This window comes from Ranitomeya variabilis, chromosome 4 (assembly GCF_051348905.1).
Source record: "Ranitomeya variabilis isolate aRanVar5 chromosome 4, aRanVar5.hap1, whole genome shotgun sequence".
Lineage (NCBI taxonomy): Eukaryota > Metazoa > Chordata > Amphibia > Anura > Dendrobatidae > Ranitomeya > Ranitomeya variabilis.
The window spans coordinates 618,991,791-619,263,568 of record NC_135235.1 but is presented as its reverse complement, the minus strand read 5'-3'; the positions used below and the strand labels follow the sequence as shown (position 1 = coordinate 619,263,568).

General features: G+C 44.2%; 1 protein-coding gene and 1 long non-coding RNA gene across 4 annotated transcripts; one reads left to right on the top strand and one right to left on the bottom strand.

The window, feature by feature from the left end:
- Positions 1 to 28,323: 28,323 nt before the first annotated feature.
- MAP2K6 (mitogen-activated protein kinase kinase 6) lies at positions 28,324 to 134,473 on the top strand. 3 transcript variants are annotated; one of them, XM_077253448.1, is made up of 13 exons: positions 28,347 to 28,675; positions 53,047 to 53,088; positions 73,002 to 73,068; positions 74,528 to 74,576; positions 77,522 to 77,635; positions 82,526 to 82,645; positions 88,208 to 88,324; positions 90,935 to 90,986; positions 103,651 to 103,778; positions 106,359 to 106,436; positions 108,380 to 108,519; positions 130,385 to 130,430; positions 132,515 to 134,473. In XM_077253448.1, the coding sequence occupies exons 1-13, from the start codon at positions 28,654 to 28,656 to the stop codon at positions 132,590 to 132,592; spliced, it is 1,053 nt and encodes a 350-aa protein (XP_077109563.1). In that variant the 5' UTR covers positions 28,347 to 28,653; the 3' UTR covers positions 132,593 to 134,473. The 3 variants fall into 3 exon arrangements, with proteins under 3 accessions (XP_077109564.1, XP_077109563.1, XP_077109565.1); XM_077253449.1 differs by lacking the exon at positions 53,047 to 53,088 and having other exon boundaries at positions 28,324 to 28,675; XM_077253450.1 differs by lacking the exons at positions 28,347 to 28,675; positions 53,047 to 53,088 and adding an exon at positions 72,747 to 72,852.
- Positions 88,338 to 122,607, bottom strand: LOC143766071 (uncharacterized). Its single transcript, XR_013213517.1, has 3 exons — positions 122,191 to 122,607; positions 122,029 to 122,126; positions 88,338 to 89,692 (listed from the first exon to the last, which is right to left on the bottom strand). It is a non-coding gene; the product is annotated as an uncharacterized LOC143766071 (long non-coding RNA).
- Positions 134,474 to 271,778: the final 137,305 nt, after the last annotated feature.

The following is a 271,778-nucleotide window of genomic DNA, read 5'->3' as shown; positions in this document are numbered from 1 at the left end:
CACTGTTGATCTCAAAAGCTGCACTCACTATTCTGCGGAGCAGTCACATAGTACATACATTACTGATCCTGAGTTACATTCTGTATAAGGGTATGTTTCCATGGTCAGTATTTGCTGCGGATTGGATGCTGCGTACAGCCGCAGGGGACAGATGTTACAGCACAGTGGAGGGGATTTTATGAAATCCCATCTCCACTATGTGTACAGGGACGCCTCCGGCATCCCTGCGTAAACAGGCATGTGGCGTGTCTTTCTAGACCACAACATGTTTATTTATGTTGCGGAGACGCTCAGTCTCCGCAGGATAAATATCTCCATCCAATGTATAGGATATGGCGATTCCGCATGGTTCAATGAACACATGCGGAATCACCACGCGTACAAAAGCCGGCAGGACTCTGGACGGAGCTGCATCCAAAGCGCTACCAATACTGACTGTGGAAACATACCCTTATACTCGAGAGCTGCACTCTATTCTGCTGGTGCAGTCACTGTGTACATATATTACTTATCCTATACTGATCCTGAGTTACATCCTGTATTATACTGCAGAGCTGCACTCACTATTCTGCTGGTGCAAACACTGTGTAGATACATTATATTACTTATCCTGTACTGATACTGGGTTACATCCTGTATTATACGCCAGAGCTGCACTCACTATTCTGCTGGTGCAGTCACTGTGTACATACATTACATATCCTGTACTGATCCTGAGTTACATCCTGTATTATACCCCAGAGCTGCACTCACTATTCTGCTGGTGCAGTCACTGTGTACATACATTACTTATCCTGTACTGATCCTGAGTTACATTCTGTATTATACCCCAGAGCTGCACTCACTATTCTGCTGGTGGAGTTACTGTGTACATTACATAACTTATCCTGTGCTGATCCTGAGTTACATCCTGTATCTCTTTTTTATTATAAAAGTACAAAACAAAACTTACAGGCAAAGCTTACAGACAAACTCAATAACAAAACAAATTATTCACAGTCCCCAAAAGTCCAATGTCCAGCATATTTATACAAACAAAATGTTCCTCCATTTCATTAATGCCCCCCAGCAAGGGAAGAGACCTCAACCTATATCCTTTTTCCTCTCCCCTTGTACCTTTTTCCCTCATACACACATACCCATGCATTCATCCCTAGAAAAATAAACAAAAGTCGGCCAACTGCCATAAAGAAAGCAAATAGGCCACCTGGCCAAAACTTAATCATATATTTTTTATATTTATTTTTTATATTTTTTTTTTTACCTCCTAAACTAAACCACCACCATTCCCCCAAAGGTCCCACGAAAGTTTGTGGCCTATCACACCAGGTCCCACGAGAGTTTGTGGCCTATCACACAAGGTCCCACGAAAGTTTGTGGCCTTCACTATACAACAAGGTCCACAGAAGTTTATGGCCCTTTTTTCCTCTTCTTGGCATCCCGCCGGACATCCATTCTCCAAAACCCATCCCCCCACCCCCCAAGAAACCCCCCACCCCACCTAAACTAAATCCCCCCTACACGCATCATAGTACACATGTAACATATATACAACCTTATAATAACATATAAACAATAATAACATAATAATAACCAGTACACACCATAATCATGACCAAAGAATAGGCCCAAGTTCAATGCTTGCAAGCCCTATACCCGGGTTACCAATTACAAAACAAAAATCTATAAGTGAGGGTTACAGCCCACCACCAGGAACTGGAGACCATAGAGGCTCTCACCCTAATCTACCGCACATCACCCTGACCCTCCCTAACAACACAAAAGAGAAAATCCTGTCCCTATAGCCCTACCAATCTCTCCCTACCTGCCCCTACCTGTCCCTCACTGACCCTCACTACCAACCTAATACTAACTACCTGTCCCTAAAGACTGTCCCTATCTGTCCCTCCCTGTCCCTACACATCTATCTGACCCTACAAAATAAAGATAAAAAGATAAAAAAGACTAACTCAACCCTATCACAGGCACACAGAACCTAACTCTCCCTAGGGCACATTAAAGGAGAAACCCCTCCAAAGAAGAGAGGCCCTCCCTGCACCCAGCCTCTCAAACTCCAGCAAGCGCACTTTTGCCAGGTCACCCAGGATGTTCCTAATCACCTCTTCCCTGGGGAGGACTTTCCGCTGAGTAGACACTAGACACCGTGCATTCCACGTGTGGAACCTAGTTACTAAACTAACTAAGAAAACAGTGCCCCGATCTCGGCCACCAAGGGACCTGAATGCCCCATAGGCCCACTCCGCATAGGAAAGGCCTGCCAGCCTAGGCCAGCCAATGGAAGCACCCACCCTGCTATAGACCTCTGTATTAAAGGGACACCGAAGCAGGAAATGCTCCATGCTTTCAAGCATACCGCCACACTCTTCGCGGGGACAATCCCGGTCATCAGAGCATCTGCACTTCAGGTTGTCCCTCACATACAGCTTCCCATGGAAGCAGCGCCAAGCCAAGTCCCAAAACTTCAAGGGGATCCGCTTAGAGTTCAATAACCCGAGCCCCACCTCCAGATCCCAGCTTGGGCAATCCCTGAGCGCCAGGGGCTTCTGAAAGTGGGTCAACAGGACCCTATTGTCAAGTAACCTTCTCGACATGGTCCTGATCTCCCACACTCCCAGACCCCACCGACGGATCACCTTCAGAACCGGGGTAGCATAAGCCGGAAGATGCCCATGAGGTGTTCGAAGGTCCTTTACCTGCCCTCCTGTCTCCCATTCCTGGAAGAAAGGCCGAAACCACCCCCTACAGGAGAATACCCACAGAGGAGCCCTCTCTGACCAGAGGTTGGCGATGTTTGCCTTAAGAAAGGTGTTTACTAGAAACACCACTGGGTTGACCATACCCAACCCTCCTAGTCTCCTCGTGCAGTACGTGACCTCCCTCTTGATTAGGTTCAGCCTATTTCCCCATAACAATTGGAAAAACAGGCTGTAGACCCGTGTCCAAAGAGGCTCTGGCAAGATGCAGACGCTGCCCAAATATATTAGCAAAGGAAGCAAATAGCCCTTGGCAAGACTAACCCTTTCCCTTAGGGTCAAAGACCAACCCTTCCACTGATCCACCTTCTGGGCGGCAATCTTAAGTCTGCCCTCCCAGTTTTGCTGGGGATAGTCCCCCGGGCCGAAACTGATGCCTAATATTTTTGCTGTGGCCTGAGGCCCTGGAAGGGTGTCCGGGAGATCAAAACTTGGATCTCCCCTTCCCAGCCAGAGACTCTCACACTTGTCTCGGTTGATCATGGAACCGGATGCCACCGAGTAGCATTCAACCTCAGACATCACCCAATCTGCATCCTCTCTCGAGGATGCAAAAAGGGAAACATCATCAGCGTACGCCACTACCCTCAAGGCGGCCTCTGGCTCCGCCTGGTCCATCCTGACTCCCACCAACGGTCCACGCTCCACCCTCCTTAAAAGGGGGTCGATCGCAAACACGTATAACAGCGGGCTCAGTGGACAGCCCTGGCGGACACCAGACCTCACCTCAAAAGGGTGTCCGACCCAACCGTTCACGAGCGGAAAAGTCTCTGCCCCATTGTATAAAACTCTCAACCAATCAACAAACCTCCCAGGCAGACCATACCTCAGAAGGACGGACCAGAGGTACTCATGGTTAACCCGGTCAAAGGCCTTCGCCTGGTCTAAGGACAGCAAGTACCCCTTCCAGTGACCTGCCCTGCCCTGCTCCACTGCCTCCCGGACACCGAGCACAGCACTAAATGTACTGCGGCCTGGAACAGAGCAGTGCTGGGCCCCCGAAAGGAGCCGGGGCGCAAACTGCACCAACCGATTAAAAAGCACCTTTGCCAAAACCTTTCGGTCCGTATTGAGAAGCGCTATGGGACGCCAATTCTCAATACGGGACGAGTCTTTACCCTTTGACAGGATAATCAGGGCTGACTTCCTCATTGAACTGGGTAGAATGTCCGAGGAGAGGCACTCATTAAAAACCTCAGTCAAGAGGGGGACCAAAGAGTCCCTAAAAGTCTTGTAGAACTCGGATGTTAAGCCATCCGGACCGGGCGACTTTTTGGGCCGGAGCCCATCAATCGCCCGTCTCACTTCCTCTTCCCTGATTGCTTCTGCCAAAACATGAAGAGAGGGGTCATCCCCTGGCTCAGGGATGGTTTCAGTCAGGAAAGCCGACATCTCATCCCGATCAGGATCCCTCCTCCCCAAGAGGTGCAAGTAGAAGGATCTGACCACCTCCAGGATCCCTGATTTGGATCTGTTCAGGGACCCCGTACTGTCAATCAGTCCTCTCACCATCTTACAATTCACTGACAACCTGCAGTTTCTGTAAGGGTCGGGCGAGCGGTACCTCCCGAAATCCCTCTCAAAAACCAAGGATGTGTGCCTATCATACTGGCACCCCTTGAGCAAGGTCTTCACCCTGGAGATTTCCTCTCGGTCCCCTCCAGTCGAGACGAGCTGCTCGAGTTTCCTCCCCAGCTCCCGATACAGGCGGTACCTGTTCAGGCCTCTGAGGCTCGAGAGCTGACGGAAGAACCCTGCGACCCTTCTTTTGAAGATCTCCCACCACTCAGACTTACTGCTACAAAGACCCAAGAGAGGTACCTGGCTCTGAAGAAATTCCTCAAAGGACTGTCTTACTTCCGCCTCTTCCAGAAGGGACGAATTCAGCTTCCATAGGCCTCTCCCCATGCGGGGGGTCTCTGTAACATTCAAAGTAAAGAAAATGAAACAGTGATCGGAGAACTCCACCTCAACAGCGGACACTGCAGAAGAGACGGCTTCCTCCTTTAAAAAAAACCTATCTATCCTAGACCTACTGCTTCCCCTAAAAAAGGTGAAACCCCCGTGACCTGGGGTGTGCCGGATGTGGACATCCACCAGGCGAGCTTCGCTTACTATGCTATTCAAGGCTACGCTATCATAAGCCAGCCGGTCTCCGGGGCCTCCCCTATCACGGAGTCTGGTTACAGTATTAAAATCCCCACCGAAGACCACCTGCCGGCTCGTAAAAAGATAGGGCTTGATCCTCAGGAAGAGACATTTACGGTCCCACTTGGATTGTGGGCCATAGATATTGATGAGCCGAAGCTCCTGTCCCCTCATGAAGACGTCAAGGACCAAACATCTCCCCATTTCTACCTCGATCACCCGTCTGCATTCCACCTCCACGGTCTTAAAAAGGACCGCTACCCCGCTATACGGCTCGGCCGCAAGAGACCAGTATGAGGGCCCACTCCTCCATTCCCTCTTTGCTTTGTAGATGGACCCCAGGTCCATTAGTCTGGTCTCCTGCAAAAATAAAATATCAGCCTCAACCCGGGTGAAAAAATCAAAGGCCGTAAATCTAGCCGTATCTGACTTTATGCTGGCGACATTAATCGACGCCAGAGTCAACGGGGTAGGTTCCGCCATCATGGGTGATTGAGTTAGATGGCCTGTTTTTTAACCGTACCCCCTGATTTCCTCTCCCCTTCTGAGGAGGAGCCCGACTCACCCCTCCTCTTTAAAGATACCGAGGTGTCCATATCCTCCTTTATAGCACTGGATTTCCCAGAAATAGATTCCTTGCCCCTGGACCCCGAGGTGGTCCCCCCTCCAGAGGAGTGTGAATCCCCCGGAGGACAGACCTCACCACTCCCCGAAGGCACCCCAGATGTTGCGACCGGCCCCTCACCCCCGACCTCCGACACAGCAGAGTCATCGAGGGCTTGGAACCGATTGGAGAGGGGGATCAGAGGGGAGTCAGCGAGCCCTTCCGTAGGCACCCCAGTGGCCAGGGGGGGGGGGCTTAGATTTTTTAGCCTTGTTCTTCCTCTTCTTCCGACTCTTACCGGTACGATTGTCACCCGTTTTTTTAGGCTGCTCCACCACCTCTTCATCCAGACTTTCATACTGGGAAGAGTTATCAGAAGCAGCCAACTCCTCCCTCTCCATCCTCCGGATCTCCTCGCTCACCGCCTTCTCCCCCAGGGCCTCAGAGGCTTCGGCTGCCGTCTCCAGGGTGGGGGCAGTCATCACCCCAGTTGCCTGAGGCTTATCCTGCCCCCTGCCCTTACGGCTCCTCACCTGTTGCCACTGGTGGGCAGATGTACCAGCCTCGCCTTTCCTCACCGACCCCTCAGCTCCCCTCATGCCTCCACCCTCAGCCACAGCAGAAGTTGCACCACCGGGGACCCCCCCTTGGCTCCCCCCTGCCGGGCCAGAGATGGTGCAGGAAAAGGAACGGGGGCAGCGGCTATACGGGTGACCTAGGTCACCACACAGGTGACACCTAATGTCACCACAGGCCGCGGCAAGATGGCCTACCCCGCCACACAAGGCACATTTCTGTACCTTGCAGCCTGCGCTGAAGTGGCGGGGATCACCGCACCTGTGGCAGACCTTCGGTTGCCCCTGGTAGAAGATCTGGATTCTGTCCCTCCCCAGAAATGCTGAGGAAGGGATGTGGGTGACCGTACCTCCTGAAACCTTCAACTTTACCATGAAGGTCCAGCCCCCTGACCAAATGCCAAACTCGTCCCTATTTTTTTTAGGGACCTCGGTGACTTCCCCATAACGGGAAAGCCACGTCATTATGTCGACCCCAGAGAGTGACTCGTTACTTGTCAGAACGGTCACCCTCTTTACACTATTTTGGCGAGACACCGCCTGCACGGCAAAGTCTCGCCAGCCGGGCTCCCCCTTTGCCAGTTCGAAATTCGACCAGAAAAGCTCCAAGCCCTCTGGCCGAACAAAACTGACATCGAAGAAGAAGGTGCCAAACGGATGAATCAGGGCAAAGATGTCCGTCGCCCTGAAGTCCATCTTCAGAAGGAGCTCCACAACCCTCGCCCTTGGCGGGCACGCTTCACTGCCCCTCCACCGAAGACGGACCACATTCCGCCTGGCCACCCCCTGCCCGGCTGTCGGGAGGGACCAAACCGTTTCCCCTTCCCTTTTATCTTGGAAGGCAGCCTGGCCGTGTCTATCCAGCCAAAAGGCCAAGTCCACCACTCTTCCCTCTACTTCGATCGTCCGTTCTCCCTTTTTGAGGGCCTCCAGGAAGCGGCGCCGCAAAACGCTATCCCTGAGGTCCAGAGGCGAGGAAACCCCCTGACTAGACCCCGGGGCTCCAGCCACCACCCCCGAATAACTCCGAGAACCTGTGGCTGGGGGGGCAGATGGACCGGCCCCCTCCCCCCTTCTCCCACTACCATCAGACACCGTACTCACACTTGCCACCTTAGACGCACTGCCACTCGCATCCTCAACCATAGACACTTCCATACCCGCACCCTCCTCATCCACTCCATCAGTCACCCCACTCTCACTCACATGCACACTGAGGTCAGTTTTATTTTGCCTCACCTTTTGGGTATTTCCAGGTTCACTGCTACCGCCACCTACTGGTGGCATCCTCCCTGCTGGGGGGTTTGGCACACACAGCGCTGCTGTCCCTTTAAGAGTCCTGCTGCCATGGGACTTAAGCAGCACAGCCTGACTTTCCACCACAGCAGGCACAGAGTCTCCTCCCTCACTGGCAGGTAGGAAGCCAGGTGCAGACTCACCTCCAGCTCCATCCTGCCTTGTCACCGGAGCCCCCACCGCAGGTAAGCCCCCAGACTCAGGGGACCCCGCCAGGCAGACGCCCTTGCTGCTATCTGCTGCAGTCCCTGCTCCATTGCTGGCTAAGTCCATTTTTTTTTCCTTTCTTTGGGAAGCCACGCCCCCAGCCTTCAGCCGCACAGCAGAGCTATCCAAAGCTGCACCTGCATGGGCAGCGGGTGCCGAGGAGGCCACGCCCCCTGAGACTGGCCGCAGCGGGACCCCCAGAGCCGACCCAGAGCTGGATCCACCCCCCGGAATCCCCCCAGCGGTACCAGTCCCCTGAGGCACAGCACCCCCCACCACCACACCCTGGGCCACAAACAGCCTGGCCACAGCAACTCCAGCGGCTGGCCCCAGGCTAGGCCACTCTCCCTCAGCATCCACCAGCGGCGGTGCCCCCAATGCAGGAGGCACCGACTTCACCGCAGACCCCGCCAGGGGAGGCCCCACCATTTTCTTTTTATGAGCCTGTAATGCCGAAGCCGCAGGCCCCTCCCCCTTTACTTTACTAGGTGCCTGGGTCCCCAGAAGCGATCCAGATTTAGCGGATCCGTAAGTGGGGGACCCGGACACCCCAGCGCTCACCGCCGGAGATGCGGTCCCGGCTGCCACTCTCTTGCCCACCGCTGGGCCACCTTCCACATCATGCTCCATATCAGACACATCACTACCCCCTCCGTTACCAGAAACAGAGGCAGCGCCCTGCGTGTCATGGCCTGTAATCTCCCCGCTCCCCCGCTGCGGGCCCACAACAGAGTCCGAGCCGGGGTGGGTAGCGGGTGCCGCACAGCGGGATCGGGGGGCCCCAGAGAGGGGGACATACACATATTTCTCCACAGTAGATGTTTTCTTGTTATTCCTTTTCTTAACCTTCCTCTTCATCCCCCTCCTGGTTGCCTCGTCCTCACAGATCTCATCCCCGAACCTCAGCTGGTTAAAACGGACCGGGGACTCGATCTGCCGGATCTGCTGCATGACGAGGCAGCCCCCCTCGCTGCTACTACCACCATCCTCATCCTCCCCCTCGCTCCCGCTGTCCCCTGAAGGGCCAGAATCTGACGGGAGAGCCACCTGCTCGGGGGCTATCCCGCTATGCGATGCCTGGAGATCTCTTACCAGGCCACCAGGCGGTGGGTAGGGCGCGACCTCCTCCTCGCATTCCTCATCATCCTCCTCCACCACCTGGCCGGAGCTCCGTGACCCCTCCGGAGCCCCACCGGTCATGGCTCTGAACCGGTCGTCGTTCTCCAGCTTTTCACGGAAGGGCCCGCTGCCATCCAGGATCTCACACCTCCGGCTTTCCAGGTCTTGTATGGATTGTTTTATCTTCTTGGCTGCGGCGGATAGCTCGGCCTTCTTATTGCCGGAGGCCCTGTCAGACCTGTCCTTAGCTACCCTCAACTCCCCCCAGAGGGATTTTAGCTTCCTTGAGGCGTCCTCATACTCGCAGAGGTGCGCATGGATGCGTGAACCATAGCCCACGGCGGATTCTCTAGCCGCCTTAGTACCCCAACCAAGGGGCACCGCTGCAGCACCCCTGCTTGTACTCGGCCTACCTCCGGGGGAAGGAGCCGCCGCGGCCTCAGGGGTCCTACGGGTCTTCATACTGGATCCCTTGCCTGATCCTTGGCCAGATCTTGTGGCCCTAGCCGGAGTTGGAGTCCTCCCACCCCCCGCCGGCTTGGACCGGGAGGCGGGAGCCGGGGGCCCAGCCCCGGAGGCCAGTCCCAAAATGAGCCTTCTTTCCTGGGAAGGGGGCAGACAAAAAGTCCTGGATGAAAAACTTTACCTCCCTTCCCAGGAGCTCTCCCTAGGCAGCACACAGAGCACACGGCAAGCAGGCTCCACCTCTTCCTGCTGTGCAGTCACTGTGTACATACATTACATTACTGATCCTGAGTTACATCCTGTATTACACTCCAGAGCTGCACTCACTATTCTGCTGGTGCAGTCACTGTGTACATACATTACTTATCCTGTACTGATCCTGAGTTACATCTTGCATTATACTCCACAGCTGCACTCACTATTCTGCTGGTGCAGTCACTGTGTACATTCATTACATTATTTGTCCTGTACTGATCCTGAGTTACATCCTGTATTATACTCCAGAGCTGCACTCACTATTCTGCTGGTGCAGTCACTGTGTACATACATTATATTATTTGTCCTGTACTGATCCTGAGTTACATCCTGTATTATACTCCACAGTTTCATTTACAATGCTACTGACTTCAGAGATAAAAAAAAATTTCAGCATGTAACAATAGTGATATTTTCTGACAATGAGCTTATTCTAGCGAGTTGCTTTCTTTTATGTGTCCTCGGGTATTTTTGCAATAATATTCCATTGCAAAAAAAACTGTCCAGTAAACTATATAAATTGAGCTAAGCTGTCAGGGAAGACTTGTTTGCCAACTGTTTCAATTACGATAACAGAAATAAATCAGCATAGATAATGCATTGTATGTACAGAGCCAATAAACTTTTAATGTAACGTTTTTGGTACGGTTTTTTTCTGCATCAAAACCTTATCATCTTGGCAGGATAGAAGCTGCGCCAAAAATGCAGGTTTAGGTGCGTTTTTTGCCGTGGTTTTGGTGCACTTTTTCATGCATTTTTTTTCTCTTTGTGCATGCCAATAATGCTGAATGCACAAAGAGAAAAAAAACAACTTCCTGTAGATAGATAGAATGAACAGATACCGTATATACTCGAGTATAGGCCGAGAATTTCAGCCCATTTTTTTTAGGCTGAAATTGCCCCTCTCGGCTTATACTCGAGTCATACCCAGGAGTCGGCAGGGGAGGGGGAGCAGCAGCTGTGTAATAATACTCACCTGCTCCTGGCGCAGTCCCTGCACATGCCTGGTTCTCCGGGCGCTGACAGCTTCTTCCTGTAGTGAGCGATCACATGGTACCGCTCATTACAGTAATGAATATGGACCCGGCTCCACTCCCATAGGGGTGGAGCCGCATATTCATTACTGTAATGAGCGGTACCATGTGATCGCTCAATACATGAAGAAGCTGCCGGCGCCCGGAGAACCAGGGATGTGCAGGGACCGCGCCAGGAGCAGGTGAGTATAACGCAGTGCACGATATTCACCTCTTCCCCGTTCCACCGCCGCCGGCCGCCGATGCGTCTTCCATGTCTTCTGCAGTGACGCTCAGGTCAGAGGGCACGGTGACGCGATTAGTGTGCGTGCCGCCCTCTGCCTGAACATCGGTGCAGAGGACGAGGAAGACACAGCGGCGCTCATCGGTGGAACGCGGAGCAGGTGAATATAGCAAGTGCCAGGGGCCTGAGAGGTGAGTATGTCATTTTTTGTTTTTTAATCGCAGCAACAGCATATGGGGCTACGGGTCTGTATGGAGCATCTTATGGGGCCATGTGCAGCATTATATGGGGCAAATATCTGTATGGAGCATCTTATGGGGCCATAATCAACATTTGTGCAGCATTATATGGGGCATATTTTAATATGGAGCATCTTATTATGATGGGGCCCATCATAAACTGTATGGAGCATTACATAAGGCTCCTGATTCAATATGGATATTCAAAAACACTTAACGTACTGCTGTCTCAATTAATTTTACTGGTATCTATTTTTATTTTTGAAATTTACCAGTAGCTGTTGCATTTTCCACCCTAGGCTTATACTCGAGTCATTAAGTTTTCCCATTTTTTTGTGGCAAAATTAAGGGTCTCGGCTTATACTCGGGTTGGCTTATACTCGAGTATATACGGTAGATTGATAGAATAGATAGATTGTTAGAATAGATAGATTGATAGAATAGAATAGATACATTACCTGCGGTATCCTCTTACCCAGCATTTTCCCACGGTGCAGAGGTTACCTCAGGGCAGGCTGTGAGCGGGCGCAGGCTCAGTGACGTCACTGCTAGTTACTGAGCCTGCGCCCGCTCCGTCTCCTTCATTCCCCAGTACTTACAGCCGGAAGCGGTCGCATTAGCAGCATTCCCGGTTGTAAGCTTTATCTCCCCAGATACTGCTTGGGACACTCGTTATATTGGACTGCGACGGATCAGGGAGTATACTTTTGCTTTTGTATTTTATTTTTATTTCAGAAGATCGATGGCTTCGCTTGGAAAGGCAGAATAATAAAATGGTAAAACTGTGTGGTGTTTTATTTAATTAAAATACTTTTTTCTGCATGTGTGTTTATTTAACCCTTTAATTACTATAGGATTAGTAATGGATAGGTGTCATATTGACGCCCCTCCATTACTAAGTCGGCTTAATGTCACCTTACAATAGCAAGGTGATATTAACCCCTCATTACCCCGATTGCCACTGCTATTTCTAAGGGACATGAGACTTGGTGGATTAGGTGTAAAGGTGAGTATTATGGTTGTTTATTATTTTCAGTTTTTTTTACAGGTGACATGGGCTTTAATGGATTAGGCATAAAGATGAGTATGCATGTGCATTTATTTCAAATGAAGGAGTCTGTGTCATTATTTCAAATAAAGGATTTTATTCTGGCTGTCTTTTATTAAAATCTTACGATGGGGTTAGTAATGGGGTTGTTGCCTCTCCTTTCCTAGCCTGTGGGCATGATGTCAGCAGCCATAAAACAGCTGACATGAACCTCACAAATATTACCCCACTTGCCACCGCACCATGGCAGGTGGGAAGAGCCGGGCAAAGCGCCAGAATTGGCGCATCTAATAGTGGGCTGCTATTTTTAGGCTGGGGGGCCTATATCAATGGCCCCTTACCAGCCTGAGAATACCAGCCCCCAGCTGTGAGCTTTGTCTGGCTGGTTATCAAAATTAGGGGGGAACAGATGCCATTTAACCCCTTCGCGACATGCGCCGTACTAGTACTGCGCTGCCGGCACTGCATTAGTGCCAGCCACAGTACTAGTATGGCGCCCCGATCACCGCGGTCTCACGCTGAGCGCCGCGGTGATCGGGTGCGGGTGTCAGCTGTATATGACAGTTGACACCCCGCAGCAATGCCCACGATCGGCGCTATCGCCGATCGCGGGCATTTAACCCCTCTAATGCCGCTGTCAATAGTGACAGCGGCATAGAGGGGGATCGCGCAGGGACGGGGGCTCCCTGCGCTCTCGCACCGGAGCAACGCGATAAGATCGCACTGCTCCGGTGACCTGGAAGGAGTCCCCGGATCCAAGATGGCCGCGGGACTCCTTCTGGGTCATGAGATGACCCTGCTTGCCGGCGTCTGCTGAGAATTCCTCATAGCAGGCGCCGGCAAACCTCTGCAATGTGCCTGTCACATCGGTGATCTGACAGAGTGCTGTGCACACTGTCAGATCACTGATCAGTGATGTCCCCCCCTGGGACAAAGTAAAAAAGTAAAAAAAAAATTTTTCCACATGTGTAAAAAAAAATAAATAAAAAAAAAATTCCTAAATAAAGAGAAAAAAAAAAATATTCCCATAAATACATTTCTTTATCTAAATAAAAAAAAAATCACACAATAAAAGTACACATATTTAGTATCGCCGCGTCCATAACGACCCCACCTATAAAACTATATCACCAGTTAACCCCTTCAGTGAACACCGTAAAAAAAAAAAAAAAAACGAGGCAAAAAACAACGCTTTATTCTCATACCGATCAAAAAGACGGATATAAATAACCATGGTACCGCTGAAAACGTCATCTTGTCCCGCAAAAAAAAAGCCGCCATACAGCATCATCAGCAGAAAAATAAAAAAGTTATAGTCCTCAGAATAAAGCGATGCAAAAACAATTATTTTTTTATATAAAATAGTTTTTATTGTGTAAAAGCGCCAAAACATAAAAAAATTACATAAATGAGGCATTGCTGTAATCGTACTGACCCGAAGAATAAAACTGCTTTATCCTTTTTACCAAACGCGGAACGGTATAAACGCCCCCCACAAAAGAATTTCAGGAATTGCTGGTTTTCACTGTTTAGGCACATCAGGGGCTCTCCAAACGCAACATGGCGTCCGATCTCAACGCGTTTGTTTGCGTTAAAAACGCATGCGTTTTTATAGAAAAAAAACAGAACACACACTGAAGTCACCCACCACCATCAAGGTGATAAAGGGATCCAAACTCTAACCCTAACCCTACCCCTAAACTCACCCCTAACCGTTTAATGAACATTTTCTGACAGTCATAGTGCCACGTATTTCAGTGCCACGTATTTCAGTGCCACGATATTTCAGTGCCACGATATTTCAGTGCCACGTATTTCAGTGCCACGATATTTCAGTGCCACGTATTTCAGTGCCACGTCTTTCAGTGCCACGTATTTAAGTGCCACGATATTTCAGTGAAATACGTGGCACTGAAATATCGTGGCATTTACGTGAAATACGTGGCACTTAAATACGTGGCACTTATATACGTGGCACTTATATACGTGGCACTTAAATACGTGGCCACTGAAATATCGTGGCATTTACGTGAAATATGTGGCACTTATATACGTGGCACTTATATACGTGGCACTTATATACGTGGCACTTAAATACGTGGCCACTGAAATATCGTGGCACTTATATACGTATATAAACGTATTTCAGTGCCACGTATTTCAGTGCCACGTATTTCAGGTTAGGGTTTTTTCTTGTTTTCCTGTGTTTTTCTATAAAAACGCATGCGTCTAAAAAACGCATGCGTTTTACCGCGTTTACATGCGTTTTTTCACACATGCGTTTTCTTTAAAAATGCATGCAGATAAAAACGCAAGTGTGAAACCAGCCTTACCTTTGGGAAAATAAAAACGTGGGGGCTAAAATATAATTTTCGTGGAAAAAAATATATTTTTTATTTTCGGGGCTCTGCGTTATAAACTGTAGTGAAACACTTGGGGGTTCAAAGTTCTCACAACACATCTAGATAAGTTCCGTGGGGGGTCTAGTTTCCAATATGGGGTCACTTGTGGGGGGTTTCTACTGTTTAGGTACATCAGGGGCTCTGCAAATGCAACATGACACCTGCAGACCAATCCATTACTAAGCCGGCTTAATGTCACCTTACAATAGCAAGGTGATATTAACCCCTCATTACCCCGATTGCCACTGCTATTTCTAAGGGACATGAGACTTGGTGGATTAGGTGTAAAGGTGAGTATTATGGTTGTTTATTATTTTCTGTTTTTTTTACAGGTGACATGGGCTTTAATGGATTAGGCATAAAGATGAGTATGCATGTGCATTTATTTCAAATGAAGGAGTCTGTGTCATTATTTCAAATAAAGGATTTTATTCTGGCTGTCTTTTATTAAAATCTTACGATGGGGTTAGTAATGGGGTCGTTGCCTCTCCTTTCCTAACCTGTGGGCATGATGTCAGCAGCCATAAAACAGCTGACATGAACCTCACAAATATTACCCCACTTGCCACCGCACCATGGCAGGTGGGAAGAGCCGGGCAAAGCGCCAGAATTGGCGCATCTAATAGTGGGCTGCTATTTTTAGGCTGGGGGGCCTATATCAATGGCCCCTTACCAGCCTGAGAATACCAGCCCCCAGCTGTGAGCTTTGTCTGGCTGGTTATCAAAATTAGGGGGGAACAGACGCCATTTAACCCCTTCGCGACATGCGCCGTACTAGTACTGCGCTGCCGCCACTGCATTAGTGCCAGCCGCAGTACTAGTATGGCGCCCCGATCACCGCGGTCTCACGCTGAGCGCCGCGGTGATCGGGTGCGGGTGTCAGCTGTATATGACAGCTGACACCCCGCAGCAATGCCCACGATCGGCGCTATCGCCGATCGCGGGCATTTAACCCCTCTAATGCCGCTGTCAATAGTGACAGCGGCATAGAGGGGGATCGCGCAGGGACGGGGGCTCCCTGCGCTCTCGCACCGGAGCAACGCGATAAGATCGCACTGCTCCGGTGACCTGGAAGGAGTCCCCGGATCCAAGATGGCCGCGGGACTCCTTCTGGGTCATGAGATGACCCTGCTTGCCGGCGTCTGCTGAGAATTCCTCATAGCAGGCGCCGGCAAACCTCTGCAATGTGCCTGTCACATCGGTGATCTGACAGAGTGCTGTGCACACTGTCAGATCACCGATCTGTGATGTCCCCCCCTGGGACAAAGTAAAAAAGTAAAAAAAAAAATTTTCCACATGTGTAAAAAAAAAAAAAAAATTCCTAAATAAAGAGAAAAAAAAAAAATATTCCCATAAATACATTTCTTTATCTAAATAAAAAAAAAATCACACAATAAAAGTACACATATTTAGTATCGCCGCGTCCATAACGACCCCACCTATAAAACTATATCACCAGTTAACCCCTTCAGTGAACACCGTAAAAAAAAAAAAAAAAAAAACGAGGCAAAAAAACAACGCTTTATTCTCATACCGATCAAAAAGACGGATATAAATAACCATGGTACCGCTGAAAACGTCATCTTGTCCCGCAAAAAAAAAGCCGCCATACAGCATCATCAGCAGAAAAATAAAAAAGTTATAGTCCTCAGAATAAAGCGATGCAAAAACAATTATTTTTTTATATAAAATAGTTTTTATTGTGTAAAAGCGCCAAAACATAAAAAAATTACATAAATGAGGCATTGCTGTAATCGTACTGACCCGAAGAATAAAACTGCTTTATCCTTTTTACCAAACGCGGAACGGTATAAACGCCCCCCACAAAAGAATTTCAGGAATTGCTGGTTTTCACTGTTTAGGCACATCAGGGGCTCTCCAAACGCAACATGGCGTCCGATCTCAACGCGTTTGTTTGCGTTAAAAACGCATGCGTTTTTATAGAAAAAAAACAGAACACACACTGAAGTCACCCACCACCATCAAGGTGATAAAGGGATCCAAACTCTAACCCTAACCCTACCCCTAAACTCACCCCTAACCGTTTAATGAACATTTTCTGACAGTCATAGTGCCACGTATTTCAGTGCCACGTATTTCAGTGCCACGATATTTCAGTGCCACGATATTTCAGTGCCACGTATTTCAGTGCCACGATATTTCAGTGCCACGTATTTCAGTGCCACGTCTTTCAGTGCCACGTATTTAAGTGCCACGATATTTCAGTGAAATACGTGGCCACTGAAATATCGTGGCATTTACGTGAAATATGTGGCACCTATATACGTGGCACTTATATACGTGGCACTTAAATACGTGGCCACTGAAATATCGTGGCACTTATATACGTATATACGTATATAAACGTATTTCAGTGCCACGTATTTCAGTGCCACGTATTTCAGGTTAGGGTTAGGGGTAGGGTTAGGGTTTTTTGGTTTTTTCTTGTTTTCCTGTGTTTTTCTATAAAAACGCATGCGTCTAAAAAACGCATGCATTTTACCGCGTTTACATGCGTTTTTTCACACATGCGTTTTTTTTTAAAAATGCATGCAGATAAAAACGCAAGTGTGAAACCAGCCTTACCTTTGGGAAAATAAAAACGTGGGGGCTAAAATATAATTTTCGTGGAAAAAAATATATTTTTTATTTTCGGGGCTCTGCGTTATAAACTGTAGTGAAACACTTGGGGGTTCAAAGTTCTCACAACACATCTAGATAAGTTCCGTGGGGGGTCTAGTTTCCAATATCACTACCAATCCATCTAAGTCTGCATTTCAAACGGCGCTCCTTCCCTTCCGAGCTCTGCCGTGCGCACAAACAGTTGTTCCCCCCCCCCCCCCCCCATATATGGGGTATCAGCGTACTCAGGACAAATTGGACAATAACGTTTGTGGTCCAATTTCTCCTGTTACCCTTGGGGAAAAAAAATTGCGGTCTAAGGCCGGTTTCACACGTCAGTGATTCCGGTACGTGAGGTGACAGTTTCCTCACGTACCGGAGACACTGACACACGTAGACCCATAAAAATCAATGCATCTGTGCAGATGTCATTGATTTTTTGCAGACCGTGTCTCCGTGTGCCAAACACGGAGACATGTCAGTGTTCGTGGGGGTCTGGGGTCCGTGTGCGTGCAGGAGACAGCGCTACAGTAAGCGCTGTCCCCCCCACATGGTGCTGAAGCCGGTATTCATATCTTCCCTGTAGCAGCGTTTGCTATAGAGAAAATATGAAGAATAGTGTTAAAAATAAAGATCCATATGTCCGCCGCCCGCCCACCCCCTGTGCGCCCCCCCGCTGGTCAGAAAATACTTACCCGCTCCCTCGCTCCTTCCTGGTCTGGCCGCGCCTCCTACTGTATGCGGTCACGTGGGGCCGATCATTTACAATCATGAATAGTCGGCTCCGCCCCTATGGGAGGTGGAGCCACATATTCATGACTGTAAATGATCGGCCCCACGTGACCGCATGCAGGAGAAGCCGCGGCCAGACCAGGAAGCAGCGAGGGAGCGGGTAAGTATTTTCTGACCAGCGGGGGGGCGCACAGGGGGTGGGAGGGCGGCGGACACATGGATCTTTATTTTTAACACTATTCTTCATATTTTCTCTACAGCAAACGTTGCTGCAGGGAAGATATGAATCGCAGCTTCAGCACCATGCAGAGTGGGTACCACACGCTCCGTGTGGTACCCACTCGCCATACGGGCGGCACACGTGTGCCGCACGTATGGCCTCCGTGAGTTCCCAGGCACACGGACACAGATAACTCCGGTACCGATTTATTCCGGTACCGGAATTATCTGGACGTGTGGGACAGCCCTTAAACATCATTTTGTGGAAAGAAAAAATGATTTTTTTTAATTTTCACAGCGCTACATTCTAAACTTTAGTGAAACAATTGGGGGTTAAAAGTGCTCACCACACATCTAGATAAGTTCCTTAGGGGGTCTTCTTTCCAAAATGGTGTCACTTGTGGGGGTTTCCACTGTTTAGGCACGTCAGGGGCTCTCCAAAGACGACATGGGTTCCGATCTCAATTCCAGCCAATTTTGCATTGAAAAGTCAAATGGCGCTCCTTCCCTTCCGAGCTCTGCCATGCGCCCAAACAGTGGTTTATCCCCATATATGAAGTATCAGCGTACTCAGGACAAATTGCACAACAACTTTTGGGGTCCAATTTATCCTTCTACCCTTGGGAAAATAAAATATTTTGGGCAAAAAGATTATTTTTTGTGAAAATTAATTTTTTTTTACGGCTCTACATTATAAACTTCTGTGAAGCACTTGGAGGTTCAAAGTGCTCACCACACATCTAGATTAGTTCCTTAGAGGGTCTACTTTCCAAAATGGTGTCACTTGTGGGGGTTTCCACTGTTTAGGCACGTCAGGGGCTCTCCAAACACGACATGGGTTCCGATCTCAATTCCAGCCAATTTTGCATTGAAAAGTCAAATGGCGCTCCTTCCCTTCCGAGCTCTGCCATGTGCCCAAACAATGGTTTACCCGAACATGTGGGGTATCGGCGTACTCAGGACAAATTGTACAACGACTTTTTTGGTCCAATTTCTCCTGTTACCCTTGGTAAAATAAAACAAATTGGATCTGAAGAAAAAATTTTGTGAAAAAAAAGTTAAATGTTCAATTTTTTTTAAACATTCCAAAAATTCCTGTGAAGCACCTGAAGGGTTAATAAACTTTTTGAATGTGGTTTTGAGTACCTTGAGGGGTGCAGTTTTTAGAATGGTGTCACTTTTGGGCATTTTCTGTCATATAGACCCCTCAAAGTCACTTCAAGTGTGAGGTGGTCCGTAAAAAAAATGGTTTTGCAAATTTTGTTGCAAAAATGAGAAATCGCTGGTCAACTTTTAACCCTTATAACTCCCTAACAAAAAAAAATTATGTTTCCAAAATTGTGCTGATGTAAAGCAGACATGTGGGAAATGTTGTTTATTAAGTATATTATGTGATATAACTCTCTAATTTAAGGGCATATAAACGAAAAATTCGAAAATTGCTAAATTTTCATAATTTTCGACAAATTTCTGTTTTTTTCACAAATAAATGCAAGTCATATCGAAGAAGTTTTACCACTATCATAAAGTACAATATGTCACGAGAAAACAATCTCAGAATCACCAGGATCCGTTGAAGCGTTTCAGAGTTATGACCTCATAAAGTGACAGTGGTCAGAATTGTAAAAATTGGCCGTGTCACTTAGGTGAAAACAGGCTTTGGGGTGAAGGGGTTAAAAAAAAAAAAATTATTCATAGCACCGCTCCTGCTGTCACTGTAATTAGCGGCTGTAGGTGTCAGATGATGTGAGCAGTAGTCCCATCAGCTGACACCAGTGATCGGAGGTGAAGTTTATACCCCCGATCACAGTTGAGCGGGGAACCGCGGCTCTCTGACTGGTGGGGAGGATTTCCCCGCCGATCAGAAGCGGTGTTTGCCGCACTGTCATGCAGTGTGTCAAACACTGTAATGTCGGACCCCCCATTCAAGTGAATGGGGTTCGGGTCCACTCTGCTGGATGACAGGCTGTATGGACGCATCATGCAGCCTGCCATCTAGATGTAGCAGAGCCAAGTGTGACGTCACATTCGGCTGTCCTTGCCTTTTCTTCAGCAAATACGCTGCAAGAAAAGTCAATCTGTGTATTTGCAGCATTTTTTCACCATCCACTCAATTCAATGGGTGGAAAACGCTGGAAAAACGCTGAAAGAAGTGACATGCTCCATGTCCCAAAAAATACAGCAAAGCACAAAATACTGATCACACAAAAAACCAAAGTGTGTGCATGAAATTTCTGAAATCTTAGGCTATGTGCACACGTATAATGGTCCACTGCAGATTTTTCCCCAGCGGATTTGATAAATCTGCAGGGCAAAAACGTTTTTTTTTGCTGCAGATTAATTGCGGATTTACCGCGGTTTTTCTGCGGATTTCACTGCTGTTTTACAACTGCGGTTTTCTATAGGAGCAGCTATAAAACCGCTGCGGAATCCGCAGAAAGAAGTGACATGCTGCGGAATGTAAACCGCTGCGTTTCCGCACGTTTTTTTTCCGCAGCATGTGCACAGCGGTTTTTGTTTCCCAAAGGTTTACATTGTAATGTTAACTCATGGGAAACTGCTGCGGACCCGCAGCTGCAGAAACGCTGCGGATCCGCAGCAAAATCCGTAGCGTGTGAACATAGCCTAATATGCTTTGCTGGTACTGTAAAAAGCAGCTGAAAATTAGCATAAAAAGTAGCAAAAAAACGCAGCAAAAACACCGTGTGAACTTACCCTATTAGTGAAATATTATCAACCACGTATATTAAAAAATACAATACTCCAGTAGGTAATAGTTATCAATCATAGCAAAAATACAAGTACAGGAACTCACAAGGAAAGTGGTGTCAAAATGACCAGATCACAATAGATCCCAATGGGCAGCAACACGTGTTGGGCAGAGCGGCTCTGGTCAATCTCCACTAGGTAACTATGATCATTTGTATTGGCTATTTATCTTAGGGACCTCATGAGGTACATACAGTATGTCTTAAAGAAGTATAATATAGTGAGACTACCATTGATATTCAGATGGCGACTTCCTATATAAATATTTACATACATGTTAATAATTAATATATATGGGATCTATTGTGATCTGGCAATTTTGGCACCACTTTCCTTGTGAGTTCCTTCACTTGTATTTTGCTATGATTGATAATTATTACCTACTGGAGTGTTGTATTTTTTAATATATGTGGTTGATAATATTTCACTATTAAGGAGATTTCTCAAGATTTTCACCAGTCTGCTCACCATTGTTGTGCATGCCCCTCTACACATGGTTTTAATTGTCATTTTCTGTCTGGCATTTTTGTATCAATAAAGCCTTTTTTCATGTATGGTATATGCTGTGGGTGCACTATTTTTGCACTCTATCTTCTTGGCTTTACACCTATCATTATCATTTATAACAAGGTGCATTGTTCTCCTTTATTTTGTACCCTTTTTATTTTTCCAGATTTGATAAAAAACTATACACAGGATATTTGCATATGTGAACCCCTAGGTGTGTCTGATACATTGGAATGGCAATGAAGCTGCATCTACATGGCAGCCATTCATGTCTGGTGTGATTTGTCACTTCCGTCATTCATTTGCTTCTGTTTGTCGGTATGACAATTAATAACGCGCTTTCCTGTCTGAGAATAAGTGGCTCTCGGGTTTTGGCACCAGTTTGTACTCACATGAAATATTTAGTCTGATTGTAGATATGCTGCTGAACGCTGCCAAAGAAACTTACTGTCAGTTCAAAATTCACATGAAAAAGGAAATAAAATATTGCAGTCTCCCTCCACCGGGGGTGTTTGTTTTTTTTCTTTTCCTTTTCAATTATGTGAAATCTGAAATATTCAAGTGTATGTAAGTTTACTAATGGTAAAATTAGTTATTATGGAGCTGCAGACAAAGAGATGATCTAAAATAATTGAGGAGTGCTAGAAATTCTAAAGGAAGGATATAATGAGATATAATCAGAACATATATACTGTATTTGTACCGTATTTTTTGGATTATAAGATGCATTTTTTGTCCTCCAAATTTTGGGGGAAAATGAGGGTGCGTTTAATAATGCGGATATACTGTACCTTACCGGCTGCAGGCTGGGATGAGGGGGTGTTCGGATGTGCGGTGCGGCACGCCGCTGCGGGTGTCCGGTGCTGCGGGGGCTCTGCCGACATCTTGTGAAAGCCCAGAACCCCCGCAGTTACTTGGTTTTCCTATGCGGTGGACTTAGGGAAAATGGCTGCCGGTCGGGGGCGGTGCATGCGCAGATTGAGATCTCGTCTTATAATCCAGTGCATCTTATAAAGCGAAAAATACAGTAATTCATGGGGACCCAGTAGTTGTTTTTTTACAATCCTTTATGACATCAACTTAAACTCTTTTGCACACTGAACTATGAACCTTACCTTATGATCTTTATTTGTCTCACTGATGGTTTAGACGCTTGTAGTTTATAAGCTTTCCTCCAGTAACAGTGATCTTTTCAGATGCCAATCTCCTGGTGAGCATCTGAGCTTATGTTCAAAAACAGCAGACAATCTGAAGAAACAGATCTGCAATCCAAAATATTGTGTGTGGAGAGGGCAGAAGCCTGAACATACACCGAGATGGGATGGATTTCAGACTTCCCATTGGCAGTCTACGTAGTTTCTGGTGAAAAGCGATATATTTGCAGTACCAATGAGTGTTGCCACGTATTTCATGGTCAAATAGTTATTATATCTAAGTATCTCAATACCAAAAAGACTACCATGGAGGATACGTAGCTGCAGATATGTTTGGTTGTGGTTTCTTGCCACTGTAAACATAGGCAAAATACCCATTAGAATCAATAGGCTGTCCATGTAACGTGAAAGTGCAGAGTCCTCCTGAGAAGAAGGAACATGATCTTTGTAGCTGTTTTCCTCTTCAAGGGTCTTGACCGTGGGATCCTCCATACTAAGTCAATATTCCCCAACACGGTATATGTGATAGCTTTTTTTTTTTTAAACGCCGATGACCCCTTTATATTGATTGCATCCTCCATAAATAATTTAGTATAGTGAGGGATCTCCAGAAATCCTTAGTAAATAATTAAATCTATAATACAATGACTGCACATATATTTTTATTTGGGGGGCTTGCAAAAATGGTGCCAAACTAGTGTATTAACCCAATATAATAATTCATGTTGATCACGTAAATATCTGGAGGGGGTCTCTAATAAATCAGACTATGGAGTAAAGCCTGGTGAATAATGAGTGGTGCTCCACACGGGACATCAGATCTGTTTTTTGGAGCCTTCACTATTGGCTTCAAGCAGTATCAGGGTATGTGTCCACGTTCAGGATTGCATCAGGATTTGGTCAGGATTTTCCATCAGTATTTGTAAGCCAAAACCAGGAGTGGAACAATTAGAGGAAAAGTATAACAGAAACATATGCACCACTTCTGTATTTATCACCCACTTCTGGTTTTGGCTTACAAATACTGATGGAAAATCCTGACCAAATCCTGATGCAATCCTGAACGTGGACACATACCCTCACTGTTCTGGTGGATATTACTTCCCTGCCTCTACATTATTTCTACATTGCTGTACCGGCTCCATGCACATGACTTTGCCATGTGCATAAATCCTAAGCCCTGCAAAAAAACAAGCACTCGTATGGCTGTGTCACCTGCAAGACAAAAAAAGTTATGGCTCTAGGAGGGAAAAACAAACAAAAATGGCTACTGAGACAAAGTGTTAAAATGAAAAAAGAAAAAAGGAAGAAAATAAAATGGGGTTTGCTCTGGGGTCTCAATACTGGGGGGGTCTGATGTGTATTCTTAGGCTTCTTTCACATTTCCGTCGGGGCTCTCCCGTCCTGCTGCGTCGCCGAGACGTAGCGACGGACATTAACAAAATAGTGTCAAAACGTATGTGACGGTGCACTGGGCCCTTCTTTCTGACGGACCCGTCGAGGCTATGTGCACCTGTTGTGTATGCATCTTTCGCTGCGAAAATGCATACACCACACAAACCAGGTTAAAAATAATTTTAAAAAAAATCGCAATATTCTTACCTACCGGCGTCCCGCACAGCGTTACTGATACTCCCGGCAGCTAGCGTTCCTAGTAATACATTGCGAAATCTCGGGAGAAGTCGCAATGTATTACCAGGAACGCTAGCTGCCGGGAGCATCGGTAACGCTGCGCGGGACGCCGGTAGGTAAGAATATTGCGATTTTTTGTTTGTTTTTATTATTATTTTTAACATTATATCTTGTTACTATTGATGCTGCATAGGCAGCATCAATAGTAAAAAGAGAAAGAGAGCGAGCGAGAGAGAATTTCCCTGACGGGAAATTCTTCCGCGCATGCTCAGTTTGAAAAGACAGAACCCGTAGCTGGATTCCTGCTTTTCACAGGCAGCAACGCATCCTGCGCCCATAGGCTTCCATTGTAGCCAGTGACGGGCAGCGCAGGATGCGTCGCTTACCGATTTTCCGACGTGCAGATAAAAAGGTTCCTCTGAACGTTTTCTCTGCCTGACGAACCGTTTTTTTATGCAGGATCCAGTGCACGACGGATGAAACGGATGGCCATCCGTCGCTAATACAAGTCTATGAGAAAATGCAGGATCCTGCATTCTCAAAAATCGACGTATCGCGACGGGAGCTGAAAGACGGAAGTGTGAAAGAGGCCTTTAGGGTACCGTCACACAATGCCATTTTGATCGCTACGACGGCACGATCCGTGACGTCGCAGCGATCGTATGATTATCGCTCCAGCGTCGTAGACTGCGGTCACACGTGTTGCAATCACGGCGCTGGAGCGATGCCGAAGTCCCCGGGTAACCAGGGTAAACATCGGGTTACTAAGCGCAGGGCCGCGCTTAGTAACCCGATGTTTACCCTGGTTACCAGCGTAAACGTAAAAAAAACAAACAGTACATACTCACATTCCGGTGTCTGTCCTCCAGCGTCTCAGCTTCTCTGCACTGTGTAAGCACAGCAGCCGGAAAGCACAGCGGTGACGTCAGACGTCACCGCTGTGCTCACTTTCTGGCTGGCTGAGACGCCGGAGGACAGACACCGGAATGTAAGTATGTACTGTTTGTTTTTTTTACTTTTACGCTGGTAACCACGGTAAACATCGGGTTACTAAGCGCGGCCCTGCGCTTAGTTACCCGATGTTTACCCTGGTTACAAGCGAACACATCGCTGGATTGCTGTCACACACAACGATCCAGCGATGTCAGCGAGAGATCCAGCGACGAAAGAAAGTTCCATACGATCTGCTAAGACGTACGATTCTCAGCAGGGTCCCTGATCGCTGCTGCGTGTCAGACACAGCGATATCGTATGGATATCGCTGGAACGTCACGGATCGTACGGTCGTAGCGATCAAAGTGTGACTGTGTGACGGTACCCTTAGGGTTTGGCCTGTTATAAAGTGTGGGTCTTTATTTATTTATGGGTCAGTATTTCACTAGGGGGCTTAGACTGTATTTAGGGTGTCTGTTGGGGGTCTTTATTTATACATGGTGTCTGTTGTGCTGTTTTATTTTCAGAGGTCTGTTAGAAAAGGGTCCAAACTAAGCTTTGTATTTCATTGGGAGCGTCTGGATAGAGGACTGTATTTAGGGGTCTTTAGTTATATAGAGCGTCCGGTGTTTTACTTTCAAGGTCTGTATTTATTTTGGGGGTCTGTATTTGCTAGATGCATGAGGGTTTGGTCCGTTTTAATGTGGGGGGGCTGCCTTTATTTATGGGTCCGTACTAGGGTCTGTACTTCATTGCGATGGTCTGGACTGTATTTAGGGGCTCTAGTTGGGGGTCTTTATATAGTGTCTGGTCTACTGTTTTACTTTTATGGGGTCTATATTTCAAAGAGGCATGGGGCTGGGGGTAAAGTATGGTCTGATACAAAGTGGGGGTCTGCATTTGTTTATGGGTCATGACGATGGTCTGTATTTTATTAGGGGTCTGGACTGTACTTAGGAGTTCTGCTTTTGGGGTCTTCATTTATATAAGGTGTCTGGTCTGTTTTAATTTCGGCGGTCTGTATTTGTTAGAGCATGAGAATCTGTATAAATTGGTGGTCTGCCTTTATTTTGGGGTGTGAACTAGAGTCTGTATTTCATTACAGGGTTCTGGACTGTATTAATGGGGTCTGCTTGGTGTTCTCTATATTAGGTGTCTGGTGTGCCGTTTACTTTCAGTGGTCTGTATTTGTTAGAGGAATGAGGGTCTGGGTCTGTTATAAAGTAGGTATCCATCTTTATTTAGGCTTCCGGACTAGGGTCAGTATTTCATTATGGGGGCAGAACTGTATTTGGAAGCTCTGTTTTTGTTTTTCTTTTATTTATACAGGGTGTCTGGTGTGCTGTTTTACTTTCAGAGGTCTGTAATAGTTAGAGGCTCGAGGGTCTGTTATAAAGTTGGGGTTTGTCTTTATTTAGGGGGTCTGTATTTAATTATGGGGTTCTGAACTGTTTAGAACCTTTGGTAGTCTTTACATAAGGTGTCTGGTGTGCTGTTTACTTTTGCGTGGCTCTATTTGTTAGAGGCATTGGGCGTCCGGTCTGTTATAACGTGGGGGTCTATATTTATTTAGGGGGTGCAGACTAAACTTTGTATTTCATTAGGGGGTGTGGACTGTATGAGTGGGGTCTGCATGTAAGGCGTCTGGTGTGCTGCTTTACTTTTGGAGGTCTGTATTTGTTAAAGGCATGAGGGTTTAGTCTGTTATAAAGTGGGGGTTCGCCTTTATTTAGGGGTCTGGGCTAGGGTTAGTAGTTCATTACGGGGGTCTGAACTATGTTTATAAGCTGTTTGGGGGTCTTTTATTTATATAAGGAATCTGGTGATAAACTTAATGATAAACTTACTTGGAGCAGCCAGTGCCAGGCAGCAGCTGCCAAGGCAAACAGGATCATGGGGTGCATTAAAAGAGGTCTGGATACACATGATGAGAGCATTATACTGCCTCTGTACAAATCCCTAGTTAGACCGCACATGGAGTACTGTGTCCAGTTTTGGGCACCGGTGCTCAGGAAGGATATAATGGAACTAGAGAGAGTACAAAGGAGGGCAACAAAATTAATAAAGGGGATGGGAGAACTACAATACCCAGATAGATTAGCGAAATTAGGATTATTTAGTCTAGAAAAAAGACGACTGAGGGGCGATCTAATAACCATGTATAAGTATATAAGGGGACACTACAAATATCTCGCTGAGGATCTGTTTATACCAAGGAAGGTGACGGGCACCAGGGGACATTCTTTGCATCTGGAGAGAAGGTTTTTCCACCAACATAGAAGAGGATTCTTTACTGTTAGTCTACGTTCACATTTGCGGTCTGCGCCGCAGCGTCGGGCGCCGCAGCGTCGCCGCATGCGTCCCTATATTTAACATGGGGGCGCATGGACATGCGTCGCACTTGCGTTTTGCGCCGCATGCGTCACTGCGGCGCACGCGTCCGGGCGCAGAGGACGCAGCAAGTTGCCTTTTTGCTGCGTCCAAAATCAATCAAAAAAAGGACGCATGCGGCGCAAAACGCAGCGTTGTGCATGCGTTTTTGTTTGCGTTGTGCGTTGCGGCGCCGACGCTGCGGCGCACAACGCAAATGTGAACGTAGCCTTAGGGCAGTGAGAATCTGGAATTGCTTGCCTGAGGAGGTGGTGATGGCGAACTCAGTCGAGGGGTTCAAGAGAGGCCTGGATGTCTTCCTGGAGCAGAACAATATTGTATCATACAATTATTAGGTTCTGTAGGACGTAGATCTGGGGATTTATTATGATGGAATATAGACTGAACTGAATGGACAAATGTCTTTTTTCGGCCTTACTATGTTACTATGGTGTGCTGTTTATAGGGCGCCTGGTTTACCTTTTATTTTTTAGGTCAATATTAATTTTGTGGTGTGATAAATGGGGTCCATGCACACTATTGTGACCCTGAGAACAGTTTGAAGACGTGTCCTGCATAAATAATTGGCCCATTACCCCACACACTCAGCTAGACCTTTTCTTAGAGGAATTCTTTATATCCTCCATTTCAGTACACAGACATGAAGTATAACCGAGGATCACTGTACTCTAAACCCAAGCTTTCCTGTAGTTGTTATCTGACTGACCAGACAGCCCTGACTATTTCCAGTCAGAGACTTTTCACTCACGAAAAAACTTTATTACTCAGCGCTGCCGCTGACAAAGTCTAATCCTGGCGTTTATCTGAGGTGAAAAATTCCGTAAATTCGTGCAGAGACCCACGTCCACTGAATAAAACAACCCCCCTCAGCGTGAGGACAGCGGGGTCAGTCTATTCAATAGGGGGTAGTAAAAAAAAGGGCGGCCTCCCGCGCCTCACCCTGGACTACAAGTCCCGTCATGCCCTGCTTCCCCCAGACACCGCGCATGCGCAGTACCTTCCTTATTCCAAGTTTGGAGCTTTTCAGCTGGCAGCCCTTGGCCCATCACGTAGGTGCAGAGCCCGGGATTCTCGGCTGCAACTGCAAGTGCTGCAAATCTATTTTACGGAGCGGAGGAGGAGGGAGGACGACGAGCACCGTGCACTGCAAGTGCAATCCAGGAACAGCCTCCTGCAACCCCCGGCAGCTCTGCAGGAAGATCTGGAGCTGCACACTTTGCATCTTTGTTGTAAAACTAGAGAGCAAGAGAAGAGAGGAGAGGCAAAGTCTTTTGTGCACCCCTCCCCCCCCAAGCAAAGGGGAGAATGTCTCAGCCTGGTAAAGGAGGTAAGAGGAGCCCGAATTGTGGAGTGTGCACGGTGCCAATGCAAAATCCCCCCCGTGCATATGAGAGTGCAGGGGTGCAGGCAGCTGGGGGCCAGTGCATTAGGAAGTTTGAGCCTTCCCTGCTGCAGCTGCATTTCCTGTTTGCTGGCTGCCCTTCTGCAGAGTTCCTGCAAGGCTGGGCTTCCATGCAACACGTCTGGAGAGCACCACTCCTCGCTGACAGGGCTGCACTGGCATGCACTCTGCACAAGCTGCAGGCAGCCGGCACGCAGCCGGTTAAACATTGCATGCACACTTTTAATGGGGAAGATTTCTCTGCCTTTTTTTCATGGCTGCAGCTTTAGGCATTTTTCTTATTTTGTTTGCATGCTCATTTGTGATTTTGTTTTGCACAGTTGCAAATTATTTCTTATGCACTTTTATATTTGCAGGCATTTACTATCTTAATTTTTTTTTTTTTCAAAATTTTGCACTTTTTTTTTCTTGCAAGTTATTCTGTTTGCATTTTTTTTTCCTGGGTGCACTTTATTTTTTGCAGGAATACACTATTCCTTTTTTTTTTGCAGTATTTTGCATCTTTGCATTATTATTACTTATTTTTGGTTCATTTATTTTGAAAAGATCGAAGATTATTTTCCTGCGTGCAAGAAATTGAAGGATCTAGTTTCATGTTGTGCAGTATTGCAACATTAAATGCTAAAACTTTGCAAAATATGACATTTTATCGCATGCAGTAAACTTTTAAGTTTCTCTTAAATTGTCGTAATTTTAATTTGTTGCATTTAGTAAACTTTTTTTTTTTTTTTTCTTCTTCTTCATTGTTTTGCATTGCACCCTTTGCCTGCCCCTCCTATACCTTCTTCAGTCTGGAATGACTGACTGGCCTCCTTTCTTGTGCCTTTTGCACAGTCAGACTCGGTATTGATTGGCACGGCGCTGATCCTATACGCTGAGCTATTTAAAACGGGCCTTTAAGAGAGACTGTTTTAGCAGTCCGGCCTTTAAGGCCTGGTGAGTTGCTGTGGAGGCCAATGAGATTGCAGACACACACACACAAAAGTAAAAATGGAGGGGTTCTTACTAGAGGGGTGGGGGGATAAAATGTGAAATCTGTTTGTAGAGTATTTAGATGTCTGGGCTTCCTGCTCTTTTTCTGGATTTATTTCTAGATTCAGTGGGGGGGGGGATGCTTTAATCTAAAGTCAGGGTTAATGTGCAAAAAGTTAGTCCTAGGTAGATCTATCATATCTGCTGCCAAATTCTGTCAAGTGTAGTGTGCAGGTATATGGAGCCCCCATAAACTTTTACAGGAGTACTACAATTGCTTCCTCCAAAAAATGAGCCACTTAATAACATGACCGGAGATTTCTACCCCCTCCCACTCCTCCCCATATACATGCATGTGTGGCTCATCTCAGACTTTAACAGTGTCGAGGATTGTGCATGTTGAAATCCAACATGCCCCACCGTTCTTTCCTTTTGCACGACTTTTGCCACCAGGATGAGTCAGAAAACCGCCGTACTCCTAGTATTGCTGAAGGTGTTTACCACTTTAATGGGAGCCGGTTGGCAAAACTCCCGAAAAAAACAGATTATGGTACTTACCCGCAGTATAGCGGATAGCTGCAAGTTAATGCAGTTTTTTTAGATGGACAGCAATCTAATGGGAAGAGGTGTTGTAGGGGGGAAATTAACTTGGGTTCCCTCTGCGGCCACTTGGCTTCAGTCTTCTGGGTGGCGCTGAGGCAGTGGACGCTCTGTAATCACTCCCTTCCGCATTGAGTAGCAAGTGGCGCCAATGACTGCCAGGATGCATGTTACTAGGACAGGTGAACACACCATTGGTGCAACCTGGGCGGCCGCACAAGGGTCCAAGAAGTTAGGCAGCTCATTTTCACCTCCAAACGTGTGGAACTGTGAATTCTGAAGAGCTGTTGACTAGGGGCCCATTTCTGTCTGTGTCCTCCAGTGAGGTGCACGACACCTGCTGAGATGTAGACAAGTCAACGTTGGTCCAGCTCACCATTAGGACACGATACCTTTTCCATTGTCCTCACGTCCCAGGTAGGAAGATATGGATGTGACATTATGGATGCACAGGTAAGTTGGCGCCAAACAACCTGTTATAAGGCGTAAAAGGTTTCCTGACTCTTTCAGTGTCAGCGCTGTGGAACGGAAAGGTTGGGCATGTTGGATTTCAGCATGCCCAATTCTTTTGTCTTCAGGAAAGAGAAAGCGCCAACGGTGGCTTATTCCCTTGAAAACTCGTGCATGCTCACAGGAGATGGAGCAGTAGAAATCTAAAAGATATATTGTCATCGTGAATGACGTCAGGCAACTCGCTATCCAAGATCAGACAAAATGGAGGAAAATTTAAGTAAATGCTGTAATATATCAAAATATGTAATTGCTTTGCTGTGGAATCTCTTGCTGCGCCAGTGACGCCTCTCTGGTCTATTTCCTTTTTTTTTTTTTTTTTTTTTTTCGCAGGCTACGTTCACATTTGCGGTCAGCGCCGCAGCGGCGCCGCATGCGCCCCTATATTTAACATGGGGGCGCATGGACATGCGTTGTGCTGCGTTTTGCGCCGCATGGCCGCAAGCGTTGGACGCAAGAAACGCATCAAGTTGCATTTTTTTTGCGTCCAACTTTCGGCCAAAAACGACGCATGCGGCGCAAAACGCAGCGTTTTAGCGTGCGTTTTGCCGCGTTTTTGTTTGCGTTGTGCGCTGCGGCGCCGACGCTGCGGCGCACAACGCAAATGTGAACGTAGCCTTACTGGGATGAATGCCAAAAATGTCAGGGACTGTCTGATTTTAGATATGCTGATGTAGAGTGATAAGGGGGTCTTAAGGCCCCGTCTCACATAGCGATTTACCAACGATCACGACCAGCGATACGACCTGGCCGTGATCGTTGGTAAGTCGTTGTGTGGTCGCTGGGGAGTTGTCACACAGACGGCTCTCTCCAGCGACCAACGATCAGGGGAACCTCTTCGGCATCGTTGAAACTGTCTTCAACGATCCCGAAGTATCCCTGCAGCACCCGGGTAACCAGGGTAAACATCGGGTTACTAAGCGCAGGGCCGCGCTTAGTAACCCGATGTTTACCCTGGTTACCAAAAAAAATAAACAGTACATACTCTCCTTTCGGTGTCCGTCAGGTCCCTTGCCGTCTGCTTCCCGCTCTGAGTGCCGCCGTACAGTGAGAGCAGAGCGCAGCGGTGACGTCACTGCTGTGCTGCGCTCTCACTGTACGGCGGCACTCAGAGCAGGAAGCAGACGGCAAGGGACCTGACGGACACTGAAAGGCGAGTATGTACTGTTTGTTTTTTTTGGTAACCAGGGTAAACATCGGGTTACTAAGCGCGGCCCTGCGCTTAGTAACCCGATGTTTACCCTGGTTACCAGTGAAGACATCGCTGGATCGGTGTCACACACACCGATTCAGCGATGTCAGCGGGACCTCAACGACCAAAAAAAGGTCCAGGCCATTCCGACACGACCAGCGATCTCGCAGCAGGGGCCTGATCGCTGGTACGTGTCACACATAGCGAGATTGCTACTGAGGTCGCTGTTGCGTCACAAAACTAGTGACTCGGCAGCGATCTCGCTAGCGATCTCGCTATGTGAGATGGGGCCTTTAATCCCTTTGTTTGCAGTGGGGATTGAGCAATATGTCTTAAGGTACCTTCACACTGAGCAACTTTCCAACGAGAACGACTGCGATCCGTGACGTTGCAGTGTCCTGGATAGCGATCTCATTGTGTTTGACACGCAGCAGCGATCAGGATCCCGCTGTGATATCGCTGGTCGGAGCTAGAAGTCCAGAACTTTATTTAGTCGCTGATCACCCGCTGTCATCGCTGGATCGGCGTGTGTAGCCGATCCAGCGATGTGTTCACTTGTAACCAGGGTAAACATCTGCGCAGGGCCGCGCTTAGTAACCCGATATTTACCCTGGTTACCATTGTAAAAGTAAAAAAAAAAAAAAACCACTACATACTCACATTCTGATGTCTGTCACGTCCCCCGGCGTCCACAGGGTTAAAACTGCTTTCGGCAGGAGCGCTTGCTAATGCTGCGCTGCTGCCAAGAGCTTGCTGCACTGACTGTGTCAGCGCCGGCAGTAAAGCAGAGCACAGCGGTGACGTCACCGCTGTGCTCTGCCGACGCTGACACATTCAGTGCAGGGAAGCTCTGGGCAGCAGCGCAGCATTAGCAAGCGCTCCTGCCGAAAGCAGTTTTAACCCTGTGCACGCCGGCAGGGGACGTGACAGACATCAGAATGTGAGTATGTAGTGTGTTTTTTTTTTTTTTTTTTTTTTTTTTTAAATTTTACTTTTACAATGGTAACCAGGGTAAATATCGGGTTACTAAGGCTACGTTCACATTTGCGGTCCTCGCCGCAGCGTCGGGCGCCGCAGCGGCGCCGCATGCGTCATGCGCCCCTATATTTAACATGGGGGCGCATGGACATGCGGCGCACTTGCGTTTTGCGCCGCATGCGTCGCTGCGGCGCCCGCGTCGGTGCGCAGAGGACGCAGCAAGTTGCATTTTTGCTGCGTCCAAATTCAATGAAAAAAACGACGCATGCGGCGCAAAACGCAGCGTTGTGCATGCGTTTTGCTGCGTTTTTATTTGCGTTGTGCGTTGCGGCGCCGACGCTGCGGCGCACAACGCAAATGTGAACGTAGCCTAAGCGCGGCCCTGCACTTAGTAACCCGATGTTTACCCTGGTTACCCGGGTGCTGCAGGGGGACTTCGGCATAGTTGAAGACAGTTTCAACGATGCCGAAGTCGTTCCCCTGATCGTTGGTCGCTGGAGAGAGCTGTCTGTGTGACAGCTCCCCAGCGACCACACAACGACTTACCAACGATCACGGCCAGGTCGTAGCGCTGGTCGTGATCGTTGGTAAGTCGTTTAGTGTAACGGTACCTTTACTTTTAGGTTTTTCCTATGTTGATGTTCAAAGATCCTTTTTACCAGCCTCTAAATCAGAATCCTGAAGGCGGTATGGCTGAGATTTTCCTAGGGTACGCCGATCACAAAAAAGTTGGCGGTCTAAGGGTATGTGCATACGTTGCGGATTTTGCTGCAGATCCGCAGCGTTTCTGCAGCTGCAGGTCCGCATCAGTTTCCCATATGCAGCATCAATAGTAAAACAAGTGCAGGAGTAAACCCGCAGCGGAAACCGCAAAACAAACCGCGATAAATCTGCAGGGATAACCGCAGCGGTTTTGCCCTGCAGATTTATCAAATCCGCTGAGGGAGAACCCGCAGAGGACCCTTCCTACGTGTGCACATAGCCTTATATTCCTGAAACTGCTTAGGCTACTATCACACTTCCGTCTTTTTATATCCGTCACAATGCGTCGTTTTGGGAAAAAAAACGCATCCTGCAAATGTGCCCTCAGGATGCGTTTTTTTCCCATAGACTTGTGTTGCCGACGGATCGCGACGTATGGACTCACGTCAGGTCCGTCGTGCACTGGATCCGTCGGTATTTGGCAGACCGTCCTAGTGAAAAAACGTTCAAGGGAACGTTTTTTCGTACGTTGTGTCCTGCTTTTTAAACTGCGCATGCCCTGCCGTAACTCTTCCCCCCCTCCTCCCTGGGAGTTTATTATGGGCAGCGGACGCGTTGAAACACTGCGTCCGCTGCCCACGTTGTGCAGAAAATCACCACTGTCCGTCGGTACGTTGCTCCGACGCTTTGTGACGGCCCTGTACCGACGGAAGTGTGAAAGAAGCCTTAGTTGTTGGTTTTGCTATATTTTATTTTATTTTTTTTCCTATATGTACCATAATTAGCAGAAGCCTCCCAGACTGGACATTCTACTTCTTTTAACCACCTTATGGTTTCCGAACCATGAAATGCGTAAAGGGGTTGTCTGTTGTGAATTCTGCTCTTGGGCACCCTCCGGTGGTTGTGGGTGGTGGCGCTGCTGTCTCTGAATCGCAGCATTTATCAGGTGTGTTCACTTTTTGCAGTTCTGACTGGGCTATTTGGTCTTGCTTGACCCTTTAGTCAGTGCCAGTTGCCCATTGTTCCTGGAGGATTCACATCCCTGCCTGGTCTCTCCTGCTTTGCTGTTCATTTCAACAAAGATAAGTTCTGGCCTTGATTTTTGCTGTCCACATGCTGTGGCCTTATTGTTCAGTTCTTTTCCATGTTTTTGTCTTGTCCAGCTTGGTCTGTATAAGGATTTGTTAGCCAAGCTGGTATCTCTGGAGATGCAGATATACCCTCCATATCTTTAGTTAGCTGTGGAGATTTTGTATTTTCTGCGGTGGATATTTTCTAGTGTTTTAATACTGACCGCATAGTACTCTGTCCTATCCTTTCTATTTAGCTAGAAGTGGCCTCCTTTGCTAAATTCTGATTTCAGTCTGTGTATGTTTGTTTTTTTTCCCTCTCCTCTCACAGTCAATATTTGTGGGGGGCTGTCTATCCTTTGGGGATTTTCTCTGAGGCAAGAGTTTTCCCTTTTCTATCTCTAGGGGTAATTAGTCCTCCGGCTGTGTCGAGATGTCTAGAGAGTGATGGGTACATTCCACGGCTACTTCTAGTTGCGGTGTTAAGTTCAGAGTCTGCGGTCAGTACAGGTACCACCTTCTCCAGAGTACGTCTCATGCTGCTCTTAGGCCACCAGATCATAACAGTTGTCCATTACTGTGCAAGCCTTTTCAATCACGTTTCTCCCAAGCTAAATAACACCTTCGGCGCTGTTCCATCGGTGTTGGCACTGACTCTCAAGGTGCTCACATGACAATCAGCTGTTAATTCTTTGTCCTCTCCTTTGGCCAAATCAGACATCCAGAAGATGTCAAAGCTGCGGCTGCTCTCTTGCTTCCTCCCAATGTATGACTTGTCCAAAACAGGGGAGATTGAAATGGCCGCCAGCTGTCACCTGAGTCTCTTGAGAGTCAGTGCTGACACAGCTGGATCAGCGCGTAGTACAGTACAGGGGTTATTTAGCTTGGGGTAACATCGTGGTTGAGAAGGAGTTGTCTGAGTAGTGGACATCCCCCATTAGAAGAAGTAACAAAAGACTGGACTTGTGCACAGCATCGAACAGATATGTTGCCATTCCGACAGCTGCGGCCTACGAGTACTTACCGTGGTCCATGATCAGAAACTAATCACAGGCTGCAGTGGTCCTTCTAGTAGTGAAACGGTGTTGTCGCCCTTCTTTTGAAGATTGACAGCAGCGTTCGCTCCAGTCAATGACAGTAGCCTTTAACCCAGGGGTGAGGAATCTATTATTTTTTTTTTTTTTTTCTGCCAAGTGCTATTTGGATATTTATACCATCCTTCTAGGGCCGTACAAACTCCGCCCACAAAGTACATCCTGAATCTGGCAGTGGTTTCAGGACGTGTTCTTCCATTGCATGCCCTTCAGTGTTCAGTAGTGAAGAAGAAATTAATGAGCTGGTTGTAATCAAAATACTCCTCTCTGCACAGGAATGTGGTCCCTGAGAATCTGCCCAGGGGCCTGATAAAAGGTCATCGAGGGGCCGTAAATGGCCCTAGAGCCTGAGGTTCCCCACCCCTGCTTTAACCACTACTATCCTGCCAGGCCGTTCACTCGCGTGCTTATCAATCTGGCCCCACCATGATCGCTGGTTATTGACGGGTTGCCATAACAGTTGAGGGGGGCTGGTGAAGGAGTCTTAGGACAAAATTTTTGCTATGTACAGCAGTATTACGGTACTGTAATATATAGTACTAGCAATCAAAGGTAATAAAATATATACCGTATTTAATATTATGAACTGTTTTTTATATCAAACAATCTTTACATTTAAACCACCCTCCATTCCCCCAATTTAAAAATAAATGTAAAGAATAAAAAAAAAAACATGGTTCCTCTTAGATAAAGGTTCTGCCTATCAAAATCTAAAATTAACTCCAATTGGTAACCTCAATGTAAAAAACAAAACAAAAAAAGTCATAATTGCACTATGGAACACCATCTCGCTGCACAAAAAAACAGGTCCTTGCACAGCTTCATTGACGGAAAATCTGAAAGTTATGGGTCTTAAGGAAAATGGTCATACATTTTCCCCCACTTGTTGCATTGAATGACAGCATTCATATCATATAGAGTAAGGGAAAATGTAAAAAAAATTCTGACTTGCCCCACAAAAAACCCTCATGTCTGGAAATAAAATGCATCGCTATTTGAAAAAGGGGATAGAAAAAATTGCAAAGCAGAAACAAAACTTGTTTGTCTTTAAAGGGGATAATATTCCAAGCAGCCAGTAATTTTTGTCTGGACAACGCCTTTTAAGTTGAGGTTGTATCATTTTAGATCAACACAATTAGAAAGTTGTTTTTTAGTGCTGGAATTTTGGGGAGTATTAGCACAAGGTCCCCAGGCCTCGGGTAGTATAGTCTAACACAGGGGGTGCACAACTTTTTTTTTTTTTTTCATTTTTGGCCAAGGGCCACATTGCCGTACTGAACCAGTCCCAAGGCTGCAATTTTTTTTAAAAGGGGTACTTACATGAACACATAACCAGAACCATCATCAGTACATTAATATAGACATCACCAGTAGATATGAGTGAATTTGGTCAGGTCAAGGTTTATTTGGCAAGCTATAGCGCTTACCGAAAAAGCTGCAGAGGGAACCCGGCTTCCTGGATCGATCCGGCTGATCTGCTCCGCAGCTGCATGTGTCGTGGCTGTATGCCAGTCACGACACATGCATGGAGAGCCTGTTGCACTATTTCCCATGCTGTGCCGCTGAATAAATAATTGCCCCTCACCGTGCTTCCTGCACAAAATATCTGGCCCCATTCTGCTACTCTCAAAAATATCCCCACTGCTCCATGCTATACTATGCCCCCTTTCACAATCCTACAGTTGCTCCATAAATTGTGTCCTCGCTGTAACCACAACCCTTACCTTCCTTCCCCTGACACCTTGTCTAAAATGAAAGCACATTTCATCATCTCTTCAGCCCTCCACGGGGTACTTATCAGTGCCTAATCTGTCCTCACCAGTTCTGCCATCCTGGCAGCAGTGTGCTGAGGTCCGTAGCATGTGGATGTCATCACTCCGCTGCATGTCGGGGCTCACAGGCACTCAGTCCCAGTCCAACACACGTATTTGCGTCACTGTTGATGAATTTGAAGGAAAAAAAAAAAAAGTTGCCAAATTTTTATGCATCTCCTTGTTGTGCACAATTTTGCAACTTTTTATGTTATGTGCTTGTGGTCACTATTGACAGCAGAATAATCTCCTGAAAATACTGGTGTTGGCAGGAAAAGCAGTGCATAAGAAAAACATTTTTTTTCATGTTTAAGGTGTTTTTTTTTTTTTTGCCATTCATTTGAATATGTGAAAAACGCTGAAACATTTGACATACTGTAGATGTGAAACTGCTTCAAATTTGCCAGGAAAAAATAAGCAACATGTTCATGAGATTCCGAAATCTTTCTCCTTGCTGGTACAATAAAACATTGCATTTTTTTTTTTTTTTTTACTTTTAACAAATGTAGAAAAACACAATGTACTAATATATCCCTTCGAGTTTTTTTTACACCAGTTTTGGGTAGCATACACTGATAAATCAGGTCCTTGGTGTTTTATAGTTGAAGATAATTTTCAGGGTGCACTGCGGAGACTGAAAACCTCAGTCTGAACACTCCTATAAAAACTATCTTTTCTTAATTTTTTTTTTTTTTTTTTATTTCTCCTGGGGAAATGTAAGGGTATGTTCACACTGGGTGTTTTTGCTTTTCAACAGCTTTTTTACAGTACCAGCAAAGCCTATGAGATTTCAGAAATGTCATACACAAAATATTTCTTCTTTTTTTTTTTTTTTATAACATCGAAAAAAACCAGTGAAATTCTCCTGGTGAACTCGCCTCTGCACCATGCGAGTTTCTCACGGTGCTAGCGGGGATCTCGTCAAGGTAACCGTAGTACAGCCTGGCTGGGAACGCAGCCTCAGTGATGTCACCGCTAGTCACTGATGCTGCGCTCGCAGCAGCTCATTCCCCAGTGGTTCCCAGCCTGGACGGTTGCATCTTGGCACCATCCAGGTTGAAAACTAAACCCCCAGACATGGATTAAGGCGTGGGACAGACTGACAGAGAGGTGAGGGATATTGTTTTATTATTTTTGGTTTATTACAGGAGATCGAGGACTTCGGTGAAATTAGGAGAGGTCATAAGTATGGTTTAATTGAGATTATTAATGGAGTCTGTCTTTTTTTTTTTTTTTTTTTTTTTTCAATTATAGGACTTTATTCTGGGTGTCTTGTGTTTTCTTACTCACTCCGTTATCGCTGCTATTAACCCTGTCGCATACTCACCTGCTCCTGGCGCTCCTAACGCTGTCCCAGCCTGTCCCATGGTCTCCCGCGCTGCAGCTCTTCCTCTATTCAGCGGTCACGTGGTACCGCTCATTAAAGTAATGAATATGGACTCCACTCCCATAGAGGTGGAGCCGCATATACATTACTGTAACGAGCAGTACCAGTGACCGCTCATTACAGGAAGAAGCTGCGGTACCATGGGACAGGCAGGGACAGCGTCAGGAGCACCAGGAGCTGGTGAGTATTTCATATTCACCTGTCCGCGTTCCATCCGCCGGGCGCCGCTCTGTCTTCCCATCCTCTTGCAGTGACTGTGCAGGTCAGAGGGCGCGATGACGTATGAGTGTGCGCCGCCCTCTGCCTGAACAGTTAGTGTGGAGAGACGGGACGCTGAGGAGCAACGACGAGAGGTCAGTATGTGATACTTTTTTTTTTTTTTTTTTTTTTTTTATTGCAGCAGCATTACATGTGGCACAATGCGGTATGGAGCGTCTATGGGGCCATAAAGAACTGCATGGAGCATTATATGGGGCATCTATGGGGCCATAACTGCATGGAGCATTATATGGGGCATCTATGGGGCCATAACTGCATGGAGCATTATACTACGTGACTGGGCAGTATACTATGTGACTGGGCAGTATACTACGTGGACATGCATATTCTAGAATACCCGATGCGTTAGAATCGGGCCAGCATCTAGTATATATATATTTTTTTTTGGGGGGGGTTCCCCCATTTTAATAGCCAGTAAAAGCTAGTTACCGTATATACTCGAGTATAAGCCGACCCGAGTATAAGCCGACCCCCCTAATTTTGCCACAAAAAACTGGGAAAACTTATTGACTCGAGTATAAGCCTAGGGTGGAAAATGCAGCAGGTACCGGTGAATTTCAAAAATAAAAATAGATGCTCCATACCGTTCATTATTGCCCTAAAGGAGGTTCCATATAAAGCTGTGCCATATATAATGCTCCATACCGTTGATTATTGCCCCATAGATGCTCCATATATAGCTGTGCCATATAGAATGCTCTGCACCGTTCATTATGGCCCCATAGATGCTCCTTATAAAGCTGTGCCATTGCTCTGCACCATTCATTATGGCCCCATAGATGCCCCATATACAATGCTCTGCACCGTTCATTATGGCCCCATAGATGCTCCATATAAAGCAGTGCCATATATGCTCTGCACTGTTCATTATGGCCCCATAGATGCTCCTTATTAAGCTGTGCCTTATATGCTCTGCACTGTTCATTATGGCCCCATAGATGCTCCTTATAAAGCAGTGCCATATATGCTCTGCACTGTTCATTATTGCCCCATAGATGCTCCTTATAAAGCAGTGCCATATATGCTCTGCACTGTTCATTGTTGCCCCATAGATGTGCCATATAAATCTGTGCCATATATAATGCTCTGCACCGTTGCCCCATAGATATGCCATATAAATCTGTGCCATATATAATGCTCTGCACCGTTGCCCCATAGATGTGCCATATAAATCTGTGCCATATATAATGCTCTGCACCGTTGCCCCATAGATGTGCCATATAAATCTGTGCCATATATAATGCTCTGCACCGTTGCCCCATAGATGTGCCATATAAATCTGTGCCATATATAGTGCTCTGCACCGTTGCCCCATAGATGTGCCATATAAATCTGTGCCATATATAGTGCTCTGCACTGTTGCCCCATAGATACTCCACATAAATCTGTGCCATATATAACGCTGCTGCTGCAATAAAAAAAAACAACACATACCTCTCTTGCTTGCAGCTCCTCAGCGTCCCGTCCCGTCCCGGCGTCTCTCTGCACTGTCTGATAAGGCAGAGGGCGGCGCGCGCACTATATGCGTCATCGCGCCCTCTGACCTGCACAGTCAGAGCAAGAGGACTGGAAGACAGAGCAGCGCCCGGCGTGTGGAACGTGGACAGGTGAATATAAAATACTCACCTAGTCCTGGCGCTCCCCCTGCCTGTCACACTGTCTTCGGGTGCCGCAGCTCTTCCTCTGTCAGCGGTCACTGGCACCGCTGATTAGAGAAATGAATTTGCGGCTCCACCCCTATGGGAGTGGAGTCCATATTCATTTCTCTAATGAGCGGTCCCACGTGACCGCTGAACAGGGGAAGAGCTGCGGCACCCGAAGACAGTGTGACAGGCAGGGGGAGCGCCAGGAGCGCCGGGACTAGGTGAGTATGCCTCAGCGCCCTCTCCCCCTCACCCGCCGACCCCACCGCCGACCGTGACTCGAGTATAAGCCGAGAGGGGCACTTTCAGCTCAAAAATTTGGGCTGAAAATCTCGGCTTATACTCGAGTATATACGGTATATAGCTGTGAGCTGATATTAATAGCATGGGAAGCTCCATGGGTATTACCCCCTTCCCAGGCGATAAATATCAGCCCCCACCTGTCGGCTAGTTGCGAAAATTACGCGGGAGCCCACGCTATTTTTTTTTTTTTTCCCGAAAAATAATCTTTTATTAACCCAAGGGTGGTTTCCATGTTAATGACCGGGCCAATTTTTAGGCTATGTGAACATGTTGCGGATTAGGCTTAGGAATTTTGGGTGCGGATTCTGCATCTCTTGGCAGAGAACACAGGTGCGGATTTTTTGCTGATTTACTGCGTTTTTTACCCCTGCGGATTTCTATACTGGAATGGGTACAAAAACGTTGCAGATCCGCAAAAAAGTGGCATGCTACTTCTTTTAATCCGCAGCGTTTCCGCACGGAATTTTCCGCACCATTAGCACAGCATTTTTTACCATTGATTTACATTGTACTGTAAATCACTTGCGGATCTGTAGCGTTTCTGCACCGCAAAAAACGCTGCGGATCCGCAGGAAATCCGCACCATGTGCACATACCCTTACAATTCTGACCACTGTCCTTTTATGAGGTTATAACTCTGGAACGCTTCAACGAATTCGGGTAATTCTGACGTTGTTTTTTTAGGGACATATTGTACTTCATGGTAGTGGTAAAATTTCTTTGATATTTCTTGCATTTATTTGTGAAAAAAAAAAGAAATTTGGCAAAATGTTTTGAAAATTTAGCAATTTTCCAACTTTGAATTTTCATGCCCTTAAATAAGAGTTACGGTACATTATACAAAATGCTTAATAAGTAACATTTCCCACATGTCTACTTTACATCAGCACAATTTTGGAACCAATTTTTTTTGTTAGGGAGTCATAAGGGTTAAAAGTTGACCAGCATTTTTCATTTTTACAACACCATTTTTTTTAATTTTTTTAATTTTTTTAGGGACCATCACATTTGAAGTCACTTTGAGGGGTCTATATGATAGAAAATAGTAAAAAGTGACACCATTCTAAAAACTGCACCCCTCAAGGTGCTCAAAACCACATTTAAGGCCGGGGTCACACTATCAGTATTTGGTCAGTATTTTTACATCAGTATTTGTAGCCAAAACCATGAGTGGGTGAAACATTCAGAAGTGGTGACGTGTTTCTATTATACTTTTCCTCTGATTGTTCCACTCCTGGTTTTGGTTACAAATACTGATGTAAAATACTGACCAAATACTGATAGTGTGACCCCGGCCTAAGAAGTTTATTAACCCTTCAGTTGCTTCACAGGAATTTTTGGAATGTTTTAAAAAAAAAAAATAAATAAATAAAAATTGACATTTACCTTTTTTTCACAAAAAAATTACTTCAGATACAATTTGTTTTATTTTACCAAGGGTAATAGGAGAAATTGGACCCCAAAAGTTGTTGTGCAACTTGTCCTGAGTACGCCGATACCCTATATGTGGGGGGTAAACTACTGTTTGGGCGCACGGCAGAGCTCGGAAGGGAAGGATCGCCATTTGACTTTTCAATGCAGAATTGGTTGGAATTGAGATCGGATGCCATGTCGTGTTTGGAGAGCCCCTGATGTGCCTAAACAGTGGAAACTCCCCACAAGTGACACCATTTTGGAAAGTAGACCCCCTAAGAAACTTATCTAGATGTGTGGTGAGCACTTTGAACCCCCAAGTGCTTCACCGAAGTTTATAATGTAGAGACGTAAAAATAAAAAAATCATATTTTTTTTCACAAAAATGATCTTTTCGCCCCCAATTTTTTATTTTTTCATGGATAACAGGAGAAAGTGAACCCCAAGTGTTGTTGTGCAATTTATCCTGAGTACGCTGATACCCCATATGTGGGGGTAAACCACTTTTTGGGCGCACTTCAGGGCTCGGAAGGGAAGAAGTGGCATTTTGGAATGCAGACTTTGATGGAATGGTCTGCGGGTGTCACGTAGTGTTTGCAGAGCCCCTGATGTGCCTAAACAGTGGAACCCCTCCTCTTTCAATTCTAACTCCATCCCAACCCTAACCCCAACACACCCCAATCCCAACCATAACCCTAACCCCAACACACCCCTAACCACTGGCGGACACAGACAGAAAAGGACCCCTGTGCAAGAACAATATACGGGCCCTTTCCAGACCAAAAGCTCCTAAAAATGCAAAATTACAATTGCTTTGGAGGTAGAAATGGGGCCCCCTTACCTCTTTGGCCCCTATGCAGTTGCACCGATGATATGTCCGCCCCTGCCACTAACCCTAATCACAACCCTAATCCAACCGTAAACGTGATCCAAACCCTAACCCCAACTTTAGCCCCAACCCTAACCCTAATGGGAAAATGGAAATAAATACTTTTTTAAATTTTTTTATTATTTTTCCCTAAGTAAGGCGGTGATGAAGGGGGGTTTGATTTGCTATTTATAGTGGGTTTTTATAGCGGGTTTTTGTTTGGCAGCTGTCACACGCTAAGACGCTTTTTATTGCAAAAAAATAGTTTTTGCGTCACCGCATTTTGAGAGCTATGATTTTTCCATATTTTGGTCCACAGAGTCATGTGAGGTCTTGTTTTTTGCGGGACGAGTTGACGTTTTTATTTGTACCATTTTTGGGCACATTACTTTTTTGATCGCTTTTTATTCTGATTTTTGTTAGGCAGAATGAACAAAAACCAGCAATTCATGGATTTCTTTTGGGTGGGGCAATTATACCGTTGCACGTTTGGTAAAATTGATAAAGCGGTTTTATTTTTTGGGTTAGTACGAGTAATAGTAATCTTTATTTTTACATAGCGCTAACATATTCCGCAGCGCTTTACAGGTTGCACATATTATCGCTGTCCCTGTTGGGGCTCACAATCTAAATTCCCTATCAGTATGTCTTTGGAGTGTGGGAGGAAACCGGAGTACCCGGAGGAAACCCACGCAAACACGGGGAGAACATGTAAACTCTTTGCAGATAGTTTCCTTGGTGGGATTTGAACCCAGGACCCCAGCGCTGCAAGGCTGCAGTGCTTACCACTGCGCCACCGTGCTGCCCGGTACAGCGATACCTCATTTATACCTTTTTTTTTTTTTTTTTATGTTTTGGTGCTTTTATACAATAAAAACTATTTTATATAAAAAATAATAATTTTTGCATCGCCTTACTTTGAGATCTATAACCTTTTTTTTTTCGCTGATGACGCTGTATGGCGGCTCGTTTTTTGCGTGACAAGATAACGTTTTCAGTGGTACCATGTTTATTTATATCCGTCTTTTTGATCGCGTGTTATTCCACTTTTTGTTCGGCGGTATGATAAAAAGCATCGTTTTTTGCCTCTTTTTGTGTTTTTTTTACGGTGTTCACTGAAGGGGTTAACTAATGGGACAGTGTTACAGGTCTGGTCGTTACGGACGCGGCAATACTAAATGTGTACATTTATTGTTTTGTTTTTTTTGTTTTTTTTAAATTACCAAAAATAAATGTCTTTATTGGAACAATATTTAATTTTCTTTATTTAGGAATATGTGACATACTATCCCATCCATGGGAATTAAGTCCCAGGTCACATACGGGATAGTACGTCCAATGGCAGAAAGGGGTTAAATACATGTACAGAAAGCTGCACACACTGTACTATTTATATTTGTACTGACATCTATATATCTATTCTACCTGTATTTACTGTGTGTAATCCATCTCTTCTATCCTGTTGGCTCCTGCTGTGATTTTACAGTACACGGACAGATAAATTGCCTGCTTTTTTCTCAATCTCCGTAAAAAAATAAAATAAAATTGTGTATGTGTCTTTTCTAGCTATTCTAACCTGTCAGTGTGATGATTTTTTTTTTTTTTTTTTTTTATTTTTTTTTACTGTAGCGGCTCATGAATTGCTGGCTTTTCAAAGGATCTAGACTTACGGTTCTACAGGAAGTTTTTTGTTTTTTTTTTCCTCTGGGGGCACTCAATTTTATTAGCATGCACAAAAAGACACGTTAGCCCCAAAAACGAATGGAAAAAAGCGCACCAAAACCGCAAACAAAAACGCACCAAATCAGGTTTTGCTGCAGAAAAAACGCAGCAAAAACGTCCGGTGTGAACTTGCCCTAAAAGAACCCTCTGCCAGAGGTTGCTCCTACTTTCAAGTATTGGTCCAGGAACTCATCACACCTACCCCCCCCCCCCAAAAAAAAAATAAAAAATAAAATAAAAATAAGGGCAACCATTATCGTTCAAAGTGGCTGTTCCATAAACGTCATATCACTAGTGATGAGGGAGCATCCTCGGATAAGGTGTTATCCTGGCACACTCATGCCTTAGAGTTTTTTCGGCATGCTCAAAAACTACTATGTGCGAGTACCCACGGCTGCATGTCTGTTCGACAGCTGCAACAAATGGAGGGATATCCTGTTTGTTAGACAATTCCTGCTTGTGTTGACACTGAACAGCCGTGAGACATGCAGCCGCGGGTACTTGAGCATAGTTTTCGAGCACACCGAAGATACTCTATTAACGCATGAGCATTCGGGATAACACCTTATCCGAGCACGCTCCCTCATCACTTTATCACGCATCCACAGGAAAGATAAGTTTGTGATTGATGATGGTGCGATTGCGAAGTCTTTCACCAATCTCGAGCACGTGTACTGGCCATAGGTCCCATATGTGAATGGAGCAGTAGTCAACTTATGCAATCCGCTAAAGACAGTGAAATGAATGGTGTTTTGACAAGCTCACTACTACTTCATTTGTTCAAATGAATTTGGGGACACCATTTCTAGAATTGCTAAAGTTTCTAGTAGCACCCTCATCTAAAACGCACTTTGCATCTTGGTGCTAGGACCCTTATCTATCTTAAGGACAGGGCCTTGTGGTGCCCTAGGGAGGTGGCGCAGTCTCTCATTTTTGTTTGAAAGTTTTGAAAAAATTGGGGGGTCCTGTGGGACATCCTTTGCCACAAATTTCCCGGATTGGAGTAACCCTTCAGTTTTAGGGATTGTGCACACGTTGCGGATTTCCTGCGGATCCGCAGCGTTTTTTGCGGTGCAGAAACACAGATCCCCAAGTGATTTACAGTACAATGTAAATTAATGGTAAAAAAAAAAAAAAAAAAAATGCTGTGCTAATGGTGCGGAAAATTTCGTGCGGAAACGCTACGGATTAAAAGAAGTAGCATGTCACTTCTTTTTTTGCGGATCTGCAGCGTTTTTTGTACCCATTCCATTATAGAAATCCGCAGGGGTAAAAAACGCAAAAACACACAAAAGAGCGACAAATCCGCACTTGCGTTTTCTACCAAGTGATGCAGAATCCCCACCAGAAATTCCAAAGCCTAAGGCTACTTTCACACTAGTCTGTCGGTACGGGCCATCTCAAACCGTTGGCCCGACGGACAGTGTGTTTAAAGTAGCACAACGTGGGCAGCGGATGCAGTTTTACAACGCATCCGCTGCCCATTGTGAGTTCCGCATGCGCGGTCGAAAATGGCGGACTCAACGCACAAAAAAACGTTACATGGAACGTTTTTTTGTGCTGACAGTCCGCCAAAACATGACGCATCCGTCGCATGACTGATGCGACGTGTGGCCATATGTCGCAATGCATCGCTAATGTAAGTCTATGGGGAAAAACGCATCCTGTAGACAACTTTGCAGGATGCGTTTTTTCCTCCTAAATGACGCATTGCGACGTAGGCAAAACGACGCTAGTGTGAAAGTAGCCTAATCCTCAACGTGTGCACATAGCCTTACTTAGAGCTTCACTAGAGAAACCTGCATTAAACTCAATGTATCCCTCATCTTTGCAACCCCTCCCTATGTCTTATTATGTGCCGCAAGGAACCCTGACAGATTGGCTTTAAAAACCTACTTCAAGGTAATACCAGTACCTGTTTTTTGTTTTTTTTTAAAGAAAACAAACTAAAAAAACAAAACTAGGATTTCCCTATGTGGCAAGTATCATTATGACAGAGCAGGAGCAAAAGATTTGAGATACTTGATATAGGAGCCGTCCAGGAAATGAAAACCACAGAAAACCTCTTTTATTTTCTTAAATTGGTTTCCTTTCATGATCTAAGGTTTTATTCCTTCGGCAGTGAGTGCGTTAACAGATGCATTGCGGCATATAGATTTACAGCAAAGTACTTTTAATACTTGTGACATCTATTAGGCTACGTTCACATTTGCGTTGTGCGCCGCAGCGTCGGTGCCACAACGCAAACAAAAACGCAGCAAAACGCATGCACAACGCTGCGTTTTGCGCCGCATGCGTCCTTTTTTTCATTGATTTTGGACGCAGCAAAAGTGCAACTTGGTGCGTCCTCTGCGCCCGGACGCGGGCGCTGCAGGGACGCATGCGGCGCAAAAGGCAAGTGCGACGCATGTCCATGCGCCCCCATGTTAAATATAGGGGCGCATGACGCATGCGGCGACGCTGCGGCGCAGACCGCAAGTGTGAACGTAGCCTTAGAAAGTTGTTGTCTGGGTTCTCCTAGTAGATAGATATATATATACATACCCCTTTCACACATCAGTTTTTTTGCCGGCAGTCACAATCTGTTGGCTCAACTGATCCATTGCAGATTGTGAAAAACTGATGTGACGGATCCGGTTTTTTTTCAACGGATCCGACTAGCGGATCTGGCTACTTGGATAATAAAAAAATTGGAGCATGCTCAGTTAAAAAAAAAAAACAACAAAAAACGGAATCCGTCTCTGGATTCCATCATTTGTCGGAACCGGCGCCCATAAAACGTTACTTTGTGTGTCTCCGGCAGCCGCACAAACAATTTTTGACAGATCCGTCGAACGACGGATGAAACGTGAGGCAATCCGCGGCTAATACAAGTCTGAGAAAAAAACGGATCCGACAGCATCAGTCGCCGGATCCATTTTTTTCAAAATTCGACGGATTGTGACTGATAGCAAAAAACTGATGTGTGAATGGGGCCTTAGAACGAAGGCTTATGTACATACTAGATGAAAGTCCGCTAAATTCTCCCCCACCTTGAGCGTGACCTGCTGACCATCTGATTTGTATGATAACCTCTCAGCAGTTGATGTTGGGGGCTGAAAAGGGTTGAGCATGTTGGAAATTCAATGCCCTATCCATTTTTTTTTTTTTTTTTCTGATAAGATGCGTCGACAAAGTTGCAAAAGCCATATGAGAAAGCTATCGCCATGTTGGAAACTCGTGAATGTTTGGCCAAGCTGAGCACTCTAGTATGGGGGAAACCAGAGAGATGGAGGTCTGCTAATTTAATTGTTGGCCGACGAGGATCTCGTGTGTAAAACCAACTGTAGGTTTGTGGTTGAACACTTGTTGATAGAATTATCGTCTGGTGAATAATCATTTTGATGAGGTAGTCATACACACTGTCCGGTAATGGTGGCAGCCATACTTGTTCAATTACACTAGGTGAGTAAAGGCTATGGCAGCTTAATGTCGCCACCGCAAATTGATTTGAAGAAGCAGATGTTTGACAGAGGGAATTCTTGTCTGTCTAACCCCTTAGATTCTGTTGCTGCTATTGACTCTGGCATCTAGGGGGTGTGATGGGGTCAACTGGCACGATATGTGAGGGGGGATTTGTCATGGAGATTGCTTTTCTTCGAGATCTAGAAACCAATAAGTTTCTTTTCAGCATGATAAAGTTTCAGCTGAAGGAGTTAAGCGGCCATGTTATGTTTTTAGGTAAGTGGGTAAGAGATGGGTGGGATGCCTGCTCACCATATCTCCACCTCAAGGATGTGGCTGGGGAAATAAATGTCCAGCCAGTGTTTTGTGTCTTTTGTTTTTTCTGTGGTGTGTAGAGGCAAGCAAGCCCTAGGCTGATGCTCCTGTGGGAGCTGCCATGTGTTGGCCCAGAAGTGCTGGGCAGAACTGCTTATGAACTCTTATTTCCTTTTGAGCCAGAGAGGCTGTTTTTCTGTTATAATTTTGGGGTTCATGATAATGTAAACCACCCAGAGACTTTAACCCACGTGTGCCTGTGTCTACCTCGAGGAGCAGCTAAGTGAGGCGACCTGCCACAGGGAGTAGTAGTAGCAGTACGGCAAGCACTGCCTTGTGAGTGCTAGTGTATACATACAATATATAAGCGGGTTATTCTAGGGGCATCGGGTGGTGCTGCATACCCCCGTGTCCCACACTGTTAGGCCATGTGCACACGTTCAGGATTGTTAGCGTTTTTTTCGCGTTTTTTCGCTATAAAAACGTGATAAAAACGCGAAAAAAAACGCTTACATATGCCTCCTATTATTTACAGGGTATTCCGCATTTTTGGTGCAAATGTTGCGATTTTTTCCGCGAAAAAATCGCATAGCGGAAAAAAAAGCAACATGTTCATTAAAAATGCGGAATTGCAGGGATTCCGCACACCTAGGGGTCCATTGATCTGCTTACTTCCCGCACGGGGCTGTGCACACCATGCGGGAAGTAAGCAGATTATATGCGGTTGGTACCCAGGGTGGAGGAGAGGAGACTCTCCTCCACGCACTGGGCACCATATAAGTGGTCAAAAAATAAGAAATAAAATAATAAACAGTCCTATACTCACCCTCGATGTCTTGCCGCCTCCTCGCACGCTGCCGTTCAGTTTCTGTACCTGGTGTGCGCTGAAGGACCTCGCCGAATGACGTCACTGTCCTGTGATTGGTCGTGAGCGGTCATGTGACCGCTCACGTGACCGTGACGTCACGGGAGGTCCTGTGCGCACAGACCAGCTATACGGAACGGACGCCGGTGAGATGTCTGGGTGAGTATAAGCATTTTTTTATTTTTTTTATTATTTTTAAACATTCTATCTTTTACTATAGATGCTGCATAGGCAGCATCTATAGTAAAAAGTTGGTCACACTTGTCAAACGCTATGTTTGACAAGTGTGACCAACCTGTCAAGCGATGCTACAGATCGCAGGGAAAACTTTAGCATTCTGCAAGCTAATTACGCTTGCAGAATGCGAAAAAAACGCGAAAAAAACGGAAAAAAAACGCAAAAAAAAAAATGCGGATTTCTTGCAGAAAATTTCCGGTTTTCTTCAGGAATTTTCTGCAAGAAATCCGCAACGTGTGCACATACCCTTGGGTTGTATTTACATGCGCCGCGTTCAGGCTGTTAAGCGAGTGTAATCAACAATATTAAAGTAGTTTGGTGCTTGTTTACCGGCCTCTTTACACTGGCTGAGGAACAATGATGGGCTCAGAGCGATCACTAGTAGATCAATCTGCCCCCATACAGTATTATGTGTCCAGCAGCATATCTGCAGTTTACAGTCGGTGAAGTGCTGCTGAGAACAATGATTTTGTTCCGGCATCAACAATCCAATTGCCCAATAAATGAGCCACATTTTGCTTGTATGTTGGGTGATTACCTACATGTTTACGCCTACATCTGCTCTGCAGGGTTTTATAAATGTGAATGCTACACACGCTGTATGTTGTGCACACACTGCATGCTGCACGCATATGTATACACAGAAGACATAAACACATATGTATACACAGAGCACATACTGTACATACAGACATGAATACACAGCTCGCTCATGCGTACAGAGACATGAATACACAGAGCTTGTGCATGCATACAGAGACATGAAGAATACACAGCACGGGCATGCGTGCAGAGACATGAATACACAGCTCGCGCATTCATGCAGAGACATGAATATACAAAGAATGCGTGCAGAGACCTGAGGACGCGCAAGAGGTGAGTGAATAAATTGGACTGTAATTGAATTCAATTAGAATTTTACAAAAATCTGCATTAACTAAAATGCAGTTTTTTTTTTTTTTTCTAATTTGCGTTCATGTGGATTTGGCAAAAGCCATAAATTGAACTATATAAGGCCATAGACATTTTAAGCAAACCAAAAAATCCACTAACCTCACCAGCCACTCCAATCCTTATGTCACCTGTCTGGTCCTCGGCTGCATCTTCCAGTTGTCTTCGCTCGTGCTGAAATCCTCAGGCCTCTCATGCTGGACCTAGACTTCCAGGGTTTCTGCACATGTTCTTGCTAAGGTCACGATGCCGTGACACGAAAGGTCATGACATCATTGTGTGCGCAGTGACCTTTGGGGGTGCATGGGCGCAACCTCTCATGGCCTGGTCAAAAACATATGTCTGGCCTAACATAAGCGGCAGTGATCTGCAAATGCAACCGGGACGGGTTACTGAGAGGTGAGCAGCGAGTATAATATTTTATTTTTGTAATTTCTGCACTCTGGAGTAAGGGAGATTGAATTTGTGGAGAATAACTTCCTTGAATTATCTGCACAAACGTGTGAATTTGAATTTTGCTAGATCCACTCCTCTCAAATATACATGTGCATATACATAGCAAATACACACGCACACGCGCACACGTACACGCACACACGTATGTATACATACACACATGTATGCACAGCTCACGTGTACCTTCGCATGTATACTTACACGTGTATGTACATATACACGCTGGTATATACACGCTGGTATGCGCACGCACACACAGTGAGGGCCCCTAAGGAAGTGTGAGACCTGGGCAATTGCCACATTTTTGTTTTTCGTTAAACCCACGAAACTTAACTTACTGGGATTTTATGTAATATACCCACACAAAGTATCAAGTATTTGACATTTAAAGGAAATGAAACATGGTTTTCTATTGTTTTTTTTTAAATATATCATTATACTCCAGAGCTGCACACACTATTCTGCTGGTGCAGTCACTGTGTACATACATTGCATTACTTATCCTGTACTGATCCTGAGTTACATCCTGTATTATACCCCAGAGCAGCACTCGCTATTCTGCTGGTGCAGTCACTGTGTACATACATTACACTACTTATCCTGTACTGATCCTGAGTTACATCCTGTATTATACCCCAGAGCTGCACTCACTATTCTGCTGGTGGAGTCATTGTGTACATACATTACATTACTTATCCTGTACTGATCCTGAGTTACATCCTGTATTATACTCCAGAGCTGCACTCACTATTCTGCTGGTGGAGTCATTGTGTACATACATTACATTACTTATCCTGTACTGATCCTGTGTCACATCCTGTATTATACTCCAGAGCTGAACTCACTATTATGCAGAGCTGAAATCTCCCAGCATTTCCTGCTTGTTCAGTTGGTCAGTGTTTTGCAAACTGGGATATATCACTGTAGACCCTGTACAGTAACAATATAGAACACAGTAACAATATAGAACAAAGTAACTGTCATTGCATTATAGTGTATGTGGTGAGAAGTCTTCGCTTTCATAAAACAACTAGCCGAAAGGTGAATTCCGCTCTGTAGGAGTGTGAGATGGGTTATACAATGTATTTATAGTGACCAAACCCTTCATATATAATACCGCATTCATCATTGCAGCAGTATAGAGTCCATTACATCCCCCATGTCTCTAGTGCTGCCTGCAATCTACTTTTCAGGTTTAGAACATAAAGACATTTGCATGGGAGAATAAACTAGATTACAGATGGGGCGCTGTTACATTGCTGCTTCTGCATTTTAGGTTGTGGCAGTGGTGAAACTGATTTGAAGACAGTGGTATTGCGGATACTTTTGTAGAGTTTACAACAACTTGTATAGGTTTGTGTGTGCAGTATAACATAGATAATCGTGCCCCAAGATTGTCACTAATACTGGTTTGGTGTGCAGCTTGTTTTTGAAATGGAGATGAACACTTTTCATTTTAGGTGTTCCTTTAATTTGTCACACAGCTCCTGGGAACGTGAAGAAGGCCCCCACAAGCAAAGGAGTTGGTGAGTGTGTTGGGTGGATTGCCTGTGCAGTATGCATGAGCCCCTTTGTCATATGGCTCAGAAAAACGTATTTTCTCATTCATTTATTATCATCAAAGTGTATCTCCACATTATCCTCATCAATTCATAATCTACATATAGCATTCATCCTGTAGACTGTGAGCCCTCGCTGGCAGAGTCCTCTCTCCTCCTGTACTTGTGTGTGCCTTGTTTTACTCATGTTTATTGTACTTGTCTATATTTGCCCTGTTCACGTGTAAAGCGCCATGGAATAAATGGTGCTATAAAAATGTATAATAATAATACATCTACATAGAAACCTTTATATATACATCCTGTATTATATTCCAGAACTGCTCTTACTGATCTGCTGGTGCAGTCACTGTGTACATACATTACATTACATTACATTACTGATCCTGTACTAATCCTGAGTTACGTCCTGTATTATACTCCAGAACTGCACTCACTATTCTGCTGGTGCAGTCACTGTGTACATACATTACATTACTTATCCTGTACTGATCACTATCAATGACACTATAACAAATACTATAGATAACACTTATAAAACTTAACATTTAATTAATTTATAATAAAACACCATACACGACCTAAAAATATGATCTGCTAATAAAGGTACAAGGTGCATACGTTCCCTATAGAGCCAACTATCTGTCTCCTACCTGACAGCGGAGGTTGGCACCCTATACCACCTGCGCAATGGCGCCCCCGCTCAACGTTGACTAACCCCAACTAGCCCTATAGGGCCCTATCGTGAGGAAAAAGAGATACACTCAGCAGACCATACAAACAGACAAGACATAGAAAAGAAAGTCACTAAGGAATATATTGCACTTAATGAAGAGATGTTTTTGCACTATTAATTAAATGTGATAACTGTGCAACGGGTACTGACCCGTATTAAATATTGCACATATTGAGCCTGAACTGAACCTAAACAGTACACCCTACCTGTCTGCGGGGGTTGGCACCCTATAGTCCTACGCAAATGGCGCCCCCGCTCTAGTCGTCTGTCCCTAACTTTCCCTTAGTTAGATGTTCCTGCTCAGATAGGGACAGTCAGGATAAAATGAAATGTACAATGCAGGCAAGATAAAGTGAGCTATTCAGTGCAGGCCAGATAAAGTGCAAAGCCAGTGCATATATAGTGCAAAAATTGTCATAAACCCCGTGACTTCAAATATGACCAAGTATGTATTAGCATTAAATTATGCTTGGCTTCTAGCCCTGAGTATGCTTATGCTCGACGCGTTTCCCCTATGTAGGTTCATCAGGAGACATACCCATATCATAACAGAACAAAATAGTGACTTATCTGACTATGTTCTCGAGGAGCGATAAAGCCTCTAAACGCAGTGGGGAGCAATATCCATCCTGCACCTGCCGGTCTCTGTCAGCCTGACAGAGACCGGCAGGTGCAGGATGGATATTGCTCCCCACTGCGTTTAGAGGCTTTATCGCTCCTCGAGAACATAGTCAGATAAGTCACTATTTTGTTCTGTTATGATATGGGTATGTCTCCTGATGAACCTACATAGGGGAAACGCGTCGAGCATAAGCATACTCAGGGCTAGAAGCCAAGCATAATTTAATGCTAATACATACTTGGTCATATTTGAAGTCACGGGGTTTATGACAATTTTTGCACTATATATGCACTGGCTTTGCACTTTATCTGGCCTGCACTGAATAGCTCACTTTATCTTGCCTGCATTGTACATTTCATTTTATCCTGACTGTCCCTATCTGAGCAGGAACATCTAACTAAGGGAAAGTTAGGGACAGACGACTAGAGCGGGGGCGCCATTTGCGTAGGACTATAGGGTGCCAACCCCCGCAGACAGGTAGGGTGTACTGTTTAGGTTCAGTTCAGGCTCAATATGTGCAATATTTAATACGGGTCAGTACCCGTTGCACAGTTATCACATTTAATTAATAGTGCAAAAACATCTCTTCATTAAGTGCAATATATTCCTTAGTGACTTTCTTTTCTATGTCTTGTCTGTTTGTATGGTCTGCTGAGTGTATCTCTCTTTTTCCTCACGATAGGGCCCTATAGGGCTAGTTGGGGTTAGTCAACGTTGAGCGGGGGCGCCATTGCGCAGGTGGTATAGGGTGCCAACCTCCGCTGTCAGGTAGGAGACAGATAGTTGGCTCTATAGGGAACGTATGCACCTTGTACCTTTATTAGCAGATCATATTTTTAGGTCGTGTATGGTGTTTTATTATAAATTAATCAAATGTTAAGTTTTATAAGTGTTATCTATAGTATTTGTTATAGTGTCATTGATAGTGAGCAGATTTGATGAGGACACATTTATCTACATTCTGTGATATATTATCCTGTACTGATCCTGAGTTACATCCTGTATTATACTCCAGAGCTGCACTCACTATTCTGCTGGAGCAGTCACTGTGTACATACATTACATTACTTATCCTGTACTGATCCTGAGTTACATCCTGTATTATACCCCAGAGCTGCTCTCTCTATTCTGCTGGTGCAGGCACTGTGTACAGACATTACATTACTCATCCTGTAATAATCCTGAGTTACATCCTGTATTATACTCCAGAGCTGCACTCACTATTCTGCTGGTGCAGTCACGGTGTACATACATTACATTACATTACTTATCCTGTACTAATCCTGAGTTACATCCTGTATTATACTCCAGAGCTGCACTCACTATTCTGCTGGTGCAGTCATTGTGTACATACATTACTTATCCTGTACTGATCCTGAGTTACATCCTGTATTATACCCCAGAGCTGCACTCACTATTCTGCAAGCTTTATATCTTCACAAAGGGAATCAGTCAGGAAGATCTACCTTCCTAAGTCGTCTATATGGGCATGCAGTTCATAGAGAGTTCAATGACACAATACATTGATGTCTGTGATCTGCTGTCTTATTCCAGAGAAATCCTGTGTTCTCAACATGTAAATGAGCTATTAAGATCTATGGGCTGGACATAGATCTCCCTGATAATCTACCTCCATGGGTTATTTTAAATTAAAGGGTCTTTACCAGTGTGAGACATGTAGATCAGGAGAGCAGACTAGCGGTCATTACATGTCTCACACTGGTATCACCTCCTCTCATGTAAAATAAGAGCTGCAGGCAGATTCTCGGGGAAGTCTATGTCCCGCCCATAGATCATAACTGCTAATTTACATATTAAGAAAAACATGGATTTCTCTGGAATAAGATCTAGAATTATAGAATGTCAGAGTTGGAAGAGACCTCAAAGGTCATCATGTCCAACCCCCTTCTCAATGCAGCATTCCCTAAACCATCTCTGACAGATGTCTGTCCAGCCTCTGTTTGAAGACTTCCTTTGAAGGAGAACTCGCCACCTCTCGTGGCAGCCTGTTCCACTCATTGATCACCCTCATCTGATCACAGATATCAAGGTATCATTTTATTCAGCTGCTTAACCCCTTCATGACCCAGCCTATTTTGACCTTAATGACCTGGCCATTTTTTGCAATTCTGACCACTATCCATTTATGAGGTAAGAACTCAGGAACGCTTCAACGGATCCTAGCGGTTCTGAGATTGTTTTTTTTGTGGCATATTGGGCTTCATGTTAGTGGTAAATTTAGGTCGATAATATTTGCGTTTATTTGTGAAAAAAATTGAAATTTGTCTAAAATTTGGAACATTTCGCAATTTTCAAATTTTGAATTTTTATTCTGTTAAGCGAGAGTTGTGACACAAAATAGTTAATATAACATTTCCCACATGTCTACTTTACATCAGCACAATTTTGCAACCAAATTTTTTTTTGCTAGGAAGCTATAAGGGTTAAAATTTGACCAGTGATTTCTCATTTTTACAACGAAATTTACAAAACCATTTTTTTTTTAGGGACCACCTTACATTTGAAGTCAGTTTGAGGGGTCTATATGGCTGAAAATACCCAAAAGTGACACCATTCTAAAAATTGCACCCCTCAAGGTGCTCAAAACCACATTCAAGAAGTTTATTAACCCTTCAGGTGCTTCACAGCAGCAGAAGAAACATGGAAGGAAAAAATAAACATTTAACTTTTTAGTCATAAAAATGATCTTTAAGCAACAATTTTTTTATTTTCTCTAGGGTAAAAGGAGAAACTGGACCCCGAAAGTTGTTGTCCAATTTGTCCTGAGTACGCTGATACCCCATATGTAGGGGGGGAACCACTGTTTGGGCGCACGGCAGGGCTCGGAAGGGAAGGAGCGCCATTTGACTTTTTCAATGAAAAATTGGCTCCAATCTTTAGCGGATACCATGTCGTGTTTGGAGAGCCGCTGTGTACATAAAGATTGGAGTTCCCCCACAAGTGACCCCATTTTGGAAACTAGACCCCCCGAGGAACTTATCTAGAAGCATAGTGAGCACTTTAAACCCTCAGGTGCTTCACAAATTGATCCATAAAATTTTTTTTAGCCTCAATTTGTTCATTTCCACATGGGTAACAGGATAAAATGGATCCTAAAATTTATTGAGCAATTTCTCCTGAGTACACAGATACCTCATATGTGGGGGTAAACCATTGTTTGGGTGCTCGGAAGGGAAGGAGCGCCATTTGACTTTTTGAATGAAAAATTAGCTCCAATCGTTAGCGGACAGGGCGTTTGCAGAGGCCCTGATGTGCATAACCAGTAGAAACCCCCCACAAGTGACCCCATTTTGGAAACTAGACTCACCAAGGAACTTATCTAGGTGTGTGGTGAGAACTTTGAACCCCCAAGTGCTTCACAGAAGTTTATAACGCAGAGCCGTGAAAATAAAAAATCATTTTTCTTTCCTCAAAAATTATTTTTTTGCAAGCCATTTTTTTATTTTCACAAGGGTAACAGGAGAAATTGGACCCCAAAAGTTGTTGTCCAGTTTGTCCTGAGTACGCTGATACCCCATATGTGGGGGTAAACCACTGTTTGTGCACACGTAGTGACGTTTTGAAATGCAGACTTTGATAGAATTGTCTGCGGGTGTCATGTTACGTTTGCAGAGCCCCTGATTGTGCCTAAACAGTAGAAACCCCCCACAAGTGACCCCATTTTGGAAAATGGACCCCCCAAGGAACTTGTCTAGATTGTGGCGAGCACTTTGAACTCCCAAGTGCTTCACAGAATTTTATAACGTAGAGCTGTGAAAATAAAAAAATCACTTTCCCCCCCCCCCCCCACAAATATAAATTTTTAGCCCCCAATTTTTTATTTTCCCAAGGGTAACAGGAGAAATTAGACCCCCAAAGTGGTTGTGCAATTTTTCCTGAGTACGCTTATGCCCCATATATTTGGGTAAACCACTGTTTGGGCACACGTCGGGGCTCGGAAGGGATGGAGCACCATTTGACTTTTTGAACACAAGATTGGCTGGAATCAATGGTGGCGCCATGTCGTGTTTGGAACCCCCTGATGTGCCTAAATAGTGGAAACCCCTCAATGCTAACTCCAACACTAACCCCAACACACTCCTAGCCCTAATCCCAACCCTAACCCTAACCCCAACACACCCCTAACCCTAATCTTAACCCTAATTCCAACCCCAACTCTAATTCCAACCCTAACCCAAAGGCTGTGTGCCCACGTTGCGGATTTGTGTGTGGATTTTTCCGCACCATTTTTTAAAAATCTGCAGGTAAAACACACTGTATTTTACCTGCGGATTTCCTGCAGTTTTACATCTGCGGATTCCTATTGAGGAGCAGGTGTAAAACGCTGCGGAATCCGCAAAATAATTTACATGCTGCGGAAAATACAACTCAGCGTTTCTGCGCGGTATTTTCTGCACCATGGGCACAGCAGATTTGGTTTTCCATAGGTTTCCATGGTACTGTACAATGCATGGAAAACTGCTGCAAATCCGCAGCGGCCAATCCGCAGCCAAATCCGCACCGTGTGCACATAGCCTAATTCCAACCCTAACCCTAATTCTAACCCTAATTGCAACCCTAACCCTAGTTCTAACCCTAACCCTAGTGGAAAAATAAAAATATATCTAATTTTCTTTATTTTATTATTTTCCCTACCTGTGGGGGTGATGGGGGGGGGGGGGGTATTTACAATTTCTTTTACTTTGATCACTGTGATAGGTTGTATCACAGTGATCAAAATGTACCGGCATTGAATGAATGAATCTGCCTGCTGGCAGATTCGGCCCCCGCCATTTTGGAAGATGGCGTCACCCATCGCTGAAGACCGTCGCCAGCGGGAGGGATGCCAGGACTCGGGATGCACAGAAGGTGGGGGGGCGGAGGACAGGCGGGGGGACGGTGGACAGGACGGAGGGGAGAGGAGGGCTAACGGCAGCGGCAGATAGCCGCTGTCAGTCGGTGGCGGGGGTAGATCGGGGTCTCCAGCCATGGCCGATGATATTGCAGCATCGGTCATGGCTGGTTTGTAATATTTCAGCAGTTTGACTGGTGAAATATTACAAATTGCTCTGATTGGCAGTTTCACTTTCAACAGCCAATCAGAGCGATCGTAGCCACGTGGGGGCAAAGCCACCCCTCCCTGGGCTGAAGTACCACTCCCCCTGTTTCTGTAGGTCGGGTTTCACCCAATCTGCAGCAACGCGATTATTCTGTGACACAGCATATGCGTCACAGGTCGGATTGGCACCGACTTTCATGACGCATACGCTGTCACAGGTCACAGGTCGGGAAGGGGTTAAGTGTGGCTTGCATGCCCATATAGACTTCTTAGCAGGGTTGATCCTTTTGACAGTTTCCCTTTAAGTCCACGTTCAGTATTTGATCAGTATTTCACATCAGTATTTATAAGCCGAAACCAGGAGTGGAACAATCGGAGGAAAGGTATAATAGAAACACGTCACCACTTCTGAATGTTTCACCCACTCCTGGTTTTGGCGTATAAATACTGATATAAAATACTGACCAAATGCTGAACATGTGAACGCGGTCTAACAGTGATTTATTCCTACTGCATCTTAACATTTTACACGCTCTCATTGCTTTATACAGTTGTGGCCAAAAGTATTGACACCCCTGCAATTCTGTCAGATAATACTCAGTTTCTTCCTGAAAATGATTGCAAACTCAAATTCTTTGGTTTTATTATCTTCATTTAATTTGTCTTAAATGAAAAAACACAAAAGAGAATGAAGCAAAAAGCAAAACATTGGCCAATTTTTGGAGTTGTGTGTGAAATGATCAGACAAAACAATTGGCACCCTCAGCCTAATACTTGGTTGCTCAACCTTTAGCCAAAATAACTGCGACCAACCGCTTCCGGTAACCATCAATGAGTTTCTTACAATGCTCTGCTGGAATTTTAGACAATTCTTCTTTGGCAAACTGCTCCAGGTCCCTGATATTTGAAGGGTGCCTTCCCCAAACTGCCATTTTTGGATCTCTCCACAGGTGTTCTATGGGATTCATGTCTGGACTCATTGCTGGCCACCTTAGAAGTCTCCAGTGCTTTCTCTCAAACCATTTTCTAGTGCTTTTTGAAGTGTGTTTTGGGTCATTGTCCTGCTGGAAGACCCATTACCTCTGAAGGAGACGCAGCTTTCTCACACTGGGCCCTACATTATGCTGCAAAATTTGTTGGTAGTCTTCAGACTTCATAATGCCATGTACACGGTCAAGCAGTCCAGTGCCAGAGGCAGCAAAGCAACCCCAAAACATCAGGGAACCTCCGCCATGTTTGACTGTAGGGACCGTGTTCTTTTCTTTGAATGCCTCTTTTTTTTTTCTCCTGTAAACTCTATGTTGATGCCTTTGCCCAAAAAGCTCTACTTTTGTCTCATCTGACCAGAGAACATTCTTCCAAAACATTTTAGTCTTTTTCAGGTAAGTTTTGGCAAACTCCAGCCTGGCTTTTTTATGTCTCGGGGTAAGAAGTGGGGTCTTCCTGGGTCTCCTACCATACAGTCCCTTTTCATTCAGATGCCGACGGATAGTACGGGTTGACACTGTTGTACCCTCGGACTGCAGGGCATCTTGAACTTGTTTGGATGTTAGTCGAGGTTCTTTATCCAACATCTGTACAATCTTGCGTTGAAATCTCTTGTCAATTTTTCTTTTCCGTCCACATCTAGGGAGGTTAGCCACAGTGCCATGGGCCTTTAAACTTCTCGAGGACACTGCGCACGGTAGACACAGGAACATTCAGGTCTTTGGAGATGGACTTGTAGCCTTGAGATTGCTCATGCTTCCTCACAATTTGGCTTCTTAAGTCCTCAGACAGTTCTTTGGTCTTCTTTCTTTTCTCCATGCTCAATGTGGTACACACAAGGACACAGGACAGAGATTGAATCACCTTAAATCCATGTCAACTGGCTGCAAGTGTGATTTTATTGCCAACACCTGTTAGGTGCCACAGGTAAGTTACAGGTGCTGTTAATTACACAAATTAGAGAAGCATCACATGATTTTTCGAACAGTGCCAATACTTTTGCCCACCCCCTTTTTTATGTTTGGTGTGGAATTCTATCCAATTTGGCTTTAGGACAATTCTTTTTGTGTTTTTTCATTTAAGACAAATTAAATGAAGATAATAATACCAAAGAATTTGTGTTTACAATCATTTTCAGGAAGAAACTGAGTATTATCTGACAGAATTGCAGGGATGTCAATACTTTTGGCCACAACTGTAGTTAATCTGTCTGCCAGTAAGCTCTATGACTAGATTTTCGACCGATACTGGCAGAAGTTTAATGATATGATCCAGCGTAGAATTTGGAAGGAGTATAAGATGAGCAATGCGATGTACATACAGTACTGTGCAGAAGACTTAGGCCGGTGGGGGGGAGGGGGGAAGAAGCTGCAAAATAAGAATTCTTTTGAAAATTGAAGTGTTAGGCCATGTTCACACAGTGCGTTTTTTACTGCAGAACCGCAGCGGTTTTGCCGCTGCGGTTCCGCAGCTGTTTTCCATGCAGGGTACATTACAATGTACCCCTATGGAAAACAGGAACCACTGTGCACACGGTCCTGAATTTCCCTTAAAAAGCCGCGATGAATCGGTGCGGGAAAAAAGGAGCATGTCACTTCTTTCCCCGAAACTGCAGCGGTTCTGCACCCATAGACCTCCATTGTGAGGTCAAACCCGCAGTAAAACCCGCAGATCAAAAATATATCTGCGGGTTTTATTGCGGTTTGTGGTGCAGAACCGCTGCAGCCGGAAGTGCGGGGAAGCGGCCGGAAGTGCGTGGGCGGAAGTGCTTGGGCGGAGAGACATGGAGGCATACCGTCGCATGGGGGTCGTGTCGGCCGTTTGATTGAATTGGTATGTGTGTGTGTCTGTCTGTGTGGTGTGTGTATATGTGTGTGTGTATGCGTGTGTGTGTGTGTGTGTGTCCCCATGCGACGCCACCATTGTGCTAAGTCGCCGTATGGGACTACGACTCCCATCCGGTATTAGGATGGGAGAGTTGTCCCTGTGTCCGGCGACTTAGCACAATTGTAAAGTTACACAAAACACACACAATACACATACATGACACACAGTACAGTACATACAACACATAACATAGAGTATATACTCACCAACAGCACACTTGTAGGCGAAGCCCTCGATCCTCCAGGAAAAAATCACAAAATAAAAAATCAAATTCATACTCCCTGTCCGCAGAATCCATAAAACGAGTGTCCCACGCTGATCGGCTGCTCTCCGGCGATACACTGCCAGGAGCGAAGCTCCTAGCAGTGTATCGCGTACTGTTCCGGAGTTCAATGGCTCCGGCGTCTCGGTTAACAGCAGTACAGCTGCGTTGAACTTTCCCACGCAGCACTGCCGTTAAGCGAGAGTGCCGGGGTCAATGACCGCCGGTAAACTCGCTCGCGCATGCGCAGTGACACACCGACAGGAACTATGGCTCCTGTCAGTGTGTTGCTGCAGCCGTAGAGAGCAGACATGTCTCTGGATGTGTCTGTTCTCCATGGAAAATCTTCGTGGGATACGTGGCACTTAAATACGTGGCAATTAAATACGTGACACGTGGCACTTAAATACGTGATACGTGTCACTTAAATATGTGGCACTGAAATACGTGATACGTGGCACTGAAATACGTGGCACTTAAATACGTGGCACTGAAATACGTGATACGTGGCACTGAAATACGTGATACGTGGCACTGAAATACGTGATACGTGGCACTTAAATACGTGGCACGTGGCACTGAAATACGTGGCACTGAAATACGTGATACGTGGCACTTAAATACGTGGCACGTGGCACTGAAATACGTGGCACGTGGCACTTAAATACGTGGCACGTGGCACTGAAATACGTGGCACGTGGCACTTAAATACGTGGCACTGAAATACGTGGTACTGAAATACGTGGTACTGAAATACGTGGCACTGAAATACGTGGCACTGAAATACGTGGCACGTGGCACTGAAATACGTGGCACTGAAATACGTGGCACTGAAATACGTGGCACTGACATACGTGGCACTGACATACGTGGCACTGACATACGTGGCACTGACATACGTGATACGTGGCACTTAAATACGTGGCACTTAGGCTATGTTCACATTTGCGTTGTGCGCCGCAGCGTCGGCGCCGCAACACACAACGCAAACAAAAACGCAGCAAAACGCATGCACAACGCTGCGTTTTGCGCCGCATGCGTCCTTTTTTTGATTGATTTTGGACGCAGCAAAAATGCAACTTGCTGCGTCCTCTGCGCCCGGATGCGTGCGCTGCAGTGACGCATGCGGCGCAAAACGCAAGTGCGACGCATGTCCATGCGCCCCCATGTTAAATATAGGGGCGCATGACGCATAGCTGGATAGAGCTGGATCCGCGGGCTGTGATCTGGCCTACGCTCCGCACTCGGCGGAGCGCTGTCATTCAAAACACGTCCACTCATTTTGGTGTTTAGTCCCAAAATGGAGGATGGAAGAAGAAAAGGGTTGGACAAGGAAATGACATCATTTCTTTCTTTTTTTTCCCCCACTGCAGTTAAGCTTTATTTGTGTCAAACACAGACAATCTGCAGAGAAAACTGCATAAAAAACCGCACTAAAAACCGCACTAAAAACCGCATCAAAAACCGCACCAAAAACGCACCAAAAACGCACCTGCGTTTTCTGCCAAGAGCTGCGGTTTTTGTCCTGAAAAAAAAAGGATTGAAATCAGGATCGTGTGAACATACCCTTAACAGTTGCCGTTTTATTCAGTGAGAAATCTAAATCACCTGAATACTTGGTAATTGCCCTTTGCTTTCACCAGTTCTTCTAGTTACTTGTACTTGCACACACATTTTGAAGGAGCTCAGCAGGAGGTTGTTCCAAACATCTTGTAGGACTGACCCAGATCTTCCGTGGATGTCACTTATGCAGATCCCTCTGTCTCTTCATATGATCCCAGACAGACTGGATGATGTGGGGCCAGATCATCACTTCAAGGACTCCTCATTTTGCTTTACCCTGAGGATATTTCTTAATTACATTGGCTTTATGTTTGCGGTCGTTTTCCTGCTGTAGAATACATTTGGAGCTAAGCAGGTGCATCCCTGATATGACATTATGGATAAGTATCTGCCTGTATTTCTTAGCACCGAGGACACCATTAACCCTGACCAAACCCCAACTCTATATGCTGAAATTCAGCCTCAAACTAACAAGGACCCTCAATCATGCTTTATTATTCCTGCATACCCTCATCATTGTGCCGCTGTCAAGCCCTGCTTGAAGCAAACTTCCTTCTGTTGCAGCCAAATATTTCACATTGTGACTCATCAGTCTGCACCTGCTGCCATATTTTTCTGCACCCCGGTTCCTATGCTTTCATGCATAGTTGAGTTGCTTGACCTTGTTTCCATGTCGAAAGGTATTTGAGTTTTTTGTCTCAAAATGTTCCTTGAAGACCACATTTGGCCAGGTTTCTCTGGACAGTTAGGTGGATGTAGCTGGTCCCAATGGTTGCTGCAATATCTCGGCTAATGGTACTGCTGGACCTCGTCCAATTTCAAAGATAAGCAAGCATGATGCGTTTTTGATCTACTGCACTAAGTTTCCTTGGCCGAAAACTGCATCATTGGTCCTCGGTGTTGCCCATTTCTTGGTGCTTCTTCAAAAGAGCTTGAGCAATCACATGTTGAAACCCCAGTCTGCATTGAAATCTTTTTGATGCAGTATAACTACCTTGTGTCTTGTTGCTATTCTCAGTCCTGTGGGTGTATGACTTGTGATCTGAAACTGTCTTCCACATCCTCACCTTTTTAGCAGTTTGGCTGTTCCTCACCCAGTCTTAAGCCTTTTTGTTTGTTAATGACTGTTCCATCTTACAAATGAAAATGATGCTCATTCTCACCTGTGTGGTATAATTGGTTACTCATACGCCTGACTATAATCCTACAAAATCCCTGACTGTGCACATGTACCTGGAAGAAGTGATGAAGGCAAAGGGCGATCATCAAATATTGATGGGGATTTAGATTTCTCTTTTGTTCATTCACTTTGTATTTTGTTAATTGATAAAACCAACTATTATCGCTTGTATGTTTGGAAGCTTCTTACTTTGCAGTATTTGTTTTCCACACCTGCCAAAAAAGTTGGATGTACCCTTTTATATTTTCTTTCAAACCCTTCATTCTTGCTTCTTCAAAAGATTTATTTTGCAAATACTCCTTCTGTTCTACCAGATCAAGTAGGTGTTAGAATAGAATTACACAATTTATTTAATCTCCAGATCTCTTATTGTTGTCCCTTTACATGCAGGGGTTAAACCTCAAAAAGGTCACATACTTTTCCAAGCTTAGTGGTAGTTGTAGTTAACGGAGTTGTCCTTTCTCATACCGTATTTAAAATCTGTTATTTTCATACTGCTGATTCGTGACCATGTGCAAAGTTCATTTGCTGTCAGATTTCACATGCGGACTAGACTTCTGCACTTTCCAGTAGAAGAGAAGAGAGATCGGTCTAGTCTGTATGTGATCGCTAGTGTGCAAATCGGGGAATCGCAACAGCAAGTGCTCTGTGAACGGTCAACATTCGGCAGTCTGAAGACTTTTCATATGAGTTGGACAACCCATTTTAGTAAAGTTTTTTTTCAACTAAATTTAATTCGTTTTCCCTTTTTTGATGTATTGGTTCTCACACAGAATTTTACTCTTTGGATGTAATAAATAATGTTTTCATTCAAAGCAGGTAGCCATCATTTTTTTTATAACAATAATTTAGGCATACAGTGTCTAATTTCGGTTATCTGACGACTTTCCTGTGTACACTGGTAGGGTCTTGAGGTTTTTTAGAGCGGTCTCCTCTGGTCATATATTGAATGGTCACTCATTCATTTGAGATTGAAAAGGGGCTTAATGCAACTTCTGTAGATAACATCGGCCAGTGGCCGAAGGAACTTACCAGGAGGTTATGGATGTCACTTGTGTAAATCCTTCTGTGTCTTCATGTGATCCCAGACAGACTTGATGATGTGAGATTAGGGCTCTGTTGGAACTTATCAAGAATTTCAGCAACAGTGCGAAACCTTTTTTTTATGTTTTGGATTTTGTTTTGTTTTTAATTATATCCTCATTTAACATTAGAAGCAAAACAGATGTGATTTAAAGGAATCGTTGAACTGTTATTTTTTTGCCTGTGTTTTTCAGTGGTATGGCTAAAAAAAAAAAAAAAAAACAAAACTAAAGGGAACCTTAAAATACCACTTCCTAGATGTCACTGAATAAAATATTCCAGTTGGATATCTTTATTAATTACATAGTGGAATGCGTTGAGAACAATAAAACATAAAAAATGATCAATGTAAATCACAATTAATATCCCAAGGAGGTCTCGAACAGAAATGATACTCAAAATCAAATTACTGGCGGATACAACTTTAGTGGAAATGCCTCAATACAAGGAAATGATGCTCAGTAGTGTGTGGCCTCCACGTGTCTGTATGACCTTCCTACAATGTCTGGGCATGCACCTAATGAGATGGTGTATGTGCTCCTGTGGGAGCTCATCCCAGACCTGGATTAAAGGATCAGTCAATTCCTGGACAGTCTGTGATGCAATGTGGCTTTGGTGGATGGTACGAGACATGTCCCAGATGTGCTCGATTGGATTCGACTCTGGAGAACAGGCAGGCCAGTCCATAGCATTAATGCTTTCATCATGCAGGAACTGCTTACACACTTCACCCACCTGAGGCCTAGCATTGTCATGCCTCAGAAGGTACCCAGGGCTCACCTACATATGGCCTCACAATGGGTCAGAGGATTTCATACTGGTACCTAATGGCAGTTGGGTTACCTCTGGCTAGCACATGGAGGGCTGTGCGACCTTTCAAAGAAATTCCTCCCCACACTGTTACTGACCAACTGCCCAACCAGTCATGCTGGAGGATGTTGCAGGCAGCAGAATGTTCTCCACGGCGTCTGATCTCATGAAAAGCAGAGTGCCAATGTTGACTGTGCCCATCTTGGTGTTCTCTGGCAAATGCTAATTGCCCTGCACGGTGTTGGGCCTTCCACTTGTAGACGTCGGGCCCTCACATCACCCTCATGGAGTCTGTGTCTGACAGGTAGAGCTTGCACAAATGAGGAGGTAGTGGTCCTGCTGCTGGATTGTTGCCCTCCATGTCTCCTGGTGTACTGGCCAGTCTCCTGGCATCTGCTCCATGCTCTGGACACTGAGCTGCCAGACACGGCTGCCCTTTTGGCCACAGCTCGCATTGATGTGCCATTCTGGATGAGCTGTACTACATGAGCAACTTCTGTGGGTTGTAAACAACGCCTCATACTACTATACAGTATCTCTAGGGGTGAGAGCAATGACAAAATGCAAAATTAATCAAAACAGATAAAAAGGATGAGAACAGAGAAATGGTCTGTGATCACCCCCTGCAGAACCACACCTTTTTATAAGGATTCTTGTTCATTGCCTATCATTTCTACCGGTTTGCTCAATTTGCACAACAGGAGAAATTGATTCACAGTGGGTGTTGCTTCATTACCTGACTTGTTGATTTCACAGAAATGTGATTTGTCTTGTAGTTACATTGTGCTAAGAGTTCCCTTTATTTTTATGTATGTGTAAACACTGTCGGGCAGGTAAGCAGGGGAGAGGGAAAAGGGTATTGAGGAAGGAGACAAGCTTTTTATAGTGCTGGGTCACACCTTGTAGATTTGTTGCGGTTTTTTTTTTTTTTTTCTGTACAGATTTATCGCTAAACCTAAACTGTTTCCAGCAAAGTGAGTGAGATCCCTGAAGTCTCATGCACACGTTGCTTTTGTATTCCTTGCGTTTTTGCTGGAGATTTCTCCTATACTAATGAGTGGGGGAAAATCTGCACCAAAAAACACACCTACAATACCGTTCAAAAGTTTAGGGTCACCCAGACAATTTTGTGTTTTCCATGAAAACTCATACTTTTATTAATCAAATGAGTTGCCAAATGAATTGAAAATCTAGTCCAGACCTTGACAAGGTTCAAAAAAAAGATTTTTATGTGAAATAATAATTTTCTCCTTCAAACAAAGAATGCTCCCTTTGCAGCAATTACAGCATTGCAGACCTTTGGCATTCTAGTAGTTAATTTGCTGAGGTAATCTGGAGAAATGTCACCCCATGCTTCCAGAAGCCCCTCCCACAAGTTGGTTTGGCTTGATGGGCACTTTCTGCGCACCATACGGTCAAGCTGCTCCCACAACAGCTCAATGGGGTTGAGATCTAGTGACTGCGCTGGCCACTCCATTACAGATAGAATACCAGCTGCCTACTTCTTCCCTAAATAGTTCTTGTATAATTTGGAGGTGTGCTTTAGGTCATTGTCCTGTTGTAGGATGAAATTGGGTCCAATCAAGCGCTGTCCACAGGGTATGGCATGGCGTTGCAAAATAGAGTGATAGCCTTCCTTATTCAAAATCCCTTTTACCTTGTACAAATCTCCCACTTTGCCAGCACCAAAGCAACCCCATACCATCATATTACCTCCACCATGCTTGACAGATGGCGTCAGGCACTCTTCCAGCATCTTTTCAGTTGTTCTATGTCTCACAAATGTTCTTCTGTGTGATCCAAACACCTCAAACTTGGATTCGTCTGTCCATAACACTTTTTTCCAGTCTTCCTGTCTCCAATGTCTGTGTTCTTTTGCCCATTTTAATCTTTTCCTTTTATTAGCCAGTCTCAGATATGGCTTTTTCTCTGCCACTCTGCCCTGAAGGCCAGCATCCCAGAGTCACCTCTTCACTGTAGACGTTGACACTGGCGTTTTGCGTGTACTATTTAATGAAGCTGCCAGTTGAGGACCTGTGAGGCATTGATTTCTCAAACTACAGACTCTAATGTACTTGTCTTGTTGCTCAGCTGTGCAGCGGGGCCTCCCACTTCTCTTTCTACTCTGGTTAGAGCCTGTTTGTGCTCTCCTCTGAAGGGAGTAGTACACACCGTTGTAGGAAATCTTCAGTTTCTTGGCAATTTCTCACATGGAATAGCCTTCATTTCTAAGAACAAGAATTTACTGTCGAGTTTCACATGAAAGTTCTTTTTTTTCTGGCCATTTTGAGAGTTTAATGGAACCAACAAACGTAAAGCTCCAGATTCTCAGCTAGCTCAAAGGAAGGCCAGTTTTATAGGTTCTCTAATCAGCCAAACTGTAACGTACTTGCGCAAGGGTTTTCAAGAGTATTCTAACCATCCATTAGCCTTCTTACACAGTTAGGCTACTTTCACACTAGCGTCGTGCACTGCACGTCGCAATGCGTCATGGAGAAAAAACGCATCCTGCAAAGTTGTCTGCAGGATGCTTTTTTTCCCCATAGACTAACATTACCGATGCATTGCGACGCAGTGCCACACGTCGCAACCGTCGTGCGACGGTTGCGTCGTGTTTTGGCGCACCGCCGCTACAAAAAAAGTTACATGTAACATTTTTTTTGTGTGTCGGGACCGCCATTTTCGACCGCGCATGCGCGGCCGAAACTCCGCCCCCTCCTCCCCGTACCTTACAACGAAGCAGCGGAAGCGTCTTAAGACTGCTTCCGCTGCCAACGTCGGGCATTTTCTTCACAGTATGCGTCGGTACGTCGTGTACCGACGCTAGTGTGAAAGCAGCCTTAGCAAACACAAAGCACCATAACACTGGAGTGATGGTTGTTGGAAATTGGACTCTTGGAGTGATGTTACATTACAAACCAGACATTTGCAACTAGAATAGTCATTTACCACATTAACAATGTATAGAGTGTATTTCTGAATCATTTAATGTTAGCTTCATTGGAAAAAACTATGCTTTTCTTTCAAAATTAAGGAAATTTCTAAGTGACCCTAAACTTTTTGACCCGTAGTGTATATTACTCAGTGTTTTTCTTGCAAGAGATGCAGAAATGGTTCAGGAGTTTCTGCCCCAAATACTTAACGTGTGCACATACCCTTGTGGTTCAGAATTCCACTGTTCTGGCATTAAAAAATGTAATAAAAAAATATTTCCAATCTGCACCAAAATCCAATGCAAAAATGCGGTAATCAGACCACACTGCCATTTGGTATTTTGGTTCAGACACATGCTGACAAAAGCAGGATTGTTTTTTTTTATTTATTATTTTGTATTTAGTTTGGTTTGTTTCTTATGTGTGTATTTGTGGCTTTGAGTCTTGAAAGCTTTTGTCTATCATGTTGAAAATCTGGTGTCTCCTTCTTTTAGCACTTGAGACACAAAAACCAACTGGCTCTTCCAAGTTAAAGTTACCCTTTGAAATTTACTAATGTTGTATCTGGCAGGCACCAGGACAGTCTGTAACCTTGCAGATGCAGCAGTTACTCCGCTAGAGGGCGCTGTTGCAGCTCGTAATTTTGCACCAGAAGTGACTTGGGATCGTGATCAATTCTGACATTGGGGCGGCCTGTTGCCCTTTTTGTTGGAAGCCAGACAGGCTAGAAGTGTATGCGGTCATTCTCTAGTATGATCTGTGGTTTACAGGGATTGTCGGGATAGGTCATGAATTTGAGATCAGTGGCGGTCCGACACTTGGCACCCCTACCCCTAAGTGAGTGGGATGTAAACTGCAGTAGCCACTGAGCCATGTATGGATCTGCAGTGTTCTTCCCATATATATCTTCTATCGTAGCCCAGCTGATTGGTGGGGATGTTGGGTGCTGGATCCCGCAATTTTGAATGTAACAATTTTTGTTATTATGAAAATAAAATGTAATCCCTCCCAGCTTTAAAAATATATAATTGCTTATCATTTAGGAGATAAAAATAATTTAGAAATAAATAAAATAAATAATTGTTGTTTTTTTTTGTTTTTTTTTCTACAGTCTTTATTGTTTTAACAGCCATTCCCTTTCACTTTTCCATTGATGTAGCTGTACGAAGGTTTTTATTTTTCCTCACGCTTTGCTGCAGCTTAATTGATGTAATTTTTCGGTACATAATACATTTTGATCACTTATTCAAGGTTTTTGTTGTTTTTTTTTGCTGGGACACTTATTTTTGGGAATTTAATGTACAGTTAAAATTTAGTATCTTCGGAGATTGGAAAAATAACGTCTTTTTTTAATGTGGTTTTGAATATGTAAAAGTAAGGATGATTTTTAAAAAATTATCACTTTATTTTAATTTTTTATTCTATAATTTTTTTTTTTTTTTTAAAGGGAACCTGTCACCACGTTTTTGGAAGATGGGATAAAAATAGCGTTAAATAGGGGCAGAGGTGGGCGTTACATTAGTGTGTTTGTTATGCGTTTATTACCCACCTAAGTTGCCGAAATACCTTTGCAAAGTCTCCGTTTTCGCCTGTCAATCAGGCTGGTCGGGTCAAAAGGGCGTGTTGTCTTCCCCCAGATTTTGCGTAGTTTTCCGTTGGTGGCGTAGTGGTGTGCGCATGCCCAAGGTCCCGAATCCTCTGCCAGGGGATTTAAGAGCGCGCTGTTCGTTATTTCATTGGTGATCGGTGGGCGCGGCCATCTTCCTTTGGCCGCGCGTGCGCAGAAGCGGCGCTCTGCTGGCCGCGGCTTCAGGAAAATGGCCACCGCGATCTCCATCTGCGCACGCGCGGCATCCCGCGGCCATTTTCCTGAAGCCGCGGCCAGCAGAGCGCCGCTTCTGCGCACGCGCGGCCAAAGGAAGATGGCCGCGCCCACCGATCACCAATGAAATAACGAACAGCGCGCTCTTTTAAATCCCCTGGCAGAGGATTCGGGACCTTGGGCATGCGCACACCACTACGCCACCAACGGAAAACTACGCAAAATCTGGGGGAAGACAACACGCCCTTTTGACCAGACCAGCCTGATTGACAGGCGAAAACGGAGACTTTGCAAAGGTATTTCGGCAACTTAGGTGGGTAATAAACGCATAACAAACACACTAATGTAACGCCCACCTCTGCCCTATTTAACGCTATTTTTATCCCATCTTCCAAAAGCGTGGTGACAGGTTCCCTTTAAATTTTGATCTGTGATCGTTAACAACAAATGTACTGCAGCATATTGTATATGTAAAGTGAATGGTGTAATTCAAAGCTTCATCTCGTCCCGCGAAACAACACGCCCTCGTACGACTGACGTCAGAACAGTCTTGGCTCTTGGAAGAAGGGGAGGGACATGCCCAAATTTTCTGAAGTTGGGAAGGGGTTAAGTACGACTTTGTATACAGGCTCTGCCGCCTCTGTCGTAATCCCTATATACCTGAGGCCGGATTACGTCAGGGGCGATGAGTAATAGTGTTGCAACGTGCTCGCTGCTCCAGTGATCGCCTCCGTAATCAGACCTCTCCCACATGTGATCAGGCGTTCAGCAATGTCGGCCCCGTATGGTCTGTATCGTCCTTCCTGTGTTTCCATCACTTGTTTATTCAGCTTTTTGCCTTTTTATTATTGATTTGTTGTTTTACCTGTCTGTCTAGCTTATTTTCTTCTGTTTGAATTTTTAACCTATTTTGCTTTTGTTTTTTCACATTTTAAGGGAAGAAGAAAATCCCAAAGTTGTCTAAGCTCCCGATCTTTGATCAGCCGGATCCCACTCCACCCACGTAAGAAATATATGGCATGTTATGCTTTTTTTCTTCTTTTGTGTCCTGTTATGTAAGATTAATGACTATTTTGTACCTGGAACGAGCAGCACACAGTGTCAGGAAGTGTTTAATTTCCCTACAGCGCTCCCAGAGGTGAAATTAAGTATTACAGTTTTATTTTAAAAATAAATGGCTGTTGGTGTAATGCATGAACCAGTTGCTTTCTCCAGAGCAAGAAATGCTTTCCACTTCAGATAAAAGGTGAAGATCCGAAACGCAGCCCTCCTTAGTATTTATTATGTCAGTGGATGGAAAACCCATTCTTTGACTCCTTGCTTTATATCGAATGCAAATAATTACTAAAGCTAACTATGCTGTTGCATTTTTGTTTAGAACTTTGCATTGTCATTCCTCCTGGTAATGAAGGAGTTGACTTGAAGCAAACATTCACCTTCTCCAAGGGGCTTTGTAGGCACACACCCTAGTGACAGGAAATATCAGTTCCAGGAGGAATAATGCAGGATTGGTACAATTTGTATTCAAAAGTTCTGGAAAAGGGGATGTTTGCATTCACTGACAGCAAGCCGTAAAGAAAAAAATAAAAATAGAGTTCCTTGGAGTAAAACATGCATAAGGGTCTTAATATTAAGAGGGTCTTGCAATGGCTGTGCCTTTCCTGTGGGAGGGTCTGTGTATTGCTCGCCCAAGTCGGGTGTAGGGACTTCCTAGGAATATCGGAGGTGCCACAGAGCTGACGATCATAGTGGAACTGCCGCTGAAAGAATCCCCAGCTGTTACATTCCTGGCATTCCAGCTGTGACTGAATGGAGCTGGGCGCCTCTGATTGAATACTTCTTCTCTGCATTGTCCCTGACTCACTGTTGCCCCCTGCTGGTGCGCACTTGCCATTACTCCTCCACTTGCAGGTTCTTCTGCTGATATGGAAGCACTTTTGATTCAGATAGCAGCAGAAACGACTGGTGCAAAGAAGTTGCCACCTATAAATGTGCTCAATTGGTACAAAGATTTATCAGTGGCGACATCTGCACACATTTTTATGGCACCGCAGACACATGCAGTGGTGAGTGAAGAGAGATATATATATATATAGATAGATAGATAGATAGATAGAGATACATACACACACACACACACACACCACTTGCTGCCTGCAGGCATTATTCCTGCTGATTCTGCTATTAAGGCTGAGATCAGCGATAACTCCTGGCTGTTTGACCCCCTTAGATACCGCAGTCGTTTGCAGATACAGCTTCTAAGCGGATAATTGGAAAAAGTGGGCTCTTGTCCACCCATCACGGACCCTTAGGCTTATAATATGCTATAGCGAAGTAGACGGAGGTGTCAGACAACTGACTTTACATTATTACATGGGTGGGAACTGTGTTGGCCCAAACTAGAGCATCTGATCTGCAGCACTATGTTACCGGTACGTAAAATTTCCGTCTTTCTTTTTTAGGCCACCACGTGACTTAGACTCGAAAGCATGCCTCCTAATTGGAGATAAGGTTGGTGGTTTCATCAGAAATATCTACTTTTTACAGTTTATGCATAGCTGATATTTACATCAAATACTAAACTACAGTCTGTAAAATTCCAGAGCTGCATTCACGATTCTGAAGACTTCAGAGCTGAATTCTCCCCCTATATCCAAATTAATTGGTGTCTACTTAGAAATTACTTTTCTATATTTGCAAGTTGTATCATTACTCCAACACCAGCAGAATAGTGAGTGCAGCTCTGGAGTATAATACAGGATGTAACTCAGGATCAGTACAGGATAAGTAATGTATGTATGTACACAGTGACTGCACCAGCAGAATAGTGAGTGCAGCACTGGGGTATAATACAGGATGTAACTCAGGATCAGTACAGGATAAGTAATGTAATGTATGTACACAGTGACTGCACCAGCAGAATAGTGAGTGCAGCTCTGGGGTATAATACAGGATGTAACTCAGGATCAGTACAGGATAAGTAATGTAATGTATGTACACAGTGACTGCACCAGCAGAATAGTGAGTGCAGCACTGGAGTATAATACAGGATGTAACTCAGGATCAGCACAGGATAAGTAATGTAATGTATGTACACAGTGACTGCACTAGCAGAATAGTGAGTACAGCTCTGGGGTATAATACAGGATGTAACTCAGGATCAGTACAGGATAAGTAATGTATGTACACAGTGACTGCACCAGCAAAATAGTGAGTGCAGCTCTGGGATATAATACAGGATGTAACCCAGGATCAGTACAGGATAAGTAATGTAATGTATGTACACAGTGACTGCACCAGCAGAATAGTGAATTCTGCTCTGATTGTTGAGTGAAGCTTCAGATAACATTACACATGTCTGACCTGATTTCATCAGCAAAAAAATGTACTTAGGAATTCCTGCCAGACTCCATAGTCATCCCTGGCGGAGGTTATTTGCATCCATTATGCCGGGGTGTTACATGGGTTGGGGGGCAGTTCGGTGGGTTGTATGCCGTTTGTAGTGTAGATAGATCCTGCTGCTGTTCCTCGCATATTACAGATGGCTCGTTCTCTGCTGTATACTGATTGCAGTACGCGAGTTCCCTCCTCGTGACTTCATACTTGATGCCCCAGCTAAGCCCCGGCCCGCAGTCCTGTCAGGTGGAATTCCAGTAACCTTGTAGCACTGAAGTCTGCTGCTCCTGTCCATCACCGCTGCTGCTGCACGACCAATGTTTGCTGGAACAACAGTCATTAGAAAATAGTAATGCTGATCTACCATCTCCTCGAAAAATTCAAATCAAAACTTTGTTTTTAATTGGATGCCCCAATTCTACCAGCTACCCCCCTTTCCAGGGTTTACACCATGTAGTATAATGGGGTTGGGGCTGACGTTGTTTGGCTAAGGAATGGTACAAATTGTCTGTGCCATTTAATACTTTCCTGGAGCCTGCGCCTTATTTTTGTAAATGGGGAGAGGGGGCCTTGATTCTGTGCCCATTTGCTAAAATGGGTTGGGGAGGCGCCCTTTTTTTGATCTGTGATGCAGGAGGATGCGCACTTCTAATCATGGGGGTATGCACATCTTTGAAAATGGGGTTGGTGGGTGGCGTCCCCTTTATAACTGGGAGGTGGGGTGGTGACACCCTCTTTCTAAACGGGTGGCTGACACTCTTTCTAAATTCTTTCTAAATGGGGGGGTTGGAAAGGTGCCCTCTTTTTAAAATGGGGGGGGGAGGCGTCCTTTTAAATGTGTGGGAGGCGCGTTTTTTAAAAATGGTTGGGAGTGAGGGTCTTTTTCTAAATGGGGTGGGTAGATGCATCCTTCTAACCATGGAGGAGGTGCTTTTTCTAAAGGCGGGGGTAGGAGGAGGCACCCTGTTTCTAACATGGAGAGGGGGTAGATCCTTCACACTGGGATAAATCCGTCTGTATTTTACCCCTAGATGTATAGCTGATGTGCTCCGTATAAAATGATGTGACAGTTATCGATGTCTGTAAGGGTTTTATCATGTATGTTCTCATTCACTGGCAACAAGCGGAGATCTTGTGAAATTTTCACACATGGCAAATTATAGCACAGCAATTTATTTGGCAGATGGATGGTCCAAACCTCCTGTGGCAATGAACCTATTGCAAAGTGCAAGTATTATCATAAGGAATTTCCTGTCCTTGGTTTACAGCTCCTGACCTCTGCTCCATTCATTGTCTATGGGACTGCCGGGGAAAGCCGAGTGCAGCGCTCCTTCCAGCAGTGCCCCAGACAATGATTGGGCAAGGTGTGATCATGGTCAGGTCATTGCTAAGAAGACCCCCTTTCTTAGGATTGTTGGAGGCGCAGGCCTTTAATATCGTACATGGAAGCTGTAAGCAGTAAAAGCTTGTACAGGTCACTCTTAATCCCGTGTGCCGAGTGCACAGGTTCCGGCCAGTGGAAACCTTATAGAAAGTTTGTGGCGAACGATCTGTTCCTTATTTTCAGTGCCTGTCACTTCTGATCTGCTCACCACATAAGAATGGAACATTGTGTTCCCGCCGGTGGAGCGTTTATCCCTGGAGCTGCCAAAATCCATGCAAGATCCACCTCCACCGGCAGGCTGAACTTTGCACGTGTAAGATCATCAGTGAACGGCTGCTGCACACTTTTATGCATCGCAGAAACCCTTTGCCCTGGCGCGACTGCGACCTGTGCAGCACAAGCCCAGATATAAGCAGTTAATTAAGGCCACGCCGGGAGCTGCATGAGATGACGCCGCTGCGTGCCAAGAGCTTTCTAATTACGCAGCACATTCTCAGCTGGCCTGCGAGGGAAGGAGGCGCCATCCGAATGGGAATGACCCTTTTGGCAGGTCTCCAGGCTATAGAGTCACAGCGTGGGGCTGCTGCCTGGCCAGCACGTGGGACATATTGTGATCATTATATAATGCACCATCCCTCTGTTATTATTGCTTTCTCCTATCTGTTTACTTCTTTAGAACTTTGAGGTAAAAGCTGATGACTTATTACCTATTGAAGAACTGGGACGGGGGGCCTACGGAGTGGTGGAGAAGATGCGCCATGTGCCGAGTGAGCAGATCATGGCTGTAAAGGTAAGAGGCGGTATTTTATACCATTTATTATTATTATTATTATTATTTATTATTACTATTATATACCATTTTATATTTATTTTGTTAAACATTTTAATATAGTAAAAATGTAATAAATAATTATCCTCTGATGGATGCATAGAATCCTGCAAAAATAAACAAAAAACGAAATTCCTTTGCCTACCTGTGGTGCATAATGTGAATTGGGACATTCCTAGATCTGTTAGAAAGTAGAGATGACTCAATGAATGAGGATTAGCTGAGTGGGGAATAACCTGTCAGACCTCAATCTGTGGTGTTTTCGGGGTCTCCAGTGCTCCGGCCTGCTGCACTGATTTCAGACACTCCAAAAAAAATGATTGCCGCTTTCAGCAAAAGTGACCTTTTTTTGCCACTGGTCTCCAGTAGTCTGTTATTCTATCCTACATGCTTCAGAGGTAGCGTCTGAAGATCTCCTATAGAATACTGGCCTCCATAGTCATTCCTTTAGCGCAGAGAGAGCTCCTTTGGTGACCCCATACCATCGCATTTGTCAACCTCCAACTAGGATTCATGACATTTAAGGGTTTTCATGAGGGCATTTTCACCTATCATTACACTTTCCCTGGGACATGAATTGCTGAACTTTTCCTGTCTGAACCATCTTTGGTAATCGGTGCGTCTATGGATATTGTTTCTTCCAACTTTGCATTATACAGCAGGCTTCCTAGAAATGGCCTTCATCTCCCTCATGGATCTAGTGTCTTTTCTCCACAGACTAATATTAATTCCCTCTCTCTGCAGTGTTGTGGTTCCAGACGGAGGTCATATTCATCTGCTCATGTGGATCTAGAGTAGGATGGTCTCTCTTCCTCAATTCCATGTTCGTTTGCCCCGCCACCCACTAAAAACCATCTTGTTCTTTTTTCTGAAATGGGTTGGTGAACACTTATGGGTCAAACATATACTTCCCGTCCTAAAATGCAGGGATCTCGCATGGTGGGTCTACTAGTGCCGTTTTCTTGACAAGCCCTTCCTTTCTCTTGTGGGCAAGTCCTAACTTTTGATCCTGAATCCTCATGCTTGGTCCTCACTACACACCTACCTGGGTCTCTGGTAGTACATATAAGGCCAGACTACGACTCCCTTGAACTAGTAATGCTTTCTATTTAGTGTGCTCTTCCTTAGGCTAGTTTCACACTAGCGTTAACTGCAATACGTCGCAAATGCGTCGTTTTTGCGAAACGCCGCATCCAGCAAAAGTTTTTGCTGGATACGTTGTTTCGTCATAGAGTAACATTAGCGACGCATTTGCGACGCATTTGCGACGCATTTCAAAACGGTGAATGCGTTTGGCAGCGTTTGGGCGTATGGTAGCGGTCCGTCGGGAGAAAAAAACGTTACATGTAACGTTTTTTGCTCCCGACGGTCCGCTTTTTCCGACCGCGCATGCGCAGTCGGAACTCCGCCCCCACCTCCCCGCACTTCCCCGCACATCACAATGGGGCAGCGGATGCGTGGGAAATATGCATCCGCTGCCCCCGTTGTGCGGCGGAGACCACACTAGCGTCGGGAACGTCGGCCCGACGCGCAGCGACGGGTTGTTCCCGACGCTAGTGTGAAAGTAGCCTTATCCGTTCACCCCCGGACCATGAAGTATCAATTTAGCTCTTCTAGACAACGCCATTAGTCTCAAGGGGCAAGACACCTGGAACTTATTTTGACATGGCGATAGTCACCATGGTTTGGCATTAAGTAGATTTTTTTTTTTTTTTAGCGGGGGGGGGGGGGTCATTCTTTTCTGCAGTGCATATTACCAAGATGGATATTCTAAACCACATATAGTCTCATGGAAGAACTTTTAGATCCATTGGAGTGCTGTTTACTTTTTTTTTTTTTTTCATCTTGGTGGATGACATCCAATTCTCTTCTCATCATGCTTTTCTCGATCTTAAGAAACCAGGTTATCCACTGGGTCCCGCATCTCGCTTTCATCTACAGGGCACACGATCACTCCTTGGAGTGTTCTCCTTCCTGGTCTCTTGCTTTCCTATTCCCTTTTGCCTCATATTCTAAAAGGGTCAGTTGAGAGCAACTCAGTGCTGTGCTCCTTAGGGCTTTAGACTGGCCTTACCAAGCCTGATCTTCTGATCCAGTTCATCTGGTTAGTGCTCCATAGCCTCTACCTCTGCTTCCAGAACCCATTCTTGGAGTCTGTCATTTTGTCCTTCCTTATTTTAATGGTTTTTGGTGGATGTGTTCTCAGTCATGTCATTCTTATGGCTGATGATCCTTGCTCTGCCGAGGTTCAGCCCCACACTTGGAAGTCTAACTTCCTTGGTAGAAGCTTTGGGTTGTCCATCCCATAAGATTCTTCACTTACCCAATCTTGTTTTTTCTTTCGGTATAGATTTCCTCCTCTTTAACACCCTCATTCATATCTTTTGGCGTTTGATGTAGAGTTCCTCAGGGGATGTCCCCTGTACCCATCCTACCAATATGTTCCAAAATCTAAGCACCCCACCCTATTCTCTTTGTGCTTGGAATTCTTCCTTCCAGCTGCTCGGCATTCACCTATAGGTCAGCAATGTAGCCATATGAGGATCATTCTACACTTTTTGCCAGGCTTTCAAGAATTTCATTATGGCCTTCACTGATTCCACCTTGGCTTGTAAGGTGCTGTAAAACCCTAGGTGGACTACAGGGTTGGTTTTTGGGTTTTGCCCACGCTCTGAGACAGCACTAGGATGTCGAACTGTACCTGGTTTCCTTACTGCTATTAAAACGAAGGATTTTTTATTGGCACTGTATCTCTCTTGTTTAATACATAAGGGGAAGGCACGGATTCCACCCTGTTTTTCTGTGTTTCTTCCTTACCAGGGTCTGTTCCAATCGCCTTTGAGCATCATTCTTTTTCCCTGTTCAGGTAGTGTTGGTTCTTGCTTGTTTTCATGTTTTTATTGCTTTTCTACTTGGCACAAAACTAAGTTGCAGCGGGCGGTATAGCTCACTGGCCAAAGCCAACACCTTATTTTCACCCTGAGGCAGGGCCTAAGAAAGGGATTTAATGGCCGTTCCACAGTGGTGAGACATGCGGGCCCAGGGACTCGAACATATTCGAGCACGCCAAATACACTGTTAGTACCTGATCATGTGGGATTTATATATAAATAATTTTTTATTTTTTTTCTTCTTCGCATGGCGACTTTGACCTGCTGGGCTTCATAAGAGCAGCAAGGTGGTGGCAAATGAGTCCTTCAGTACTACTGAGAAGTACCCCGGATGTGATAGTAACCCATTGGCACCTCCCAGAATTGTATTTGTAATCTTGTACCACCCATTTAACATAAATCTGTAGAGGTAGACTGGTTTCTTTTGATATATACAGTGGGGGAAATAAGTATTTCATCCCTTGCTGATTTTGTAAGTTTGGCCACTGAGAGACGTGAACAGTCTATAACTTTAAATATTTGATCCCCTACCAACCATTAACAGCTCCTACAGAAGACCAGTTAGACTCTCCTAATCAACTCGTTACCTGCATTAAAGACCACTGTTTTACTAAGTCACCTTTTATAAAAGACTCCGGTCCACAGACTCAATCAGTCAGATTCTAACCTCTACTACATGGGCAAGACCAAAGAGCTTTATAAAGATGCACAAAGCTGGAATGGGCTACAAAACCATAAGTAAGATGCTTAGCGAGAAGGAGACAACTGTTGGTGCTATAGTAAGAAAATGGAAGAAATACAAAATGACTGTCAATCGACATCGATCTGGGGCACCATGCAAAATCTCACCTCACGGGGTATCCTTGATTATGAGGGAGGTGAGAGATCCTAAACTACACGGGAAGAACTTGCTAATGATCTCAAGGCAGCTGGGACCACAGTCACCAAGAAAACCATTGGTAACGCATTACGCCGTAAAGGTTTAAAATCCTGCAGTGCCCGCAAGGTCCCCCTGCTCATGAAGGCACATGTGCAGGCCTGTCTGAAGTTTGCCCATGAACATGAGTGATTGGGAGAAGGTGCTGTGGTTAGATGAGACAAAAATTGAGGTCTTTGGTATTAACTCAACTTGCCGTGTTTGGAGGAAGAGAAATGGTGCCAATGACCCAAAGAACACCGTCCCCACTGTCAATCATGGAGGTGGAAACCTTATGTATAGGAGGTGTTTCTCTGCTAAGGGCGCAGGACTACTTCACTGCATCAATGGGAGAATGGATGTAGCCATGTAGCGTAAAATAATCCTGAGTGACAACCTCCTTCCCTCTGCCAGGATATTTAAAATGGGTCGTTACTGGGTCTTCCAGCAAGACAATGACCAAAACATACAGCCAAGGCAACAAAGGAGTGGCTCAAAAAGAAGCACATTAAGGTCATGGAGTGAAAACTTATGCAGGGAGTTGAAGTTCCGAGTTGCCAAGTGGCAGCCTTAAAATCTTAAAGATTTAGAGATGATCTGCAAAGAGGAGTGAACCAAAATTCCTCCTGACATGTGCACAAACCTCATCATCTACTACAAAAAATGTCTGCTGTGCTTGCCAACAAGGGTTTTGCCACCAAGTATTAAGTCTTGTTTGGCAGAGGGATCAAACACTTATTTCTCACTGCAAAATGCAAATAAATTTATATAATTTATACATTGTGGTTTTCTGGATTTTATTTTTGATATTCTATCTCTCAATGTTAAAATTAATCTACCGTTAAAATTATAGACTGTTCATGTCTTTGAGTGGGCAAACTTACAAAAAAGGGATCAAATACTTATTTCCCCCACTGTAATGCTTGTTAAAAAAGGTTATTGGATTGTCCATTTCTTAAAGGGGCATTCTGGTTGTGTAAATGATTTCCTTTTGGTTTAGGAGCTGCACTCTTCCCTCACCTAACTCTGTCCTCTCCTCTGCAGCGTATCCGGGCCACTGTGAACACCCAGGAAGATAAGAGACTTCTGATGGATCTGGATATATCTATGCGCACAGTAGACTGTCATTTCACGGTCACGTTTTATGGAGCGTTATTTAGAGAGGTATGTCTCAGGAATTAAGATGGTTTAAAGATATATATTTTCGTGCCTCTCTTGCAAAGATTGAAGTATTTTGGCATGCTCATAGTGAAAACTCTGATGTCAAACACTTAGATTACAGGGAATCTGGCTGCAGGCTTTTGCTTGTTAATCTGAGGACAGCATAATATAGAGCAACAGAGCCTGATTCCAAGAACTTATTAGGCTGTGAGTTGTAGTTGCAATACAATCAGTGTTTTACCAGCAAGGGATTATCACTTCCGGACTAGGTGTCACATGCAGGCCAGTTATGCTAGTCTGTGTAGCCCTGACCCCCACTTCTGATTAGCAGCTTTCTGACAATGCACAGTGCACCCAGGAAGCTGCCAATCAGTGGTGTGTGGTTGAGTGGAGGGGGGGATTATACACAGCTCAGCATTCATAGCGCTGCTACATCTACAACCGTGAAAACGGGGATTTTATCAAAATCTGACCCAGAAGTTCATTAAGTGATAAATTACTGGAATCAGGGTCTCTGCCCCTACATCATGCATTTCTCATATTGCATGACAGATTGTCTTTAATGAAAGTTAACTGAGAATGATGCAAATATTTTCATTGCTAATATCTTTGCAATGGAGAGGCGAAAAAACAAATATGTTATTCTGATTTGCAGCAACTATTACATTGTGTGACCTGTTCAACAAACATAAAATATTTGGAAGGTCCTCTTTAACCCCTTCACCCCCGGAGCTTTTTCCGTTTTTCCGTTTTCGTTTTTCGCTACGCTCCTTCCCAGAGCCATAACTTTTTTATTTTTCCGTCAATTTGGCCGTGTGAGGGCTTATTTTTTGCGGGACGAGTTGTACTTTTGAACGACATCATTGGTTTTAGCATGTCGTGTACTAGAAAACGGGAAAAAAATTCCAAGTGCAGTGAAATTGCAAAAAAAGTGCAATCCCACACTTGTTTTTTGCTTGGCTTTTTTGCTAGGTTCACTAAATGCTAAAACTGACCTGCCATTATGATTCTCCAGGTCACTACGAGTTCATAGACACCTAACATGACTAGGTTATTTTTCACCTAAGTGGTGAAAAAAAATTCCAAACTTTGCAAAAAACAAAACAAAACAAAATTGCGCCATTTTCCGATACTCGTAGCGTCTCCATTTTTCGTGATCTGGGGTCAGGTGAGGGCTTATTTTTTGCGTGCCGAGCTGGCGTTTTTAATGATAGCATTTTGGTGTAGATACGTTCTTTTGATCGCCCGTTATTGCATTTTAATGCAATGTCGTGGCGACCAAAAAAACGTAAATCTGGCGTTTCGAATTTTTTTCTCATTACGCCATTTAGCGATCAGGTTAATGCTTTTTTTTTATTGATAGATCGGGCGATTCTGAACGCGGCGATACCAAATATGTGTAGGTTGGGGTTTTTTTTTATTGATTTATTTTGATTGGGGCGAAAGGGGGGTGATTTAAACTTTTATATTTTTTTTATTTTTTTCACATTTTTAAAAACTTTTTTTTTTTACTTTTGCCATGCTTCTATAGCCTCCATGGGAGGCTAGAAGCAGGCACAGCCCGATCGGCTCTGCTATGCAGCAGTGATCATAAGATCGCTGCTACACAGCAGATTTGCAGGTGTGCTGTGAGCGCCGACCACAGGGGGGCGCTCACAGCCACCGGCAATCAGTAACCATAGAGGTCTCAAGGACCTCTATGGTTACCTTCCTGACTCATCGCCGACCCCCGATCATGTGACGGGGGTCGGCGATGCGCTCATATCCGGCCGCACGGCCGGATGCGGTAGTTAAATGCCGCTGTCTGCGTTTGACAGCGGCATTTAACTAGTTAATAGCGGCGGGTGATCGCGATTTCACCCGCCGCTATTGCGCGCACATGTCAGCTGTAAAAAACAGCTGACATGTCGCGACTTTGATGTGCGCTCACCGCCGGAGCGCACATCAAAGCGGGGGTCCCGACATGTGACGTACTATACCGTCACATGTCGGGAAGGGGTTAAGAATCTAAAAATCTCATCTGCTTCAGCTCAGCCTGTCAGTGTGAGATACATGAATGAATCTCCATAAAGCTCCTATATACAAGGATAGAACTACTATAATGCCTGCTATGTACAAGAATATAACTACTATAATACTGCCCCCTATATACAAGAATATAACTACTATAATACTGCTCCCTATGTACAAGAATATAACTATTATAATACTGCCCCTATGTACAAGAATATAACTACTACAATACTGCCCTCCATGTACAAGAATATAACTACTATAATACTGCCCGCTATGTACAAGAATACAACTATTATAATACTGCCCCTATGTACAGGAATATACCTACTATAATACTGCCCCTATGTACAAGTATATAACTACTATAATACTGCCCTCCATGTACAAAAATATAATTACTATAATACTGCCCCTATGTACAAGAATATAACTACTATAATACTGCTCCTATGTACAAGAATATAACTATTATAATACTGCCCCTATGTACAAGAATATAACTACTATAATACTGCCCTCCCTGTACAAGAATATAACTACTATAACACTGCGCTTATGTACAAGAATATACCTACTATAATACTGCCCCTATGTACAAGAATATAACTACTACAATACTGCCCTCCATGTACAAGAATATAACTACTATAATACTGCCCGCTATGTACAAGAATACAACTATTATAATACTGCCCCTATGTACAGGAATATACCTACTATAATACTGCCCCTATGTACAAGTATATAACTACTATAATACTGCCCTCCATGTACAAAAATATAATTACTATAATACTGCCCCTATGTACAAGAATATAACTACTATAATACTGCTCCTATGTACAAGAATATAACTATTATAATACTGCCCCTATGTACAAGAATATAACTACTATAATACTGCCCTCCCTGTACAAGAATATAACTACTATAACACTGCGCTTATGTACAAGAATATACCTACTATAATACTGCCCCTATGTACAAGAATATAACTACTACAATACTGCCCTCCATGTACAAGAATATAACTACTATAATACTGCCCGCTATGTACAAGAATACAACTATTATAATACTGCCCCTATGTACAGGAATATACCTACTATAATACTGCCCCTATGTACAAGTATATAACTACTATAATACTGCCCTCCATGTACAAAAATATAATTACTATAATACTGCCCCTATGTACAAGAATATAACTACTATAATACTGCTCCTATGTACAAGAATATAACTATTATAATACTGCCCCTATGTACAAGAATATAACTACTATAATACTGCCCCAATGTACAAGAATATAACTACTATAATACTGCTCCTATGTACAAGAATATAACTACTATAATATTACCCCCATATGTACAAGAATTATTATTATTATTATTATTATTTATTGTTATAGCGCCATTTATTCCATGGCGCTTTACAAGTGAGGAGGGGTATACATAATAAAAACAAGTACAATAATCTTGAACAATACAAGTCATAACTGGTACAGTAGGAGAGAGGACCCTGCCCGTGAAGGCTCACAATCTACAAGGGATGGGTGAGGATACAGTAGGTGAGGGTAGAGCTGATCGTGCAGCGGTTTGGTCGATCGGTGGTTACTGCAGGTTGTAGGCTTGTCGGAAGAGGTGGGTCTTCAGGTTCTTTTTGAAGGTTTCGATGGTAGGTGAGAGTCTGATATGTTGCGGTAGGGAGTTCCAGAGTAGGGGCGATACGCGAGAGAAATCTTGTATACGATTGTGGGAAGAGGAGATAAGAGGGGAGTAGAGAAGGAGATCTTGTGAGGATCGGAGGTTGCGTGTAGGAAAGTACCGGAAGATGAGGTCACAGATGTAAGGAGGAGACAGGTTGTGGATGGCTTTGTACGTCATGGTTAGGGTTTTGTACTGGAGTCTCTGGGCAATGGGGAGCCAGTGAAGGGATTGACAGAGGGGAGAGGCCGGAGAATAGCGGGGGGACAGGTGGATTAGTCGGGCAGCAGAGTTTAGAATAGATTGGAGGGGTGCGAGAGTGTTTGAGGGGAGGCCACAGAGCAGGAGGTTGCAGTAGTCAAGGCGAGAGATGATGAGGGCATGGACTAGGGTTTTTGCACATTCTTGGTTGAGGAATGAACGGATTCGTGCAATATTTTTGAGTTGAAGTCGGCAGGAAGTGGAAAGGGCTTGGATATGTGGTTTGAAGGAGAGATCAGCGTCAAGGATAACCCCGAGGCAGCGAGCTTGTGGGACTGGGGAGAGTGGGCAGCCGTGTACTGTAATGGATAGGTTCGTTGGGGGGGTCACGTGAGATGGGGGGAAAGATGATGAATTCTGTTTTGTCCATGTTAAGTTTCAGAAATCTAGCGGAGAAGAAGGATGAAATAGTGGACAGACATTGAGGGATTCTGGTTAGTAGGGAGGTGATATCTGGTCCAGAGATGTAGATCTGTGTGTCATCAGCATAGAGATGATACTGAAAGCCATGAGATTCTATGAGCTGTCCCAGGCCAAAGGTGTAAATGGAGAAGAGCAGGGGCCCAAGGACTGAACCTTGTGGGACTCCGACAGATAGGGGGCGAGGTGAGGAGGTGGTGTGTGAGTGGGAGACGCTGAATGTCCGGTCTGTTAGGTATGATGAGATCCAGGATAGGGCCAAGTCTGTGATGCCAAGGGATGAGAGGGTCTGTAATAATAGGGAATGGTCCACTGTGTCAAAGGCAGCCGACAGGTCGAGGAGGAGGAGAACAGAGTAGTGTCGCTTGCTCTTGGCGGTTAAGAGGTCATTGGTGACCTTAGTTAGGGCAGTTTCAGTGGAGTGGTGTGACCGGAAGCCAGATTGTAAGCGGTCAAAGAGGGAGCAAGAAGAGAGATGGGAGGACAGTTCAAGGTAGACGTGTTGTTCCAGTAGTTTTGAGGCATAGGGGAGAAGTGATATAGGGCGATAGCTAGATACAGAGGATGGGTCAAGAGAGGGCTTTTTGAGGATAGGTGTGATGGAGGCATGTTTAAAGCTTGAGGGGAAAACACCAGTTGTTAGTGATAGGTTGAAGAGATGGGTTAGGGTTGGGATGAAGATTGTTCTTGTGCATAGGAGGGCATTATTACAGTTATATCCTACGTAGGGGATAGCATTATATTAGAACTCCTTATGTGCAAGAGTATAGCAGAAATAGTGATCTGGCGGCATAGAGTGAATAAACCTGAGTGTTCATTTATATAAGTTGCTGCTCACTAGTCATTGTTTCCTCTAAACCTAATTCGTCACTTTGGAAACATTTCTAACTCTTTTGTTTAGGAAACTCTTTCCATGCCATACCTCCTGACTTTCTCCTGGTCTACATTAGCTGACAGCCACTATCTTGGGCACTGGGAAAATAAGCGGTGTTAGATGGGCTGTTTAGCAGCACAAAGAGTTGATCTAGGGAGCGGCCTGTTCATGGTCACCTATCTACATGTGTATTCGGTTGCCGCCTCACCCAGTGTCAAGACCCCGAATTCTTCACGTACGTCATAGATCTGTGAGAAATGTTAGATATTCCTTCTTTGTTTGTAGGGAGATGTTTGGATCTGCATGGAACTGATGGACAAGTCACTGGACAAATTCTACAAGAACGTGATAGACAAAGGCATGACCATCCCGGAGGATATCCTGGGCAAAATAGCAGTTTCCGTAAGTGGCCAAATCCATTAGATTGGAGCTAGTCTGTTCCTGTAGCTCCGTGGGCAATGACGAGAGGGTCAGGCTGGAGTTGAGCTGCCACCGGTCCTCAATCTGTCTCGCACACAGCTCTTCTTTCCATTCGCCCATTCACTGATCTCTAGGGATCCTCCTATTCTTACAGTTTATCCACTTTAGTACAGTATGTGCAAGTTTTACAGTTATAACAATTCTCTTTATTTTCTATTTTATTTTTTAAGCTGTCAGGATTTTTTTGCATGTGGTTTTTTTTTTTTTTTTAAACTATTTCTTCAAACTAATCACACCTGAAACAGATAAAAAGGGGAGAAGTTGAACCCACAACCCCAGCGCCGCACCCGTCACTAAGCTCCAAACCTGTAGGAAAAAGGTGTGTGCCGTGGGGGAGACCACTTCATGTAACTGCCTCGATCTCAGCACGTCCATCGTGTAAAGCTTCATATATGACACTACCTCGATCTCAGCATGTCCACCACGTAGCCCATATATGACACTACCTCGATCTCAGCATGTCCACCACGTAGCCCATATATGACACTACCTTGATCTCAGCATGTCCATCGTGTAGCTTCATATATGACACTACCTCGATCTCAGCATGTCCACCACGTAGCCCATATATGACACTACCTCGATCTCAGCATGTCCACCACGTAGCCCATATATGACACTACCTCGATCTCAGCATGTCCACCACGTAGCCCATATATGACACTACCTTGATCTCAGCATGTCCATCGTGTAGCTTCATATATGACACTACCTCGATCTCAGCATGTCCACCACGTAGCCCATATATGACACTACCTCGATCTCAGCATGTCCACCACGTAGCCCATATATGACACTACCTCGATCTCAGCATGTCCACCACGTAGCCCATATATGACACTACCTTGATCTCAGCATGTCCATCGTGTAGCTTCATATATGACACTACCTCGATCTCAGCATGTCCACCACGTAGCCCATATATGACACTACCTCGATCTCAGCATGTCCACCACGTAGCCCATATATGACACTACCTCGATCTCAGCATGTCCACCACGTAGCCCATATATGACACTACCTCGATCTCAGCATGTCCACCACGTAGCCCATATATGACACTACCTTGATCTCAGCATGTCCATCGTGTAGCTTCATATATGACACTACCTCGATCTCAGCATGTCCACCACGTAGCCCATATATGACACTACCTTGATCTCAGCATGTCCATCGTGTAGCTTCATATATGACATGACACCTCCATCTCCACCTAACAAGGTGCAGCTTCATAGATGCCAGGACACTCCATGATCCCTGGTTCCACCGCACACAGTTATATATACATACCTCCTCTTTATATGCCAGTCATGGCACATACACTTACCTTATGGAGACTAAAAAAAAAATCAAAAGTGACCTGCTAACAAACTGACCCACCCCTGCTGAGAAAATGACCGCCCCTGCTGAATATTTCGGAGAAATTCGTTGAGAAGTCGGTTGTTTTTCCCCACCAGCTCGTTTGCATATATTCATGAACAAGCGCTGTGATTGGCTGGCTGTAGAATGCTGCATCTCCAGCCATCTCAGAGAAGAGGATGCTCTATATGTATATATATATTTAGCTTGCAGGTTTTTTTTTATTTATGTAAGCGGTGAAAAAAATATCCAAAGTTTGTGTTGTTTTTTTGTTTTTTTTAAATTAAAAATTAGCCTGTTCCCGTTTTTCAATGCCGTTACTTACTAAATATAATTTGTTTGTTTTTGGCTTGGGAAGCTGTGTGAGGGCTAATTTTTGGCATGGTAAACTGATGTTTTTATGACTATTTTGGGGTATATACCATGCTTTCATCTCTCCTTATCGCATTTCATTGTGGCGACCAAAAACCCGCAATTTAAGCATTTCAATATATGCATTTTTTATTATGCAGATTGGGGTAATTCATATTATAGTTTCACAAATCTGACTTTTCTGAACACATTGATGCCAAAGACTGAGTATTTTTAATTTACATTTACATTTTTATCTCTTTATTGCTAACTGGGAAAAGTGATGTGTAAAAAAAAAAAATATATATATATATATCTATATATATAATCTATATATGTATGTATAATCTATATATGTATGTATAACTGTGAACGGCAGTGATGGGTGGGCTTGCCGACAGCTGCTGGTAAAGGCATGTGTCAGCTGTATAATACAGCTGGCATCTCCCGTTTGTGGAGCGGTCTCTGATTCAGGAGTACCAAGATGGCAGCGATGGTGGAAGGGGCCACTAAGCAGTAGGACAGGGCTTTGGATGATGTGGCAACTTGTCAGCAGAGGGAGTTGGAGGAGGTGATGGCTTGTCCCAGCATCCAGGGCCCTCCTCCTGAACGCTCCCTTCTCTGTCACTGCCATCTTGGTACTCCAGTGAAGCCCCATAGCTACACTGCTGGCATCAGCCATATTGGTGCTTCTGAGTGATGGGAAGGGAACTATGGCGCATGTCACTTTCATATGATGGCTCCTCAGTGCCATTGATCGTTTTCATTAGAGTAAAGGGACACGCTCTTATTAATCTTTCATCCCTTTTTTTCTCCCTACAGATCGTTCGAGCGTTAGAGCATCTACATAGTAAACTCTCTGTGATCCATAGAGGTAAGTTGCCCTTCTAGGATCAATTTGCTGATATTTTTTTTTTTTTTTTATTGCCATTCTGCAACTTTCTAATAGATCCAGATTCTAAGAATGTAAAAAAAGGATTTTTGGTAGATGTTCTCATGACAACACTTCCTGACTGAGCTCTGGCCTCCTTCCACCTCCTTATAAAGCCTTTGTATAGATCCACGTAAGTTCTCACAGATATTTGCTGCCATTTTAGGTATGTAGAGCTTGGCATGATGATTTGTACGAGCCTGGAATAGGCAGCAACTCAAACAGGTGGTGGAGGAGCCGGCTCCACAGCTGCCCGCAGACAAGTTTTCTGCAGATTTTGTTGACTTTACCTCAAAGTGGTGAGTGATGATGGGAGGAGTTGTTCTCATAAGACCTCAGTATGAATAGAGGCGGGAAAGAAAAAGATGGCAGCGGGCTCCCTTAAGAGAATCAAATGGGAATTTATAGATCCTCTGAACAAAGTAAGGAGGGAATGTGTGTGTGTGTGTGTATGTATGTATGTATGTATATATATATATATATTAAATTTCACACACTTGTTCAGATATATGCACATACGTAAATACACACACGCACCTACATCCTTTAACTCGTGTGTGTGTGTGTTATAAATATATACATATATGTGTGTGCATGTGTGTGTGCGTACATCTTTCAAGGTGAAAAAGGAATGTCAGCACTCACCCACTTAATGATATTGTCCAGAATATTAAGAAAATAAAAATGGACTGATTTACCTGCAGACTGGTTGAGTACTGACATTCCTTCTTCTCCATGAAGGCTTAATATATGTTTTGGACCTTTCACCACCCTGAAAAGTTCTGTGCATGAGGTTGTGAAATAGCTATTTGGGTCATTCAGACACTAAAAAAGCTTCCGAAATTGGTCCCCTGATATATACACTCTGTACCCCATCTTGACTGAACCCCCCCCCCCCCCCCAGAAATGTAGAAATATTTGCAAATTTATTAAAAAAGAAAAACTGAAATATCACATGGTCATAAGTATTCAGACCCTTTGCTCAGTATTGAGTAGACGTTTTTCACACCTGGATTTGGGGATCCTCATGTTCTGTCAGGTTGGATGGTGAACGTTGGTGGACAGCCATTTTCGGGTCTCTCCAGAGATGCTCAGTTGGGTTTAGGTCAGGGCTCTGGCTGGGTCAGTCAAGAATGGCCAAGATGCGTATTTGTGTATATATCTATAACACATGCACACGCGTGTGTGCATACAGTTGTGGCCAAAAGTATTGACACCCTGCAATTCTGTCAGATAATACTCAGTTTCTTCCTGAAAATGATTGCAGTCACAAATTCTATGGTATTATTATCTTCATTTAATTTGTCTTAAATGAAAAAAACACAAAAGAGAATGAAGCAAAACATTGATAATTTCACACAAAACTCCAAAAATGGGCCAGATAAAAGTATTGGCACCCTCAGCCTAATACTTGGTTGCACAACCTTTAGCCAAAATAACTGTGACCAACCGCTTCCGGTAACCATCAATGAGTTTCTTACAATGCTCTGCTGGAATTTTAGACCATTCTTCTTTGGCAAACTGTTCCAGGTCCCTGATATTTGAAGGGTGCCTTCTCCAAACTGCCATTTTTAGATCTCTCCACAGGTGTTCTATGGGATTCAGGTCTGGACTCATTGCTGGCCACCTTAGAAGTCTCCAGTGCTTTCTCTCAAACCATTTTCTAGTGCTTTTTGAAGTGTGTTTTGGGTCATTGTCCTGCTGGAAGACCCATGACCTCTGAGGGAGACCCAGCTTTCTCACACTGGGCCCTACATTATGCTGCAAAATTTGTTGGTAGTCTTCAGACTTCATAATGCCATGCACACGGTCAAGCATTCCAGTGCCAGAGGCAGCAAAGCAACCCCAAAACATCAGGGAACCTCCGCCATGTTTGACTGTAGGGACCGTGTTCTTTTCTTTGAATGCCTCTTTTTTTCTCCTGTTATCTCTATGTTGATGCCTTTGCCCAAAAAGCTCTACTTTTGTCTCATCTGACCAGAGAACATTCTTCAAAAACGTTTTAGGCTTTTTCAGGTAAGTTTTGGCAAAAACTCCAGCCTGGCTTTTTTATGTCTCGGGGTAAGAAGTGGGGTCTTCCTGGGTCTCCTACCATACAGTCCCTTTTCATTCAGATGCCGACGGATAGTACGGGTTGACACTGTTGTACCCTCGGACTGCAGGGCAGCTTGAACTTGTTTGGATGTTAGTCGAGGTTCTTTATCCAACATCCGCACAATCTTGCGTTGAAATCTCTTGTCAATTTTTCTTTTCCGTCCACATCTAGGGAGGTTAGCCACAGTGCCATGGGCTTTAAACTTCTTGATGACACTGCGCACGGCAGACACAGGAACATTCAGGTCTTTGGAGATGGACTTGTAGCCTTGAGATTGCTCTTGCTTCCTCACAATTTGGTTTCTCAAGTCCTCAGACAGTTCTTTGGTCTTCTTTCTTTTCTCCATGCTCAATGTGGTACACACAAGGACACAGGACAGAGGTTGAGTCAACTTTAATCCATGTCAACTGGCTGCAAGTGTGATTTAGTTATTGCCAACACCTGTTAGGTGCCACAGGTAGGTTACAGGTGCTGTTAATTACACAAATTAGAGAAGAATCACATGATTTTTCGAACAGTGCCAATACTTTTGTCCACCCCCTTTTTTATGTTTGCTGTGGAATTATATCCAATTTGGCTTTAGGACAATTCTTTTTGTGTTTTTTCATTTAAGAGAAATTAAATGAAGATAATAATACCAAAGAATTTGTGTTTGCAATTATTTTCAGGAAGAAACTGAGTATTATCTGACAGAATTGCAGGGGTGTCAATACTTTTGGCCACAACTGTATATACCGTATTTTTCGGATTATAAGAGGCTCCGGATTGTAAGATGCACCCCAAATTTTGAGGAGAAAAATAGGATATATATATGTGTTTGTTATAATCCATGCGTGTTATTGCTTACCAGGGGTGGTGGCTCCAGTGAAGCGGGGTCGCTGCTGGAGAAGGCAGGAGTGGGGTGATGCTGCTGGCCGCAGGCTGGGATGAAGGGGTGTTCCGATGTACGGTGATGCTGCTGGTGTCCGGCATTGCCACAGGGGGCTCTGCTGACATTTTGTGAAAGGCCAAAGGCCCCCCTCAGTTCCATGGTTTCTGATGTGGTGGACTCCGGGAAAATGGCCGCCAGGGGACGGTGCATGTGCAGATGGAGATCTTGTCACCAAGATCTCTGGAGATGAGATCTCTGTGTCGGGCACCCCCGCTGCACCGTTTGGCACCCACAGCACCACCGGACACCCCTTCATCGCGGCCTGCAGCAACGGTACGGTGTTGAACAGTTCCAGAGTTACTACCACATAGTGATATGGTCAGATTTTTTTTTTTTTTTTTAAAAAGGCCATTTCACTAAGGGGTTAAAGATAGCAGTTCCATTTTTAATGCTCCTGAATAGAAATATCTGTCCTTCACTGAGCCCCTGAATAAATAATTGGCCCATTTCACAAAATACCCCCATCACAGTAAATCTCCCCCGGGCCCGTTACACAAAATTTCCCCCAGGCCCGTTACATTAAGTCTTCTCCTCCCACAGCAGTAAATGCCTGCCCCCACCACATCACACCAGACATCACCCCCCCTAATGTTCGGTGTCTGTAGCTCCACAAACGTGGAGCACTTGTCATAAGTGTGCTCATCTGGGCTCCAGCGAGTGATGTCAGCAGCATGATCACATGACCTGATCACATTGCTGAAGTCGCCCTGACCCGGCGGTCAACGCTTCAGTGGTACTCTCATCTGAAAGACTGAAGTACAATTGATCACTGGGAGCCATCAAGCTGCCGCTTCTCTGTTCCGGCTCTCAACATTACATCTGGCACAGAGAACTGGCGACACCAAGTCTGGGGGGTGGCAGTTTAGCTGATATAAAATGCTGCCGTCAGCTGCCCCCAGAACCAGACAGGGATCGCCAAGGGGTCTTCTTTTTTTTTTTTTTCTTTCTTTTTTCTTTCTTTCTTTTTTCTTTCTTTTTTCTTTATTTATCTTTCATTCTCTCTATCTCTCTCTCAGGCCGGGTCACACACAATGTATAAAAAAATCTGTCCGATTTTGTCTGCTGAGAATCTCACAAATGTTCTCCTTATGGTGATCCATATCTCATCCGTGTTCAATGCAAGGATGTGTTTTTTTCTCAAAAAAGTATCCGTATGTCATCCGTGTGGTGAGATTTTCTCACACCCTTGCAAAATTAGCAAATAATGGCTGAGCGTTTCCTGTCACCTGCCCAATGCCTGAGAATATCTCATAAGTCACACTGATGGTCCGTGTGCTGTGCGATTTTTTTATTTTTATTTTTTTTTTTATTTTTTTTTTCTTCCTCTCGCCCCCATAGACTTGCATTGGCATTTCTCAGCTGAGATACGCAGACAATCGCAGCATGCTGCGATTTCACTCGCAAGTGTAATACGGATGAGAAAAAAAAATGGATGATGGGAGCTGCCCCATGGATTAATATTGGTCCAAGTGCTATCCGATTTATTTATTTTTTTTCGCTTAACACTCATCCGTATTACGCTGTAGTAAGAGGCCTGTACGCTGTACAGAGAGGCCTGTAATTGACATCATAGGTAGACCACATCTATGAGAGTCAAAATGAGAAAGCAAATCCAGAAAATCACCTTGTCTGATTTGGCAAGATTTATTTTACAAATTTTGGTGGAAAAGAAATATTTGGTCATTAACAAAAGTTCATCTCATTATTTTGTTATATATATTTTGTTGGCAATGACAGAAGTCAAAGTTTTCTGTAAGTCTTCACAAGACTAAATACCAGAGATCAAGTGCCAAGGCTCAGCAAAGAAACACCACCAGACAGTATGCTAGAAGATGCCAATAGAGCACTTGCATCAATACCTACCACCACCATAACTCAAACTAATAAACTGATCTATGCTACTGCCTCAGCAATCATGGAAATGTTTGGCTATACAACCAGCAAGAATAACAGAAGTATGTGCCCCTCTTGGACAAGAAGACTGGAGACAAAGATCAAGGTAGGGAAGGGAAGTCTGCCAACTAGTAGAAATACAGAAGGGTGTAAAGATCAAGAATAAGACCAAACTGGACAAGTACAAAGGGCTTACCCCAACTGAAGCCCTAGAGACTGCTAAACAAAGGCTCACAGCACTTGTTGCAAGACTATGGAGATACACACTAGAGAAGCTGGGGCCAAGACTATAAATGCTATGTTCTCCAAAGGACCATCCAAGGTGTACTCCCAACAGAGTAACAGCACAAAGGCAGCAACTCCACCAGTAGCAGAGAATGAACAATACTGGAGGAACCTATGGAAGAAGGAAAAAAGGCACAACACCAGTGTTCTCTGGCTATGGATACAAGTTAAAGAGTGAAAGCACCATCAACCACCTTCTACATGGATGACACCAACCTGTATGCGAAAAACAAACAAGGCATCAATTCACTGATCCACCTGACAAGGATCTACAGTGAAGACATCGGGATGTCCTTCGGACTGGAGAAATGCGGCCGGTTGGTAATAAAGAGAGGCAAGATAGTCAAGACTGATGAAGTGGAATTACCTCAGGGCACATAGCAGATGTACAGACATGCTACAAGTGCCTCGGCATCCCACGGGGATAAGATAACCATGATGAGGAGGTAAGGAAAGCAGCAATATCCAAATACAATCAAAGATAAGACAGGTTCTGAAGAGCCAGCTAAATGGGAAGAATAAAGTCTACTCCATCAACACATATGCCCTGCCAGTTATCAAGTACTATGCTGGCATAGTGTGCTGGCCAAAAGAAGAGATGGAAGCTGCAAATGTGAAGACACGAAAGCTCCTCACAATGCATGGAGGTCTCCACCCTAAGTCTAACACCCAAAGATTGTATACCAACAGAAAGGAGGATGGACAAGGCTTGATAAGCATCCAAGCCACCATCACGGATGAAACTAGGAGTATCCAGGAATACCTCAGAAAAATGGCACCAAAAGATGAGACCCTGAGAGAAAGCCTTAGGCTGGTTTCTCATTAGCGTATCTGTGCGCGGCGTATGATCTGCATCGATCCGCATACGTCATTCGTATATATCTTTAACATGGTGTACACAGGGATATGCGTTTGCGTGCGGATGTGTACGCATGCGTCGTTTCGCGGTGTCTGGCGAATGCAACATGTCTGTCTATGGGAACGCATTGGTACGCCAGTACGTGCGTACGCATGCGTCCGATACGCATGCGTACTTCAGACTGCACATGTCCAGGAAATGATTTCACCACCTCCACCTTTAGCATATACAATGTAAACAATGCAAACGCATGCCAAACGCATTTAAACACATGCACACGCAGCAGGGTTTTTTTATTGTCGTCATGCATAAGATGATGCAGATATAAAACATTGTGTAAACATGCGTTTTTGCATGCGTTTGCGCATGCAGATGATACGCTGCGCACAAACAGTAATGTGAACCTAGCCTAAGGCGGCGACAACAACAGATCTGGAAGGAAGAACAGGAACATGAAGCGCCATAGCAAGACAAACCGCTGCATGTGATGTACCATCGACAGATAATAGAGGTGGCTGACATGGAGAAATACTACCAGTGGCTGGAGCAAGCTGGACTCCGAGACAGCACAGAGACCCTAATCATAGCGGCACAAGAGCAAGCACTAAGTACCAGATCCATAGAAGCAGGAATCTACCACACAAGACAAGACCCAAGGTGCAGACTACGCAAAGAAACCTCAGAAGCCGTCCAACACACAGCGTATACCGAACGCCACAACCAAGTAGCGTTGTATACAGGAACATCTGCACAGCATATGGGCTAAGTCCAGGTGGAAGACCACAGAAATGTGGTGGAGAATGAAAGGGACAAAATCCTGTGGGACGTCAAGATCCAAACGGATAAGCAGGTGTTGGCTAACCAACCAGACATTGTGATAGTAGACAAGGATCAGAAGACAGCAATGATGATAGATGTGGCAGTGCCAAGTGACAGCAACATCAGAAAGAAGGAATATGAGAAGATGAAGAAATACCAAGGCCTCAAATGAGAACTGGAGACGATGTGGAAGGTGAAGGCAACAGTGATTCTAGTGGTGATAGGAGCACTTGGAGCAGTGACCCCTAAGTTGGGAAATTGGCTTCAACAGATTCCAGAAGCAACATCTGAGTTCTCTGTCCAGAAAAGTGCAATGCTGGGAACAACTAAGATCCTGCGCAGAACCCTCAAACTCCCATGTCTCTGGTAGAGTACCTGAGAATGAGAAAGGACAACAAAGACCACCTACATTGGGGGGTGAGAGGGAAGGTTTTTTTTTTTCTTAGTTTACATATATATTTTATATATCTGCACTCGGGTGGTGAGCATTTTTATTGGTACGTTTCAGCATCTTTGCATATACATTGTCAGATTGCTGTTTCCGGCGCTGTAATATGCATTAATTAAATCTTGTACCTTGTCTCTTTAAGAAAGATGAGATGTAGAGAATTGTGGGTAGTTACAGAGAGGAGGGGGAGAAGTTACTTTCACTTTGTCATGCATGCAGAGACAAGCTTATGCAACGTGCTAAAGAGAAATAAAGATAATGAAGATTTACTAGTGTGGATTACTTACAAAGTGTGGACACTACAACTGGCGACGAAGATGGGATGAAAATCTTCTGCTGCAGTGAGTACTAATCCCTATTTTACTGATCCACACGGCTGCACCACTGAAAAACTTCATCATGGCTGAATACTTACACAGTTTCCCACAGTTTGATATGACTGATGTCACTAATCTCTCCCATAACTGGAGAAAATGGTTGAGCAGATTTGAGAACTTTCTAGAAGCCATAGATATAAAAGAGGAGAAAAGAAAGAAAGCATTACTTTTACATTGTGCAGGCACAGGAGTCTATGATATCTACTGCACATTACCTGCATCTGAGACAGATACATACAGCGATTGCAGCAAAGCTCTCACTGATTACTTCAATCCCAAACAAAACATCAGATATGAGAGATACAAATTCAGAATTGCTAAGCAGCTTCCCGAAGAATCCATAGACACCTATGTCACACGACTGAGGGAGCTAGCACATGGATGTGCATTCACAGATATAGATGATGAAATCCTAACTCAGGTAATCGTCACCTGCTCATCTAACAAAATAAGGCGCAAAGCTCTGCAGCAAGATCTCTCTTTACATGAATTACTCAAAATAGCCCGTGCTACGGAAATAGCAGATCATCAGGCTACTACAATGGAGAATGGGGAAAAGTCACAGGTACATAATCTCGTGCATAAAAATACACAAGACAAGCAAACCCCGAAACAGAAAAAATGTTATAGATGTGGACAGGAGTTCCCTCACCGCCTGGACAGATGTCCAGCTATAGGACAGACATGCAATAAGTGTGGAAAAGGGAACCATTTGGCAGCTGTCTGCAGATCAGCACAATACAAGCCTTCTCTGCCTATGACACGGCCTGCAGATGTAAAAATGGTAAATCAGGATACAGAAGAAGCATCTGGAGCAGAAAACTACGTGTTCACCACCTCTGCCACTGGCTCTGTACAGTCCCCCTGTATCACACTCCCAATCTGCGACACCAATATCACGTTTACAATAGATACGGGAGCGTCAGTGGACATCATAGACAGCACTACCTATGAGCAATTGAAGACAAAGCCAGTTTTGCAGCAAGTACATACTAAAATCTTCCCATATGGATCTAAAATACCTCTAACTACCAGAGGGCAGTTTGATGTTGAACTGAGCTATAAAGACAATAAGCAGAAAACTACCTTTCATGCGTTACAAGGATCAGGAGGCTGTCTTCTCAGCTATCACACTGCCTTGAAGCTAGGTCTCATCCAAATTATCCATACCATAACTGATCCTGCGGACATGGATATACAAACCATGGTGAATAATTTTCCCTCCCTATTTAGTGGCTTGGGGAAACTAAAAGACTCTCAAGTACATCTTCATGTGGACGATAGTGTTCGCCCAGTGGCCCAGTCACATAGGCGCATTCCATTTCACCTGAGAAGGAAAGTAGAAAAAGAACTCCAATTCCTCATGGACGAGGACGTTATCGAAACCGTTACTGGGCCCACTCCCTGGGTCTCACCACTGGTGGTAGTTCCTAAACCAAAGGCTCCTGACCAGGTGAGATTGTGTGTTGACATGCGCCTACCCAACACTGCCATTCAGAGAGAAAGACATATCTCACCCACAATTGATGACATCATTCATGTGTTAAATGGAGCGACCGTCTTTTCAAAACTCGATCTCAATAAGGGCTATCACCAGTTAGAGCTGAGTCCAGAATCCAGATATTTGACAACATTTTCCACACATGTAGGCCTCAGAAGATATAAAAGATTGACTTTTGGGGTCTGCTCTGCAGCGGAAATTTTTCAGGATGCAATAAGGGGCGTTATTCAGAACATTCCAAATGCCTTTAATTACAGTGATGACATACTGGTGTTTGGCAAAACTCAAGCTGAACACAATCGTGCTCTATATGCCGTCTTTGAATGCCTCCTCTCTGCTGGACTCACCTTAAACAAGGAAAAATGTGAATTTGATAAAAATTCATTAGTTTTACGGTCATATTTTTTCGGCAAAAGGGGTACAACCTGATCCCAAGAAAGTGGAATCCATTAAATCAGCCTCAATTCCACAAGATGCCAGTGAAGTACGCTCGTTTCTTGGAATGGCCAGTTATTGTGCTAGATACATTCCAAACTTCTCAACAATTAACAGTCCATTAAGGGAACTTACAAAACAGAGTTGTGTTTTTCAATGGTCTCCAGACTGTCAAAATGCATTTGAAACAATTAAAACTGAACTTTGCTCAACAACCACAATGGCCTATTTTGATCCAGCTCTCCAAACTGAGCTAATTGTGGACGCCAGTCCCGTGGAGCTGGGTGCCATCTTAGCACAATATAAAGATAACAATCAAAATCCTCAGATTATTTCTTATGCAAGTAAAAGCTTAACAAGCACGGAACGGAAATATTCACAACCTGAAAAAGAAAGCTTGGCAGTTGTCTGGGGATGCGAACATTTTCACTTATTTCTGTATGGAGCTCCCTTCACTGTTGTCACAGATCATCAAGCACTCCTTACGATCTTTGGAAATCCCAGAGCTAAAATGCCTGCACGCATAGAACGGTGGGGTCTACGTCTACAGGACTACAACTACAAAATTGTCCACAAGCCTGGAAAATTCAGCAATCCCGCTGACTATCTGTCAAGACATCCGATGACTGATGATCTACCTGAGCATTCCGCCATTGAAGAATACATATGCTTCATTACAGCCCATGCAGTACCAAAAGCTCTTTCCATTGATCACTTTGTGAACGCCACAACAAGTGACAAGACACTACGTGCTTTAAAGGGAACCTGTCACCTGAATTTGCCGGAAACCCCGCCCATATGACCCAAAACTGGTCCCGCCAAATTCAGGTGACAGGTTCCCTTTAATACAAATCATCCGAAATCGAAGGTGGCATGAAATTCAAAGAGAAAAATTTCCCGATCCTGAGATTGATCTGACAGAATTAAAACTATTCTCAAGTGTACGGTATGAACTATCTGTCACTGAGGAATGCCTCATCCTTCGAGGTACCAAATTGGTTGTACCTAAGACTCTGCGCAGCTTAGTAATACAGATAGCGCATGAAGGTCATCTGGGAATTGTTGGCACAAAGAAATTACTCAGAGAAAAAGTGTGGTTCCCAAACATGGATCAATTGGTGGAAGAGAAGGTTAAACACTGTTCCACCTGCCAAGTTATCACTCCATCATCACAGCTGGAGCCTTTACAAATGTCACCTCTACCCACTGCTGTCTGGGAGGAGGTGGCAGTCGATATATATGGACCGTTACCAAATGGCCAATACATTCTAGTAACAATTGACGAATATTCCAGATACCCTGTCATTTCTTTTATCTCTTCAACATCTGCTACTAGTGTGATACCAGAACTGGATAACATATTTTCAGCATATGGCATTCCAAGAGTGGTCAAAACGGACAATGGACCTCCATTCAATGGACACGTGTTCACACAATTTGCTGAATACTTGGGGTTCAGTCACAGAAAAATCACACCGTGCTGGCCGCAAGCAAATGGAATAGTCGAACGCTTCATGCGCACCATGGGGAAACGAATCAAGGCAGCTAGCCTGGAGCACACCCCACTGAAACAGTCATTGTACAAATTCATGCGCAATTACCGCAATACGCCACATTCTACTACCAATGCTGCTCCAGCGCATCTAATGTTTGGCAGAATTCTGCATATACGAATCCCTGACATAGTCAGTCGTCCTGTACCAAGTGACTCCTCTGTGTGCTTAGCAGACTCTTCCAACAAACAAACCATGAAACACTATGCAGACAGAAGGCGAAGGGCACAGCCAAATGCTATCAAAAGAGGTGACGTCGTTGTGGTGCGTCAGAGACCAACCAACAAGACTTCAGCTGCATATTGTCCCGCAAAATATAACGTTATTGACAAGAAAGGCAGCATGGTCACGGCTGAGAGGGATGGACACTCCATAACTCGAAACTCTTCACATTTCAAAATTATTCCTCAAAATAATGACAATGGACATTCTCTGGGGGAAGATTCGGCACTCAACAGTGGAGAGAATCACCAGGAGGCAACAAGTTCTTCATTAATGGACACCATCGCTGAGCCCAGACGTTATCCATCAAGAGAGAGAAGGGCTCCATCCAGACTTATTGAAGAAGCGTGACTTCTTTTCTTTAACAGGGCAAAATGGACATACGTTTTCTTGGACATTTTTCTTGTTGCATCATTAGTTCATGTTATTTTATTTTAGTTTTATTCGTTTAAAAAAAAAAAAAATAAAAAGGGGATGTTGTAATATGCATTAATTAAATCTTGTACCTTGTCTCTTTAAGAAAGATGAGATGTAGAGAATTGTGGGTAGTTACAGAGAGGAGGGGGAGAAGTTACTTTCACTTTGTCATGCATGCAGAGACAAGCTTATGCAACCTGCTAAAGAGAAATAAAGATAATGAAGATTTACTAGTGTGGATTACTTACAAAGTGTGGACACTACAGGCGCCAATTTCTTGAAGTGTACTACATTGTCAACAAGGCAGTGTGCACGTGCCTCCCATCACCATTATCTCTATGTCCGGCTTGTACGCACTGCTATGTTGAACTTTTAGTACTATACTTCAATAAAATGGCTCCAGAGTCATCTCGTGTGCATACTGCCATCTCTGGCACCATTTTATTGAAGTATTGTAGTACAAAATTAAAGGGAACCTGTCTCCATAAATAATTCACTGCTCTGAATATACAGATTAACCACATATGATGATTTGCACAAGCCTGGAAAAGGCAGGAGCTCAGCTAGGATGTGTTTTCATGTGGACGTCAGAAGACAGATCAGCCAGGAAAAGTTGTCGGAAGGCATGGAGGCCAGCACAAGGCAGGAAGGGTTTTCATGGAGGCCGGCGCAAGGCAAGAAGGGTTGTCATGGAGGCCGGCGCAAGGCAGGAAGGGTTATCGTGTGGTCGGTCATATACAGCAGCCTTAACAATCTATATTTTCAATTGCAGATGTAAAACCCTCCAATGTTCTCATCAACAAGCAGGGGCAGGTGAAGATGTGCGATTTTGGAATCAGTGGACACTTGGTGGACTCCGTAGCCAAAACATTGGACGCCGGCTGTAAACCGTACATGGCTGTAAGTGCTGCTCTCACAGACTAAATACGGGTCTTTATCTATGTGAAGTGTCTGTACCAATTGTAGAGGTTACCCCTATACATAGAGTAGCGGACGACTGCTAAACTTGGGGCTAATCCTTTCATGACGTGTGTATGTGTGTGTGTGTATATATATGTGTGTGTGTGTGCATATATGTATATATATATATATGTGTGTGTGTGTATATATATATGTGTGTATATATATATATATATATATATATATATATATATATATATATATATATATATATATATATATAATTTGTCTAAGGGTTTTTCTGTCTGTCTGTCTGTCCGTCCTGGAAATCCCGCGTCTCTGATTGGTCGAGGCCGCCAGGCCTCGACCAATCAGGGACGGGCACAGCATGGCGACGATGATGTCATAATGGAAATCCCACGTCTCTGATTGGTCGAGGCCATCAGGCCTCGACCAATCAGCGACGGGCACAGTATCGACGTAGATGTCATAATGGTTGCCATGGCGACGAAGATGTCATAAAGGTTGCCTCGACCAATCAGCGACGGGTTTTTCTGTCTGTCTGTCTGTCCTGGAAATCCCGCGTCTCTGATTGGTCAAGGCCGCCAGGCCTCGACCAATCAGCGACGGGCACAGCATGGCGACGATGATGTCATAAAGGTTGCCTCGACCAATCAGCGACGGGCACAGTCTGCCGCGAATTCTGGAATCAGTGTCCATATACTACGGGGACATGCATATTCTAGAATACCCGATGCGTTAGAATCGGGCCACAGTCTAGTGTGTGTGTGTGTGTGTGTGTATATATATATATATATATATATATATATATATATATATATATATATATATATATATATATATATATATATATATATATATACACACACACACACACACACACACACACACACACACACACACACACACACACACACACACACACACACACACACTTTTGAGGCAGCGCTCTTCCCCACCATGACTGCAGCATGGTTTCCTGGATTTGATTATTTTTTTTATTTTTTTTATTCACCTCAATTGGGGCTTTTTGTATACCGTAATTTTTGGACTAAAAGACGCACTTTTTCCACAAAAAATTTGGGAGGAAATGGGGGTTGCTTCTTATAATGGGAATGCAGGCTTACCGAGGGGTTGCAGAGGTGTGGGGGTGGGCGGTGCGGAGTGCACTTGAGCAGGGTCCCTTCTTCAGGATGCCGGCTGCAGAATTGTGGCGACGCCGCGGGCCACCGAGTAAATCACTGGTCTCCCTGCAGCCATCTTCCTGAAGCCGTGGGCCGACGGAGGCTTCAGGAAAATGGCCACCGGAGGCAGCGAGTGTACAGATTGAAATCTCGGCAGCTTTCTGCTTCAGGAAAATGGACACCGAGATCTCAATCTGGCCTCCGGCGGCCATTTTCCTGAAGTCTCTGGCGGCCCACGGCTTCAGGAAAATAACCGCAGGGAAATTGGTTATGCACTCGGCTCTGCACACCTTGGACACCGGGCCACGGCGTCGCCACATTTCTGCCGCCGGCATCCTGAAGAAGGGACCCTGCTCTATCCTCTGCGCACCACCAACACCGGACCCGCAGCATCGCACCCTGGTACTGCAGCATTACCCCAATTCTGCCGCGCCGGCATACTGAGAAAGTGAACGTCTTCTGTGACCCCGCTGTACCACTGCCTACCCTTTGGTAAGATACCTTAAATTCAGACAATAAGACGGACCCCCATCTTGTAAAAATCTTTTTTATGCTATTTGCCACCCCAAAATTTCGGGTGCGTCTTATAGTCCAAAAAAAATATGGTAATTGTTTATCTTACATTTTTTTTTTTTTTTTTTTATTATAATGCAATACTTTAGTTTCACAGACTCATGCAACATTTCCCTAATAAGTGTGTGCGTGTGTATAATATACATGATTTATTTTATTTTTTTGGAAACCCTTATTTACTTTTTCACTTGTTAGTACAGAGAAGTGATTTGTACTATCCTGGTCCGTCATCCAATTCGGTCCTCTGTGGCAGGTGGTTTTCACTCCTGCGGCATCCCAGGTGCCTCTGGTGCATGGTAGGCTGCACAATGAACATGGTAAAGTCACAGGACTGCACACCGGACCAGGGCAGCAGCAATCAAAATGCCTAAACTTTATGTGTAAGTGATGTCACCAGCGCAGCGCCGTCTCCTGGGTCCACTCCCTCATTACATGATACCATGTGTGCAGAGAGATCTTAATTCTTGCTTGTTAATGTAAAGAAGGGCGGAACATTGGGTTAAATATTCTGAAGGGTTTTACTATTAAAAACTTTAGTGCAGTATTGTATGCAATGCTGCTTTGATCTTGCTACTTGGCTGAGCTGTAGTACTTGAGACCACTACATGGTGTACCGAGCTGTGCTGTTCCAGCTCCTTACACTGGTTACATAGAACCTGAAGCTTAAAATAACGGATTCTTGGCTGTCTGGTGTGGAACTTTCTCCTCTCTGATAATGGCTCCTTAGCCTAACAATCGGACATCTGTATATAAGTAGCAGATCTATGTATGGTAACTTAGCTTTTTTTTTTTCCTTCTTCAGCCTGAAAGAATAAACCCGGAGCTGAATCAGAAAGGATACAATGTGAAGTCTGATATTTGGAGCTTGGGAATTACTATGGTAAGGCTAGTAATTATTTACTTTTGTCCACCAGGAGCCATTTTTCTTTAGGAGTCTTCCCCCTCAATATGGTGAGGATTGACTGCTTTAGAATTGAATTAGTTGCCACTGAGCCTGCTCCATACATGGCAGGTGCTGGCTGTCTTCTACAGCCAGCACTGACCTCTATCAGCGGGGATCACATATACCCCTCATCACTGCTGTTAGACTACTTAAATACCACTGTCAATTTTTGACTGCAGCATTTAGGTTCCGCAGTCATCACCCATTGCTTGAGATGATCGTGGGGTACCAATGGTTTAACATGTTAGCCGAGGTTCTTCATATGGCTCCCATGACCACCATCTTAATACTCCCATGTAGTCCAATCACCAGCTGGGCTTCCTAGGAGATTGTAATTTCTTATTTTAATATTGTTGCATCTTCAAAAGTCCCGTCTAAAATTGTTTAATCCTTACGCTGTAAAGGGAGAGTCAAAATTATTGCAGTTTTCTGCCCCCCCCCCCCCCCCTCAAAAAATACAAAAAAAAAGCCAATTTAAATATTCTAAAGTTGTTTTATAGAATATTATAAAATGAAAACATCAGCTCCCAATGCAAAAAAACAGATCGATGGAAAAATGAAGAAAAGTTGAGTGTCAAGAAAAAAATGGTGACACCAATCAATACTTTATATATGTGTGTGTGTGTGTGTGTATAGATAGATATATATATCTATTTTATATTTTTTTCTGAAAGAAAGATTGTCAAAATTAAAAATAAATAAATAAATTAGTGCTTTCAGGCCCAAATAATGCACAGAAAGCAAGTTCATGGAAGAGATCAGAAATCAATATTTTGCGGAATAACCATGATTTTTAATCACAGCTTTCATGCATCTTGGAATGCTTTCCACCAGTCTTTCACACTGCTTCTGGTGCAAACATTTAAGCAGTTCTTCTTTGTTTGTTGGCTTATCTCTTAATTTTTGACAGAGCTATAAAGAACACCAGAAAATAAAATCCCAAAACTTTTTTTTTTTTTGCTCCTTTTTACCTCAGTTGTATTTATTTTTTTTAGTTCATAATTCATTTTACCATATAATGTAGTTGAAAGCAAAAAAATACAAAGTCCCTTTTTTATATGAAAATTATATGAAAAGTGCAGTGAATATTAATTTCTCTTTAGCTTAATAGCCGGCGGCTCCTGCCTCTGTAACCCGCCGCCCCAACACCCCCCCCCCCCCCCCCCCCCCCCTCCCCCTGCTGGCTTCTGGGACAATGACTTGTGTATAAGCCGAGGGGGGTGTTTTCAGCACACAAAAAAAGTGCTTATACACGAGTATATACGGTAGTAATAATAAGAAAAAGTTATGGTAATTGGAGGGAGCTAAAGGTGGGGAAAAAAGTGAAAAAAAACAAACAAACAAAAAAAACATTTAGTTAACATTTTGAACAATAAAATAACAGCATTATTTATAATGCATGGTGAATGCCATAGAAAGACAAATTATGGCTCGTTAATGTTCAGGCACAAAAATGACAAGTTTTTTATTTTTTTTTTAATTTTGTGAAAGTAGTAAATCTTTAAAAAAAATAAAAATAAAAAGATTCTGATCTATTTGGAATTGCTTTTTATACTATATTATATTAGCATATTTCTGCAATTTGCTGCTAGAGGATTTGGAAACTTGTAGTAAACGTCTGTGTGTGAGTTCAGCTTGTCGCCACATGGTGGCAGCAGAGTAGCACAGTTTCTATTCCCCGGTCTCGGCGGTAGCGCTGGATGTAGACCACAGCCTGCGTTTCTTGGTTCTGATCACTTTCCCTCTGGATTCCTTGTTTCGCCACACAGACCCATCAGTAAATATAGGATAGAAGATCTATAGAGAAGACGTCAGCTGGTCGTGTTCAGTTATGTCATCACTTGTCCGCAATTCCTGACCGTGATGTCATTCTCTTTCAGATTGAGCTGGCCATTCTGCGGTTTCCTTATGACTCCTGGGGAACTCCTTTCCAGCAACTCAAACAGGTGGTGGAGGAGCCGTCTCCACAGCTGCCAGCAGACAAGTTTTCTGCAGATTTTGTTGACTTTACCTCAAAGTGGTGAGTGATGATGGGAGTTGTTGTTCTCATAAGATCTCAGTATGAATAGAGGCAGAAAAGAAAAAGATGGCGACGGGCTCCCTTTAACAGAATCAAAAGGGAATGTATAGGTCCTCTTAACAAAGTAAGGAGGGAATTTCACTTGTAGCGTCGCCCCCTGCTGGTCGCTCTCCATCTACAGATCTGAAAATCTGATTAATAAGGCCGTGGCTCCGTGTCCCTATTATGCCAATCGGGGACAGACCGGCTGCAGGGACTTGGTGCCTGACAACCCAACATTTAAGGATGAGCTTTTTACGACCATAAATACACGTGTATATCCACACACCTATATATATTTACAGTGGGTACGGAAAGTATTCAGACCCCTTTAAAATTTTCACTTTCTTTCATTGGAGCCATTTGGTAAATTCAAAAAAGTTCATTTTTTTCTCATTAATGTACAGTCTGCACCCCTGTTTGGAAAAAAAACAGAAATGTATACATTTTTGCAAATTTATTAAAAAGGAAAAACTGAAATTTCACATGGTCATAAGCATTCAGACCCTTTGCTCAGACACTCATATTTAACTCACATGCTGTCCATTTCCTTGTGATCCTCCTTGAGATGGTTCTACTTCATTGGAGTCCAGCTGTGCTTAATTAAACTGATAGGACTTGATTTGGAAAGGCGCAGAACAGTCTATATGAGACCTCACAGTGCATGTCAGACCAAATGAGAATCATGAGGCCAAAGGAACTGGCCAAGGAGCTCAGAGACAAAATTGTGGCAAGGCACCGATCTGGCCAAGGTTACAACAGAATTTTTGCAGTACCATTGGCGTAGCTAGGGTTTCAGCTTAGGGGGGCGAAAAATATGAGTGGGCCCCCAACCAGGTAATCCTGACTACAGCTACGTGGTGCACCGTAATTGTGAGTATAGGGCAACATCTGCAGATGACCGCACTGTGACTGAAAATAAATCTATATACAAAAACGAACACTGATATTACTACATGAGGACCATATATTTGTAGATACCAGTCCTGCAGACCATATAAAAGATAATAATAATAATAATAATAATTTTATTTATATAGCGCCAACATATTCCGCAGCGCTTTACAACTTATAGAGGGGACTTATACAGACAATAGACATTACAGCATAACAGAAATCACAGTTCAAAACAGATACCAGGAGGAATGAGGGCCCTGCTCGCAAGCTTACAATCTATGAGGAAAAGGGGAGACACGAGAGGTGGATGGTAACAATTGCTTTAGTTATTTGGACCAGCCATAGTGTAAGGCTCGGGTGTTCATGTAAAGCTGCATGAACCAGTTAACTACCTAAGTATGTAACAGTACAGACACAGAGGCTATTAACTGCATAAAGTGTATGAGAACATGATGGAGGAACGTGATTATGTTGTTGTTTTTTTATTAATAGGCCACACAGGGATAATTAGGTTAATGCGTTGAGGCGGTAGGCCAATCTGAACAAATGAGTTTTTAGGGCACGCTTAAAACTGTGGGGATTGGGGATTAATTGTATTAACCTAGGTAGTGCATTCCAAAGAATCGGCGCCGCACGTGTAAAGTCTTGGAGACGGGAGTGGGAGGTTCTGATTATTGAGGATGCTAACCTGAGGTCATTAGCAGAGCGGAGGGCACGGGTAGGTTGGTAGACTGAGACCAGAGAGGAGATGTAGGGTGGTGCTGAGCCATGGAGTGCTTTGTGGATGAGGGTAGTAGTTTTGTACTGGATTCTGGATTGGATGGGTAGCCAGTGTAATGACTGGCACAAGGTAGAGGCATCGGTGTAACGGTTGGCGAGGAATATGATCCTGGCAGCAGCATTCAGGACAGATTGGAGCGGGGAGAGTCTGGTAAAAGGTAGGCCAATTAGTAGAGAGTTACAATAGTCCAGACGAGAATGAAAAAGTGAGACAGTAAGAGTTTTTGCAGAGTCGAAAGTAAGAAAAGGGCGAATTCTGGAAATGTTTTTGAGATGCAGATAAGAAGAGCGAGCCAGTGATCGGATGTGGGGGGGTGAATGAAAGCTCGGAATCAAGGATGACTCCAAGGCAGCGGGCATGTTGCTTTGGAGTAATGGTGGAACCGCACACAGAGATGGCAATGTCGGGCAAAGGTAGGTTTGTAGAGGGAGAGAACACGAGGAGTTCAGTTTTTGACAGGTTCAGTTTCAGATAGAGGGAGGACATGATGTTAGAGACAGCGGTAAGACAATCACTGGTGTTTTCTAAAAAGGTCGGCGTGATAACAGGAGAAGAGGTATATAATAAAGATCACCGTACAGTTATAGATGGTGACTTACAGCTGATGTTCCTTCTCGTTCACTTTTCCCATCTTTTCCATTTGGCCCAGACCGACATGATGACTTCTCCAGCCAGGACTCGTCTGCAGAGATTGCATCCACAACACATTTGACTTCTCACATTTCATGCACAGTCCATATCTATACCCAACCTGTGCAAACTCCTCAACCTGCTGATACCCCAATACTGAGCTGCTGCTGCCTTATGTGTCCTACAGCACCGGATACCCCAATACTGAGCCGCTGCTGCCGTATGTGTCCCTAATACTGCACCTGATACCCCAATACTGAGCCGCTGCTGCCGTATGTGTCCCTAATACTGCACCTGATACCCCAATACTGAGCCGCTGCTGCCATATGTGTCCCTATTACTGCCCCTGATACCCCAATACTGAGCCGCTGCTGCCGTATGTGTCCCTATTACTGCCCCTGATACCCCAATACTGAGCCGCTGCTGCCGTATGTGTCCTACAGCACCCAATACCCCATGTGGCCGCGACGCGACCAATCACAAGCCAGAACGTAATTTTAAAATCCTGAAGGACCTAAAATTACGTCACGGCTTGCTGTGATTGGTCGCGTCGCGGCCACATGGGCGGCACGCGACCAATCACAAGCCGGGACTTCACGTAAGGAAGGAAAAGCGCGAATTTTAAGCAAACAACGCTGCCGGTTCCCTCGGTGAAGTCCAGGCTGCGTCGGAGAGGTGAGTATAGCAATATTTTTTATTTTAATTCTTTATTTTACACATTAATATGGTTCCCAGGGCCTGAAGGAGAGTTTCCTCTCCTTCAGACCCTGGGAAAGAAGCAATTTCTATGGGGCCGCGGCCGGCGTGTCACTGAAAATGACTACGCGTGTCAGCACTGACACGCGTGTCATAGGTTCGCCATCACTGCCCTAGATAGTAAAATTCCCCCTAGCAAATATTAATGCCCTGTGCTAGTGCCCTCTACATTTGTCCCTAAAAAGTAATAATACCCCATATGCAACTTTGATGGTGACAATACTGTGTGCCCCTATAATAATAATGCTTAAGTGCCCACTTAGCATTTAATAATGTCCGGAGTCCCCCCATGTACGGTAATAATGGCCCCAGCATCAGTGATGTCAGCAGGCGGTCATGTGATGACTCTTTCGGCTTCTCTCAATCCTCTTCTATTGAGAGAAACCAAACCTTTCTAGTGAACACATGCACATAGCAAACATGGGGTCAATGACCGCCTGACAACGCCAGTGATATTGGGGGCTCATACAGCAGCCGCTCCCTACCATGAATTGGCACATAGTGACTGCAGTCCTTTATTCCAAGCCTTTATTAACTTTATAATAATAAATTGCTTATTATTAAAGCACCACTCCAGCAGGGTTTTTTTTCTCACAGCTGGAGTGGTGCTTTAAGTGCAATTCTTGTGCCCCAGTCATATACTCATCCTCCAGCGTATTCACCGTTTTTTGGCACTGCTCCAGTCCCACTGCTTAACTTTGTGTGCAGCTTCTGACGGTCCAGAAGTTCTCAATGTAAGTATATGAAAGACAGAAAGAGGCGAGAACAAGGCCAGAAAGAGGCTCTCATAGACTCGCATTGATTAGAGGCCTCTGCACCACTCCATGAAACACTGGAGTACTGGACCGGTCACAAACTGCAGAAGATGGAGCCGAGTGGAGGTAAAAACAGATGAAAATGCCAGAAGGTGAGCATCATACAGTCGGTAGAGGTCTTGGATTTTACGGCGCCACTCCAGCGGTGAAATAAAAAAAAAAATGCTGGAGTGCTGCTTTAAAGTGAATGTCACCTCCGGGACGTATATGACCTCTTAATATGGGCATACAGGTAATAGAAATGTTACACTGGTCCTACCTGTATGCCTCATATTAATGGTGTTGTTGCTGAGAAATGTGTTATTCTTATACTAATAATTTTGTTCCAGGGTGTGTGGTGCTTGTAAGAAATATGTCTCCTGTCCTCATTATAATACTACCCCCTCCCATGCACGTCAGTTATGGTGCCGGAATCCCGCACCGTGCGAGTCGCCACAATCTGTACCTCTTCCTTCCTTCTATGGTTCTAAGGACTTCATTCAGGGTTCTCTGTGCAGGCGAGTCACTGTGACCTCTGGCATGTGCGCCGATAATATGCTCTCCCCACTTACTCCCTGCGCAGTCATTGCTAGGAACCATGTGTACATGGTGGTGACTGTGCAGGGAGGAAGTGGGGAGACCACCTTATCAGCGCGCACAGCGGAGGTCGCTTGTGCCTGTGCAGAAGATCCCTGAATGCAGCGCCTGCAGAAGATCCCTGAATGCAGCGCCCCCAGAAGGGAGGATGAGATATATGTATTTTTGAGGGAGTGCAGGATTCCGGGGCCATATCTAACGTGCATGGGAAGATGGGGGTAGTATAATAATGAAGACAGGAGGCACGAATTTCTTCCAGTGACTGCATGCTCGGAGCCTGAAAGAAATCATTAACATAAAGACAGAATATAGCATTTCTCAGCATTAAAACCATTAATGTGAGGCATACAGGTAGGACTAGTGTAACATTTCCATTGCCTGAATGCCCATATTAATAGGTCATACACGTCCAGGGGGTGACAGATTACCTTTCAATGTGATGCAGCTCCTGGTTACTATAGGGGGGCTTGTTATACTAATACTCGTAACAGGTCTAGCTGTTAAGTATCAAAAGCTCCCCATCTCCAGCCCCCCAAACAGCAACTATTACATGTAATAGATTGCATATAATCTACTAACCTAACAGTATAATAATCAGCGCCCTGTCGCCCCTCCCCCATTTCAGCCCTCACAATACCCTCATCCTCTCACATTCAGCCTCCAGTGCCCTGTTGCCCTTCACCCACCTCAGCCCTCACAATACCCTCATCCTCTCCATTCACCCCCAGTGACCATGACATGCCACTTACCAAGTCTGCAGGCAGTGAGGGAGGACCAGGAAGTGTCCGAGAGAAATACATGGTGGGCACTAGGACCCAGTGTGCGTGAGACAATCCCATCATGCACCAAATTGCAACCCGGAAGAAGCTCCTCCGGTCAGTAAAGCCTGCACCCTACAGTGCAGGAGGGAGACTGTGCTAACAGCTGCAGAATGTCCGTCAGGCAGGGGAGCCAGCATTTCCCTGCTCTCCTCCTGTGCTGTGCTCTGCCTCATCAAAAAACGGCAATGACTTTCGGTGGGACCCTTTATGTGACGGGGCCTGGGGCGATGGCCCCCTCTGCTCCCTCCAGTAGCTACGCTACTGTGCAGTACTCAAGGTTCCGAAGAGCACAGTGGCCTCCATAATCCTTAAATATGACCACCAGAAGTCTTCCTAGACCTGGCCAGTCTGCCAAACTGAGCAATAATGGGAGAAGTGTCTTCGTGAGATAAGTAAAGTAGAACCCCACGATCACTGTGGCTGAGCTCCAGAGATGGAGAATGGAGAAAGTTCCACAAGGTCAATTATCACTGCTGCCCTCCACCAGTCGGGCCTTTATGGCAGAATGGCCTGACGGAAGCCTTTCCTCAGTACAAGGCTGAGCTCCAGAGATGGAGAATGGAGAAAGTTCCACAAGGTCAATTATCACTGCTGCCCTCCACCAGTCGGGCCTTTATGGCAGAATGGCCTGACGGAAGCCTTTCCTCAGTACAAGACATATGAAAGCCCGCATAGAGTTCGCTAAAAAACACATGAAAGACTCCCAGACTATGAGAAATAAGATTCTCTGGTCTGATGAGACGAAGATAGACCTTTTTGTTGATAATTCTAAGCGATATGTGTGAAGAAAACCAGGCACTGCTCATCACCTGCCCAATACAATCCCAACAGTGAAACATGGTAATGACAGCATCATGCTATGGGGATGTTTGTCAGCTGCATGGACAGGATGACTGGTTGTCATTGAAGGAAACATGAATGCTGCCAAGTACAGAGAGATCCTGGATGAAAACCTCTTCCAGAGTGCTCTGGACCTCAGACTTGGCTGAAGTTTCACCTTCCAACAAGACAATGACCCAAAACACACAGCTAAAATAACAAAGGAGTGGCTTCAGAACAACTCTGTGACCATTCTTGACTGGCCCAGACAGAGCCCTGACCTAAACCCAATTGAGCATCTCTGGAGAGACCTGAAAATGGCTGTCCACCAACGTTCACCATCCAACCTGACAGAACTGGAGAGGATCTACAAGGAAGAATGGCAGAGGATCCCCAAATCCAGGTGTGAAAAACTTGTTGCATCATTCCCAAGAAGACTCATGGCTGTACTAGCTCCAAAGGTGCTTCTCCTCAATACTGAGCAAAGGGTCTGAATACTTATGACCCATGTGAGATTTCAGTGTACAACTGTACAAGAAAAATCTCCTCCGCAGGGGAGACATAAATTTTAATAGTAATGAACAAAGAATAAAAAGAAACAAATTTTTAACATAGGGGAGACAAGACAAATATAAGGGTGGGGTAGTACAAAAGGAAGGCAAATAAGTAATCCACAGTGAGCTTTACCTTAACATAATTAATCCCACACGTCCGCAATGTCAACAAAATAAATTATTGGTGTGAGGTCATACATGAGGTATAATGCTAAGGCTACATTCACATTTGCGTTGTGCGCCGCAGCGTCGGCGACGCAACGCACAACGCAAACAAAAACGCAACAAAACGCACGCTAAAACGCTGCGTTTTGCGACACATGCGTCCTTTTTTGCCGAAAGTTGGACGCAAAAAAAAATGCAACTTGCTGCGTTTTCTGCGCCCAACGCTTGCGGCCAAAAAAACGCATGCGTCGCAAAACGCAGCACAACGCATGTCCATGCGCCCCCATGTTAAATATAGGGGCGCATGACGCATGCGGCGACGCTGCGGCGCCCGACGCTGCGGCGCCGAACGCTAATGTGAACGTTACCTAAGAAAGACAATGATATCTGCTCTGTCAGGAACATATGATCCAGACCCCCGTATACTGCCCTCAATCCACCCTTGAAAACCCCCACGTCACATCCCATCAGGGGGACAAATGCAGGGCCTGGTTTAGTTGCGCATTAGGGTCCATATCCATCCATGGGTTCCATATCTGAAAGGAGTCGTCCCACATATTGGCTCTAGTAGCTTCGATACGTTCGTACAGCATGATGGCATTCATCCTCTCTCTTGCTAAAAATATAGAAAGTGAAGGGGATCTCCATTCAGATTTTCTTTATTAATAAATTTGCTAAAATTTCTACATTTGTTTTTTTGTCAAGATGGGGTCCAGATTGTACATTAACCCCTTCATGACCCAGCCTATTTTGGCCTTAATGACCTGGCAGTTTTTTGCAATTCTGACCAGTGTCCCTTTATGAGGTAATAACTCAGGAACGCTTCAACGGATCCTAGCGATTCTGAGATTGTTTTTTCGTGACATATTGGGCTTCATGTTAGTGGTAAATTTAGGTCGATAATTTCTAAATTTATTTGTGAAAAAAACGAAAATTTGGCGAAAAATTTGAAAATTTTGCAATTTTCACATTTTGAATTTTTATTCTGTTAAACCAGAGAGTTATGTGACACAAAATAGTTAATAAATAACATTTCCCACATGTCTACTTTACATCAGCACAATTTTGGAAACAAATTTTTTTTTTGCTAGGAAGTTATAAGGGTTAAAATTTGACCAGTGATTTCTAATTTTTACAACAAAATTTACAAAACCATTTTTTTTAGGGACCACCTCACATTTGAAGTCAGTTTGAGGGTTCTATATGGCTGAAAATACCCAAAAGTGACACCATTCTAAAAACTGCACCCCTCAAGGTGCTCAAAACCACATTCAAGAAGTTCATTAACCCTTCAGGTGTTTCACAGCAGCAGAAGCAACATGGAGGGGAAAAATTAACATTTAACTTTTTAGTCACAAAAATGATCTTTTCACAACAATTTTTTTATTTTCCCAAGGGTAAAAGGAGAAACTGGACCACGAATGTTGTTGTCCAATTTGTCCTGAGTACGCTGATACCTCATATGTGGGGGTAAACCACTGTTTGGGCGCATGGCAGGGCTCGGAAGGGAAGGAGCGCCATTTGACTTTTTGAATGAAAAATTGGCTCCAATCTTTAGCGGACACCATGTCGCGTTTGGAGAGCCCCCGTGTGCCTAAACATTGGAGCTCCCCCACAAGTGACCCCATTTTGGAAACTAGACCCCCCAAGGAACTTATCTAGATGCATAGTGAGCACTTTAAACCCTCAGGTGCTTCACAAATTGATCCGTAAAAATGAAAAAGTACTTTTTTTTCACACAAAATTTCTTTTAGCCTCAATTGTTTCATTTCCACATGGGCAACAGGATAAAATGGATCCTAAAATGTGTTGGGCAATTTCTCCTGAGTACGCCGATACCTCATATGTGAGGGTAAACCACTGTTTGGGTGCACGGCAAGGCTTGGAAGGGAAGGCGCGCCATTTGACTTTTTGAATGGAAAATTAGCTCCAATCGTTAGTGGACACCATGTCGCGTTTGAAGAGCCCCTGTGTGCCTAAACATTGGAGCTCCCCTACAAGTGACCCCATTTTGGAAACTAGACCCTCAAAGGAACTAATCTAGATGCATAGTGAGCACTTAAAACCCCCAGGTGCTTCACAGAAGTTTATAACGCAGAGCCATGAAAATAAAAAAAATTTTTTCTTTCCTCAAAAATGATTTTTAGCCCGGAGTTTTTTATTTTCCCAAGGATAATAGGAGAAATTGGACCCCAAATGTTGTTGTCCAGTTTGTCCTGAGTACGATGATACTCCATATGTGGGGGTAAACCACTGTTTGGGCGCACGGCAGGGCTCGGAAGGGAAGGCACGCCATTTGGCTTTTTGAATGGAAAATTAGCTTCAATCATTAGCGGACACCATGTCGCGTTTGGAGAGCCCCTGTGTGCCTAAACATTGGAGCTCCCGCACAAATGACCTCCCAAGGAACTAATCTAGATGTGTGGTGAGCACTTTGAACCCCCAAGTGCTTCACAGAAGTTTATAACGCAGAGCCATGAAAATAAAAAATTATTTTTCTTTCCTCAAAAATGATTTTTTAACCCACAATTTTTTATTTTCCCAAGGGTAACAGGAGAAATTGGACCCCAAAAGTTGTTGTCCAGTTTCTCCTGAGTACGCTGATACCCCATATGTGGGGGTAAACCACTGTTTTGGCACACGTTGGGGATCGGAAGGGAAGTAGTGACGTTTTGAAATGCAGACTGTAATGGAATGCTCTGCGGGCGTCACGTTGCGTTTGCAGAGCCCCTGATGTGCCTAAACAGTAGGAACTCCCCACAAGTGACCCCACTTTGGAAACTAGACCCCCAAGGGAACTTATCTAGATGTGTGGTGAGCACTTTGAACCCCCAAGTGCTTCACAGAAGTTTACAACGCAGAGCCGTGAAAATAAAAAATCATTTTTCTGTCCTCAAAAAAGATGTTTTAGCAAGCAATTTTTTTTTCACAAGGGTAGCAGGAGAAATTGGACCCCAATATTTGTTGCCCAGTTTGTTGTGAGTATGCTGGTACCCCATATGTGGGGGTAAACCACTGTTTGGGCGCACGTCAGGGCTTGGAAGGGAAGTAGTGACATTTGAAATGCAGACTTTGATGGAATGGTCTGCGGGCGTCACGTTGCATTTGCAGAGCCCCTGATGTGCCTAAACAGTAGAAACACCCCACAAGTGACCCCATTTTGGAAACTAGACCCCAAAAGGATCTTATCTAGATGTGTGGTGAGCACTTTCAACCCCCAAGTGCTTCACATAAGTTTATAACGTAGAGCCGTGAAAATAAAAAATAATTGTTCTTTCCTCAAAAATTATGTTTTAGCAAGTAATTTTTTATTTTTGCAAGGGTAACAGGAGAAATTGGACCCCAATAGTTGTAGCCCAGTTTGTCCTGAGTACGCTGGTATCCCATATGTGGGGGTAAACCACTGTTTGGGCGCACGTCGGGGCTTGGAAGGGAGGGCGCACCATTTGACTTTTTGAACGCAAGATTGGCTGGAATCAATGGTGGCGCCATGTTGCGTTTGGAGACCCCTGATGTGCCTAAACAGTGGAAACCCCTCAATTCTAACTTCAACACTAACCCCAACACACCCCTAACCCTAATCCCAACTGTAGCCATAACCCTAATCACAACCCTAACCCCAACACACCCCTAACCACAACCCTAACCCCAACACACCCGTAACCCTAAATCCAACCCTACCCACAACTGTAACCCCAACACAACCCTAACCCTATCCTTAACCCTAACCACAAGCCTAATCTTAACCCTATTTCCAACCCTAGCCCTAATTCCAACCCTAAGGGTACCGTCTCACATAACGATTTACCAACGATCACGACCAGCGATACGACCTGGCCGTGATCGTTGGAAAGTCGTTGTATGGTCGCTGGGGAGCTGTCACACAGACCGCTCTCCAGGGACCAACGATGCCAAGGTCCCGGGTAACCAGGGTAAACATCGGGTTACTAAGCGCAGGGCCGCGCTTAGTAACCCGATGTTTACCGTGGTTACCAGCGTAAAAGTAAAAAAAAAACGTACATACTCACATTTCGGTGTCCTTCAGGTCCCTTGCCGTCTGCTTCCCGCTCTGACTGAGTGCCGCCGTACAGTGAGAGCAGAGCGCAGCGGTGACGTCACGGCTGTGCTGTGCTCTCACTTTCCGGCCGGCAGACAGTCAGAGCGGGAAGCAGACGGCAAGGGACCTGAAGGACACCGAAATGTGAGTGTACGTTTTTTTTTTTTTTTTACTTTTACGCTGGTAACCACGGTAAACATCAGGTTACTAAGCACGGCCCTGCGCTTAGTAACCCGATGTTTACCCTGGTTACAAGCGAACGCATCGCTGGATCGCTGTCACAACGATCCAGCGATGACAGCGGGAGATCCAGCGATGAAAGAAAGTTCCAAACGATCTGCTACGACGTACGATTCTCAGCAGGGACCCTGATCGCTGCTGCGTGTCAGACACAGCGATATCGTATGGATATCACTGGAACGTCACGGATCGTACCGTCGTAGCGATCAAAGTGCCACTGTGAGACGGTACCCTAACTCTAATTCCAACCCTAACCCTAAGGCTATGTGCCCACTTTGCGGATTCGTGTGAGATTTTTCCGCACCATTTTTGAAAAATCCGCAGGTAAAAGGCACTGCGTTTTACCTACGGATTTACAGCGGATTTCCAGTGTTTTTTTCACCTGCGGATTCCTATTGAGGAACAGGTGTAAAACGCTGCGGAATCCGCACAAAATTGACATGCTGCGGAAAATACAACACAGCGTTTCTGCACGGTATTTTCCGCACCATGGGCACAGCGGATTTGGTTTTCCATAGGTGTACATGGTACTGTAAACCTGATGGAAAACTGCTACGAATTCGCAGCGGCCAATCCGCTGCGGATCCGCGGCCAATCCGCTGCGGATCCGCGGCAATCCGCTGCGGATTCGCAGCCAAATCCGCACTGTGTGCACATGCCCAAACCCTACCCCTACCCCTAACCCTACCCCTAATTCTAAACCTAATTCTAACCCTAGTTCTAACCCTAACCCTAGTAGAAAAAATATATATATATATATTTTATTTATTTTTATTATTGTCCCTATGGGGGTGATAAAGGGGGGTCATTTACTATTTTTTTTATTTTGATCACTGTGATAGGCTATATCGCAGTGATCAAAATACATCTGAAACGAATCTGCCAGCCGGCAGATTCGGCGGGCGCAGTGCGCATGCGTCCGCCATTTTGGAAGATGGCGGCGCCCATGGAGAAGCCGGACGGACACCGGGAGGCCCGGTAAGTATGAAAGGGGGGTGATCGGATCACGGGGGGGGGGGGGACCGGAGCACAGGGAGGGGGGACCGGAGCACGGGGGGAGCGGACAGGAGGACGGAGGAGCGGACAGGACGACTTAGGGGGGCGGACCACGTAACGGAGCACTGGGGAGGAGATCGGTGGGTGTGGGGGGGGACAGATTAGGTTTTCCAGCCATGGCCGATGATATTGCAGCATCGGCCATGGCTGGATTGTAATATTTCACCGTTTTTTTGGGTGAAATATTACAAATCGCTCTGATTGGCAGTTTCACTTTCAACAGCCAATCAGAGCGATCGTAGCCACGAGGGGGTGAAGCCACCCCCCCTGGGCTGAAGCACCACTCCCCCTGTTCCTGGAGATCGGGTGAAATTGGAGTTAACCCTTTCACCCGATCTGCAGGAGCGCGATTCCTCCATGACGCATACGCTGCGTCACAGGTCGGATTGGCACCGACTTTCATGACGCAGCGTATGCGTCAAAGGTCGGGAAGGGGTTAATGAGAGAAAAAATTAACTTTTCTGAACTTACCAAATGGCTGCAATGAAACGGTGAAAAATGTAAAGGGGTCTGAATGTTTTCTGTACCCACTGTATATTACACACACATGTTCAGATATATGCGCATACATAAATACACACACCTACAGCCTTTATTTCGTCTGTATTACATCCAAATGTGTGTGATATAAATATATACGTGTGTATAAAATTGTGATATATATGTATGTGTGTATGTACACACAAGTGTTGGCCCCCTTGATATTGTTCCAGAATATGAATTATTTCCCCCCGAAGTGTGTTGTCGCACTTTAAATGGTGCCAGAGAATTATTGCAATTACACTCATTTTGTTATACACATGTTTATTTCCATTGTGTGTATTGGAGCAACACAAAAAACTGAGGGAAAGAAAAGGCAATTTAGACAAAATTTCCAAGAAAAATGGTCCGGACAACATTGTAGGTGAACAACTTTGTTTCAAGCATGTGATGCTCGTTCAGTCATTTGTGGCAAGTGACAGGTGTGGGCAAGTTTGTTTCAAGCCCGTGATACTCGTTCAGGTGGCAGGTGTGGGCATTGAGCCCACAACCCCATGTCTGTGCCCATCACTAAGATTCAAAATAGAGGTGTGTGCCGTGGGGGAGACCACTTCATGTAACTACCATGATCTCGGCACGTCCACCTAACATCACGTAGCACATATATGACACTACCTCGATCTCAGCACGTCCACCTAACATCGTGTAGCTTCATATATGACATGACACCTCCATCTCCACCTAACAAGGTGCAGCTTCAGATATGCCATGACACTCCATGATCCCTGGTTCCACCGCACACAGTTATACTGTATATACATACCTCCTCTCTATTTATATGCCGCTCATGGCACAGACTCTTACCTTATGGAGACTTAAAAAAAAAAAAAAAATCAACAGTGACCTGCTGAGAAAATGACCCTCCCCTGCTGAGAAAATGACCCTCCCCTGCTGAGAAAATGACCGCCCCTGCTGAGAAAATGACCGCCCCTGCTGAGAAAATGACCGCCCCTGCTGAGAAAATGACCGCCCCTGCTGAATATTTAGGAGAAATTCGTTGAGAAGTCGGTTGTTTTTCCCATGAGCTCATTTGCATATATTCATGAACAAGCGCTGTGATTGGCTGGCTGTAGAATGCTGCATCTCCAGCCATCTCAGAGAAGGGAACGCCACTTAGTGATGGGCACAGACATGGGGTTGTGGGCTCAATGCCCACACCTGTCACCTGAACGAGTATCACGTGCTTGAAACAAACTTGTTTATCCACAATTTTGGAAAGTGCCACACAATGGTAAGAAATATATGTAGAACAAAACAAGTGTAACTGCAACCATTTTATGGGAGAAATATTTCATTTCCTGGAACAATTTAAAGTGCGCCAACAGGTTCGGTCATGCCTGTGTATATACACATATCTATAATATAGCCGGAGACGTGTCCTTCTGTCAGAAGCCTCCGGCGCCACAGTCAGAGCATGCGCATACCGCACTATGACGCTATTTTATTGGAGAGGAGGGGCGGCGCTGTCTGATGTGATCGGGGCCATCTCCATTATATTGACTGTGGCAGCGGCTTCACCGGTGGGGATGAGGACACCGGGGTCTGCTGCGCTGCTGGTGAGGCACCAGGACTGTGGGCACTGCACCTCCCAGCCGCCAGTCACCTTTCAGACCAGACAGGACAAGCTCCAAGAAGGAGAGTGTATGTGGTGTGCGAATTCCTATAGTGTCTTCAATAAATGGCTCCGGAGATCGCGGTATGCGCACACACTGACTCTGGCCCCATTATATGGCAGTAAAGTACTGCAAAACTAAAGGGAACCTGTCACCAGAAATAACGTCCTAAACCTGCAGATATGCGGTTAGTCTGCAGGTTAATAGCACTATTATGCTGCCCGGTGCCTGTACTGACAGCAGGCCTCAATGTAGAGCTAGTGCCAGTCAGGGCCGGGGGCCGCTCTGTATATTCAGAGCAGTGACAGAAGCTGCGGCACCCCCGCCTCCATGACTCAAACCGAATGCTGACGGGGTGAATAAAGTTAATTCAATGGTGCAATTTATTTGACAGTTGAATAAAATGGCGCATCAGTCAGCGCATGCCGTGTCTATGCCCGGCACGTGCGCACTGTTGACAATGTATTTGCTTCACGAAAATGGAAGAGTCTTTATCTCTCTCCTCAACCTCCACCAGTGAAGCAGCTGCTGCTCCATCCGACGTCCTGGCAGAAGGATAAATCTCTGGTTATATTATAGATATATACAGCTCTGGTAAAAATTAAGAGACCACTACAAAATGTTCAGTTTGTCTGATTTTCTCTTTATAGGTATATTTTTGAGTAAATGTAAATGGTTCTTTTATCCTGTAAACTACTGACAACATGTCTCCGAAGTTCCAAGCAATACATTTTGTATTTTCTGAAAAGGAGAAATGGTTAAAATAATATAAAATGCAGTGTGTCTGTGTGTATTAGGGTGCCAATGAAAAATGAACTTTGCAAATTGGTAAGTCTTAACCCTCAAATTTGTTCCTTTTGGCATAAGGATTCACCCTGTAAAATATGTTAACATTAAATTTAGATTTACCACTTGCTCAAGGCATGTGAATTATTCCATGTTTCTCATTTTCCACAATATTGTACACACAATAACCACTCAGTTTGTCATCATATCTTTAACTGGATATACAATTTATAGTTCAAAAACCATAGAATGGCAGTAAGCATTCTATTACAGTAAAATATTCATTACACAATTATGTACATTGTACATGTATCAGTACTTGGCAGCAGTCAGTTCAGTTTTTCGCGTAAATATAATTAATCTGATCGGTAAACGGCATAACATACCATACATAACGCGGGATATGCATGAAGATGAATACTAATCAAACATTTAAAACTGCAATATGATATGCCATTGAGCAACCAGTAAATAACTAATCTTCAAAAAAGAAAATAATGAAATATCTATGACCAAAAAGGAACAAAATTAGGAGGGAAGACCTTCAAAAAACTTGCTAATTAATTTTTACCATGCATTTCCTTGTCACCTTAATGTGTATGTATACATATACTGTATGTATACGTATATATATATATATATATATATATATATATATATACATACATACATACATACATACATACATACATACACACACACACACACACACACACACACACACACACACACACACACACACACACACACACACACACTTATTTATATATATATACCGTATTTTCTGGTGTATAAGACGACTGGGCGTATAAGACGACCCCCAACTTTTCCATATAAAATATGGAATTTGGGATATGCCCGCTGTATAAGACTAGGGTCATCTTATACGCCCAGTCATCTTATACAGCGTGTGGTTCCCAGGGTCTGAAGGAGAGGAGAGACTCCTTCAGGCCCTGGGATCCATATTCATGTTAAAAATAAAGAATAAAAATAAAAAATATGTATATACTCACCCTTCCGAGAAGCCTGGCTCTCACCGGTGTAAGCGTCTGCCTCCGTTCCTAAGAATTGCAGCATGAAGGACCCTCGATGATGTCACGGTCAGGTGACTGGCCTGTGATTGGTCCGTGACCGCTCATGTGACCAGTCACCTGACCGTGACGTCATCGAAGGTCCTTCACGCTCTGCAATTCTTAGGAACGGTTCCACCGCACACAGTTATACTGTATATACATACCTCCTCTCTATTTATATGCCGCTCATGGCACAGACTCTTACCTTATGGAGACTAAAAAAAAAAAAATCCAAAAGTGACCTGCTGAGAAAATGACCCTCCCCTGCTGAGAAAATGACCCTCCCCTGCTGAGAAAATGACCGCCCCTGCTGAGAAAATGACCGCCCCTACTGAATATTTAGGAGAAATTCGTTGAGAAGTCGGTTGTTTTTCGCACAATCTCATTTGCATATATTCATGAACAAGCGCTGTGATTGGCTGGCTGTAGAATGTTGCAACTCCAGCCATCTCAGAGAAGGGAACGCCATTGTGACAGTACAGGTTAGCTGAACGAGGGACATGGCTTCACATATTAAGGAAATAGGGCCCAACTCAGGGCTGTATTGCCACTAGGCACCAGAGGGTGGGTGTCTATGGCGGAAGGATTTTATTCAGATTGTTCTATCTATCCATCCTTCCCATACATAATATACACTGCTCAAAGTTGTTCATTACATAGTGGAATGTAATAAACAACTTAATAAAACCTAAAAAAAAATTATCAACGTAAATCACAACTAATACCCCATGGAGGTCTGGAGTTGGAGTGATATTCAAAATCAAAGTGGAAAATGAAGTTACAGGCTGATCCAACTTCAGTGGAAATGCCTCAAGACAAGAAAATGATGCTCAGTGTGTGTGGCCTCCACGTGCCTGTATGACCTCCCTACAACGCCTGGGCATGCTCCTGATGAGGCGGCGTATGGTCTCCTGAGGGATCTCCCAGACCTGGACTAAAGCATCCGCCAACTCCTGGACAGTCTGTGGTGCAAAGTGATGTTGGTGGATGGTGCGAGACGTGTTCAATCGGAGTGAGGTCTCTGGAACGGGCAGGCCGGTCCGTAGCTTCAATGCCTTCATCTTGCAGGAACTGCTAACACACTCCAGCCACATGAGGTCTGGCATTGTCCTGCATTAGGAGGAACCCAGAGACAACCGCATCAGCATATGGTCTCACAAGGGGTCTGAGGATCTCATCTCTGTACCTAATGACAGTCAGATTACCTCTGGCGAGCACACGGAGGGCTGTGCGGCCCTTCAAAGAAATGCCACCCCACACCATTACTGACCCACTGCCAAACCGGTCATGCTGTAGAACGTTGCAGGCTTCAGATCGCTCTCCACGGCATCTCCAGACTGTCATGTCTGTCACATGTGCTCAGTGTGAACCTGCTTTCATCTGAGAAGAGCACAGGGCGCCAGTGGCGAATTTGCCAATCCTGGTGTTCTGTTGAAAATGCCAAGTGTCCTGCACAACCCCCATCTGTGGATGTCGGACACTCAGACCATCCTCATGGAGTCAGTTTCTAACCGTTTTTGCAGACACATGCACATTTGTGGCCTGCTGGAGGTCATTTTACAGGGCTCTGGCAGCGCTTCTCCTGTTCCTCCTTGCACAAAGGCTGAGGTTGTTGCCCTCCTACAGCCCCCTCAACGTCTCCTGGTGTACTGGCCTATCTCCTGGTAGCGCCTCCAGCCTCTGGACACTACTCTGACAGACACAGCAAACCTTCTTGCCACAGCTCGCATTGATGTGCCATCCTGGAGGAGCTGCACTACCTGAGCCACTTGTGTGGGTTGTAGAGTCCGTCTCATGCTACCACGGGTGTGAAAGCACAACCAACATTGAAATGTGACCAAAACATCAGCCAGAAGCATTGGTACTGAGATGTGGTCTGTGGTCCCCACCTGCAGAACCACTCCTTTATTGATAATTGCCAATAATTTCCATCTGTTGTCTATTCCATTTGCACAGCAGCATGTGAAATTGATTGTCAAACAGTGTTGCTTCCTAAGTGGACAGTTTGATTTCACAGAAGTTTGATTTACTTTATTTTTTGGAGCAGTGTGTATGTATATGTGTGTGTATATTAATATTATATATGCTACTGAACCCGTTCTACACCCGGGTGGTGTGCATTTTTATTCAAGAAATGTACTACATCATCAACATAGCGCGCACGCCCCGGCCATCGCCATTATCCCTATGTCCGCCTGGTGCTCACTGCTATGTTCACTTTGTAGTACATTACTTCAGTATAATGGCGCCGGAGTCATCGTGTACATATTGCAATTTCCGGCCCGATTTTATTGAAGTATTGTTGTACAAAATGAAAGAGAACCTGTCCCCAGAAATAACGCTGTTAACCTGCAGATAAGGGGTTATTGTGCAGGTTAATAGCGACATTATGCTGCCCGGCTCTTGCACGCATCCGAATGCAGCCAGGAAAAAATGAACCTTATTCACCCCGCCAGCATTCAATATCCGTCATGGAGGCGGGGGCGCCGCAGCTTCAGTCACTGCTCTGAGGATACAGAGCGGCCGCTGTAACACGGCCTCCGGCCCTGACTGACACTAGCTCTACATTGAGGCCTGCTGTCAGTGCAGGCACCGGGCAGCATAATAACGCGATTAACCTGCAGACTAACCGCATATCTGCAGGTTTAGGGCGTTATTTCTGGTGACCGGTTCCCTTTAAATTTGTAGAACATTACTACCATATAAAGGTGCTGTATCCATAGTCCTGGTGTCTCACCGGCAGCATAGCACACCCCGGTCTCTTAATCACCGCCGGCCGGGAGGTGCGGTATCCACAGTTACGGTGTCTCACCAGCAGCACAGCACACCCTGGTCTCCTCATCCCCGCCATAAAGCCATTGCCGTGGAGATGGCCCCGATTACAACACAAAAAAACTAGGCAAAAAAAGCAAATTCAACACAAATTAGCAGAAAAATGGTCCGGGCAACATTGTTGGCACTTTCCAAAATTGTAGGTAAACAACTTTGTTTCAAGCATGTGATGCTTGTTCAAACTCACCTCTGGCAAGTGACAGGTGTGTGCAAAATGAAAATAAAATCACACCTGAAACCAGATAAAAAGAGGAAAAGTTGACTCCGTCTATATGCATATATTTCTGGCTAAGAACAATTTTGCTACTTCGAGTTTCATTAACAATTTTGCACCCTTTGCCTTCTGTAGCGTTTGTGCTGCAGAGTCTATTGCTGGTTTCTGAATGAGTTTACTGTAATATTGGGCTCGTTCTGACGGGAGAGTTTTAATTCACACGAGGCTATAAAAAAACTCACCCAATTTTTTTTTTTTTAGCCTGAAAAAATGGGTGATTTTTCATTTATTTTGTCATTTCGATAGCATCCGTTCTTATACATCATCAGTGAATACATTTTTACCAAACCACATACATTACAATTTAAAATAAGATCCAATTTATTTGTTTATTTTTTTTTGCCCCTTTTCTTCCCTCTGTCCCCGCACCTATAGGTGAAGCTCATCCTAAATATGGGAGAGACTTGGGCATGCTGCAATTTTTTTTCCATGCAGAAATTCGGTCTGTGGAAAAATAAAACACAGTAAAAAAACTAATCTTTGAAAAACATTTACCTTAGTGCTGGGACGGACTGAAATGCCATATGAACATAATCTTACTCCTCTATGCTCCTCTCAGCTGATTTATGAGCAAACATTTCAGTTCAACTTTCATGTGGTCATAAATCAGCCGAAGGGAGCTCAGAAGGGGAGTAGCTGCAAATTCTTGAATGAGCTCACTAATGGATTCTCAGTCAACTCATTCTGCAGCCAGCATTAGAAAGCTCAACACGGTGGCTATAGGAGGCAAAATATGTAATGAAAATGTATTTTCTGCCCAAAATACATGCCTATAAGTAAAGAAAAAATGCCCCCAAAGATGTCCATATCCTTTAATACCGTAAATATGAGCAATGTGTTTACTACTAGGCAGAAGCAGGAAAAGTATGTCCGGTAGTTTCCTCTCAGGTTTCAGGATTCCCATAGGCCTTTCTTTTATTAGTAGAACAGCTCACGTTTTACTGGCTGTGTCTGATGAAACCTGTCTTGCTATTGTCTGTCTGGAAAGTTTCCCCACGATCGCTCGTCCGGAAGCAATCACAGGAAGCGTCCTGACGAAGGATGGGTAACTCCATTTCGGAGGATGTGCCTCTGACCTCTGCTGCTGTCCAGCTGCTGATGTGTCCCGTCTCGGGGTCTGATTACTTAGGAAGAAGTCGTCTTCTGCTTTTCATTTGTTTACCATCTCGCTGACATTCATTCATATTCCTATTGATGTTGGGTGAACCTGGCAATTTCTGAACCTGAATGCGGAGTGTCCCAACGAGATTTTATCCTACTGGTCTTTGCGTGTCAGGGAGCCAAGTCGCCCCCCAGAGGTGTGGGGTACATTGTCACACATGCATGCCCTTCTGAGCGGAGTGTGTATGGAGGGGTTAGGATTGGCTAACAGGTGAGCATGTAGAGGAGGGGGTCACACATGGACACCTAATGGACTTATTGTGGTCCATGAGCGGAGATTGAAGCCAGTGAACAACCATTTTTTTTTTTCAGAAGTTGTTAGTTTTAAAGCAGACCTGTCACTAGGTCCAGTTCTTGCTTTCGTTTTATTCCTTCTTACCATTTTTTTTTTTATAAACCGGCATATGGTTCCAAAGATGCATGCCTTTTTCTGTAGTTTTTTTTTTTCCTTTTCTAAGAGGGCGGTGCTCCCAGGGTAATTATGCAGAGCCACGCCCCAGAGGATCCTGTGAGCCTCATTTCCTTGGAAAAGACTGTAAACATTTGTAATACATTAAATAGGCCCATATCTCTGGAACCATATGGGGGATTTAAAAAGGAAAACACACAAAAGGTATACTCTGGTGCAATGGGAGTAAAATAAAAGCAAAGACTGGCCATTTTGGTCTGGTTACAGGTCCTCTTTAAGGGTTTTTTCCTCAAAATAGTCAGTCTATCGGTCCTGTAGACTTGGCATAGATTGGCGGCACGCATTTTCACCCGCTGCACCATTTGAAAGGAGACTCAGGACCCCAGTTTTTTGTTATTGACTTGGGACCCCCAGCAAATCAGACTATTATTAACAGTTAGGCTATGTGCACACGTTGCAGATTTGACTGTGGAATTTTCTGTGCAGATTCTGCATTTCTTGGCAGAAAGCACAGGTAAAAATCTGCTTGTTTTTTTTTTTTTTTTTGGGTATGTGCACATGTTGTAGATTTTTATGCGGATTTCTATTATGGAATGGGTTCAGAAACGCAGCAGATCTGCAAAAAGAAGTGACATGCTCCTTTTTTTTGAATCCGCTGCGTTTTCCATGCGGATTTTTCCGCACCATTAGCACAACTTTTTTATGCCATTGATTTACATTGTACAGTAAATCACTTGCGGAAAAAAATGCTGCAGATCGCAGGAAATCTGTAACGTGTGCACATAGCCTTATACGGATAAATAATTAAGGAGTGTTCCTGAACTTACAACTGAGTCAGAAGAATCAGCCAGCCCCCTTGGCCCCTTGGGGTTCTCGGTGTGGGTGAGGTCTTCGGCCATTTCTAGGTCCTCAGTAGACGTTTTTCCTGATACGAGAACTATATAATTTTTTTTTTTCTTTTTTGTTTACAGCTTGAAGAAGAATTCCGAAGAGCGTCCGACTTACGCTGAGCTTATGGCAAGTATTGATGACCGCTGATTACCTTACCCCTGTATATAGGCAATGTTCCAAATTGAATTTTTTGCGGGGCAGAAGATGAGTTGAAAAAAAAATAAATAAAAAAATTATATATATATATATATATATATATATATATATATATATATATATATATATATATATATATATATATATATATATATATATACTTGAAAAAGGATTGGAAAATCCGAAACGTCGCCACGCCATCCAGGCATTAAAGACCCACTTCTTTTGTTACTTTTTTGTGCTGTTTTCCGTTTTTTTTCTATATATATACACTCACTGGCCACTTTATTAGGTACACCTGTCCAACTTCTTGTTAACACTTAATTTCTAATCAGCCAATCACATGGCGGCAACTCAGTGCATTTAGGCATGTAGACATGGTCAAGACAATCTCCTGCAGTTCAAACCGAGCATCAGTATGGGGAAGAAAGGTGATTTGAGTGCCTTTGAACGTGGCATGGTTGTTGGTGCCAGAAGGGCTGGTCTGAGTATTTCAGAAACTGCTGATCTACTGGGATTTTCACGCACAACCATCTCTAGGGTTTACAGAGAATGGTCCGAAAAAGAAAAAAAATCCAGTGAGCGGCAGTTCTGTGGGCGGAAATGCCTTGTTGATGCCAGAGGTCAGAGGAGAATGGGCAGACTGGTTCGAGCTGATAGAAAGGCAACAGTGACTCAAATCGCCACCCGTTACAACCAAGGTAGGCCTAAGAGCATCTCTGAACGCACAGTGCGTCGAACTTTGAGGCAGATGGGCTACAGCAGCAGAAGACCACACCGGGTACCACTCCTTTCAGCTAAGAACAGGAAACTGAGGCTACAATTTGTACAAGCTCATCGAAATTGGACAGTAGAAGATTGGAAAAACGTTGCTTGGTCTGATGAGTCTCGATTTCTGCTGCGACATTCGGATGGTAGGGTCAGAATTTGGCGTAAACAACATGAAAGCATGGATCCATCCTGCCTTGTATGGAGCATCTTTGGGATGTGCAGCCGACAAATCTGCGGCAACTGTGTGATGCCATCATGTCAATATGGACCAAAATCTCTGAGGAATGCTTCCAGCACCTTGTTGAATCTATGCCACGAAGAATTGAGGCAGTTCTGAAGGCAAAAGGGGTCCAACCCGTTACTAGCATGGTGTACCTAATAAAGTGGCCGGTGAGTGTATATGTGTGTGTGTATATATATATATATATATATATATATATATATATATATATATATATATATTTATACACACCGTTTTGTGTATACAGCTCCTATGCCGATCTATATGTCTGAGTGATTATGGACTCTGCAGTCACACTCCCTGGAGTCTCTCATACCTCTTGCTAATATATATTCAGTACTCGGGCTGATTTTCTTTTGTACTGTGACATCCATGACTAAAAAATTGGCATAGGTTCTGCTGACGCAAAACGATTTGCAATATAAATGAGAAAGCTGCAGCGTTGTCCTCACACTTTCATTAATATATAGAGATAACACTTGTTACGACAACCTGTCCACTTTCTAGTCCTGCAGTATTCTAAGAGCTAACCCTCCTGGGCTATAGTTTGTTAGCAATGTGCTGTTCTTCCATTGTTCCTCCTAGAAATGTTTGACTGAACTAACAATTGGACATTACCATTCCTTTTCTCAGCTTTGTTCTTACGTTGTTGCCTGCGTAGGAACATACTGCCTTTAGAAAGGTCATGGTAACACTTAGTTGTACGTTTTAGTCATAAAGTATGCTCCGCATGTTAAGTCTGTCCAATCAGAGTCAGCAGTGTATAGCTTGTTGACTAAGGGGAGCGGTAACGTCTAATGATGAGCGAATGTGCTCTATAAGGTGTTATCTGAGCATGCTCGGGTCTGAGTGTCTTCGGCGTGCTCAAAAAATATGAGCTGCTCTGTGCTGTTCGGCTGCAACACATGGGGGGATTACCTGGCACAATGCAAACTTTACAGAGAAATGTTCTCTAACCGTTATTTCCAGGAGGAATAGCACAGGAACTTATCTTGGAAACTTTAATTTTTTTATTTATTTATTTTTTTTGCTTTTTCTGCAGCAACACCCGTTCTTTACGCTGCACGAATCTGAGAACACTGATGTGGCATCATTCGTCAAACTCATTCTGGGAGAATAAACGTCCGCGAGCGATCCTTTCCCCTTCCCTTTCTCTCCTCCTACGCACGGACTTCTCTTCCTGCAGGACGTGGGGCGGCTGAACATGGCTGCTTAAATATCCCATAGAAATGAATTACGGGACTGGGAAAACTGGACTCCATATTGTTTCTGTCGGCCTTTTTAATTGCAAAGAAACGTCTAACCCCTGGGCTGTCACAGCCGCCTCTTTGACAGTGCAGGAGTTTTACCGATGCCTCTTACCGGAATGGGAGGAAATCATATATATATTTTTAATTTTTCTCAATTTTATTTTTTTTCCCTCTACCCATTTGCTGCCGTATGGGTTTTATAGCAGTTTTCAGTTTTTTTCCTATTTTTATTTTTGGTTCTAGGTGCTACTAGATTTTTTTTTTCCTCTATTTGATTTTTTTTTTTTTTTTTTTGTTCTATTTTTTGGATTTGTCTGTTTGAGAGGAAGAAGAGTGTGTGAACTGGGTAAAATACGGTGGCAAATATTTATAGGGTTTTGCTGGTGTAAGGGTGAAAACATTATTTTTTTTTTCCTTTTTTAAATATTTTTTTAAAAAATTATTTTTCCCCCACATTTAGTGTTTTTTTTTTTTTTTTAAATGATAATTATGGAGTGGTTGTGTGTGGGGGGGAAACACTGTCCTCCTATATAATATATATATATATTATTACTTTTTTTTTAATCTGTTTCATTTTTAAGGCCAAGTAGTTAGATTTGACATAATGATGATTTTATGCTGGCCGAGACGAGATGAGTCACTTCTGGCTTCCATGGTCTCAGTAAATGGCTGGAGGTTAAAAATACACTAGAATAATGCTGTCTGAGGTTATTAATGGAGGACAGTCTCGGGGCGTAATTTAAAAAGATGAATTTCTGGATATATATGTGTATACTACAGAGGAAAATCTGTCTCGCAGAGTCATATTGGGGCAGGTTTATTTTTTTGTATTGGCATGCAATTGGTACTAAAAGCCAAATCCTTACCCTCTCTGTACAATTTAATCCTCAGGATGTATAGAACTAGTCCATGGGTTGCTGAGAGGGAGCTCTCTTGCGGACACAGGGGCTTGCAATGCATTGAGTCGGCAATAAGCAAATTAATGGAAATATCCGCCGCGCATGCGCCATATTTTTTATTTATTTTTTTTAATTCTCCTGAATGAAAGTTTCAAAAAATTGCTTGTCTGCTCAGTCATCTTTGGAACGCCCATAGAAGTGAATGAAGAGAGCCGCGCTTGCGCAGTCACCTTTCCGACGTGTAGAACTAGTTCTTGGGTTGCTGAAAGATCCCATTAAAGGGTTAAAACAATGGCAACCACTGCTTTCCCATTCTCTTGTATAAGAGTATTAAAAATTGACTGCTCAGCCAATTTTCAAACCATCGATAGAAATGAAGAATCCGCGCATGCGCAGTCAACTAGTCCACGATTCCCCAAAGGACCCTTCCAACAGTATCTTAGTAGCTATTTTTTCCTACTTGAATTATTTTTTTTTATTTCTGTGCAGCATTATACAATTACTGTATTTTTTTTCCCTGAACTCTAGCCCTTGTTCCCCACCCCCTTTTTTTTTTTTTTTACTTAAAGCGCCATACAATGCATTGCAAGGGGTCACTGAGGGTCATGGTATCCATGACAGATTAAGTAGTGTTTTCTATTACTGAAGGGCTTGATGAAATAGGTCATGATCATTCTGGCCGTGATGAAATGTATGGATCTTACAGTGGTGAATACTGCAGGGTTGTGCCATGTCAGAAATAAAAAAAAAAATAATAAAAAAAATAAACCATGTACACAATAGGAAATAATTACAGTTTTATTTCCAATCCAATGAAATGTCTTGCATATCAATTATATTTTTTAATGTCAAGCCAAGTCTGAATTTGTGTCTTTATTTGTTTGGACAGACCCTTTTTATCATAGAGAAAAAAAACACAGATTTTTCTTCACTTCTGCATCACAAGAGACAGTACAAACGAGAAATGCGCATGATCGACAGGTGTGAAATCGGGCGGCACCAGATAACGCCTTTTATTCCTGGGTTGAGACGGGCGTACTTCGTGGTCTGGATGCAGACCACAATGCCGAACAGTACAAAAAAAACCCTGCCCCCCCAACTGTTTGACTGTTTTCTCTATTTTTGCCTTAATCCTTTTTACCCTAAAAGGGCCACGTTCTGCTCAAATGTTGCAAAAATGTTCGCAAAAACTTCCAAATGTGCATAAAATCACTCCAGGATTGGAGGAATAAAGGATATTGGATCAAAAAGAAAATGTGAACTTTTTAATTAAAAAGTCCACAATTTGATGAATCGGTTGAAAATATCTGGAATCTCCAAACTCTTCCCAACAATGACTAACAAAAAACAAAAAAGCAGGCTAGCAAAATATTAGACTTTATAAGAGGCGCACGTTTAAAAGAAATATCGTATCTTATCGTATCTTTCAGATTATAATGCGCACTTTTTCCCAAAAATTTTTTGGGGAAAATGGGGATACATCTTATAATCCAAATTGTAGCTACGGTGGAGCACCCCAGATGCTGTGGAGCGGGGTTCGCTGCTGCCGGAAGCTTCTGGCGGAGGCAGGAGTCAGACGATAGCTGCTTGCCCCAGGCTGGTATGACAGGGTGTTCACTACAGGGGCTCTGCTGACATTTTGTGAATGCCCGGAGCCCCGCATGGCCATTGGAGGTGGTGCTTGCGCAAGTTGAGATCTCTGCACAGAGATCTCATCTACAAAGATCTCAATTGCACACGTGCTGCCTCTGTTGGCCATTTTCCTGGAGTCCACCGCTTTAGAAAGTATGGAAGGTGTGGGGCTCCTGACTTTCATAACATGGCGGAGCCCTTGCACCACTGAGCACCTCATTGTAACCAGCCTGGGGTCCGCAGCCATGGCCCAACTCCTGCTGCCACTGACAACCCCATCCTACCAGCCTGGAGCTCGCAGAATCTCATGCCTTTGCCAGCAGTCACCCTGCCACATGGGATCCCGCTCCACCACTGCTGCCTCCAAATAATAATAATATAATCCAAAAGCAGATTATAACACGCACCATCTTATTAAAAAAAAAAAAAAAAACATTCCCCCCGAAATTTCGGGTGCGTCTTATAGGCCGCAAAATAAGGTAAGTGCAAATGAAACATGAACATACAAACTCCTTTCAGGTGTTGTCCTAGGTGGGATTTGAACCCAACGCTGCAAAGTTAACAGTACAAACCATTGAGCCGCCGTACATTGGTGCCACCATGTAGAAATCTTCCACTGCAAAGAAAATAAACCATGAATTGCCAATTTGATACCAGCCACATGTAGGTGCTCATGAAATGTCATAAAGGTTTTTTTAATCCCTATTTGTTAGGTAAATTTCACACATCTGAGTTTGAGTCTGAATACAGACTGGTTGTGGGTCTCTTAACCGTTTGGTCAGGAGGCTGTTGAGTTCTGGTCTCGAGATCCGCGGATGAAACCGGCCTTAAGTTAGCCATACATATTAGACTCGTGCCGGCTGAGCCTGCCAATAACTCCAGGTTCAGCTGATTGTCTAATGTGTATGGGGGCGCAAGCCGCCTGATGGTCTGGAGAGATGTGGATCAGGCATGTCTGATTTCGAACTTCCAATTGCATTGTTCTCCAAGAGATAAGCGGCATTCGCATAGAGAACACAGGAGCTCTCAGCAGAACTGCCTGTGTTCTGGGGAGAGTTCTGAGATGGTTGTCAAACTTTTCAGCTGACTGGGCACCTTATGTGTATTGTCCCTTGACAATTGTTTGGAAAGTTACTCTTTGCTGGGACACCTTTCCCCCCCCAACCTCAAGTAACCGCTGAAACAATTTAATTTTCCTACAGTGCCACCACTGGAGAAATTAAGTATTAGTGTTAGATCAATGGGTCGTCTATCTTATGCACGACTGGAGAGGTCCTCCTGTGTAGCTCCTGTGAGCCATTTTGGTTATTGTGGTTGCAGAGCCACCTTTAATTAGGGAGATTTCAGTCAGAAAAGTCCTGCAATATGGGCAGACACCAGAATTGAGTTGTTCCTGCGAGGTATATGATATAAATGAGCCACCATAATATCCAATCACATGGGGAACATACCCGATCAGCTGAATGAGGAGGCCATGGCGCATTGGAAGTGGGACACCTCTGTACATTATGTAGTGGAAGTGAATGGTACTGTAAGCTTTCTCAACAGTGAAGGAGAACTTGCAGTACCATTCATGGCCACTACACAATGTATGAATCAGTGCGCCGATCAGCTGATCTAAAGTAGGACACACACCCCTCCCAGATCAATACTGGGTCATAAAGACCAGACAAGACCCAAAATATTTACAGGTGCTGAATGCAATCAATACATTTCCTAAAATGTTCTCATTTTATCCACAGACTCTAATTTATTTATTTTTTTGGATGGTGGGGTTTTGTTTTTGAAAAAGGTTACATTTTTGGCTTCTTGGACATTTCCAGACAGACTTCTTTTAAAACAAAAAAAAAAGTGAATACAGCTGGTTTATGTCAGGATTCAGTGTGTATTTGTAAACTAGTCCATGTGTAAACGGAGCACCTCCTTTTCTGGCATTTTAATAAAACATTTCCGCTCTTTCAAAAATGTTTTTTTTTTCTACCAGGGTTATCAACAAAAAAATGTCAGCGACTACTCTGTCCAGTTAAAATAAATACGTGTTTGCACATTTCTCTCTGATGACCACAAAGACTTCTTTCAATGAGTAAATATTTATTTTTCTAGTCTGGATTTAGGTTTTCCTGACAGACGGCTGCAGTTTATCAGGATTTTTTTTGGCAAAGTTGTTTTTTTTGTTTTTTATATATATCTTTATTAGCTGCTAACTAGTGATGAGCGAGTGTACTCGTTGCTCGGGTTTTCCCAAGCACGCTCGGGTGACCTCCGAGTATTTTGTTAGTGTTCGGAGATTTAGTTTTCATCATGGCAGCTGAATGATTTACAGCTATTAGACAGCTTGATTACATGTGGGGATTCCCTAGCAACCCCACATGTACTCAGCCTGGCTATTAGCTGTAAATCATACAGCTGTGGTGATGAAAACTTAATCTCCAAGCAGTCATAAATACTTGGAGATCACCCGAGCGTGCTCGGAAAAACCCGAGCAACGAGTACACTCGCTCATCACTACTGCTAACCTGTCTGCAGTCTTTGCTTGTCTTTAATGGCACTGCAAGTATGAAAACTGCCCAAATAGGTCCAGCGCAGCCAGAACATCATTTTGTACCTTACAAAAGGGCCATTAAGGTTCCCTAGACCAGTTCTTATTGACTGAACATAATGCATTCTGTAACAATGCGACTTGGGAGCGATGTGAGGTATCACAGGAACCAATTCTATTTAAAAGTCTGGCTATTTTCTTGCAGTCCACATAAACCACGTAACCGGAAACTCAAATACAGCCCTTGTCCGGCTCAAGATTACAGCATAAAGCAAAAAGTCCACACCATAGTGCTGGTTAGCCTGCTTCGAGTCCAACTTCTAAGAGCTCTGCACAACTCCATACAAACTGCCACATGTGAGACAAACATCTCAATTTACAAAGTGAACCATACTCGGGTGGCGATACGGTGACCAACCAGCCATCTCTCCCAACTCTTTAGCTTGTCAAACAAGCTATCATGGCCGATTAACACCTTTTAGTGCTATATGTGCTAAAGCATTACTTCAGGTTTATCTCCCATCCACTATGTGTCCTACAGCCTCCTTACAGTTCTTATGAAAGGTCATTGTTATATCATATTTTGGCGGTGGTCCAGCACCCCCCCCCCAGATCAGCTGGTTGATGGTTCTACAGTGTACAGGAAGTGTAAAGCAGATTTTCTATGTCGTATATCCAGGAGAACGTCAAACTGTATGTTGCCATAGGGGCATTGTAGGGTAAGCAGTGGCAATGGATGCCAAATTAACAGTTCCGTCAAATATAACAATTTAGTAAACTAATTTTTTTATAATTTCTAGGGTATTTTGATCAGTATCCTGCTCTCTTCAATGTAAACAGTGGCCTTGTTATTCAGGATATTTTTCTCCATTTTGAATAGTAATACACACAATCGGCCGGAATCTGTTTGCAATTAATTTTATGTTCCTGGCATCAGAAATCTATAAATGTAGTGGGAAATGATGGTACTTTTGTTTTGCTTCTCAATAAAAAACGAGTTGTGACTTCATTGTTTTCCAATTTCTATTTAGTTCCATTGTGTTTTTGTTTGCTCACAACTGACGTTAAGAGGGAAAGCATCATCAATCACCCTGACAACATCCCAAAAATAGAAATAACCTGGAAAATGTCTTCATCGTGGTGATGTAACAGATAATGGGGAAATATATGAATCATTTTAAAGAGCATCCAAAAATACCATGTCTGAAACTGTCGTCGCCTTTTGACGCATATGTTTCAATGCTTTGGGATGTCTGATGTGGTCACTGGGAACTTTAGAAGAACTTGACTTTTCTCTTTAAGCCTTTAAGAAGTTTTGTAGGGAAAAATGTCTTAAAGAAACCAATTGTCTTGACCGAATCTCACTTATCTTATTTACTCTTTGCGCCAAATAAGATTCATTAAATATTTCGAGATAAGGAATAGTCCAAATTTTGGATACTTGTTTAGTCAACTGAACATGAAGCAGGATTACGGTTCTGTTGGTCAGTTGTTGTTTTTTTTTGTATGTTCTCATTTGTGCAAGCATGGTAGATTTCTAAGAGGTTACCATATATCTTTTTCGAGAACATAAATCATCACCAGTAGACCTGGGTCTAACAATTTTGTCCATGAACAATGTTGGTATTAGTCCTTTCTCAATCCCGTAAAAATCTCGACATTCAAAATGTGTTTCCGTGATGAAGTAATGATGTCAAGTCAAAACAGAAAACCCAACTGGGCAGGGAAAATCTTAAAACCTTGTTTTCATTGTTTATCATGAGATTTCTAGTTCTTCACCAATATGTGAATCTTTGCCCAAAACAAGACGTGCCTTTCACTTGATGCTAAAATAACTATATGATGCAATGTATAAGAATGAAAGAAAGCCGCACTGCCTCAAAACTGAGAGCTAACAATTATCATGGCACCAATCAGCTCGAAGTCTGAAACACATATGGAGGTGCTTGCGTGGATGCAAAGTCTTGAATAAAACAACTGAAAGTAGAAGAAACATCACAGCACTCACCAGGCTTGCAGTTCAAGTTTTCTTTATTCAGTGACACATAAAGGCATCTTCACGGCACGGGAGTGTAGAAAGAGTGCAGGTACAGAACAGATGAAACGACGACGGCCGTTTCGCTCTAAAGGGAAGCGCTTCTACGGGTCTGCTTGAGAGGAAGTGACGCCGCAATAAGAAGGTGAGTAAATGAAAAACCCTCCTCCTGCGTTCACCTCCAATCAAGCGTAAAAGTGCACAGTGCTACTAAAAACAAATTAAAAACAAATGTCAGAACTACATAACTCACAATTACAGATTATATAGAGATACATTGCAGAGAAGACATGATACTTCTGGACACAGAAGTCACGGTAAAAGCGTGAACCACAATGAGTGGCAATAATCATATCCAATGTGACAGCAGTCGACATAACATTCTCATAAAAATTGCAAAACAAAGAAAATGGGAAACTGAGTCTATACCCATGTCTGACCCAATAAATACCATCAACAGGACACCAAATCACGAAATTACACAAAACTACAAGAAGACCGACATATCCACCCTGTGGTTCATACCAGCCGGGCCAGTGGCTCGTGTGCGTAGAATCCACTTGGTCTCTTGCCGTAGTAATAATTTATGGAGGTCACCTCCCTGTGCAGGGAGAGAGACCCTCTCAATCCCTGCAAAGGTCAAAACATTAGGGTTTCCTCCGTGGGCCTCCCTAATATGATCAATCAATTTTGGGACACCCTTCCCTGAAGAGATCGATTGAAAATGTTCTCTAAACCGTACGTATAACTTACGGATGGTTTTCCCAATGTAAAACTTTTTACACGGACAGAACACCACATAAACTACATACTCTGTTTTGCAAGAGACGAACTGTCTAACGGTATGTACGACGGGACCAATATTTAATGTTTGTCCAATTATATGAAAACGGCAGTAGTGGCAGTGACCACATCGAAAATTCCCCTTCAGGACCGTCCGTTCTAACCATGTTGTTCTGTCTTTAGTCACCCGATTGTGTACCAGCATATCTCTAATCCGGGTTCCCCGTCTATTAGATATTAACGGACCACCTTCAGTTTTGCCTATGAGCTCCCTGTCCCTCTCCAAAATGTGCCAGTGTCTACGAATAGTCGACCTAATTTCCCGATCTAACGGACCGTATTGGAAGCAAAAATTAAAACGCTGGTCAGGTCTATCGTGCCCACCTTCTCTTGTGTCCTGTGCTCTAGTCTCTATCCGACTGACCACAGACTCCAATATTTCGTCTGGGTAGCCTCTGTCACGGAACCTAGACAGAAGCTCTCCAGACTGCCGCTGGAAACCTATTTGTGTGTTATTAATGCGTCGCGTTCTCAGTAGTTGACTAAATGGCAATGATCTTTTTGTATGATTAGGGTGAAAACTATTGTAATGTAAAAATGAATTCACTGCAGTGGGTTTTCGAAAAACTGACGTACATAAACCATCTTCCATTGCTTCCACATAGACATCTAAAAATTCCAAATTGGTGCCTCCAAATTTATAGGTAAAAGACATCCCCATTTGATTGTCACAATTCAAGTAGTCCACAAACAATTTAAACTCAACTTCAGTGCCGTCCCACACTATAAATAAATCGTCGACATATCTGATAAACAGTTTTATATGTCTCAAAAATCGATTTTTGTGAGAATAAACGTAGTCTTCTTCGAATACAGCCATGTACAGTACATGCAGCCGGGGTCCCCATGGCAGTCCCAGTGGTCTGCCTGTACCAAACGTCAAGGAAGGTGAAGGCGTTGTGGCTTAATATAAAGTCCAATCCTTCACACACAAAATTGATGTATTGCAAACCTGTACATGGCTGTATTCGAAGAAGACTACGTTTATTCTCACAAAAATCGATTTTTGAGACATATAAAACTGTTTATCAGATATGTCGACGATTTATTTATAGTGTGGGACGGCACTGAAGTTGAGTTTAAATTGTTTGTGGACTACTTGAATTGTGACAATCAAATGGGGATGTCTTTTACCTATAAATTTGGAGGCACCAATTTGGAATTTTTAGATGTCTATGTGGAAGCAATGGAAGATGGTTTATGTACGTCAGTTTTTCGAAAACCCACTGCAGTGAATTCATTTTTACATTACAATAGTTTTCACCCTAATCATACAAAAAGATCATTGCCATTTAGTCAACTACTGAGAACGCGACGCATTAATAACACACAAATAGGTTTCCAGCGGCAGTCTGGAGAGCTTCTGTCTAGGTTCCGTGACAGAGGCTACCCAGACGAAATATTGGAGTCTGCGGTCAGTCGGATAGAGACTAGAGCACAGGACACAAGAGAAGATGGGCACGATAGACCTGACCAGCGTTTTAATTTTTGCTTCCAATACGGTCCGTTAGATCGGGAAATTAGGTCGACTATTCGTAGACACTGGCACATTTTGGAGTGGGACAGGGAGCTCATAGGCAAAACTGAAGGTGGTCCGTTAATATCTAATAGACGGGGAACCCGGATTAGAGATATGCTGGTACACAATCGGGTGACTAAAGACAGAACAACATGGTTAGAACGGACGGTCCCGAAGGGGAATTTTCGATGTGGTCACTGCCACTACTGCCGTTTTCATATAATTGGACAAACATTAAATATTGGTCCCGTCGTACATACCGTTAGACAGTTCGTCTCTTGCAAAACAGAGTATGTAGTTTATGTGGTGTTCTGTCCGTGTAAAAAGTTTTACATTGGGAAAACCATCCGTAAGTTATACGTACGGTTTAGAGAACATTTTCAATCGATCTCTTCAGGGAAGGGTGTCCCAAAATTGATTGATCATATTAGGGAGGCCCACGGAGGAAACCCTAATGTTTTGACCTTTGCAGGGATTGAGAGGGTCTCTCTCCCTGCACAGGGAGGTGACCTCCATAAATTATTACTACGGCAAGAGACCAAGTGGATTCTACGCACACGAGCCACTGGCCCGGCTGGTATGAACCACAGGGTGGATATGTCGGTCTTCTTGTAGTTTTGTGTAATTTCGTGATTTGGTGTCCTGTTGATGGTATTTATTGGGTCAGACATGGGTATAGACTCAGTTTCCCATTAATTTTCTTTGTTTTGCAATTTTTATGAGAATGTTATGTCGACTGCTGTCACATTGGATATGATTATTGCCACTCATTGTGGTTCACGCTTTTACCGTGACTTCTGTGTCCAGAAGTATCATGTCTTCTCTGCAATGTATCTCTATATAATCTGTAATTGTGAGTTATGTAGTTCTGACATTTGTTTTTAATTTGTTTTTAGTAGCACTGTGCACTTTTACGCTTGATTGGAGGTGAACGCAGGAGGAGGGTTTTTCATTTACTCACCTTCTTATTGCGGCGTCACTTCCTCTCAAGCAGACCCATAGAAGCGCTTCCCTTTAGCGCGAAACGGCCGTCGTCGTTTCATCTGTTCTGTACCTGCACTCTTTCTACACTCCCGTGCCGTGAAGATGCCTTTATGTGTCACTGAATAAAGAAAACTTGAACTGCAAGCCTGGTGAGTGCTGTGGCGTTTCTTCTACTTTCAGTTATAACTACATGATGGCTATATCTCATTTTGGACATATGAAAAGAATCAAATCATTGGGACAGATATTTGGAAAAGTGGATGGAAGTTAGGAGGAGATGCCAAATAATTACTGGAATTGTGAAAACCTCTTTTAGAAGTAAGAAGACCCAACGGACTTTCTAGTTTTTACGTAGTCTCAAGAAGTAAAAGTGATTTAGTAAAACCGGACTCTCATGTATACGTTTTATATTTTAGGGAGTAGAGATGAGTGAATCTTTTGAAATTCAAATTCATTAGGTACGATGAACTTTTCCAAAAACTTCTATTTACAGGAAATAGATTCACCGCAAATTACTATACTGCAAAGCCTCAAATTGCCTTTAAAAGACATCTTTAACACTGAGGTGTCTTAGGACTTTATCCAACCCCTTTCAAGTTGCTTAATACAATAGTAGTAATGTCAAAGTGACCTCACTATAGAAATTGATGGTAACCTGGTAGTAAACAGCACATTTAATAGTGGACTGACCAACTTTTAATGTTATTTAAAGTTAAAAAAAAATTCAAAAATTATCTATTTTAGTAGCTTGTGATCAGGAAAATCGTTGTGTAGAACTCTGACTAAAACCGGTGGGTAACTTCATCCTGGTGAGAATGAGACAAGTGATTTATCGTATATTCCACAATGCCCTCTGTTTCCTCGCACTAATACACTTGCTGGAGTCTGCAGCATAGCTGTGACATGTACAGTTGTCAAATTGGATTAGTAAAATAGATATGCAAAAATAGACCAGCACAGTTAAATGTCCACTTTTTTTTCTTCGTTTTTTTTTTTAACAAAATACTACTTCTCTCCTAAGAATCACATTGTAAGAAACGCTGGGTAGGTACATGTACAAAAAAACAGCATCTGGGTGATATATTGACGTGGCTTGTGCAGATGCAAACTTTGGTGAAACAGATGTGCAAATATAAAAACTTGTAAAATGCACACTTTTTGAGGTAGACAGTGACAGTTAAATGTCTGGAATTTATGGAATTTTCTTATGTATTTTAAGAAAACAATTACTCTAACAAAAAAAAATTGCACAAGGAATGCAAAAGCTTTATATAGTTGCTTGTATCAAGCAAGCAGGCTGTCTCTGACTCACTGATTTTTTTTTTTGATTTTTTTTTCAGATTTTTCTTTTCTGCAAAAAATATTGTGCTGTCTTGCATCTGCTTTTTAGTGCATTAGAATAAAAAAAGGAATTTAAACGTAATTTGATTGCAGCAGAACAGATGCCAAATACACCATATTACTGATCAATAATGTGGAGTCTGTCTATTCCCCTATCAATTGAACCACTGCTTCAGTTGTACAACATATAACTGTGGAGTATTTTTCCAATACTTTAGAGCTTTCTTTTCCGATCTCTAATGCTGACCTGTGCGCTTGGACATTAACTATCCTAAATCATCCTAAAATGGCTGCTGCATGCCCTGCCCTGGCCTTTAAACATTTTATGATAGTCCCTCCTGATGTGATAGCTAGAAGGCAATATGGGGAAGGTCGCGTGGTAATCACTTTGGTCATGTCAGCCCTCTGGCTGGTGCAAACTTTAGCAAAAGTGTAAAATTGCAATATACAAAATGTCTTCAGGCATTTTTTGTGTGATTTCAATCGAATTGCAAATTGTTCAAATTTAAAAAAGTACGGGTCATATTGAATTGTATTGCTCATCTCTAGGAGTAAAGGTACCTTCACATTAAGCGACGCTGCAGCGAAAGCGACAACGATGCCGATCGCTGCAGCGTCGCTGTTTGATCGCTGGAGAGCTGTCACACAGACCGCTCTCCAGTGACCAACGATGCCGAGGCCCCCGGGTAACCAGGGTAAACATCGGGTTGCTAAGCGCAGGGCCGCGCTTAGTAACCCGATGTTTACCCTGGTTACCAGCGTAAAATGTAAAAAAAACAAACAGTACATACTTACATTTGCGTCCCCCGGCGTCCGCTTCCTGCACTGACTGAGCGCCGGCCCTAACAGCAGAGCGGTGACGTCACCGCTGTGCTGTGCTTTCACTTTCACTTTACGGCGCTCAGTCAGTGTGGGAAGCGGACGCCGGGGGATGCAAAGGTGAGTATGTACTGTTTGTTTTTTTTACATTTTACACTGGTAACCAGGGTAAACATCGGGTTACTAAGCGCGGCCCTGCGCTTAGTAACCCGATGTTTACCCTGGTTACCAGTGTAAACAGTGTAAAACATCGCTGGTATCGTTGCTTTTGGTGTCAAACACGACGATACACGCCGGTCTGACGACCAAATAAAGTTCTGGACTTTCAGCAACGACCAGCGATATCACAGCAGGATCCTGATCGCTGCTGCCTGTCAAACTAAACGATATCGCTATCCAGGACGCTGCAACGTCACGGATCGCTAGCGATATCGTTTAGTGTGAAGGTACCTTACGCGAAACCTATGCAAACACAGGTGTGAGGACACCTCATTTAATCCTAATTATCCAGATGTCTATTTCCAGTAAGCCAGGAGGCATAGACTGTTCTCTTTATGTAGATTTTTGAATTTGTGTTTGTTCCTTTGTTGGTCAAGAAACACAGACTATTGTTCATATTAGCCTGAATGGGACTCTAGAGTTGCTGTTTGCTACAAGCTCATTATCTGCTATCTTTGATAGAAACATAGGGTAATTGAACAATAGATGTTTGATAGTCTGTTGCAAAACAGAGGAGGAAAAACTATGCAAATTGATTAAATACTCAAACAATGCAAGTTAATCTCATCACACTTTCATTTTGACCTCTGGATGATGGCTTGACGGACAACAATTGTGAACTATATAAGGTGGATATGCCTCTGTTACAAAAGAACCAGATACTCTTTATAAAACCAGCTTGGTACACGCTCTACAGGACAGCAGCCAGGACATCATGGCTCCATCACAAGCTGCATAGATTTAACATTCTACAGGATACCAGCTTATGGGACCATGGCCCTAGCTGAAAGAATATACCGTAGATCTGCTCTACTGACCACCACTGAACCCATGAATACATTTGGGGAAGCCAGTATTTGGACCCACTGTTCACCTGAGCCCCATGGATACCTTTGGGAAAGCCATAATTGGGACCGACTGGTCACCTGGCTCCAAGGAGATGTTCGGAGTAGTCAGGTTGCCACCCTCCGGTCTCCTGTCCTTGTACCTCAATGGACTGTCAGCTGCCTAAGCTTGTCATTACCTCCAGTCTGTGCATGCCACATGTGGGGGTAGTTGGCCCTGGAAGTCGCAGCTGTTTTAATCCCTGCGAGTCAGCAGGTGTAACTGCAATTTTGATCCATCTTGGGCATTTTGCTGGGACTGCTGTTATTGTCTGTTCATGGTAAAGTATTGCCCTTTGTTGTTTGAGTAGTATTATTCCCACCGTTAAAAGAGAGCAGGCGTTCAGTGGGATGATCCCTGGTCCATGCGGTCTTGAGTCAGCAGACTAGAGCACCTACTGACCCCCGCGGCTCCACAACAGGTAACACAGTAAAGAAGACCTTTTGTGACTTTTTATGTTTTAAACTGGTCCCATCCTGAGAGACTGGTTGAGGTGCTGAGTAACATTTTTTTTCCATTCAAATTCATTTGTAAATTGTATCCTCCACCACATGAACAATAGCAGATTCTTCTCGGGGTGCATGTACTCCCCCTCCCCCCCTCCATTAAGCTGGACAGATACTCGATGCCTCTGCATCTGCTGGACTAAAGGCTGCTGGCAGTGGAAAAGGTACTTTTGCAACAGTTGGAGTTCCACAGGTTGCAGACTAAAACTGACGAGCTAAATTAGTTGGGGATGAAAGAAATATCTTGTTGGTCCAAGGCTCTTGCTTGCTGACTGAAAAAGTCTGACGGGAAGTTCTGTCTTTGGCACGTATAATTCAGATACTTATTACAGCATACTATACTTTGGGGTGCTAACACTAGTCCCTTTAAGTGTCTGCTACTTTGAGACATCATGTAATGGGGAGAAGTCTCTGAGATACTACGTGTGGTGAAGATTTGACCAGACCTTTTTTCAATGTGCAACTCTACTGTCCAATCCCGTCATCATGCCAATGACTTATGACTGAGGCACATTTTAGATAATTAATTTTGCAAACCAATGTCTCTTTTCTAGGAATAAGCCATAACTAAGTACATTACCTAATGTAGTCATCTGTACATAACTGTCAACAGCTTAAATGCAATTGTTTCCTTGTCACATTTTTTGGTTGTGCTACAAAGAGTTGATGATTTAAAGATTATGTAATGATGAATCTCTGACAAATGAGTATTGTCTTTCTAAAAGCTGTGAATATTGAGCAGTAAGGTTACGCGATGCTGTCAGTTGCATTGTTTAAGAATACTTTTGGGAAGATGAAATAGATTATTCACTGTAAGGTGGGAATTTTGCATATCGGTGAGCTCAAACCCTGTGTGAGAAGAGTAGTCAACCCCTGGTCTGGAGTAATACCAGTAAAAGGCATTGGAAGTCAAAAGAGTTCAGTACAGATGTCACAAAGATACATCAATAGCTTGGTGTTAGTAGTTTTCATGCCACGGAGGAGGATGTTAAGATGGTACATTAGACTTATTAGTTGTTACGCTGACTTTCATTCTGCATATGTTGGCTGAGGAAGTCAAGATCTGATATGTTGAGTTTCAACATGTTTGATCCTTTAATCTCTAGAGATTAACCGCTTCCAAAGCTGAATGTTGTATGACTCTCTTCTCTCCACTGAACACATGTGCACACCCTCTCGAATAGAGCATGCACGTGTATAGACTGAAAAAATTGAGAGGAATAGTTATTAGCCAATCGAACAGTTATAAGGTTAGGGCCAGCATTAACCCCTTAACGACCCCCGATACCCCTTTTTAACGGCCCTGAAGATATAAAGGTATATAGCGCCCCTCAGCTTCGCAAAATCTCCAGGGTCTCGGCTACCGGGTATAGCTGAGATCCCGGAGAACTTGATTTGGGTCGGTTTTTACTGCCCCCAGTGTTGCGATCGCTGTTATTTAACGAATAATGGCAACCATAAAAAAAAGTCAGATTTCCCATTTATTTCTCCTCTGATATGATCTAGCATACCACAAGAGAGAGAAATGAGGTCTCCCAACCCCCTCACGGTACCTCCAGTGCCCCTGGACCTTCCGGCTCTGTCCCCTGGCCCTCAACGTCTTCTTCCGGGAAGAAAACTACAGGCGTATGCTCAGTGCGCTCGCCGAGATCTGCTGGCCGGAACCTGGGAACAATAGGAGATTTTTCCTCTTGGTTCATTTTGATCACTGTGATAGACCCTATCACAGTGATTAAAATAAAAATCGTAAATCAAAGCCCCTTTTATCACCCCCTTAGGTAAAAATAATAAAATAAAATATATTTTTTTCCAAATGGGATGGGTTAGGACTCTGTTAGGGTTGGAGTTAGAATTGGGGGGTTCCACTGTTGAGGTACATCAGGGGGTCTTCAAACGTGACATGGCACCCACCATTGATTCCAGCCAATTTTGCGTTCAAAAAATGCAAGTGGTGCTCCCTCCCTTCTGAGCCCTGCCATGCACCCAAACAGTGGCTTTCCCCCAAATACGAGGTATTGGTGTACTCAGGAGAAATTGCACAACAAATTTTGTGGTGAATTTTCTCCTGTCACCCTTGAAATAGTAAAAAAAAAGTTAATGTTGTGAAGCACCTGAAGGGTTAATAAGCTTCTTGAATGTGGTTTTGCGCACCTTGAGGGGTACAGTTTTTAAAATGGTGTCACTTTTGGGTATTTTCTATCAGATTGACCCCCAAATGTGATGTGGTCCAAAAAAAATGATTTTGTAAATTTTGTTGAAAAAAATGAGAAAACGCTGGTCAACTTTTAACCCTTGTAATGTCCTAAAAAAAAAAAAAAGTTTCCAAAATTGTTCTGATGTAAAGTTGACATATGGGAAATGTTATTTATTAACTATTTTGTTTGATACCACTCTCTGATTTAAGGGTGCAAAAATTAAAAGTTTGAAAATTTTCAAAATTTTTGCCAAATTTCATTTTTTTTCATAAATAAACGCAAGTTATATCGAAGAAATTTTACCACTAACCTGAAGTACAATATGTCATGAAAAAACAATCTCGGAATCAGTGGGATCCGTAGAAGTTTTCCAGAGCTATAACCTCATAAAGTGACAGTGGTCAGAATTGTAAAAATTTGCTTGATCATTAAGTACGAAATTGACTGTCACTAAGGGGTTAAAGAACAGGTGCTAAGTGCTAAGACCAGCCATATGGGTTACCTGGAATGCCTGTGTTGCAAGTTTTAAGACCATTTGTCCCAAAAAAGAAATGTCCAGTATCAATAATCTGTTCTATCAGCCATTTAGTTCATGCGAAGCTGGATGGCTATCATACAATGCCCCTAAAAATGTGAATACTGTATAGTAGGAAAGAAAGTCTAGTCAGAAAATGTTAACATGGGAGGTGAAGGAGATTAAGCTGGTAGTGGTTGATGGATGGAAAACACTTGAACCATTTGCAAGTTGTGGAATCATTGTGTTGGGGCATACAAGCATAGGGAGGACACAGAATGGTTCTATCAGATTCGATAATCTTAAAATCTAACAGATCTGTTCATTCTAATTTATGCATTGGTTATAGTTATATGACAAATTCTTTTTTCAGAACCTATTGCAAAATTAATTTTACATTTTTGGCCATTCTCAACAACATACTCCACTGCTACGTCTAATTTCTCAGGGTACAAGAGGAAGGAGATCATAGCGATAATCAAGATCTCCAGGGATATTCTTTGGCTAGATGGAAAGTTGGCAATTAGCATTTTGATATCGGTCTCTCATCTGAGACTGTCGGGTAAAAAATTGTGATGTCAAAAGTCCAGAATCTCCTGGACAGTCAAACAACAAAAAAATTGATGTCTGTGATTCCTTTTTTGAAGTTAGAGAAATTTGCACAGATTATTTTGACTGAAATTATCATTTTACAGTTCACAGTGAATGCAGCTGATGTCTTCATATTATAATTGTGGGCCATCGATATATACATTAAACCTCTTTCTGACGTTGGACGTAATAATACACCCATGTCAGAATCCCTCCCTTTGATGTGGGCTCCGGCACTAAGCCCACATCTTTCCCAGCACATGTCAGCTGTTTTGAACAGCTAACATGTGCCTCTAATAGCTGCAGGTGGAATCTCGATCCACCTGCGGCTGTTAACCTGTTAAATGCCGCTGTCAATCTCTGACAGCGGCATTTAATTCACGCTTAACGGAAGAGCGTCGGAAAGCTCGCTCATCGGTTACCCCGATTGTGGGTCACCGATGGGTCGACATGACAACCAGAGGTCTCCAGCAGACCTCTATGATTGTCATAGCCAGACTAGGCTAGGTTCACATTGCGTTAGTGGGTATCCGCTAACAGAATCCATTACATAGCGGCACTAACGCAATGTAACGGATCCGTTAGCACACCCATTGACCACAATGTATGTAACGCATCCCTAACGCATGCCATTTATGGCATGCGTTAGCGATGTGCCGTTATTTTGTGACGGGCCTCGAACGCTGTCTGCAGCGTTTTTGGGTCCGTTCTCGCTATCGCAGATCGGGCATCTGCGCTAGCGCGATCGCTAAACGCGATCCCTTTTTGGGCATTGCGTTAACGCAGTCCGTTAGCGTATGCGCTAAACGGACTGCACTAACGCAATGTGAACCTAGCCTTACTATGAGTGCCGCCCGGTGAAAATATAAAAAAACAAATAAAGTTCAAATCACCCCTCTTTCGCCCCATTAAAAATAAAACAATAAGAAAATCAAATATACACATATTTGACATCGATCGGTCAATAAAAAAAAAAGAATTAACCCGATCGCTAAACTGCGTAACGAGAAAAAAATTTAAAACGCCAGAATTAAATTTTTTTTGGTTGCCGCTACAATGCAATAAAATGCAATAACAGGCAATCAAAAGATCGTATCTACACCAAAATAGTATCAATAAAAATGTCAGCTTGGCGCGCAAAAAATAAGCTCTCGCCCAGCCCCAGATCACAAAAAATTGAGACGCTACAGGTATCAGGAAATGGCGCTATTTTTTTTACCAATGTTTGGATTTTTTTTTTTTTTTTCGTGTCTATGAACTCGTAATGACCAGGAGAATCATAATGGCAGGCCACTTTTAGCATTTAGTGAATATGGTAAATAAAACCCCAAAAACTGTGGAATTACATGTTTTTTGCAACTTCACGGCAGTTGGAATTTTTTTTACCGTTTTCCAGTACACAATATGTTAAAACCAATGGTGTCATTCAAAAGTACAACTTGTCCCACAAAAAAGAAGCCCTCGCATGCCCATTTTGACCGAAAAATTAAGTTATGGCTCTGGGAAGAAGGGGAGCAGAAAACGCAAAAATGAAAATACCTCTGGTCATGAAGGGGTTAAAGGGAATCGATCAGTGGTATCCACCCTCCTAAGCTGTCTATATTGGCATGCAGGTCATAGAAAGTTTAATAAAATGATAACTTGGTATCAGTGGTCCGATGTATTATTCCAGAGAAATCCCATGTTTTTCTTAATATCTAAATGAGCTGTTAAGATCTATGAGCCAGACATAGATCTCCCTAAGAATCCGCCTCCAACGCATATTTTATATGAAAAGGGGCATTACCAGGGTGAGACATGTAGATCAGGAGAGAAGACTGTCAGTCAATACATGTCACACACTGTTATTTCCCCCTTTCATAAAATAAAATAAGCCCTGGAGGCAGAGTCTCCGGGAGATCTAGGTATGTCCGGCCCATAAATCTTAACAGCTCATTTACATATTAAGCAAAATGTTGATTTCTCTGGAAAAAGACATCAGATCGTAGATATCATGGCATAATTTTATTCAACTTTCTATAACCTGCATGGCGATATAATAAACAACAAAGTTGCACTCTGTAGTGCTAAAGCATGTCAGTATGAAATATGAATTGCAATACTGCTTCTGGATACTAGGAAAAAATGAGATGCTTAGCACATAATTTGGCCAATTCATGCATGCCCAGCAACCAGCGACAAAGTGGTCTCAAAACTGCTGGGTCCCAACTTGTCTAGTGTGAATACCTCTCTAAGACTGAAGTTTGAATTCCTGGGTAGATGTGATTACTAGGGTTGAGCGAAATGGGTCGGCCATTTTCAGAAGTCACCGACTTTTGGCAAAGTCGGGTTTCATGAAACCCGACCCCTGTGTGGGGTCGGCCATGAGGTCGGCGATCTTCTGAATCTGGTATCAGAATTCCGATACCGAGTTCCGATATGTTTGCGATATCGGGAATCGGTATCGGAATCCATATTTAAGTGTTAAATAAAGAATCAAAATAAAAAATATTGATATACTCACCCTCGGACGCGCCCTGGTACTAACCGGCAGAGGAAGCAGGGTGCGTCCGAGGGTGAGTATATACCTAATAGGAATATGCTCACCCTCGGACGCGCCCTGCTTCTTTCCGGCAGCCTTCCTTCCTAAGAATGAGCGCGTGAAGGACCTTAGATGACGTCGCGGCTTGTCCATGTGACCGCTCGCGACCAATCACAAGCCGCGACCTCACCGCAGGTCATTCACGCGCTCATTCTTAGGAAGGAAGCCTGCCAGTTAGTACCAGGGCGCGTTCGAGGGTGAGTATATCAATATTTTTTATTTTGATTCTTTATTTTACACATTAATATGGATCCCAGGGCCTGAAGGAGAGTTTCCTCTCCTTCAGACCCTGGGAACCATAGTATCCCATTGCACTGCATTGGGTTTCGTGTTTCGGCCGACCCCGACCCCGACTTTTTTATAGGATCGGCCGATTTCACTCGACCCGACTTTTGAGAAAGTCGGGTTTCGTGAAACCCGACCCGATCCTATAAAAATAAAAGTCGCTCAACCCTAGTGATTACCTCTCTTCCAAGTCTAATTTTATGGGTAGGTAGGACCTTGTTGCAAATAAATTCCACCACATGCTGAAGGGCTGAATGCTCGATCAGAGAGTTAATATACAATGAAAAAAAAACTGACTGGCACTTCCAAGCTAATGTGAACAGGTGCAAATTAGGAGCAGCTACCTTCATATACCATAAACAAAAAAGTTGCACTCTGTAGTGCTAAAGCATGTCAATATGAAATATAATTAGCAATCTTCTGGATACTAGGAAAAAATGAGACACTTTGCACATAATTTGGCCAATTCCTGCATACCCAGCAACCAATGACAAGGAAATCTCATTTTTTCCTAGTATCCAGAAGCAGTATTGCTATTCATATTTCATATTGACATGCTTTAGCACTACAGAGTGCAAATTTTTTTGTTCATTGTATATGGAGGTAGCTGCTCCTAGTTTGCACCTGTTCACATTAGCTTGGAAGTGCCAGTCAGGTTTTTTATCACTGCATGGCGATATAGATGGCTTAGGAGGGGTGGATCCTATTGATGGATTCCCTTTGAAATCTTAATGACTGTATTGATTAAATTGGTTTCCTAATGTGTTCGTAAAAAAGTAATCCAGAAAATAAATTTTGTCAACCCTGACACGAAGGTGGTGTACCCACCATAACATTTGTAGTAGTTACATTAGAGGGTTTACAGCATGTATGTTCAGACTAAATTGTCAACTACGTAAATGCTTTGTAGACCTAATAAAATCTCGTATGTTGCCCATACATTAAAATATAAAGATGAGCGGCAATCTGTGTGCAAATGGCACAACTCCAGGCTCACTCTTCTGGTCAGAGTAATTAAAATCTGCTATCAAAGCTGCTGTCAATGTTAAAAGATAAAGCTAAATTTATTGAAACTAAACAAGATTACAGATGAAAGCTTTTGTGGATCCTGGCTGTTGTAGGATTTGTGCGGAGATGATTATGAAATAATAATAATAATAAAAATAAGAAATAAGAACATCTTACATGCATCGGCTTTTTATATTATTCATAGTGATTAGAAGTTATCTGAAATAATAAAATTGCTCTTGCGGCACTCCGTTATCACAATCCAAAGAACCTTAAAGCCTTATTTCACTCAGAACTGGAAATTCTGCAGTTAACACCAATATTTTTCTATGTTGCACTTTATCTTCCCATCTAATTTATATAGCTGATGGCCAAAAGTTATTCTTCATACCCACACCCATCCCAAATCATGCACTCTTGCCCACTCAGCTTGACCAAGCAGGCACGTCTTGGTCTTGTTACTGAAAAGAGGAGAATAGACACCTCCAAAAAAGACTATAGCAACAAGATGAAGAATTTAGATTCAACCAATAGATCCTTCTAACCCTGATATCAGTCGGAAGTCCCCATCAAAATCTTTAGGTTCAATTGATGTTTCTCATATCTTCATGGGCTTCTTTCCCATCAAACATGCTTTGGTAGCAGGATTCTTGCAGAACCCCCCCCACCTGAGTTTCTCGTAGCTCCTGTTAGGGCTACTGTGTTACTTTGAAAGTGTGCCATCCATTACAGATAGCTTGTATCCAGACCCTGATTGCTTTTTGCCTGTCCTGACCACCTTCTTGACTTCCGTTTTCAACTAACTGCCTGTGCCAACCTGGGCTCGTTTTCTTTTGTGTCAAGAAATGTCTTTCTCGTGACATTGCCTGTTGGTAGCATCGACTACACTAAGGCCAGGAGCAAGGTAATCCTCAATTATTTCTTTCCTAGCTATGTAGAGAAAAAGAAATCTATTCCTAAAAAACCTGTTGTTCCGTTGTCAGGAGATAAACATACTGCCTTGAAGAACATGTGTGTTGGGTAATGTTAACTGTGACATGCATTAATAGTGTTGGTATTGTGTCCTGCCAGTAGGGAGGGTTAGAGTTAATTATTGGGACTAAGCCAGAATGGGAGGGGTTAAGGTGAAGGGACAGAAACCGTTTCCAGTCAGAACATCAGATAGGTCCCGGTGTGCGCCTGAAGTAGACCTAAGGTCTGGACAATAAGAACTACTACATGACAAATAGCTACATAGGTTGAAAAAAGATCACGGTCCATCAAGTTCAACCTTTCTCCGCTCAGACCGGTTTGAGACCTTCCTGGAAGCAATGGACATAAAAGAGGAGAAAAGAAAGAGAGCCGTGTTCCTGCATTGCGCGGGCACAGGAGTCTATGACATATACAGCACATTACCGGCAGCAGAGACAGACACGTACAGCAACTGCTCCAAAGCTCTCACTGACTACTTCAACCCTAAACAAAACAACAGATATGAAAGATACAAGTTCAGGATTGCTAAGCAGCTTCCAGAAGAATCCATAGACACCTATGTCACCCAGCTAAAAGAACTAGCACATGGGTGTGCATTTACTGACGTAGATGATGAAATCCTAACTCAAGTAATTGTCACCTGCTCGTCTATGAACATAAGGCGTAAAGCTCTGCAGCAGGATCGCTCTCTGCATGATGTACTCAAGATGGCCCGTTCTATAGAGATGGCAGGCAACTGCAATGGAGAATGGGGATAATTTACATGTGCATTATCTCAAACATAAACGTGCACAAGGCAAGCAAGCCCCAAAACAGAAGAAATGTTATAGATGTGGACAAGATTTCCCTCACCACATGAACAAATGTCCCGCTATACGACAAACTTGCAGTAAATGTGGAAAAGGGAACCATTTTACAGTTGTCTGCAAATCAGCGCCCAACAAGTCTCATCTGCCAATGACAAAGCCTGCAAATATAAAAATGGTAAATCAAGATATAGAAGAAATGTCTGTGGCTGAGAACTATGTGTTCACGACTTCTGGCACTGGCTCAGTGCAGACTCCATGTATTTGCAGTGCCCCAGAATCCTGGTCGTTGCAGTACTGTGGCTCCGCCGCTAAGGGGGGCTATGGTACGTCTGATGGCACTGAAGGAGTTCAACTGACCAGGTATCACATACACCAATACATTTCACAGTCGGGCCTCCAGGGGGAGCTAAGGGTGCTATTTATTAGGCTACTCCTCACCGTGCGGGTAAACTGGGGGTCAGGCAGGAAGTTAGTTCAGAAAGCTGACTGGGTTGGAACCAGGCAACACCTTGTGGCAGGGGGTGTTGTGGGGAAGATTCGGTAGGGTCCCTGTCAGGTTTGGGACCCTGACAGAGGCCTGGCTACAAGAAAGAACGTCACGGGACCGTGCCTGCTCAGCATAGCGGCGGTGCCCTAAGAAAGGATCAGAAGCGAGATATATTGTGCTGAGTGAGAAACGAGATCCAAGCAAGAAGGAGAATACCAGTAGGAGTCGTGCTGTAAGATCGAGGCAACATCCTACTGAGGCGCACAACCGGCGGCCGGAACGCCGAGGAAGTATTCATATATCTAGCTCCAAGCAATACTTCAAACCAACGGCAGGACAGTCAGTCACAGGCGGGCTGTCTCACCTAAATCACCTATGCAGACTTGGGGGGCAACCTGTGGAGAGGGGCGACTCTAGGGTCCCGGAAGAGCTCCGAGCCTACCCGTCATACGGGTGCGTCCCAACCATAACACCGGGAGGGACGGAGGATTAGCAGAACATCATCTAATCGAGTTGTTGTGAGGGAACACGAGAAACAGACACAACAGTTGTGGGGACTATCCCGTAAGCACAGCAGGGGAGGACCACAACACATAGCGCTAGCAGGAAGGCACAGATTTCCACCTGCAAAGAGAACTCTGGAGGTGCCATTGGACCGGCCGGACTTGCGCAGCCTGGTGAACCGTATTCCGGACTGAGGACCCAGAGACCTTCAGTAAAGAGGTAAAGAGACTGCAACCTGGTGTCCTCGTTATTTACTGCACCGCACCACCACCACCATCCACATCCATCATATCTATCACTGTACGCCCCTCAGCAGGGTCACGGACCGGGTCTAGCCACCGTGACAACCCCAGAACAGAGACTCAGAGGCCCGGTACCGGGTACCCCTCGGCCCTGCAGCAGTGGGGGCGCTACAACTTGGCGTCACGAACAGGATCTACTTAAGCCTGAAGAATCGGGTCATGTGTGCCTTGGAATTGTGATTTATTATGCTTGGACTGTGACTTATTGCAAAGACTGTGTGTTGCCACTTGCCGCCAGAAGTTCCCGCCAAAACCGCCGCCATTACAGCGCTAAGGAGAGCGCAGGAGAAGAAGAGGGGCGTGAAGTGGGCGTAAACAAGCTTAAGAGCGCGAAAGACAATGGCCGCCCAGTCTAAGTATTTCTGCCCCTTGAGGACGTGTCCGTCAGCAGCTGAGGTCCGCCTCCTGATCCTCAATGGTGGGCAGAGACAAAGAAAACGAAACCGTCCACGAAGGAGAGAGCGGGAAAAGGACCAGGAAGAAGGAGTCAGTGACATGGAGGACGCCATGGCCAGCCGCCCAGAGCCGGAGCGTGGGGTCAGAGCCGAGGACTTCCCCAGCTACCCGGAGAGGAACCGCAGCCAGACCTCCACAGTTGACGCTGACCTGCAGACCAGAGCGGACGAGCAGATCCACCAACTCCTGCAGACGCAGCTGAGCACTGAGGCCGGGTGGAAGAAGGCCATCATCGGGAGCCTCGCCAGACGTCTGTTGGCAGCCTCGTCTGGTCCAGAGCAGGAAAGAAGTTCCAGCGCTCCGAAGCCAGAAAGCAAGGCCCTGCCGGAAAGCGAGATGCTGCAAGCAGAGATGACAACGTCGCAGCACGAGGCCCTGCAGCCAGCATTCCAGACCCCAGCGGAGGCAGAGCAGACCGGCACCGGAGGGACCGCATTTGAAGCAGGTATGAAGGACGACCCTGCCCTGACGACCGACACCACTCCGGTGACTGCTAGTGCCACAACTGCTGACTCCATTCCCGTGACTGATCTTGCAGCAGCCGCTACCTCTGCTGCAGCAAATGCCCATACTCAAGCTGCGCAGACCTCCATCGCTGCGCATGATTTAACCATACATGAAAGACAGATTAGGCTAGTTTCACACTAGCGTTAACTGCAATACGTCGCAAATGCGTCGTTTTGCCGAAAATACGCATCCAGCAAAAGTTCTTGCTGGATACGTTTTTTCGTCATAGACTAACATTAGCGACGCATTTGCGACGCATTTGCGACGCATTTGCGACGCATTTCCAAACGTCGCGTCCGTTTTGCGACGCTTGGGCGTGTGGTAGCGGACCGTCGGGAGAAAAAAACGTTTTTTGCTCCCGACGGTCCACTTTTTCCGACCGCGCATGCGCGGCCGGAACTCTGCCCCCACCTCCCCGCACCTCACAATGGGGCAGCGGATGCGTGGAAAAATGCATCCGCTGCCCCCGTTGTGCGGCGGAGACCACCCTAGCGTCGGGAACGTCGGCCCGACGCACAGCCACGGGTTGTTCCCGACGCTAGTGTGAAACTAGCCTAAATGGTGTTTGTCCAGCACTGGGTGTAACCCTGGACCTCACTTTGCCCAGGCCAAGGAGGGTTAAGTGCCAGGTGCAGCACTGGAAGCCGTCCAACTAAACCTCGGAAACCTGAATATGTAAATAGTTAACTGTTTGTTTCCCTGCTTTTTGCTGCTTTAAACCCGACTAGGGTTATTCTTAAAGGGATCCCTTCGTTGACCCGGGATCCCTATTGCTCTTTGTTTGTTTTTCTACTTTTTGCTCTGTTACTAAGAAACTGCTGAATCATGAACAATGCATGATACGAACTCCTTGTACATAGTTTGCACCTTCTTAAAGGTGCTCCTTACTGGTTTTACATAAAAGAAGGACTCTTTGCGAAGATACGATTCTTGGAATTTGTACTGGAGTCCTAGCTGCATACGGACTTGTAGCTTGAGAAGCTGCGCTACCTCATAAAGACTTGGTCTCCTCTTAAAGGGGATGTTCACACGTTGCACTTAAGGAATGATAATGTCTTAGAAGAAAGAAAGTAATAATGTTGATATGTAAACGTTAAATGTAACCAACTAGTTAATTGTGAAAAGTGTTTGATAATGTTGATGGAAGAATGAGGACAGAAAGTGAACCCGGACGGGGTTAGTTGGTGAGTCCTCCTAGGAGCCATATAGAGATGGCCTGTTGATCCTAAACTGAAGAAAAAAAAATTATATGTTCTATACTGTGTATAGTGGTGGAAGGGCAGTAGGCCCGGGCTGAACGGGGCGGTCCTGCAAAGAAAGGAGAGGCAGTAGGTCTGGAGCCGTTAGGACAGGCGGTCCTGCAGACGTAAAGTAGGAGAATGAAGCACAGTTGCTTAAGCCTTATAATGTGTTATAAGAAGGTCTTTAGTGGATTTAGAGTGTACATCCTTAAAGGCAATGTTAAATTAATGTTTAAAAATTTTGCACTAAGTAGAATACCCGGTTGGGTGAGAAAAGTTATTTATACTAAGTTATTCAAAGTATTTAACCATGTTTGTAACGTTCAAGTGTCCTCACCTCCCATAAAGGGAAGCTCTGTTCAAGTATGCTTATTGTTATTGCACTCACAAAATTGTATGTCTTTTTGCTGACATGTATTGTTGTTTTCTTCCCAGTCCCGGAGTACTGGATTTAACCGGGGGGGAGTGCAGCGCCCCAGAGTCCTGGTCGTTGCAGTACTGTGGCTCCGCCGCTAAGGGGGGCTATGGTACGTCTGATGGCACTGAAGGAGTTCATCTGACCAGGTATCACATACACCAATACATTTCACAGTCGGGCCTCCAGGGGGAGCTAAGGGTGCTATTTATTAGGCTACTCCTCACCGTGCGGGTAAACTGGGGGTCAGGCAGGAAGTTAGTTCAGAAAGCTGACTGGGTTGGAACCAGGCAACACCTTGTGGCAGGGGGTGTTGTGGGGAAGATTCGGTAGGGTCCCTGTCAGGTTTGGGACCCTGACAGAGGCCTGGCTACAAGAAAGAATGTCACGGGACCGTGCCTGCTCAGCATAGCGGCGGTGCCCTAAGAAAGGATCAGAAGCGAGATATATTGTGCTGAGTGAGAAACGAGATCCAAGCAAGAAGGAGAATACCAGTAGGAGTCGTGCTGTAAGATCGAGGCAACATCCTACTGAGGCGCACAACCGGCGGCCGGAACGCCGAGGAAGTATTCATATATCTAGCTCCAAGCAATACTTCAAACCAACGGCAGGACAGTCACAGGCGGGCTGTCTCACCTAAATCACCTATGCAGACTTGGGGGGCAACCTGTGGAGAGGGGCGACTCTAGGGTCCCGGAAGAGCTCCGAGCCTACCCGTCATACGGGTGCGTCCCAACCATAACACCGGGAGGGACGGAGGATTAGCAGAACATCATCTAATCGAGTTGTTGTGAGGGAACGCGAGAAACAGACACAACAGTTGTGGGGACTATCCCGTAAGCACAGCAGGGGAGGACCACAACACATAGCGCTAGCAGGAAGGCACAGATTTCCACCTGCAAAGAGAACTCTAGAGGTGCCATTGGACCGGCCGGACATGCGCAGCCTGGTGAACCGTATTCCGGACTGAGGACCCAGAGACCTTCAGTAAAGAGGTAAAGAGACTGCAACCTGGTGTCCTCGTTATTTACTGCACCGCACCACCACCACCATCCACATCCATCCTATCTATCACTGTACGCCCCTCAGCAGGGTCACGGACCGGGTCTAGCCACCGTGACAACCCCAGAACAGAGACTCAGAGGCCCGGTACCGGGTACCCCTCGGCCCTGCGGCAGTGGGGGCGCTACATATTAAACTCACCATCTGCAACACGGATATCACCTTTACAATAGATACAGGAGCTTCGATGGATATCATAGACAGCAATGCTTATGAACAGTTGAAAACAAAGCCAGTCTTACAGCAAGTGCATACTAAAATCTTTCCATATGGATCCTAAACACCTCTAGTTACAATGGGACAATTTGATGCTGAACTTAGTTATAAAGAAATTTGGCAGAAAACCACTTTTCACACATTACAAGGATCGGGAGGCTGTCTTCTCTGCTATCACACTGCCTTGAAGCTAGGACTCATCAAGATTGTTCATACCATAATCGACCCTGCGGACGTGGATGTTACAAGCCATGGTGAACAGTTTTCCCTCCCTATTTAGTGGATTGGGAAAATTAAAGGACTCTCAAGTGCATCTTCATGTGGATGACAGTGTTCGTCCAGTAGCCCAGGCTCACAGGCGTATTCCATTTCACCTGAGAAAGAAGGTAGAAAAGGAACTCCAATTACTCATGGATCATGATGTCATTGAAACTGTTTCTGGTCCCACTCCGTGGGTCTCTCCACTTGTGGTAGTTCCAAAACCAAAGACTCCAGAGCAGGTGAGACTGTGTGTTGACATGCGCCTGCCCAACACTGCTATTCAGACGGAAAGACATATCTCGCCCACAATTGATGACATTATTCATTAATTAAATGGAGCAACTGTTTTTTCAAAGCTCGACCTCAATAAGGGCTATCAATTAGAATTGAGCCCAGAATCCAGATACTTAACAACATTTTCCACCCATGTGGGTCTCAGAAGATACAAAAGATTGACTTATGGGGTCTGCTCAGCAGCGGAAATTTTTCAAGATATGATAAGGAGCGTCATTCAACACATTCCAAATGCCTTTAATTACAGTGATGACATACTGGTTTTTGGGAAAACTCAAGCTGAACATAATCGTGCTCTATATGCTATCTTTGAATGTCTGCTCTCTGCTGGACTCACTCTAAACAAAGAAAAATGCGAATTTGATAAAATTCATTGGAGTTCTATGGTCACATTTTCTAGGCGGAAGGAATACGACCTGATCCCAAGAAGGTGGAATCCATCAGAGCAGCTTCAATTCCACAGGATGCCAGTGAAGTGCGCTCTTTTCTTGGAATGGCAAGCTACTGTGCTAGATACATTCCAAATTTTTCGACAATCAGCACTCCATTAAGGGAACTTATGAACCACAATTGTGTTTTTCAATGGTCCCAAGACTGTCAGGCCTCTTTTTAAACAATTAAAAATGAACTCTGCTCAACAACCACCATGGCCTATTTTGATCCAGCTCTTCGAACCGAACTGATTGTGGACGCCACTATTTTAGCACAATACAAGGATGACAATCAAATTCCCCACATCATTTCTTATGCAAGTAAAAGCTTAACAAGCACTGAAAGAAAGTATTCGCAACCTGAAAAAGAAAGCTTGGCAGTCCTCTGGGGATGTGAACACTTTAACTTACGGTATTTCTCTATGGAGCTCCCTTCACTATTGTCACAGATCATCAAGCCCTCCTTACAATTTTTGGAAATCCCAGAGCTAAAATGCCAGCACGGATTGAAAGATGGGGTCTTCGTCTACAGGACTATAATTAGAAAATTGTTCACAAACCTGGAAAATACAGCAATCTGGCTGATTACCTCTCAAGACATCCTACGAATGATGATTTACCTGTGCATTCCTCCATTGAAGAATACATACACTTTGTTGCAGCTCACGCCGTGCCAAAAGCACTTTCTGTTGATCAGTTTGTGAATACAACAAGTGATGACACTCTGTGCCTTAATACAAATTATCCAAAATAGAAGGTGGCATGAAATTCAAAAGAAAAAATTTCCTGATGATGGGATTGATTTGAAGGAGTTAAAACTATTTTCAAATGTACATGAGGAATTGATTAGATCTGTCTCTTTAAGAAAGTGAGGGCGGGAGTTTATTTTTAGTTTCAGTTTCAGTTCTAGCCTGAGGAGAAAAGGTTATGCGAATGTTATGCTGTGTGCTGGAGGAAAAGAGGAGACGAATAAACTACAGTTAAAGCTTTCTCTCTTAAATTCCTTGCACCGTGTGGACATTACAACTGGCGACGAAGATGGGATTGATTTGAAGGAGTTAAAACTATTTTCAAATGTACGTGAGGAATTATCAGTCACTGAAGACCAACTCATCCTTCGTGGTACCAAACTGGTTGTACCTAAGGCCTTGCACAACCTAGTCATACAGATAGCACACGAAGGTCATCTAGGAATTGTTGGCACAAAAAAGTTACTCAGAGAAAAAGTGTGGTTCCCAAATATGGATCAATTGGTGGAAGAGAAGATTAGACATTGCTCCACTTGTCAATTAATTACTCCATCATCAACTCTAGAGCCATTACAAATGTCTCCGTTACCCACTGCTGTATGGGAGGAAGTGGCAGTCGACATATATGGACCATTACCAAATGGCCAATACATTCTAGTAACAATTGATGAATATTCTAGATACCCTGTCATTTCATTAATCTCTTCACCGTCTGCTAATAGTGTCATACCAGAACTGGATGATACATTCTCTGCATTTGGCATTCCAAGAGTGGCCAAAACAGATAATGGACCTCCATTCAATGGACATGTGTTTGCACAGTTTTCTCAATACTTGGGGTTCAGCCACAGAAAAATCACACCTTGCTGGCCGCAAGCTAATGGAATCGTAGAACGTTTCATGCGCACCATGGGGAAACGAATCAAGGCAGCTAGTCTGGAGCACATCCCACTGAAACAGTCACTATACAAATTCATGCGCAATTATCGCAATACGCCACATTCTACCACTAATGCTGCTCCATCTCATCTAATGTTCAGCAGAACTCCTCGTATGCGGATCCCTGATGTGACCAGTCATCCCTACTTACCAAATGACTCTTCAGTGCGATCAACAGATTTCTTTAACAAGCAAGCCATGAAACATTATGCAGACAGAAGGCGAGGGGCACAGCCATGTGCCATCAAAAGAGGTGATATCGTTGTTGTGCATCAAAAATCAAGCAACAAAACCTCAGCTGTATATAGTCCTGCAAAATATAATGTTACTGAGAGAAAAGGCAATATGGTCACGGCTGAGAGAGACGGACACTCCATCACTCGAAATTCCTCACATTTTAAAATCATACCACAGAACAATGGTAATGAACTCCCACCAGTGGAAGATTTGATACCCGATGGTGGAGAGGACCAACAGGATGTAGCTGATCCGTCAGCACTGGACACCCCCAATGAACCCAGACATTACCCTACATGGGAAAGAAGGGCTCCATCGAGACTTATTGAAGAGATATAATTAAAAAAAAAAAAGGGAATAAGACAATACAGACACATGGTTTCTCTTGGACATTTTCATGTTGTTGCATTGTCAATATTTGTTTTAGGTTGTTAATATATATATATATATACAGTTAGGTCCATATATATTTGGACAGAGACAACATTTTTCTAATTTTGGTTATAGACATTACCACAATGAATTTTAAACAAAACAATTCAGATGCAGTTGAAGTTCAGACTTTCAGCTTTCATTTGAGGGTATCCACAATAAAATTGGATGAAGGGTTTAGGAGTTTCAGCTCCTTAACATGTGCGACCCTGTTTTTAAAGGGACCAAAAGTAATTGGACAATTGACTCCAAGGCTATTTCATGAACAGGTGTGGGCAATCCCTTCGTTATGTCATTCTCAATTAAGCAGATAAAAGGCCTGGAGTTGATTTGAGATGTGGTGCTTGCATTTGGAAGGTTTTGCTGTGAAGTAAACATGCGGTCAAAGGAGCTCTCCATGCAGGTGAAACAAGCCATCCTTAAGCTGCGAAAACAGAAAAAAACAAGCCGAGAAATTGCTACAATATTAGGAGTGGCAAAATCTACAGTTTGGTACATCCTGAGAAAGAAAGAAAGCACTGGTGAACTCATCAATGCAAAAAGACCTGGGCGTCCACGGAAGACAACAGTGGTGGAGGATAGAAGAATAATCTCCATGGTGAAGAGAAACCCCTTCACAACAGCCAACCAAGTGAACAACACTCTCCAGGAGGTAGGCGTATCAATATCCAAATCTACCATAAAGAGAAGACTGCATGAAAGTAAATACAGAGGGTTCACTGCACGGTGCAAGCCACTCATAAGAATCAAGAATAAAAAGGCTAGACTGGACTTTGCTATAAAACATCTAAAAAAGCCAGCACAGTTCTGGAAGAACATTCTTTGGACAGATGAAACCATGATCAACCTCTACCAGAATGATGGAAAGAGAAATGTATGGCGAAGGCGTGGTACAGCTCATGATCCAAAGCATACCACATCATCTGTAAAACCCGGCGGAGGCAGTGTGATGGCTTGGGCATGCATGGCTGCCAGTGGCACTGGGTCACTAGTGTTTATTGATGATGTGACACAGGACAGAAGCAGCCGAATTAATTCTGAGGTATTTAGAGCCACACTGTGTGCTCAGATCCAGCCAAACTGATCGTTTCATCCTACAGATAGACAATGACCCAAAACATGAAGCCAAAGCAACCCAGGAGTTAATTAAATCAAAGAAGTGGAATATTCTTGAATGGCATAGTCAGTCACCTGATCTCAACCAAATTGAGCGTGCATTTCACTTGTTAAAGACTAAACTTCAGACAGAAAGGCCCACAAACAAACAGCAACTGAAAACCACCGCAGTGAAGGCCTGACAGAGCATCAAAAAGGAGGAAACACAGCGTCTGGTGATGTCCATGAGTTCAAGACTTCAGGCAGTCTTTGCCAGCCAAGGGTTTTCAACCAAGTACTAAAAATGAACATTTTATTTAAAATTATTGAATCTGTCCAATTACTTTTGGTCCTTTTAAAAACAGGGTGGCACATGTTAAGGAGCTGAAACTCTTAAACCCTTCATCCGATTTTAATGTGGATACCCTCAAATGAAAGCTGAAAGTCTGAACTTCAACTGCATCTGAATTGTAATTCATTGTGGTAATGTCTATAACCAAAACTAGAAAAATGTTGTCTCTGTCCAAATATATATGGACCTAACTGTATATACACTCACCGGCCACTTTATTAGGTACACCATGCTAGTAACGGGTTGGACCCCCTTTTGCCTTCAGAACTGCCTCAATTCTTCGTGGCATAGATTCAACAAGGTGCTGGAAGCATTCCTCAGAGATTTTGGTCCATATTGACATGATGGCATCACACAGTTGCCGCAGATTTGTCGGCTGCACATCCCAAAGATGCTCCATACAAGGCAGGATGGATCCATGCTTTCATGTTGTTTACGCCAAATTCTGACCCTACCATCCGAATGTCGCAGCAGAAATCGAGACTCATCAGACCAAGCAACGTTTTTCCAATCTTCTACTGTCCAATTTCGATGAGCTTGTACAAATTGTAGCCTCAGTTTCCTGTTCTTAGCTGAAAGGAGTGGTACCCGGTGTGGTCTTCTGCTGCTGTAGCCCATCTGCCTCAAAGTTCGACGCACTGTGCGTTCAGAGATGCTCTTAGGCCTACCTTGGTTGTAACGGGTGGCGATTTGAGTCACTGTTGCCTTTCTATCAGCTCGAACCAGTCTGCCCATTCTCCTCTGACCTCTGGCATCAACAAGGCATTTCCGCCCACAGAACTGCCGCTCACTGGATTTTTTTTCTTTTTCGGACCATTCTCTGTAAACCCTAGAGATGGTTGTGCGTGAAAATCCCAGTAGATCAGCAGTTTCTGAAATACTCAGACCAGCCCTTCTGGCACCAACAACCATGCCACGTTCAAAGGCACTCAAATCACCTTTCTTCCCCATACTGATGCTCGGTTTGAACTGCAGGAGATTGTCTTGACCATGTCTACATGCCTAAATGCACTGAGTTGCCGCCATGTGATTGGCTGATTAGAAATTAAGTGTTAACAAGAAGTTGGACAGGTGTACCTAATAAAGTGGCCGGTGAGTGTATATGGGGGATGATGTAATGTATAATGATTAGATCTGTCTCTCTAAGAAAGTGGAGAAAAGGTTATGTGAATGTTATGCTGTGTGCTGGAGGAAAAGAGGAGACGAATAAACTACAGTTAATGCTTACTCTCTTGCACCGTGTGGACATTACAGTTGGAATTCCACAGTCTGACTGCTCTAACTGTAAAGAACTCTTTCCTATTTAGCTGCTGGAATCGCCTTTATTCCACCCGTAATGAGTGCCCCCTGGTCCTTAGTATGTGTGAGTTCTTTGTACTAACCACAAATATATTAATTCGTGTAAATAACATCTCTCCTGAGGTGTCTTTTTTTTCGAAACTAATCAAGCCCAACATATGAGAGGCTTTCCATCCCTTGTAATAATTTAGTTGCCCGCCTTTGAGCTGACTCTAACTTCTGAATATCCCTTTAAAAATGTGCAGCCCAAAATTGGATCCCATATTCTAGATGTGGCCTTATCAGTGATTTATAAAGGGGTAATAATATGTTGGGATCGTAGGATTTTCTCTCTTTCTATACATCCTAAAATCTTGTTTGTTTTTGTGTCTGCTGCTTGACATTGAGTACTGCTGCTCAGCTTACTTGTAACTAGAATACCCAAGTCTTCTAATGTTCTGTTGTCCTGTGTAGTATTCTCTCATTTAATGTATATGCAGCAATAGGATTACTCCATCCTACACTGCGTGCAGGATTATTAGGCAAGTTGTATTTTAGAGGATTATCTTTATTATTGATCAACAACTATGTTCTCAATCAACCCAAAAGACTCATAAATATCAAAGCTTAATATTTTTGGAAGTTGGAGTGGTTTTTTTTAGATTTGGCTATCTTAGGAGGATATCTGTTTGTGCAGGTAACTATTGCTGTGCAGAATTAATAGGCAACTTAATAAAAACCAAATATATTCCCATCTCACTTGTTTATTTTCACCAGGTAAACCACTATAACTGCACAAAATTTAGAAATAAACATTTCTGACATGCAAAAACAAAACCCCCCAAAATTAGTGACCAATATAGCCACCTTTCTTTATGATGACACTCACCAGCCTTCCATCCATAGATTCTGTCAGTTGTTTGATCTGTTTACGATCAACATTGCGTGCAGCAGCCACCACAGCCTCCCAGACACTGTTCCGAGTGGCGTACTGTTTTCCCTCCCTGTAGATCTCACATTTTATGAGGGACCACAGGATCTCTATGGGGTTCAGATCAGGTGAACAAGGGGGCCATGTCATTATTTTTTCTTCTTTGAGACCTTTACTGGCCAGCCATGCCGTGGAGTAGTTGGAGGCATGTGATGGAGCATTGTCCTGCATGAAAATCATGTTTTTCTTGAACGATACCGACTTCTTCCTGTACCACTGCTTGAAGAAGTTGTCTTCCAGAAACTGGCAGTAGGTCTGGGAGTTGAGCTTCACTCCATCCTCAACCCAAAAAGGTCCCACAAGTTCATCTTTGATGATACCAGCCCATACCTGTTGTGAATTTGGATTCTGGGCTCCCCCGGTGGCCGCTTGTGGAATTGGACTTGTCATCCTCTTTCCTGTTTCACCTGGTTCCATCAGTAGTGGGTGTCGCTATTTAAGCTCATTTCTCTGGTGGTTTCTTGCCGGTCAACAATGTTATCTGATGCCTCTCAGTGCTTGTTCCTGCTTCTAGACTACTACTAGATAAGTTGGACTTTTGTCCATGTTTTGTTTTGCCTATTTGTTCCAGTTCACAGCTGAAGTTTTGTTACTGTGTCTGGAAAGCTCTCGTTGATCAGGGATTGCTACTCTGGCGTTATGAGTTAATGCCAGAGTTTAAGGTAATCTCTGGATGGTGTTTTGTTAGTGTTTTTCTGCTGACCATGAAAGTATACTATCTGTCTTCTGCTATCTAGTAAGCGGACCTCAAATTTGCTAAGACTATTTTCCTGCTGCGTTTGTTGTTTCATCTGAACTCACCGTCATTATATGTGGGGGGCTACTGTCTTCTTTGGAATATTTCTCTAGAGGTGAGCCAGGTCTTATATTTCCCTCTGCTAGCTATTTAGGTCTTAGGCCAGAGCTGGGCATCTAGCGATAAATAGGAAATGCTACCTGGCTATTTCTAGTTGCGCGGCAGGCTTAGTTCATGGTCAGTATAGTTCCATCTTCCGAGAGCTTGTCCCTCTATAGGCTTGCTATGATCTCTGCCTGCAGAGATCATGACAGTTTGACCGGACAATAAAGTGTTAAAGACCCAGGTTGAGAAAGGAGAGTTATAAGAAGTCTGCTGGAATTTTTTTTTTTTTTTTTTTTCCTCCAGTCTGCCTTGCTGCAGTCTTTTTTCTCTCTCTCCTCCTAATCTCTGTATGGCTCTGTGTGCACCTGACAATAATGGATCTCCAGAGTGTAACTGCGGGTTTGAATAATCTCATCACGAAAGTACAAAATTTACAAGATTTTGTGGTACATGCTCCGGTATCTGAGCCGAGAATTCCTTTGCCGGAGTTCTTCACAGGGAATAGAGCTAGCTTCCAGAATTTCCGAAATAATTGTAAGCTTTATTTGTCCCTGAAGTCTCGTTCAGCTGGAGACCCTGCTCAGCAGGTTAGGATTGTGATTTCCTTGCTCAGGGGTGACCCTCAAGATTGGGCCTTCTCATTGCCAGCAGGGGATCCTGCGTTACGCGATGTGGATGCGTTTTTTCTGGCCTTGGGCTTGCTTTATGAGGAACCTCATTTGGAACTTCAGGCAGAAAAAACTTTGATGGCACTATCTCAGGGGCAAGACGAAGCTGAAGTTTTCTGCCAAAAATTCCGTAAATGGTCTGTGCTTACTCAGTGGAATGAGTGCGCCTTGGCGGCAACTTTCAGAGAAGGTCTCTCTGATGCCGTTAAGGATGTTATGGTGGGGTTCCCTGTGCCTGCAGGTCTGAATGAGTCCATGACAATGGCTATTCAGATTGATAGGCGTCTGCGGGAGCGCAAACCGGTGCACCATCTGGCGGTGTCTATGGAAAAGACGCCAGAAAGTATGCAGTGTGATAGAATTCTGTCCAGGAGCGAGCGACAGAATTTTAGACGGAAGAATGGATTGTGTTTCTATTGTGGGGATTCTACTCATGTTATATCAGCATGCTCTAGGCGTACAAAGAAGCTTGATAAGTCTGTTTCCATTGGCACCATTCAGTCTAAGTTTATTTTGTCTGTAACCCTGATTTGCTCTTTGTCATCCATTGCCACGGACGCCTATGTTGACTCTGGCGCCGCTCTGAGTCTTATGGATTGGTCCTTTGCCAATCGTTGTGGTTTTGATTTAGAGCCTTTGGAGACTCTTATTCCTCTGAAGGGGATTGACTCCACCCCATTGGCTAATAATAAACCACAATACTGGACACAAGTAACCATGCGTATCAATCCGGATCACCAGGAGATTATTCGTTTCCTGGTGCTGTATAATTTACATGACGATTTGGTACTGGGATTGCCATGGTTGCAGTCTCACAACCCAGTCTTGGACTGGAGAGCAATGTCTGTGTTGAGCTGGGGATGTAAGGGTATTCATGGGGACTTACCTTTGGTTTCTATTTCGTCGTCCATTCCCTCTGAAGTCCCTGAGTTCCTCTCTGATTATCAAGATGTCTTTGACGAACCCAAGCTTGGGTCGTTACCTCCGCACCGTGAGTGCGATTGTGCCATAGATTTGATACCGGGTTGTAAATATCCCAAGGGTCGTTTGTTTAATCTGTCTGTGCCGGAACATGCTGCTATGCGGGAATATATAAAGGAGTCTTTGGAAAAGGGACATATTCGTCCATCTTCTTCTCCCTTGGGAGCTGGGTTTTTCTTTGTCTCAAAAAAAGACGGCTCTTTGAGACCATGTATTGATTATCGGCTTCTGAATAAGATCACTGTTAAGTATCAATACCCATTGCCATTGCTTACTGATTTGTTTGCTCGTATAGAGGGTGCTAAGTGGTTCTCTAAAATTGATCTTCGTGGGGCGTATAATTTGGTGCGGATCAGGCAGGGGGATGAGTGGAAGACCGCATTTAATACGCCCGAGGGCCACTTTGAGTATTTGGTCATGCCTTTTGGTCTTTCTAATGCCCCTTCAGTTTTCCAGTCTTTTATGCATGATATTTTCCGCGATTTTCTGGATAAATTTATGATAATATATCTGGATGATATTCTGATTTTTTCTGATGACTGGGACTCTCATGTCCAGCAGGTCAGGAGAGTTTTTCAGGTTCTGCGGTCTAATTCTTTATGTGTGAAGGGGTCTAAGTGCGTTTTTGGGGTCCAGAAAATTTCCTTTTTGGGGTATATTTTTTCTCCCTCTTCCATTGAGATGGATCCCGTCAAGGTGCAAGCTATTTGTGACTGGACTCAGCCCTCCTCTCTTAAGGGTCTTCAGAGATTTTTGGGCTTTGCCAACTTTTACCGCCGATTTATTGCTGGTTTTTCGGATGTCGTTAAACCACTGACTGATTTGACCAGACAAGGCGCTGATGTTGCTAATTGGTCCCCTCATGCTGTAGTGGCCTTTCAGGAGCTTAAGCGCCGTTTTGCCTCTGCCCCTGTGTTGCGTCAGCCTGATGTGAATCTGCCTTTTCAGGTTGAGGTTGACGCTTCGGAGATCGGAGCTGGGGCAGTGTTGTCGCAGAAAGGTTCCGACTGCTCCGTCATTAGGCCTTGTGCCTTCTTTTCTCGCAAATTTTCGCCCGCAGAGCGGAATTATGATGTTGGGAATCGGGAGCTTTTGGCCATGAAGTGGGCGTTTGAGGAGTGGCGCCATTGGCTCGAGGGGGCTAGGCATCAGGTGGTGGTATTGACTGACCACAAAAATTTGATTTATCTTGAGACTGCCAGACGCCTGAATCCTAGACAGGCGCGCTGGTCTTTGTTTTTTTCTCGCTTTAATTTTGTGGTGTCATACCTACCGGGTTCTAAGAATGTTAAGGCAGATGCCCTTTCTAGGAGTTTTGACCCGGACTCTCCTGGTAATTCTGAACCCACAGGTATCCTTAGGGAGGGAGTAATTTTGTCGGCCGTTTCTCCTGATCTGCGGCGGTCCTTGCAAGAGTTTCAGGCGGATAGACCGGATCGTTGTCCGCCTGATAGACTGTTTGTTCCGGATGATTGGACCAGCAGAGTCATCTCTGAGGTACATTCTTCTGCATTGGCAGGTCATCCCGGAATTTTTGGTACCAGGGATTTGGTGGCAAGATCCTTCTGGTGGCCTTCCCTGTCACGAGATGTGCGAGTCTTTGTGCAGTCATGTGACGTTTGTGCTCGGGCCAAGTCTTGTAGTTCTCGGGCTAGCGGACTGCTGTTGCCCTTGCCTATTCCTAAGAGGCCTTGGACACACATCTCGATGGATTTTATTTCAGATCTGCCTGTTTCCCAGAAGATGTCTGTCATCTGGGTGGTCTGTGACCGTTTCTCTAAAATGGTCCATTTGGTTCCTCTGCCCAAGTTGCCTTCTTCTTCTGAGTTGGTTCCTCTGTTTTTTCAGAATGTTGTCCGATTGCACGGTATTCCTGAGAATATTGTTTCTGACAGAGGTACCCAATTTGTGTCTAGATTTTGGCGGGCATTCTGTGCTAGGATGGGCATAGATTTGTCTTTTTCATCTGCTTTTCACCCTCAGACTAATGGCCAGACCGAGCGGACTAATCAGACCCTGGAGACATATCTGAGGTGTTTTGTCTCTGCTGACCAGGATGATTGGGTTGCTTTTTTGCCATTGGCAGAGTTCGCCCTCAATAATCGGGCCAGCTCTTCCACCTTGGTGTCCCCGTTTTTCTGTAATTCGGGGTTTCACCCTCGATTTTCCTCCGGTCAGGTGGAATCCTCGGATTGTCCTGGAGTGGATGCGGTGGTGGAGAGATTGCATCACATCTGGGGGCAGGTTATGGACAATTTGAAGTTGTCCCAGGAGAAGACTCAGCGTTTTGCCAACCGTCATCGTCGTGTTGGTTCTCGGCTTTGTGTTGGAGATTTGGTGTGGTTGTCTTCTCGTTTTGTCCCTATGAGGGTCTCTTCTCCTAAGTTTAAACCTCGGTTCATCGGCCCTTATAGAATATTGGAGATTCTTAATCCTGTTTCTTTCCGTTTGGACCTCCCTGCGTCCTTTTCCATTCATAACGTTTTTCATCGGTCGTTATTGCGCAGGTATGAGGTACCTGTGGTACCTTCAGTTGAGCCTCCTGCTCCGGTGTTGGTTGAGGGTGAGTTGGAGTACGTTGTGGAGAAAATTTTGGACTCTCGTGTTTCCAGACGGAGACTCCAGTATCTGGTCAACTGGAAGGGTTACGGCCAGGAGGATAATTCTTGGGTCAATGCATCTGATGTTCATGCTTCTGATCTTGTTCGTGCCTTCCATAGGGCTCATCCTGGTCGCCCTGGTGGATCTGGTGAGGGTTCGGTGCCCCCTCCTTGAGGGGGGGGTACTGTTGTGAATTTGGATTCTGGGCTCCCCCGGTGGCCGCTTGTGGAATTGGACTTGTCATCCTCTTTCCTGTTTCACCTGGTTCCATCAGTAGTGGGTGTCGCTATTTAAGCTCATTTCTCTGGTGGTTTCTTGCCGGTCAACAATGTTATCTGATGCCTCTCAGTGCTTGTTCCTGCTTCTAGACTACTACTAGATAAGTTGGACTTTTGTCCATGTTTTGTTTTGCCTATTTGTTCCAGTTCACAGCTGAAGTTTTGTTACTGTGTCTGGAAAGCTCTCGTTGATCAGGGATTGCTACTCTGGCGTTATGAGTTAATGCCAGAGTTTAAGGTAATCTCTGGATGGTGTTTTGTTAGTGTTTTTCTGCTGACCATGAAAGTATACTATCTGTCTTCTGCTATCTAGTAAGCGGACCTCAAATTTGCTAAGACTATTTTCCTGCTGCGTTTGTTGTTTCATCTGAACTCACCGTCATTATATGTGGGGGGCTACTGTCTTCTTTGGAATATTTCTCTAGAGGTGAGCCAGGTCTTATATTTCCCTCTGCTAGCTATTTAGGTCTTAGGCCAGAGCTGGGCATCTAGCGATAAATAGGAAATGCTACCTGGCTATTTCTAGTTGCGCGGCAGGCTTAGTTCATGGTCAGTATAGTTCCATCTTCCGAGAGCTTGTCCCTCTATAGGCTTGCTATGATCTCTGCCTGCAGAGATCATGACACATACCAGTACCCCACCTCCACCTTGCTGGCATCTGAGTCGGAGTGGAGCTCCCATCAAGCGTCACTCTCATTTCATCAGTCCATAAAACCTTTGAATAGTCAGTCTTAAGATATTTCTTGGCCCAGTCTTGACATTTTATCTTATGTTTCTTGCTCAAAGGTGGTCATTTTTCAGCCTTCCTTACCTTGGCCATGTCCCTTAGTATCGCACACCTTGTGCTTTTTGTTACTCAATGTTACTTTTTGTAACATTGCAACTCTGAAATATGGCAACGCTGGTGGCAAATGGCATCTTGACAGCTTCACGCTTGATTTTCCTCAATTCAAGGGTAGTTAGTTTGCGCCTTTTTTGCCCAACACACTTCTTGCGACTTTGTTGGCTATTTGCCATGAAACGCTGGATTGTTCGGTGATCACGCTTCAAAAGTTTGGCAATTTCAAGACTGCTGCATCCCTCTGCAAGACATCTCACAATTTTGGATTTTAAAGAGCCCGTCAAATCTCTCTTCTGACCCATTTTTCCAAAGGAAAGGAAGTTGCCTAATAATTAATCACACCTTATATAGGGTTTTGATGTCATTAAACAACACCCCTCCTCATTACAGAGATGCACATCACCTGATTTACTTAATTGGTAGTTGGCTCTCAAGCCTGAACAGCTTGGAGTAGGACAACATGTATAAAAAGTATCATGTGATCAAAATACAACTTGCCTAATAATTCTGCACACAGTGTAGGTGCATTACTCTACATTTATCTACATTAAATCTCATTTGCCAAGTGTTTGCCCATTCAGTCATCTTATTCAGAACATTTTGTAATATTGTAATGTCACAATAAGATTTTAATATTCTATATAGTTTGGTGTCGTCAGCAGAGACTGACACTTTACTCTCAATCCCATCTTCTAAGTCATTAAGGCCTCTTTCACATTTCCGTTGGTACGGGCCCGTCGCAATGTGTCGGGCTGACGTACTGACGGAAGTTGTGAATTCTCTGCACGACGTGGGCAGCGGATGGACGCATCCGCAGCCCATACTGCAGTCCGGGAAGGAGGGGGCGGAGTTTCGGTCACGCATGAGCGATCGAAAATGGCTTACCAGTTGCACAAAATTTTTTTACATTGAATGTTTTTTTTGTGACGACGGTCCGCCAATTACCGACGCAACCATTCCACGACGTATGGAACGTGTGTCCATACGTCGCGATGCGTCGGTAATACAAGTCTATGTGCAAAAAACGCATCCTGCTGGCAACTTTGCAGGATGCGGTTTTTGCACAGAACGACGCATTGCAACGTCTTCAAAAAGACGGAAGTGTGAAAGTAGCCTAATAAAGAGGTTAAAAAGAATCGGTCCTAGCACAGATTCCTGCGGTCCCCACTGCTGTACTATATCCCATTTAGAGAACGTACCATTTATGAGGACTTTTTGTTTCCTGTCATTTAGCCAATTCCTTACCCATCTGCACATAGTTTTCCCCAGTCATTGCTTCTGACACATGGGTATCCCTGAAGTGAGCAGAGAATGAGACTGTGGAAGACCGACAGGAGGACAGTGTGATTAATTAGAGACTGGTCCTTGGTGAGGATACCTAGCAGCAGATCCCAGAGTTTATAACTCAGGTAATGGGCCAAGATGGGACAGAATATGTGAGTCGAAGAGAGTGCCCTGGGTGTGAGTTTCAGAACGTCACAAGCAGAGAAGCAAAGTACCGGTCATATTGATAGTTATAGTTCCCTGTAGAGAAAAGAGGACGTGGAACCGCGGGTTGAAAATAGGGCTCTTGCTAACTGGACTGTAGTACTGAGCTGGCTTGTGGTTACGTAGCGTGAAACAGTGGAGACAGAGAACAAACAAGTAAAGAGAAAGGAATAGAGACTGAAGATGCTCCACACGGTGAAGGAAATGTTCTTAAAGTTGTGTACTCGCTGCCTACTTTACATAATTCCCACAAAGTTTTCGCTAAGTAAAAAGTTTATTCTTGACTGTTGGTTTCCTTCACTGAAGTCTTCAACATCTTGTCCTGGCATGTTGCCCCCATTGCACAAGTTCACACATCCAGCCAGGACTCCCACCTTTATGTAACATGCCGGGGCATAAGAGACGAGTACCTCGCCCACAGCTACCGCCCTGTGCCATGTTACAACATTAGTCAGGACTAGTAAACCATGGGTGAGCAATATGATTGATGAACATCCATAGAATCAACTATAGCAGCTCCAGAATAGGAAATCTCATCTTATATTTCAGTTTCTGTTAATGTCATTAATTGACATCCTATCTGAAAATGTAGAATTTGTCCATACACTTCAATAGCTGTCAGCTGAACGATCCTTCAGTCAAACAGCTATGTCTCCCATTTCTATCACTGGCCATGCTGAGCAATCATGTTCATCTGGCATCTCGTATATGACGAAACCTAGCCACCAGTCCAGAAAAGTTGAATTTATGATATATAATTTATAATACAAAAAGGAAAAAAACAAGAAAGATATTATCGAATCCGACCCCAATCTTTCAGCCTCTGAATACCTTCAACATATGTATTGGGAGTGTTCCTGAAAAACGCAGCATGAAACCACCCTGCCAAGTTACAGAGGTCTACCATTTTTATTTTGATGATCCCATTAGAGATTGAGTTGAAAGTCTTTAGTCTTTTACGTATAAATATAGTGGGTGCTCTGTGAGCACCCCGATAACCTAAATTGACAAGCAATTCACATGCCCCTATAGCTACTGTCCATGACCTTGAAGTCAATGTTTCAATTTTTGCCCCTTCACTTATAACAGATAAAATAATCAAACCAATCAAGTGTGCATATTGCAAGCTCAAGCTCCGTGTGCTTCGTCAATGGATGTAGGAGCTGTCTGTCTGAACGAAGTCTATCAATTTTGATAAAAATGTGTAGAAGCATGGTGGATCAGCATCCACCATAGAAATATAATAAAACTCATATTTATTTGAAATCAGTGAAAAAAGAAGGGAAAAAAAGCCTATTATGGCATAGGAGACACCGGGTCTAGGCCTTTCGAGTCTACAAGGATTCGGATTCTATCAATCTTGGCCAATGAGTAGTGATGAAAATACATCAAATATATTAAAATAGTATATCCTGCCTTTACGAAATCCTCTCTACATCTCACTCTAATGTGACCCTGACTCGTCCCACCCAATCTCCAGTTTGCTGACCTAGTATGGTCCTGATCTTATACTCTGTTACATACATATATAACGGGGACAGCCTTCTCCTAAAATGACCTTAATCAGTAAGTCATCAGCAAACAGCCACAAGATGAAAGTCTTCTGTAATCTTTAGAAAAATCCCCAATGTGTTCTCGATTTCAAAAAATCATTGATATGTTCTGATGGAACGTGTTTTATGAGTCATCTCGACTGCCTTCATCCATATTATATTACTCAGGTATTATCCCCTAGCTAGATATTGTATTCTCGTAAATTACAAAACCTTTACATCTAGTCTGAAGGTCCTGGTGGGACCGATTAGTTAAGAGGATGAATTACTGAACATACTTGAGTGAATTCTATAAAATATGTTTTGCACTTGCTTTTTTTAAGTAATGCTTTTATGTTGATTTTAGTATTTACCCATTTGATTTTGATTTTCTGTATCTGTTCGACAACAGAGGTTTTTGACAATTTCAATGGTCTGACCAACTGGACTTTTGAGAGCTGGTCTCACGAATAGAAGGACCCATATCAGGATATGCACTGGATAGAGAGCATGCTTGTTATAATTCTGGTGTGTTTGTAGCCCTTTAGGGGCTGTTTCTGAGTCGCCCGCCACGGCTGTGGGGTACTCGGTACCGAGTCCGTTACTTAAAGGGGCGTGTCACGGCGGCGGTGACCCGGTCCGTGGCCCTGGGCGCCCATGTTAAAGTGAAAGTCTTTTAAGGGATTTGTAAAATAATAAATGTTCATGACGCCACCTGTGGTATTCGGTCAGGGATGACCAACGCTACTTAAAGGGGTCCTCTGGGGTGATGTTATGACAGCCAGATGGTATAACTTCCCACAGGTGAAGTAGGTCCCCAGGGCTCCCGGTGAATAGATGGAAGATGGTGAGTGGTGCAGTAAAGAATGAAGGACGCAGTTGTGCAGTCTTTTTACCTGGTTTACTGATGGTAGCAGGTAGCCACAGACCAGGGCACCAGATTACAGGTACAGGCAGGGTCCAGCCGGCTTGGAAGCGAGTTCAGAGTCCAGCTTTATCAGGTGGAGTTAAAAGCCTTCCTTCTAGCACTGTGTTGTTATAGTCCCTTACTGCCTATGGCTTTATAGCAAGGTCCTCTCAGTTATCTCTGTCCTTTGTGTAAGTGGGACACAAACCCGTATGACAGGTGACTCGAGCCTTTCTACAGGGTCTCTATCACGACCCGGGCTCTATGTGTCACTGTGTCTCCTGGGTGTTAGGGCGAACAGGTGATGTATAATCCAGCCGGTTTCTGCTATGTGTCTTAGTGTCCCACAAAAGCCTTGGTCTTCCGGCTACCGGTGTCTGCGCTCAATCAGGGATGTAGCCCAGTCTCAGCTATTCTCCCCTGTTGTCACACTCCTGTGACTCTGTCACCTCAAATTGGCGGGATATTTAAATTACTTTTTACATGTCCGATGGGCGGCGTTTCATCTTCATTTCTCCACCCCGTCCGTCTCTGTTGTCCGCAATATGTTAGTGAATTAAAGTACTTGTGCTCCATAGTTGGCGCATGCGCAATGCAATCTTCGGTCGCGCACGCGCAGTATGCTTTGCCCAACTGCGGGCAAAGCCGAAAAGCATTACTGCGCATGCGCCCGGACAGTATGACCCGCAACACAGCGAAATACTTCTGGGACATAGTGCGCGGGCGCATGCGCTTTTCAGCTTTGCCCGCAGTTGGGCGAAGCATACTGCGCGTGCGCGACCGAAGATTGCATGCGCCAACTATGGAGCACAAGTACTCTAATTCACTAACATATTGCGGACAACAGGGATGGACGGGGTGGAGAAATGAAGATGAAACGCCGCCCATCAGACATGTAAAAAGTCATTTAAATATCCCGCCAATTTGAGGTGACAGAGTCCCTATAAATATGAGTGTTTGAGCAAAGGGTCTGAATACTTCTGACCATGTGAGATTTCAGTTGTTTTTTTTTAATAAATTTGCAAAAATTTCTACATTTGTTTTTTTTTCTGTCAAGATGGTGTTTAGAGTGTACATTAACCCCTTTCTGCCCTCGAGCAGAATAGTACATCCGAGGGCAGAACCCCTACTTTGATGTGGGCTCCGGCGGTGAGCCCGCATCAAAGCTGGGACATGTCAGCCATTTTGAGCAGCTGACATATGCACGCAATTAACTAGATAAATGCCGCTGTGAAACTCTGACAGCGGCATTTAACAAGCGCATGCGGCCGGAAATGTGAGCAGCGGTGACTCCCGTCACATGATCGGTGGTCTTTGGTTGTCAGTCAAGATGGGGTGCAGAGTGTGCATTAATGTGAAAAAAATGAACTTTTTTGAATTTACCAAATGGCTGCAATGAAACAAAGAGTGAAAAATGTAAAGGGGTCTGAATACTTTCCGTACCCACTGTATGTTCATTTTGTTTCTACCTTAGGTTTATTTTATATATTTTTTTTAAGTTTTGTTGGTCATGGGTCTGTCACTGGAGATCCACTTTTTAGTTGGGGAACCCAGAAATAACTTTAGGTCCAAGGAACTAAAGGATACACATCCAGTTGCGAAAAATAATAATTGCTGAGTGTGTTCCAGCCCAGATTGGAGATTAAAGAGTTCTAACCCTGACTGCACTGGGTTAAGAAAAGCATTGATGTGGCCACGGAAAGGCCTTTTGACCACATCTACTGACCATAGATGAACATGCACAATATGCACAGAACTAAATATGCACCAAGTGACTGCGTTGACCCTGATCAGACTCCGGCCGTGCACATTGCCCCATGGTAGAGTAATTAGCGTATATAGTGGGTATCCCTTCGGCACCATGTGGCTAAAGCCTTGATTGAACGTAATTGAAGCAGTGGAAATGTTTGAAGGCTACATGGCTACATCAGAACTTCTTGGCTCAAGGGCAGTGAAGCCCTACAAGCCGAGACATAAGTCTTATTGTCCAGACTGTTCCGTGAGATTACATCCCAAACAGAAAAATATCCTTGTAGCCAAGCCAAATCTTTTGCAAATGGTGTCTGGTATTAGGACAGATTCTTCCGACTAGACAGAGGGAGATTAAATGCATTCTACCAATTTACAATAGGTAGAGCCCACTCGGCGTGGTGATGCTCAGTCCACCTCTGCCTTCCGGTCCCTGGAGGCCAACTGTCTTTCTGACAGTCTCCACTGCACACCTGTTATTGCCATAGTGCTTAAGATGGCAGATATTAGGAGTGGGCTCGAGAGGTGTTAAGTCTCTCAGAGATGATGTGCATTGTTCCCTCATATGGAATAAAGGTCATATCTAACGGGGGTGTTTGGCTATGGGCCGAGGCTGGATATCCTGTAAGGAAGACACTCTAAGCTTCTACATCCCAAGTTTTCCTGCTGCTTAAAGGAAGATTATTCTCATCATTAACCATTCATAAACCATTTATACTCAATAATATGAGGTTTCTTCTAACTTGCTGGCTTCCTACAGTACCGTGTCGCTTATGGACACCTCTGCAGGGTATCCTACGTCTGTATAGTATGGTATAAGGCAGCCCTTACACATTGCCACCCTATTCGATATACATGTAAGGATGTAGCTACATATTTATGGGAAACCTAGGTGTTACATTATGACCTGGGGTATTTTTTTGGGGGGACTTTCAATGGGCTTTATTATAATGGTCCAGGCTGAACAAAAAGATTTGCAGGACAGTGGTCAGTAGTCAATGGCTGCCAGACGAGAGCCCTGAAAACTTCCTCCTACCTACAAGATTCCCAGCGATTATAAATCTTCTGCAACATCAGTACGGTGTGGTGCGACACATACATTATATGGTAGCCTAAGGGTACTGTCACACAGTGCAATTTTGATCGCTACGACGGCACGATCCGTGACATCGCAGCGATCGTATGATTATCGCTCCAGCGTCGTAGACTGCGGTCACACGTTGCAATCACGGCGCTGGAGCGATGCCGAAGTCCCCGGGTAACCAGGGTAAACATCGGGTTACTAAGCGCAGGGCCGCGCTTAGTAACCCGATGTTTACCCTGGTTACCAGCGTAAACGTAAAAAAAACAAACAGTACATACTTACATTCCGGTGTCTGTCCCCCGGCGTTCTGCTTCTCTGCACTGTGTAAGCACAGCAGCCGGAAAGCACAGCTGTGACGTCAGACGTCACCGCTGTGCTCGCTTTCCGGCCAGCAGGCGCTCACAGTGCAGAGAAGCTGAGACGCCGGGGACAGACACCGGAATGTTAGTATGTACTGTTTGTTTTTTTTACGTTTACGCTGGTAACCAGGGTAAACATCGGGTTACTAAGCGCGGCCCTGCGCTTAGTTACCCGATGTTTACCCTGGTTACAAGCGAACACATCGCTGGATCGCTGTCACACACAACGATCCAGCGATGTCAGCGGGTGATCAAGCGACGAAAGAAAGTTCCAAACGATCTGCTACGACGTACGATTCTCAGCAGGATCCCTGATCGCTGCTGCGTGTCAGACACTGCGATATCGTAACGATATCGCTAGAACGTCACGAATCGTACCGTCGTAGCGATCAAAATTGCACTGTGTGACAGTACCCTAATGATGGTGCTGGAAATGTTACAGGTAGTAGGAGCATCCAACCAAGGACTGTAAATCATGAGTCTTGATCAGAAGTGAGACATGTATTTGCACAATGCCCTTATACAAAGCAAGTACAAGGCTGAAAATACAAAAACGATTAATAATGGTTGTAAATATTTTGGCCACAGTCTGAGGCTCAGACGCATTTCATACTTCCATAGAACTCTGCTTTTTGGGAATTCAGCCAGTGGTAACATTATCGCCACCAACTCGTAATCCAACTAAGAGACACATAGTTTGGGAATGAGTGGCATGGATTTGCACTGACTAGTAAATGGTGCATGGGGACCAGCGTTGGCCAACTGGCAGGACTAAGTCTCCGGCTCTGACGCCTGTGCCCTACATCCCACTGAGTCCCCATGGCTCCCACGCAGTCTGTTCTGTCTGCCCCACGATATATATTTCCACAGGATTACAGAAAGGAGACAGACAGATGATGAGCTTAGTCTTTCTCTATGGAATACTGGACGGACTGTCTACAATAGTTTTTACAAAAGAAAAAATGGGGGACAGTTGGGCATAAAGCCTTTTTCTAATCCACAACTTTTTTTTTCATAATGCAGAGCAGCAATCACTACAGTCATCGTATAACAATAAAGATGAAACTTCCGAGAACGCCAAGCACCAACACAAGCACTAGACTCTGAACAAACAGAACATACTTGGAGATTTCTGCTCTGAAGCCTTCAGAATTTTGAATGCATGGCAATAATACACGATAAAACTCATGATGAATATAGGATAACTAATGTAATCTATGTACATAATGAATGCAGCTCTGGAGTATAATACAGGCTGTAACTCAGGATTAGTACAGGATAAGTAATGTAATGTATGTACACAGTGACTGCACCAGCAGAATAGTGAGTGCAGCTCTGGGGTATAATACAGGATGTAACTCAGGATTAGTACAGGATAAGTAATGTAATGTATGTACACAGTGACTGCACCAGCAGAATAGTGAGTGCAGCTCTGGAGTATAATACAGGATGTAGCTCAGGATCAGTACAGGATAAGTAATGTAATGTATGTACATAGTGATTGCACTAGCAGAATAGTGAGTGCAGCTGTAGAAATCGCAGGAACATGAGATGTCGACACGGGCAGGAGGCAGATCAAGAGTTAACAAATTTATAAACAACACGTATACTCAGTGCAAGGAGTGACAGGACAAGGGAGGTTTCTTAGGGTGAAGGGTAGAACCTGGAGCTAGGATGGGGTAGGGCAGGAACAAACGATAGTTCAATAGGAAGAAACAAAGGCAATGAAACTTATCAGTCTATAGTCTTCTTGATTGCAGCGTCTTGGTTCTCCAATGGTGGCACCGACAACAGCAGCACGTGACGTCTCGGAGGTGTCTGTAGAGGACAGGGCTCCAATCAACAGAGCGGGTGAAGAGTCTTTGGAGGGTGCGGGGAGTTCCTGCACTCACGTACACTAAACACTGTGCTCATTCCAGTAGGAAGAACCGCTTTGCACGGCGGTGTTTACAGGTACTCTGCTAAGAGGCTCTGGCCTAGTCACCCACTTCCAACTGCACTGCGCGCACGCTACAGTCTCTGATTTCAACTGTGAGTCATCTCCTGGCACGTAGAATAGCGGGGAACTGGCAGTCTGTCGTCCACCTACAGGGGACCTGTACGCAGGGGATCTGTCAAGTCGGCCTGCGCTCAAGGGATGCTCTGCTTTCACAGCCGCCACTGCAACTGACTGTCCGCTTAGCTTTCCAACCTGGACTCGCTTGGGGCAGTGCGTGTACGGTACTCACGGTCACGTAGTGTATGGCACCTGGTTCTCTCTGGTGGTCACTGCACACACACCGCATGTCCCGCTCTCCCTGGTCCCCGCTGTTTGGCTGCGGGCGACGCTGATCTGCTTGGCGCTGGTGCTCCCGGCTGGAGCGCTACTCTCAGTGGCTTCTGCAATACCCAGCTCGGTTCTGCTCTGTGTGCACGACTCTACACGGCTCTGCTCTGTGTGGCTCTGCTCTGCATGGTTCTGCTCTGCACGGCTCTGCTCTGGATTACTGCTGGGCACACTGCAGCTCGCCCTATCGCAGACCGGGACTCTGTGTTGGGATGGGGAGCGGAGCACACCGCTCACCAGACTGCGTGCTGCTCTGCCCTGGTGCCAAACTCCCTTCCCATAGAATGTAAGTCCGCAAGGACAGGGTCCTCTCTCCCCTCTGTACCAGTCTATTACTATAAACGTGTTTACTGTAAATGATATCTGTAACTCTGTTTGTAACCCCTTTCTCATGTACAGCACCATGGAATTAATGGTGCTATATAAATAATAATAATAATAATAATGTATGTAAATAGTGACTGCACCAGCAGAATAGTGAGTGCAGCTCTGGAGTATAATACAGGATGTAGCTCAGGATAAGTAATGTAATGTATGTACACAGTGAATGCACCTGCAGAATAGTGAGTGCAGCTCTGGAGTATAATACAGGATGTAACTCAGGATCAGTACAGGGTAAGTAATGTATGTACACAGTGACTGCACCAGCAGAATAGTGAGTGCAGCTCTCGGGTATAATACAGGATGTAACTCAGGATCAGTACAGGATCAGTAATGTATGTACACCGTGACTGCACAAGCAGAATAGTGAGTGCAGCTCTGGAATATACTACAGGAGGTAACTCAGGATCAGTACAGGATAAGTAATGTAATGTGTGTACACAGTGACTGCACCAGCAGAATAGTGAGTGTAGCTCTGGGGTATAATACAGGATGTAACTCAGGATCAGTACAGGATCAGTAATGTATGTACACAGTGACTGCACCAGCAGAATAGTGAGTGCAGCTCTGGAATATACTACAGGAGGTAACTCAGGATCAGTACAGGATAACTAATGTAATGTATGTACACAGTGACTGCACCAGCAGTATAGTAAGTGCAGCTCTCGAGTATAATACAGGATGTAACTTAGAATATGATAATTAATGTCATGTATTAACATCCTTAAAGGTTTTTTCCACTTTATTGCAACAAACGTGTTGTGTACATTATTTATGGCATTTCAAAATATACAGTACTGTATAAGTAGTACAGGTTCTCCTCCTTCTTCCTGACAAACTGCACAGTTCTCCTGTTGGCTACTGATCGACAACCATGTTATCAGATCTCTCCATTAGTCTCTCTCTTGTAATGAAAACTACTGTATAAGAAAGCTGTTTTGTTAATTGGAGGAGACAGATGGACAGGTCTGTAGAAGATAGCAGACAGCGTCCATAAAACGTTTTGGCCTAATATAGGTCTTTTTCAACCATACCAAATGGTGCAAACAACAGGTTTAAATAGCATAGGTAATCATCCACGGAAAATGATTGAGTCTTTACCTTGGAATCAACTGATTAAAGAGAGGAAGGTAATGTCTAATTAGTGGAAAATATATGAGCGGCTGGAGAGCATGCGCAGTAATTTTTTTTCAAGGGGATATGCAACAACTGATGTTTCTAAATTACCTTTTGATGGGTAGATACCAAACTCAGAAAACAGCAAGGATTCCTTTGGTCTCCATATATTGTCCCTTTGGTGGGCAGTTAGCTGGTAATCTTACGAAGCATTGGCCACTCTTATGTAGGGAACATCCTATAATTGATGATTTCAAGTACTTCCCACGTCTCTTATCTTTTAGGCAGGGTCCCATTTTCAAGGCTAGGTTGGTTGTGTCTAACATTTGGGTGTTTTAAAAAATCCCCTGGGATGCGAGTGTTGTGGTAATATGTTGAAAGGAGATTATTTTTGTCATCCCTAGAGTGGTATGAGGTACATGATAAAGGTTAGATGTTTATCAAGTTTTGTAATGTAACACCTTGCTCATGTGGGTTCTTCTATGTTGGCGAGACTACTATGGAAATATGGGCACATATTGGTGAACACAATAGGACGATTAGGATGGGTCTGGTTGACCTACCGATACCAAAACAATTTTTAGACAATAGGCATTCTGTGAATCAACGTGGGTTTAGGGTGTTAGGTAGTGCACCTATTCAGAGAGAAGGGGGTGATGGATTAAGAATATTGAAAAAAAGGAGCTACAGTGGATGTATGAGTTGAATTGTTTGTATCTGAAAGGGCTCAATATGGAATATAATATTCTTGGATGTCTTTAGTATTGGAATGCCGATATCCTATTTGCTTCATACATTGGTCTGTTTTTAATTTTAGATCACCTATTTATGGGACAATAGAACGAGGGGATGATTAGAAGATTATATTTGTACGGAATGGCAGATTTATAGTGTCTGTCTCTTTTCCCTCCCCTTCCTCTTTTCTCTCTCTACTTGTTTTGTTTTTCTTCCTTTTTCCTCCTTTCTTTGTCTGTTACTTTTTCCCTTTTACTTTTGTATTGATGTCCTTATAATTTGTACTTTCCTTTAACATGACTGTTTGGTCAGATCGCCATATGTTCTCGATCATGTTATCGCCGTTTCCATGGTATCGAGATTGGACTGCACTCGCATATGCGCCTTAGGCCTTAAACATGTGACCGTGGCTGGATGACGCGGTGCGGCTAAGCCCAGGCTTGGACATGTCCACGCATGCGCATTGAACTACGACACATAGAGCTGCTTTGACTTGATATATGGTTGTCTGGGCGACAGAGGTGCGTAGAAACCATTGGACCGCCAGGACCGCACTTTTAGATACCCTGGTTATGCGATCTGTGTCTGTGTAATAATTAATGTTCCTCTGTGTGGTGAAATATCATGGTGACATAATGATCTATTGTCGGTGTCACAGGGTCCTTCTCTGGTACCACACAATCAACAGAGCCAGGGAAGAGTGAACAATTCCAAGACCTTTATTTAGGCAAAAATACGAAAGGTCCATATACCATCCACCACACAAAGGATAAAATAGTCCAGAACATGAATGCAGTCCAGGTTGCTCTGTATTTCTGATGGACAAAGGCCCGTACACTCCAGGAGGGGTGTCTATGGTGCCATGGTCGGTGGTCCACTCTGGTGGGGGTGGTGGTAGCTCTTCCTCAGGCGGGATGGAGTGCACAAGATGTACTGGACAAGGTGAGGCTGCATGGGCTCCCTCCGAGTTCTTGAGGGACAGCAAGACTGCAAATGTCCAGGTTGCCCACACCCATAACATCTCCTCTCTGTGATACCCCCAGGTCGTGGTCGGAACTGTTGGGGCCCAGGATTGTGATGTGTGATTGTCATCGGCTTGCGACTAGGTGAAAGGGCAGATATAATCGGAGGGGGACGGGGTGCAGGAGAAGGCGTGGTTCATTGTCCAGAAGCCTCCTCCATTGCGGTCGGATATTAAGGGCTTCTTCGGCCAGGGCTGCAGCTCTATCCACGGTGCACGGCGTGCGCTCCCGAACCCATTCCCGTACCTCTGTGGGGCACTTGGCAAGAAATTGTTCTATAAGGAACGCCTGTATAACATCTTCCACAGTAAAGGCGTTTTCTGCTTCCAACCATCTCCGACATGCCTGGGCCATCTTATGTGCATACATCCTAAATGATCCCCCTGTAGTGCATGGGAGGTCTTGAAACTTGACCCTATATGAGTCTGGGGTGATAGCATGGTAATCCAGGATAGTCTGCTTTACAATGTTATAATCCCAATTCCGCTGTGAGTCAATGGTTCAGTAAGCCTCCGCCAGGCTACCGTTCAGGAGTCCCACTAACAAATGCATCCAGCCAGAGTGGGGCACCTCCATCACAGCACACTGCTGCTCAAAGTCCTTGAAGAACCCCTCCACATCTCCGGAAGCCTCATAAAATGGCTTAAACTCTGTCCGGGTGATCCGTACAGGCTCCCGGATCGTTGGGTTTACATTCTACATTGCGTTACTAACTCTTTCAAGCTCCATTGCTTCTTGTCTCCGCTGTGCCCGGCGGGCAGCCTCCTCCTTGTACTCCTGAGAGACGCCTGGGCGCAGAACCGCCATCTCCCCTTCGTACCACACCACCCACTGGCTTTTTGGGGTGGGGGTCCTCGTCTCCAGTGCTCGTCCTTCAGACATATGGGAGGAGGTGGCCGGGCTGGCACCCACCAGTAGGTCAATTAAGGCCTCTTTAGTCAGTCCCTGGTAGTTCAGGCCCAGGTCTCTGGCTCTCCTGTAAACTGGATACAATCCAATTTCTGTACTCACTCTGTGGGTGGTTTTCCATTAGGTTATGCTCTGTTGATCCCGCTGCTTGCCACCAGTTGTCACGGGGTCCTTCTCCAGTGCCACACAATCAACAGAGCTAGCGAAGAGTGAACAATCCCAAGACCTTTATTTAGGCAAAAATACGAAAGGTCCATATATGATCCACCACACAAAGGATAAAATAGTCCAGAACATGAATGCAGTTCAGTAACAGGATAAAAGTCCAACAATCCAGCAGACAGAGGATAGCATAGTCCATATACTCTTCTTTCTCCCGGAGATGCTGTGAACACATCATCATTCCACACAGGACTCATCTGTGTCTCACCTCCCTGATATTTTAAGTCTCCCTTCTCATTCACAGGTCAGGAGGGGGAAGGTCTCAGGGGCCCATTGTTTCAACAAGCTAGGTCAACATGTCATTAGTATATTAGCAAACAATACAGTGCTGTGGGGGCTGATATCAGATGGCAGCAACAGCCATTCATCAATTAGCAAATAACTCCTTCTACAAGAGAACACCATGAAAATAAGTAAAATAGCAACATAACATATCACACCATCACAGTAGGATTTGCACTATGGCAGAATAAAAGAAGTTGTGTTTTGTATCACCCACGCCTGAACGCTGTCTACTATCTTCTACTTGCATATGTTTCCAAGTGAGCTCCTTGGGATATGGGATGACACGTCACCTTATAGGAAATTTACCTGGATCCTTACTTATCCAAGATGAGTGCTGTGAAGAACCCTTTTTACTAGAGATGGACAGGTCTTCTCACACGCTCCTCCACCACCAGCCAACAGGAGACCGGTGCAGGAAGGAGGAGGAGAACCTGTGATACTTATATATTAGTAAGTGCTACAAAATTCATGACCCCAAGACATCTGTTAAAGTAAAGTTAAAGCAGACAACCCCTTTAATTCTTAAAGCATATTTAGAGTTGGGCATAACTACTTCTGTTATTATAAACCACATAAAGTGAAGAAAACCTGCCCAGTAATGGTTTGCGCTGTAGTATTGCTCTCATTCCGGACATCCTGTAACCAGGTCTTTCAACATTATTTTTAATCCCCTGTCATAACCTTTCTGAAACGGCTTCTCTGGGAGGCACAGCCAGGTCCAACCTTGTGTTTTCTTCCTGCCTGAAGACGTCAGATTGTTTTCCTTTCACGCCTCTGAGAACCAAAACACTTACAAACCCCTTCCACAATACTCCCCCCGGAGCTATAACTACAGATCGCCCCTGGTTCGCTTTCTATGGTTTCCAAAATTAAGTTAGAAAGGAAACTCTAATCAACAAAGTGTAACTTCTGGAAAAAAATAAAAGATTCCACCGAAAAATGATCCGTTTATGATTTGTTTTGTTCACTGATATAAGTTGAGGTAAAATGGAGAGAAAAAAAAGCAAAATAAAATAAAAATATTTAATTACTTTATTTTAATTTACAGATTTTTTTTTAATCGTATTTTGTTTGTCCATGTTTACATTTTAAGTGTTTTAATAAGGGGGAACATTTCTACTTGTGGAGTAGCTAAATCAGTGTAAGAACACTTATAGGCCATGCAATGCTCCTCTAGGAATTTAAATATGCAAGTAGCCGTCACCTATTTGGAATAGATACCCTAAAAGTCAATATCGACCCTTTAATGAGCCATGACACATGACTTGGAGTAAGAAGCCAAACGAGAAACTCCATTTGCAGATATGTGAGGTATAGCACCTCAGTGAAAAGCATAGGAACTGTCTGGAGGTCTAAGGGAGACCGTTTCTTTTTGTAGAGAGCGCCAAGTTGGCATAAGGAGACTGATAGGCCATTTAATTGCGTTTGCATTTTCTGAGAGCTTTAACTTTTTTTGTATTCTTCCATTGATGGAGATGGGTGAGGGGTTTTTTTTATGTTGTTATTTTTTATTGGTACCATTTTGGGGCACGCATGACAGTTTGCTCACATTTTATTCCAATTTTGTTAGCATGACAAATGACACAAAAATTTGAATTCTTTCTTTTCGATTTTTTCTCTCTTTATGGAGTTTACCATATGGGAAAATTAATTTTGTATTTTCATAGATCAGGCATGGCACAGAATACGTTTCTTTTGTCAATCTTTTTGTTTTATTTTTAAAATTGGAAGACTCAAACTTTTTTAATTTGCAAAAAAAAAATATATTTCAGTTTCTTTTTATGTATATGTTTTAGTCTTAATCCAAGGATTGTTTAATTGCTTTTACTATATTTTGCAATACTTTTTTTTAATATCTCATTATATAGCAAAAATGAAGATCTCCTACAGAGCCCAGTTACACATACGTCCTAAATTGGGAATGGGAAGTGGCTCTGAAAATGGTTTCTCATAAAAATAAATTTCTTGGACTATTTTTATAAGGTTTTTCCTTCCGTCTTCTGGATACAGCATTGGATGCTCCCGGGGGCAGTGTCCCTGGAAATTACTAAAATCCTCTGAATATTTTCATTTTTTTCTTCTATGTGGACATTTGCCCGGCTTAGGCCTTGATTTTCTGGCACCAAACATTTTTTCACACATAGTTCAGGAAACCACATCAAGACGCAAAAGAGGAAACTTTGGGGCAGAAACACCTGGGAAACTCCACGGGGAGAAAACAGGAACTTCCTCCTCAACAACACGAACTCTAGGGCAGGTCTGCATCCTAATGTAGGCTTTAGATATGGCAGAGATCATGTCATTTTATGGGTGATAGCGCGGCACAATTTGCCCAATGCCATCCTATCGGACTACGGCATGTCACAAATCCACAATAATGACAGTTCTGCAAGGAGGATTAGTAAGTGTCGCTGAGGTCAGAGTTTATATGAATTCCTGTTAATACCGAGCAGCATTTCCTTCAGGAAACTTTGACATATTTGTTATTTCCGATGTTTTTGCGCTAAGAATAAAATGGGAGAGCGAGCCAAGAGCGGCAAGACCTGCAGGTGGATGTTTGCATGGTGGGTCTACTATATGCAAGGTGCATCGTAGAGTGACCGATTACTACATTATACACTCACCGGCCACTTTATTAGGTACACCATGCTAGTAACGGGTTGGACCCCCTTTTGCCTTCAGAACTGCCTCAATTCTTCGTGGCATAGATTCAACAAGGTGCTGGAAGCATTCCTCAGAGATTTTGGTCCATATTGACATGATGGCATCACACAGTTGCCGCAGATTTGTCGGCTGCCTATCCCAAAGATGCTCCATACAAGGCAGGATGGATCCATGCTTTCATGTTGTTTACGCCAAATTCTGACCCTACCATCCGAATGTCGCAGCAGAAATCGAGACTCATCAGACCAAGCAACGTTTTTCCAATCTTCTACTGTCCAATTTCGATGAGCTTGTACAAATTGTAGCCTCAGTTTCCTGTTCTTAGCTGAAATGAGTGGTACCCGGTGTGGTCTTCTGCTGCTGTAGCCCATCTGCCTCAAAGTTCGACGCACTGTGCGTTCAGAGATGCTCTTAGGCCTACCTTGGTTGTAACAGGTGGCGATTTGAGTCACTGTTGCCTTTCTATCAGCTCGAACCAGTCTGCCCATTCTCCTCTGACCTCTGGCATCAACAAGGCATTTCCGCCCACAGAACTGCCGCTCACTGGATTTTTTTTCTTTTTCGGACCATTCTCTGTAAACCTTAGAGATGGTTGTGCGTGAAAATCCCAGTAGATCAGCAGTTTCTGAAATACTCAGACCAGCCCTTCTGGCACCAACAACCATGCCACGTTCAAAGGCACTCAAATCACCTTTCTTCCCCATACTGATGCTCGGTTTGAACTGCAGGAGATTGTCTTGACCATGTCTACATGCCTAAATGCACTGAGTTGCCGCCATGTGATTGGCTGATTAGAAATTAAGTGTTAACAAGAAGTTGGACAGGTGTACCTAATAAAGTGGCCGGTGAGTGTATGTAATGGTGGGATAAAAGGTTTTACTATTATTGACTATGGGGAATTGGTCAGAGGGCTTAGAAGTATTTTAGAATTTTTAGTTGGATATCAACAGTCTAACATACTATCTTGTATACTCCTCACACACATAATATTTCGGCTGCTAATCCTTCCCAACATCCACCATATACAGCTCTGTCAAAAATTAAAGGGAACCTATCACCCCGTTTTTTAAAGATTAGATAAAAATAGTGTGAAATAGGGGCAGAGCTGGGCTTTACATTAGTGCCTTTTTGGTGCCTTTACACCCCCGTTAGGCTGCCGAAATACCTTTGTGAAGTGGCCGTTTTGTCCTGTCACTCAAGTTGGTCAGGTCGGATGGGCGTGGTCACAGCGCTGTTTCTCCCCCAGATCAGGCTCATCATTACGTTGGTGGCGTAGTGGTGTGCGCATGTCCAAGGTCCCGAATCCTGCACAGGGGTGTGAAAATAGCAGCGATGTCCGTTATTTCATTGGTGGTCGGTGGGCGCGGCCATCTTGCTTTGGCCGCGCGTGCGCAGAAGCGGCGCTCTGCTGGCCGCGGCTTCAGGAAAATGGCCGCGGGCATCCGCGCGTGCGCAGATGGCTATCGCGGCGGCCATTTTCGTGAAGCAGAGTTCGCATCTCGGCTTCACGAAAATGGCCGCCGCGATAGCCATCTGCGCACGCGCGGATGCCCGCGGCCATTTTCCTGAAGCCGCGGCCAGCAGAGCGCCGCTTCTGCGCACGCGCGGCCAAAGCAAGATGGCCACGCCCACCGACCACCAATGAAATAACGGACATCGCTGCTATTTTCACACCCCTGTGCAGGATTCAGGACCTTGGACATGCGCACACCACTACGCCACCAACGTAATGATGAGCCTGATCTGGGGGAGAAACAGCGCTGTGACCACGCCCATCCGACCTGACCAACTTGAGTGACAGGACAAAACGGCCACTTCACAAAGGTATTTCGGCAGCCTAACGGGGGTGTAAAGGCACCAAAAAGGCACTAATGTAAAGCCCAGCTCTGCCCCTATTTCACACTATTTTTATCTAATCTTTAAAAAACGGGGTGATAGGTTCCCTTTAAGAGACCACTGCACAGTTTTATAAAAATCAGCTTCTCTACATGTCTGACAGCCATTCCATTCCAGTGTCGGTTGAATCCCAACCAGAGGACACCTCATTCTACTTAATGTGCCTCTGATTAGGGGATCACCTTAACCAAATTTTATTTAACAAAGGAAAGTATAAAAAACACTGCTGTGGTGTTCACAATCCTCTTGCAATAGGACAAGCTGGATGGCAAAACAAGTGCTAGTAATATCCCAAAAGTAATAGGAATGAAAAAATAACTTTTAACCATGCCAAAGGAGTTGGAAAGAAAAATCTTGAGTGAGAAAAAGAAGGGCTCAATTCTGGCTTTACTAGCAGAGGAACACAGTGAGTGTCATGTTTCCTTCATCCTTAAAATTTCTAAGACGGCAGTCCATTACAACAAGGTCAAGCAGCAGACATTGGGGACAACAAATCTACAGACCGGCAGAGGGCGAAAATAACTCTCCACTGACTGTGATGACCATCATCTTATTCGAATGTCACTCAGCAACCGCAGGATGAGATCAAGTGACCTACAAAAGGAATGGCAAATGGCAGCTGGGGTGAAGTGCACGGCAAGAACCGTTCGTAACAGGCTCCTAAAGGCAGAGGACTCAAGTCATGTAAATCTAGAAAAAAGCCTTTCATCAATGAGAAGCAAAGGAGAGCCAGGCTGAATTTTGCCAACGACCATAAGGATTGGACCATAGAGGACTTGAGTAAGGTAATCCTCTCTGATTAGTCTAATTTTCAGCTATGCCCAACACCTAGTCGTCTAATGGTTAGACGGATACCTGGAGAGGCGTACAAGCCACAGTGTCTTGCACCCACTGTTAAATTTGGTGGAGAATCGGTGATGATCTGGGGATGCTTCAGCAAGGCTGGAATTGGGCAGGTTGATCTTTGCGAGGGCGTATAAATCAAGCAAGGTTATCCTGGAAAAACAGTTGATTCCTCTGCTCAGGCAATGTTCCCCAACTCTGAGGAATGGTTTTTCCAGCAGGACAATACACCATGCCACAGAGAAAGGTCAATCAAGGTGTGGATGAAGGACCACCACATCAAATCCCTGTCATGGCAAGCCCAATCTCCAGACCTGAACCCCATTGAAAACCTCTGGAATGTAATCAAGAGGAAGATGGATAGCCACAAGCCATCAAACAAAGAACTGCTTAAATTTTTGTACCAGGAGTGGCATAAGGTCACCCAAAAGCAGTGTGAAAGACTGGTGGAAAGCATGCCAAGACACATGAAAGCTTCGATTAAAAATCATGGTTATTCCACAAAATATTGATTTCTAAACTCTTCCTGAGTTAAGACATTAGTATTGTTGTTTCTAAATGATTATGAACGTGTTTTTTTGCATTATTTGAAGTCTGCAAGCAATGCATTTTTTTTGTTATTTTGACCATTTCTCATTTTCAGAAAATAATTACAAAATGTATTGCTTAGAATTTCTGAGGCATGTTGTCAGAAGTTTATTGAATAAAAGAACAATTTACATTTTACTCAAAAATATATCTATAAAGAGAAAAATCAGACAAACTGAAAATTTTGCAGTGGTCTCTTAATTTTTGCCAGAGCTGTATGTAAGGCACTTGTCAGGTGTATAGAGTGGGCTCAGGAGGTTAGCAGACACTACACACGCCAGGTGTTGACAGTGTTAAACATCCAGCATATACTGCAAATGGAGCTAACTCTGATCGCTGCTGTTTAAGCTCTCAAATCTCGAACAGCTGCATTTAAGTGCTGCTATCTCCCTGACTGCTGATTTGCGTACTTTCCCCCCCATATTACAATCACAGGGTGCCAATAAGTTCCTTTTCCAGCCAGGGGCCTACCGAAGGCACCCATTGCCACCATCTTTGCTCTCCAATCCGCTTATCCGTAGCTGGGCCTCATAGCAGATTGGTAAATTCGCCATATATTATGGCAGTGTATTAGCAGTCAAAGCAATTGTAGGTTAAAAATAAGTTTAAAAAATGTAAAAAAAAAAATTAAATAAAAGTTTTAAGCAGCTCCTTTTCCCCCTTAAAAACAAAAATCAAAACAAACTACAGTGGCATGTAAAAGTTTGTGCACCCCTGGGCAAAATTACTGTTGTTGTGAACAGTTATGCAAGTTGAAGATGAAATGATCTCTAAAGGCACTAAAGTTAAAAATGACACATTTCCTTTGTATTTTACACAGAAAAATATAAATGTATTTTCATGTTTTACATTTTAAGAATTACAATAAGAAGAATGGGCCTATGCAAAAGTTTGGGTACCCTGCATGGTTAGTGTGACGGATCGCACAGAGGAAGGGGTGTGTTGACTTCACTCACCTCTGAGGAGGGGAGAGAAGGACCCAGCAGGGATCAGCTCTCTGGTGCCACCACTTGCCCCATGTCAGTCATGGAACTGTACCGAGGGCAAATAGTCGCCGGAAAGGCTTCCCTTATAGGTACGAGTTATTGAGGCGCTCCCAGTGAGGGGGGATATACATCAACAGTCCAGGCTGGGGGCATATATATAAACCTCCCAGCTGTCACTGTCAGGGCCACTCGCTAACACAGTACGGTATGCTGACACCAGTTCCTCGTTCGATATGAGCCCTGTCTGACAGCAGGCTTATATCTGGTCAGAAACCAACCCGGGTAGTGTACAATAACCAACTGAGCGTGCGGACGTGGGGATTCGTGAATTGAATATAAGAGCAGCCCAAGATTAATTTTATATTTAATTGCCGAATAGGCGCACTAGAAAATGCAGATATATACGAGAGCCAATATATACAGTCAGGAGTGTAGTACAAAGGTAGAGTACAGATAGATTGCAATTACTACAATTACCGTGTTGTGTTGCATGTGACCACAGGGAGGCGCTGATGGATCACAGGTCCAAATCTTAGTTACGTGATTCCCTGGCCACGTCAGGTAACAGGTCTTCTGCCAGTAGAAAAACTGGGTCCAAAATGACGAACTGCCTATTATCGCCAAGGCTGCTCCCTTCCACACTCTGCACCCACCCCTGGGCTGGCCCGCCTCCCTCCTCCCATATCTGAGAGTATGATTTTCCAGGCAGGACCGTGGATGGACCATAACTTTTCGCCCGAAGGTCCAAATAAGATGACAGTGGTGCCACTGGATTCCGCTGGATTTTACCTGTCCCGGTATCTATGCTTTGTAACTGGATGTTATGGGCTCGTGGGGAAAGGAATGCCGATTCCAATTATGTGCTTGGCTAGGCTCAGAGATATTGCATTCTGTTATTATAGGTCATTTTCCAGATTCAATACCTCAGAGGCTTGCTGTGCCCTGTGGTGCCACGATGTCTCCATGTGCTTTAGTCAGACAAAGGAATCCAGTTTGGCTGGTCTTGGAGGAGAGTTTTCACCCCTGTGATCATTGCTGGGGGCACATGGTCTATACCTATTGCTCCCCCTTGGAGTGAGCTTCAAAGTTCTTGTTCCTTGAGTTAATTAAAGAAAAACATTGGACTGCTCTGTCCAAGGAAGTGCCTTGACGGGATAATGAGGTCCCTTTGACTGAGGTGCATTTCATTCCCCTTTATGGCCTGGGGAATGCAAGGGTAGGGGTTGAGTTTGGAGCAGGTATTTTAGGCCAAACTGTATCTTATAGAGAAGTCCATCAGATAGGAAAATGATATCAAGTAGATATAATTTTCCCATATCTCACAGTTAGTACCTAGTGGCATCCCTGTTTTCAAAGTATCACAGCTTGTAAACGCTTTTTTGTAGCCAGCCAAGAGTCATTCAGTTCTTGTTTGAGGAATTTTAATCTATTCTTGGAAAATTCTTCCTGTTCTTCCTGGGTTGTCTTGCATTCACTGCTATTTTGAGGTCTAGCAAAAGATTTTCAATGATGTTCAGATCAAAGGACTGTGAGGGCCAATGTAAAACATTCAGTTTGTGCCTTTTGAGGTAGTCTATTTCGATTTTGATGTGTGTTTAAGATCATTATCCATTTGTAGAAGCCAACACCATTTTTACAGATTGCATCAAGAAATTGTTGAAATTTTATTGAATCCATTCTTACCTCTATCCGTAAAATTTTATCTGTGCCATTGGCTGCAACACAACCCCAAACCATCAGTGATCCACCCCCATGGTTAATGATTGGCGAGATGTTTTTTTCCTTTTTTTCTCCACACATACCTTTGATCATTGTGGCCAAAGTGTTCTATTTTAACCTCATAGGTCCACAGGACTTGTTTCCAAAATGCATCAGGTCTGTTTAGATGTGCTTTTGCATAATTCTGATGCTGACTTTTATGTTTAGGACGCAGGAGAGGTTTTCTTCTGATGACTCCTCCATAAAGGCCATATTTGTGCCTGTGTCTCTGAACAGTAGAACAATGTACCACAACTCCAGAGTCTGCTAATCTTTCTGAAGGTCTTTTGCAGTCAAGCGGGGGTTCTGGTTTGTCTCACTAGCAATCTCACGAGCGCCTCTCACTGAAATTTTGCTTGGTCTTCCACTCCATTACACTGTTCTTGTTAACTTGTCACTGTCATTAACTGTCATTTCTTAATTACATTTCAAACTGAGGAAAGAGCAACTTGAAAACACCTTGCTATCTTCTTATGACCTTCTCCTGCTTTGTGGGCCTCCACTCTTTTCATTTTCAGAGTGCTAGGCAGCTGCTTAGAAGAACCAATGGCTGCAGTTTTTTTGGCACAAGGTTAGAGGATGTTGGGTTTTATAAAGATGGGAAATTTGTATCGCCTGGTGTTTCCTAACGATGATAGTGAACAATCATAACTCTAATAGGCTAATTAAGGTCTGAAACCTCAGTCAAAGTTATCTGAGCCCTCAAAATCTCCAAGGGTGCTTCCTCTGCTTCTGTCACCAGGTGGCTATGCAACATCATTGAGAGCGACGGCATGGTGACAATGCAGCAGCTCTGTGATATGCTGGGACTTGTGATTCTATTCAGACAGAGAGCTTAGTGGTTAATTCTTGGACAAGGTCATCTCATTATCGTTCTTCTGTGAGCCTTGGTTGCGGCTCACACTATATAAGCCCCTATTTCCCTGAGTTCTGTTGTCAGTTATAAGCTGTACATGACCCTGGTTCTGCCACTACATCTCTGTTGTCCTAATCCTTTTTGTAATTCAGCTGCTGTCCTCCTATTGTTTAGATTTTTGCCTTTGACTGATAATTGCGACTTTTTCTTTTTGACGTCTCTGGCTTTAACCCTTTTCTGCAAGCTTGCTCCACCAGCCAGCAGCCTCTCCATGGACCCAACCCGGAGTGTCTTGTGTAAGTCCAAATCCCTGTACTGGGGTTAAGTGGTGAAAGCCAGGGTTCCTCTAGGTCTTCCTAGATGGATCAACTAAAGCTCTATTAAAAGTTGCCATTCTACAATAAGTAGAGATAATTTACAGCTGTCTGGCATCTGTTTGGAAATTATGGTAGACATCCAGATGCAAATTAGCCTCATTTATTGGTGCTGATCAGCATGGTGAGCTGCAGTATTTCAAACTGCAAATCAGAGGCAGAAATCTAATATGTTTCTAATTGCGATTCCACTGCAAATATGTGTCAATGATCTCTTTGGTGTGAACTTACACTTAAAGGGAATCTGTCACCAGGTTTGGCTGATATGAGTTACGGCCACCCCCTTTCAGGGCTGATATACAGCATTCTATAATGTTGTATATAAGCCCCTGATCCAACCTGTAAGAGAAGAAAAGTAACTTCTAATATATAATTGCCTAGAATACTACTTCCTGCAATTTGTGCCAACTTCCGTGGCTTTGTCCGGAGCTAATGTCCGGAGATAATGTCCGGAGCTAATGTCCGGAGCTAATGTCCGGAGATAAGTGACGTCACCAGTGTCCTACACCCAGGCAGAGCACAGGGGCCCCAGGCAGCATATGGGGCCCCAGGCAGAGCACAGTGGCCCCAGGCAGAGCACAGGGGCCCCAGGCAGCATATGGGGCCCCAGGCAGAGCACAGTGGTCCCAGGCAGAGCACAGGGGCCCCAGGCAGCCTATGGGGCCCCAGGCAGAGCACAGTGGCCCCAGGCAGAGCACAGGGGCCCCAGGCAGCATATGGGGCCCCAGGCAGAGCACAGTGGCCCCAGGCAGAGCACGGGGCCCCAGGCAGAACATGGGGCCCCAGGCAGAGCACAGGGGCCCCAGGCAGAGCACAGGGGCCCCAGGCAGCATATGGGGCCCCAGGCAGAGCACAGTGGCCCCAGGCAGAGCACAGGGGCCCCAGGCAGAACATGGGGCCCAAGGCAGAGCACAGGGGCCCCAGGCAGAGCACAGGGGCCCCAGGCAGCATATGGGGCCCCAGGCAGAGCACAAAGGCCCCAGGCAGCATATGGGGCCCCAGGCAGAGCACAGTGGCCCCAGGCAGCATATGGGGCCCCAGGCAGAGCACAGTGGCCCCAGGCAGAGCACAGGGGCCCCAGGCAGCATATGGGGCCCCAGGCAGAGCACAGTGGCCCCAGGCAGAACATGGGGCCCCAGGCAGAGCACAGTGGCCCCAGGCAGAGCACAGGGGCCCCAGGCAGCATATGGGGCCCCAGGCAGAGCACAGTGGCCCCAGGCAGAGCACAGGGGCCCCAGGCAGCATATGGGGCCCCAGGCCGAGCACAGTGGTCCCAGGCAGAGCACAGGGGCCCCAGGCAGCCTATGGGGCCCCAGGCAGAGCACAGTGGCCCCAGGCAGAACATGGGGCCCCAGGTAGAGCACAGGGGCCCCAGGCAGAGCACAGGGGCCCCAGGCAGAGCACAGGGGCCCCAGGCAGCATATGGGGCCCCAGGCAGAGCACAGTGGTCCCAGGTAGAGCACAGGGGCCCCAGGCAGCCTATGGGGCCCCAGGCAGAGCACAGGGGCCCCAGGCAGCATATGGGGCCCCAGGCAGAGCACAGGGGCCCCAGGCAGCATATGGGGCCCCAGGCAGAGCACAGTGGCCCCAGGCAGAGCACAGGGGCCCCAGGCAGAACATGGGGCCCCAGGCAGAGCACAGGGGCCCCAGGCAGCATATGGGGCCCCAGGCAGAGCACAGGGGCCCCAGGCAGCATATGGGGCCCCAGGCAGAGCACAGCGATATTTTGGACCACTGTGCGGTGTTTCAGACCCCCTGTGTGATGTCTGGGGCCCTGTTCTTAAGTATATTAAAGATTAAAGTAACGTATATTAAAGTATATTATAGATCAAATTTGACACGTTTATGAGCACCATTGAGTGATATACTCAAGAATGACATAATTTTTCAACATTTTATGGTTTCAAACTGTAAACACTCAGAGTTTTTTTTACTTCAACCAGAAAACCTTAACGGTTCATAAAAAACTTGACTGTTCAGGATATGATAAAAGTCATAGTATTCTGAATCTTTAACTTATAAAGATACCTTTACATGGGGTGATTATTGGTTCCAGAGAGGCTTTCGGCCGATAATCGTACACATGGCTGGTGACAGGACAATACAATATAAACGTTCAAAGGTAAACACTGATAACATTAAAATCTAATATATAATTGCCTAGAATACTACTTCCGGCAATTTGTGCCAACTTCCGTGGCTTTGTCCGGAGATAATGTCCGGAGATAAGTGACGTCACCAGCGTCCTACACCCGCTCAGGGTGGACAAAGATATATGCCTTCGTGGTGCGCGGCACTTTTCTGATTGGTTGCCGCCTGCCGCGAGCGACCAATCAGAAATGTGCCGTACTGTCAAGAATTGTCAAGAGCTGGTGAGTGCAGCCATTTTTTGTTCTTTCTTACTATTATTTATTAATTGTATTATTCTTACATTTGAATAAATAAAGTATACAGTGGGGCAAAAAAGTATTTAGTCAGTCAGCAATAGTGCAAGTTCCACCACTTAAAAAGATGAGAGGCGTCTGTAATTTACATCATAGGTAGACCTCAACTATGGGAGACAAACTGAGAAAAAAAATTGCAGAAAATCACATTGTCTGTTTTTTTATCATTTTATTTGCATATTCTGGTGGAAAATAAGTATTTGGTCAGAAACAAAATTTCATCTCAATACTTTGTAATATATCCTTTGTTGGCAATGACAGAGGTCAAACGTTTTCTGTAAGTCTTCACAAGGTTGCCACACACTGTTGTTGGTATGTTGGCCCATTCCTCCATGCAGATCTCCTCTAGAGCAGTGATGTTTTTGGCTTTTCGCTTGGCAACACGGACTTTCAACTCCCTCCAAAGGTTTTCTATAGGGTTGAGATCTGGAGACTGGCTAGGCCACTCCAGGACCTTGAAATGCTTCTTACGAAGCCACTCCTTCGTTGCCCTGGCGGTGTGCTTTGGATCATTGTCATGTTGAAAGACCCAGCCACGTTTCATCTTCAATGCCCTTGCTGATGGAAGGAGGTTTGCACTCAAAATCTCACGATACATGGCCCCATTCATTCTTTCATGTATCCGGATCAGTCGTCCTGGCCCCTTTGCAGAGAAACAGCCCCAAAGCATGATGTTTCCACCACCATGCTTTACAGTAGGTATGGTGTTTGATGGATGCAACTCAGTATTCTTTTTCCTCCAAACACGACAAGTTGTGTTTCTACCAAACAGTTCCAGTTTGGTTTCATCAGACCATAGGACATTCTCCCAAAACTCCTCTGGATCATCCAAATGCTCTCTAGCAAACTTCAGATGGGCCCGGACATGTACTGGCTTAAGCAGTGGGACACGTCTGGCACTGCAGGATCTGAGTCCATGGTGGCGTAGTGTGTTACTTATGGTAGGCCTTGTTACATTGGTCCCAGCTCTCTGCAGTTCATTCACTAGGTCCCCCCGCGTGGTTCTGGGATTTTTGCTCACCCTTCTTGTGATCATTCTGACCCCACAGGCTGGGATTTTGCGTGGAGCCCCAGATCGAGGGAGATTATCAGTGGTCTTGAATGTCTTCCATTTTCTAATTATTGCTCCCACTGTTGATTTCTTCACTCCAAGCTGGTTGGCTATTGCAGATTCAGTCTTCCCAGCCTGGTGCAGGGCTACAATTTTGTTTCTGGTGTCCTTTGACAGCTCTTTGGTCTTCACCATAGTGGAGTTTGGAGTCAGACTGTTTGAGGGTGTGCACAGGTGTCTTTTTATACTGATAACAAGTTTACACACGTGCCATTACTACAGGTAATGAGTGGAGGAAAGAGGAGACTCTTAAAGAAGAAGTTACAGGTCTGTGAGAGCCAGAAATCTTGATTGTTTGTTTCTGACCAAATACTTATTTTCCACCATAATATGCAAATAAAATGATAAAAAAACAGACAATGTGATTTTCTGGATTTTTTTTGTCTGTTTGTCTCCCATAGTTGAGGTCTACCTATGATGTAAATTACAGACGCCTCTCATCTTTTTAAGTGGTGGAACTTGCACTATTGCTGACTGACTAAATACTTTTTTGCCCCACTGTATATGGATTCTAGACTCCCGATTCTTTAGAATCGGGCTGCCATCTAGTTTATCATAATCACCTGAGGGAGATCCGGTCCGATGGGCGTCACTGGTCTTTGTCCGGTGCCTCACATCTTCTTACGATCCCCGTCCTCCTGCTTGCTTCGCGTGGATGACGTGTCCCTTGGTCATCCACACAGTCTCCTCAGCACCGCGCTCCTGTGCAGGTGTACTGCACTGCGCATGCGCCACGGCTCTTTGACCTTTCCTGGTGCCTGCGCACTGCAGTACTCAGTACTTTGCTCTGCCCTCAACGGGGCAGATAAGTGCGCCTGCGCAGGAGCACGATTCTGGGGAGCCTGTGTGGATGATTCAGGGACGTGTCATCCACATGAAGCAAGCGGGAGGATGGCATCGCAAGAAGATGGGAAGCGCTGGACCAAGACCAGCAATGCCCAACGGACCAGACCGCCCCGCTGGTGAGTATAATAAAAGTTATTTATCTTCTCTTACAGGTCGGGTCGGGGGCTTATATACAGCATTATAGAATGCTGTAGATAATCCCTGAAAGGTGATGGCCATAACTCGTATCGGCCAAACCTGGTGACAGGTTCCCTTTAATTATTTGTCTTATTTATTACCATTTTGAATGTTTGTATTATTCTTACTACACTTTTTTTTTCATTGTTATAATTGATACTATTATTGTTTATTACAATACATAATTTCACTTTACTATGCAAAATGACAAGAGTCCTGATTTATCCATATATTATTTCCTTCTTATTGCAATTTTATTTCTTGGGTGAGTCTGGAGAGAACTAGGAAGATTGCCTGCTCAGCTCTTCCAAGAACAACTTCAATGTATTTTCAGACACACATTTTAATTCAGACTTTTTCCACACGCAGTGAGTCTTTGTAAAAGCCAAAACCCAGCAAATTAAAAAGTGGAAGTGGCAGATTAGGAAATTTATTAGGCATTTTCAGCTATTTTCCATATAGCTGCCAGCGACCACGAGTTCCAGGGACAATCTCAAGGCTTCAAGCCTTATTCCTGGAAATGTATGTACCTGAAAATGATCTTATTGATCAAAAAATAATCTCGATATTATACAATACATAAGACCACTCTCTAAATACTACACTGCTCAAAAAAATAAAGGGAACACTAAAATCCCACATCCTAGATATCACTGAATGAAATATTCCAGTTGTAAATCTTTATTCATTTCATAGTGGAATGTGTTGAGAACAATAAAAACTAAAAATGATCAACGTAAATCACAACTAATATCCCACAGAGGTCTGGAGTTGGAGTGATATTCAAAATCAAAGTGGAAAATGAAGTTACAGGCTGATCCAACTTCAGTGGAAATGCCTCAAGACAAGGAAATGATGCTCAGTAGTGTGTGTGGCCTCCACGCGCCTGTATGATCTCCCTACAATGCCTGGGCATGCTCCTGATGAGGCAACGGATGGTCTCCTGAGGGATCTCCTCCCAGACCTGGACTAAAGCATCCGCCAACTCCTGGACAGTCTGTGGTGCATGGTGAAGTTTGTGGATGGTGCGAGACATGATGTCCCAGATGTGTTCAATCGGATTCAGGTCTGGGGAAATGGTGGGCCACTCCATAGCTTCAATGCATTCATCTTGCAGGAACTGCTGACACACTCCAGCCACATGAGGTCTAGCATTGTCTTGCATTAGGAGGAACCCAGGGCCAACCGCACCAGCATATGGTCTCACAATGGGTCTGAGGATCTCATCTCGGTACCTAATGGCAGTCAGGATACCTCTGGTGAGCACATGGAGGGCTGTGTGGCCCTCAAAAGAAATGCCACCCCACATCATTACTGACCCACTGCCAAACCAGTCATGCTGTAGGATGTTGCAGGCAGCAGATCGTGTCTTGATAATTGCCAATAATTTCCATCTGTTGTCTATTCCATTCGCACAACAGCATGTCAAACAGTGTTGCTTCCTAAGTGGACAGTTTGATTTCACAGAAGTTTGATTTAGTTGGAGTTATACTCTGTTGTTTAAGTGTTCCCTTTATTTTTTTGAGCAGTGTACATTCTACATAGGCCAGCTTATAGTAAGGGTAAATGGGGCATTTCTCAAGGTTGGACCATTCTGGTCATTTTTTTAATTTAAGCACAAAGACAAGACCATTTTTTATTCAAATGCAATGCGCAGACCATTTTTTATTTAGGGAGTACTGAGTCTGCAGTTTTTTAATAATGAGTGGACACACAGTGAGCATTTTTTGTTTAGAGATTATTATGTATATAACTACAATATTCAGGAGCCACAGTACGGAGGTTTGATGCAAAAGCAAGGCGAACATCTGAACATCTGTAGAAATGAGGTAGAAATTGGGAGAAGTGATCATGATGGTCTGGACCAGGTGGAGCATAAAAGACAGGAGAATGACTTCAATCAACAAATAAGTCACCTTTCCCGAATGACAATATTTTATTCTTCCTTTGTCTGTTTCTGATCATTAAAATAAAATCCAAGCTCTGAACTTCATTTTCCTTAACAGCAGAAATCGGGGCCGTCAGTGGGTCTGCCCCCCTGCACAATTTCTTAAAGTTACACTACTTTATCAAATTTAGGAAATGGTGCAAAGCATTTTAATGTCTCGATCCTCAGGCCACTCACAATACAAAATAAAAGAAAAGAAAATCTGCAGCACATCAGCTTAAAAGAGCTGTCCGTGTTTGAGGACATTTTTCTTTTTACTTAAATGGATGTATTTTTGGCTACCGACCATTTTTGCAGTTAGGTATCTTTGTGCCCCTGTACATTCAGCTTTACTGTGGCCTGCAGTCATACATGAGCTATAAGGAACCCCATAAAATAATCAGACCGTCATTGCGAGCTCACTAATGGATTCTCATTTATCCCATTCAGCAGCTAGCAATAAACATAGTGCAACGCAAAGGCTATAAATGGAAAGCGGTGCAGAATTCTTAATGTAAACCGATTACAAAAATGATTTTTAGTCAACAATACATACATTTAAGTGAAAAAACTTACCCCCCAGATAACCCTTTTAAGTAAAAAAAAAGCTGTTTTATTCACCAGTACACATAAGAATTGTCATCCATGATTGGTGATTGGAATAGACGAGTCACAGTGGAAACGTTAAATGTGTACGTGTGTACGGGTGAATAAAACACCCTTTATTTTTTACTTAATTTGGGGAGGTGCAGATGTTCTTTGATCTTCCCCGTTCCATCATGTCATCAGATCCTCATTGAAGGAGCTGGGGCTAGGACTGTACTCAGCTGCAGGTCAGGACATGTCTGTAGGATGTTGTTGTGTTGTGTAATGAACATATTTAGCTGTATTTTGTGTTACGTAATATCTGCCATTCCAGAGCTATGGTATCATTGTAGTAATAATATCCAGGAACGCGGCTGAGGTGCAAGGAGAGGGCTTACCAGAAACATTGCTCACATGTGTATTCCTGATACGATGAGTGGCAGAAACTGATCATTTTTGCCAGCCAAAAATGTTACCAATGCTTTTTTAGGGGGTGTATGCATATGTGTAACGCCCCCTCTAGTCTACTTGTCCGTTGGCATGAGTATCAGTGTTGTGTGGTATCAGACTCCATAATTAGTTCCTTACTTAGTCTTTTCAGCTCCTTTGAAACTACAACTCCCAGAATAATCCAACATGTGCCGCTAGCCACCTGATAGCCATCGCAACTCTTAGCATGCCCTATATGACACTTTAGATACTGTGAAACCATAACTCTCAGGATGTTGGTGGTAAGAGACATAGGTGATCAATATCAAAGGTCCAGAAAAACACTCCTTTATAAGGGCAGGAAAGGCAATTACGGCAGCTAAATAGGAAAGTGTTCTTTACAGTTAGAGCAGTCAGACTGTGGAATGCTGATCACAAGAGATAGTAATGGCAGACACTACGATAGCTTTTATAACGGGTCTTCTCTTGCAACAAATGGCATTTTGGGTTATAAATAATGTAGCTATACAAACAGGCAAACATATTTTTCGAGCATGCTTAAGACACTCGGTTAGCATGCTCGGATAATGCCATCTTCGAGCACATTCACTCTTCACTAGTCAGGAGTAAGAGTTGTAATCAGTTTGAACTACAGCTCTAAGATCTAAGATGGTGAAATCTGATGAAATTTGCATATTCACTCCAAATTGGCTGGAAAATCCGATTTATATACAAAAAAAATTGTCACAAACTGAATCTGCCAGAAAGGTGTTGTAGCCGGCATTCCTCCATATCTTCTTCTACATACAGAGTTCCGACAATGCTGTTGCTTACTAGACGCCATGCTGTCACATGGGACCCAAAACTAAGATTATCATTTGTTATGAATGAATCTGTTCACCTTTAATAGCCACCTTCATTCTCTTCTTCCTATTACGAGCACATGCATGCTCAACAGAGTCAAGAGTGCATGTGCCCAGGGTGGTAGATGGAAAAGATAACTGTCAACCAAACAATTGGCATGTGCCTGGTGGAAAAGTAAGGAGAGATAGCCATCAGCAGAGCCAATTGCACATGTGCAGGAGAGGTGTGGGCGAAGTCGGGAGACATAGCTGTCAACTGAACAAGCGCACAAGTGCCTAAGGGAGAAGTCGGACAAGATAGCTATCAACTGAACAAGCGTGTATGTGCCTGGGAGAAAGGTCGGGAGAGATAGCTATCAACCGAGCCACGCGTGTATGTGCCTGGGAGAAAAGTCGGGAGAGAGAGCTGTCAACCGAGACACAAATGTATGTGCCTGGGAGAAAAGTCCGGAGAGATAGCTATCAACCGAGACACGTGTGTATGTGCCTGGGAGAAAAGTCGGAAGAGATAGCTATGAACCCGAGACACATGTGTGTGCCTGAGAGAAAAGTCGGGAGAGATAGCTGTCAACCGAGACACAAATGTATGTGCCTGGGAGAAAAGTCGGGAGAGATAGCTATCAACCGAGACACGTGTGTATGTGCCTGGGAGAAAAGTGGGAAGAGATAGCTATGAACCCGAGACACACATGTGTGTGCCTGAGAGAAAAGTCGGGAGAGATAGCTGTCAACCGAGACATACATGTATGTGCCTGGGAGAAAAGTCGGGAGAGATAGCTGTCAACCGAGACACACATGTATGTGCCTGGGAGAAAAGTCGGGAGAGATAGCTGTCAACCGAGACATACATGTACTGTATGTGCCTGGGAGAAAAGTCATAAGAGATAGCTATTTATCTAGCCAAGCGTGTATGTGCCTGGGAGAAAAGTTGGGAGAGATTGCTATCAATCAAGCCAAGCGTGCATGTGCTTGGGGGAGAAGTTTGGAAAAATAGCTGTCAACTGAACAAGCATGCATGTGCCTGGTGGAAAAATCGGGAGATATGGCTATCATCCGTACAAACGCACATGTGCCTGGTGGAGAAGTTGACAGAGATAGTTATCAGCCGAGCCAAGTGCTCATGTATCTGGGGGAGAAGTTGGGAACAGCTGTCAAACAAACCAGCTTTCATGTACCTGGAGGAGAAGTCAGGAGAACTAGTTATCAACAGAGCCAAGTGGTCATGTACCTGGGGGAGAAGTCGGGAGAGACAGCTGTCAATCGAACAAGCTTGCATGTGCTTGGTGGAGAAGTTGGCAGAGATAGCTGTCAACAGAACAAGTGCACAATCTATTGAAGGTGCGCGGGCAGAGCTAGAAGGAACGCTATGTGAGCGATTTCTTATTTCAGGTGGAATGTTCTCTAAATATCTTCCCATTTGTGTTCATTGTTCTTTTTGGTAATGCAAACCAATCTGTTTCTGTGTCTGTCTGAGCGTGCACGTGTATAAACTTCTACACTTAACTCCCGAAATACAGGCATGTGAGCCTTACATAACTACGGAGTGAACGCTATCCAGAAAAATTTTTCACTTTCCTTTTTAAGTTATACTTCCCACCCGCACTCCCTTTTATTTTGCCAGATTCTTGGGGTCTGGTGTGAGCTGAACCCTTCCCTCTTACCTACCGTCTGGGTCTGACATACCACATTAAAACGTCAAAAAAAAAGTTCATCGGGTCACAGAACCTTCCATGAAGTTGTTTGCAGGTGTTCTACGCTTTTTTTTTTAAATTATTTTGGGTTAAGGGTGGGGGAGCTGGCCGAGATGTTTATGCAATGGAAAATCAGGGGGACCCCGGAGGAATTACTGTCACGCGAAAACTGCGTGTGGTTTTCCTCTCTTTCTGCTGAAAATTTAACTCAATCAATCCTGAACTGCAGACGTTACATTTTCCAGCAGAGAACGTGGTGATATAACTGTAAGGTTGCTGAACGTACGGGTGAACATAGCACAAAAATTAGAAAGGCAGAAAACAAATATCAGTTGCGCTCCCAGGAAACATGTTTCAGACCTACATGGTACTTTGTCAAGGCAATTTGAGTTAAACATACAATCTCACTTATTAATTTTCAGTTTTCCTATTCTGCAGCCAATAAAGAGTCCATACAAACCAAAAGGTGCACATTTTTCAAAGTAACCCAATTGTAAAAATTGTTTTTTAGCCCAAAATGCCTGCATTTCCTTTGAGCCCAACTGGATCTACATCTGGAAGAGCGGGGAAGGAGTGAACTAGGGAGTACGTATTACGAATAAGAACGCTAAAGATCAGTGCAGAAGGGGTGACAGGAATAACTAAAAAAAGACTATCCATGTGACAGCATTTCTTGCGTCTGACTTCATGACTTGGACTGAAGTTTACAAGGCAGTCCCACGTAAAGGGAAAAGCCGTACGCAGGGTCTCATACTCATACATGGTGGATGAGCCCTTAGAAGGCCACTAATCAAGGGATTAGTATAAGTGCTGGAAAAATGTGACAAAGTTGTGATTAATGGAGAAAAAACTTTTTTCTAAGTTTGACCATCGAAGAAAAAAGTGGCCGAATTAGAAGAAAAAAAAGACAAACTTTAGGTCTACTGTTGCTACAGTCACTTTAGCACTGAACCTATGTGACGTTTCTCCTTGTGGAGAGTGACAAGCCAAGCCTTACATGTCAGAGTGAGGAGACTTATAAGCTATGCATGCTCCTCTTGGAATTTAAAGAGTCAACCTAAATGACTGAAACCATTAGTCCAGAGAGGAGGAATAGAGAAAGTGGAGTGAAAACCAACCCAGGACCCATGAGTGATAGTACTCAGTTCTCAATTTTAGTGATTTTTCGGACTTTAGGAAAGTAAAGGAGATAATTCCTGTGGAAGAGGCTTTGACCACATTCTCATTCCCTCGATATCTTGTTCTCTCGTCTCTAAATATCACTTGGCGCATTATGTGACCAACTAAATCCAAAATAATTCACAGTTGCGATATACTGTGACTCTTATCAATGGGAGGTCCAAATTTTCAACCTTTCAGAGAATGGCCAGTGTTTTGTTAATTTTTTGCAATATATCACAAAATGTATATTCTACTGCAAAAAAAAAACATGTAAAAACAAAAGAGAGTAACAGTTGTAATTAAAGATAACACAGGATATAAATTACTATATGTGGTACATGTTAGTATTATGAAAAGTGGGTCATTACACTATTCTTTGTTACCACTAGGGGGCAATTAGAGTAAAAGAAGTAGAAAAGCTAAATAACCATATAAAATGTATATTCAAATTGTCTCTTCAGAGAGAAAGAGGACTTGAACTCTACAGCGCCACCTGTTGGTAGTAGCGATCCTACAAGTCACAATCAACCCTTTAACGAGTCGTGCAATATGACTTAGGATAAAAGCCAAATCAGTATCAATTCGCAGACACGGTGTTTCGGGCTGTTGGTCCTCGTCAGTGCGAAGCATGAGAACTGATTTGGCTAGGTGAGAGGCTCTGGACTGGGGTCTAAGGGGTAACGTTTCTCCTTATGGAGAGTGACATACCAGCTGGCTTGTCAAGGTAAGGAGGCTTATTCGCCGTGCAATGCTCCTCTGGGAAATTAAATATGCAAATTGCCTCTTCTGAGAAAAAATGTAGTAATACATCACAGCAGCGAAAACATTAATGACACCTAGAAGTCAATCTGCGGATATATCATGTATTGTCTATGGGAAACATTTGCTATATCCGTTTTCTTACATGACCCAAGAACTCAAGAAACATTTAATTGAAAATGCTTGTAAAATAGTAAATATATAATAATAATAATAATAATAATAATAATAATATAATACTGTGTACAAAATGTTTATAAAGAGTTTGGATAAAAATCAGATGACTTTTTAGATGCTCGTGTGGAGTGGTCTGTTGCAGATCGTTTTTGCAGAAACTTCCTTATCCTGTGTCATCTACTTATTGACTCATATTGCTCTTTCGCTCTTTTTTTTAAAGAGGTTCTTAAGCAGCTGCAGTATGTACTTTTACACTACTATGTGGAGAATATCACAATACATGCCTTAGTGGCTGCAGAACATTATAACACACAACACAGCGGCTGCAGAACCACACAATACACCCCCTCTGCTGAGAGTCATAATATACCTCAGCTGCTGCAGAACCTCATTATACACCTCAGTTGCTGCAGAACCTCATTATACACCTCAGCTACTGCAGAACCTCATTATACACCTCAGCTGCTGCAAAACCTCATAATACACCTGAGCTGCTGCAAAACCTTATAATACACCTCAGCTGCTGCAGAACCTCATTATACACCTCAGCTGCTGCAAAACCTCATAATACACCTGAGCTGCTGCAAAACCTCATAATACACCCCAGCTGCTGCAGAACCTCATAATACACCTCAGCTGCTGCAGAACCTCATTATACACCTCAGCTGCTGCAGAACCTCATAATACACCTCAGCTGTTGCAGAACCTCATTATACACCTCAGCTGCTGCAGAACCTCATAATACACCTCAGCTGCTGCAGAACCTCATTATACACCTTAGCTTCCCAGAATCAGCTCTCACAGACAGTACCAGTCACCATAACTGCAGCACATCTGTTCTTATGCTGCGATAATGATAACAATAACCTGCAGGAACGGTTCTGTGCTCCATTGATTAAATTGTGACACTATCCCTTTAAATCTTACTATCCACTTTCCAAATCCAAATTTAACTATAAGTCTATATATTTTTTAAATTTCCCATTATTTGTGCTTTCAATAATTCTGCAGTCCCATCACACGCAGTTATGAAACCGGGAGTCATGTGACTTTCCCAAAAATACGACAGTGCAGCTCGAGTTATGAAATGAGCCGCTTCCCTTCAGAAGCATTACAGCCGTCCTGAACGTTCCCTGTTTACGATTCTGCCCTGTAAATGATGAAATAGGGAGACATTCTTAGGTGTTTGAGAAGGAAAAAAATGTTCGGAACGCTCCAAACATCAGTGTTACATTGTGATCACATCTCTGGTGGATGACGGCAAACACCTGGAAGCCATTCTGCTATCTATAGGGACTGAACTAACGGATGTAGCAGAGCTGGAGACGCCATCTATCATGGCACAGCAGAATAGTGAGTGCAGCTCTGGGGTATAATACAGGATGTAACTCAGGATCAGTACAGGATAAGTAATGTAATGTATGTACACAGTGACTGCACCAGCAGAATAGTGAGTGCAGCTCTGAGTATAATACAGGATGTAACTCAGGATCAGTACAGGATCAGTAATGTAATGTATGTACACAGTGACTGCACCAGCAGAATAGTGAGTGCAGCTCTGAGTATAATACAGGATGTAACTCAGGATCAGTACAGGATCAGTAATGTAATGTATGTACACAGTGACTGCACCAGCAGAATAGTGAGTGCAGCTCTGGAGTATAATACAAGATCTAACTCAGGATCAGTACAGGATAAGTAATGTAATGTATGTACACAGTGACTGCACCAGCAGAATAGTGAGTGCAGCTCTGGAGTATAATACAAGATCTAACTCAGGATCAGTACAGGATAAGTAATGTAATGTATGTGCACAGTGACTGCACCAGCAGAATAGTGAGCACAGCTCTGGAGTATAATACAGGAGGTAACTCGGGATCAGTACAGGGTAAGTAATGTATGTACACAGTGACTGCACCAGCAGAATAGTGAGTGCAGCTCTGGAGCATAATACAGGATGTAACTCAGGATCAGTACAGGATAAGTAATGCAATGTATGCACACAGTGACTGCACCAGCAGAATAGTGAGTGCAGCTCTGGAGCATAATACAGGATGTAACTCAGGATCAGTACAGGATCAGTAATGTAATGTATGTACACAGTGATGGCACCAGCAGAATAGTGAGTGCAGCTCTAAATATAATACAGGATGTAACTCAGGATCAGTACAGGATCAGTAATGTAATGTATGTACACAGTGATGGCACCAGCAGAATAGTGAGTGCAGCTCTGGGGTATACTACAGGATGTAACTCAGGATCAGTAATGTAATGTATGTACACAGTGACTGCACCAGCAGAATAGTGAGTGCAGCTCTGGAGTATAATACAAGATCTAACTCAGGATCAGTACAGGATAAGTAATGTAATGTATGTACACAGTGACTGCACCAGCAGAATAGTGAGTGCAGCTCTGGAGTATAATACAGGATGTAACTCAGGATCAGTACAGGATAAGTAATGTAATGTATGTACACAGTGACTGCACCAGCAGAATAGTGAGTGCAGCTCTGGAGTATAATACAGGATGTAACTCAGGATCAGTACAGGATAAGTAATGTAATGTATGTACACAGTGACTGCACCAGCAGAATAGTGAGTGCAGCTCTGGAGTATAATACAGGATGTAACTCAGGATCAGCACAGGATCAGTAAAGCAATTTATATAAAAAATAACTGAACTGCTCATCCACATGTGTCAAAATAAAATGGCACAGTGGTTGCAATGTATTCAGACTCTATGCCGTATGACGCATGTCCTACATACTGTCGTCTGGGTAGAGTATGCTGTAACACATATGAGCATGAAGGTGACTTTAAGGCTCAGAACACACAAGTTTTGAAGCATTATGTGATTTGTAATTTAATGTAAAAAGTAAAACTGTTTACAATAGCCCATAGTTAAATTAGTGACTATTGCACAACACAATGATATTGAAGTTGTGCCACTGTGACTCAGAAGGCGGCATCAACGGTATGCTTCATATTGGATGAATCATTTACAGATTTCAGAACTCAGTGCTGGTTCATTTCCCTGAACAATGGCGTTAAGGGAAATGAAGCACTGTTCTGCTAATGCCAGCATTTAGTAACAAAGCCTGTATTACTGAGCTATACGCATTAAAGAGAATGTATCATCTTCATTAAAAATGATTTTATGTAATGATTCGCATAAAAAACTAAGATTTTACATTTTTTTGCAGCTTTGCTATACAGACTTGGACAGTATGAGCAGAGTAATCTCATTATCATTAGGACATGGGTGAGGTATTGATAGCTCTACTGTGTTATTAGACGCCTAGATAAGGCTGGTTAGTATTATGTACTAAAAAAACATATCAGGATCTTAATCCAAGTTCTATCTATCTATCTATCTATCTATCTATCTATCTATCTATCTATCTATCTATCTATCTATCTATCTATCTATCCCATGTCTATCTATCTATCTATCTATCTATCCCATGTCTATCTATCTATCTATCTATCTATCTATCTATCTATCTATCCCATGTCTATCTATCTATCTATCTATCTATCTATCTATCTATCTATATCTATCCCATGTCTATCTATCTATCTATCTATCTATCTATCTATCCCATGTCTATCTATCTATCTATCTATCCCATGTCTATCTATCTATCTATCTATCTATCTATCTATCTATCTATCTATCTATCTATCCCATATCTATCTATCCCATATCTATCTATCTATCTATCTATCTATCTATCTATCTATCTATCTATCTATCTATCTATCTATCTATCTATCTATCTATCTCATATCTATCTATGGTCTCTGAAATGCATGTCAATACACCATTCAATCTTAATGGCTTTATGATACTGATGAAGAAAGTCAAGCACTCTTCTCAGCTAAAGTGGGGGAAAAAATATTTGATACACTGCCGATATTGCAAGTCTTGCCACCTACAAAGAATGGAGAGGTCTGTAATTTTTACTGTAGGTACAGTTGAACTCTGAGAGACAGAATCTAAAAATAAAAAAAACATAAAATCCCATTGTATGATTTTTTTTAAAAATTAGTTTGCATTTTATTGCATGAAATAAGTATTTGACCACCTATCAACCAGCAAGAATTTTGTCTCTCACAGACATGTTAGTTTTTTTTTAAGAAGCTTCCTACTCTGCACTCATTACCTGTATTAATTGCACCTGTTTGAACTCGTTACCTGTATAAAAGACACCTGCCCACAAGCTCAATCATTCACACTCCAACCTCTCCACCATGGCCAAGACCAAAGAGCTGTCTAAGAACAAAAGGGACAAAATTGCAGACCTGTACAAGCCTGGGATGGGTTATAGGACAATAGGCAAGCAGCTTGATGAGAAGGCAACAACTGTTGGCACAATTATTAGAAAATCTCCCTCTGTCTGGAGTTTCATACAAAATCTCGCCTCGTGGGGTAAGGATGATTCTGAGAAAGGTCAGGAATCAGTGCAGAACTGCACAGGAGGACCTGGTCAATGACCCAAAGAGAGCTGGGACCACAGTCTCAAACATTACCATTAGCAACACATTATGCTTTCATGGATTAAAATCCTGCAGGGCAAAGTCCCCCTGCTCACGCCAGCACATGTCCAGGCCCGTTTGAAGTTCACCAGTGACCATATGGATGATCCTTAGGAGGCATGGGAGAAGGTCATGTGGTCAGATGAGACCAAAATAGAACTTTTTGGTATCAATTACACTTGCCATGTTTGGAGGAAGAAGAAGGATGAGTACAGCCCCAAAACACTGCCCCAACCGTTAAGCATGGTGGGAGAAACATCATACTTTGGGGGTGCTTTTGGAGTGGCCCCCAGACACAGGGCAGCGGGGTACTCGGTACCGGGTCTCTCGGTTCCGGGAATGTCACGGTGGGCCGACCCGGTCCGTGGCCCTGCTAAGGGGCACCCAATAAAAGGTGTAGATGTTGGTGTAGGTTGCAGTAAATGACGAGGACACAGGGTTGCAGTCTCTTTACCTCTTTACTGAAGGCTTCGGCATCCGCAATCCAGAGCACTGCTAACAGGGCTGTCTGAGACCGGCCGGTCCGAAGGCACATCCAGAGTTCCCTCAGGTGGAAATCAGTAGCCTACCTACTAGCGCCTGGGTGTTGCAGTACTTCCCTGCTGAGCACCACGGGATAGTCCTCACAACTGTCGTGTATGTTTCTGTTCTTTCTCTCCGTCCCCCAGATGGTTTGGATAGGACGCACCCGTATGACGGGGTAGGCCTGGAGTTATTTTATAGGGACCCTAGAGATGCCCCTCTCCCACAATTGCCTCCGTTGTCTTCATTAGGTGAAAAAGGTGAGGCAGCCAACCTAAAATTAACTGCCCTGCCGTAGTTCAAAGTAATGCGTAGAGTCTATTACTTCCTCGGCGTTCCGGCCGCCGGCTACGCGCCTTAGAAGGATGTTGCCGATCTCGGGGCACGACTCCTTCTGATTCTATCGCCTTTATGCTGTGATCTCGTTTCTCACTTCTCCACAATATACCTCGCTTCGTGTCCTTTCTTTAGATGCCGCAGCAATGAGGTGCAGGCACGGTTCCGTAACAATCTGTCCTTTTGCTAGGCCACTGTCAGGATCCCACCCCTGACAGGGACCCCCCTGAGTCTTCCCAAGCAACGCTCTCCTCTCACTAGTAGTGTTGAGCATTCCGATACCGCAAGTATCGGGTATCGGCCGATATTTGCTGTATCGGAATTCCGATACCGAGTTCCGATATTTTCATGATATCGGAAATCGGAATTGGAAGTTCCCAGTGTATGGTTCCCAGGGTCTGGAGGAGAGGAGACTCTCCTTCAGGCCCTGGGATCCATATTCATGTAAAAAAATAAAAATAAAAAATATGGATATACTCACCCCTCCGGCGGACCCTGGACCTTAGCGGTGTAACCGGGAGCCTCCGTTCCTAAGAATGCAGTGAGTGTAGGACCTGCGATGACATCGCGGCTTGTGATTGGTCGCGTGAGCGGTCACATGAGTGGTCACGCGACCAATCACAAGCCGCGACGTCATCGAAGGTCCTTCACTCTGCATTCTTAGGAACGGAGGCTGCCGGTTACATCGCTAAGGTCCAGGGTCCGCCGGAGGGGTGAGTATATCCATATTTTTTATTTTTATTCTTTATTTTTTACATGAATATGGATCCCAGGACCTGAAGGAGACTTTCCTCTCCTTCAGACCCTGGGAACCATCCAGCATACCTTCCGATATTTGTGTCCCATTGACTTGTATTGGTATCGGGTATCGGTATCGGCGAGCAGGGCCGGTTTTAGGCAAAGTGGGGCCCTAGGCAAAGTTTAAAATGGGGCCCCAAATGCTAACATATTGCACGTCACACAGAAGCATTTCGGTTGTATTTACCTGCGCTGATCTCAGGCCGCTAAACGAGTGTGATCGACAATACTGAAGTCGTTGGATGCTTGTTTCCAGGCCTCTTTCCACCATCTGAGAAAGAATGATGGGACAGAACCATCACTAATAGATCACTAACAGATCACCATACAGTATCATGTTATCAGCAGCACATCTACAGTTTACATCGGCGATGTGCTGCTGAGAACAATGATTTTTATTCCGGCATAAACAATCCAATCACCCAATGAATATGCAGCATTTTGCTTGTTTAGTATAATACACCCCATAGTCCTCCATATATTATAATGTGCACCACAGTCCTCCATATTGTAAAATGCACACGCCATAGTCCTCCATATAGTATACAGCAGAGCCCCCAGTGGTATACAGCAGAGCCCCCAGTGGTATACAGCAAAGCCCACAGGGGTATACAGCAGAGCCCCCAGGGGTATACAGCAGAGCCCCCAGGGGTATACAGCAGAGCCCCCAGGGGTATACAGCAGAGCCCCCAGGGGTATACAGCAGAGCCCCCAGGGGTATACAGCACAGCCCCCAGTAGTATACAGCAGAGCCCCCAGTAATATACAGCAGAGCCCCCAGTAATATACAGCAGAGCCCCCAGTAGTATACAGCACAGCCCCCAGTAGTATACAGCACAGCCCCCAGTAATATACAGCAGAGCCCCCAGTAATATACAGCAGAGCCCCCAGGGGTATACAGCAGAGCCCCCAGGGGTATACAGCAGAGCCCCCAGGGGTATACAGCACAGCCCCCAGGGGTATACAGCACAGCCCCCAGTGGTATACAGCAGAGCCCCCAGTGGTATACAGCAGAGCCCCCAGTGGTGTACAGCAGTGCCCCCAGGGGTATACAGCAGAGCCCCCAGTAGTATACAGCACATCCCCCAGTGGTGTACAGCAGTGCCCCCAGGGGTATACAGCCGAGCCCCCAGTAGTATACAGCACAGCCCCCAGTGGTGTACACCACAGCTCACATCCCCCCCTCTCCTCTCCTCTCCCCTCCTCCCCTCTCCTCTCCCCGTCCAGTAAAAAGAAAAAAAAAAAACACAAGCTCCTCACCTCTCCACACGTGCCCGCGCTGCTCCTGTGTCGGCGGCTGCAGCTGCTCTGCCTGGGACACAGTGAGTGCGCGCGCACCCGCTGTGTCAGAGGCAGAGCGGGGAATGATGGGAGAGGGGGCGTCAGGTGACGCTCTCTCCTCCATCATTGCTTTGAACTGTACCGGCAGACGCCGGTACAGTTCAATGCGGCGGGGGAGTCAGCGCTGGCGGCAGGCGGGCCCCCTGCCTCACAGGGGCCCGGGGCCCCATAGCGGCTGCGTGATTTGCCGCTAGCTGGGGGCCCCTGGGGGAGTGGGGGCCCCAGGCAGCTGCCTGGTCTGCCTGCCCCTAACGCCGGCCCTGTCGGCGAGATCCGATATTTTGCTGGTATCGGCCGATCCAATCCAATACCGATACTTTCGAATATCGGAAGGTATCGCTCAACACTACTCACTAGATGTTACCTGGGCAAAACCCAGTCAGCTTCTTACTAACTTCCTGTTCAACCCCCAGTTTTACCAGAGTGTGAGGAGTGGCCTAATACATAGAACCCTTTGCTCCCCCTGGTGGCCAGAGTGTGAAGTGTAATGTGTGACTGTGATACCTGGTCAGGTGAACTCCTTTAGTGCAATCAGACGAAAACACCACTCCCCTTAGTGGCAGAGCGACATTACTGCAACGACCAGGACTCTGGGGCGCTGCACTTTTCTGCTAAGGGGACAGGACGTATTGAAGGGAAAATGGATGGGGTCACGTATTGTAAGGTTTTGGCCAACAACCTCCTTCATTCAGTAAGAGCATTGAAGATGAGTCGTGGCTGGGTCTTTCAGCACTACAATGACCCAAAACACACAGCTAGGGCAATAAGAAGTTCCCTACTAAGAAGCATTTTAAGGTCCTGAACTGGTCTAGCCAGTCTACAGGCCTGATATCAATAGAAAATCTTTGGAGGGAGCTGAAACTCAGTACTGCCCAGCGACAGCCCCGAAACCTGAAAGATCTGGATATCTGTATGGAGGAGTACACCAAAATCCCTGCTGCACTGTGTGCAAACTTGGTCAAGAACTACAGTAAAAGTCTGACCTTTGTAATTGCAAACAAAGGATTCTGTACAAAATATTAAGTTCTGTTTTTCTATTGTATTAAATACTTATTTCATGCAATAAAATTCAAATAATTATGTAAAAATCATACAATGTGATTTTCTGTGTGTGTTTTTTTAAGATTGTGTCTCTCACAGTTGAAGTGTACCTACGATAAAAATTACAGACCTCTCAATTTTCTGTAGGTGGCAAAATCAGCAGTGTATCAAATACTTATTTCCTCCGCTGTATCTCCGACAGTCTCATAGAAAATGAATAGAAAAGAGATCAGCATGGCAGTCACTATTCCATTCTTATATATACAAAAAAGGTTGCACTCTATCGTGCCAAAGCATGTCTAATATGGAATACATGAAATTTGAATAGCAAAATGGCTTTTGAACATTAGAAAAATATTTAAGAGACGCTTTGCACAGAATTTGATATAAATCAAATAGTGTGAGCCCATCAACTTCGTCAAAGTGGTCTCAGACTGATGGGTCCCTGACCTCCCTGTCCAAATGTGACACTATTTGATTTATATCAAATTCTGTGCAAAGCGTCTCTTAAATATTTTTCTAATGTTCAAAAGCCATTTTGCTATTCAAATTTCATGTATTCCATATTAGACATGCTTTGGCACGATAGAGTGCAACCTTTTTTGTATATTTATGTATGGAGGTAGCTGCTCCTGGTATGCACCTATTCACACTGGTTAGGATGTGCGAGCCGTTTTTCTATTAATTCCATGTTAGCTTACTGGCTGTGCACTCCTCCCATCACCATGTGGTTTTTAATTGCATCTCATCACACTTGGTCCCGGCTAACTCATATGTAGGCTTTGCTGAATAGAGGTGTCCACATTCACCCAGGCATACAGATATTGGCCTTTGGTAAGTGTTCACATTTGGACAGGGAGGTCAGGGACCCATCAGTCTGAGACCACTTTGACGAAGTTGATGGGCTCACACTATTTGATTTATATCAAATTCTGTGCAAAGCGTCTCTTAAATATTTTTCTAATGTTCAAAAGCCATTTTGCTATTCAAATTTCATGTATTCCATATTAGACATGCTTTGGCACGATAGAGTGCAACCTTTGTTGTATATTTATGTATGGAGGTAGCTGCTCCTGGTATGCACCTATTCACACTGGTTAGGATGTGCGAGCCGTTTTTCTGTTTATTCCATTCTTATGGCCCATGTTCTCACCCAGATATTTGGCTTAGAGGATCCACCTTACCTAGTGTGAGCACCAATGTACCATTCACGTTTTATGAGACTGACGGAGATAGCTGAGCAATGTACTCTACTAACTCTGACAGTTCCATAAAGAATGAATAAAGCAAAGATGTGCATGCGTTGTCACCATTGCATTCTGATGGGGTCTAAGATGGTATGACCACTAGGGCCCTCACTGATCTTGAGAACAGGTTTCTGAAATGTGTGCCATTGCTCTTCTTATTCTCTGTAAGTCTGATAGATAAAGCTTAGAGGTCTACTCAGCTATCTCCAACAATCTGGCCAAAAATTAAAGGAATCAGGTGCGCTTGCACGCTCACCATTGTATTCTGACGTGGTTTATGAGGGTACTAGATGGTGGCCCGATTCTAACGCATCGGGTATTCTAGAATATGTATGCGTAGTGTATAGCACAGCCCACGTAGTATATTGCACAGCCACGCAGTACATTGCGCAGCCCACGCAGTACATTGCGCAGCCAACGCAGTACATTGCGCAGCCAACGCAGTACATTGCGCAGCCAACGCAGTGCATTGCGCAGCCCATGCAGTACATTGCGCAGCCCACGTTGTACATTGTGCAGCCTACGTAGCATATTGCGCAGCCCACGTTGTATATTGCGCAGCCCACGTTGTACATTGCGCAGCCCACGTTGTACATTGCGCAGCCCACGTTGTACATTGCGCAGCCCACGTAGTACATTGTGCAGCCCACGTAGTATATTGCGCAGCCCACATTGTATATTGCGCAGCCCACGGAGTATATTGCGCAGCCCACGTTGTATATTGCGCAGCCCACATTTTATATTGCGCAGCCCACGTAGTATATTGCGCAGCCCACGTTGTATATTGCGCAGCCCACGTTGTATATTGCGCAGCCCACGTAGTATATTGCACAGTCCACGTTGTATATTGCGCAGCCCACGTTGTATATTGCGCAGCCCACGTAGTATATTGCACAGTCCACGTAGTATATTGCGCAGCCCACGTTGTATATTGCACAGCCCACATTGTACATTGCGCAGCCCACGTTGTATATTGTACAGCCCACATTGTATGTTGCGCAGCCCACATAGTATATTGCGCAGCCCACGTTGTATATTGCGCAGCCCACATTGTATATTGCGCAGTCCACGTAGTATATTGCGCAGCCTGTTGTGAATTCCACTCTTGGGCTCCCTCCGGTGGTTGTAAGTAGCACTTTTGTGAATTCTGCTCTTGGGCTCCCTCCTGTGGTTTTGAGTGGTATAGCTGCTTCTTGGATTTAGCATTAGCAGCTGCTCCCACTGATCGTCTTTCTGGCTTGGCTATTTTAGTCTGGCCTTAGCCCTCAATCAATGCCAGTTGTCAATTGTTCCTGCTTGGAGCCACTGCTCTTTTGGATTTCCCTGACACTCTGTCCAGTTCAGCAAAGATAAGTCCTTGCTTGTCCTTTTGCAGTCCATTTGTTGTGGACTTTATTGTTCAGCACATTCTATGTTTTGCTCATTTGTCCAGCTTATCAGTATGGATCTATTTAGCTAAGCTGGAAGCTCTGGGCTGCAGATTTTGCCCTCCACACCTTTAGTCAGGTGTGGAGATTTTTGCATATCTCTGCGGTGGACTTTTTCTAGTTTTTATTACTGACCGCACAGTGTTCTTTCCTTACTATGTATATAGCTAGAAGTGGCCTCCTTTGCTAAATCTTGTTTCATACTACGTATGTCATTTCCTTCTCCTCTCACAGTCAATATTTGTAGGGGGCTATCCTATCCTTTGGGGATTTTCTCTGAGGCAAGATAGCTTTCCTGTTTCTACCTTTAGGGGTAGCTAGTTCTCCGGCTGTGACGAGGTGTCCAGGGAGTGACAGGAACATCCCACGGCTACTTCTAGTGTTGTGTTAAGATCAGGAACTGCGGTCTGTATAGTTACCACCTGCTCAGAGCTAGTTGCATGTCGCTCCTAAATTACCAGTCCACAACAGCAGCCCATGTTGTACACTGCGCATCCCACGTTGTATATTGCACAGCCCACGTTGTATATTGCACAGCCCACGTTGTATATTGCGCAGTCCACGTAGTATATTGCGCAGCCCACGTTGTACATTGCGCAGCCCACGTTGTACATTGCGCAGCCCACGTAGTATATTGCGCAGCCCACATTGTATATTCCACAGCCCACGTAGTATATTGCGCAGCCCACGTTGTATATTGCGCAGCCCACGTTGTATATTGCGCAGCCCACATTGTATATTGCGCAGCCCACGTATATAGCAATGTGGGCATGATATCCCTGTTAAAAAAAAAGAATTAAAATAAAAAATAGTTATATACTCACCTTCCCTTGGCGCCTGGATCCAGGAAGCGGTTACCGACATTTGGGATCCACCGAAGCTCCGCCGAGCCGCTCGCGCCGGCCGCCATCTTCCGTTCCTAGGATGCATTGCGAAATTACCCAGATGACTTAGCGGTCTCGCGAGACCGCTAAGTCTTCTGGGTAATTTCGCAATGCATCGCCGGGAACGGAAGATGGCGGCCAGCGGGAGCGGCTCGGTGGACTATGGAGTGTGAGTATAGCAGGTTTTTTGTTTTTTATTATTTTTAACATTACATTTTTTTACTATTGATACCGCATAGTATAGTCAATAGTAAAAAATTGGGGACACACAGGGTTAATAGCAGCGCTTACTGAGTGCATTACCCGCGGCATAACGCGGTCCGTTACCGCCGGCATTAACCCTCTGTGAGCGGTGACCGGAGGGGAGTATGCGGGCGCCGGGCACTGAGTGCGGGGAGTAAGGAGCTGCCATTTTCTTCCGGACTGTGCGCGTCGCTGATTGGTCGTGGCAATGGTCGTGGGCGTTTTGCCACGACCAATCAGCGACTTGGATTCCATGACAGACAGAGGCCACGACCAGTGAATATCCGAGACAGACAGACAGACGGAAGTGACCCTTAGACAATTATATAGTAGATGACAACTAGGGTTGTCACTGATTCTGAGAACAGGTCTCTGAAAAGCATGTCCTGTTTCACTCACACTCATATGAATCTGACCGAGGTAGCATAGTGATGTACTCGTCTACCTCTGGCAGTCCCACAGAGAATGGATGGAGTGGAGGTGCACATATACATCTAACACTTCATAGGCATGACCACTGAGACCGTTTCTGGTCCTGAGAATGGGTGTTTGAAATGAGCTTCATTGATCCTTTTATTCTTTATGAGATTGATCAATAAAGGCAAGCGCTCTACTCAGCTGTCTATGGCGGAAAATGAATGGAGTGAAAGTGCGCTTACTATTGCATTCAGGTCTGTGAATGTATGACCACTGGGGCCCTCATTGATACTGAGAACGGTTCTTGGAAATGAGCGCCACTGCTCCTTTCATTCTCTATGAGAGTGATAGATAAAGCTTAGGTCTCTACTCAACTATCTCTGACAGTCTGGTGGAAAATGAATAGACTGAAAATGTACATGCACAGCCAACAAGGTTTATGGGGCTCAGGCCTCTGCTATTCTCACTAATCCATAAGAAGAGGTCTTTGAAATGTTCTCCCTGTTCCATTTCTTTATTATGAGACTGATGGAGAAAGCAAAGTTCTGTACTCATCTACTTCTGGAGTTCCATAGAGAATGAATAGAGCAGAGGCGCACATGTGCAGCCACCACTTCATTCCGGCGCAACACAAAAGAACTCCATTCTCTGGATGTGGATCACGATGATCAGAAAGTTATTGTGAGGCTCTCCTGTTGAAGTCCCAGGTTCGGGTGGGTACTCGGACCCTATGCGTTAGTGCAGCTGGCAGGATAGCACACGATGTATGTGGCACCCCAGAAGTCCGGGTAGCACAGTGATATTGCCTTCCTCTCGGGGAGGGTGATGCCATGCCTGGAAGCGAGGAGGATACCAATAACAGGTAACACATACATGCAACGTGTTCTGACTCCAGGCCAGAAGGGGGAGCTCTAGACCCGGTTTCAGGGGAACTTCCCTATATATGTTCTGGCTTGGGGGAGGAGTTAGGTTAGTCTGTAGGAACGTGTGAGGGAGAAGGAGCACAGGAGAAGTGAGAAGCTGGAGGGGAACTGCTACTGAGCTCCCTCCACAGTGAATCGCAGGAACCGTACATCGGGAGTCCGAGGCTGTGTGGGACTGTATGCCCCACAGCAGACACCGGAGGGCAGGAGATTTAAAAATGCCTGTCCACAACTACACCTGAAGGCACAGCAGCATATAGAGCCCAGAGTCGCTGCAGTAGACACCTGTGAAAAGGCTCGCGTTGCCAGCCATGCGAGTACTGTCCTAGGACAGAGAGAGAGAGAGAGGACCTTGTGAGAAGCCTCAGGCAGCAAGGGACACACATTACAGTGCAGTAAGGAAGGCTTCGAACCCTACCTGGTTAAAGGGACTCTTATTCGCTTCCAGGCTGTCCGGACCTCACCATCACCTGTGATCCGCATCCTGGACTGTGGCTGTATACCACCAGTAAAAGGTAAAAAGACTGCAACCTTGTGTCCTCCAATTCTTTCCAGCACTACACCGTCTGTAATCTTTACCCACTACACTGGGAGCCTTGGGGATCAAGCTTCACCTGTGGGAAGCCATACCATCCCTGCTGCAGTACCATCATCCCAGTGGACCCCTTTAAGCAGCATCAGACATCCCTGACCAAATACCACAGGTGGCGTCACGAACATTCTTTATTCACAACACCCCCTTAAAAGACCTTCCCTTTAACTTGAGAACCAGGGCCACGGACCGGGTCACTGCCACCGTGACTACCCCTTTAATTACCACCAGATCCGGCCCGAGTACCCCAGGGTCTTAGCTGTCATGAATCCCCAATGGCTAGGGATAGCACAGGACAAGCAAAGTACAAATAAATAACGGACGAGCTCTAGGGTGATGGAACCTGGGCTGACCGCTGCCCTACGCCTGACAAACGCAACTAGAGATAGCCAGGGAGCGTGCCTACGTTGGTTCTAGACGCCACGCACCAGCCTAAGAGCTAACTAGTACTGCAGAGAAAATAAGACCTCACTTGCCTCCAGAGGAATGAACCCCAAAAGATATAGTTACCCCCTCACATGTATTGACGGTGAAATGAGAGGAAGGCACACACATAGAGATGATATATATAGCTTTAGCAAATTGAGGCCCGCTGTAAACTAGAAAGCAGAAAGATACAAAAGGGGACTGAGCGGTCAGCAAAAAACCCTAATCAAAAAAACCATCCTGAGATTACAAGAACCCATGTGCCAACTCATGGCACATGGGGAGAACCTCAGTCCACTAGAGCTACCAGCTAGCATAGAGACATAATAAGCAAGCTGGACAAAAAAACCAAACAACTGAAAATCAGCACTTAGCTTATCCTGAAAGATCTGGGAGCAGGTAGGCAGGAACCAAACAGAGCACATCTGAATACATTGATAGCCGGCAAGGGAATGACAGAAAGGCCAGGTAAAATAGGAAACACCCAGCCTCTGATGGACAGGTGGAAACCAAAGGCCGCAACCCACCAAAGTCACCCAGTACCAGCAGCAACCACCAGAGGGAGCCCACAAACAGAATCCACAACAGTACCCCCCCCTTGAGGAGGGGTCACCGAACCCTCACGAGAACCCCCAGGGCGATCAGGGTGAGCTCTATGGAAGGCGCGGACCAAATCAGTCGCATGAACATCGGAGGCGACCACCCAGGAATTATCCTCCTGACCATAACCCTTCCACTTAACCAAATACTGGAGTTTGCGTCTGGAAACACGAGAATCCAAGATCTTCTCAACAACATACTCCAATTCTCCCTCCACCAGCACCGGAGCAGGAGGCTCAACCGAAGGAACAACGGGCACCTCATACCTCCGCAACAACGACCGATGGAACACTGTCATGATCTCAATGGCAAGAGATCATAGCATAAGCATATATAGGAACTAGCTCTTGGAAGATGGGAACTGAGCTGACCATGAACTAAACCTAACGCACAACTAGCAGTGGCCGGGTAGCATGCCTACGTTGGTTCTAGATGCCCAGCCCAGCCGGAGGACTAAATAAAGCTAGCAGAGGAAAATATTAGTCCTAGCTCACCTCTAGAGAAATACCCCGAAAGGAGACAGAGGCCCCCCACATGTATTGGCGGTGAGTTGAGATGAAATAACAAACGTAGTATGAAAATAGGTTTAGCAAATTTGAGGTCCACTTACTACATAGCAGAAGACAGAAAGGACACTTTCATGGTCAGCTGAAAACCCTATCAAAAAACACCATCCAGAAATTACTTTAAAACTCTGGCATTAACTCATAACACCAGAGTGGCAATTCCCGTTCACAAGAGCTTTCCAGACACAGTAACGAAACTACAGCTGTGAACTGGAACAAAATGCAAAAACAAACATGGACAAGAGTCCAACTTATCTAGTAGTTGTCTAGGAGCAGGAACAAGCACAGAGAGGCTTCTGATAACATTGTTGACCGGCAAGCAACTAACAGAGCAGCAAGGTTATATAGCGACTCCCACATCTTGATGGGAACAGGTGAACAGAGAAGATGAAGACACCAGTTCAATTCCACCAGTAGCCACCGGGGGAGCCCAGAATCCAAATTCACAACAGTACCCCCCCCTCAAGGAGGGGGCACCGAACCCTCACCAGAACCACCAGGGCGATCAGGATGGGCCCTATGAAAGGCACGAACCAGATCGGAGGCATGAACATCAGATGCATTCACCCAAGAATTATCCTCCTGGCCGTATCCCTTCCACTTGACCAGATACTGGAGTCTCCGTCTGGAAACACGAGAGTCCAAAATTTTCTCCACAACGTACTCCAACTCACCCTCAACCAACACCGGAGCAGGAGGCTCAACGGAAGGCACAACCGGTACCTCATACCTGCGCAATAATGACCGATGAAAAACGTTATGAATAGAAAAGGATGCAGGGAGGTCCAAACGGAAGGAAACAGGGTTAAGAATCTCCAATATCTTATACGGGCCGATAAACCGAGGCTTAAACTTAGGAGAAGAGACCCTCATAGGGACAAAACGAGAAGACAACCACACCAAATCCCCAACAGAAAGCCGAGGACCAACACGACGGTGGCGGTTGGCAAAAAGCTGAGTCTTCTCCTGGGACAACCCCAAATTGTCCACCACCTGCCCCCAGATCTGATGCAATCTCTCCACCACAGCATCCACTCCAGGACAATCCGAAGATTCCACCTGACCAGAGGAAAATCGAGGATGAAACCCCGAATTACAGAAAAACGGGGACACCAAAGTGGCAGAGCTGGCCCGATTATTGAGAGCGAACTCCGCCAATGGCAAAAAAGCAACCCAATCATCCTGGTCAGCAGACACAAAACACCTCAGATATGTCTCCAGGGTCTGATTAATCCGCTCGGTCTGGCCATTCGTCTGAGGATGGAAAGCGGACGAAAAAGATAAATCTATGCCCATCCTAGCACAGAATGCCCGCCAAAATCTAGACACGAATTGGGTCCCTCTGTCAGAAACGATATTCTCAGGAATACCATGCAAACGAACAACATTTTGAAAAAACAGAGGAACCAACTCGGAAGAAGAAGGTAACTTGGGCAGAGGAACCAAATGGACCATCTTAGAAAAACGGTCACACACCACCCAGATGACAGACATCTTCTGAGAAACAGGCAGATCTGAAATAAAATCCATCGAGATGTGCGTCCAAGGCCTCTTAGGAATAGGCAAGGGCAACAATAATCCACTAGCCCGAGAACAACAAGGCTTGGCCCGAGCACAAACGTCACAAGACTGCACAAAGCCTCGCACATCTCGTGACAGGGAAGGCCACCAGAAGGACCTTGCCACCAAATCCCTGGTACCAAAAATGCCAGGATGACCTGCCAACGCAGAAGAATGAACCTCAGAGATGACTCTACTGGTCCAATCATCAGGAACAAACAGTTTATCAGGTGGGCAACGATCAGGTCTCTCCGCCTGAAACTCCTGCAAGGCCCGCCGCAGGTCTGGAGAAACGGCTGACAATACCACTCCATCCTTAAGGATACCTGTGGGCTCAGAGTTACCAGGCGAGTCAGGCTCAAAACTCCTAGAAAGGGCATCCGCCTTAACATTCTTAGAACCCGGTAGGTATGACACCACAAAATTAAACCGAGAGAAAAATAATGACCAGCGCGCCTGTCTAGGATTCAGGCGCCTGGCGGTCTCAAGATAAATCAAATTTTTGTGGTCAGTCAATACCACCACCTGATGTCTGGCCCCCTCAAGCCAATGGCGCCACTCCTCAAAAGCCCACTTCATGGCCAAAAGCTCCCGATTCCCAACATCATAATTCCGCTCAGCGGGCGAAAATTTACGGGAAAAGAAGGCACAAGGCCTCATCACGGAGCAGTCAGAACTTTTCTGCGACAACACTGCCCCAGCTCCGATCTCAGAAGCGTCGACCTCAACCTGAAAAGGTAGAGCAACATCAGGCTGACGCAACACAGGGGCAGAGGAAAAACGGCGCTTAAGCTCCCGAAAGGCCTCCACAGCATCAGGGGACCAATCAGCAACATCAGCACCCTTCTTAGTCAAATCGGTCAATGGCTTAGCAATATCCGAAAAACCAGCAATAAATCGACGATAAAAGTTAGCAAAGCCCAAAAATTTCTGAAGACTCTTAAGAGAAGAGGGCTGCGTCCAATCACAAATAGCTTGAACCTTGACAGGATCCATTTCAATGGAAGAGGGGGAAAAAATATATCCCAAAAAGGAAATCCTCTGTACCCCAAAAACACACTTAGAACCCTTCACACACAAAGAATTAGACCGCAAAACCTGAAAAACCCTCCTGACTTGCTGGACATGAGAGTCCCAGTCATCCGAAAAAATCAGAATATCATCCAGATACACAATCATAAATTTATCCAAATAATCGCGAAAAATATCATGCATAAAGGACTGGAAAACTGACGGAGCATTAGAAAGACCAAAAGGCATCACTAAATACTCAAAGTGGCCCTCGGGCGTATTAAATGCGGTTTTCCACTCATCCCCCTGCCTGATTCGCACCAAATTATACGCCCCACGAAGGTCAATCTTAGAGAACCACTTGGCCCCCTTTATGCGAGCAAACAAATCAGTCAGCAACGGCAATGGGTATTGATATTTAACAGTGATTTTATTCAAAAGCCGATAATCAATACATGGTCTCAAAGAGCCGTCTTTTTTTGACACAAAGAAAAAACCGGCTCCTAAGGGAGATGACGATGGACGAATATGTCCCTTTTCCAAGGACTCCTTTATATATTCTCGCATAGCAGCATGTTCAGGCACAGACAGATTAAATAAACGACCCTTTGGGTATTTACTACCCGGGATTAAATCTATGGCACAATCGCACTCTCGGTGCGGAGGTAACGAACCAAGCTTGGATTCTTCAAAGACGTCACGATAGTCAGACAGGAACTCAGGAATTTCAGAGGGAATGGATGATGAAATGGAAACCACAGGTACATCCCCATGAACCCCCTTACATCCCCAGCTCAACACAGACATAGCTCTCCAGTCGAGGACTGGGTTGTGAGATTGCAGCCAAGGCAATCCTAGCACCAAATCATCATGTAGATTATACAGCACCAGAAAGCGAATAATCTCCTGGTGATCCGGATTAATACGCATAGTTACTTGTGTCCAGTATTGTGGTTTATTATTAGCCAATGGGGTGGAGTCAATCCCCTTCAGAGGAATAGGAGTCTCCAAAGGCTCTAAATCATACCCACAGCGTTTGGCAAAGGACCAATCCATAAGACTCAAAGCGGCGCCAGAGTCGACATAGGCGTCCGTGGTAATAGATGACAAAGAGCAAATCAGGGTCACAGATAGAATAAATTTAGACGGTAAGGTGCAAATGGAAACAGATTTACCAAGCTTTTTAGTGCGCTTAGAGCATGCTGATATAACATGAGTAGAATCACCACAATAGAAACACAACCCATTTTTCCGTCTAAAATTCTGCCGCTCGCTTCGGGACAGAATTCTATCACACTGCATACTCTCTGGCGACTTCTCAGTGGACACCGCCAGATGGTGCACTGGTTTGCGCTCCCGCAAACGCCTATCGATCTGAATAGCCATTGTCATGGACTCATTCAGACCCGCAGGCACAGGGAACCCCACCATAACATCCTTAATGGCATCAGAGAGACCCTCTCTGAAAGTCGCCGCCAGGGCGCACTCATTCCACTGAGTAAGCACAGACCATTTACGGAATCTTTGGCAGTAAATTTCCGCTTCATCTTGCCCCTGAGATAGGGACATCAAAGTTTTTTCTGCCTGAAGCTCCAAATGAGGTTCGTCATAAAGCAACCCCAAGGTCAGAAAAAACGCATCCACATTGAGCAACGCAGGATCCCCTGGTGTCAATGAAAAAGCCCAATCTTGAGGGTCGCCCCGGAGCAAGGAAATCACAATCCTGACCTGCTGTGCAGGGTCTCCGGCAGAGCGAAATTTCAGAGACAAAAATAATTTGCAATTATTTCGAAAATTCTGAAACCCGGATCTATTCCCCGAGAAAAATTCCGGCAAAGGAATTCTCGGCTCAGATACAGGTGCATGACAAACAAAATCTTGCAAATTTTGTACCTTCGTGGCGAGATTATTCAAACCTGCAGTTACACTCTGAAGATCCATTACAAACAGGTGGACACAGAGCCATTCAAGGGTTAAGAGGAGGTAAGAAGCAGCTAGACAGCAATTAAGGGCTAGGCAGCAAAACTCTGAGGGGAAAAAAAAAAAAAATTTCCCTTCAACACTTCTTTTTCTCCTGCTTCAGCCCAAACAATTAACACTTTGCTGGCCGGTCAATCTGTCATGATCTCAATGGCAAGAGATCATAGCATAAGCATATATAGGAACTAGCTCTTGGAAGATGGGAACTGAGCTGACCATGAACTAAACCTAACGCACAACTAGCAGTGGCCGGGTAGCATGCCTACGTTGGTTCTAGATGCCCAGCCCAGCCGGAGGACTAAATAAAGCTAGCAGAGGAAAATATTAGTCCTAGCTCACCTCTAGAGAAATACCCCGAAAGGAGACAGAGGCCCCCCACATGTATTGGCGGTGAGTTGAGATGAAATAACAAACGTAGTATGAAAATAGGTTTAGCAAATTTGAGGTCCACTTACTACATAGCAGAAGACAGAAAGGACACTTTCATGGTCAGCTGAAAACCCTATCAAAAAACACCATCCAGAAATTACTTTAAAACTCTGGCATTAACTCATAACACCAGAGTGGCAATTCCCGTTCACAAGAGCTTTCCAGACACAGTAACGAAACTACAGCTGTGAACTGGAACAAAATGCAAAAACAAACATGGACAAGAGTCCAACTTATCTAGTAGTTGTCTAGGAGCAGGAACAAGCACAGAGAGGCTTCTGATAACATTGTTGACCGGCAAGCAACTAACAGAGCAGCAAGGTTATATAGCGACTCCCACATCTTGATGGGAACAGGTGAACAGAGAAGATGAAGACACCAGTTCAATTCCACCAGTAGCCACCGGGGGAGCCCAGAATCCAAATTCACAACAGAACACATTATGAATAGCAAACGATGCTGGGAGATCCAAACGAAAAGATACAGGGTTAAGAATCTCCGAGATCCTATAAGGACCGATGAACCGAGGCTTGAACTTAGGAGAAGAGACCTTCATAGGGACAAAACGAGAAGACAACCACACCAAATCCCCAACAAGAAGTCGGGGACCCACGCGGCGACGGCGATTAGCAAACTGCTGAGTCTTCTCCTGAGATAACTTCAAATTGTCCACCACCTGATTCCAAATCTGATGTAGCCTGTCCACCACCACGTCCACTCCAGGACAATCCGAAGACTCCACCTGACCAGAGGAAAAACGAGGATGAAACCCCGAATTACAAAAAAAAGGAGAGACCAACGTGGCAGAACTAGCCCGATTATTAAGAGCAAATTCGGCCAGTGGCAAAAAAGCAACCCAGTCATCTTGATCAGCAGAAACAAAACACCTCAAATAAGTTTCCAAGGTCTGATTAGTTCGCTCCGTCTGGCCATTCGTCTGAGGATGGAATGCAGACGAAAAAGACAAATCAATGCCCATCTTGGCACAAAACGTCCGCCAAAATCTAGACACAAACTGGGATCCCCTGTCAGAAACGATATTCTCCGGAATCCCATGCAAACGAACCACGTTCTGAAAAAATAAAGGGACCAACTCAGAGGAGGAGGGCAACTTAGGCAAGGGCACCAAATGAACCATCTTAGAAAAGCAGTCACACACAACCCAGATAACGGACATTTTCTGTGAAACCGGGAGATCAGAAATAAAATCCATGGAAATGTGCGTCCAAGGCCTCTTCGGGATGGGCAAGGATAACAACAACCCACTGGCCCGAGAACAGCAAGGCTTAGCTCGAGCACACACTTCACAAGACTGCACAAAGGTACGCACATCCCTAGACAAGGAAGGCCACCAAAAAGACCTGGCCACCAAGTCTCTAGTACCAAATATTCCAGGATGACCAGCCAACACAGAAGAATGGACCTCGGAGATGACTCTACTGGTCCAATCATCCGGGACAAACAGTCTTTCTGGTGGACAACGATCCGGTTTATCCACCTGAAACTCCTGCAATGCACGTCGCAAGTCTGGGGATACGGCGGACAATATTACCCCATCCCTAAGGATACCAGTAGGCCCAGAGTCTCCAGGAGAGTCAGGCACAAAACTCCTGGAAAGAGCATCTGCCTTCACATTCTTTGAACCTGGCAGGTATGAAACCACGAAATTGAAACGAGAAAAAAACAACGACCAACGAGCCTGTCTAGGATTCAAACGCCTGGCAGACTCAAGGTAAATGAGATTCTTGTGATCAGTCAAGACCACCACACGATGTTTAGCACCCTCAAGCCAATGACGCCACTCCTCAAATGCCCACTTCATGGCCAAAAGCTCCCGATTACCCACATCATAATTGCGCTCGGCGGGCGAGAATTTTCTAGAGAAGAATGCACATGGCTTCATCACCGAGCCATTAGAACTTCTCTGTGACAAAACCGCCCCCGCTCCAATCTCGGAAGCATCAACCTCAACCTGAAAAGGAAGTGAAACATCTGGTTGACACAACACAGGAGCAGAAGAAAACCGGCGCTTAAGTTCCTGAAAGGCCTCCACAGCCGCAGGAGACCAATCAGCAACATCAGCACCCTTTTTAGTCAAATCAGTCAAAGGTTTAACAATACTGGAAAAATTAGCAATGAACCGACGATAAAAATTAGCAAACCCCAATAACTTCTGAAGGCTCTTAACAGATGTAGGTTGTGTCCAGTCACAAATAGCCTGAACCTTGACGGGATCCATCTCAATAGTAGAAGGAGAAAAAATGTACCCCAAAAAAGAAATCTTCTGGACTCCGAAGAGACACTTTGAGCCCTTCACAAACAGAGAATTGGCCCGCAGAACCTGAAACACCTTCCTGACCTGTAGAACATGAGACTCCCAGTCATCAGAAAACACCAAAATATCATCCAAATACACAATCATAAACTTATCCAGATATTCACGGAAAATATTGTGCATAAAGGACTTTAAGACTGACGGAGCATTGGAGAGTCCAAAAGGCATTACCAAATACTCAAAATGGCCCTCAGGCGTATTAAATGCGGTTTTCCACTCATCACCCTGTTTTATCCGCACCAGATTATACGCACCGCGAAGATCTATCTTAGTGAACCACCTAGCCCCCTTAATGCGAGCAAACAAATCAGTTAATAATGGCAATGGATACTGATATTTGACTGTAATCTTATTCAGAAGGCGATAATCTATACAAGGCCTCAGGGAACCATCTTTTTTTGCCACGAAAAAAAAACCTGCTCCCAGAGGGGACGAAGATGGACGAATATGTCCCTTTTCCAAGGACTCCTTAATATAATTCCGCATAGCAGTATGCTCTGGCAGTGACAGATTAAATAAACGACCCTTAGGGAACTTACTGCCAGGAATCAATTCTATAGCACAGTCACACTCTCTATGAGGAGGGAGCGAATTGAGCTTAGGCTCCTCAAAAACATCCCTATAGTCAGACAAAAACGCAGGGATCTCAGAAGGAGTAGATGAAGCGATTGAAATCGGAGGTGCATCACCATGAACCCCCTGACATCCCCAGCTTAACACAGACATTGTTTTCCAGTCCAGGACAGGATTATGAGTTTGTAACCATGGCAGACCAAGCACTAGTACATCATGTAAATTATACAGTACAAGGAAGCGAATCACCTCCTGATGAACGGGAGTCATGCGCATGGTCACTTGTGTCCAGTACTGCGGTTTATTCATAGCCAATGGTGTAGAGTCAATTCCCTTCAGAGGAATAGGAACTTCCAGAGGCTCCAGACTAAAACCGCAGCGTTTAGCAAATGACCAATCCATAAGACTCAGGGCAGCGCCCGAATCCACATAGGCATCGACGGAAATGGAAGACAGTGAAAAAATCAGAGTCACAGACAAAATGAACTTAGGCTGCAGAGTACCAATGGCAAAAGATTTATCAACCCTTTTTGTGCGTTTAGAGCATGCTGATATAACATGAGCTGAATCACCACAATAAAAACACAATCCATTTTTCCGCCTATAATTTTGCCGTTCACTTCTGGACTGAATTCTATCACATTGCATAGTCTCAGGTGCCTGTTCAGAAGACACCGCCAACTGGTGCACGGGTTTGCGCTCCCGTAAACGCCGATCAATCTGAATGGCCATAGCCATAGACTCATTCAGACCTGTAGGCGTAGGGAACCCCACCATAATATCCTTAATGGCCTCAGAAAGACCATTTCTGAAGTTTGCAGCCAGGGCGCACTCATTCCACTGAGTAAGCACCGACCATTTCCGAAATTTTTGACAATATATTTCCGCTTCATCATGCCCCTGAGAGAGGGCTAATAAAGCCTTTTCAGCCTGAATCTCCAGGTTAGGTTCCTCATAGAGCAATCCCAATGCCAGAAAAAACGCATCCACACTGAGCAATGCAGGATCCCCTGGTGCCAATGCAAATGCCCAATTCTGAGGGTCGCCCCGCAGGAAAGATATTACAATCTTGACCTGTTGAGCAGGGTCTCCAGAGGAGCGAGATTTTAAAGAAAGAAACAATTTACAATTGTTCCTGAAATTCAGGAAGGTAGATCTATCTCCAGAAAAGAACTCTGGAATAGGAATTCTAGGTTCAGACATGGGAGTGTGAACAACAAAATCCTGTATGTTTTGAACTTTTGCCGCGAGATTACTCAGGCTGGAAGCCAAACTCTGGACATCCATGTTAAACAGCTAAGATCAGAGCCATTCAAGGGTTAAGAGGAGGTGAGAAGCTGCTAGACAGCAATTAAGGGCTAGGCAGCAAAACTCTGAAGGGAAAAAAAAAAAAAAAAAAATTTCCCTTAAACACTTCTATTTCTCCTGCTTCAGCCCAAAATATTAACACTTTGTAGGCCGGCTATACTGTCATGAATCCCCAATGGCTAGGGATAGCACAGGACAAGCAAAGTACAAATAAATAACGGACGAGCTCTAGGGTGATGGAACCTGGGCTGACCGCTGCCCTACGCCTGACAAACGCAACTAGAGATAGCCAGGGAGCGTGCCTACGTTGGTTCTAGACGCCACGCACCAGCCTAAGAGCTAACTAGTACTGCAGAGAAAATAAGACCTCACTTGCCTCCAGAGGAATGAACCCCAAAAGATATAGTTGCCCCCTCACATGTATTGACGGTGAAATGAGAGGAAGGCACACACATAGAGATTATATATATATAGCTTTAGCAAATTGAGGCCCGCTGTAAACTAGAAAGCAGAAAGATACAAAAGGGGACTGAGCGGTCAGCAAAAAACCCTAATCAAAAAAACCATCCTGAGATTACAAGAACCCATGTGCCAACTCATGGCACATGGGGAGAACCTCAGTCCACTAGAGCTACCAGCTAGCATAGAGACATAATAAGCAAGCTGGACAAAAAAACCAAACAACTGAAAATCAGCACTTAGCTTATCCTGAAAGATCTGGGAGCAGGTAGGCAGGAACCAAACAGAGCACATCTGAATACATTGATAGCCGGCAAGGGAATGACAGAAAGGCCAGGTAAAATAGGAAACACCCAGCCTCTGATGGACAGGTGGAAACCAAAGGCCGCAACCCACCAAAGTCACCCAGTACCAGCAGCAACCACCAGAGGGAGCCCACAAACAGAATCCACAACACTTAGCGCTCCATGTAGGATGTTGCACCCCCAAGAATCTTGAGAGCAAATGGTGGAATGAAGTGGAAGTCAACAGGGATAGAAGCATGTTAATCATGGTGTGCACCGACCTAAGTCTTGATTCTCAATCCTAAAATAAAGGATTGTGTCCTAAAGATATTAAATATGATCATGGAGATGACAACACTGAGATACGCCGGGCAACCTGCAAAACCTGATGTGGAGCACAACAGAGGGCAGTGGACCGATGTGAAGGAGGCAGAGTCCGGAATACCCAGAACAGGTGTGTAACATACATCACTTCTCCAGGGGATAGGTGACAAGTTTCAATGTTGGGATTAACCCTTTGAATAGAATAGTCCTTACCTTTCATGTAAGATTACGATAGTAGACCAGCAATATTTTCTAATTACCCTCGCCCATCAGTAAAAGTTCAAAGATCATCAAGACCCGAAAGACACCAGTAGTCAGCAGTAGTCTGCGTCCAGCTCAGTCTGCTTGACTTGTCTTCAGGATCTTTAAGTCCTTCCATTACATCAAATTCCTAAATATTGTTTTCCTTCCTGGCCTCTCTGCAGGAGCAGTAATATAACCACAGGTTATGGAAACCAGCTTCCAAATGTTCATGTTTTAAGGACAAATCTGTTTTCTGGGTGGGTGACCTTTGTATCTTATGAGATTAGCGTCTAAACTGTCCTCATACGACTTTGTCCTTCTTAGGTTTTCCTATGGCTGCATAAAATAATCTTCGACTTTCCATCTCTCGCCACAAAATAAAATTCCTACTGTAAAAATGGAAAATGTTCGCTCTTTTTTTTTCTTTCTCTTGATGCAATTATATTTCCAGTCACAATATTCGGGAGAGGGGGACAGATTGACAAGACGCTTCTAATGTGGAAGTAAGAGGGGTGGTGGGGGGGGATCGTATATAACACAAGGTCTTTCAAGCTATTTAGTCAATGTTGTGTTTCATGAGCAAATTACTTTATAAACTCGCTGTGGTTTACTTCTCTAGGACTGTAAATGTTTTATACACTGCTTTACAGATCATTTTCTCAAAGAGTTGGAACACTACCCTCATGAAGTCAAGCACGCAAAAAAACACACGACTTGTTGTTTTTTTTCTTTTTCCAAATATCATGGAAGGACTCTGCATTTCGTTACATGTAGGAAGAACATAGTCAACGCGGTTTGGGGATAATTGCTGAAAAATTGTGGAAATCATTGAACAAGCTTATAAGATTGCAGAGGGTTTACACGAGTTAGAGAACAAGGACAAGAGGTCACGCTCTGAAACGTCGGTAGGATGGGAGCTGTGTCAGTGTGGACAATATGGTATTTTGTGCACATTTTATGTAGTCTACTGATGACGGAGAAAACTTTTCAAGCAAGACCAATAGGATACGACACTTGGAGCCAAAAATTTCTCCATTCAGAAGCACCAAGAAAAGGCCAAAGTTTTGGTTCCATAGTGGACTATGAAGACTCACATTTGCTAACACACTCACTTGGAGCCAAAAATTTCTGCCATTCAGAAGCACCAAGAAAAGGCCAAAGTTTTGGTTCCATAGTGACTATGAAGACTCACATTTGCTAACAGACTCACGGGCACATGTGGATTCTTTCTCTTGGAACTTCTGACTGGCACAGTAGAAAAATGACCACAATATATTCATATACCACTTTCATTATGTTACTTCTCCTCGTTTCCTTTCTTTTCATGGTTTTCCTCTTACTGTGGCATCCTGATGCCTTCCAATGGCATCATCAGCAAGAATAATCTAAATCCGGCTCATGCTGCAGGATGCCACCAGAGTATGCAGGTAGTTGACGTTTTGTCATTATGCTGTTCTGAACTAGATGATAGCTTGCTAATCAGTGGGTGTCCAACTTCTAGAAACGTCACTGATTCTGAGAATGGGGCTCCTCAATCTTCCATCGGTATGGAGCAGTGGCTGCAAAAGTTCTTCAATGCTCTAGTAATTCACTATGTAAGTCCTCTAGATGGCAACGTACAATTCTGTCCCATACAGAATGACTTGATCATGGGTGACCAATGATCCATTCCACCAATGCATTTCAGTGCCCCATTTTTTGAATCTTTGGGATCTTTTGGATAGGTAACAACTTTTAATTTTGGGAATATTCATTTATCGCTTGCCTTTATGGATCCTCAGTTGGATGAAGAATAGATAGTGCTGCTCTGGGATTTATGTAGAGAGGGCCCTAGCCCAATTTGGTCTCACCCCATTTGCATCTGGGTGGCATGGATCTGCACACATTTCCCCTCTCCTGATGAACTGCATTGTTAGCAAGTAAGGGTCTGTGAAATGTGTCCAGGGGTCATGGAAAATCCATGGATTTGGAAACAAAAACACCAAAGCCTCTAACAGGACCGATATTGATCCTGCTATCAGAGACACCCCCTGTGAACGTTAGTGGGGTACACAATTTTCAATTAAGGTATTGAGTCACCCTATTTAGCTACATGAAATACTTTACTTAAAATAGCATTTTTCCCTAAGTCTGTATTTCTAAGCAATAAAAAAAAAATCTAAGTAGGTTTTCAGGTTCGAATTTGGAGTCACTGCTCTGTCTCCCATCAATGTGCAATTGAGTAAGAAAGGAGCAGCTCGGTAGCAGAAGGCTCAGAACAAATGAATCACATGAGTGATGTCATCACATGTTTGAAGGGACATGACATCATTCTCTATTTCAGAGTTGTGACCCATCGGAGCATCTGTTCGCTTATTAAATGCAGCTTGCACTGTGTGATCATTGCACATGTTGGTAACCCTCCTTTATTCCTGTGAAAAAATATTTTTGGACTTGTGTAAAGACGTGATGCAATTGGTATCAGGATACAATTTAGTATAAAACTAAAATCAACCTATGGTACATTAGGTCTTCTGCAGCATGATACAATAAAGAAACAATGGGTGAAGCAATGTATTAGATACAATCACCTTCATGTCTACGTCGTAAGAAGGGATAATTCTAAATATCATTTGCTGGTGCCCCAGTCCTTGAAGTTTAGTAGTTTGGTGACCCTCTGCCAAGTATACAACAATTTGGTGTCTTGGACCCAAGTGTCCAGTGGTGTAATCCATACCTCCTAACTGTCCTGGATCCAGCACATTTGAGAAGCTGACGAGGGAGGTTAGTGGTATGTCCCGGTTTCAATTGTATCTGCATCCATGGGACACAGATTCAGTTGAATACAATGTTTGAGCAGGGAACTATCAGTTCCCTTCTCCACCATCCAGCCAGAGTAACACAACAATTTCATATCCCAGTCCCTAGTGTCCAGTGGTGTAATCCATACCTCCTAACCATCCTGGATTTAGCACATTTGGGAAGCTGACTAGGGAGGTTAGTGGTATGCCCTGGTTTCAATGGTATCTGCATCAAGGAGACGCAGATTCAGTTGAATATAATGGTTGAGCAGGGAGCTGTCAGCTCCCTTCTCCACCACACAGCCTGTGTGTGCCTTCTATGCCCTCTGTAGCTTGGCACAGGAGGTACCATAATATGAAATCATATCACAATGTGCGGATGATGAGTATTTTTCGTAGCCCATTCTTGGTGGGGTGGAATTGTGGAAGCATCACAATGTATAAGAGGCTCTGTGGTGTATGGGGCCATGAAAGGGAACCATAAATCATAATGGATGGGAAAACTAAAGAGCTTCAATAGGGGCACAATTTCTGTGCAGGTGCCCAAAAATTACTGCATAGGGTTTGGGGTTTTGATTAGACTGTGTGCACACTGGTGCGTTTTGTCGCATTTTTCGGTGCAGATTTTTGACAAAACCGGAAGCAAAAGCTGATGCCAGCAAAGTAAATGAGAAACCTGAAGTGTACACGTTGAGAAAACCCATGCCCATTGTGCTTCTATTTACCGCTCCGTAAACTCACCTGCAGTGTGGGTTTACAAGCCGCAGCATATCAATTTCTGTAGCTGCAGATTTTTACCATTTGAATGTCATTACATGCGGTGAACGCAGCGTTTTGGACAAACGAAAATACGCTGCGTCCAAAACGTTGTTATTCTCTATCGTGGTGATGAAGCCTAACAGTACATGTCTCTCTTTCTTATCTTTCAAAGTTGGGAGGTATTTTCTAATGCCCAAATCCTTTGCTTTTGGACCACCATCCTAGTTTATGTTATAAAGTCCTATAGGTCCTGGTGTCTTGATGAAAAGTGCGAAAGTAGTTCTTGGTATTCAGAAACTTCATGCCCGATTTCCTAATGTCCACCAGTTTACTGCCACAGCACCAGGTGTACAACAGTTTATATTCCAGACTACAGTCCTAAGAGGGTTGTCCACCACCCAGCAAGTGATGCAGATCACTGGAATATGCCATTACTTAATGATTACTGGGGATCCAACCTCAAGGACCCTTACCGATCCAGAACATGAGGTCCCATTGAAATGCGGGAATACCTCTTTAATAGCTAGTGGTTTAGGGATGCCATCCATGGTGCCTAGTTTCTACACAGTTGTTTTATAAGGGGATACAACTTATACTAAAGTTGTTTTGTTCGGGTCCAGTATCCATAGCTGGATAAATAAATAGTTTTTTTCAGTTTCGGCTTTAGGTCCAACTTTAATTTTTGCATTCAGAAATATCCCATAGAAATATTTGGGATCATTTCTGGCATCAGTTTCGCATGGGGAATTTCTGTGTCACTTTGTGCAGAAAAATCACCTAGTGGTCTCATAATGTGACACTTGGTGTTTCTAAGCTGTAGGTCTACATGCTTTATGGAGGCGGCACATAGGATAATGAATAAGGCACCATCTATCGTAAGGTCAGCCATGGTTTCTAGTATTAAGCACATCAGTTCACAGTCCTTGTCAGTTTCCTTTTCCTTCTGTATCAAGAAGTTTGGTTTCGACCCAAATTTAACATCACAATGAAAGGCAGGTGCCACTTTGTATTTAACCTCCTATCTGCTGGCTGGAAGAAAAGTAGTGGGTAAGTAAGTGGTACAATATATTGCCAGAATCACACTCTACAGTACTTTTCTTCTTCAGTGATTGCACCCAGATATTAATTCTTAGTAATTCAACTTCTTGTGTAATTAGGAATATTCATTTATTTAGTGCATTTGTTTTTACCAGGCTATAAACAAATGTCAGTTTATTATATACAAGTCGATCAACGCTTGTTTATTGGAATGTCCCTATACCGCATGGAAGCTGTTGGCTAAAACATCCTTTGCGGGTATGATGTGCTGCCAATTTTGGCCTGTTAACAAGCACTGATTGACTAAATACAAGCTTATCATTGTTTGCATAATGGCCTGTTTACACTGGCTGCTGAATGCTGATCATAAATGGTTGTAAAAGGGGTTGTCCACCCCTGATTACATTTTTGTCAAGAGTATAGCTTGAGGATTCAGTTCCGCTTGCCTTTTCCAGCAGTAGTCATGTGATTGAAAGTGTGCAAATTGTATAACTGCTGTCAAGTGGCGACTGCTGAAATCGGCAAGCGGAGCCGAAACTTAACGATGTGTGCTTGCCAAAAATTTACTTAAAGGTGAAGAAATCCTTTAATACATTTTAATACAACCCCTGGCAAAAATTATGGAATCACCGGCATTGGAGGATGCTCATTCATTTGTTTAATTTTGTAGAAAAAAAAGCAGATCACAGACATGGCACAAAACTAAAGTCATTTCAAATGGCAACTTTCTGGCTTTAAGAAACACTAAAAGAAATCAAGAACAAAAAATGTAGTAGTCAGTAATGGTTACTTATTTTAACCAAGCATAGGGAAAAAATTATGGAATCACTCAATTCTGAGGAAAAAATTATGGAATCACCCTGTAAATTTTCATACCCAAAAATAACACCTGCATCAAACTAGATCTGCTCATTAGTCTGCATCTAAAAAGGAGTGAACACACCTTGGAGAGCTGTTGCACCAAGTGGACTGACATGAATCATGGCTCCAACACGAGATATGTCAATTGAAACAAAGGAGAGGATTATCAAACTCTTAAAAGAGGGTAAATCATCACGCAATGTTGCAAAAGATGTTGGTTGTCCACGGTCAGCTGTGTCTAAAATCTGGACCAAATACAAACAACATGGGAATGTTGTTAAAGGCAAACATACTGGTAGACCAAGGAAGAGATCAAAGCATCAAGACTGGAAACTTCAAGCAATATGTCTCCAAAACAGGAAATGCACAACAAAACAAATGAGGAAGGAATGGGTGGAAACTGGAGTCAACGTCTGTGACCGAACTGTAAGAAACCGCCTAAAGGAAATGGGATTTACATACAGAAAAGCTAAACGAAAGCCATCATTAACACCTAAACAGAAAAAAACAAGGTTACAATGGGCTAAGGAAAAAAAAGCAATTGTGGACTGTGGATGACTGGATGAAAGTCATATTCAGTGATGAATCACGAATCTGCATTGGGCAAGGTGATGATGCTGGAACTTTTGTTTGGTGCCGTTCTAATGAGATTTATAAAGATGACTGCCTGAAGAGAACATGCACATTTCCACAGTCATTGATGATATTGGGCTGCATGTCAGGTAAAGGCACTGGGGAGATGGCTGTCATTACATGGCTGTCATTACATCTTCAATAAATGCACAAGTTTATGTTGATATTTTGGACACTTTTCTTATCCCATCAATTGAAAGGATGTTTGGGGATGATGAAATCATTTTTCAAGATGATAATGCATCCTGCCATAGAGCAACAATTATAAAAACATTCCTTGAAAAAAGACACATAAGGTCAATGTCATGGCCTGCAAATAGTCCGGATCTCAATCCAATTGAAAATCTTTATTCGAAGTTGAAGAAAATGGTCCATGACAAGGCTCCAACCTGCAAAGCTGATCTGGCAACAGCAAAGAGAAAGTTGGAGCCAGATTGATGAAGAGTACTGTCTGACACTCATTAAGTCCATGCCTCAGAGACTGCAAGCTGTTATAAAAGCCAGAGGTGGTGCAACAAAATACTAGTGATGTGTTGGAGTGTTTTTTTGTTTGTTTGTTTTTCATGATTCCATAATTTTTTCCTCAGAATTGAGTGATTCCATAATTTTTTCCCTATGCTTTGTTAAAAAAAGTAACCATTACTGACTACATTTTTTGTTCTTGATTTCTTTTAGTGTTTCTTAAAGCCAGAAAGTTGCCATTTGAAATGACTTTAGTTTTGTGCCATGTATGTGATCTGCTTTTTTTCTACAAAATTAAACAAATGAATGAACATCCTCCAAGGCCGGTGATTCCATAATTTTTGCCAGGGGTTGTATTAGCAGCCTGTTCCTTATTTACACTGGGCAGTGTGCTTCTTATAACAATGATTTTCATGCCAGCATAAGTTATAAAATTTGGCACATTTACACAAGCTGATAATCAGGAAGCGAGAGTTCTTCTGATGAGCGCTTGTTCACCAATTCTCAGCCCATCTAAATGCACCATTTTGCCACTGTCTTTATGCTTTATGCGAGGACCAATTTTTTTTAGGAGTATTTTGAGGAGAAACTGAGGGGAAACTAAGCGGAAACTCTCCAAATCTTAAAACTCCTCAAAAACTTGGAGATTTCAATCAGTTTTTGCTCCAAAAATCCGTAAAAAAACCTCAGAGCCTGATACATCAAGACCAACGTTGTTCAGACTGGTCACCTCTGTGTGCGCCTCACCACAAATCCTACTCTGGAGTAACATATGTGGCATAGTAAACATGATGAGTGGTGTTTTCCATGTCCCTGTCCAGCTCCAACAATTTTGTTTGGGCTGGGAGAAAGTGGCGTGAAAATGCCGAAAGTGGCATAATTTGGGCACCACTTTGAGTTGCGACAAATTTTTTCCACTTTTGAAAACTTTTTTGCCAGAATTCTAATGTGAAAGCTTTGATGAGTTGGGCCCTCAGTGGATCATACCTACTTTTAACCCAAAAACGGCACCACTGCCTTCATTTTCTTCACCATAACGGCAGAGCTGGAATATGAAGAACAGGCTTTATTTTTATATACCGAGCAGTCAACTAGATGCATTATCACAAAATGAAAATTCTCATGTAGACTCATATTGTGAATCTCAGAAATGATGAGCAATAAATCTGCGAGTGCAATGTGATAGATGAATGATCGCAGGAACATGCTAAAAGGGCATGTATGTAAGATCGGCTCTGATGTGACTCACTGCTACCTCATCAGAAGAGGTGTTCACTGATTCTCAGGCATCACCTTAAATCTCCTGTAAACCTCATTTTCCAGCTGCCAGTTAGCGTGCCTGGGGTAACTGCAGGTATATTATAGGATCCACATGTATCGCCCCCAGAGAGCGGGATGTGTTCATTTACAAAGCTGTAAAAACCCAGCTCTCTGGTATTTTTTATGGCCATGTATTATACTACAGTACAAAACATAAAGAGCTGACAATTTTTATTCTTTACCAGAAACCTTTAAATGATATTACATTATTTTCCATGATGTCCAGTGTTCTTTACAGTCTGAGAACAGCAAATTCTTTGAAAAGGGGTAAAAAAAGAGAATGCTTCAAATATTCTCAATCTCAGGACTGGCAGTGCCCGAGGAGATACAGCTTAAATGCTACTCATTTCAAGGTTATTATAGCTGTCATTTTATATTTATTATGTATATTCTTCTTCTTCTTCCTCTTATTATTATTATATTTACTTTTTATTATTTTATATTCTCAATCTCAGGTTGGCAGTGCCTAATGTGACATAGCAAAATCCTGATGATAGGTTCCCTTTAAGCTAAGTAAACTACAGGCACTGTCAGGTTGGCGCCGTTATGCTGATTAAAATGATACCTTAGTTGATGAAATCCGTCTTGTGATTGTTTAAATTGTCTGTGATGCGGCGGCAGTGCAGTGTAGCACAACCTCCACCAGGGGGTGCTGGTGAGGGAAGAGAGACCGCACACTCACAGAGCTGCAACACTGAGCAACCGCACAAGTGTCACAGGTAATGAAAGAGTGGTCAGATGAGCTGAGTCAGAACCTGTCAGGAGCAGATGTACAAGAAGTAACAGCAATGCACGTAGTCAGAGACAAGCCAGAAGTCAGAGCCAAACCAAACCAAACCAGAAGTCAGAGCCAAAAGTCAGGTATCCAAAATGTGAGACGTAAGACGAAGTTGGGGTACAAGCCAGAGAGTCAAAGCCAGTAGGGGAACGTGGTATCAGAGACGGAAAACAAGTGGCGGGATTCAGAGATCAGGCCGAGTCATACACTGTAGGAAAACAACCAGACAAACATTAAATCAGCTATCGAATAGTCCTCAGCATCTCAAGTTATGGCACTTCCGAATAATATCCTACCAATTGTGGACTTACATTACTTTGGCCGCATGAAGAGACCCATATAAGTGTATTTTTAAAAAAATTAATTCTTTATTAATCTATATCAAGAATAAAAAATATAACAAAACCAAACATAAATAAACAAAGTGTCCAAGGAATGGATAAAGCAGGCTCAAACCTATGTATACTGTTAATATTTAGTCCAAATTGGATCAATGCCAGTAACACTACCCGATATGGTATAATTATTAATGTCCTTTAACAATCTCAAAGTTTACAGGTTGTGATAAATTACACATATTATAAAGGACTTCGTTCATAACTGGATGAGGTACATAGACGATATTCTGGTTTTTTTGGGAGGGAGACACTGAGGGTCTGCATAATCTGATGTCTAAATTAAACAACAATAACCAAAATATCAGATTAACTTTTGTCTTTGGTAGACAGATTGATTTTTTGGACATTAAGATTCAAACGGACAATGAGGGCAGAATTCAAACTGATATATACAGAAAACCGACAGCGACTAATTCCCTACTTAGGGCAGACTCTTCACATCCAAGATCAACTATACGCAGGATCCCGATTGAACAATTCCTAAGAGCAAAAATAATTTGCTCCAACGAACTGAGTTTTGATAAACAATCTGTGGATCTGGCAACAAGGTTCACCCAAAGAGGTTACAGTAAGAGACTGATAAAAAGAGGATACCTGAGAGCCAAAAAGGAAAACATTAAATCAGGGATAGGAAACGGGTCTAATACAAATACAGGAAGTCAGAGGCAGAAGGATCACCAGGGTGTATGGGTCAGCTGCTCTAGCCTGAAAGCATTAACTATCACTGACGCTGGCCAGCAGACTGCAGAGGACTTAAAAAGCCAGCCAGCTCCAAAACGAGGCTGAGGGGATTAACCCCTGCATGACCAGTCCAGAGAGATGATAGCAGAAAACAAACCCCGAACTGGATCATGGTACTGTCTTTGTAGTTTTCAGTTAATGAGACTCTCATGCTTCGGGCGGCCTGTGGGGTGGTGTCTTTTTTTGGTGCCCTGTTCTCATAATCATCTTTATGAGCTTAAAAGACAGGTCATCAGTGAGCTGCCTCGTATTTTAAATACTACACTTGTGGTCTTTAAAAAAAAATTCTCTACTGCAAAATGGCATCCGCAGTAACATCTATCGCTTGCCGACGCCATTTTGCTGTAGCCAAATAATTTTTCCCTCCAACAAAATGCCGCATATGCCTTTCTATTGGAAAGGTGCTACTGCGCATATGCCTCTGGTGGCTCCATTTTCCTGTAGTTAATTTTTTTTTTAAAGACCACAGTATGAACTGTGCAAGAGCAGTATTTAAAATAGGAGGCAGGTCACTGAAGGTTCAGTGACCTGTCATTAAGCCCATAAAGATGAATATGAGAACAGAGCATCAAAAAAGCCACACCTACAGGCCGCCCTGGAGCATGAGAATCTCATTAACTGAATACCGCAAATATAGATTAAACAACAACCACAAGACGGATTTCATCAACCCAGGTATCATTTTAATCAGTATAATGGCACCAACCTGACAATGTCTGTAGTTTACTTATCAAAATCCTGATGACAGGTTAGCTTTAAAGTAGACCTGTCACCAGATCAAAAGTGGACAGTTTTTGCTCTTATTTTATTCCTGCTGCTTCCCTGAGTATTCTGTTTTTTGTTCTTAAAATCTGATAAAGGCATGGGGATGTTTATTTATATAATTCTTATGCTCTTCAGCAAGGGGGCGATGCTTACATGTGTAATTCTGCAGAACATCTTAAACACCCCCTCCCTAGAGAATCTTGTAAGCACCACCCCCTTGGTAAAAATTATTAAAATTTAGAACTATTAAGAATGTCCATATCTTTGGAACTGTATTGTTGATTTAAATCCCTCCTCCAAAATAGTCAGGGGGGTAGCAGGAAAAAAATAAGAGTAAAGACTGGCGTATTCTGCTCAGATCATGTTTATTATAGCTATAGTAATTTTATGTTTATCATTCTGTACTATTGTTGACTTATTACTTTATCATTTTTATGTTATGTTTATTATTTTAGATTTATTATTATATCTAGTTTATTTTATGTTTAGTGTATTTTATAATTTTAAGTTTGCTATTATAGCTAGTTTATGTTGTAATATTTTATTGTTTTTTATTTATTATTATAACTATTATAGCTTTTGTCTAATATTTTAGATTTATGATTATACTTAGTATATTTTGTTGTTTATATTATTTTATATATATTATTTCATCATATTGTTTATTATTTTTATTCTTTTAGATTTATTAGTATATCAAATTTATATTTATAATTTTGTATTGTTTTGGAATTTCTATTAGATCTAATTTAATACCGTATATACTTGAGTATAAGCTGAGATTTTCAGCCCATTTTTTGAAGTTGAAAGTCCCCCTCTCGGCTTACACTCAAGTCATACCCAGGGGTCGGCAGGGGAGGGGGAGCGGGGGCTGTATACTCCCCTACTCCTGGCGCGGTCCCTGCAGGTCACTGCTTCCCCGGCGCCGCAGCTTCTTCCTGTACTGAGCGGTTACATGGTACCACTCATTACAGTAATTAATATGCGGCTCCACCTCCCATAGGGGTGGAGCCGCTTATTCATTACTGTAATGAGCGGTAACGGTGACGGCTCAATACAGGAAGAAGCTGCGGCGCCAGGGAATCAGGGACTGCACCGCGCCAGGAGCAGTTGAGTATTACAGGGAGGGGAGCGCAGTGCGATATTCACCTGCTCCTCATTCCGGCGCCGCTCCGTCTGCAGCGTCTTCTGCAGTGATGCTCAGGTCAGAGGGCGAAGTGACGTGGTTAGTGCGCGCCCTCTGCTTGAACGTCAGTGCAGAAGACGCTGAAGATGGAGCGGCACCGGAACAAGAGGCAGGTGAATATTGAAAGTGCCGGGGGCCTGAGCGACGAGAGGTAAGTATGTGATTTTTTTTTTATCGCTGCAACAGCAAATGGGGCAATTATCTGTATGGAGCATCTTATGGGGCCATAATCAATGTTTGTGCAGCACTATATGGGGCAAATATCTTTATGGAGCATCTTATGGGGCCATAATCAACGTTTGTGGAGCATTATATTGGGCAAATGTGTCTATGGAGGAGCTTATGGGGCCATTATTAACCTTTATGCAGGATTATATGGGGCATATTTTAATATGGAGCATCTTATGTGGCCATCATAAACTTTATGGAGCATTATATGGGGCTCCTGATTCAATATGGATATTCAAAAACACTTAACCTACTGATGTCTCAATTAATTTTTACGTTTATTGGTATCTGTTTTTATTTTTGACATTTACCAGTAGCTGCTTCATTTCCCACCCTAGGCTTATACTCGAGTCATTAAGTTTTCCCAGTTTTTTGTGGCAAAATTAGGGGGGTCGGCTTATACTCGGGTCGGCTTATACTCGAGTATATACGGTATATGTTTCCAATTTATTATAATTATATCTATTTCATTTTGCTTTCTATTTTTTATTATGTTATATTTATTATCTTATGTAGTTTGTGTGATCATTGGTTATTATTTTAGAGTAATTATTATATCTATTTCATGTTTATGTTTTATTATTTTAGGTCTATTATCATACCTAGTTATTTTATGCTTATTATGTATGTTATATACAGTATATTATTTTATATATGTTAATTATGTTAATTATTTCATCTATCGTTGTTTATTATATCTGTTTTATGCTTATTATTTTGTAACACTTTATATAAACGGTAATATCTATTTATGTTTGTTTTTTTAATTATATATATTATGCTCTTCATGCTTTTATACATATATTAGTAATTATATCTATATTATGTTTATTATTCTTTATTATTTTATATTTTCACTCTATTTTGTTTTTTATATTATTTTATGTTTACTATTATATCTATTTTATGTTAATTGTTCTTTATTACCTTATATTTAATATTGTTATAACAACTCTAGTTTTTACATTATTTTATAGTTATTATTTATCTTTATTATATCTATTTTATTTTGTTTATTATTTTGCATTATTTATTATCCTATCTAATTTATGACAACTTTTTATTAATTTTGACTCATAATATACATAATGATATTTTTTACTGAGAGATGGCAGTGCCTAATGCCCAAGGTAGTGCTCCAGACTCAAACTCACGTGGCTCAACTGCAACACACATTTATGGTAGCTGGAAAGAGGCCTATGATGATTGCTACCATTCTCCATCGGCCCCTGATTCACTTTTGTTTTGTTTTTTCTTGTTTTTTTTACAAAAACTTTCCTAAAATGACAATTACACTTAGAGAATTTGCTATTTTGTCTTAAAGGCCTTAGTACTTGGTGACTGTTGCTAGGAATTCTCTGAAAATAGTGGTTTCTAGGCAGTTTATTCCACACGTGACCAAACATGGCTGCCGGAAAAAAATGTTTAAAAAGGTTTTCCAGGATTTTTTTTCCTTTCTAAATCTTCTTTAGTTTTGTAATTTACCTCAGTCATCGTCACACAACTTTCTCTGTTTTCCTTGTACTTGGCTTGTACTCCGAGGGCCGTACATCTGACAGGTGATTCAGCTCTTTTTCACTCGCAACGTGTTAATGGCACCAGATCTAGGGTTAACAGTGGGAAGCCACCTTAAAAAAAGAAGAAAGAAGAATCCGAATCCATAGTTACCACTGGAAGCGTTGAAGCTCTGATGGTCTCAACTGGACCAGAAGCAATGACATTCCGACCAGAGTCACTTGACCATTCAGACAAAAACACATTACAGGCTGTGTATTTGTAATGTGAGACACCATGTTGTTATAGATTGACGTGGACCATGTAGAGGATACTGGGCAGGTGTAAATTGTGCAAGAAGGTGTAACGGGGGGCAGACAACGACAAAATTGCAAGAGATTGTATGGCTTTTGAAGCCCCACAGAAACCCTTTTTTAAAACGATCATCCTAAGTACCAAGAGGTCAACTTTTCTCATCTCTGTCAATTACTCGTTATCACCAGAGGAGGTCTAGTTGAAGTAGACATTTCCACTAGGGTCAACATTGCAGCATACAACATAGTGGCTGAAAGAGTTTTTATGAAGGACCTAGAAGAGTTGAAAAGAGAGTGGAACGAACTCCGTGAGGTGCAATTGACTTATATACATTTTTTTTACTGCATCCTGAGCCTGTTTTGAAGGCACCACATATTGACCCTTGGAGGCACTAATGTTAGAGTTGAGCAAAAAGATTCCTAGAACCTTGGTCATGCGGCACCAGTGGTAATTCAGAGGCCCCAGTCTTGAACACTACAATCTATCTCCCATCTGCTGGCATCCTCAGCACCTATCATGATTAGTGCGTACACCGTCACAGCGTGTGTGTGTCATTCCACAATGATGATGTTGCGCCATGCCAAGTAATAAGTAGAGGCACCAGAGATGCCGGCAGGAGAAGGTATACCAAGTTATGGTCGACTAGTCTATAGGACCAGGATCCCATAGAACTTTGTTCTCAGCTCTACCCATTACAAAGCCAAAAATGGACAGTTCGTTATGGTGCTCAATTTTGCCAACCAAGATTGAAAAGTATTATGTTTTTCAATGCACAGGTTTAGATCAACCAGGGATGCCATTTCTTTCACTCCAAGGTTCCCTTCTGCATAGTCTACTTCTATGGTATGCCTTTTATTGATCCCTATTTCCTCTACAGTTTATGTGCCTTCTACAGAAAACTCTTTGGGCCCAATGTGCTAATGCATTTGTTGAGTTTTTAATGTTTTGTTGCCTTTTTTTGTTTGCACCATATTTATCTTACTATTTTGTTTTACTGTTTTTTTTCAAATTAACCAATGTGGGCAAAATTTAATGTTTCCAGATTTTTTCATCTGATTCATCAATATTTGTTACATATGTTCTGTTGTTACCCTCCTGGAGTCTTTTATGGACGCCTAATAGATTGGTGCAAGTTTTTCAATGTTTTCACAAAAATGCAAAAAGACAAAAATAAAGAACATTTTTCTTTTTTGCGCAACATTAATGAACCTACTGCTCCATTTTGATGATTTTGGAGCATAAATACTAGCAAGGACTAACACTAAATAAAAAATAAAAAGACTTAAAAAAAATATAAAAAATCACAAATGATGAATTGGGTTCTATGTGTTCACCCCGGAAAGCTCCTTTAATATAAAATGGGTCAAAAAGGCAATAAATAGACTGAAAAACAAGTCTTTATGCGCTAAGTACAAGTTCAGCGCAGGTGGCGGTGCTCTATTTTCTTTCACATTCTCCAGTGTGACTTTCTCTGGGATAATAGATAGGTAAGAAAAGGTGACTCACTGTTCTACAAACCTAGATTCTGCAAAATCAATGCAGCATTCATCAACATTCTGCTTTATATCTATAACACCCACAATTTGCCTTACTGATCAGAAGGATCTGACCTGACAATATTACCAAAGGGAGAAAAGTGATGATCAGCATTATTGGCCGCAGCACACTGGTATCAGGCTTAGGTGGCCATTGCAGGGGACATGTTTGGCTTCTCTAAACTAAATCAACTGTTTACGGGGGTGCACAAATCACTGATTGCCCTCACATCCGCTTGTATTTTAAAAGGGCTTGTCTCTGACCTTTAGGAACAATTGTTTTTTCACTTGAATGCAGATATTTTGGGCTAAAAATTATTTTTGCAATTGGGTTTCATTAAAAATGTTGCCCTGTTTGTCTTTTTCAGAACTTTTTGTTTCACTGCAGAATGAGTAAACTGAGAATCCATAAGTAAGTTCCTTATGATGGAGAGTTTTTAACTCTTATCTGTCTTTTTCTATACTTCTATCTTTGACGTGGTCATAAATCAGCACAGAGGAGTTCAGAAAAAGACAGATTACAAACTCCAATCTCAAAGAACTCATTGATAACATCTCAGTCAACTCATTCAAACAGCAAGGAAGCAAAGTGTCTGAAAAATCCATAAGGTTCAACACTTTTAATGAAACCCAATGGCAAAAAATTAATTTGTGCCCAAAGAACATGCATTCAAGTGAAATAAAAGATCCTTAAGGTCTTCATATCCCTTAAAGGGGTTGTCTATAATTATTACACTTTTTAAAGCCGCATAGGAATTCATTAACATCACATGATCTGCAACGAGTTTGAGTAATCCATTTGTGTTTGGCATGGTGAGCAATGTGGCTTATTTTTACAAGTCCAGGTAATCATTAAATTCAATGTTTGTCCACTAAAAAAGCCTCCCTCCTATTTTGTAGATCCCCCTAACACCAACACACCTCTCATGCTTCAAGGCATGGACTTCACAAGACCTCTGAAGGTGTCTTGTGATATATGGACTCATTAAAGGGGTTGTTCTCTTTCAGATAATGTTCAGCTCCAGTATGTTAAAAAACATCAAACTCGCTGTATTCACATTCACCAAGTCCCCCAGTGAGACTCCACCGCTGGTCCCGGTATCTGGCATTGACTGCAATGAAGATATCACATGCTGCAATCAATCAGTGACCTTATTGGCTTAGAAAGGGGGTCTCCATCCACACTGGCAGAGTCAGTGAACTCAGTGATTAGCTGCCACGCTGCTGCCGTGACGTTAGTGCCGTAGTCAATGCCAGATCGCAAATAACCCACTAGACCTGCCATATACCTGGAAAATCCAACAAAAACCTGCCATTTACCAGTGAAACCCCAATAGACTTGCCATACTTCAGGAAGACCACACAAGACCTGCCGTATCCCAAGAACACCCCGTATAACCTGCCATATACAGGGAACATTCCACTAGACTTGCCGTATATCAGGAATATCACATAAAACTTGCCATATACTGGGAAACTGATAAGACCTGCAATATTCCGACCACAACCCAAAAGACCTGCTGTATACTGGGAACACCCAATAAGACCTGCCGTATACTGGGAACATCCACAAGACCAGCTGTATACTAGCAACACCCCACAAGACCTACTGGATACAGGGACCATCCCACAAGACCTGCCATATACTGGGAAGACCCACAAGACCTGCTGTATACAGGGAACACTGAACAGGACCTGCCATATACTGGGATCATCACCCTACAAAACTTGTATACTGCGAATTCCCCTGAACACCCCTGAAGACCTGCCGTATACAGTGAACACCTCACAAGACCTGTCGCATACAGGGCTGATAGTTTTAGGCAAAGTGGGGCCCTGGGCAAAATTTAAAATGGGGCCCCAAATGCTAACATATTGCACATCACACAGAAACATTTTGGTTGTATTTACATGCACTGAGTTCAGGCCACTAAACGAGTGTGATCAGCAATATTGATGTCATTTGACGGCCTTTTTCCACCGGCTAAGGAATAATGATGGGGACAGAACAATCACTTAATAGATCAATCTGTCCCCATACAATATCATGTTATTAGCAGCATATCTGCAGTTTTCACTGGGCGATGTGCTGCTGAGAACATTGATTTTTGTTCAGGCATAAACAAGCCAAACACTCGATGAGTAGGCAGCATTTTGCTTGTTTAGTATAATACGCCCCATAGTCCTCCACATAGTATAATGCACCCCACATTCCTCTATATAGTATAATGTGCACCGCAGCCTTCTATATTGCATAATGCACACCCCATAGTCCTCCATATAACATAATGTGCCCCATAGTGCTCCATATAGTATAATACACTCCCTATAGTCCTCAATATAGTACGATACACACTCCATAAAGCTCCATACAGTATAATACCCTCCTCATAGTCCTCCATATAATATAATTTGCTCCATAGTACTCCAAATAGTATAACATACTCCTCATAGTCCTCCATATAGTATAATATACTCCCTATAGTCCTCCATATAGTACAATACACACTCCATAAAGCTCCATACAGTATAATACCCTCCTCATAGTCCTCCATATAGTATAATTCACTCCACATAGTCCTCAATATAGTATAATACAGTCTCCTTAGTCCTCCATATAGTATAATAAAATCCTCAGTCCTCCATATAGTATAATACACTCTCCATAGTCCTCCATATATTAAAATGCACTCTTCAGTCCTCCATATAGTATAATGCACTCCTCATGGTCCTCCATATAGTTTAATGCACCCCCATAGTCTTCCATGTAGTACAATTCACTTCCCATAGTATTATGCACCCCATAGTTCTTCATATAGAATAATGTATTGTAAATAGTGCTCAATACAGTATAATGCAGCTTCCCAAAGAGCATAAACAGCCACCCCATAGAGTATAATTCAGCCACCCCACAGAATAAAATGTAGTCCCCTCATAGAGTATAATGTTGCTCTCCATAGAATATATTGTAGCCCCCTCATAGAGTATAATGCAGCCCCCCATAGAATATAATGTAGCCCCCATAGAATATAATACAGCCCCCCTCATATAGTATAATGCAGCTCTCCCCATAGAATATAATGTAGCCCCTCATATAGTATAATGCAGCCCCCATAGAATATAATGTAGCCCCCTCATAGGGTATAATGCAATAATGCAGCCCATCATAGTATATATTGCAGCTCCCCTCATATAGGATAATGCAGCCCCCGATAGAATATAATGTAGGCCCCTCATATAGTATAATGCATCCCCATATAATATGATGCAGCCCCCTCATATAGTATAATGCAGCCCCCCTCATATAGTACATTGCAGCCCCCATAGAATATAATGTAGCCCCACATATAGTATAATGCAACCCCTCATAGAATATAATGTAGCCCCCTCATATATTATAATGCAGCCCACATAAAATATAATGTAGCCCCCTTATATAGTACAATGAAACAGCTAACTGGGTTTAAGGCAAAGCTGGAGCGTGGGGAAGTGGATCTGCAAATGGCTAATGAAATGAACAAGTTTTTCAACAGATTCATCAACACAAGCACAGCATCATCAGGAATGGGGGATGGAGCTGGGAAAACATAGGCAGCATTGACATTGGGGGATAAGCTTCCTGCTTTCACTGTCTCCCAAAGCGACATGAGAAGACAGTTTAGTAGACTTGTTATTGGCAAAGCAGCTGGGTCTAATGACATCAGTCCACGTGTCCTCAGAGTGTGTGCAAACTAACTGTGTGCTGTCTTTCAGAACCTGTTTAACTGGAGCCTTCAATCACAGAGGGTACCAGAACTGTGGAAGACCACTTGCCTGGAGCCGGTTCCTAAGATCACTTTTCCAACTTCCCTACTAGACTATCGTCCAGTGGCCTTAACATCACATGCTATGAAGTCCTTGGAGAGAATAATACTCGCCTACTTTTGTCCGAGGGTGAGGGCTTTTACTGGCCCCCTGCAGTTTGTGTACCAACAGAGATTAGGGGTGGATGATGCTGTAGTGTCTCTGTTATATACAGTACATTCATTCTTGGGCAAGGATGGAACTGCAGTGCGCTCCATGTTTTTTGACTTCTCAAGTGCTTTCAATACCTTACAGCCGCCCTTACTACGTAATAAGTTGACTGATATGGCGGTAGATGAGGGGATGGTGAACTGGATAAACGACTACCTGATGGACAGGCCGCAGTTTGTAAGGATGGGGGAGGTGGTATCTGGCAGTGTATGGAGCAGTGTTGGAGACCCTCAGGGTACAGTGCTGTCGCCCTTTCTCTTCACATTGTATACAGCTGACTTCAGTATAAATCAGATTTTTGTCACCTCCAAAAATTCTCAGATGACAGTTTTTGTGTGTGTGTGGGGGGGGGGGGGGGAGGAGGAATATAGAAGAGTGGTTTCTGACTTTGTGGATTGGTGCCGAACTAACTGTCTAGAACTAAATGTAAAGAAAGCCAAGAAGTTGGTGGTGGGTTATAGAAAGAAAAATGAGGATTACTTACCAATCAATATTGCTGGCCAGGAGGTTGAGATTGTTGAGAGCTACAAATATTTGGGGGTTCACCTTGACAGTTAACTCGATTGGAGGTGTCATACAGAAAAGGTTTACAAGAAGGGAATGAGCAGATTGTACTTTCTGCGGAAGCTCAGGTTATTCAATGTGTGCAGTAAAATGCTGGAAATGTTCTACCAGTCCATTGTGGCAAGCGCCATCTTTTTTGCTATCATATGCTGGGGCAGTAGTATGCGAGTATCTGACGCTAATAAGCCCAACAAACTTATCAAGAAGGCAAGCGCGGCTGTTGGCCTCCATCTGGACTCTTTTGAAGAGGTATTGGAGGATAGAATTCAGAAGAAGTGTAGGGCTATAATGAACAATAATATGCAGCGCCCCAGAGTCCTGGTCGTTGCAGTAGTGTGGCTCCGCCACTATGGGGAGCTATGGTGCGTCCGATGGCACTGAAGGAGTTCATCTGATCAGGTATCACAGACACCAATACATTTCACAGCCGGGCCTCCGGGGGGAGCTAAGGGTGCTATTCATTAGGCCACTCCCCACCATAGTGGGTAAACTGGGGGTCAGGCAGGAAGTTAGACGGTCAAACGGGTGCCGTTCCTACCCGAACCTCAGGGAGGGACGGAGGATTAGCAGAACATCATCTAGTCGAGTTGTGAGGGAACATCAGAAACAGACACAACAGTTGTGGGGTACTTTCCGTAAGCACAGCAGGGAAGGACTACAACACATAGCGCTAGGGGAAGGCACAGATTTCCTCCTGTGAAGAGAACTCTGGAAGTGTCATTGGACCGGCCGGACTTGCGCAGCCTGGTGAGCCGTATTCTGGATTGAGGACCCAGAGATCTTCAGTAAAGAGGTAAAGAGACTGCAACCTGGTGTCCTCATTATTTACCGCGACCTGCACCCCACAACTGCACCGTTACAACACTACTTATTGCACCGGACGTCCCCCACTGACAGACAGGGCCACGGACCGGGTCTAGCCACCGTGACAACCCCAGAACTGAGACTCAGAGGCCCGGCTCCGGGTACCCCTCGGCCCTGCGGCGGTGTGGGGGCGCTCCAACTTGGCGTCACGAACAGGATCTACTTAAGCCTGAAGAATTGGGTCATGTGTGCCTTGGAACTGTGATTTATCGTGCTTGGACTGTGCTTTATTACAAGGACTGTGTGTTGCCACTTGCCGCCAGAAGTTCCCGCCAAAACCGCCGCCATTATAGCGCTAAGGAGAGCGCAGGAGAAGAAGAAGGGCGTGGAAGTGGGCGTAAACAAGCTGAAGAGCGCGAAAGACAATGGCCGCCCAGTCTAAGTATTTCGGCCCCTTGAGGACGTGTCCGTCAGCAGCCGAGGTCCGCCTCCTGATCCTCAATGGTGGGCAGAGACAAAGAAATTGAAACCGCCCACGAAGGAGAGAGCGGGAAAAGGACCAGGAAGAAGAAGTGAGCGACATGGAGGACGCCATGGCGAGCCGCCCGGAGCCGGAGCGTGGGGTCGGAGCAGAGGACTCCCCCAGCCACCCGGAGGGGCACCGCAACTAGGCCTCCACCGCTGATGCTGAATTCCTGCAGGCCGGAGTGGACGAGCTCAGCGACCGACCCCGGCGGACGCAGCTGAGCACTGAGGCCGGGTGGAAGAAGGCCATCATCAGGAGCCTCACCAGACATCTGTCGGCAGCCTCATCTGGTCCGGAGCAGGAAAGAAGTCCCAGCGCTCCGAAGCTGGAAAGCAAGGCCCTGCCGGAAAGCGAGATGCTGCGAGCAGAGATGACAACGTCGCAGCACAAGGCCCCGCAACCAGCGTTCCAGACCCCAGCGGAGACGGAGCAGATCCGCACCGGAGGGACCGCATCGGAAGCAGGTATGAAGGACGACCCTGCCCTGACGACCGACACCACTCCCGCGACTGCTAGTGCCACAGCTGCTGATTCCGTTCCAGTGACTGATCTTGCAGCAGCCGCTGCCTCTGCTACAGCAAATGCCCCTACTCAAGCTGCGCAGACCTCCATTGCTGCGCATGATTTAACCGTACCTGCAAGACGGATTAACGGCGTTCGTCCAGCACTGGGTGTAACCCTGGACCTCACTTTTCCCAGGCCAGGAAGGGTTAAGTGCCAGGTGCAGCCCTGGAAGCCGTCCAACTAAACCTCGATACCATGAGTATGTATATAGTTACTGTTTACTGTTGCTGCTAAACCCGTTCAGGGTTAATTCCTTATGGATCCCTTTGTTGACCCGGGATCCTTGTTGTTTTGTTTATTTTTTCTAAGTTTTTGCACAAGTCTTAAAAAACTGCCGCAATCATGAACAGTGCATGATACAAACTTCTTGTACATAGTTCACACGTTCTTAAGGGTGTTTCCTACTGGTTTTACTTAGAAAGAGACTCTTTGCGAAGATACCGCACCGGAGCCTTTGCTGAGTATGGACTGGTAGCTAGAGAACAAATGCTACCTCCTGAAGATTTGGTCCCTTCTTAAAGGGGACATCCACGTGTATATTTGAAGAATCGTATTGCTTTAAGATTGATGGATAGCAATAATGTCTTGATGAGCGAAAGTGATGATAATTCTTACATGTAAAAGTTATATGTATTTGATTGGTTAAATGTAGAGAAATGCAGATGATGTTTCCAGAAAGAAAATAGTAATGAAGATTGATGTTATAAGGGGATAGTTGAGAATGTTGATAAGAAACTAGGGATAGAAGGTAAACCCTGAGTCCTCCATAGTAAGTTAGTTATTGTAAAGAAAGAGTTAATAATGTGTTACAGAAGACAGAAAGTGAACCCGTAGGGGTTGGGTAGTGAGTCCTCCTAGGAGCCATACGTAGACGGCTCAGTGCTTCTAAAACTGAAAGTAATGTTATGATCTATACTGTGTATAGAAGTTGAAAAGGCAGTAGGCCCTGGCTGAACGGGGCGGTCCTGTAACAGAAAGGTGAGGCAGTAGGTCTGGTGCCGATAGGACAGGCGGTCCTGCAGATTCAAAGAAGGAGAATGAAAAAAAAATTAATTTACCTTATAATGTGATTATAGGAAGGTCTTTGGTGGATACAGAGTGTATGTCCTTAAAGGCAATGTTAAAGTATTGTTCAGCAATTTTTGCACTTAGTAGAATACCCGGTTGGGTAACAGGAGTTATTTATAGCCTGTAATTTATAATGTTTAATGTTTAACCATGTTTTGTAACGTTCAAGTATTCTCACCTCCCATAAAGGGAAGCTTGTTCAAGTATACGTATTGTTATTTGCACTCAACAAAAATTGTATGTCTTTTTGCTAAACTTGTATTGTTGTATTCTTCTCAGTCCCGGAGTACTGTGTTTAACCAGGGGGGAGTGCAGCGCCCCAGAGTCCTGGTCGTTATAGTACTGTGGCTCCGCCACTATGGGGAGCTATGGTGCGTCCGATGGCACTGAAGGAGTTCATCTGATCAGGTATCACAGACACCAATACATTTCACAGCCGGGCCTCCGGGGGGAGCTAAGGGTGCTATTCATTAGGCCACTCCCCACCATAGTGGGTAAACTGGGGGTCAGGCAGGAAGTTAGATGAGAAAGCGGACTGGGTTGGAACCAGGCAACACCTTGTGGCAGAGGGTGTTGTAGGGGAAGATACAGTAGGGTCTCTGTCAGGGGTGGGATCCTGACAGAGGCTTGGCAACGAGAACAAACGTAACGGGACCGTGCCTGCTCCGGGTAGTGGCGGTGCCCAAGAAAGGATTAGAAGAGAGATAGATTGTGCTGAGTGAGAAACGGGATCACGCAAAGGAGAAATACCAGTAGGAGTCGTGCTGTAAGACCGAGGCAACATCCTACTGAGGCGCACTACCGGTGGCCGGAACGCCGAGGGAGTAGAATAACATTCAGCTTCAAGCAATACTCCAAACAGCGGCAGGACAGTCAGTCTCAGGCGGGCTGTCTAACTCAAATCACCTATGAAGTCTTGGGAGGCAATTGTGGGAGAGGGGCGTCTCTAGGGTCCCGGAAGAACACCAGGCCTACCCGTCAAACGGGTGCCGTTCCTACCCGAACCTCAGGGAGGGACGGAGGATTAGCAGAACATCATCTAGTCGAGTTGTGAGGGAACATCAGAAACAGACACAACAGTTGTGGGGTACTTTCCGTAAGCACAGCAGGGAAGGACTACAACACATAGCGCTAGGGGAAGGCACAGATTTCCTCCTGTGAAGAGAACTCTGGAAGTGTCATTGGACCGGCCGGACTTGCGCAGCCTGGTGAGCCGTATTCTGGATTGAGGACCCAGAGATCTTCAGTAAAGAGGTAAAGAGACTGCAACCTGGTGTCCTCATTATTTACCGCGACCTGCACCCCACAACTGCACCGTTACAACACCACTTATTGCACCGGACGTCCCCCACTGACAGACAGGGCCACGGACCGGGTCTAGCCACCGTGACAACCCCAGAACTGAGACTCAGAGGCCCGGCTCCGGGTACCCCTCGGCCCTGCGGCGGTGTGGGGGCGCTCCAACTACACACCCATTATACGAGCTGTTCTTGAAGCAGAAGAGCACATTCAGCAGCCGCCTAATCCTACTAAGGTGTAAGAAGGAGAAATTCAGGAAATCGTTTGTACCTACTGCTATGGGGATGTATAATAATTTCCTAAGGGTGGTAGACAATAATGACTAATTGCTGGTGTACTAATGTCAATTAACAGTGATTTATATACCTGAACCACCCACATTTATTTGTTATGTAATGTTGGTATACCTGTGCAAGATATGTGTCCAAATATTTTATGTACTGCTGTTTGTATTACTGCTGTAATACCGTCATTTCCCCCTGGGATCAATAAAGTGTATTGTATCGTATCACATGCAGCCCCCATAGAATATAATATAGCTCCCTCATATAGTATAATGCAACCTCCTAAAATATAGTATAATGTAGCCCCCCATAAAATATAATGTAGCCCCCTCATACAGTATAGTATAATGCAGCTCTCTCCATAGAATATAATGTAGCCCCCTCATATAGTATAATGCAGCCCCCATAAAATATAATGTAGCCCCCTCATATAGTATAATGCAGCTCTCCCCATAGAATATAATGTAGACCCCTCATATAGTATAATATAGCCCCCCCTTATATAGAATAATGCAGCTCTCCTCATAGAATATAATGTAGCCCCCTCCTATAGTATAATCCAGCCCCCCCATAAAATATAATGTATCCCCCTCATATAGTATAATGCAGCTCTCCCATAGAATATAATGTAGACCCCTCATATAGTATAATGTAGCCCCCTCATAGAATATAACACAGTTCCCCACCCTCCCCCTCCATAGAATATAATGCAGCCCCCTCACCCCCATAAAATATAATGCAGATCCCTTCATATAGTATAATGTAGCCCCATAAAATATAATATAGCCCCCTCATATAGTATAATGCAGCTCCCTATAAATTATAATGTAGTCCCCCATATAGTATAATGCAGCTCTCCCTTTAGAAGATAATGTAGACTTCATATAGTAAAATGCAGCCCCCTCATAGAATATAATAGAGCTCCCCACCCTTCCCCATTGAGTATAATGCAGCCCACTCATATAGTATAATGCAGTCCCCATAAAATATAGTGTAGCCCCCTCATATAGTACAATGCAGCCCCAATAGAATATAATGTAGCCACCTCATATAGAATAATGCAGCCTCCTCATAGTATAATGCAGCCCCCTCATAAAGTATAATTCAGTCCCCCATAAAATATTATGTAGCCCTGTCATATAGTATATTGCAGCTCAACATAAAATATAATGCAGCCCCCCTCATATAGTATAATGCAGCTCTTCCGATAGAATAAAATGCTCCCCATAGAATAAAATGCAGCTCCTCACCCTTCCTGTCATAGAATATAATACAGCCCCCTCATAGAATATAATGCAGCCCCCTCATACACTGTGTGCAGAATTATTAGGCAAGTTGTATTTTGATCACATGATGCTTTTTACACATGTTGTCCTACTCCAAGCTGTTCAGGCTTGAGAGCCAACTACTAATTAAAGGGAACCTGTCACCCCGTTTTTTCGGTATGAGATAAAAATACTGTTAAATAGGGCCTGAGCTGGGGCGCATGCGCGGATCTCGGCCGTGACAGACATGGTCGGCTGAGCTCTGCTTCCCATCCAACCGTTATAGCCCTATACAGCACCGAGAACCTAGCGAAAACCGCCGGCACGGCACGTACTTACCACCGTGAGCTTCAGCGGTAATTATGCCGAGGAAGGGAGGCACAGGAAAGGCTGCGAATCACACAATAGAGGAGCTCCTCCTGGACAGAAGCGTGGGCAAGATGGCCGCCGCAGCGGCATCTCCTTCTTCCACACTCACAGCAGCAAAGGACGGAATGGAAACGGGGGCCCCTGAGATTGCAGGTGAGGCGGTGACCCACACGGCAGCACTGGTCAAGACGCTGCAGGAGACTTTCCGTACAGAGCTGAAGTCAGCTATGCGCAGCGTTACAACACAGCTGCAAGAGATAATACAACGTACCTCCAGCCTGGAGGACAAAATGGAGGCAGCAGCTGAGGCTCTTGAGGAGGACCAGGAGACCATTAAGGCCCATGCTGAGCGTATAAGTGAACTTGAAATGAAATGCGAAGATTATGAGAACAGATCTCGCAGATGTAACATTCGCATTAGAGGCCTCCCTGAGTCCACAATAACTCTTAAAGACACAGCGACGGCGCTGTTCAGGGCTCTTCTTCCAGAAACTGATCCCGCACTACTCCATATCACGCGGATTCACAGGGCCTTGGGCAGACCTCGTTCAACCGATTATCCGAGAGATATTGTGCTAAAAATGCATTATGAGGAATCAAGAGACTTAATATTAGCCGCAACCAGAGAACTGTCCTCTCTGCCTGGCCTGCCAGACACTGTACGTTTGTACGCAGACTTGTCCCCTGCTACACTGGCCAGAAGAAGATCACTGAAATCAATTACCACAGCCCTACAAGAAAAGCATACCAAATATCGATGGGGTTTTCCGTTTGCCCTGCTATTTACCTACAACAATGAGTCGTTTGTATGCAGATCGCTGGAGGAAGGTAGAAAGGCCCTTGAGAAAGTTGGAATTCCCATCACAGACGTCGTGCATCCTCTACCGCAGCGGAGACCGCGTCCACAGAAAGAATGGATACGGATCCCCGGTACCAGAGGCCAGAACGCTCGGGATACTTGAAAGCGTTCCTGACTTACATCTGAAGGTTCCTTTTATATGAGACTGCTGGGGCTTGATCCCAGTGCTTCTAAATTTTAATCTCTAGTGTGATTATATAGCAATGTATCATTAGAGTTGAATTGTCGTGACGAGAGGTTGAATATAATTTAGTTTTAATTTTAAACTTTGTTAGACTTACCCTTTAAATTTGTTTCTAGATATCTTCTTTTTAACACACCATTTTATAAGGGTACCACTTAGTAAGGGTTAGGTTGTTGGGACCCATTGCATGTTGCCTCACTTGGCCGATACCTGGAAACCCTTCTAATATGGGGCCCCAGAATATCGTCCTAAAAGGGTATTCTACCCAACTGATTGGATGTTTTATGTTTTGTGTATTTGTCCCCCCCTGTGTTGTCCTCACCCTTTTGTATCTTTATAGACGGGAAGTTATCTTACTATCCAACCTATGCGGACACCGAATGCCTGACAAGGAGATGAGAACATTTAGCTTATCGAAGTGGACTAGCGGTAACAAAATCCACAACTATGTGTAAAATCATATCTCATAATGTACACGGATTCAACTCACCTATAAAGCGCAAAAAAGCCTTCATAGATTATCGTAAACACAAGCCAGACATCATATGCCTGCAAGAGACCCACTTTTCCAAAACTTCTAGCCCGAATTACTTCAGCCCAGACTACTCCCGCTTCTACCTAGCTGCATGGGAGAACAAAACCAGGGGTGTAGCCATACTCCTCCGGAATAGCTTAGCATTACAACCAGTTAATATCATTGCAGACCCAGATGGTAGATTCTTAATATTGCATGGTAACCTACAAGGACAAAACATCTGTGTGGTGAACAGCTACATGCCAACCGCTACCCAAATTCTCGTATTCAAATCAATAATATCCCAAATCTCGGCAATCCCTTACCAGCATTTAATATGGTGCGGAGACTTTAATTTTACTCTAGACCCTACTCTAGATAGCACAGCCATAAAACGATCAGACATATCCAGGGGCGACAGACGCAGGATTCATAGACTAATGAGCGACTTCAGACTAGTGGACGTCTGGAGAGAAATGAATGAAGATGCGAGGGGATACACTTTCTTTTCTAATGTACATAAAACGTATTCAAGAATCGATATGCAGTTGATATCGGCCAGCACATTACCAGGTGTATTGTTCTCCCGCCATATTCCATCCTCCTGGTCAGACCATGATGTAGTCCTCACAATGTTTAAGTTTAACATAAGCTCATCAAAACTATTCCGGTGGCGCCTGAATGAAACACTTCTGACAGACCCAGAGATTGTCACTAAAATTAGCAATGATCTTAAACTCTATTTTCAAACCAACGTAACTGAGGAAACATCCCCAGGGAATATCTGGCAAGCACATAAAAAATTTATCACGGGCACGCTAATTAAATTGGCCTCCCATAAAAAGAAAAGCAGGTCAGAACTACAATCTAAGCTCGAAAATAAATTACTAAATTTAGAACAGGCAAATCAACAGCATACCTCCAGGTACCTGACCAAACAGATCCAAACCGTCAAGCTCCAGCTGGATGCCGTTCTATCCCACAAAACAGAGCGCGCTCTGGCCTGGACAAAAGCCTCTTTCTATAGGCAGGCGAATAAACCGAGTAGACTACTGGCACGTCAGTTGCGTCAAAAAGAATCTTTAAATACTATCTATTCAATCAAAGGAAGTAATGGCCGCATTTCTACCCACCCTGAAGCTATTTATAAGGAATTTCACAGCTTCTACCAAAAACTATACTCACCCCCTAACTCCCCACCGCCACATCTCCTACATTCCTTCCTACAACACCTCTCGCTCCCTAAAATTTCTGAATCCTGTTCCCAAACATTACAATCTGAAATAACAGATGAAGAGGTAGGGCTGATAATTAAAAAATTAAAATCTGATAAAGCCCCCGGGCCCGATGGTCTCACTGCTCCATATTATAAAAAATTCAAAGAAATACTTACACCACACATCACGAAATTTAGTAATGCTCTATTAAATGGATCTCAAATGCCCCCGGAGTTTTATGTAGCGCATATTGCAGTGATTCCAAAGCCCAAAAAAGATCACCAGTTAACCAAAAATTATAGACCTATCTCGTTACTCAATATTGACTTTAAAATATTCACATCTATTATTACTGACAGAGTCAACAGAATACTCCCATCTCTTGTCCACAGAGACCAAGTTGGTTTTATTCCAAGAAGACAGGGTCCAGACAACATAAGACGAAACCTTGATATAATACATTCAGCGACCAACTCCAAACAGTCCACCATGCTTTTAGCTTTGGATATAGAGAAAGCATTCGATTCAGTTTCATGGTCTTATCTCTTTCAAATCTTATCAGTATTTGGCCTACCACAGAAGTTGATTAATTGTTTAACTTTATTATACGATAAACCAACCGCTTATCTCAAACTTCCATCACTACATCCAACTCCGATAAAAATACTGAGAGGAACCAGACAAGGGTGTCCCCTTTCACCGGCCCTTTTCGCACTGGCGATGGAACCCCTAGCAGAAGCTATAAGAAACAACTCTGACATATTAGGCCCAACTAATTTAGGAGACCAATATAAAGTCAGTTTATTTGCTGATGACCTGCTCTTAACCCTCACTAATCCCCATACCACCCTTCCAAATCTATTCTCATTATTACATGATTTCGAAGTAATATCGGGACTTAAAATAAACATAGAAAAATCTGAGGCTCTCTTCTTGAACACACCAGATAAGGAACAGTTACACTTGGTGTCACAATTCGGATTTGAAAAAAAAGAGCATTATTTAACTTATCTGGGAATCAACCTTTCGTCTAATAGATCGACCCTATATAAATGGAATTATGTCCCCCTATTAAAGAATTTCCAAAGAGACCTGTCCAAATGGTCGTCACTAACACTGTCTTGGTTAGGCAGGATAAATACTATAAAAATGGTCACCCTCCCAAGGTTTTTATATCTTTTCCGCTCCCTACCCATTCCAATCCCCTCTAAGGTCTTCCGTGACATACACTCCATGGTCTCTAAATTTATCTGGCAGGGGAAAAAACCGAGGATTAAACAACAAGTTATGTTCATGCATAGAAAAAAAGGAGGACTCTCTCTGCCTAACTTTGTCAACTATTTTAAATCTGCACAAATTGCCCAGCTGACCAGAGTATGCTCAACAATAGATAAGCCTAGATGGGTCCTCCTAGAATCATTTCTTCTTAAACCTTACTCTCTCTCTGGACTACTGTGGACTGAGGCTAAGCTTCCACAGCAGATTGCTATTGTGGCTCCCTTTGCTGCACAATCTTTACTTCTCTGGCGGAAAGAGAGGTTCAAGAATTTGTTACAATCTAAGGGTTCTCCGTTAAACTCGCTATTCAATAATCCAATGTTCCCCCCGGGCCTTGACTCCCGGTCCTTCTCCTGGTGGATTCTGAAGGGATTTATTACAATAAAACATCTTTGTTCACCATTAAACATCGCTTTTTCCAGACAAGAGTTTATTCAAAAATACGAACCCCCAATTAGAGAAGCGTTCCGTATACAACAGATATTTGATTTTGTTGGGAAAAATGTATCAAATAGAAACTCCTTTCGACTAACGGGGTTCGAACAAAAATGCACTAGCGACCCCCTGGGGAAAGGCGTAATATCATTGTTATACTCTTCAATTACCGAACCACAAGAGGAAATTAAACTAAAATTTATGCGTCAATGGGAAGAAGATCTGGGATTTGAAATCTCTTTAGAGAATTGGCAACGTTGCTGTGATACTTTATCAAAGGGTACCCACCAGGTATCCATGGTTGAATCTTCCCTCAGAGTCCTCCACAGAACTTATCAGGTACCCACGAAATTACATACCATTTATCCTCAGATAACAGATAAATGTTTTAGGGGTTGTGATACGCCTGGTGATATGAAACACGTGTGGTGGTCATGTCCGGTAGTAGTTGCTCTGTGGCGGGAGGTGAAGCGCCTGATTGATACAATAACTGGAGGGGAGATTCAACTCGAACCACTAACATTCCTCTTCGGGTCTAGACCACTGGGAATGTCTAAACACATATTTAAACTGATGATTCTGATAGGAATGGCGGCTAAAATACATATCGCATCAAAGTGGAGAACTCCGTCACTCTCGATACTCCAAGTCAAAGAAAGAATGAACGCTATTATGATATACGAGCGTATTCAGGCATCAAGAACTGACGGTTGGAACTCCTTTTTTAAAGTGTGGACCCCGTGGCTAGACTTGAACCCCGATAATCAATTAATGCATGCCCTTACTCTTTCTCCCTGAGGCTTGATTAGCAATACCTCTTTGCTTTTCTCTCTGTGAGTTGATGATCCAAAACCAAATTGCTCCGGTGTAGGCATGTTGTTCAAAAATTTACGAATAATGTCGTTTGGTAATTTTACATTGCTAAAATCTCAATTACCCTCCCTCTTGTATCTGTCTAGTCTCTGTCCTGTCTTTAATAAATGTGTATTAAAGTTCTTCTGTATGTTATACCTTATTATTATTGATACAAATGCAATATTATTTCTTACACTCCTATGTTGGGAGTCTTTGTTAATACCTTTCTAATAAAAAATTATTGAAACAAAAAAAAAAAATAGGGCCTGAGCTGTGCATTACAATAGTGTAGTTTGTGGACCCCGATTCCCCACCTATGCTGCCGAAATACGTTACCAAAGTAGTCGTTTTCGCCTGTCAATCAGGCTGGTCAGGTCGGATGGGCGTGGTGTCTTCCCCCAGATCTTGCGTAGTTTTCCGTTGGTGGCGTAGTGGTGTGCGCGCATGTCCAAGGTCCCGAATCCTGCACAGGGGTGTGAAAATAGCAGCGATGTCCGTTATTCCATTGGTGGTCGGTGGGCGCGGCCATCTTGCTTTGGCCGCGCGTGCGCAGAAGCGGCGCTCTGCTGGCCGCGGCTTCAGGAAAATGGCCGCGGGCATCCGCGCGTGCGCAGATGGCTATCGCGGCGGCCATTTTCGTGAAGCCGAGATGCAAACTCTGCTTCACGAAAATGGCCGCCGCGATAGCCATCTGCGCACGCGCGGATGCCCGCGGCCATTTTCCTGAAGCAGTAAAGGGCAGAGAGCTCTACTCCGACTCAGACGCCAGCAAGGTGGAGGTGGGGTACTGGTATGGGCTGGTATCAAAGATGAACTTGTGGGACCTTTTCGGGTTGAGGATGGAGTGAAGCTCAACTCCCAGACCTACTGCCAGTTTCTGGAAGACAACTTCTTCAAGCAGTGGTACAGGAAGAAGTCAGTATCGTTCAAGAAAAACATGATTGTCATGCAGGACAATGCTCCATCACATGCCTCCGACTACTCCACAGCGTGGCTGGCCAGTAAAGGTCTCAAAGAAGAAAAAATAATGACATGGCCCCCTTGTTCACCTAATCTGAACCCCATAGAGAACCTGTGGTCCCACATAAAATGTGAGATCTACAGGGAAAGAAAACAGTACACCTCTCGGAACAGTGTCTGGGAGGCTGTGGTGGCTGCTGCACGCAATGTTGGTCGTAAACAGATCAAGCAACTGACAGAATCTATGGTAGAAGGCTGTTGAGTGTCATCATAAAGAAATGTGGCTATATTGGTCACTAAATTTTTGGGGTTTTGTTTTTGCATGTCAGAAATGTTTATTTCTGAATTTTGTGCAGTTATATTGGTTTACCTGGTGAAAATAAACAAGTGAGATGGGAATATATTTGGTTTTTATTAAGTTGCCTAATAATTCTGCACAGTAATAGTTACCTGCACAAATAGATATCCTCCTAAGATAGCCAAATAAAAAAAAACACCACTCCAACTTCCAAAAATATTAAGCTTTGATATTTATGAGTCTTTTGGGCTGATTGAGAAGATAGTTGTTGATCAATAATAAAAATAATCCTCTAAAATACAACTTGCCTAATAATTCTGCACACAGTGTATAGTATAATGCCACGCCCCATAAAATTTAATGTAGCCCCCCTCATATAGTATAATGCAGCTCCCCCCATAGAATATAATGTAGCCCCCTCATATAGTATAATACAGCCCCCCTCATATAGTATAATACAGCCCCCCTTATAGTATAATGCAGCCCCCTCATAGAATAAAATCCAGCCCCTCCCACCCTTCCCCTCACAGAATATAATCCAGTCTCCCACCCTCCCCCTCATAGAATATAATCCAGCCCCCCTCATAGAATATAATCTAGCCCCCCACAAAATATTTATCCAGCTCCATAGTCCAGTACTCACTGATATATATATTTTTTTTAAAAACCAGCACAATACTCACCTCTCCTCCTCTTTCCCCACTCTGCTCCATGGTCAGGCTCCGCTCCGGTATCAGCAGCTGCACTGACGTCTGCCCGGCACACAGTGGGTGCACGATGAAGTGATGTCAATGCACAGCCGCTGTGTCAGACGCAGAGGGGAATGATGGAGGTGAGAGTGTCACCTCACGCTCTCTCCTCCATCATTGCTTTCAACTGTATCAGCGTCTATGATGCTGATACAGTTGAATGCGGCGCACGGGGGGCGGCGCTGGCACCGGGTCACCTCCCAACTCACGGGCCCCATAGTGGCCAGGTGGTGTGCCACTACTAGCAGGACGCAACTGGCTGGGGGCCTCTGAGGGAGCAGGGGACCTAGGCAGCTGCTGGTTTGCCTGCGGCTAACGCCGGCCCTGGTCGTATACAAGAAACACCAGATGTTCAATGCTTGTGCCATAGGGCAAAGTCTTGTTAAAATATTGTAACAAGTTAGTCGACAGGTTTGTTTGGGCACCAATATGTTGGCCACATGTAAGGTTTCTCTTACTGAGAGTGAGCAATTAACTCCACGTGTGCTAGCGGGATTGTTGCCCGCCTCAGGAACTCCCTCAGGGATTTTGCACTTGGACCCTTCAGGTCCAAACACTGGAACCACACAGGAACATGTGACCCACACTCTGGTCACGTTATGTACCTGTAACCACACCCACAGTAATGGATCACATGGACTGGTCACGTGATCCTGACATCACTGCAGGTCCTGTTGTGAAATTGGATTTTGGGCTCCCCCGGTGGCCACTGGTGGAATTGAACTGGTGTGCATCATCCTCTCTGTTCACCTGTTTCCATCAGGATGTGGGAGTCGCTATTTAGCCTTGCTCCTCTGTCACTTCCATGCCGGTCAACATTGTAATCAGAAGCCTTTCTGTGCATGTTCCTGCTGCTAGACAACTCCCAGCTAAGTTGGACTTTAGTCCTTGTTTGTTTTTGCATTTTGTTCCAGTTCACAGCTGTAGTTTCGTTTCTGTGTCTGGAAAGCTCTTGTGATCTGAAATTGCCACTCTGATGTTATGAGTTAATACTAGAGTCTTAAAGTAATTTCAGGATGGAGTTTTGATAGGGTTTTCAGCTGATCATGAAAGTGCCCTTTCTGTCTTCCTGCTATCTAGTAAGCGGACCTCAATTTTGCTAAACCTATTTTCATACTACGTTTGTCATTTCATCTAAAATCACCGCCAATATTTGTGGGGGCCTCTGTCTGCCTTTCGGGGAAATTTCTCTAGAGGTGAGCCAGGACTATATTTTCCTCTGCCAGGATTAGTTAGTCCTCCGGCCGGCGCTGGGCGTCTAGGGATAAAACGCAGGCTACGCTACCCGGCTACTGTTAGTTGTGCGGCAGGTTTAGTTCATGGTCAGTTTAGTTTCCATCCTTCCAAGAGCTAGTTCTTATGTT

What these genes read in the sequence shown, in the direction of transcription:
- MAP2K6 (XM_077253448.1), top strand. Translation starts at nt 28,654, where the DNA reads ATGTCTCAGCCTGGTAAAGGAG. An exon ending in TGGGCAAAATAGCAGTTTCC is followed by an intron (nt 88,325 to 90,934) that starts GTAAGTGGCCAA and finishes TTCTCCCTACAG; the next exon opens with ATCGTTCGAGCGTTAGAGCA. An exon ending in GGAGCTTGGGAATTACTATG is followed by an intron (nt 106,437 to 108,379) that starts GTAAGGCTAGTA and finishes ATTCTCTTTCAG; the next exon opens with ATTGAGCTGGCCATTCTGCG.